Below are 266,060 nucleotides of genomic sequence, written 5' to 3'. Positions count from 1 at the left end.
TGGCTGCTCCGCTACTGCTACCACTTTAACATAGTAGTCCAGGCTTGTACCAAAAGTGAACTTGCATTACCACTTGTAGTCTTAATTGTGTGTAGTGGTCCCTAAGGGCACTGCACAGGATTCTGCCTAATAGTCAGACACTTCTCCAGGCAGAGAGTGGGGGTAGATCTCTCTCCTCTGCCAGTGCCACCTCTGGAATTGCCTCCCTGCCCCTCTCAAACTTGAGCCGGACCACCTGAAATTCTGGTAGCAGCTCAAGACCTTCATTTTCACCTCTGCGCTCTCTCTCTCTCTCTCTCTCTCTCTCTCTCTCTCTCTCTCTCTCTCTCTCTCTTTCTCTTCCCTGCTGACCTACCTGTCTGCTACATTGACTGGTGGCCTGGCTAACCTCAGAGTCTCACTAGGTATCAGCCTCCTGCACGACCAGTCACCCCTGCACTGCCTCCAGACCTAACGCACACTTAGGGGCTGTAAGTGTTACCCTACAGTCCCCTTCCTCCTTGCACTTCCCTTGAGCCGCGATGTCCTGGCTGCACTTTTTCAGCGTTGCTGCCCTGATTGCACTTCCCCTTTCCCTCTGCCTTCCCTCCCTTGTCTTGTCGTGCCTAGAAACACTTGTGTACAGGCGTGTTAAAAATTACTTATATCATATCATAGCATAACATGGGGTACATGTTTGTACTTATGCTGACGATGTGCAGTTTGTGTTTCGTGTTGACTCTGTAAGGTAGGCATGGTATCAAACAGTAAGGGTGTTTATTGAACTTCAATTCGGTTTGACAAACACCTATCTAATCCTAAATCTAAAAATGGGAGCAAGCTACGACCATCAAATAATAATAACGCATTCCTAGCCGAGTCTGTCAAAATAAAAGGGCCTGTTCGAATAAACCTATTACCAATCCTTACAAATAGTGTGGGAAACAATGTTATGCAAAAGAAAAAAGAAAAGTGTTCACAAAATGATGTCAGAATATTCAAGCCGTTGGCTTCCCTTCCTCACGTTTTCAGCATGGGAGAAGGCGGCACACTTGAGTTTAGCAGAGTCTCTGGCTTCTTTAGCATGAGGATGCAGTTCAGAACTTCCACATCATGGCATTCTGCGCCAAAGTCTCTTTGCCATTCAAAGTCTCTTTTTTCAGAGGCCTGATGTCACATGACAAACATCAAAGTTCCTTTCTTCTTAGGATTTCACATGTACAAATTCTCGGGTGATTTTCTGTTCACCTCGGGTGCCCCTCCGCCGGGCTCAGACCTACTTTAATACAAAAATTTCTCAGGTGACTTTCCCTTTACCCCGGGTTGCCCTCCACCTGGCTCAGACCCACTTTAACACAAAACTTTCAATTCATCTCGCTCTGCCGGGCTAGGACAAACTTTATCTACGTTACCAAACTTTCTTTACTCAGAAATCAAAGACTTTCAAATGTGCGTGGGATTCTGCTCTCCCCGTCGCAGGACCACTTCGATTGACAATTATTCGCTCTCTTCTAGATGTAACTTCTTTCTCACTTTCACTTTTGACACTTCTCAGCTGAATACCTTACAGCAGGGGTGCACAACTGATTTTGACAGAGGGCCGAAAGTACCCTACATGACGGCTATAGTGGGCCGAAAAGTAAATGTGGGTGGGGCGATTGGCGTAGCGTGGCAGGAGGCTTTTTCAACCCCTAATTTTTATTAAACACTATGCCCCATGGCTCCCACCCCTCATGCAAACACTATGCCCCAAGGCCCCCACCCCTCAAGCAAACACTATGCCCCATGGCCCCCACTCCCCAACCAAACACTATGCCCCATGGCCCCCACCCCTCATGCAAACACTATGCCCCAAGACACCCCCCTCAAGCAAACACTTTGCCTCATGACACCCCCCCTCAAGCAAACACTACGCCCAATGACACCCACCCCTCATGCAAACACTATGCCCCATGGCCCCCACTCCCCAACCAAACACTATGCCCCATGGCCCCCACCCCTCATGCAAACATTAGGCCCCAAGACACCCACCCCTCATGCAAACACTATGTCCCATGGCCCCCACTCCCCAGCCAAACACTATGCCCCATGACACCCACCCCTCATGCAAACACTATGCCCCAAGACACCCAACCCTCAAGCAAACACTATGCCCCATAGCCCCCACTCCCCGACCAAACACTATGCCCCAAGACACCCACCCCTCATGCAAACACTATGCCCCAAGACACCCACCCCTCATGCAAACACTATGCCCCATGACACCCACCTCTCATGCAAACACTATGCCCCATGACACCCACCCCTCATGCAAACACTATGTCCCATGGCCCCCACTCCCCAACCAAACACTATGCCCCATGACACCCACCCCTCATGCAAACACTATTCCCCAAGACACCCACCCCTCAAGCAAACACTATGCCCCATAGCCCCCACTCCCCGACCAGACACTATGCCCCATGACACCCACCCCTCATGCAAACACTATGCCCCAAGACACCCACCCCTCATGCAAACACAATGCCCCATGACACCCTCATGCAAACACTATGCCCCAAGACACCCACCCCTCATGCAAACACTATGCCCCAAGACACCCACCCCTCAAGCAAACACTATGCCCCATGCCACCAAGCATGCACCATGCATACATACTCATACAGACCCCAACGCCCCCACCCCTGCATACAAACTAACAAGCATACACCATGCACCCATACAGACCCAAACCCCCACCCCCAACTCAGCACACAAACCCACAAGCATACACCATGCACCCATACAGACCCGAACCCCCCACCCCCAACTCAGCACACAAACCCACAAGCATACACCATGCACCCATACAGACCTGAACCCCCCACCCCCAACTCAGCACACAAACTCACAAGCATACACCATGCACCCATACAGACCCCACCCCCAACTCACCATACAAACTCACAAGTATACACCATGCACCCATACAGACCCAAACCCCCCACCCCCAACTCAGCACACAAACCCACAAGCATACACCATGCACCCATTCAGACCCGAACCCCCACCCCCAACTCAGCACACAAACCCACAAGCATACACCATGCACCCATACAGACCCAAACCCCCCACCCCAGTACACAAACTCACAAGCATACACCATGCACCCATACAGACCCCACCCCCAACTCACCATACAAACTCACAAGTATACACCATGCAGCCATACAGGCCCGAACCCCCCCACCCCCAACTCAGCACACAAACCCACAAGCATACACCATGCACCCATACAGACCCGAACCCCCCCACCCACCCACCCCCAACTCAGCACACAAACTCACAAGCATACACCATGCACCCATACAGACCCCACCCCCAACTCACCATACAAACTCACATGCATACACCATGCATCCATACAGACCTGAACCCCCCACCCCCCAACTCACCAAACAAACTTACAAGCATGCACACATACAGACCCGGACCCCCCACCCCCACATCTCAACATACACTGAACGTGCACACAACAACAACAAACATTCAGGCAGACCCGACCCCTCCAACCTCCCCCCCCAGCATCTCAACATACACTTCACTTGCACACAAACACATTCAGGCAGACCCGACACACACCCCACCCCCGCATCTCAACACACACTGCACTTGCACACCAACACATTCAAGCAGACCCGCCACACACCCCACCCCCGCATCTCAACATACACTGAACTTGAACACAAACACATTCAGGCAGACCCGACCCCCACACCCCCTCCGCATCTCAACACACACTGCACTTGCACACAAACACTTTCAGGCAGACCCGACACACACCCCACCCCCGCATCTCAACATACACTGAACTTGCACACAAACACATTCAGGCAGACCCGAACCCCACACCCCCTCCGCATCTCAACACACAATCCACTTGCACACAAACACATTCAGGCAGACCCGACACACACCCCACCCCCGCATCTCAACATACACTGAACTTGCACACAAACACATTCAGGCAGACCCGATCCCCACACCCCCTCCACATCTCAACACACACTGCACTTGCACACACACACATTCAAGCAGACCCGACACACACCCCACCCCCGCATCTCAACATACACTGCAGACATACAAATACAAACACACCCATACACACCCGACACACACCCCCACCTCCGCATCTCTAAAAAAAAAAAAAAAAAAAAAACACAGTCAGGACGGACCCGAGACAGACACACACACAAACATACAGCCCCCCCCCCCCACCCATGTACTTGCCCAGAAGTGCTGGAACGCTGGCGAGGCTTCTGGCACTATGGCTGGCGTGGCAAGCAAGGCTGAAATGCCTTCCGGCATCAAGCCTTACTGGCCACGCCAGCCGTAGTGCTGGCACTCCATTGGTGCAGCACACACGCACTACGTGGCTCATAGGAGCTGCGTTGTTCGTGTGCACTGAACCAATGAGGGCCAGTGTTTTGTCCGGCCCGAAAGACAACAAAGACTTTCCTAATGGAGGGCGGCCGATGCTGCTTGCGGGCCGCCCTCCATTAGGAAAGTCTTTGTGCCTCGCGGGCCAGACAAAACGGCATGGCGGGCTGCAACTGGCCCGTGGGCCGTATGTTGTGCACCCATGCCTTACAGAGACCTTCGATTGAGCGCCCACGCAGTGCCGGACCACTCTGTCAACGGTATTGTATCTTGCTTTGAAAGTTCAATCATTCATCAGCAGTTTCAACTTTACTTGCATCTTTTATCACATGCGTTTTAACAATGTTCTTTCCAGTGCTCACCTTACAATGTTGCTGCTTGCAACCTTCGCTTCAACATAGACCGGTCTTGTATCGGTCTACCCAACTCACCGGTTGTGTTGATTTTAATGACGCTGCTTTGTTCTTGGAGCCAAGGACGGAACCACGGCGGCTGGTGATTCTCCCCGCCTTGATTATTGATGTGCAGGGGCGTAGGAGACCCATAAAATCTGGGGGGTACAGGGGACACCTTGGGGACTTGGGCGGGGAGAGGCAGGAATTGCCTGCTCGCAGATGCTCCTTTACATCTTTCCCCCGTCACTGACATATGCAGTAGATTGTACAGGAGCTTACCCAAATGTATGGAAATACTTTGGTCTTAATAATATTCCCCCAAGGGCCTTGTTTTTCTCTTCCACCTCAGTTGGTCTGATAATCCGTTTCACTTCTTGTGTTTCTCCAGGTCTCCCAGCGATGATCTTTTATAATACTCTCACCTGCGCTTTAAGTGCAGATGCTTTATGGAGTTTCACCAACCCATCCTCTGCTATTCCACTTGAACCCTCAATGATGGAACATGAGTGTGCCCCTTTACAGCAGTGAATGAGCTGCAATCATACCTCGGCACCAGGGTATTCACTGGATTTACATGGATAGCGTAACAGGTGTTGTTATGAATCTTGAGGCTCTGCTTTATTTTTTTCTGGGTCACCCAGATGGTTTATGGTGGTCTCTATTAAAACTTGTCTAAAACTCATTATTCAGCTTGTGGTGGGTACCAGAAATTCAGTTGCATCCCTATTTTAAAACAAGCGTTGGCAGCACAAACCGTTTGGGTTTTAATGTAGGCATGGAAACGGCACTTGCCGGGCACCTCCATAGTGGTATTAGGTACCCTCAGATGGTAGAAGCTGCAAAATGGTGCAAGTACCTAGATATTTAATGTCAGTGGCTGGCAAATGCCCAATATGTATACACAAGCAAACACTTGCCATTGCTGTTTTTTAGCAGGACTTCAGTGAAGGAAATGCAAAGTGCTAATAGGGTGGCTGAAGGCATCCCTGGATAAGACATTTGTGTTACACCAGTAGTATGTTCCCAGCTCCAATTAAGTTATTAACTACACAGGGCTTTGTAGTATGATATGATAGATATGGCATTTATAACACGCCTATACACAAGTGTTTCAAGGCGCAACGAGGCAAAGGAGGGGGAACAGAGGGAAGACAGACAGCAATCCTACTAGGCTAGGTGTCAATCAGATCGCGCAAGTGCATGGGAAGGGGAAGGAGGAAAGTGCCGAGGGTTGGGGGAGGGGACAGTGCAGTACATGGGATAATACGATAAATAAACAAAGTAAAAGTAAGGCCAGCAGGTGTCAAATGCAAGGGTATGTGCATACAACAGGTGTCAAGTGCTGGTAGTGGGTATGTATGGATACAGAAAACAGTCCCCAAGTGTGGGGGTTGCCATGAAGGCAGTGCAGGAGTGCGACTGGTGGGGAGGGGGCCTGGGTCAGAGACCAGAGGGTGGCCAGGTAACCAGTGCAGTTTCAGTATCTGCCAGGAAGTCAGCAGGGGAGAGGAGAAAAAGCAGAAGCAAAGAGAAAGGTTTTGAGGTGCTTCCGGAACCAGAGATGATTCTCCTCAAGTTTCAGGGAGGCAGGGAAGCTGTTCCAGAGGGAGGCCCCAGCTGAAGAAAGAGATCTACCACCAACTCCTTGCTTGGAGGAGCATCTGATCCTGAGGGAGTTGGAGGCGGATGACCGAAGAGCTTGAGAAGGAAGATATTTAGGAAGAGAGAGTTGAAGGTATTGAGGCCCCATGCCCCAGAAGACCTTATGGACAATGCAAAGGGTTTTGAACTTAATCCTCATAGCCACTGGGAGCCAATGCGGAGATTTCAGTCCTGGAGAGATACGAACAAGTCTCGCAGTCCTGTTCTGGATGAGTTGCAGAGGGCGGAGAGTAGCAGGCAGATTTAGAAAGAGGCTGTTGCAACAGTCCAGCCTAGAGAAAACTAGAGCTCTGGAGAGAGTGAGCTTCTGGGGGAAGGAGAGAAATGGAAGAATACCTCTGAGGAGGTGCAGCTGGTAGTGAGACTTCGTATAGACGTCAGAGATGTGAGGAGAGAAGGAGAGTGTGGAGTCGAAGATGATGCCAAGGTTTTTGGCCTCACAGGTAGGAGCAGGAAGAGGGCCAAGAGAGGCCAGCCAGAGAGTGACAGGAAAGGAGGTAGCGGGTGTGCCAATGAGGCGAAACTCGGTCTTACTGGCATTAAAGCAGAGACCTTTGGCAGCACACCACTCCTGTATGGCGGCCAGACAGTCAGAGATGAGAGACGGAAAGGAGGTGGCTGAGAGTAGCCTGAAAGTGAGCTGGGTGTCATCCGCATAGCACTGGAAGTTGGGGCAGAGCGGTGGGCAAGAAGTGCCAGGTATTGGTTGAACATCCAGGGAGAGAGGTTAGACCCCTGGGCAACACCACATGTAGAGATAGAGATAGAGATAGAGGAGAGAAGGACCCAAGTTGAACCTGGGAGGGTCGATCAGAGAGGAAAGAAGTCAGCCACGCCAGGGCCTGACCAGTGATCCCCAGATTATCACGGAGACGGTTGAGCAGGATGGCATGGTTGACTGTGTCAAAGGCAGAAGAGAGATCACGTAAGAAGAGGACACAGGGGGTGCTGGAATCAAGGTTGGAGAGCAGGTCTTCATGGATGTTCAGGAGAGCAGTTTCCATGCTTCTGGCCACTCTGAAGACAGACTGATGATCATGGAGACAACCAACACATTCAGTATGAAGATTGAGCTGAGAGATGGCCAGCTTTTCCAAGAGTTTGTCCAGGAAAGGAGTGATGGAGATTGGGCTATAGTTAGCCTGGCAAGACGGGTCGGCAGAGGTTTTCTTAATGAGAGGGTGCACACGGGAGTGCTTCAGGGTTGAAGGGAATACTCCAGTTGCAAAGGAGTGGTTGCATAAGTCGGCCAGGGCAGGAGCCAGGGAGTCAATGTGGTCCTTGATGGCTTTGGAGGAACAGGGATGAACCTCTTTTGACAAGACTTTCATAGATCGTACTTGTCTAGAAACTTCGTCTGGGGAGAACAGGGGAAAGGCAGAGAAGGAGGGGGAGAGGTGGCCGAATAAGGTTCAGAGTAAGAGCAGGGAGTAGAGGGAGGAAGGGGAGAGGAGGAGAGAGAGGACAGGATTTCTGGAGTTTTAGAGATGAAATGAGAAGCCAGCGCCATGCCGTGCAAACATCCCTAAATCAATGGCTTTATCTAAACCCGAAGCACATCCTATGCTATTTCTGCCCTACACCACTCTCCCTGTGTTCTGGTCTTTCCTAAACCCCTCTCTCCCCTGCATACACTGGTCACCCTGTGCTGCAAACCATCCCCATCTTTCATCTGCACTCTGTTCTTGTTCCCATCTCTCCCCTCCCTTGCTCCTCTCTTTTTCTGTCCTCTGCACCCTTTCAACCCTTTTTCACTTTGCATTCCCCCACTCTACTGCACCCGAGTCCCTCACAACCCATTCCCCCATGGCCAGAACCCCACAACTCTCATCTGTACACTTACTCAGCACTTTCTCCTCAATCTTCAGAGCACCCTCGATATCCTTGGGTGCTTTTCTACAACTATTAGTCACGCTCCATTGTCGTACCTCATTTTGGGGTCTTCTCCAGGTCACTGTCGAGGCAAGGTCCAGCCAGTGCTGTGCACACATGCTTGTATTTATTATTTACACTATAATGCTGCTTGCCGCTTGCCAGATGCTGCCCCCCCATACCGGCCTGCACCGCACTGATCTGAGAGCACATGTTTGCCTCACCTGCACTGTATGCCAGTCAGTATACCTACACTCATCACTCTGTGGTAATGAAGTCCAGGTATGGACCCAGCAGGGGGCTGAGGTGGGCAAGTGGGTAATGGGGATTATAAGCCACTTGAACTTCCTTAAACTAGTGCACTGTTCTGGATGTGCTAAGGGAACGGAAGGGAAGATGGCAACATGCTTCTTCTCACAGCAACAGCATTAATATTGCATATACCATAAGGACCGCTGGGAGCTCTGGGAGGCAAACACACAACACAAGGGAAAGGAAACTGCAACGGAACATGGACAGGAATGTGAACTGGCACGTAGGTCCATGGGGGAAAGAGGCCCGCTAACAAGGCCATATAGTGCTGTCTCGGGTCACTGTCACCAGGTAAGTAGTATGATGTAAGTGACTGGCCTGCACTTATTTATTTCGGTTTGAGCTGTGGGGTCAGGTCTTTGTAGTATTTACACATTAGCCTGCAGTACAGGTCTAAGTAATTTCTCATTTCTGTATTCATGTAATAAAGACTATTCTTTGTAGTCGACACGATTTCCAAACAGTCATCTCCCTATCATGGCTTTTTAATTTCCACAAGGCGCAGGTGGCATGGAGGTGGTGGTACTCTGACCTCACACTACACTTATGGTTCCTAAATCCTATGGTTCCTAGTTCTTGTTTTAGCCCGCTGCTGCAGACAGTCTGAAGTTAACTTGTACTTTTGCACGCATGACCAGAGATGTCATTTCACCAAAATGCCAGGGGTAGCGGAAGTGACATCACATGACCCTTGACTCATTTGACCCCACCCCGAAGTGATATCGTGGGAAGCGATGGAACTCAACCTTTCACCCCTTGACAAAACAGGAAGTGGCATCACTTAGCATTGTTCCTAAGTACACTACGAAAAATATGTTTACAATATCACTATAATGTGTTGTACATTTCATACAAGAATGGATCGCCATATGTATCGTTAGGATCAGTGTGTATAGACCCGTATTACCAAATTACTGTGACTGCAAGCAGACGTCCATGGCCAAACGATAAAGATGTGCTATTATATAGCACTTACGCTTAAGCGCTTTATATAGAAAAAATATACACCCAATATCACCCAACCTGTGTTGGTACTCATTTATCGACCTCAGAGGGATGAAAGGCTGAGTTGAGGTGTTTAAGAACAGACTAAATCAGTGACTCACCCCCTGAAGTGTGCCTGAAATGAACCTTTAATGAGTCTAGCAATTATTGTATAGAATTCCAGAAAGACACATTATTTGGTTTTCCTATTCTTTCTTATTTAGGGTCATTGCTGAAAGTGTTAGACTTGTGGCACCCCTGTTCTTTTTTTTTTCTTCTTTTTTTTCTTCTTTTTTTTAGAGGCCTGAACAAGGAAGCCAGCCACTCCAGAAGTAAAGTGCCATATGGTGCTGTCCACAGCCCAGGAGTTTGCATTACTAAAAAGAAAAAAAAAGAAAAGGACACTTTTTTCCATTATATTTTAGGGGTAGCAAGGGAGACCTCAGAGGTCGCAGTTGCGACCTTTCGTGACCCATAAATGACGTCCTTGGGCATGACATCTGCAGCCTGCAGACGTATTTTACATGCTGAAGTGACACAAATTCTGGGGGGGATAACTGACATTATATCCCCCACACTTATAATTGTGGGAGGGATTTGTCCCACCTGTCCCCCCCATGTCCTACGCCCATGTTGATGTGGGAGGGCCCTAGGTATCTCCGACACACAATGCAGGATTTTTCAGCCTGGTTTCCTGGTCTTATGCTTCCTGATCTCAAGGACTCATGAAAGTAATGGTTCCTTGTCAAAAAGCTCAAGGGAATTTCCCTCCTTGCGATCCCCTTCTGTTTTGCCTTCTTTCTTCCCTCGTTCAACTACCATCTTGGAACTGTTGTTTCATCATGTGCTTTGCCTCGCTCAGAGTGTGCTCTCATGCTCCACCTTTTATCTGTGTGGGGCAGCTTAATGGAAGTCAGGTGTGTGTGATGGTCAGTAATTGCCTGACCTCGCCAGACCATTTTATTGGTCAGGTATACGTCTCAGTTGTTAGTCCATTTTCTGTCATAACGGGCTGTCTTTGAGAAAGATTTTGTGTTGTAAAAGGGGGCTATAGTTCCGAGATATACTTTCTGGTAGGATTGGGTAAAGGTGTGCTAGGGAAGGGAATACTGTGCCTCACCATCCAGTGTTCAACTCCCACTCCCCAAAGACTCCTCACCCAGGTGATCCTCCCGCACTGGTCCACGCCCAGTAACTTGATCCAAAACTGATGGGTGTGTCCTGGACACCTTCTGGTTTCTCACAACTCACCTAGGGTGGAGCCGCTGCTCAAGCTGATAGATTGTCTATCTGCAGTTGGGAACTGGATGACAAATAATTGGCTGAAGTTAAATGGGGAAAGAACGGAGGTCCTGGTGGTTGGCCCTCCTAATGCTAATAAAGATTGGGGCACAGAGTGTTGGCCAGACTCGTGTCCCCAGCACCTCAGTTAAAAACCTGGGCATGAAACATTTGCCATCCTTCTAAAGAGAAGCTCACATCTCTTCAGACTATCTGCAAGCTAAACTGAACTCCTATGTTATCAAATAGCTCGGTCAGATAGACGTTCTTTCTCAGTTCTTGCACCCACTTTGTGGAACGCTCTTCCCCCTTTCTGTGCAAGATTGAGGATCATCTTCAGTTTCGCAAAGCACTGAAAACACACCTATTCCAGACGTGGCTTCTGCGCCCACCATTTAATCTTTCCCTATCACCTTGATGCCTTTGTGCCTTAGCTCGTGCTTTATAAATATCATACCATACCATGGCTGCTTGAGAGAAACAGAGCAAAGACAAAAACCTTGAGGTGATCTAAGGCAATATCTGTGGTCATTCCCAAAAGCTATATTTTGTATGTGTTTGTATTTTTGTATTGATTGGTGACAGAAGGATGCGGTTTCACATAAAACATTACATACAGTGCCACGCATGCCATTATTAATCCCATTTCTGTGTGGTTTACAATATGAGAGGAGTGATCGGAGTAAGGGGAAAATTAAACAGGGGAGAAAAGCACAGAATATTAGCAGACAGAAAAACCTTGGAGTAGGTGCAGAGGGGATAGTAGAACCAGCCCAGGGATGTGTGTGCAGAGGGGTAGAGGGAGAGGTGGTGGGAAAGGCGTGCCCAGGATGAAGGAATGTTGGGAGCAGGTGAATGGGGAGTGAGAGGGCAGCCCAGAACCAACTCTGTGCACAGGTTGGTGCCAAGTGGGGAGGTGAGCTCAGAGGCAGCCCAGGGGTGGATGGGGAAGGCTGGACCCAGACCCGTCCAGGCAACAGTCTACAATCTCATAATCCAGGCACAGAGCCCTAGTGGAATTATTAAAAAAAGCTGCTTCTGAATATCGTCTTGCAGTGGGCCTTGAAGAGTTATGATCAGGGTGAACTAGTGAATAAGCAAACAGGTGTTGTCCTTATCCAATGCCCTTTACCAACCATCTACCCGAGAGCCGCCCTACCCATATGGATCATCTTTTAAATAGGGCTATATCGTCGCCAGGTGAATCCTACGAGGTGGGAGTGGGTTGTAGTTCTCCTATTGCTGATCAGAGTCTGGAGTAAAGGGCATGGTGGTAGACTGCCTCAGAATCCATGTGCCAGATGATGAAAGCAAGGAAAGGTCAGGCACACAGAGAGGGTAGGGCTACACAGTGAGGCTTTTCTCCCTGAGGACCTGGGTGACGTTTAATGGAGTGGCCTGGTTACGTGGGCAATCTCCTAAATGGGGCCACTGGATTGTTAGCTGCATCAGATGTGTTTTGAACATGTTGAATGCTCCTCATGCTGATCATGTGTTGGATGTAGGACCTTATGGAGGGCTGCCTCAGGATGTCTGGGCAGGTGCTGAAGGCCAGGCAAGGTCAGAAACATAGGGGTGATGGGATGCACAGCAATGCATTTCTTTCCTGATGACCTTAGTGACGAATGGTGATCATCTTGTTCACATGGGCTGTCTTCCAAATGGGGCCGCAGGGCAGCAGGGTGCATCCAAATAGGTTGGAGCAGGTTGGAATGAATCTCATATTGTTCTTGAGCTGGATATGGGTCCTCATTGTAGGCTGCCTTGGGATGCCTGGGCCAGATGGTTAAGGCCAGGCAAGTTCAGTTCATTTGACAGATCCCGAAAGTCTCATCTTTAATGGATTCAGTCTAAGAAGGGCTTGCATAAGTTATAAGTTTCTTGGATGTATAGGCTGTGAGTAATCCTTTTGCTATGCTGTTGCCTCTGCTCAGTGATCCAAATGCATGCTTGGAAACATGACACAACTTTCTGGTAACATTTGAAATATGGAAATTGTGAGATCCCCATGAATATCAAGCAATCAAGATATAAGCCCTACTTCAAAGATTACCAAAAGGGGTGTCCCACCCTTATGCCCACCTGTCTACCTAAGTAATTTTAGTCAACAACTGTATTTTTCAGATCGATCGTCTTTTTCGAGAGAGTCATAACTATATTGTGATGAAGGGTAAATGTTCTACTAAGAGACAGACTCGCAACTTAAAATGAAATCAGGCAAGTAGCAGGATTTTGTTACCATGCTTGCATTAGTCTAGTTGCCATTGTTAACATATGGTGTTCCTCCGTGACATACCCTTCTGCAATCAGTGACGTTTTGGACACATACATTATGAGAGAGAAGGAGACAGACAGCTCGCTGGGAACAGTTCAGTTTAATCACTTCCTTACAAGTTGAAAAAGGACTATCTCAGTTCTGTCCTGCATACATCATAGTTTTACACATGACAACAGATTATGCAATGATGTAATGCTAATATGAACCTAATATTTCAATAGGCTTTGAATGGCCATTTTACTTAAAGGTCAAGCATCTCTTGATTTCCATTGGACATAAGCACTTCCTGAAACACATGACTTTCTATGCTAATCAGCAAGACGAGGTAGTTTCCCAAATTTCACTGAACCACGAGATATTTGTTGCAATCTTAAAACTGGACAGATCAAGCTTAACAAATGACACATTTGCTTTCCAGACCTATAGCACATTCTGTCGAAGGCCATCTTGCCCTGCTTATCTACTTTTGACTGTTTTCCAGTTTTGTTGTTTGAGTTACACCATTGAAAATCACATATTCTGCTACTGAATGTTGCCAGCTGATCTGAACCTGTTTTCAGCTGCTCTCAATCATTGTTGGCTGGTGCTCAATGCACTCCCTTTTTGCACACAGCACTATATGTATGTGCCTGCACAGCACCTTTAAATCTTCATGGAGTTTTGAGGCCTGTAGCTATCTGTAATACAATGGCTGCCTTTGCTGACCTATATTCTACATCAGAAATCTACATTCAATGTTAATTATGTTGTGCGCAATGTAAGCATTCCTGTATGTTCTATGCTGCCCTAAATAAGTGTGTCCAGTGTTTCCTATTTCCAATGTACTTGCCTTAAATAAGGGCAGCCTAGCTGTCTCAATAGACAATACTCCCGATTTGTACAATGTTGGCTGAGAGGGAGGGGTATTGACCCTAAATACCATATGTATCTGTCTTTCACCAGAGGGAGAGAGTGAGAGGCTCCACCTATACATCACCCCCCTGGTCGATATTTTTGATCACGTACCTATGCATCCCTATCTCAGTCACCCCCTCAACTCAATGCTCAACATGGGAAGTATCCTGGAAGACACTTCAAGAGGTCCAATAGTGTCTCCAATCATATTGTATTCTCGTAATCTATTGTATATGCATCCTTTTTTTAAATCAAATGTGTGGCATATTTTGTCCTCTTTTAATATTTGTGTATATGTATGTATCCCCAAAAATTAACAATGTTGGACAGGAGGGTGGGTATTGGCCTAAATAGCATATTGACCTGTCTGTCACCAGAGGGAGAGAAAGAGAGGCTGCTCCTCTACACCATGTTTAGTTATAATTGGAGCATGTTAACAATTTCCAAATGGAGTAACTGGAGACTCATGAGACCCTGAGCAAGATAGTCTCCCAAATATCTCCTGCCACCATTTCCTGAAACGTGGTCCTAAGGAGAGAACTTAACTTAGTCAATCAACCTGTTGACCAATCACAGTGTGACTTGATACACACCCTGGAGCTGCAAAAGCACCTTTACAAGCAAAAATTTGGTGAGAACCAAAATAGGCTGTTAAGGTATGGAGCTGTACCTGGTGAAGACATGTCATATAGGTAGCATAATGCCCAAAGGATCAACAGAACAGGAAGGCAACGTGGCTTTATGTGTTTTCTCTGATCCATTCCTTGCTGATGCCACAGTGTGAGAATCCAACTTGCTGATCCACATTTGCTGAGTGGATGCCTTTGCATTGGTGGTGCCGATTCCACTTCTCTGGTTACTCCCCCTCCACTACTGCAAACATCTTTCCCCATCCTGCACCCATCACCCATCTCCTTATTAGCCTCTAACTCCACCATCCCCTCAGCCCCCTGCCATAGACCCTTGATTGCTATGATCAGTGGGGGGTTTCACCCGCCATCTCCCCTCCTCCCTTACACAGTCTGCATAGGTTTATCCATATGAGGTTTCAACTGTCCTCGACAAATACCCTCCCTGCACGCTCCTCACATACACCTTCCCCTCCTGTAACACCCCATTATGTATCCCCCCCCTTGCCTAGTTACCCTACCCAAATCCGTAAGGTGATGCGCCATGCACCGATCAAAGTAGCCAAGCCCATTTGGATATTTTCTGTGCTTGGACATTCTCCAGGTGGCATGAGGTGGCGAGGATTTGGTGAGTTGGGTGTCGACCAAGGTAATTCACCCACCAATGAATTGACTCACTTTCTTTATTGGATAAAAAAAACAGGGGATTAGGGCTGGATTCTGCAATGAATACAAAAGATGCTGTTGTTTGTAGGACTGTGGTCCTAGGTCCTACGCTAAGTAAGCCCACCTTGCAGCTGGTGAAGAATATACAACACAAAGCCAGGGGATTAGGTAAGATTGGGAACACGAGGTCAATGTTTTGAATGGGAACAAAATACTTAGTTTCTATTAGGACCAAGGTCCCCATCCCTTCCTTTCCTCTGCTTAGTAAGACTGCCTAACCAGTGGCAAAACAGTCACAGTTTCTGGGTTTGAGTGCCTGCACGTCACTCTTTGCACGCACACCCGGTTAAATCTTCCTTGCCTAGGATTAGTCTTGTAAGTATGTCACTGTGGTCCACCTGGACTTAAGGAATACCTGGCACCAAAGCCCCTCAGTGTCCTCCTTTGATGGGCTGGTTATCAGACTCTTTTGCTGTTGTTGGTGCCCAGGACTAACACACTTCTTTCTCCTCTATGGTGGAGTAGGCCTGGTTCAGATTGTTCTGCAAAGGCGTAACCTGCCACTTGACCTTATTACACCACTTTAGAAATTTGCAAAATAGTTGAGCACCAGGGGACTTTCTCTCTTCCCCTCTTCACTCATCAACCTCGTCTTTCCTCTCTTCTCCTTATTCATCCTCTCCCTTTCTTCTACTTTCTTTTTTTCTTTCTCTGTCCAAGTGTCTATGATCTGCCTTTCCTTCTTGATCTCTGGTCTCCTCAGCTCTCTGCCACACAACTTGTTCCTTTACCTCCTCTATTTCTCCTTCAATCACCCCCTTACTTCTTCCCCTTCGTCCACTGTCATCTATTTCCCAATATCCTCCTCCTCTTACTCTTTACCCTTCTTCTTGCCTCCTTTTGCATGAACTCCTTTGTCCTCTCAGTTCCCTGTTGTTCCCTGATCATCCCCCACAATGATTATCTTTCCCTCCTGGGAATACATACCTCCTTGCCATGTTTTTCCATCTTGCCCCCTCTCTCCTTTCTCTCCCTTTCCCACTCTTGTCACCTCCTCTTTCTCCACTCTGTTCTCTTTTTCCTCCACCACTGCTCTCCTCCTTCCCAACTCTGTATTACTTTCTTCCATCTTCTCTAGTCTCTTTTCAACCTATGCTCTTTTCTCCCTCTATTCCTTCTCTGCTCTACTTCTCTCCTCTTTCTTTTTGACTCTTTCCTCTCCCAACATCATTTTATTTTCTACCACCTCTGCCCCTCTTGCTCTTCACTCCTTCCACTCGGCTCTTCTCCCACTACTCTGCGCTCCTCCTCCTCGGCCTTTGCTATGACTCGATTCTGCCTACCTTCCTTGCTGCACCCTTTCTTCCTCCTCCTCCTTGTCTCTTTCTCGCCTCTCTTATTCCTCTCCTTCCTGCACTCTCACCCCTCGCCTCTCTGCAACAGAATAAATTCCTCTACCCCCCTACCGCCTCATGTCTCTCAGTCCGTTATTTCTCCTCCAACCTCCTCTTCACTAGTTCTCCTTCTGCCAACTCTCTCCCCCACACACTCTCTATCTCCCAATCTCCTCCAATCATCTCTCTTCTGCTTTCTTTCTTTTTCTCCCCTCTGTTCCCCCCTCCTCGCTTATAGCATTTTCTTTTCGTCATGGGATTCTCTGTCCCTCTTTATCATCTATTTCAGTCGTCTTCCTCTCGCATCCTCCTCCTTTGTTCTCTCCTTTTCCCATCCCCTCCACTTCTCCCTTCACCCTTTCACTTCCCTGTTTCTTTTTCCTTCCTCCAGCTCAGCCATACTTTCTTCCACCCCTGCTATCCTCTCCTGACTCTCTGCGCTTCTCCCCTCCCACTGCTTTTATCGTCTCCTATTCAGCTATTTCCTTTTCCAGCTTCAGTCTTCTTTCTACTTCTCTCTCCTCCACCTCTGCTACTATGTCTCTCACCTCTTTCCTCCCTCTCACTTTTCTGCTCTGCTCTCTTCCACCTTTGCCTTCCCTATGCCTCCAGTCCGTCTTCCCACTGCACAACTACTGTCTAGGAGCCATTTCATCCCTATCTAGGGTTGTGCTCCTTTTATTTAAATTTTTAAAGCACTTTAGTTGCATAATCTTAGTTGCATATTTATAACGTGCTTTAATACCCAGAGGTTTCTAAGCAAAGACCTGGGGATCGAACCTGTGTTGCTTCGTGTCATGTTGCTTCCAAGGCAAACACGTTGCTGCTGAGCTATCCTCCCGGGACAAGTGTATTCAGGTGTGTATGTGACATGAGTCTGTAGCAATATATGCTGAGAAATCACCCATAACCTGGGGAGTCCCCCCAATAAAGGAGCCCCACGATAATGTGCTTATGTTTTAGTGCTGGCCCTAGTAACGACTCATAAAAGCCATGTAAATCTCCCCCCTGTGCCAACAGTGAGCCAAGATCCAGGCAGGGGTATTGAAAGAATATATATGTATTTAAATTATAAGCTCTGAATAATGACTTTACTTTATTACACTCAACACCTTCTCTGTGGCAGACAACAAAGCGTCAATTACAAAACAGGTAAATAGTATCTCATAAAGTTTAGAGTGAAATAAATGAAGTTTTAACACGAGAACACTTTACACATGTGACATGCAGTCATTTGCTTAATTTCCTGCACACTTTAAAATACTTGCAGTTTTGAAAACACAGACATGGACAAATGCATGTTATAAATCACACCCTGGTTCCTTTTCACCCCAAAACAATCTAAATTCATTCTGCTAGCAGGGCCCCTTACACACTCTCTGGAGAGAGTGTATATTATTCAATGGAAATTACACTTGTTTCACTTTGCAAAGTGCCTCCGCACCCAGCACCAAAAACTCAGGCATCAGTGAAATGCAGCACCCCTCTGTTAATAGGCCAGGTCTAGGGGGCGTGGGGACAGTTTAGGAATTTCATTTGGGTCCAAGGGCACCCCTTTTATTTAATACAATGTTTAAGGGGTGGTGACAATTGGGATTTTTTTTTCGTTTTAAGATAAGTATACCTTTTATTTAAAAGCAAGTTTTGGGAAGGGGTATCAGTTGCGATTTTTGTTTTAGGGACACAGACTTTTTTGTTTTAAAGGCAAGGTTTGGGAAGGATGTCCGTTATCAATTCTGTTTTTGTGACAAGTATCTCTTTTGTTTAAAAACAACTTTTTTTGAAGAAATGGTATCAGTTGGCAGTTTTATTTTAGGGAAGGACACCCCTTTTCATTAGAGAAGTCATGGGTATACAGAAAAAATCTAGGCACCCTTTCCTCTGCTTTTGATACGGTCAATCACGCCACCCTGATCAATCGACTCTGTGAGAACCTGGGAATCACAGATCAGGCCCTGGCGTCGCTGACCTCCTTCCTACTGGACTGACCCACCCAGGTCCAACTTGGGTTCTTTCTCTTGTCCATCGCTCTCTCCACATGTGGTGTCCCCCAGGGCTCGATCCTCTCACCCTTCAATGGCTATCTGCCACCCTTTGGCCCACATTATCTCCACTTTCTCTTCTAACTTTCAGTGTTATGCGGATGCCACTCAGCTCTCTTTCAGGCTTCCCTCAGCCTCCTCTCCTTCCTCGCTCATTCCTGATTGTCTATCCGCAATTCTGTTTTGGTGCACCAGCAATGCTCTCTACCTTAATGCCAGTAAGACTGAGATCCTTCTCATTGGGGCCCCTGCTCCTGCTTTCCCTCTCTCACTCTGGCCGCCCTCCTTGGGCCCTCTTCCCTCGCCTTCCTGTGAGGCAAAAAACCTTGGTGTCATCTTTGACTCCACTCTCTCCCTCTCTCCTCACATCACAAACTTTACCAAGAAGGCTGACTTCCTGCTGCACCTACTCAAGGGTATTCTACCTTTTCTCACCTTCACCCAGAAGCTCCTTGTCTCCAGAGCCCTGGTTCTCTCCAGGCTGGGCTACTGCAACAGCCTCTTTCTCAATCTTTCTAACGCTATTCTCCCCCTTGCAACTCATCCAGAACAGGACCGTGAGACTTATCCTCAGCCTCATTCCCCAGGACCACATCTCTCCTGCCCTGAAACCTCTCCAATGGCTCCAGGTGGCAGCAAGGATCAAGTTCAAGACCCTCTGCATTGTCCACAAGACTTTCTGGGTCCGGGGCCTTCACTATATCCAACTCTCTCTGCCTAAATACCTTCCTTCTCGAGCCCTTCGCTCAGCTACCTCTAACTCTCTGAGGGTCAGGCGCTTCTCCAGGCAGAGAGTGGGGTTAGATCCCGCTCCTCTGCAGGTGCCTTCCTCTGAAACGGCCTCCCTGCACTTCTCAAACCTGAGCTGGACCACCTGATGTTCGGGAAGCGGCTCAAGACCTTCCTTTTCTCCTATGTCTTCTCTCTCTCACTTCCTTGCTTCACCTGAGGAAAATCCTGTTCTCTTCAATCCTTTCATCTTCATTGCTTAGTTTTTACCACATATGATTAAATGACACATCTTGGTTTCATGAATAACATCTGACTGCATATAGATTTCTTGTTCTATTTGCTGTGTGCTCTGTTTGCACCGCACCCCTTCTAGAGAGCTGCGCCGAGGTATTTTGACTATCGCTACCTATAGGTGACACTGGCTCAGCTGATGCCTACTCTCATTATAAATCCTTAAGTATATGTGGGGGATAACTATTTTGAGGGACAATCTGCGGACAATCTTTGGGGACTGCAGGTGTACTTATTAATCAATCAATCCTTTATAAAGCGCTTAATACCTGTCTAAGTGTGGGACTGGGATTCGAGCCTGTGTTGCTCTGCATTGTTTTGCTTCCAAGACAAGCACGTGGTGCCTAAGATATCATCCCAGCCCATCTTATCTTACCACAACCAAAAGACCAGTGTGCCATCTTATGCAAGGTTACCAAAGAGTTTGGAAATTAACATGATTGCATTGCTCTCTAGAGATAGCATTATATGTGGTGTGCTTTATATAAATGGTCAGTATTCATGATCACGTGGCATCAGTAGATCCTGCTATGGGCACTGCAAGAGCATCACCTGGTTGCCCACACACCTAAGAACAAAGCACATTGTCACCAGGCTACGAGGTGACACCTCACCATCTGTAGCAGTGTGCACCCAGCACCAGCAGAAGAGGCTTCTCCTGCCCGTGCCAGCAGAGATGCCATCCCGCAGACTGCCCCCAAAAGCAGAAACCCAGAACAGTGGCAACAATAGGCCCAGTGCCTCTATGCCTTGTGCCAGTAGCACGGTGCCACGAGGCTTCCCTTCTTCCTACTGCCATCAGTGTGTCATGTGGCTCGGTTTAGTTTCAATGCCAGTTTAACACCCATGTCCTTCTAAGATCATTGCTTGTCTAAATAGTGCTTCTTACCATGCTTCACAGCACTGATGCAAACCTCGAACACATTACCGAGAAAGGTAAGCTGATGTGGACCTTTCTGTGATTGAACTTGTTATCTGCACCGTGAGCAGAGACTTGCAAAGCACGCATCCAGCACACTAAGCTATCTGTCCTGTGGGTCAACATGGGCTGTGTAGGTGTGGCTAACTAGTGACCAGTCCTCTGCTCTTTACACTGAAGGACGGCGCTGCAGAAGGTTTCACGCAACATTCAGTTATGCTAATGTCTGCTTTTAGTTATTTTGGGCCTCATTACGAGGTTGGAGGTAGTCATGGTGCTATTAGCGCCATGACTACCTCCAATACCGGTACCGTGTCCTGTCCCGTTCAATGGGGACTTACCGGTCTATTCCGACCTTTGCGGGACCGGTAAGTCCCCATTGAAAAAGCCATTACCCATTCCCATTTCAGCCCCCATAAGGCTCAATGGGAATGGGGATGGAGCTAATAACGGTACCGCAAATTGCAGTACCGTTATTAGCTCTAAAGTCCCTTAACGGGTCCCTTCCATAACGCCTGGTAAAACCAGGTATTAAGGAAGGGACCCGCTAAGGGACCTCGTAGTAGGGCGGTAAGGGATTACTGGCACTGGTGCCCTTACCAGTGCCGGTAATCCCTTACGGCCCACCTGGTAATGAGGCCCTTTGTCTCTGTTGAGGCATCCCTTGACTTGAGAGATGGTGCAACCTTACACAATCACTGGACCAGCCCTGGAGTTGTTCTTGCCGCTCGCCCACCAGGCGAATGTTCGACCTGTGTAATAGCCAGTCCACTCCTGGACGCCCCTGGCAAGAAAACAGTTTCACATACATTAGCTCTAGGCCATGACAACCTAATAGCCTAATGCCATTTAGGACAGCCAGATACATAGAACAAGAATTATAAGGACTAAGAGACAATCCACTAACCCGAAAGCTCACATTTCTGCTACTTAAGTCACACAAACATCCACACAACCACCTTCTCGCACAGCAAACCGCACGCACTTCACCACAACGCAACAACAAACAAACTACACGTAAGTCACACCAACAGCACACGAAGACTCACATCGATCCGATATTCACACCCAAGCTCAGTGCACAGTGAAAACCAAACTGAAGCTGCCAACAGGACACCACCTTTCTCACTTTCCTCCTCCCTCTTAATCCAAATAACCCACCCCGTCCTCTTGTTTGCAGATCCTCCAGAGCGCCTGGGGACCAGTACAGTTGGTGACAGTGCGCGGTACAAATACCTTTAACATTAACATTTACAAACAAAAGCCAGTCCACCGTTTTGCTTTCCTTTCAACTCAAAGCCCTACTCAAAGACAAGCATCAGTTCCATGTGCAGCTCCACCCGCAGCTCAGTACTCCCTTCATGAACATATCTGCCAACACTCGCAGCCCAACTCCCAGCTCCAATCACCAGAACACCCACAGCTTCATAGACAGCTCTGCTCACAGCTCAGCACACCATTACTCCACCCTTCCACCTGCAGCTCGATAGACAGCTCTGCTCTCATCTCCACTCACAATGACGTTCACAGCAACATCCACAGCTCCATACACAGCTCAATAGGCAGCTCTACTCACAGCACGACTCGCAGCTCCACTCACAATTCTGCTCACAGCAGCAACCCCCAGCACTTTACCTGCGGTGGAATAGACAGCTGCAGGTCGTGTCCACTCTCTGGAGTATCTGGGGTGTTGGGGGTCAGAGGTGATGTGCATGAACCTCCAACGTGAGACCCGGATTTCTTGCCTCCATTTTCCATTTGTGGCCTAATAATCCTTGCCTTCAAGCTGAGGTTACACCTGTGGCTGCAGCTGTCACACCAAAAATAGACTGGACTTTACAAAACATGTGTTGCTTTCTGGATGCGTTTATTGTCTTGTACAGTGATACTTGCACAATAAATATTAATAAATACACATAACAATAATTTAGAAGTAATATCTATTGTACCTTGGAATGCAAGCAGTGCATGCGTGGCTGGGCATTTGTTTGCATTGGCCTGGAGTCCTGTGGCTGGAGGGGACGAGGAAGGCAGTGTTGCAGCTGAAGGGCAGGAAGGCCGAGCTGGGTGCCAGGCTGGGAAGAGAGAGGATGATGAAGGCGAGGGATGGGAACCTTGGCTCAGAGAGGGTTTTGGGAGCTGAATCGGTTGTGGCCCTTACAAGGCCTTGACCCCTGCAAGGGCTGACACATTGGCAAGGGCCAGGTCGTTGCAGTGTGGGGGTCATGGTCTCTTGTTGGTTATGGCATCTAGCGGTTCTCTGCAGTGGGCATTGCCTCTTATTGGTTATGGCCAGAGGCATTGCTAGCGGGGGGGGGGCTTAGGGGGCTATAGCCCCGGGTCTTTTGGTTGTAGTCCCGGATAGAATCTGAGGGGCTACAATCAAAAGGCTAGCTAGCCCCCACTCCCGACAATCCCGACATTAGTGTAGCCCCGGATCTTTTCCAGACCTAGCAACACACCTGGTTATGGCATTTACACTGCTGGAGGTTATGGCATCTAGAGGTACAGTGCTGGAGGTTATGACCTCTTGTTGGTTATGGCATCTAGAGGTACAGTGCTGGAGGTTATGACCTCTTGTTGGTTATGGCATCTAGGGGTACACTGCTGGAGGTTATAACCTTGTGTTAGTTATGGCATCTAGAGGTACAGTGCTGGAGGTTATGACCTCTTGTTGGTTATGGCATCTAGAGGTACAGTGCTGGAGGTTATGACCTCTTTTTGGTTATGGCATCTAGGGGTACACTGCTGGAGGTTATAACCTTGTGTTAGTTATGGCATCTAGAGGTACAGTGCTGGAGGTTATGACCTCTTGTTGGTTATGGCATCTAGAGGTACAGTGCTGGAGGTTATGACCTCTTGTTGGTTATGGCATCTAGAGGTACAGTGCTGGAGGTTATGACCTCTTGTTGGTTATGGCATCTAGGGGTACACTTCTGGAGGTTATGACCTCTTGTTGGTTATGGCATCTAGAGGTACAGTGCTGGAGGTTATGACCTCTTGTTGGTTATGGCATCTAGGGGTACACTGCTGGAGGTTATAACCTTGTGTTAGTTATGGCATCTAAAGGTGCAGTGCTGGAGGTTATGACCTCTTGTTGGTTATGGCATCTAGGGGTACACTGCTGGAGGTTATGACCTCTTGTTGGTTAGGGCCTCTAGGGGTACACTGCTGGAGGTGATGGCTTCTTGCTGGTTAAGTACATTTTAGGGCATGTTGGGGTATAATGCTTAAGCAATATGCCCCGAGCGGCGGGGGCATTACCGACTCAGGTAATGCCCCGGTACCCATAGTTATAACGACGGCCGCGGGACATTACCTGAGTCGATAATGCCCCCGCTGCAAGGGGCATATAGATATTAGTAACCAGGCCCACAAGATCTGTGTGACCGGGGCACTAAAAGCATTTTTTTGTCGTGAAAGGCTGCAGCTTTTCAGGACAGAAAAAAGAAAAGAAAAAAAACTACCAAGAAAATGGTCCCCGGGAAAGGGAAAATGGAGTGCGTTTTCCCTATCCATGGCGGCCATCGGGAGCAGACACGCTGGGAACAGAAGCGTGACCAATGCGTCCTCTCCTGAATAAAAAAAGAAGAAGGTAAGTGGGGTTGGGAGGGTGGAAGGGAGGGAGGGAAAAAAAACGTACCTGGGTCCCCGGCGGGGGACGATGGAAGCCTCCAGCCGTGTGGAGGCTCAGAGCGGGGATGGCTCCACTCCGAGTCTCCACACGGCTGGAGGCTGCCATCGTCCCCTGCCGGGGACAAAGCAGGCTGAAGGTAAGTGGGGTGGGGTGGTGGGAGGGAAGGGAATACAAAACAAACATACCTGAGTCCCCGGTGGGGGGCGAAGGCAGCTTCTCAGCCGTGGGCAGGCTCAGAACGGGGATGGCCCTGCTTCAAGCCTCCTCATTGGCTGAGGGGCTGCCACGCCCCCCGCCATGGAAAAGGCGGCTGGAATCGAGGGATTCTCAGCTGGGTAAAGCCTGGCGAGGGCCAGTTAGAATGCTTGCTTCATTCTGATTGCGACCTCACCGGGTACTAATGTAAGTTATAGCCTCTTGTTAGTTAGGGCATGTAGGGGTACACTGCAGGGGGTTATGGCTTCTTGTTGGTTAGGCCATTTTAGGGCATCTAGGGGTACACTGCTGGAGGTTATGGCTTCTTGTTGGTTAGGGCATCTAGGGGTACACTGCTGGATGTTATAGCCTCTTGTTGGTTATGGCATCTAGAGGTACACCGCTGGCGGTCGTGGCCTATTGTTGGTTAATGAATCTTGAGGTACACTGCTGGAGGGTTTGGCATCGTGTTGGTTATGGCATCTAGAGGTACACTGCTGGAGGTTATGGCCTATTGTTCGTTAATGAATCTTGGGGTACACTGCTCAAGGTTATAGCCTATTGTTGGTTAATGAATCTTGAGGTACACTGCTGGAGGTTATGGCCTTTTGTTGGTTATGGCATCTAGGGGTACACTGCTGGAGGTTATGGCCTATTGTTGGTTACTGAATATTAGGGTACACTGATGGAGGTTTTGGCCTCTTGTTGGTTACTGGATCCCTGGGTACACTATTGGAGTTTATAGCCTCCTGTTGGTTATAGCATCTAGGAGTACCTTACTGGAAGCTATGGCCTCTTGTTGCTTATGGCATCTAGAGGTACACTGCTGTGGGCATTGCATCTGATTGGTTATGGCATTTACACTGCTGGAGGTTATAGCCTCTTGTTGGTATGTCATCTAGCGGCACCCCACTGGAAGCTTTGGCCTCTTGTTGGTTATGGCATATAGCAGTCCTTGGCTGGAGTTCTGGCTTCTTGTCGTGCTAGGAGTAAATATATTGATCTATATCAGAGATGTCAGTGCAGGTCAATAAATAGCTGGAATTCAAGAGCTCTGTTAATATATTCCTTGAGGGTTATGGAATGTATTGGAAACTTGGTCTCTTGTCGTGAGCAGAAGCTCTGGGTCATTATGGGTCATACGTTTCATACAAAGTAATGTCCTTTATCAATATATTCCTGTGGATGAGGGCCTCCATCGATAGACTGCTCTCTTGCGGGGGTCAGCATGTTGCTTTGGGCCAGAGCACTTCATTGTGGTGGGTTGATTGCTCAGAGTCATTCCCTCCTACTGGTGGTTGGTACATTGGCATGTTCGCTGTCTCTTGTTGAGGTTGTGGCCTCACATACATTGAGGGTTGGGGGATATAATACACAGGTTGAGGGGCGTGTATAGATTTTGGTCATGGTAAGTGAGGGCTGAGATATTGCAAAATCTAATGTCCACTCATTTGTGCACAGTTGTTTTGCTGGTGTTGACCGAATCTCAATGGTGGTTGAAACAACTGGGAACAACACATTTCTGGGGTTCGTGCCCTCTGGTTAGAGGCAACAAGGCTTGCTGTCCTTCAGTTAATTTGATCCAGATCTTTTGTCCATCTTGTTTTTTGAGTGTTTCGTCTTCTTTGGCTGTGCCTCCATCACAGCTCTGCTACAAACAGAAAAGAAGACACCAGAGGTGAGTGACACGGTACATGATGCAGACGTGCTCTGCAGAACATCAAGCACAACAACTGATCTGAAGATATGTCTCTGAAATGATTCAGGATCTTCATAGGAAACTGTTGCCACCAGGATCTGAACATTACAATATCTAGAGTCTTGGCCTGTTATCAACATCCACTGGCATGAAGATCTGGGCACCACAGCTACACCGACCTTGACAATGATGCCACATCCACTAGGCTATGGACATGAACGCTACAGCAATTAGGATCTGGAACAGCAAAGAGATTACTCCATTTAGATATGGGCCTCGATTTGAGAGATCTTAAAGAACCTGGACCTTTGAGGATCAGCCACAAAGGCCCATACCTGGAAACTATAAGTGCTATGGCCCAGACCTCAGTGCTTCATCCCCTCTTTTCTAGGCCTAACACTAGAGCTGTTTTGGGACCTGTACTTGAATGCATCCGCTGCTAAGAATTATGGCCTAGGCATATTCTACCGCAGCAAAGATCCAAACGTGGATGCTGCAGCTTCTAAGATCCAGAGATGGTTGTGATTATGTCTGTATGACTTGATTAGTAGAGCTGCTCACATATGGATGTGGGTGCATGGACAGATATTATAGTTTCTACGATATGGAATTAACAGCTGCAAGGATAGGATACAACCACTATGTTGCAGACCTAGAAGTTACAGCTGCTAGCATCTGGATCTGAATGATGCACTTTCTAGGTTCCATATTAGGCTGCTACAGTTGCTCAGATTCATACCTTGACATTACAACTGATAGAGACACTAGAGCTGCTAGGATCAAAATGGGGAAACTTCCGCTGCTAGGGTCCAAACCGGTACACTTCATCTGCTAGGATCCAAACGGGGTAACTTCAGCTCCTAGGATCCAAACAGGGAAACCTCAGCTGCTAGGATTTAAACGGGGAAACTTCAGCTGCTATGATCCAAACGGGGAAACTTCAGCTGCTAGGATTCAAATGGGGAAACTGTAGTTGCTGGGATCCAAACAGGGAAACTTCAGCTGCGAGGATCCAAATGGGGAAACCTCGGCTGCTAGGATCCAAATGGGGAAACTTCAGCTGCTAGGGTCCAAATGGGGAAACCTCAGGTGCTATAATCCAAACGGGGAAACTTCACCTGCTAGAATCCAAACGGGGAAACTTCTGCTCCTAGGATTCAAATGGGGAAACTACGGTTGCTAGGATCCAAACGGGGAAACTTCAGCTGCTAGGATCCAAATCGGGAAACTTCAGCTGCTAGGGTTCAAATGGGGAAACTATAGTTGCTAGGATCCAAACAGGGAAACTTCACCTGCTAGGATTTAAATGGGGAAAATATAGTTGCTAGGATCCAAACGGGGAAACTTCAGCTGCTAGGATTCAAACGGGGAAACTATAGTTGCTAGGATCCAAATGGGGAAACTTCAGCTGCTATGATCCAAATGGGGAAACATCAGCTGCTAGGTCTAAACGGGGAAACTTCAGCTGCTAGGGTCTAAACCAGGAAACTTCAGCTGATAGGATCCAAACGGGGAAACTTCAGCTGCTAGGATCCAAACTGGGAAACTTCAGCTCCTAGGATCCAAACTGGGAAACTTCAGCTGCAGGATTTAAACGGCGAAACTTCAGCTGCTATGATCCAATTGGGGAAACTTCAGCTGCTAGGATGCAAATGGGGAAACTATAGTTGCTATGGTCCAAACGGGGAAACTTCAGCTGCTAGGAACATAACAGGGAACCTTCAGCTGCTAGGATCCAAACGGGGAAACTTCAGCTGCTAGGATCCAAATCGGGAAACTTCAGCTGCTAGGGTTCAAATGGGGAAACTATAGTTGCTAGGATCCAAACAGGGAAACTTCACCTGCTAGGATTTAAATGGGGAAAATATAGTTGCTAGGATCCAAACAGGGAAACTTCAGCTGCTAGGATTCAAACGGGGAAACTTCAGCTGCTAGGATCCAAACGGGGACACCTCAGATTCTAGGATCCAAGCCGGGAAACTTCAGCTGCTAGGATTCAAATGGGGAAACTATAGTTGCTAGGATCCAAAATGAGATATTTTAGCTGCTAGGATCAAAATAGAGACACTACAGCTGCTAGGATCCAAATGGGTGAACTATATTGCTAGGATCCAAACTGAGACACCACAGCTTGTAAGATCCTTACTGGGATACTTGAGATGCTAGGATCCAGGCGAGTGGAGATACTACAACTGCTGGATGGAAACTTGAACACCACAACCGCTGTGCTCTGGGCCTACAAGCTAGTGTTTCAAATGAACTTTCATCATTGAGGTGAACCCCCTGACATGTGCAAGTTGTATGCTCTACAACAGAGAAGTCGTTACACTTCTGGACATTTCTTATAATGAAGCGCAAACATAACCACCCTGTAAGAAATGCCAACAACACATAATTCAACAATTGAGTTTTCTCAAATATAATGTCCCTTCCTTTGTTCCATGCAAAGAGGCCTTGCGCAAAGAAATCTGACCACATGTTTTTGTTGTGTTGTTTGTCTTGTTTTGTAACCATGAAAAAAGAAAAAGATGTTTTTCATTGTAAACCTGGACAGTGTATTTGCCTTGTGTGCCCTATAACCACCCAAATATGTTCCCCTAATTTTTCTAATAGATCTAAAATACTGAATTCAATTGCATACATTGTGTCTACAATTGAACCTTTTGGGATCGCCTTATTGCATATGAAATGGAAATGAGTGATGCTGTGACCCTTCCTGGTGATGTTATGCGCATATACCGAAAATATCCCTTAAGGCACTTCAGTTGCTAATGTCTCAATCCGTAAGCATTTCAGAAGAACGAAGGAGCTCAATCGTCCACCACGTTCAATATCAGTGATGAGAAACTCAAGCATCGAGGGCCCTCTGTCACCGCGCAGTGCTCGGTTGCCTGAACCAGCCGGGGAGTGCACTACCGCCTTCATACCGAACAGTATTCTGTCCTGGCTCCCTATAATGTCAATGCAATGCACATTCAATGTCATACCTGTCATCAGCCTCTGGGCTCCCAGTGTTACCATCCCAAGGCAAGATTTATTTTAATTTATTTATTTACTGCATTTATGTAACGTCCAGACCCGGAGGTATCACTGTGTACAGGGGAACATGAACAGGTCGCAAGGAATAAAGAAAGAGTAGCTAAGAACAATTAGACAGATTTGTTAAAAAGCCAACTTTTAAGATAGAAAGGATGGACAGACTCCAAATCAACTATAATAGTCCCAGGGCGTCTCACCTCCGAGTCTTGATGGCACAGCATCTACGGTCTGGACCAGTCTTCTATAGTCAGATAGAGGTGACACTGAAGCAACAGCTGTTAAGATCTAACCTAAACCTTCCTATGCTAGTTACAGTACCTGGATGGACATTACATCCCCTAAGGTTGGTTTGGAGTGGATGCTACAACTCCGAGGTCTTGACCTAGATGATCAACCAAAGCTATGTGTTGTAGCTTGGATGATCAGTGTGACTGTCTGTGTGAGTGGAGGGCCTCATGGAATGGTGAGGTGGAGCCTGGAGTGTTGGAGGCTTGGGAGTTCCAGACAGTGACAGTTGGGACTTGGATTTGGCAGGGAACCAAGAGAGATGCTTGTGACCTTCTCTCCTACCTTCATGAAATATAACTGTGTAACTAAGCAAATAAAGCATCTTCTGTTTGTACTTACCTGGGTCAGCCTGGTTCCTGCTCAATGTCATCTCTGATCCAGGCACATCTTGCAGAAGGCAAGGTACTACACTATGATCCAGATCCGATTGATTGGCCGGCTGGCACCTTGGTGCAGAACCTACAGATGTTGCTAAGAGATGGACCCAGAAGCCTCAGCAGCTAGGATTCCAGCCTGGGTGTGACGCCTGTTGGCCTCAGTAGCAGGCTTCAGCATCTGGATCCTACAGCAGTTAGGTTCTGGGTCGGGACAATAGAGCCGCTACTACACACACACGTGATTATCGCTAAGATCAGAGTCTAGATACACACCTTAATACAACAGCCCCTAGGATGCACACCTACAGGATTCAGATGGCAGGGGCGGGCAAACCAGGTGTGTAGCAGGGCACAGATGGGAAAGGGGGAGCTGTACAGAGACAGCCTGTTCAATCTCTGCCCTGGGAAAGCATGTGTTGACAATCATTAACAGACAGCAGCAACACACGGACAGCTGCAGAGGACAGAAGCCTGCCCTGCCCATATCAATTTACACCCCCCGCCCCCAGGGGTGCAGCCAACTACTTACCTGCTCTGCTGAGCACTCTTAGATGCTTCACACACCCCTTCCCAAAAGTGCATCTTTGTGAAACTAAACATCCACCTAATCGTTGCATCTATATGGCCAGTGTGCACCAGTTACATCACAGAGACACTGGCATGCCAGCAAGGAGGGTTGTGGGCTAAGACAGGGTGAAACAGGCCATGTGTTTTTGGTTCTGGGATACAAAGGGCACCCTGCAGCTGGGGACCATGCTCATTTCCAAGGTGATCAACTGAGTGACTCCATGACATCATTACACCACTTCTCCAACCCTGGGCTTTCTTTTGATCATCTTATTTTGGTACATTAATGGAATTGAAAGCAACCAAACTACAATTCCCAGAAGGCACAGGTGTGTTAAATAAACGGCCAGTCCTGCAACCAGAGGTCTAAGTGACAGGGAGCCACGTACCCTGTGTACTGCTAGACAGACGAAAACAAGCATTTTGTTTTCGCAACTAGGGGAACGTGCAGTATTTGCAGTCATTGGGCCTCATTACGACCCTGGCGGAAATCGCGGTGCTAAATGCACCGCGGAGCACGGCGGAAAGCTGCCGATAGCGCCATGGGGGTTGGCGGATTTTCCGCCCCATGCCGACCTTGGCGGGGCGGTAAATCCCCATTCCCCATTTTACCCTTCCCCATTCCCATTTTTGCCCCATAGGGTATAATGGGAGTGGGGAAGGCGTTAATTACGCCACCGTAAAATACGGTGGCGTAATTAACAACAAGGTCCCGTAGCGCCATGGATTTCTCCGCCCGGAAAAACCAGGCGGAAAACGCTCCATGGCGCTACGGGAACTCGTAGTAGGGCGGACGGGTCCGCCGCGAATAACGCTGGCGTAAACCCACTCCGCCAGGGTCGTAATGAGGCCCATTGTGTTTGCTGCTGCTGCTGCACTTTAAGTTTCAGGCTAGGGCGACGGGGAATTGATAAATAGGAGGACAGTTGGTTGGAGCAGATGTAGGATCGACAACTGTGGAGGTTGCGCTTAAGGGCGTGGCTGCCACTGTTTGGTGCTGTAGATGCATGCGTGACCTTTCCTGGTTGTGTGATATTCACTGTGACAAACCTGTATGCACACAGGTAGAAAACACACATGAACACATTCAGATGTTTTGCCTTGTGTATAGTCAACATGTTTTCGTTGTTGCTAGCAGGGTCGGACTGCGGCAAAACATTGTCTCGGGCACCAATGAAAAAGTGTCCCACAGTTGCAATCCATTCCTTTTGTGACAGACTGTTTGAGTAGTACCCACGGGGGGAGAGGGGGTTGATAAAATGTGATGCAAATTGTGCAATTTAAAGTATATTTATGCAGTAACGCGGGTCAAAGCTAGTAGCCGCATAGTGACGGGCCCACATTGGCCCAAAAAGTGGCTCACATTGGCCAAAAAAAAAAAAAACGGGCCCATACTAGCTAGCATTTTGTGTTTTTGGTTCGGGCATTGCCCTGTTGCCACAAAGGTCAGTACGAGCCTGGTTGCACGGTGTCATTGCCCTATTGCCACAAAGGTCAGTACGAGCCTGGTTGCAAGGTGTCATTGCCCTATTGCCACAAAGGCCAGTACGAGCCTGGTTGCAAGGTGTCATTGCCCTATTGCCACAAAGGTCAGTACGAGCCTGGTTGCAAGGTGTCATTGCCCTATTGCCACAAAGGTCAGTACGAGCCTGGTTGCAAGGTGTCATTGCCCTATTGCCACAAAGGTCAGTACGAGCCTGGTTGCAAGGTGTCATTGCCCTATTGCCACAAAGGTCAGTACGAGCCTGGTTGCAAGGTGTCATTGCCCTATTGCCACAAAGGCCAGTACGAGCCTGGTTGCAAGGTGTCATTGCCCTATTGCCACAAAGGTCAGTACGAGCCTGGTTACAAGGTGTCATTGCCCTATTGCCACAAAGGCCAGTACGAGCCTGGTTGCAAGGTGTCATTGCCCTATTGCCACAAAGGCCAGTACGAGCCTGGTTGCGAGGTGTCATTGCCCTATTGCCACAAAGTACGAGCCTGGTTGCAAGGTGTTGACATCACAAGCCCAGCTATCCACATGATGTGCCCGCTGTTATTGTCGCATGCCCAGGTTGCCATCCTGTGCAACATTTTGGCATGATATGTTTGCATTCCGAATATTGCAGGTATTGCCATCATGTAGTAAGTTACTCACACTATTGCCAAGTACGGGCACACATTGCGAGCGTTTGCTACCAGACGCCAACAATTTGCTACGTTTGTTGGTATTTCAATATTTTGTGAACACCTTTGCACAGGGCAGTTTCTAGTCCATTTGGTGCCCAGGGCGAAACCGTAGGAATGCGCCCCCCCACCCCGTGCGCCACCCACTCCGCACCCCACGCACCACTCCACCGCACCCCGCGCGCCACTGCCACCGCGCGCCACTGCCAGCGCACCCCGCGCGCCACTCCCAAACTACACCATTAAGGAACTCCTACCCAAAGTCAATAAATCACTGCTAAACAAATGACACCCAGGTACCCCAGTCCATAACAAAGTGTGTTAGACTAACAATTGACCTCTGTCAATGTAGTGCACCTTAGTTCAGTCGTTTTTAACATCGCAGAACTGCATGCTACTCGCACGTGTTTGCAGCTGCAAAATTGTGTGAGCAATGCTGCAATTGCATCTCCATTAATGAGGGCCATACACAGTTGGAGTATGCTGGCCTGATGTGTGGATGGGCCAGTGTTTTCTGTGCTGATATGTATGTACTACACTTAGACTACAAGTGTACATCCGGGCAGAATAAACATGCTTAATGATATGATATGATAGTTTATTGATATAACGCCTATACACAATGTGTTTCAAAGCGCTTCAAGTACCACGCGGGTCTCCAGCCGCTACCTCTGTGTTACCTTGGACAGCAAACTCAATTGGAGAAGCCATATCGAGAATACTCAGCAGAAGGCAACAGGAAAGATGGCAGCGCTGTACCCACTCATGAAGACCAAGTACATGCTCCCCGGACAAAGATCAATGTCTACAAGACGATCATCAGACCTACCCTGACGTGTGCCTCCCCAGCATGGATGACCTGCCGTGAGCGATACCGAAAGAGTCTTCAGATAGTCCAGACCAAGGCCCTGCAGATATCGTCTGGAGCTCTAATCTTCACAAGGATAGCAGACCTTCACAGAGAACTGGACATCAAGATGTTGGATGAACATCTAGCGAAGCTGAGTAAGAACTTCTGCCAAGGACTGGATTAGAACCTGAACCCTCTGATCAGAAGACTCACTGCCACCACTGCAAACGCTTTCGACCGCTACCCGCGGCCCATCACTGCGAAGACCATGTGAAACCAGCCTACTGTGACAAGACCACACAGACCAAGAAGAATACAAACCCACGACTACACACTCAACCCGAGAAGATGGAGTAATGAGGCTCAAGCCTCGGTATCCAATAATCACTGCTGATGGATAACATCTATTCGCAAGTAGAAAACAGACAGAGCACCGGTGCTAAAGGGTTAAAGTTCTACACAGATGCCAGTGAGGATGGCATTGGCTTTTAACTGACATGGGTTTTCCCCCCCAGTGCCAAGGCCTTTTTTGGTGATTTTGGTATTTCACCATTCAATGCATTCTAACGTTTTCTGTTTCATTAACCCCTTAAGGGCCCAGGACGAGGTATCAGGTATCTGGCAACAGGGAGGTAATCCTAAGGACGAGATACCTCGCCCTTGGCACTTAAGGGGTTATTCACATTGATGGCGCTGAAAAGCAAACAGTGGCTTTTGCTTCACGGACCTTAAAGGACACGGAAAAAAGGTATTCTGTGTTAGAAAAGGAGGCCGTGGCTTGTGTGTGCAGAAATGTAATATGTATGTGTGGGACGGATCATTTTTCATAAATACAGACCACAAGCCTTTAGTCTCTATATTTAATATGAGGGAGCCTGATGGAGAATTGTAAGGTGGATCACGAGTATGCACGGTGTGAGCTTTAAAGTGCAACATGTTCATGGTGATCACAATGTGGTGGCAGATGTGCTATCTCGCAATGCAGCGCAAACTGACGCTGGTGAGAAACAGTGTGACATAGTAGAAGCATTTGTGGAAGATGATGGAGACTTTGTTATGGTCTCAGGAGGTCTACAGGAGAAGGAGTGGATGAAGCGTGATCATCTGATGAGTGTATAGCCAAGTAAGAAAATGTGTTCTGGAAGGTGAGTCCCGAGATGGAGTAGGGGAAGACATCAAGAAGTTTAAAAGAATGAGAATGAGTTGGAAGAGGATGGACATTTTCTGGTTAGGGCTCATCGAATTATAGCACATGTGGGAAAGAGAGGTGCAATTATATAACTGGCACGTGAAGGACATTGTGGAGTGTGTAAGGTGTAGGGTTTAATTAGAGTGGATTGTTGGTAGCCTAAGGGATTGTGATGCTTTTAGGGACAGTGATAAAGTGCTGGAAACCAGGACACAGCTGCGTCTTGTAGTACCACTGTGTGGGATGTGGCGGTGGTGGATATTTTGGGTCCTTTAGATGTAAGAGGGGCACAAGGAAAGTATGTGATGGTTGTTGTGGATGTGTTATCAAAATGGCCAGATGTTTGTGTGATGAGGGAAGTAAGATCTAACTAAAATAATTGTAGTTACTGGGATTTATATTTTGGACAGAGGGTTTCCATAAGAAACTCATATCAGACAATGGGCTGCAATTAGTATCGATGGAAATGGGAGAGTTTTTGGAGCTCAATGGGTAATAGCATACCTGCACCACATTGTATTATCCCAAGGTTAATGCAATAGTAGAGCGTTTTAATAGGACATTGATGGAAGCAATGAGGCTATCCAGGGAGACTGGTGGAGACTGGGCGAGAGCTGTAATGGAAAGAGTGTTCCAGTACCGATTGGCTCCACATGACACAACAGGGGTGTCCCCAAGTGAAAGCTTATGCCCGGGTTGGATGGGAAGGTCTAATCTACTCCAAGTGAATGAAGATGAGGTGAAGGAGAGGATAAGTAGGAAGATGAGGTATGCCAAGAATAGGTCTGACATGTTACACTGAGTGCGAGACGTTTCAATACCTAAAGGGACGACAGTGAAGGTGAGGCATCCCAGGTATGTACCTCACGAGTGGTTGAGGTTCTCCAAGGAAATGGCTGTGAAAGAAGGTTTTTAAAACTCGGTGAGACTGCAGAAAGGAGAGGTATGGCATAAGGAAAGAGTGGCAACTGTGCCCGTCAGGAGAAGGTGAACGTGAGATGTATCACCCAGGTGTATGTTGTGAGGTGAAGGGAGGTGGGGCACCTTCAGATGATTAATACCATTGCATTCAGATCATCCAATGAATGGCGATGGAATCTGGATTAAGAGATATGCTGAGGAATCTATATACGTCAGAGGAGAATGTTTAGGTTTGAAAAGAGAAAAGAGGGAGTTGGAGGAAGGGGGTGTTGGCGAGCCTAGGGCTTTATATGAAACAGCTGAATAAAAGCTACGAGAAACCTACAGCATGTCCTTTGTTTTAATAATTCCCAAACATGCAGAGTTAATTTACATAGGTATGTTTGTATGGCACCAGATGGAGTGAGGAGTCAAATGTAGCTCCTGGTAGTAGTTTGTCTCGAACTAGCAGGGCTCTACTCCTCTCCAATCAGAAGCTAGATAGCTCCAGAGATTTCAGACTCTGTCCCTCATCAGAAGGTTGGCGGAATGGGTTTACCGGCACCGGTAAAGGTGCCGGTAAACCCATTCCATCTTACCACGAGGTCTCCTTGCGGGACCCGCAATGGGCGCCTGGAAAAACCAGGCGTCCATACCGGGTCGCGCGAGGACACCAGGGAGCCAACAACGGGCCCGCCATTAACTGGCCAGTTGTGAGCTCCATCCCCATTCCTATTGAGCCCTATGGGGGCTCGAATGGGAATGGGGATGGACCCGGTCCGGGTTCCTCGGATGTGGAATTACCGGGTCCGCCAAGGTCGCGATGGCCCGGTAATTCCTCATTCGAGGAACCCGGGCCCGGATTGCGGTAAGGAGGCAACCATGCCTGGTTACCTCCAACCTCCTGATGAGGGCCTCTGTCTGTGTGGACGTCTGTTACTTGGCAAAATCAAAGTGCTGTTGCTTGCGCCTACATAGCAAACCACTTATCTCCCAAACCGAAACCTTAAAGCTCTGATATGCTCCCCAGCAAGAATGCGCACCAGGATGACTCCCCAAAAACCCAAACCAGTGTTGCTGTTGTTGTTATTTTTTTGGAGTGCTGTGGGCTGAATGGCCCTTTGTCAGACCATAGTCTAAACAGACATGAAGTATAAACAGCATTACTTTGCATGCGACTAGTATTTATAATTTCAAGCAAATGCTATGTTAGGAAGGAGAACATTATACAAACCCAACAATTAGCAACCTATTGGGAGGGTGTACATGTCTGCCCGGTGCATCACTCATGTATGAAGAGGAGATGTTTGAAATGAGAAGACCCATAGTTCTAAATTGGACATGTTCTGTCTTGTTAATCTGCATTTGTATTGCATCGAATCACCATCAGGATAGGTTCAAAACGTATATATACCTTAGTGTGTGCACATATGGCTAACATTATATAGGTCTGATAATTCGCAAACATACCTGACAAGTGGACATTCATTGAATGTATCTTTCACACATCTGACACATGTGCATGTACTTTTCGTGTGATTTCATGGTATTCATTGTGCAAGTCTTCTACCAGTAACACAGGGCTGTGCCCTCAAATGTAGACAGTTGCCCTTGGAGTTAATGGACTCAGTTATACTAGCCCCATCCCACCTTCAGAATTGCACCGATAGAATATGGCTGGGTCCCACGAAAAATGTGGTCCAGCTGTCACATGCCGGAAAACACTCACTTCACCAGTCATCTCTGCTAATAATTGAGCATTTACTTGAAATTACAGATACCAGTTACATGCAAAGTAATGCTGTTTTTATTTCATGTCTGTTTAGACTATGGTCTGACAATGGGCCATTCAGCCCACAGCACTTCGAAGCTATGACAATGGCAGTAAGGCGCTATACAAATATCAAGTAATATAACATAATATACTGAGGTACTCTCGCCATATGCCAGCTCATGCCATTACCTGCCCATGTATCCACACCATTAAGATACTGTTATCATGTGCCCAAATACTTGGATCATGTAACAACATGACTGCTTAACATCATAGCTGAGATACTTCTCTTCCCTCAAAGTGCTTTGAGGGCACTTTAAAGGGCTCATTAGGCATGAAGCACAAAGCCTAAACTTAATATAGCTTAGAAAGCCCCTTTTTGTACTGTCGCCCTGACTCCTTCCCTTTCTTTCACATCCCTTATAGTCTTTCCTTGGAGTATATGGAGCCACTTCTGACAAGTTTGATAAGAAAAAGAAACCAGGAGAGTTCCCTCCACTCAGACAATTAACACGAAGAGGGGGTAAAGAAAATTAATATTTTCTGTTAAAGTGGGCTCTATGTTGCTGTCTAGTACTTTCTCATTGCAGTTATCAGTCCACGTCAAGCTCCATTTAAAGTGCAGTGATTTAATAATGTTAGGGAGTGATGGCAGTGCAGGGTGTGTGGTATGGGAAAAAGGTGTGTGTGGCTGGAGCTGACTCAGCCTTTCTTTGGTCCCCGGTTGAGAAAATGACTAGACTTGAGTTGGGTAACAGAAGCTTGAATCTGCAGGAGAGGGTCACTAACAGCTATATTACAGAGCAAGGTATAATTAGCCTGCTTGGTCGAGCAAGATTTGGTAGCATGGCCGTCCTTCTAACAAGATCCTGGCCACATTGCATAAAGTCCTAAGCAGAAGGGATTAGCCTGTGGGTAATTGGAAAAACAATAGAATCGTGTTTCTATAAAGTACCGAGTTCCAGAACTTTCCCTCTTCTAAGAGCATTGATAATTGTTCAATGTATTCCTTCTTTAATCATGCTCAATGCTTCAAGCTCTAAAGGTTGAAAGGATGAGTCAGTAGGCTCCAACAGGATTAGAACCACAAGTCTCTAAGCATGCACTGAATGTGTTGCATATCGCAAACCCGGGCCTCATGACATGCTTGCAGTGCGCGAATCAAAAGAAGGGAGTGACGTTTTTGGCCGGCAATATTCAGCCAGGGAGTACAAGGGCTGAGCTGCTGGGTACTCTTTAGCATTTTCTTTGGTGTGGCAGGAATTGTCTCCTGAAGCAGACACAGCAGAGCCATCAGTGACTTGACATCATAGAGAAACTCTCCACCGACTAGATCTCTGAGGATCATGCAGCAGGCCGCATAATGGTCTTTTTTTAGTGTTTGGAATACTGTGTTTGATTGTTTTTTGATTTAAATACAGAATCTTCAGGGTTAACGCAACCAACTCACTTAAACACAAGCATTGGCAAAGCCAACAGTTTGGGCTTTTATGTAGGCATGGGAAAGGCACTTAGCAGGCACAGCCGTAGTGGTATTGACTAACCATTGTTGGTAGCAGGTGCAAAATGTTGTGAGTACCTGGGCATCTAATAGCCTGGCAAAGGCTTAAAACGTATGCACCAGTTAGAATTCTTGGCTTTGTCAAAGCTTGTTTGAAACAAGACTTTGGTGGCTTTGCTAATGCTTGTTTTTAACAGGACTTCAGTGAAGGACACTCAGTGTTTATAAATCGCTTGGCTGAAGGCAGGCCTGGTAAGACATTTGTATTATACCAGTATCGTGTTTACATCTCCAATTAAGTCATGAACTCTAGGGAGACTGCTTTGAGCAAACACTGGCAGGCACTTTGCATGCAAAGCCTAATGTTAAGACTTGATTAAAGCGAGCTCAAAAAGTTCCCATGAGAAGCTGTTTTGGGCGGGCAGAGGCAGGAATGGTTGTGAATGGCCATAAGGATTAGCATGTGCATGGGCAGGCAGTGGGTAGGCACATAAACCGCACAACGCTTACAGACTCTGTGTGTCTGCGCAAGCGACACCTAATAGCCCAAAATAAAAATAGACTAAATCACAATGGACTGAGTTACAAAGTAAAATAGATTTCTTACAGTGAAAACCACCAATTGATTTCTGTAACTTGCTTTACAATTAGTGTTTAGTGGAAATGAACCACCAGCACTCTTCGGGCCACGTCCCTTCATGCCACTGAGCTATCCTCTTGGGAGGATAGCTCAGGGGCAACTGCTTGCCTTGGCAGCAACACGACACAGAGCAACACAGGTTTCATGTCCATGCTTAGAAACCTCTGGGTATTAAGTGCGTTATAAATAACCAATCATATCATATCATATAGAGCCCCCTTTCAATTCCTCGTCCCATTTAAAGCACTGCGTGTGCTGCAGCCGGAAGTGACCTTCCTTCTTCGTTTCCTTCTAGGTACAAGGGAACCATGCAGAACATCAAGCATGAAGGTAAGAGCGCTTACCTGCTGGTTGGCAGCCTGGCATAAACTGGTCTGCCCAGAACCAGCAAAATGAGAAGTCGGCGTATTAAACTGAAATGCCACACGATTGACTGAGAAGGTAAACATATGAGAAATGGGGACTTCCCCGCCTACTCGGTTAGGACGTGCTATGCTGGGAAACACGAGAGGACTGTGAATCATTCCCATAATTACCACTAGATGGAGCCAGAGGACAGTCGTTGGATATTTTCTGGCGCGCAGTTCATGATAATTAACTAATAACTCCCGTCTCTGGCATATTCCTGTGGGTTCCACAACCGTCCCCATAAATTCCCCAAAACAACTTTTATATGACTATATGGCTTGTTTTCTAAACTGCAAACATCATTGCCAGATGGAATTCCTAAGACAAGTCATTTAAGGTGGTACAAGTCCAAAGTGGCCTCGCAATTCTTCTGGAGGATGTCGAAGCTATGTGCTGGTGGGAGGTGTGTGTGTGGAAGCCAAGCCCTGCGCTGGCGCTGGAGGTGGGGGGTAGTAGATTTTAGCAGCATTCTTAATTCGACCACAGTCGGTCGGTGACCATCATTTCACAGGATATTGTACACAAATGACCCACGATTGCTTGATTGAACCATCTGAGAAAGTATCACTTCCCCGGCTACCCTTCGAGGACAGGTTACGCGGTGAAACGTGACACGAATGTTCGTCACTCCCAAATTACCACGAGATGGAGCCAGAGGACAGCCGTGGATATTTTCTGTCACGCAGTTCATGCTCGTTAACTAATAACTCCCGTCTGTGGCATACTTCTGTGGGTTCCACAAAGGTCTATTTAAATTCCCCAAAACAACTTTTATATGACCATATGGCTTGTTTTCTAAACCGCAAACATCATTTCCATACGCAGTTCCCAATTATTCTGGAGGCTGTGGAGGCCTTTTTCCGGGGGCCGGCAGGGGCTGTGTGTCTGTGGAAGCTCTGCCCTGCGCTGGGGAGTGTGCAGTAGATGGCGGCAGTGATTGGACATAGATAAAATGTAACGGGGATCCCACAAGGGCCTGGGAGAGTGCAGATTTGGGGGCGTGGAGAGGGGGGGGGGGGCTGGGGGGGGGGGGGGGGGGTTCCGAGGGAGCATTTGAACTCCGCTCAAAGGAAATGTTAAAAAAAATAGTTCGAAAGAAATGTTCGAAAAAAATAGTTCACAAATGGGGTAATTTCTTTTATGCTGCTTCTTTCAAAACTCCACACTGTACATCAATTCCACTTCGAATCACTTCCATGGCAGCGGTGCACCCAAAATACTGTTGCTAATGCAGTGATTGGTAGTACATTAAGGGATACATAGACACACACGCTCCACAGTTGAAGGTTACCAGGGTAGCTCGGCAGGTTGAGAGTCCATTGCTGAGATGTTATATATAATAACTGCTTGTTAATCTTTTGCCTTTTTGCAATTCCTTGTAAAAAACAAGCAATATAAAATGTGTTTGGCCAGAGCATGGGTTGGGCTGGTCACTTGCTCATGTTCAGGGCGCAGGTGGGGTTACTTCTGTCCCTATAGTGAAAATCAAAAGTTGGCCCCATGAACCCACAGTTTAATTTCCTAATAACTGCTGTCAGCACAATAGAAGCATGTACTTGTGATCAATCAGGTTGACAAGCATATAACAGCTTTAGAAATATAACCTGTGATAAAAAACAAAGGAAGGGGCTCAAAAATCACTGGGTATTTGTGTGGTAGTCCAACAAAAAAAGAAACACATTCCAAAGAAAACTAGTGAATGCAAGTTTAAGCAGCATTTTTGAGTTTGGAAATGACTTTTTTTCTGTGAAAGTGTAAGATACACTTTTGGGAGACCTTTTGGGAGACTGCTGGGGCTCGTCCACCGCCAGCCCCAGCCCACTTAAAGCCCTGCATACAGTGTAATTCGCACCCCACTTTTCCATAATATTCCCATTTTTTGGTAACATTGGTGGCAAATCAGTATTTTGAACTCAAGGGCATCATCGAAAATAACATTACAAAAAGATGCCATGAGTAGACCAAGAGAAAAACATTACTTTGGGGTGCAATATACAACTGGCCCTGCTTAGTGTGTATGAGCACATTTTTATTTTTCATTGAAAAGACTTAAGTGTGGACAGAGTTCAGATGACCTGATTCATTGCAACAGATCCCAGGAAATTTGGTGGGAGTGGCAAGTGGCAACCATTATAACTTGTTCCCTGCTCCGATCTCATGGATGTGCTCTGGAGCTGAGCAATGGGCAGAACCCGAGTTAAGATGGTCGTCACTCACCAGACCAGACACATTTCCTGGGTTTTGTGGCTGTGAATTGGATCACCTTATCTGTGTGTTAACTAAAAATGTTTCACTGTGTTTCAAGGGTTTTGCTATGCTTTATTTTCTCCAGGGCCCACTGGCCATGTTGCACCATTCAGTAAAAACACTGTGGCAGATGGATGTGGCCTTCAGACATGGCCAGTTTATTTGTTTGTTTGTTTATTTATTTCTATAGCGCTCCGGACCCGGGAGTAAAAGGGCGCTCAGTACAGGTTACAAGGCACAGTACATGGTAATAGGCAGTGATGCTAGAACAACTTGACCCACAGTTACATACTGTGGTCGCAGCCTAAGGCCATGGTCCATATCACCTGGCAAATAGATAACTAGATGATACCAGCCATTCCTTCGGCCGTGTCCACTGTCCTCGAGGAAATCATTCGTCAAGAGTGTTATCCGTCTGTCACTTCCCATATCCTCCTCACTAGTAAATAACTAGATCCAAATTGCCATGGCTTTCAGCTGTGGACACTGTGCATGTTGCCCGAATACAACGAAAAGAGCATGGATAAAATGGCCATGGCCAAACCTATGCCTTCTCTATTTTCCCCCTTATTTAACTTCCACTGTGGTTCCACCCTGCAAAATTCCAGCAGAAACATACTACGGTCACCTCAGTGCCTCCTTGTATTAAAACAGTAACCTTCTACGATAATGCAGCATGGGAAAACGTTTGACATTTTTCCACATCCCTACTGCCATTCTCCATGGGCACCCCCATCAAGTCTAGGTCCCCCCACTTCTGCTCCACTGTGTAAATCCTTCCTGACCGTCTTCTATTATCCCCCTTCACCTAATGGTTCGTTTGAGGCATTTTCTTTCCTGTGCTCCTTTTGCGATGTTCCCGTGGGAATACATGGGAATTTCATGGGAATCCTGTGGGATTTGCATGGTAATACAGAAATGAACTGCCTTAAAACAGACGCTGCAGCCCTCCCCAAACGCTTTAAATGTCCATATGGTCCACTTGCCTCCTATCCACTCCTCCAATATGTAAAATCACCTTTTTGACTTCTGCAAATTGGTTTTGAGCCCTTTTCTTTTTTGGTTTCTAACTAGAGTACTGTGGGAATTTCTTGCATGGGGCACAAAAATATGGTGCTTTTCATTTCTGAAAAGCCCCAGAACTGCAATGCACCATAGGAGATAACGTTTTTGTGGACTGGGGCACGCCGTACTCAATTGATATTTTTTTTAAACGACTGGATGGGTTTACACCAAACAAAAAGGAATATGTCTGACTCTTTGTGCCCACGCTGTTTCGTATTTGGTGCAAATCCATCCAGTGATTTTTTCAGCTATGAGTGTTCAATCGCAGCACATTTTTCTCTATAAGAAAATTAACGAGAGTAGGCTAAACACAAACACAGCATTTTTGTTTTGCTAATAGCATTTGCACTGTTTAACACATTTTCCCCAATATATCCAGTTCAGTGTCACCCATACCAGACATTGGGTTTGGAAAAATGAGGTCAAATCCGTTTAGCGATTCAAAAGTTATTACCAATAGAATATTGTGAAACGTCAATACAAATGGTTCTATCTTACTCATAGGGCCGCAATTTCTGCATTCTAATATATCTGTACAGGCGGCAGCGTGCCACCAACTGCTGCCCCCACACATTGCTGCTCCCCGCATTGTCAACATATTTGTGACTTCAGCTGCCACTCCCACAGTCTCATGGGTGTGATGTGTGCACCAAGTATGGAAGATGTACGATTTGCAACTACAAATCATAATATTGTAATGTAAGTGGACTTGTATAGCACCTGTCTGCGATGAAAGGTGGCCTTGCTGCGCTTGAAATGACACAACATAACATAGTAGCTGTGTTTTGAACAATCATCTAGATGAAAAGTGCTTGCTTCCCATAGACATTTGATGGACAAATTCAGAGAAAACCATTGCTGAACTGATGACTGTGCCTGGCAAACACTGCAGCAAGATCTTTTTCTGTAGGTCGGCACGCTGCACAGGAACTCCTCCTTGGTAGTGCCTTTTTCACTAGCCTTGTCCCTCTGATGCCCCAGTTTGTTGGTGACTGCCCCTCCTGCACACTAACGGCTCTGGAAACTGTGCTGCACTGGTCACAGTCATGGGCCATTGTGTGCCTAAGACTGAAGTGAGTTGGCGGCGCGGTGCGTGCCTGCGTATTGGTGCACTCCATTCTGGCTACATTACGAAAGAAAAAAAGTGCGCCGCTTAACAGTGCCAGAGGATGTACTCAGTGAGTGTGGCCTCCCGCAGAGGCGCAGGGAAGCTAGCATTACACTGATGTTGACACATGTGCCAGTGTGCGCACGCCGCCCTGCTGAAATAGTGAGCTGCGCCTGTCACGTGGCTGCCTAGCTGCCGCTCGACCACACTCTCGAACCTCCCACCCTGCTGTGGCAGTGCTGCCAGTTATTCCAGCAGTGGAAGAACACGAATGCAATGTAGGCTGACTGGAGCAGTGTGCTGGCACCGGGGCGGCAGCGCCCAGCACTTTCCTTTATTCTTGAGCGTGGACAATAGGAAATGTTACTGCTTGTTGTGGGTTCCATGTCATAAAATCGCAGCAAAAATGGTTGTGATTACAAAATATAGCGGCAAAAATGCAGTGGTTTTTTGCGGCCACAATCATGTAAATCATGCGGGAGACACCCCCGCAACCCCAAACCCATTATCCCATTTAAGGGGAGCGGTGGACAACCCCGCAACCCCCGCTCCCCTTAAATGGTATAATGGGGTATACCTTTACCGGTTCAAACCACAGCATTTTTGGCAGGTTTTTTTCTTTTTTACCAGGGACATTTTTGCCGCGATTTTATTACCTGATACCTTGCTGCGTGACTAAGACTGACGGGAAGTTAAAGAAATAACGTTTCCAAAACACCACATCATAATTAAACTGGTCCCCATAGAATGAATGTTGGTGCTCACTGCTCAGAAAAAAGTCTTGGTGTTCAGCCCTGGCAACCACCAAACAAAATAACCACATGTGGTGTCCTTCCTACCGCAACCACCACACCACCAAACCCATACCTGGCAGCTATGGTACCGGAAGGTAAAAGGATTTGCTCAGGATAATACATTTAATAAAGAGGCGAAGTCAGGATTTGAAGCCAGTTTGCACCTGAGATACTTGACCACATATTTTATTAAAAGCAGTGCCCCTCCCAGGCACCCACACCAGCACTGACCCACCTATACCCCCACATACATGCGGACACCCACAGGCACCCACACATGTCACATACCCACAGGGGTAGACTGGGGACGAAAAGAGGCCCTGGAAATAATTTTCAAAGTGGCCCCATGTTACACATTTTCAGCAAGCCCAACCCTTTTCCTTTGGGAACATTTGGAAAGACAAACACAAAGGAGGCCCAGAGTGCTGCTGAGGCCTACCGGGCAATCTCCAGAGTTCCCAATAGGCCAGTCCAGCCCTGGTAGGCCAGTCCAGCCCTGCATACACCGGCATTTTGTTAACCTCTACATCTATTTGTCTATGTACCGATCTATCTATCCATCTATCTACATATCTATCTATACAACCAAGATAAAGTAACGAGGGTGATTCAGCTGCACAACTTTTCCCTGATGTGCTGTAGTTATGTTTGAGTTTAAAAGACTTTGCGAGAAATTCAAGATGCATTTCAACAAATCATAAGGTCTGATATGAGAAGTGTGTTATACCCATTAAAGTGAATAGATGGTAGTCATTTATCCTGACTGAATGGAAGCTCAGTTTGGAAGCTTACATTATTAAAGTTGCATTTCAGAGTGATTTTCTTGGGTGGCGACCAAGCGAGGCTCAGTTGGGGTATCTGGGTCCAGCAGTTCAAAACGCAGGGTGGTCTTGCACCAGTCAGCCACTTGGCCTGGGCCCCTCCTGGCTTACCCGCCTCTAGTCCCAGCACAGCGAGTGTGTTGGGTGTGGGTGATGCTCTCTTGGCACAGCAGATACCAATGTAATTATCCCTCATGCAATCATGAGCCTTCTGGACAGCTTGCCCTAGGCGATTAGAGTACAGAAAAGCTGTACTCTCATCGGCAGCCAGCGCTGTTTAATCCAGTGGTCGAAGTGAGCAGGAACAGTCAGGCGCTGTGTTCCACTACTTTTATTTTTTTACTGTTAACAGCTCCACTACTTTTTGCAACCATTTTCACCATTCTGGAGCTGTTCTTTGTGAAGTTAAAGCCCACTTCTCCACTTTACCACCGGATATCAGTCTCAGCTAAACTGAAATTTGTTCCAACTCAATTGGCTGTCAACCAGCATGACTGCAACCATTGAAAAATGTGTTGCACGTTGCTCCTTTCCTTGACACTCTGTCCCCTGCCGGAGTCACAGTTTCACTGCATTTTTGGTTACACTTCTATCTCTGGTGTAGTGCTGGAGGTCAGGAGAAGAATGCAGCTTTGCTTCTTCCTCCTCCTCCTTCTGCACACTGGTTGTTCACAGTAGCTGGGCTGGGGTGGGGTCATTCTCCTCGTGCACACACACAGTTAATAGGAATCGTCCTTAGGGAGGCGGATGCAGGGAATAAATGGTGAAAAACGGTGGCAGGGGAAGGGAATACTTGTCAATGGGCAAAGTATTCCACAGATTTTTTCATACCCCTGTGGGTTGGTTGCGGTCAAACGTCCACCAACTCTGGACTCTAGTTTTGATGAAGCTCTCACATTTACAACTTCTCCCGCAGCACTCGAGCACCAACATCTTGTACTGGGAGGCGACTTCAAAGCGTGGAACGCGGACCAGTCTTTACCGTGACCCCCGCTCCCCACTGATAGTCTGACAATTGTTGACCTTTACCAGGTAATAGTGGATCTGGCGAAAAACAAAAGCCACAATCTTGATCTTTTTTTTCTCCCACAGGCCTGTTTCCTTCACCTCCTTCCTTTGCCCTACTATGGTCAGGCGCTATAGCAGTATCATTGACTTTTACTATTCCCTTCCCACCCAGTCCAACTCCAGGTCTCAAGGGCCGGAAACCTGATGGGTTTTCAGGATAGCCCTGATTAATATTCATGCGACAAAATGTGCATGCATTTAGAATCATTGTAGGCAAATTTATCTCATGAATATTAATGAGGGCTGTACTAAAAACCTGACATGGATCCGGCCCTTGAGGCCTGGAGTTGGATAACCCTGCACCCCATCATCCCTCTCACAGCAATGGGGTGAAATGCAACCTTCGGGGGTCACTGTCACTGATCTCTCTGAACTCCATGCTTTCCTTCTCTGCCTTTGATCCCTCCATTCTCAGAGCTTAATTTCAGGAGCAGTTTAAGGTTCGGGCAGTCTGCCTAGCTCAAAGGTCTGCAACCTTTGGTTCTCCAGATTTTTTGGATTGCAACTCACAACAACCCTAGCCAGGATCCTGGGAACAGCACTGAAAAACATCTGGCGAGCCACAGGTTGCAGACCCCTGACCTAGCTCCTTGCAAACGCAGCTTTCGCACTCGTGGGAGCACATCTGCCCCATAGTGCTCTGACCTGTTGAAGACCTCTCAGAGAAACCAAACAGCCAGAACTCAAGTGGTGATGTAACAATTACTTGAAAGCTTGTGCCTCCTTTTGTAAACAACTCTTGATAAATTAGGCTAAAATTCCTTCCAGATCACGAATCATAAAAGCTAGTAGTACTATCCCCAGTAACTATTTACGAAGGTTAAACAGCAAACATCAGCAGATGCCTGCTAAAACCCGTGTCTCCAATCACTATTCATTTGTGAAGATCTCTCATCGGCTTCTAAGAGCACAATTGTGATGATAAATACACCATCCACCAATAGTACTGGGTTACTGTATAAAATGCCATGTCCAATGCTGGCCCAATACTTTTGTAAAGTGCTCCACTGCTCTTGAACTAGGTTTCTGCTATAAGAAATAAAATACATTTTTTTTACTTAAACTTATCTTATTTAATGGGGGAGTTCCCCCCAACCCACTTTCTCCCTTCACTCCTACCTCTACACCAAGCACCTCCCACCCCACCCCTCTTATATTCAAAGTCATTTCAAAGTAATTTCCACAAAGGTAATTGCCACAAAGTAATTTACTTCATGGAAACAACAGCAGACCCCTGGGGGTCCCCAGTATTGGAGGTACAGTACTTTGTTTGCTCCACTCTTGGCTCTTTTTGATTGAATGCATTCAGTGTTTCCTCCTCAGTTACATTTTGGGGCTGGCCTCTAACAGGTGGGGAATCTCAGGGCTTTGCTTTTTGACTTCCCCTTTTAAATAGTTACATTCAGCCGGTGGTGATCTTCCTACACTCTTTTGACTTTACGCTAATGATACTGACACCCTGCTTGGTTTAGGTGTTTAGAGGATGCAGAGAGGTTATGTGAAATTGGATATGTAGCCATTGGCTAAAAGGTTCTGTTGGTTTAACGCCTATATTTCTAATCAGTCTATCACTGTCTCATTGTAAGGGTCTTTCTTCCGGCTCTTCCCCTTTCCCTCATCATATTCCCCAGGGTTCCGTTCTTGGGCCACTTCTGTTCACTCTCTATACTTCTCCTTTATCTTCTTTAATCCCTGGTCACGGTTTTGAAGTCCACCTCTAGGCAGACGACATTCAGATCCTAGCATCATTTCCATCATTTACTGGCTCTATCCATCAACGTCTGTCTGCTTGTTTAACTGCCATAATATCGTGGCTGCCCTCTCGTTTCCTTTGTCTAAATCCCAATAAAACAGAAATCCTTTTCTATCCTGCTAATAGTGGCGAAAACGGGTGCAAAATGGTGATTTTTACCTCCAGCAAAAAGCTGGAGGTAAAACTCTCATTTTCCACCCAACTCGAGATTGGATGTAGTGGTAAGTAAATGCAGCAGTAATAGCATTACCGCAGCATTTTACCGGTCCACCTAACTTGTGATGAGACCCATGATCTCTTAATAGTAGGTACATCAAATGTTGTAACACTGCTGGGGCTCCAAGTGTCAAACAGGAAATTATATCGCGCCTCCTATTGTAATGAATATATGTATATTGGCCTATGCGAAGCTGCTTGTAAGCCACTTGCGAAGAAATTCGTGTTGCAAGGTCCCGACCTTAGAATCAATGTAAGCCGCCATTTTAGGTTAATCCGCCATTTTAGGTTCTCGCTGCAAAGTCACCCTGTGAGCTAAAATGGTGGACAGTGTCCCTCTGAAAATGTAACATGGCCGTCTTGACCTCTAACAAGGCCACTTGTTAGGGTCATGAACTGAGACCTTGTCCTTCATTGACCTGTGTGTAAAGGATTACTCGTGCCAATGAAACTAATTCATGAGCATATGTTAAGAACAATGTATCCAAATACTGAACCAAGAACACTTGTTTAACTACATTGTATTAATGTTTGAGAAGACTCTATGAGGAATCCTAAAATACACTGTTGCCGTGTAGGCTTGTTGACGAATGTATTAAAGGCAAACCCTAAGCGTATAGATGTGGAACCCGGCATGAACCCTAGATCAGTAATGTATTAGTGGAATATTAACCCACAGTGGGGGTGGACATCATGTTTTCAAAAGTATAAAAGGTGCGTCTATTCTAATGTACAGTCCCATTCACTGAGCACACCGAACCACGCTGGAGTTTGTTGTGTTGTACTGAGGGCCGATAGCTATCCGTTACTTTTGTCCTTTGAAACTGTTCAGTATAAAATAAAAGATCTTTGTATGTTCCTTTTTAACCCGTGTTCGGTGTATTTTCTTCTGGGTTACTCAGCCTCGATATTTTCTCTTTGTTTTCACAGTTGGTGCCCGAATGGGGACCCTCAAGATTGATGCTGGATTGTCGAAGGTTGACACACGCTATCAGACCGGGATCGGACGGTGTAGGGGGCCCCTTCTGAACAAGACGTGACACCTCAGCAGCGCTGCACAAACCGATCCCAGGACGATTAGCTTGTGGTCCGAGACGGCATCTTGACGAGGGTCCACTTATCGAGGCGGGCAGATTTGCCGAAATCACCAAACACGAGGTAAGATTAGTTAGGTAAGAATTTTGAAATCCGATCGGACCTCCTTAGGATTGATCAGGTGAGTCGTGACCCGATTCTTAAGTATCCTGATAATTTGTTTAGGCACATTGTATCTGCAGACACAATTACTGACCAGGTAACACCAATATTTTGATATGCCTGGGAAATTGTCTACCTGTCTCAGGGCGTTATTCCGCAGCGATAGGCAATCTTTGGAATTTAGCCATCCGGCACCACAGGAGGGGTTGCCGGCTTGTACTATGTACTGTAAGCATGGCATTGGAAGTATAGTGTTTAATGATATTTGGCACAGACAAACCAGACATGCCTTCGAACTTCAGTGGCCAATCAATGGTAGTTTTGAAATCCCTCGTATTGAGTATTTAGAGTCAATTCTATTAAAGAAAAAGGCTAGACCTGCAGCATTTGATGTTTTGCAGAATTGGAAAAAAGAAGCGTTGCAGCAGCTTAAGAGTAGAGAAAAACATGCGCGCCGTCATAAAACAAACGCCGAAAAAGCATTTTTGTATGACCAAGATAAACAGTCTGAGTCAGCTAGGAATATGGATAGGGCTTTCTCGCTTGGCATTCAGAAAATCTATCCTTCTAAAGATTTCCATGTTTCTGATGAACTTATTGATAAATTGCTAAATGAACGAAGGCGCCACCTCTGTATGTTCCTCTTCCTGTTGCTTTGCCTCTTCCTGCTGTTATTCCTGCTCTTCCTGCTGTTGTTCCTGTTGTTCCTGCTCCTCCTAATGTTCCTCTTCCTCCAGTCGTTGTTCCTCCACCTGTTCTTCCACCTCTTCCTATTGCACCAGTAACAGTACCTCCATTGAATTTGCCTGCTCCCCCTCTTCCAAGTGGTCCTGTACCACTTGTAGTTGATCAGGGTGCAGGGTCCAGAGTTGTCACTCGTAATACTGTACCTCCAGAGAAGAAACGTGATTTGATTGAATAGGCTAAGCATTGTATGGAGAGAGACAATCAAGCTAATGTTTTTGCCACACTTTCTAATATGGATAATTTTCCTGAGAAAAATGTTTTTATTGAAGGTTTAGGGATTCATTTATGTGTAATGTGGGGCAAATTAAATAATGCAGATCTCCCACAAGGGTTGAGGGATCTGAACACTTTAGCGTTTTCAAGAGACACCGTGGAGAAAGTACATGAGCATGACGAGAGGTTATTTGAGTATAGAAAGGAGTTGGAAAGGTTACAGAATGAGGATGAAGACGAGGGTAGTATGTATGTACAGAAACGGTTCCTTTCTTGTCATAAATTAATATCTGAGGAAGCACGAATTTGTACGAAAGATGCGATTAGATGGATCTCAGATATGTCGATAACTCCAGTTGAGGTATATGACACATATAGTCAGTATACGCTAGAAATGCAGAGGAAAGTGATACAGGTAATGGTAGAGTGCCTGCAGGATGATTGTGTGAAAAGAAAGATTAGTTGTCCCATAGAATTATTGAGTATTTATAAGAGAGCTTTTTCACTTGACACTTCTTCGAATGCTTTAGCGCTCGACTTGTCTCTGTTGCTTAGTAAGCGTTCGGAGTTGCCTACTTCTCAGTTGCCTATGAGAGAGGTTCCTCCGACATTTGTCTTGAAGGTTGAGATTGCGGCCGATGCTGCAGCGGGTATAGTTGCTGTGAACATTCCTGCACATTATGTATCACAGTTTGTTCACGTCACATTCTCGAGACAGGAAGTGAATACTATTAGACAATCTATTCCTGATATTAGGAAAAATCCGACAGGATTCTATAAAGAAATAGAGTCTGTTTTACGGTCCTCAGTATTCACCTTGAGTGATATTGATCTGTTATTTCCTGTACTCCTGCCCGTAGATTTGTGGAAACAGGTTAGGACTATAGATGATGTACCAGGGTTGGGAGATACATGGACTAACAAAAAAGGCGATAATGCAATTCCTTTTTGTTTCATAATTGATCTACGTGCCATCAACAAGGTCGTCGCTCCGCAATTTCCGATTGTGTCTGATGTGACGACAATATTAACTATGACTCCGGCTTCAGCTACTTACTTTAGTGTTGTGGACCTGAAGAATGCTTTCTTTAGTATTCCTATACACAAGGACAGTAGATATTTGTTCGCGTTCACCTTAGGGGGACGCTCGTTCACCTTTACCCGTGCACCACAAGGTTACACGGAAAGTCCTAGCATTTATAGTAGGGCTTTGAAAGAACAGCTTGATACCCTTGAATTGCCCTCTTCTTGGACATTGCTTCAGTATGTTGATGACTTGCTTTTAGCTGCTGACTCTGAGAGCGCCTGTAAGGAGGGCACTGTGTTATTGCTTATTGACCTGGCTAAACATGGTCACAAAGCTTCGCTTGAAAAGTTTCAATATTGTTGTCAGGAGGTTGCCTAGTTAGGCTATCTCCTGTCAAAGGAGGGAAGAAGATTGACACCTGAACGTATAAAACACATTTCTGGCATGTCTGTCCCAAATACACTGAAGGAAGTTAGAGCCTTGATAGGTAGGGCTTCTCACTGTAGGTTGTGGATCCCAAACTTCTCACTAGTGATTAAACCGATGTTGGCTTTGACGAAGAAGGGCATTTCTTCGCCATTGCCGTGGAACGCGGAACACCAGCAATCATTTGATCTGCTCAAGACTGCATTGTGCTCGGCACCGGTTTTGGGCACACCAAACTATGTAAAGGCCTTTGTATTGTTTGTGCATGAATGTGATGGATGTGCTTTGGCTGTATTAACGCAGGAACATGGAGGGAAGAATAGGCCATGCGGTTAGTTTTCTTCCGCCCTTGATCCTGTAGCATGCGCTTTGCCAAGATGTTTGCGAGCTGTCACTGCTGCTGCTCCGTCTGTAAAACAGAGTGAGGGAATGGTCCTAGGCCATGATCTAACCATGATGGTGCCTCACTCTGTAGATGTCCTATTGAATAGAACCCAAACGCAACACCTCACCTACGCACGGTTGACGAGATATGAATTGATCTTGTTTGCTCCTCACATAAAAATTAGAGGCTTGTGTTCTTAATCCGGCCAAACTTTTACCTCTTCTGCAAGGTACTGCTTGCAGTGACGAAGAGTCACATGACTGTCTGTATACTACCGAACAAGAGACAAAGGGTAGAATTGATCTGAAAGACACTCCTTTGAACAACCCACAAGGGGAGCTGTTTTGTGACGGCTCCTGCTTCAAACTTCCGGATGGTACATCCACAGCTGCTTATGCAATCAACACATTGAGCACGGTTGTGGAAACCAAGAGAATCACGCATAACTCTGCGCAGGCCGCAGAGATTATAGCATTGACCCGAGCTTGTGAACTTTCTGAAGGGCTTACAGTAAACATATATACCGATAGTCAGTATGCCTTTGGGGTGGTTCGCAACTTTGGGAGACTTTGGTCAGAGAGAGGGTTCTTAACTTCACATGGTAACAAGATCCAGCATGGCTCCCTAATAGTACAACTGCTCTCAGCGCTTGCGCTCCCTACTCAGTTAGCTGTCGTGAAATGTTCAGCACATCGAAAGGTTATAGATGATATAGGAAAAGGGAATGCTTTTGCTGATCAGATAGCTAAACAGACTGCCACTGATCCCTTTACAGAGATGTATGTTTCAAGGGAGACTGTAAATGCCTATGCAATGGACGAGGGTGTTGGGTCCGTACGGGATATCCAAGCCGATGCCACATTAGAAGAATCCAAGCGGTGGGCTGAAAGCTTGGGGAAACTCGATGATGATGGGTGTTGGGTGGATATGGTTGAAGAGAAATGGCTACTTCCTGACGCCTATGTAATGATGTTGGTTGTCATGGCCCATGGCCCTACACATATATGTGCCCAGAAGGTTACGAAAATGTTAGAGAAAGTTTGGGCAAATGACAAAAATTTGAGAATTGCTCAGCGCTATGTTCAGGGTTGCATGATTTGCCTACAGCACAATGTGGGAAAGGGGACAGCAACTCCAAGGGGAAGTTTTGGGCCACCTTCTGTCCCCTTCGAAGTCATCCACTTTGAATTTATTGAAATGGAACGGTGTAACAATATGAAAAATGTGTTAGCTGTCATCTGTGCTTTTAGTAAATGGGTTGAGGCTTTCCCTGTCAAAGATGCTACAGCAATGACTACTGCGAAAACCATGTTAAAAGAATATTTTTCCAGGTTCGGGCTACCAAGAGTCATCTGGTCGGACAATGGTACACATTTTGTCACTGCTGTAATTCTGCAGATATGCGTGGCATTACAGATCGACAAATGGTTCCATTCGGCCAGACACGCTCAGAGCGCCGGACTAGTAGAAAGACACAATGGTATCATCAAGAACAAGCTCGCTAAGATGTGTGCCGGCACCAAACTCAAATGGCCGGAAGCCTTACCGATCGTGTTACTAGCCATGCGTACAACCCCTAAAACTAAGACTGGGCTCTCTCCATTTGAGGTGGTAATGGGCATACCTGCCAATATCTGGAACCTTCCTAAAAGTAGATCTTTGAAAAATGTCAAAAATGTACTTCTTTCAGAGTACTGCAGCCAGTTGACTTAAAACCTGTATTTGATTCATCACCAGGTGCGAGAGGCTTTACCTGTGCGATACGAGGGCCTGGGCCACAGCATTCGGCCTGGGTACTGGGTGCTCGCCAAGGCATTTGAGCGCTCTTCCTGCCTTGCACCTCGTTGGAGGGGCCCATTCCAGGTCCTACTGATCACACAAACGGCAGTGCGTGTCTCAGGCAGGAAACATTGGATCCATGCGACACACCTCAAGAAACTTCCTCACCCAGTGCCACACGATACAGAAGAAACAGAACCCCTCGCTAACACTGCAACCAACGATCCCAAAGCAGTAAATAGCGCTGAGAGTGCTTCGGAGAATCTCTCTGAGCCTGTGAGGCTTGGGGAACGCATCATTTTGTCTCCACACTCTCCAAACGTTTCGCTTCCGTAAACTGTCGGTTCGGATTCTGCATCTTCACTTGCTCTTGATACATTGCCTCCAACGGGAAGTGACGACACATTGTTTTCGGATCAATCAGTACCAGGAACAGCAAGGTACAATCTGCGTCCAAGGAAATAGACTTACGGCACGGTTTGCTGTGCATTCGATAGACTTACGCCACGGTTCGGCTGTGCATTCGGAGAAGGAAAAGAATCATCGAGGGCTTGTTTTATTGCCCAAATAAGTGTTTGAGAAAAAGCGGATTCTGTTGGCTAGGGTTGTGGAAGGACTAAGAAGTTGCTCGGCCGGGAGGTCGCCAGCAACGAACATTGGAGGTTTCCGTTTGAAGACTGCAATGCCTGCCACCGCTACCGCTCGTATTGGACTGATAAATGATCGTGTGATCAGCCGGGATAATGGACAAGCCACTTGGGCCCCGAAAACGTATTGCTGTCTTTTTTATAATGTTAATTGGTTTTTATAATAGTCACTGTTTTAGGCCAATGGTACCTCGAGGAAGTTCATCCTTCAGAGTCCTTGTTACCGACTGAAAATGTACCCACTGTTTCTACTCCTTTTGTGCATTTGCATACTCTGTCTCCTAGAGACTCCCAGCATAGACAAAGATATCATAACAATACATTGTTCCTTATCATGAATGCTACAAATGGCATTTTTAATAGGTCCAACTGTTGGGTCTGCTCGCATTTACTGCAACACGGGGATAAGTGGCTATTTTGGTATATCCATCCTTTACCTTTGACAACTGCTTGTTATGCTTCTCTTAGAGCACTGTTCTTTGGCCGATGGAACGATAGCATCTCGGGGAACTTTGATGGCACTAATTTGAATAGTTTTGAGAAACGTGTTCTGACTCCCCTGGGATGCACGCTTTTTGCAAATAGGAGCAAGCTTAACATTGCTTCTATTAGGCCCTCTGATAGACTGTCTCGTCCCTTTCAATCTTTGATTTCCTTCAAGATGGCTCCGATAGGCAATACGGATGCCATGCCTCCTTCGTACACTGTTAACCATAGGCCCGATTCAGTTTCTTTCTGCATACAGAGGAATGGTACTCAGTCAATGGGAGATTTTAAAGGTTGTGCCAGCATTACAAATTTGACTGGGGAAGACAGACCTTTGTATGTAGGCGAACCTGTCTACTTTGTTTGCGGTAATGTAGCATTTCCATGGTTACCCAGGGAATGGCAAAGAACTTGTTATTTAGGGATCCTGTTACCTGGGGTGTTCATAGCTAGTACTGTAGAGGTCTCGAAGGCTCGTCCACGGCGGGACGAGAATGGTGACACTCCAGCACAGGTCTTAGGAGATGTAGCAAAATCATTTGTGCCATTTTGGGGGCAGATAGCAAATTCCGAAGATATCAGAAGACTAGCGAGAGTAATGGAGAGAACCATCAACCGGACCACGGACATACTCTATAATATGACATTAGAACAGAAGGCAATAAGATTAGTAGCACTTCAGAACCGGATGGCATTAGATGTAATTCTGGCTGAACGTGGTGGAGTGTGTAAATTAATGGGGTCCGCTTGCTGTGTTTTCGTGCCAGATTCCTCCCCAACTATCTTCAAAGCAATACAGAATCTGCACGTCCTTAGTTCAGAAGTGCATGTTCCTGAGGGAAACTGGGATCTTAGCGCTTGGTTCTGGGACTTCTTGCGAATTTGGGGTTGGAAGGTGCTTTCGGTCTTACTGATCATTTTGGGAATTCTGTTATTCCTTTGCTGTTGTATCCAGTGTTTACCTAGTATGTGTTTGATGCTAGGGGGATGTTGCACACAGGCGATAGGTACAATAGGACATAAAGTATGTGCCCCAGATAAAACCTCCAAGGAATATGTGTTAAAAGAAATTTTTGCGAATGATCTAATGGCAATAGATATTTCTGACAGCGATTCAGGGTGCATGGACAATGATACATGGAGTTGTTTGCAAATAAGACCAGAAGTAGTTTAGCAGTTGGCATAGGCCAAAAGGAGGGTTTGTCAAATGGGAAATTATATTGTGCCTCCTATTGTAATGAATATATGTATATTGGCCTACGCCAAGCTGCTTGTAAGCCACTTGGGAAGAAATTTGTGTTGCAAGGTCCCGACCTTAGAATCAATGTAAGCCGCCATTTTAGGTTAATCCGCCATTTTAGGTTCTCGCTGCAAAGTCACCCTGTGAGCTAAAATGGTGGACAGTAGTCACTCCGAAAATGTAACATGGCCGTCTTGACCTCTATGTATAAGCTAATGTATAACTTGCCTGCAGGCCACTTGTTCGGGTCATGAACTGAGACCTTGTCCTTCGTTGACCTGTGTGTAAAGGATTACTCATGCCAATGAAACTAATCCACGAGCATATGTTAAGAACAATGTATCCAAATACTGAACCAAGAACACTTGTTTAACTACATTGTATTAATGTTTGAGAAGACTCTATGAGGAATCCTAAAATACACTGTTGCCATGTAGGCTTGTTGACAAATGTATTAAACGCAAAGCCTAAGCGTATAGATGTGTGAACCCGGCATGAACCCTAGATCAGTAATGTATTAGTGGAATATTAACCCACAGTGGGGGTGGACATCATGATCGTTGTGTTGTACTGAGGGCCGATAGCTATCCGTTACTATTGTCCTTTGAAACTGTTCAGTATAAAATAAAATATCTTTGTATGTTCCTTTGTAACCCGTGTTCGGTGTATTTCCTTTCGGGGTACTCAACGTCGATATTTTCTCTTTGTTTTCACACAAGAAGGCCAAAGAGGGAGAACAGTAAATTGGAACAGTACTTAGGGACTGGCAAAAGCGGTCTTTTCCTTGTCTTGTTCTCTTAGTGGTATTTGCCAATATCCCTTGGTTCGGTTGATAGTACTCAGATACCTTGCAGACCCCATTTGTCCAACAATTCATCTATCCAAGTCATGGGACATGCTTCATAAACTGAAATACTGTTTACCTGTCGAAGATCCTTGCAGAACCTGGTGGAACCATCAGGTTTTGGTACGAGCATGATCGGAGAGCACCAAGGGCTTTTCGAGGATTCAATGATACCCATCCTTAACATATTCTCTATTTGACATCGTAGATATTCCCTTTTAGCTTCTGGAATCCAGTAAGGCCAAAGCCTAATGATTTTGTCTGGTATCATCAGTATAGAGTGCTCCCCCAGATCAGTTTTTCCCGGACTGTCCGAAAACATGTGATTGAAATCGTTACGGTTGCCTTAAGAATTTGTTGTTTTTTCTCCGTGAGAGTATCAACCGACTAGATGTCTTGTAATCCATTTATTTATTTTGTGGTAAAGGTTCCATTGACTATGAACCTTTGGACGATATTAACGCTGTTACCGGCGACACTTCTCTCCACTCCTTCAGAAGGTTACTATTGTTGTTGTTCTCCAGCTGTACCCGATCCGGCAAGCTCTCCAGATAATTCACTGGTCCAAGTGTTTTTTTGGTTACCTAAGGACCCCTCCATTGAGCCAACATTTTATGGTCACCCATTGGCAAAAGGACCAGAACTTATCCCCGGGCTGAAAAGTCCTCATCTGGCTGTTCTTATTGTACTGTTCCTCTCGCTTGTTCCCACAACTGAGACAGATGCGTTTTCAGATTATCTGCATATTTGGATAGTGGTTTCTTGTCCTGGGTTTATCATTCATTCTAGACAACATCCAGTACGGTACAGGGATGGCGGCTAAGAAGAGGAGTTCAAAAGTGGAGAACCCCATAGAGGATTGTGGGGTATCTCTGATAACCATGGGGACTAAAGATAACACTTTCTCCCGGTTCTTTACTCCTGGTTTCATCACTTTTCTCAACATCTCCTTAATGGTTTTGTTATATCTCTCTAAAGGTCCATCCAGGATGATATACGGAAGGACAGAGTTCTTTGATATGCATGAGTTGGCAGATCTGTCAAATTATGTTGGACATGAATTAAATGCATACATTGATTAGTCACAACTTCTTCTGGTAGTCCTATCTGTGCAAAGATAGGAATGAATAGGTCACAGACTTGTTTGGCTGATGTTCCCTTCATGGGGGAAGCCTCTGGGTACCTGGTGACATAGTCCACAACAACCAATTTGTACTGAAAGTCCCTACTGCTGGGTTCCAAGGGCCCCACGATATCTATTCCAGTTCTCTGAAACTGTTCTTTGATCTAAGGCATTCGCTGTAGGGGGGCTTCGGGTGGAATATATGAACTGGTAATCTGACAGGTTGGACAATTCTTGCAGTACCTCATATCTTCCCCATATATACCAGGCCAATAGAATCTTTTGAGTCGATCCTGCTGGGTTTTGTCTGAGGCTAAAACCGGTAAAGGTTCACTGCTCCACTGGTCTGTGTTCTCTTGGGCCTGATACATGACATGTGTGAGGCCGCCGGCTCGCACCACGAGATGCACGTGACTCGCCTGTAGCGACATGCCTGGGTAATGTGGTGAGAAGGGAATTGCATGGCTCGGGCCGGCGTGCCCTGTGCTCGCATTTGGGGCAAAGACACCACAATCAATGCGGCTGCCGGTTTGGATCGACCATTGAGGCTCCTCTGGTTATTCTCAGGTGAGAAGTCAGATAGACCACCTTCCGAAATTCTTTCTGTCATTTCGGTACTTTGCCATCAGTCCGCCAGCCTGTTTCATCACAGACCTTGGGTGATGGGTTCTCATACACACTCCAATCCACACAGTCAAGTACCAGGACAGGTAATGGAAATCCTTGGAATCAGGGCAAGTGTTACCTGGGCATGTGATGGTTATCTTGGGAAATGAAAGTAAGTATTTGGACAGTTGTTAGACATTCTTACAACATGGTTAGCACCTAGGGAGTTTATGTAAACCATTTCCTGTGGGATAAGTACCTTGCCAGTTAATGGGAATCCTTGACAATTGAGCACAAGCCTGTGCAATGGATGGCAACCCACTGCCAAATTAGCACGTCCTTTTGCAGTTCATGGCAATCATTGGCAGTGAGCATTGGGAGCTTGAAGGCATGCAGCCCCTAAGAAATGTGGGAATGCGGTACTATTCTCCAGCTACTGTCCTTCCACACCCATGTTGGCCCCAGCCCAGTCCCTCTACCAGGGATCTGGAAGGTGATTGGCATGCAAAATGGAGTGGACTAAACAACATCCCAAACTGTTGGCTTTGCAAATGTTTTTCTATTAGTGATTGCAGCTGAACTCACCTGGTTTAAAATTTATAAATGGAATATTGCTGATACAAGAAGTGCTTGAGTGTGCAATGCCTTGAAATATAAAAGCATTTAATCAGTGGAGGCTGGTACTTTTTTTTAATTGGAGAGGGGCAAATGTTTGCCTTGAATATGCAGGAGTGTCCGAGTGTAGCGTGGGAGCCTGAACCAACCCATTAGGGACCAGGGGATTTCTCCCCCCAGGAAAATGTAAAATATAATGGGTTAAAGTTGGATGTTGTCATCTCTTGTGACTGATATGGTTTATTATTCAAATAATCAAACCATCACCAAGAGGCAGAGACAGAGATACTAAACTTAGAAAAGCTGAGCAGAAATGGATTTTCAACCTGGACACAGTCAACCATGGCCTGAACACAAGCATTGAATGAGGCCTTTTTATGCACAAGAGATAACAACACCCAACTGACTCCAGTGCTGAGCTCCCATAAGATATGAATAAGATATGAATGAAACACAGGCTGTCTCCACACCCCTCATGCTTTTTTGTAACCCCACTCTCCGTCGGGTTCTGTGTTCATGGTGAAAAGCACCCTCCTACCCATTCCCTGTACTAGATGCCCCGCCATTCAACCGGGCATTCATACAGTCACACAACATACACTCTCTCATTAACCTGCACATTCATGCATTCACAAACATACACTCTCTCATTCAACCAAGCATTCATCCATTCATACAACTTACACTCTCTCAGTAACCTGCACATTCATACATTCGCACAACATACACTGTCTCATTTACCCATGCATTCACACAGCAGTCATACACATACATAAAAACAAACGTTCACAAGTGGACACACTCCCATACATGCACTCAGATAACCCCACTTGCAGAAAAAGTGAAGACACTAGGAGTCTACTTGCAGGCCTCCCTTGGAGCGGAGGCACATACAACTTACTTGAAAAGAAACTGCCAGTACTACCAAAAACTACTCAGAAAGATCAGGCCCCTTCTTAATCAAAAAATAGTACCACCATAGCCAGAGCTACAGTACTCTCCAGGCTTGACTATGGAAATCCCCTACTCTTAGGGGCAAGTAGCAAATGCCTGAAACAATGTCAGGTGATACAAAACAACGCCATTAGGGCAATTACGGGCAAATCAAGAAGGGAGCACATTACGAGCGACAGAAAGGATCTACACTGGCTGGCCATTGAGGAAAGAATCACATTCAAGTCCCTCACTATGGTCCATCAATGCCTCTATGGCAAAGACCCAGTATATTTTAAAAAAACAATTCAATTGGCATGAACCAATTAGAAATCTAAGATCATCTAACAAAGGCCTCCTCCAGACCATTCCAGCAAAAAAGCGGAGTGGACTCGGTAAGGCCTTCCTGGGCAGAGGTATCCTTAAATGGAATGAACTACCTGTGGCACTGAAATTGGAATCTAACTACATACAATTCAGGAAGAAACTAAAGACCCTGCTATTCAAATAGTTACTAGACCAGCTCATTTTCTCTAGCACCCCACAGAACTTAATTGTAACTGCGATTTGTTGTCCCGTACTCTGCCTGTCTCATTGGCAAGCGCTCTGATGCCTGCGGGCTTTAGCGCTATACACATAAATAAATAAATAAATAAATAAATAAATAAATAAAAATGCACGCATACATACAAATTACACAACATACACAACACATTTTCACTTACCTTGCACCGTCCACAACACCTAACGGAAGGCCTGCCCCATTCAGAGTGTGGTGGCTGACAGGAGAGAAGAGGCCTCCTTTCCTATCAGTCAGCGTGCTCTTAAAGTTAGAATAATAAGGGTGCCGGCTCACAAGCGTTTGTTATGCTGTCGAGAATTTGTGCGGACGGGGGATAAAGTTACAGGGAAACATAACCTTGTTAATTTGATATATCACGCTGCGAAAGCAGAATGTGTATCAAGAATGTGTGAAAAAAATGTTTCCACAAATGTTTCAAGAAATTCTCCAAGCCGTTTAGGAAATTCACCATTTCATACGAAAGGAGGTTTTTTTTCATCTTACATCCAGGGATTAGTGGCATGGACTTATGCATTGTGCACTAAATTCCCAGCTAAGGGAAACACTCCTGATGGATGATTCAGGCCGATGTCACTTGTACTACAGGAAGGTTGAGGATTTAATCCTGTGTTGACATCACCTCCAACATTGTTATTTGGCGATTTAGGCCAGAGGACATCTTCCACCCTACAACTTCGGGCAGGTATTATTCATTGAACCTACCCGCATACTGAAGAAGGTTGCATTAAGTTTTTGGGCTCAGTTCTAGCTTTTTACGACGACCGAAACATATGTCGATTGTGTCAAATAAGCAGAGTGCTATTTGAATTGTATATGAACACCAACACAGAATGGAAATAGGTGTTAGGAATTGGTCTATTGTTTGAATATTGTTTGAACATTTTTGGGTTCTTGCCTAACCCAGTTGTGTAGACACGTTTGGTAATGTGTGTGTGAATGAATGAGGAAATGAATGGTGGAATATATATTAGATGTCAAAATATGTTTTCATTTGAGAGAGATGGTTGTATGAATACATACTGTGAATAAATAAACATATTTTGTGATACTGATAAAATGAACAGTGTTTATATGTAGAAAGGTTTCAGTCTCGGGTGCCGAGATCCACATTTTCTTCTGATTTAAGTCAGCGTGCTCCTACGCTAGTAGTGCAATGCTGAGAGGAGGCGGGGCTGACCTGCCTACGCCCTGCTGTCCACTCATTACTCTGCTATGCACATTTTACGGAGCCCAAACTCCTCAGTGTCGAAAATACAAAATAAATGCAGCGGGGACGTGCTTCTGCTTAGAGGCAGGCAGAACAGTCCACAAGCAGATAATAGGATGGTGTAGCCTGCCACTCAGGTGATGGGGCAGCGCCCCTCAAGCCCATACATATGGGCTGCCACTGCGTGTAATACATGTTGGGTTAGCTACACCACATTAGTACCCGGCACGCGCAGCGCAAAGGGAATACTGTGTGGTCGATTGGCTCATTTGCGAGCCATACCACACGGTATTCCCAGTTACGCCGTGCATGCCGGCTACTCTTTTCCCAGCGAGGGGCGTGGCAGCCCCTCAGCCAATGAGGAGGCTTGAAACGGGGCCATCCCCGCTCCGAGCCTCCCCGCGGCTGAAAGGCTGCCTTCGCCCCCCGCCGGGGACTCGGGTAAGTCTTTTTTTTTTATTCCCTTCCCTCCCACCGCCCCCCCCCCCAACTTACTTTCTTGTTCCTGCGTCCCCAACGGGGGACGAGGGAAGCCTCCAGCCGGGTGGAGACCCGGAGCGGGGCCATCCCCGCTCTGCGCCTAAACACGGCTAGGGGCTTCCCTTGTCCCCCGCCAGGGACGCAGGTACATTTTCTTTTCCCTCTCCCGCCCTCCCAACCCCACTTACCTTTTTTTTTAATCCTTTTTAAACCTCACCCCACCAAATTTAACCCCTTACCTCACCCCACATATTGTTTATTCTGTATTTTTTCGTTGTGTTATATTTGTTATAAATGTATTATTTATTTTTTATTAGGTATAATCAATGGATACCCAAAATATTTACATAATTGGTGTTCCATTTTCCCTAATGCTTGCAGTGCCTCTGTGACAACAGCTCCTTGGTGCCCACAACGTGCTCGTGCCCACCGCTCACAGGTGCCATATTGCCCGGGAGTGCACGCTTTGCAAGCGCCTGCAGCTGCATAGTACCCAGACCCTATTGGGCCAGGCTGGAAATGTCTAAAGTCAACTCATGCAGATCATGCAGGCACCACAGCCACACGGCCCCTGCGTATTTCCGAATTGGTGTATGCATTCCAAGATGGCTGCACCGCCCCGGTCCCCATGGCATTTCAGCTGAAAATCAAACATGGTCTCCTACCTACTTCGAGGTGCAGCTCCAGGCACTCCAGGATGAGGTGTGATAGTTGTCACGGGCCTGGACACAGAACGTTTTCACATCTTTCACATCTGGCCCCTTATAGTCAGTAGCCTCAACAAGGACCTGTTAACAAAAGAGGAGATATGACAACAGCACATGCTGTCAGGCACAGTGTATATGTGTTATGTCTTTATGTGCATGGGTCGGTGCGCTCCTGTGCGTGTGTTTAAAAGACAGAAACAGTACATGTAGACAAGTAATGTGTTAGCATAGTTTGTGGGTGCGTTGGTGTGTGGCAATAGAAGTATGTGCTGTCCAGTGTTGCATTTGTGTAGTTGCGTGAGTGTGCATGTATATATGCACCGTGCATGTGTGTGTGTGTGCACTTGTGCTTTTCTGAGTGTGTGGCACAGTACACGTATGATGCCATCTAGTGCACGTGTGTGTGGGTCTGTAAATGATGCCCAGTAGTCTCTTTGTGTTAGGCACATTTGTAGGCACACATAGCATAGCTGTTGTCGCCTCCTGCCACCCACACTCACGCATGTGTAATTGTGATGGGTCTGAACCTCATCACACTTCCTGTGGTTATGTTCAACGGGGCATAGACATGAGTGTGTCATTTCAGTTTGAGCTGCACCAGGGCTGGCTTTTACACCAGCAGCAGCAGCAGCAGCAGTGTGCCCTCCATGTGAAATTGTTCAGAGTAGTAAACTGGTGTTATCAAACTTGAAGTATATTGGGAGTGAGAAATGTGTGGACATTCTGGAATTGTCCAAACTGCATGTATCATGAGAATGTAACGGTGGTGATATAACGTTTATCAAAAAGGTCCTGCACTACACTGATATTCGAACTGGGATGATATGGAGATTTGACAAATTAGAAGAAAACTGGGATTGCCAAACTATGCGTACACAGTGATTGTGTAGGCTGGAAATATACTTGCATTTTTTAAACTGGGACTATCCTGGAACTGTGTAATAAATCCATGGCACTATACTGTGATTGCCTAATGGTGAATTGGGATTGGGATTGTAGGGGTAAACTGGCATTGTGAAAAGTGGACATATACTACAGTTGTGTAAACTACATACACATCGAGCTTGTCAAACTGGGAGTTTATTGCGATTAGCAAACATGCCAAATAGTGGGACTCTCGTACTGCATATACTAAAGGTGGACACACTGATATTATACTGGGATGGGCAATCCAGTGATATAATGCAATTCTGAGTACTGGTAGTACACTGGAATTGTGGAGACTGGGACGTTGTGCAAAAGGGGAAAAAAACTAGGATTGAAAACTAACAATAGACTCTGTTTTATGAACTGGGAACATACCAGGATAACACAACTTGGAATATACCGACATAGTGCACATTGGGATGGTCCAACTAGGAATACAAGGAGGTTGTACAGGATGGCAAAATATTGGGATTGGAAAACTCTGAATATACTCAGATTGTGCAAACTGGTTGTTAAGTGGGATTATCAAATTGGCAATGTACCGATAGGGTTTAAAGTAGGGAGACACTGGTGTTGTTAAATGTGGGATAAACCGAGTGAGTTAAACTGGGAATATCCTTTGAATGGGTTACACCATGATTGTGAAAGCTACTATACTGGTGCTGCTAAACCTGAGTGTCAAAATGGAGAAATTATAAAGACATAGAAATAACTGGTAATGTCCACTATTAGTATACTTGGATTGTGCAGGCATGGTATACAGTGGAATTGTGAAAATTGGGAATATCTTGGGTGTTCTAACTGAAAGTAAACTGGATTTGCAAACTGTGAATTTTCTGGGATGTTCAAATTGGTGGCGTTTTGTCATTGTGAAAACAGAGAATGTGCTCATTGACATCATTTAAGGGTCACCAAGGGTCGTACCTGCGACCCCAGAGGTCTCCCTTGCTACCCCTAAAAAAAGAAAAAAATGAAAAAAATATATTTTTATTTTAAATTGAGGCTCCTGGACTGTGGCCAGCAGCATGTTGCTCGTTGTTTCTGGAGTGGCCGGTTTTCTGCTAGCTATGATATGATAGGTTATTTATAACACGCTTAATACCCAGAGGTTTCTAAGCACGGACCCGGGGATCGAACCTCTGTTGCTATATGTCGTCTTGCTTCCAAGGGAAGCACATTGCAGCTGAGCTATCCTCCCGAGACAGCTGGTAAGATAACTCAGTGGGTTTAGTGCTTGCTGCTGCAATGTATGTCATCTGCAGGTTCAAATCCCGGCAATGTCAACTCAGCCTTTCATCCTGCTAAGGTTGATAAATGAGTACCAACACAGGTTGGGTGATATTGTATGTATATTTGTTCTATATGGAGGGCTTAAGCGTAAGTGCTATATAATAACGCATCATTATCATGTGGCCCTGGATGTCTGCTTGCAATCACAGTAATTTGGTAATATGGGCCTATACGCACTGATATTAACTATGCTTATGGTGATCCATGATATGATATGATATGATACAGCATTTATAACACGCCTGTACACAAGTGCTTCATCTATCCTTGTGTGAAATGTATATCACTTTACAGTGATATCGTAACCATATTTTTCGGAGTGTACTCAGAAACAATGCTGTCTGATGCCACTTCCTGTTTGTTAAGGGGTGAAAGTTTGTGTTCCATCGCTTCCAGTGATGTCACTTTGGAGTGGGGTCAAAAGACATCACTTCCTGTGATGTCATCAGAGGTCAAGGGTCCTGAGATGTCATTTCTGATACCCCTGGCATTTTGGTGAAATCACATCGCTGAATATGCTGGTATTCAGTGCATTGTGAGTTGAGTGGGAGTGTCTATTATGGGTTACTCAGAAACATGTGAAAAGATTGGGGTGGTTAAAATAGTACTATGCAGCGATCTGACCAGCTGGGAACACAGCCTGATTGTGAAATTATCAGTATACTCCATAATGCAACATGGGAGTGCACTGGAATTGCCAACCTTGCAATATACTGGGTTTGTCAAGCTAGGAATAAGGATTGTGTATGAGAGTTTGGGGTTAGTTAAATTGGCCGAGAGGCAGGATTGGCAAACTATTAATCTCAGGGAATTGTCAACCGCAGAATTGTCAACCTCAGAATTTTCTAGAATTGTGCTGCTGTGTTCTGTTCTGGAATTTTCATACTTGAGCATCCTGAGATTCTCAAAGAATGAGTCAACCTGGGGGTATATTGTGCAGACTGGCCATATACTCACACTGTGCAAAGTGACCATGGCTGACATATTGTAACAGCAAGCTGGGCGCAAAACTGGATTTTGTAAAATCACAGTGAGTGCAGACTAACATTATGCCACAGCAAAATGGGAGTATCCTGGAATTGTGTAAGTGGCAACATACTTGTGTATCACTGGATGTACATTAGGGCCTCATTATGAGTTTGGCACTAATGGTAAAAAACGCAAATACCACCTGTTTTTATGCCCGCCTGATTTTGGACGAGGCGGAATTACGGCATAAGGTATTGCACTGCAATACTGCTCGCAATATTTACCTCTGTATTATGATGTCAAATACCTAACTACTTAAAATAGCAGGGCATGCGGCATATGGCTTCTATGCCCTGCTGGCTGTGAATTCACAATTCACACATGACTTAGTTGTGCTGTGGCCACGGAAGCCTGCCAACCTGTCCTGCTACTGAGTATGTGCAAACATGGAATGGACTGGCAGGGTTTGCCACCATACAGACACAGGATGCATGCAGGGGTGGAGTGGGAACCAAAAGAGGCCCTTGAAATAATGTTCAAAGTGGCCCCATAGTACACATATTCAGCAAGCCCAACCCTTTCACTGTGAGAACATTTGGAAATAAAATAGGCGAGCACACAACACAGGGTGCAGAGGCCTGCAGTGAAATCTCCAGAGTTCCCTATAGGCCAGTCCACACCTGGATGCATGTTTGTAATGTTCATATGGATAGATATTAAAAAAGATGACCGACCATTACACTGACATTCTGAATAGTGTTTACGCATCCAGTGGTCATTAATTGGGAACTCATAAGTATTCTGTTGATATGAATTGAAATTGTAGTATGATTTCATAAACAAAAGCTAATTGCTTCATTATAAAAAAGTACCCTCTGAGTTAATGAGACAGGAAGCACATACAAAAATCCTCTTTAACGCCAGCCTAACACCAGATATTTACCAATGGCCTTTAGATAGTTTCTTGCAAGTGTGTTGGTGGTGCCAGCCCTAAAGCTTATACTCAATGTCTTCACATTAAATGTACCAATCTTCATGTGAACCCGTCACCCGACCTTGGATTGGTCTCTACATACCCACTACAACCATATACTGGTCAGCTGCATAGCCAGAATACAATTCCTTTTGAACTGGTTCAGAGTCTAGAATGTAACACACAGATGCTAGGAAGGCATGTTCCCCCCATCTGACTACATTAAGCTTCAGTTTTTGTGGGTTGTTGCTTTGACTTCATTTTTAAAATACTATTTTCAAAGAATTTGGTTGTGATGATCATGCTTTTACAACACAGTTGTTGTTTTGTATTAGATATATATGCATTTCTCTATTAGATAGACATTCATTTTTGTGTGAAGTGTTGTTCGAAAATGCAATTTACATTGTGACCTATGCACGCTGTATGTTAATTGGCTTTACTTTTTTTATTGCATGAATTATGTTTGGTGGAAAACATTACACAAATATAGTTAATAAATAACGGCTACTAAGCTAACCATTTTCTCTGTTTTATATGGGCCCTTGGTGTGTGCCGTTTATTTAAATATGGCACGCCTTGGCTAATTGACTTTGTACACTTAGGGCCGTGACAGGATTCACTGCTCCTCCTTTTGAAACTGATTTGATTTATGCCTCCTCTACCTTTGTCTAAAAAATATCCACACCGAAACTACAAGTGTGCATTTAAAACCTATGTGGGACGGCCAGTCTTTGCCTGTTAACTAGTAGTTGAGATCGCTATCAGTAGTTCAAAGAAGACCTTGTTATTCACGCCTTCCTCATATTTGCTAAAATATGTAAGCAGACCATGTGCAATCACACTTAACGTTAAAGGCCCTGGGGCAGTTATTGCTAGTAATTAATTATGTTTCAATACCAATGTTTAACCATGTACTGATGTCATGGCCTACTACGGACTAATCCTAAGAAGAGGTGTGTTCTGAATATGATCCGAAGATGACTATCAAGATATAAAATGGCCAATCAAAATGGAAGAATTGGGAAAATATGGGATTTCTTTTAAGAGGTTTCTGTCCCATCATGTCTGGGAGGTGGACTGTTATAACGTATTTAGGAGTATTTTAACTGTTGCAAAACTGTATGAAACATGTGAACTGATGTGGTATTGTTGAGACTTGGGTTTGTTTGGTCCTGTAACACCATTTAACCGCTCCCCAGAGCTTTGTACAGTGAACGTGCTTTATGTACAACTGTGTACTCACTTCTTATGTGGTGGGCCAGTTTGGGTTGAGGTGATGAAAGGCCCATCCTCACAGGTTTACGCCTGTATTTTGTGGACAGAGGCACAGGTAAGTGGGGAGAGAAAGGGGGATGGCAACACTCATGGTGAGGCGGGGGAATTGGTGATGGTGGTGCTAGTAATGGGGGGTGAGAAAGGGTCTGGCAGCACTTGGGCAGGGTGGGATGAATTGTGGATGGTGGTGCGGGTAGGGGGAGAGACAGGGGACTGGCGGTACAAGGGCAAGAGGGGGAAATGTGGATGGTGTATGGCGGCACTGGTGCAGCTAGAGCATGGGAGTGGAAAACAGAGAAGCACTTACCTTATGAAGCATAATGATTGAAAGCCGCCATCAACTCCCCCAACTCTGTAACAGGAAATGCGTATACTCCCTGTCCCGCCCCAGCCAATCAGTGAGTGGGGGAGGGGGCGAGACAGGAAGTTCGGCAACAGCGCTCCTGTACGTGCTGTCATATAAGGGAAGCTAGATTAAAAAAACATCTTTTTGTTTATATCACAGGTGCCACAGATGGAGGTTTGCCTTTAGTTGGCCCCTGCTTTGGGCAGGCACTGAGCCGAAAGGAAGGTCAGGCCAGAGCCCCAGTTTTGACCTGGGCCGACAAACCCTCACTTGGTTCCCCCAGCTCGAGAGAGAGAGAGAGAGAGAGAGAGAGAGAAAGAGAAAGAGAAAGAGAGAGAGAGAGAGAGAGAGAGAGAGAAATGCCAAGAAATGTATGTGAGTCACTAATTGTGTGGATAATGTTATGGTATGCGTGACATAATATGTGTGTGAAGCCTAGTAGAATTTGTGTACCCCAGTATGCAAATGATGGACATTAATTTGTGGGTTCCACTGTATGAGCATGATGATATATGTCTGTGTATGTGGGTTCGAGTGGGCATGCAGGCATATGTGCATGTGTGTGTTGCAGGTTGGTGTTGTTCACAGTGTGTGCATGCTGGCGTCTGTAGCACAGTATGTGTAGGATTCCACACAGTGTGTGTTTGGCACAGCATGGGTATGATATTTTGCAGTATATTTTTGGTGCCTTATCTTTATGATGCTGAGACATGTATCTGTGTGTGTGGGGGGGAGGGTACAGGATGCACAGCATGCACAGCAGTGTGTGTTTGGCACAGCATGGGTATGATATTTTGCAGTATATTTTTGGTGCCTTATCTTTATGATGCTGAGACATGTATCTGTGTGTGTGGGGGGGAGGGTACAGGATGCACAGCATGCACAGCAGTGTGTGTTTGGCACAGTGGACTCACCCAGGATTGTTTACTGTGCGGCTTGACTTTTTTCCATTCAGGCACAGAAACATTAAACTCCAGAGAAAAGTACGATGGGCAGTTGCTCCAGGATGCTGGGTAGTGCCAACGCAAAGAGCCTTCCTTTTTGTTTTTGTGAAGATTTTCTGGTGGGTCGGGCTTTACTGAAAATGAAAAGAAAGAGACCATTCGTTATTAATGGTGGTGTGGGTTTTTGATACATTTAGTTAATGTGGAAGTAACATCAGTAGACAACGTGGCCTGCGTGTGCTCCAGTACATAGATGGGTGGGTCCCAAAAGTCAGTTGTGGGCGGAGCGTGTGTTGTGAGACAAGGGTGCATTCTGAGGAGCTGGGGTGTCATCCTCTGCATGGGAGTCCATCCCTAGGCTAACACCTGCCTGTGCCACCTGCTGCCTGGAGAGTAGCTGCTGGGGTGTGACACTGTGTGAGGGCTGCGAGGAGAACTCAGCCTGTGGCATGGCACCTAGCAGCCAATGGGATAATTCCACTGAAGTGGGGAGGCATGAAGCTGCAGGGGCTCGTTTGATGAGGGCCTCATCTCTACCATCTGCCGGGGCATAGGGAAGTCAGGGGCCTGGCTACGCTAACTGCAAAAGGACCACTGCGTCACTCCAGCCTCGTCTCTCTTGTGACTGAGTGGGGATAATGCAGGCACTAACCCATACATGTTTATAATGTCGTGTGCGCGTAGACTGCCATCAGTCTTGGGTAGCATGCCCACATGTCTGTTGGCCTAAGATGGACCTTGGAAGAGAAACCTTTGAAAATTGGTACTCGTGGGTGGACAAGAGGTGATGGAAAAATACTCCTCTAATGGTGCAACACCTTGGCCCTGGGGAAATACTATTTTTCTAGGATGGGATGGAGGAACGTGTGGTACCATCTCAGAAGGCGGATCTGAATTGGATTGGCCAATAGGGCAATGCCCGCAGTGACAGAATATGATTTTAGCGGGCATAGTTGTGTTTTACAGAATGAACCACCGCTTTGTTTGGCCAAAGTGGGCCAGTTTCAGAAGTTACTACAGTAGTTTTAATCAATATTACTAAGCAAATATGTCTTCAAATGCATTATTTGCAACATATTGTACCACAAAGAACGCCTGGATCATTCTCAAAGAGTCTGCGCTGGGTGGTGATGAATACGAACGTGTGGTTGTGCCTCTTTTCCATTGGTACCTGGGTGCAGATAATGCCCCAGTCCGACCCTGTCTGAACTCCACGATTTCCCATGCCTGCTGTGGCCCGGCAGCCCACACTACCTTTTAAAAGGGGGGGGGTAGAAGGGGATATACTCTAACCTTGGAAAAGGTGGGGGGCGTAGAAGGGGATATGCTCTAGTGCTGGGCTTGATTGCTGTCCTGTAGTTGACCTGTGGGGTGTAGAGTTATTCAGACATCCCTCCCCCCCTTCATCACTGGCTGATTGCTGGACATTACTAGAGAGACTGAGAATAGGCTGGTAGATTTAAAGCGCATTCTTTTCCCGCTCCATCCCCTCTGCCTACTCCCCCTCCTCTATCCCTTCACCTTGACCAGTTACTCTTATTTACTGACAGGATCTAGACTTGTATTGATTCGCGCCTAGAAACACTTGTGTACAGGCGCGTTACAAATGACATACCATATCATTTATAGCCCTTAGACATATTGATACCTGATATTGGCGTAAAATTGGTCACTAGCCTTCCTTGTGTGCATATGATGTACATAATCGGGTTGCTTACGTTAGTCACGTATTTCCTGAATTGGAAACTGCAGTGAATGGACATCTTTTTACTATGTCTATTATTAATGTAATACTGCGCAACGCCTAACTTCCTACCTTGCTTGCTTTTCTCATCATTCATGGATATTTACTAAGTGTATGGGTTTTACTTAAGTACTTTTTGGAAATTACAGCACATTTATTTTGAGACGGTGATGTACCCATCCCAGAACGCACTGTACTTTGACTACTTACATAAAGCCAGTAAATACCTTGCAGTCCTGAAAAACGTGTGCAAGTTAGGGTTTGCACACTATAACTTTACACTTAGACATAGTAAACCGACTCGTGTTCACCTGGTAAACTCTTTTTTACTGTGACGATGCTTAATGTAGCATAGTGCATAGCCCAACTTTCGAACATGTATAGGAATTCGAAGGTATTTATTAGGTATATGGACTTTATTTAGGTACTCTTTGTCAAATTACAGTACATTTTGAGATGCTAATGTCCGTCCGTCCGCCCTCATTCGAGATCACAGTTTATCAAAATTCATCTACACCGACGATACCCAACTCCTCCTCAAAATCTCAAATAGCCCTTCCTCTACCTCTCCCGATCTGGCAACCTGCCTCTCGGAGATCAAACTCTGCTTTACGGCCAATCACCTTCTTCTCAACCCATAGATCATGCTATGAGGGAAAACTGTTGTATTCCGTCATCCCGCCTGTCCACACTCTCCAGCCCCGCCCCCCCCAACACAACACAGAAAAGAATCTCAGGTGCCCAAGCGACTCGGACCTGACTGTCACATCATATCAACTCAGTGGTAAAAAAACGGATTCTTCCACATACGCATCCTTCGCTGCATTTTTCCTTTCCTGACCTTTCCACACAGAGCCACCGCTATTGTTGCAATCATCCTTTCACAGCTAGACTATGCCAAAACAATTTATTTAGGAGCTACCGCCTCACAGCTGAGAAAGAGCTGAGTGCAAAACACTTCTGCGAGACTCCTCCTAGCTTCAGGTCCTAGAGGACTCATCTCCCCTGCCCTCCGAGTTCTCCACTGGCCTCCGATTGCTCATCGAACTTCCTTCACTCACCACGACTTCGACAGCAAAGGACCTGAATACCTGCAGCAAAAATGCACTCGCTACGGGCTGATCAGAAACCTTAGATCCGGCTCAGCACTCAAAATTCCAGTGACCAAATCAACTAGTATCAGGGCACCTCCTTCTCAGTACAACACCCACACTCTGGAACTCTCTCGAGTGACCATTCACCGGACAGAGGATCACCTTCACTCCAGAACAGCTCTCAAAACCTGTCTCCTCCCCTCTGCACCCTTGCATATGTAATTCTGGCCACTTGCCCAACACAACAATCATCCCCCATCAACAGCCTCATCCATCCCACTAAATCTCACTGCCCCATTCTTCCCCCATTCTCACAGCCCAGTCAACCCTATCCATCATTCTTCCTCCATGCACCCTTGCATGCATAATCTGAGCCACGTGTCCAGCACAACAAACATCCCCCTCATGAGCCCATCCACCTCACTGAGACCTCTCGCTCCAGTATTTTATAAAGTAGGCTCTCCTAAACACAAGTTTCTCTTCTCCTGATGGGCTCTCTGGACTTTGAATCCTCCGTGATCCATTCACTCCCTAGTATACACCCACTAGGTACTCAACCTCTCCATCAGGCTCCCCTACCTAAGCCAAGCAAAATGGACCTTTTACATGTGGGGTAACGGACACCTAGGGGGCTCCAGTAGGTGGGTGATCAAGGGTGATTATCGTGCAGGTTCTCCCTAAAGGCATGGGTATTCCAGGAGACTGGCAATGGTATGGATAGACAAACTCAACCTTCCATCCGTGACTTTGCATTATTACCATTACGCTTGAATACAACTTAGTATTTTCTACTCAACAAAGAAAATGGTATAGACAAGAGGAAGTATGCTGTGTGTATCTGTGTCTTGTCTTACATTTGTATGTGTGATTTGCATGCTGATTGCATGTTTGGCAATCGAGGCAGGTGTCCTTCACATAATGCACAGCAGAGCCCTCAACTGTAGACAGTTGCCTTGGGGATTGTCAGGCTTCTTACTTTCACCCGCACCCTCTCTCACATTGAAACCCCTCGAATACAGCCGAGTCCCACAACAGATGTGGTCCGGCAGCCACATTGGCACTGACATAGGACTCCTCCTCATGCCTTTGCAATATGTGCTGCATGACTAAAAGCAAATGCTTTAAACCTAGTCATCCTCTGCTTATCATCGATTTGGCAATAAATGTATGCACACATTGTACCACTCCATTCATTTACATGCCTGCTCAGACTACAGTCTTCCGAAGAGCGTTCACCCACCACAGCACTTCAAGGCCATACCAATGGCAGTAGGCGCTGTACAAATATCAAATAACATCACATAACATTTTAGAGCACACTGTAATTTGACAGAGTAAACAAAGCCTGTATACCCATTAAATACATTTTAACAAGTTAGCCTTGCACATTATAACATTAAGCAAAAACATAGTATAAAGATGTAGATTCACTGTAGTGAGCTCAATTCCTTCTTTTATATCTATGCTTAATGTACTAGTGTGCATAGCCTAACATGCACACGTTTATTTCTGGCCATAAAATGACTGTACCTCTATGTGAGCAAATTCTGGCATGTTAGGGCACATCCATCAAAGGTGGGTTCTTATTTGGGCAAATTCTGGCCTGTTGGGGCAAAGCGATCACAGGTGTGTTCTTACAGGGGCAAATGCTGGCATGTTGAAACAAAGCCATTAGGGGTGTGTCCTTGCAGGGTCAAATGCTGGTAATTTTGGGGTTTAATGAGTGACATTATTTTCCTGCTGTCTACGCTGTATATCTACTAAAAGCTGGGGTCTGTTTGCTTTTCTGCACATGTACTGCACGTGTACTCCTGTGCAGCGTTGCCTGTTTCTATCTGCCTTCCTGTGGAAGACATTAATGAATAACTAGCAACTAAACCACGAAGTCTACTCATGAATTCATGTATGTGGTGCCTTCTGGTGGCATTGCCGCCTGGTTACATGTGGGTAATAAAAGAATCTGTAGATGGTTTAACTCTGAACGAAAGGAGGCTAAAAAGTAAAAAACAAAAGTACTCTTGAAGGTAAATGTACATAAAATGCCTTTCAAGAATGAATACCTTTCCCAACCCCCTAAAAGCTAAACATGATATTGCACACTCACAAAATCTTTGTGATGGTATTGCATATTCCTCTGCTGAAAATTCTTTTACATTCCGGTCCAACCCCTCTATGGACGGGGAGTGTAGTCATTGCTGTATTCCAGTAAAACCCCACCACTCTTATTACTTAATATCATATCCCTATCTGTTTCAAGCTAAAATGTTTAAACCAGCCATATCTTGTACTTAGCCTACCTGTGATACTAAGCCCCTACCCCGCACGGTAATTCCTGCCACCCTCTAACAGCCAGCCCTCCAGGTGTTCCCCTCTTCTGACTCCAACCTCACCTTGCCCCAGCTTTTCTGTATTTCTCCCAGAACCCACTCCCTCCTCCCCCCTCCTCCCTTCCCGCCTCCACAATTCAAACACTTTTCACTACCACTGGCTATCCACCCCTCTCACCTGCACATTCCACCAGACACCAGGCGGCGCCCTAAGCACGACCACCAGCCAAATACACTGCCCATACGCTGATTGTTTCAGCCTCATAGGCACAGTTCACCTTGGCATCTAGGTGCTTTCTCAAGCTTTCTTCACACTGCGTTAACCTCTGCATTTTAGGCCTTACTCACCTTCCAAATCTAGGTGTTTTCTTCCTGCATTGCTCATATCGTGATTGCCCTATGCACCTTTGAATCTGGGCGTTTAGCAAACACTAGTCACACTTTGGTATTTTCTGTATTTCAGGCACTGGGCATCTTCTAATTCCGGGCTTTCTTCAAAAGCTGTCCACACGTGATTGTCTCTGCATTTTAGGCCCTGCTCTCCTTTGAATCTAGGTGCTTTCCAAAAATTTATTCCATTGTGTTTGACTTTGCATTTTAGGCCCTGCTCTCCTTTTAAACATAGGTGTCTTCCAAAAAATGTTCACATTGTGATTATCTCTGCATTTGAGGCCCTGCTCTCCTTTTGAATATAAGGGTTTTTCAAAAATGTTTCACATTGTTATTGTCTCTGCATCTCAGGACCTGCTCTCCTTCTGAATCTAGGTGTTTTCCAAAATGTGTCCACATTGTGATTGCCCCTGGTTTTTAGGCCCTGTTTCTCTTTTCGAAGCTGGGTGTTCCTTATGGCGATATTCATATTTTGGATAATTTCTGCATTTGTAGGCCCTGTTTCACCTCCTGAATTTGGGTGCTCTTTCAGCCAGTGTTCACATGATAATTGACTCTGCATTTTAGGCCCCAGATCAGTCACCAGAAACAAACACATGATTTTCGTTCGACCTTCTCTCCAACGATAACCCAGACATCCTCTTCATCACCGAAACCTGGTTCTCTGATGACTTCCACCCCACTGCACACAAGGCCTTCCCCCCCCGGCCACACTCTTATCACACACAACAGAACCAGAAGAGCAGGGGGAATAGTCATCTTCCACAAATGTCACCTCACACCCTTGAACATCGAGATACAACCATACAGTGATGACTGCAAATCCCTGCTAATCAAATACCAACTGTCTCCCATTTTCTCCCTCAGCGTTCTCCTCCTTTACAGACCCCCAGGCTACAACAGAATGCTCGCAGACTCTGTAGCGGCCGTCATGATCTCTCATCCTACGCTTACTTTTCTAGGTGATCTAAATATCTGATTCGACACCCTCTCAAACCCTGGGACCCATCATCTCATTGACAACTTGGAAGCCCTCAATGCCACCCAACTCATATCAGGCCCCATATACATTGCCGGTCACACCCTAGATCTGGTGTTCAGCTCGTCCAACCTGATCTCATCCCCTCTCACCCGCTCCCTCATCTGGACTGATCACACTGCTATCTTTTTCCCTATCCCCCATAACCTTCACAAGACGCCCTCCCCGCTCCCACCACATAGGTCCTTCTTCCAGGTAGTTCAGCCCTTCCCTCAAATCCCTCAAAACCCTCAAACATCATCTGGAATGCCAGTGGCAGACCAACTCTTCCATCCAAAACAAAACCACTCTTGCTAGGCAGATGAGAGCCTACAGATTAGAAATCAGAAAACCCAAACATGCCTTCTACAGCTCTAGCATCACCAATGCAACCAACCTCTGCAAAGAACCCCACAAGATTATCACTGATTTCAAGACCTCCATCTGCTCTTCCTCTCTGTCCCCCGTGTCCTAAGCACTGTGCAACACCCTTTCTGAACGCTACTTCCACATAGCGATTAAAAGGAACCTCACCATCAACTCTAAACAATCACCCTCTTGCCCCACTCCCGACCGCCCCACATGCACGCCCCTGACACACGCATCTTCAGCTCTTTCTATGAAATCTCCCTGTGAGGAATTCGACCATCGACATGGGGGGTGTGTACTGGCCTGGCCTTTTTTTGATAATTTTTAAAAGAAATTGAACAATGGTAGATGAACCTCCGGGGCATGTGTGGGGCTAATCTGCACACATTTCCCAATGCTCACTGCATGGCAAACACATAGTCCTGTGTACTCTGGGTGGACACAGCCTACAACACAGTCCTCCCTGTCATTTTCAGCTGGAATGTGACAGCCACTGGTACATCAAAGCATCTCAAGAATGGGGAAGGCAACACCTTCCTTCGGCCCAGGCCAGCCTAATTAAAATATCAAAGGCTCCATAGTTCTGCCCTGCCTATTGTCCATGATGCAGGTGGCAGTGCATAATGATGAGTGTTATTTGAAACAGGCCTGCGAGAGGCCTGGTTGCAGACCGGAAAAAAGTGAGAGGAAACCCAACACCTCTTTGAAATGCATGTGTCAACTGGAAGCCAGCCCCCTCCCCTTAGTATGGAGGGCAGTGAATGTCATGTCTGGGACAACTGTTAACAGTAGGCAACCCCTGCTGGGGAACCCCCATTCAGAGGGTATAAATCTATGATTTGATGGAGACAGAAAGTCAGTTCTTGCCACAAACTTCAAGGGAGACCTGCGCTTTGATCAGGAAGCACAGAGAGCTCATTTAACTAGTTCCCCTTGGAGTACCAGAGGGAGCCTCCCTCTCCCCTTTCATCTACCACCCCTACTATTCACCCCTCCCCATGCTCATCCACTCCCAAAATCTCACCTGTTACAACTATGCCAATGATACTCAGATCATCCTCAATATTCCTAACTCCCAGTCTCCCCCCACCCAGATCTAGCATCTTGTCTCTCAAACATTGACCGCTGGATGACAAACAAGGACCTCCTATTCAACCACAGAATAAATGAAATCCTAATCTGTGTCAAAACAGCTCTCTCTCCTCAGCCTACCCCTTTGGTCGCTCTCCTTAGGACCTGCGCTCATTGCCACCCCCTCAGTCAAAAACCTAGGATGCACCTTTAGCTTGGACATAACCCTCTCCCTCTGCATCATGCAGTCTCCAGATCTTGCACCTTCCACCTTTGCATTCTCAAATGGATTTTTCCATATCTCTCCAACCCCCATACAGTGTATGAAATCATGGCCATTATCCTCTCGCGCCTAGACTACTCTAACTCCCTCTATCTGGGCATGCTTGCATATCAACTCAGAAAGTTCCAACAGATCCAAAACTATGTAGCAAGGCTTCTCCTCGCACTAGCCCCCAGAGAATACATCTCCCCGAACTCCAGGTACTGTACTTGCTGCCCTTCAACCAGCGGACCTCTTTCAAAGCCATGCGCATTACCCACCGCACCATCCACAAGAAAGGTCCTGAATTCCTCCAAAACAAGCTCACACGCTACCACCCCACCTGAACCCTCAGATCAGGTTCTGCACATCTTCAAGTCCTCCAGACTAGGAGGCGCCTGCTTCTGCGACCTTGCACCCACCTTCTGGAACTCCCTGCCCGTTGTACTCCACCTCACAGAGGATTGCCTGGCTTTTAGGAAAGCCCTTAAAAGCTGGCTGTTCCCTCCCGCATCCTGAACTCCACGCCTTGCGCTCCCCATCATTCACACTTCTTCACCCTATCCCTCTTTCACCTACCTTGCCTCATCTCTCATTTATCCTTTGAGCTCTGCCCCCTCAAACCACCCCATGAGCTGGCCAACCCTGTACGGAGGACTCAAGAAGGTATCCAGTAACTTGCACATGATAAGAATCCTGAGAGTGGGCCAGGTATTGCACTCAACGGGGCTCCGAGGGGGGACAATGCATTGCACTTAAATGCACTTTAGATCTAGAACTTGGATCCACTTGGAGGAAGGCAATTAGCTTTATATGAATGCTCATTTGTAATTGGCACTGTATGCAACTCTAAAGCATGTGAAGGTGGGCAGTGCTGCCGGAACTAGGCATATAAGGCAGGACCCTTTCACAATTGAAGGACATGCAGATGGCAATGCATCCAAATAAGATTTCCTGAGAGGGTGTGTATTTATTCACATAATATTTATTTATTGCACTTAGATCGTATGTGAGGCTTACCACTGCTCTTTGTACATAGATGGAATCCAGGGGCAGACTTTGTTGTTTGTACAGCTAACCCATTTTCCTATCGCACACTGCACATTTGCAACTTAGCGGAAGGCACAGGCTCACTCCCACACACCTCTACACTCACATATAAGACAAACACTATTGCACAACACCTCTGCCGTAAGAATGAAGCCACCTTTCATGACAAAAAATACGAACTCTAGCTACTCACAGCATTTTCTATCCAGTTATACACAATCCCCCCTGTTTACTTCATAGTATACCTCCTTTCCCACCCATCCACATGCCATTCGGACATGGGTGACTAGCATGACCTTGGCCACCGTCTCATAACTTTAATGGCCAAAATGCACACACGCATAACAGCACCTCCTAATGTTCCCATATTTTGGACTCTGGGTTCTGCGAGGACGTTTAAACGCCAGCGCATTCTGACCATAATTATGGTGGAAGGCGCTACACAAACAAAATGAATGACTTAATGAATAAAAAACGTGTGAATTACAGGGTCAGCCCGTCAGGTACTGGAGTGCCAGCACAGTGCATTCTGGCATTACACATCCCTCATTTTTGGCCTTCCCTCTACTCAATGAGGAGAATTTCGCTTGCTTACTTATAGTAAATATTCAGGCCCCCCCAGACCATGTGTGTCCACCTTTTACCTTTAATGCACGTGTGCCTCTCTTAGAAACTTGATTAACACACCCCTAAGGATGAGCGTGGTACAGTGTTCAAAATGGCGTATGGCCCTCTTCCCTTGAGTAAACCTCAAACTGACTCTTAATTCGCATATCATTTCCGGTTCAACTTTTTTCAGAGGTTCATCCGCTCTTGGCCCAGCTCCAAGCAGGCTCTCATCCGCTGCATGGGAGATAGTGTGTGGTTAGTTCCACAACTCCTGCGTTATTTGGAAGGCTGGCGCTAGTGGGGCCGGCCACTGGTACTTTGGGATAGGGAGTTCACATCGTGGCAGAATTTTTTTAGATGAATCTGGCCACAAATCTATGTGTGGGGGGTGGTAATCGTGATAACAAAGAAAGGGGGAGGTCAAGGGAGGCTGCGGGGGCTCTCCCCTCATATATTTGTGGCCAAATGTAAAAAAGGAAAAAAAAAATCGACAAAATGGAATTCGGCAATTAAAAATCCAGCAGATATCATGTAACCAGTACCTTCAGATCTGCCAGATGCCTAAGACACCATGAGCCACTCTATGCTGCTTCCCAGCCTTGCTGACGTCAGAATTCAGGGTCAGACACTTCTCTTGGTAGAATTCGTTCTTTTTTGTTTGTTTTTTTTTCTTTTGTTTTTTTACAGGTTCTGCTGGGTGCTGGTGTCAGTACATGGTAATGTGATAGTTTCACCATTCGCTGTGACTTCATCTGCAATGTCCTGTCAAGCAATTGAAAGACCCGGGACCAGAAAATGGTATATTGTATGGACGATTATCACACGCAGAAATGTCACCGCTCTCCGCCATATTGCGGACTGAATGCTGGTTCGCTTTGTTTAATTTCGAGGAGCACCAATAAGACTAGTGCATTAGGGCATAGTTTTGTGTTGGCCTCCCTAGCCTGGATATTCCAAGCCTATCTTGCCATGCCTCCCACTCCACTGTTAGACTAAAGATTTGATGCAGTGAGATCCTGCCCCTTAGACATGCCAGGAGCATTCCCGGGGTCTAGCCCAGGGTCTAGAGGCCCTTCTCGCCTTGAACCCAGCCTCTCTGGCTGTTCCTGGTGAGGGTTCACAGCAATCTTATCCTCAGTTTTTTTAGGGCAATTGCTAGCTTTGGTCCCAATCCATTCTTGGTAGGACCTCTGGTGTCTCCAGTTGTCATAGAGAGATGTTCTGTTTTATGCCACTTTATTTTATAGCCCAAGGGGGCGCCCACTTTTCCACACATTGTGGTAAGTTTTGAAGATCTCTTTCCACGTCTGATCATGCAAACAGTATGATGTTCACATGTAGCATTCCTTTGCCATAATCCACAACCGTGCCCCTTCCCTTTGTCTATGACCGATGAAAAATAAAATCTGTGACAGAGGACAGTCCTGAGCCAGGCCTTATGATTGCTTGAATCGTCCATATCAGAACTCCCTGTGAATATTTGCACCTTAGGAACATTTTACAAGGCTTTTGCCTGTGTGAGGAAGCCTTCTGCAGAGATGAGCCTTGTGTGGTTCATCTGAAGAAGGATCATTCTGGGTGCCAAATGCCTGCTCTTCATCAATAGATATCTGCCCATTGTGTGGAGTCTCCTCCCGCAGTCGGACTTAGCTTTACATGTTCCTGCCGCGTTGCGTGGGTGGTTTCTCTGAGATGCGAATATTAGATGTGAGATCTGGGCAAAGATTTGTAGTGCATTGTTTATACCAATCATCCAAGAAACCACTCAGCCCATTGGTTGCTAGTTTATTGGGGTTTCCTTGACACTTATAGTTGACACTGGTTTCCTCATTTAATTTGTGATTTCCCTGGAAAGCTTTGGCATGTCTGTCTCCTAGGTAAAGGTATGGCATCATATCAATTGGCTTCTTGCTGGCCCCCTGCAGCATACAACCATAGTTACTTCTCCTTATGCAGGTGCATCCTAGGATACGCTTGGACATCCACCATTTCTTAATAAGATGGGTATGCAACCTGCTGGACTTGCTTCCTTGTGTGTAGGACGCGAGTTCTTCCAGGGAAGAATAAAATACTTAGGCATGGTGACTGCCTGGGGCAGTGGTGGGCAATCTGTGGCCTTCCAGATGTTTTGGCCTACCATTCCCTCCAGACCGGACACTTATAGTCAATGGTGAGGGGTCATGGGATTTGTAGGCCAAACCATTTGGAACGCTGGAGCTTGCTCACCAATGGTCCAGAGATTCCTGGACCTAATCTGAAAGGATTACACGTTCTACTCAGCAATGCGCCCGAACCTTCTAAAGAAAAGCCTGGATTCTAATTGGTCGCTTTTCATCACAGATCTGCTGGGGGCTGAAATCCTGGTGGGTGGAATCTGGATTCAGAATGCATCATGGGTCATTCGTGCAACAGAGGCCTTGAACTCAGATGAATTAGAAATACGACACTTTCATGTTCATCAACACAGCAGAAGCCGGACAACTATGCACATGGTAAGGGAATCCCAAAGACCCAGGAGCTACCGAGTGGAGCCATTATTTTATAGCCATGACTTTACCATATTGAGTAATGATCTGACGCAAGCACAGGGTAATGCCCTTGACTGGGTTGCTGCTAGAAACCTACACCTACAAATGCTCCACATTAAACCATCTATCCTGTGACCTTTGAGATCATCCTCCCTAAAAAGGCTGCCCAAAGGACCAACAACCTACAAAAAGTAATCAGTAGAAACATTAATCAAATTGAACCCAATGTCTTGCAGAAATACCTCAATGAGTTGATGATTTGTACATCTAATCAAGACTCCGCCGTCTCACTGGCATCTAGCTATGCTAAATGTGTTAACGAGATGCTAAATCAGTTAGCACCTTTGAAAGAGAAGAAAGTCAGAGAAAGGGAAAACAACCAAAAATGGTTTACTCTGCAACTCACCTCTTTGAAGAAAAAAAAGAGGAAAGCCGAGCGGATATGGACAAAAACACAATCACAATATAGTAAAGATAATCGGAAAGTCATTGAGAAAAACTACCGGGTGGAAATTTTTCGTGCTAAAAGGGGCTTCTTTGACTCTCAAATCTCAAGCTCTTCATATAATACAAAAAAAGGTTTGAGATCATCAGGACATTGGAAAAACCGAAAGCACAGACAAAACAGTTGACCCCTAGCAACTCAGACTGCGAAGCAGTGCAGAAAGCTGTTTCTCACAAACTTTGCCAGTTTTGTTGCGTCCGTATATGAAAAAATAAGAATCTGGATGGCAGGAAATAATATCGAGAAGACCGAACTTCTTGTCTTCGGATCAGCCCGAGCAAGACAAAAACGAGGAACCGCCTACGCACATTTTTGTATAGACCAGCACCCTATCACAACAGTAAGCAAGGTGAAAACAATCTGCGTTATAATTGAGGCATCGCTTAATGCGGATGTCCAAGTTGCGAACGTAATGAAAAATACTCAGTACTATCTAAGGCTCCTGCGCCCTGTGAAGCCTTTCATTTCTGACATAACCTGCGTCACATTGGTCAGAGCATTCATCATGCCCCGGCGTGATTATTGTAATGCTTTGCTATGTGGAGCCAGCAAATCCTGTGTTAAAAAGCTACAGATCTAGCAAAGCGGTGCTGTGAGAGTCATTAAAAATGTCCCGAAACTTGAGCACATATCACTGCATAGAAGAGAACTGCACTGGATCCATGTAGAAGCCAGAATAGAGTTCAAAATGAACACCTTGACGCATAAATGTCTGTTTGGAAATGCACCTAGATATTTCAAAGAGCGCATTACTGTTCAGAGCTCCAATAGGAGTACTAGATCTAAGGACTCTATGTGACTGACATGCCCTAGATTCAGACGTACAAAGGGGAAAGAACGGTCTCACCCTGTGACGCTGAAACAAACTACCAACAAGCCTGTGCCGTGAAGGAAACCTGAATGCTTTCCAAAGAGCATTAAAGACCATATTATTCTACTAGGCAATTGTTGCCAGCCTGGACTGGTAGCCTTCTGTCACGTTCCTCATCTCTTGATTAATTATCAATTAATTAATCCGTCTCCTCCGCGCCCGGATGCCTGTGGGTTTTCGTCCTGTACTATATAACTAAATAAATAAATAGCTGAGAAAATACTTTGAATCAACAAAAGAGTTGAGCTACGCGATGTAGCCGTTTGATATGATACGATATGATATTTATAATGCGCTTAATATCGAGAGGTTTCTAAGCGCCCCGGGGATCGAACTTGTGCTGCTCAGTGTTCTCTTGCTTCCAAGGCCAGCACGTTGCCCCTGAGCTATCCTCCCGAGCCGGGCTTGATACATGCCTTGGGATAGGAGAGGCAGCATGCAAGGACAAACAAGATGGACTGAAAGAGGCCTCGCAGATCTCGCGCAAGTTTACAGCTAGAACCCAGTGGGAGCGCGCTTAAGGGAGGTGAAGAGAGCAACACACTGTCTGAATACTAGGCACAAAGAAGGGGCTGTCCACACAGGGGAAACGGGACCTCTTTAATGGGCAAGGTCATTGCACATGGATTCTAGCCTTCCAGTGCCTGGCTGCTGAACCTCTGGCAAATGAGGAGCGTCCTCAAGGTCCCGGAGAGGCAGCTGCCACAGAAGGTTCCCCTGAGCTCTAAGAGCGCTCTTGAGAGAGTTTGTAGAGCAAGAGACAGACAGAGGTACAGCGAGAGTGACAGCGAGGGAGATAGTGCAGGATAGAGAGAGGGAGAGAGATCAAGAACGGCAGAGACATGAAGGGAGTGGTGGGAAAGTGCTAAGAGTGCAAGAGGGAATGAGTGCGATGGAGAGCGCTTAAGAGAGCTGAGAGGGCGAGAGACGCGGGCGGAGAGAGAAAGCGGGAGGGAGAGAGATCTAGGAAGCTACAAACACGGAGGGTGTGCCATGCGATGGAAATTCTTGCAAAAGGAAGTGCTGAGGAGAGAAGGTTAGAGAGAGAGAACACTAGTCAAATATGGAGGCGGGAACACTCAAGATGAACAGAGAAGTCAGGAGACGAGAGGAGAGAGTCTGCCAGAGAGTGAGCAGAGGGAGAGAGGGAGAAAGCGAGCAAGACAGGGTGCAAGAGATGGAGAGTTGGGGAGAATGATTACAAGAAAGAGGTGTAAAGATACAGACAGACAGAGAGTGAGCAAGAGAAATGCGGAGTGAGGGAGAAAGAATTGGGGTGCGATTCCGAGAAATCCCATAGAGGAATCTAGAGAGAAATGGAGAGATGGGGAGATGATCTGAGGCAGGAGTGAGGCAGGGGGGAGATGCTGGGAGGCTTTGAGGGAGCACAGGAGGGAGGAAGAGGATGGTTTCCGCCCACTTACTGATATCCCGGATGTAGAAGCTGGTGTTGTAGCTGCTGTACTTGTTGCCTTGGGTGCCGTTCAGGAGGACACTGATGAGGTGGTGGTCTTCTCCGTACTGGCACGCCTCAGCGTGGTGGCACAGGACGCTGTATACAAGTTCATTCGTGGGCTTGGGTTTGGGGTCCATGCAATGTATTGCTCTGGTAAGAGGTAACAAAGAATGTTCATGATTCATCCAATCATCTTAATCTGTGATTAAGTACAACATGCCTCAGCCAATCATATTATTTTAAAAGTCCCATGAACTCCCAGCTCAATCTTTCTCCTGTACTAGGAAACATCCGAGAAAGAGCAGAAGATGGATGGGGCAGGACAGGTCCAAATGGAGGAGACATTTTTGACATTGGTATAGTGCCATGTGCAACACACGCAGACTCAGGGAGCTGAGACGTTACAGGCAATTTCACAGAGAAACAAGTGTGTCAACGCATCAATATTTTCAGAATGAACAGAGCTGTATCTTTGGTGTTAAACAGGATTAGCCCTGGTGCTGGTCTTGAGGCCAAACGAAGGGCACACAAAATGTTGTGCGCCGGATCCGGCCGGCTCCCTGGACATCAATGGACGTTCATGTGATCCCCGGTCTCCCACTAGACTAGAACCACAGAGAGATGTAGCGTGGGAAGGGGATTTGGACCCCATGGGCCTCATTACAACCCAGGCGTTAAGGGGTTAACGGCGCCGTAAAAGGTGTCGGCGCCGTTAAACCCTTAACGCCTGATTACGAGGTCCCTTTGCGGGTTGCACTTTAACGCCTGCCATGGTTAACGCCAGCGTCGTAATGAGGCCCCATGAGTAGATATTTTAGTCATGGAGGCATCCAGGGACGTATCTTGCAGCAACAGGAGCGATGATAGCCCGAGAAATGCAAGCGTCTGCATTGCTGGATAGCCACGACACGTAGCCACTACACGTAGCCACGCCGCATAGCCACCACGCGTGGGGTAGAGCCCAAATCAATTCCTAGGTCGTTTAGGGATTTCCAAGCCAAGCCCAGGTCTGTTTAGGGTGCTCACAACGCCAACTAGGTTTACCCAAAGGGACCCGCCACCATTCATGGGGATAATATGTGAGTTCCAGCTGTTTGAAGGTCAACACATCTGGAAATAATTCTTTCACAGTAGATTTATTTGAGCTAATCTGGATCATTGTGAAAGACGGAATTTTCCCTTGATCACAAAAAAGCAAAATAGAAGTTTTGGTAAACGCAGAAGTATGAAGACCTGGCAGCGTGCCCAGTAAACAACCTTAGCATGTCAAGCGTGTGTCCCGCGAAAGCATCAGGCCCAAAGTAGTCAAGGGGATCTGGCTAAAACATGGAATTTCTATCTGCTGATTGCTTTAATGGTTCAAAACCTGCACGGCAAACATTATATACATAGGAGCAGGAAAAGCAATGTGTTGACTCAAAATACCTCGAGGATAAACTGGGAGCTGTCTGTGGTTGAGCCGTGCATCCAGATATGCAAGCATGTATCAGCAGGTTCCTGACCAGGGCAGACTGGCAATGAATTGCCAATGGCAGGAGACTAGTATGGGAGGAGGAATCAAAGCAGCATCAAATACATTCCACCAATCAGGGCAGGCGGATGTGGGAAGACACATTAGTGCAACCAATCCTAGACCCAGCTATCTTGCAGGGGAGGGGCCGTCCATTCATGGCAAGCTGTTGAGATGGAAAAGCTGCAACTTATAGTTAGGTGAGTGTAAGCAGGAAGCACCCAAGGAGCTTCTTAAAAAGCTTCAAGAATTAAAAAACAGTCTAGAAACCTGGTGTCCACCAGCAGCTGGTTTCAGAAAAGAGGAGACCAACAGTGAGTTCCAGTGAAGGCCAGTTCACCTCACCCTGGGCCTTATAAAGAGAAAGGAGCGGAATAGAGGCGGGGACAACTGAACTCTGACCCGAGCATATTTGACATCTCTCCCCACGTAAATCAAATCTCACACCTGGAGCGATGAGCATAGGCCAGAATGCAAATCAGCAACTCAAGTAACAGGACACCTTTCATCAGATGTTGCGCTCTCTAAGGTAAGCTATGGGGGGGCTGCGACTCCCAGTGCTGGGGAGGCTTCACACATCCCACATTTCTCATGACTTAGTGGGGGACACGTCCACTTTCCAAGCAGGAGGCTTGGATTCAAATCCCAACCTCCCGATTTGACCAAATGCGTTCCAAGTGTGTGAGATCCAGTGTGTGAGATCCAAGTGTGTGAGATCGAGTCTCCCTTTTGAAGCTCGCTATAGCTTTTCCTATTTCTGTGATGGATTTGGGCCGCCACTGGAGGCTGAGGCCTATTATTTCCCCTCGCCTGTTTCTGTTAACTTGGGCCAGTCCTTGCCAATTTCTGTGCAGCTGCCTTTCAAGACTTTCTTTTAAAGAAACTATGCACTATGGAAAAGTCGTTTCTGTCTTCCCCCTTTCCCCCGGCTTAACCCATGCCCACCCTTGATGTACATTTGGAAATGAAGGCATATAGCAATACATACTGCTTCTCCTCATGCATCCCACTTCTGCTGCTGTGTCCTGGGCTTGCTAGTATGGGGGGTTGTATACGAATTGTTCGTATTACAACTGTTCGAATTACAATTGACCTTTTCACAATTGACCGAATTGTGAAGATCAATTGTAACATATATGTGGGGGGAAACACCCCGCAACCCCACACCCAACCCAAACCCCCCCAAAACCATATATATACAGTCAATTGTGAAAAGGTCAATTTTGACCCTTTAAAATCGGTCAATTGTTCATTCGAACAATTGTTAACAAACAATTTGGTGTATACCAGTATGGGCACTGCGGCGTCTATAACCCTGTGACCCATTAACCGCTGTTCTTGTCTGAATGGTTGCAGCTCTAAAATATACCGGAATTAGAAGGTATTTGTGTATTTTATAACCGCTGAAATTTGAAATTAGTTCGGCAAGATCTGGTTCTTATCAGCCAGTTTATAAAGCAAAGCTTTGCATATTGTATTGTACTTGCCATTTGTATAGCACCATTTTACCATTATTATAGTCTCAATGCGTTGGTAGTGGGAACGCTCTCGGAGGAGCGAAATCCACAGTGTTGGAGGTTGCAGAGTAAGGTTAGAATGCATGTGTGTATTTGGCCAAATAAGGCTTAGCAGGGCTGGCCAGGCACCGGTAGAGAGCAGCCCAATATGTCAGGCATGTGGGTGTGTGCTGAGAGGAGTCAGAGGATGGTGTGGGCGCTAGAGACTGTCTATAGGATTGCCTTAGGCTTTCAGTGTTAACATCCTGTCTTGGAGGACCGTCTCTGGAATGTCAAGCCTGTCCTCCGCCCATGTGTGGCTGCCTTAACTGGACCTTTTAAGATTTGTGATAAAAGATGGTCTTAGGTCAGTTTAGTGCAAGCTTGGGATTGGTGGTATATTTACCAATCCCAGAATTGGGGCTGAAAAGCACAAACTGCAGACTTCCTTAGGGTAGCTTTGCCACAATTGAACAGTGTGTCTTCCTTTTTCTGAAAGAGACCTTTTTAACAGAGGTGGCCCAAGGCATCCCTTGCCCCCTCGAGGGCCAATCAGCGATTTATACGGTGCTTCTATCGTGCCATTACTGCTCTTAAGGCCCCTGTTTGAGAGAGGATGACTGGGGCGAAGCCAAATGGTATGTTGACGAGCAGAGATAACATAACATACCATAACATGTTGGGAGGGGATGCCTCCTGCCTCAGAGCTGTGTGCCTTCCATTCAACTCTGATTTTGCTGGTGCAGGCGGATACAACATGCGATAAGGTGTGACCCCACTTGGACGAAAGGTGGCAAGAGATGTTTATTACCCAGCATCCTTCATACCAAAAGGGATGGTTTCATGCACCATCTAAGTGGAAAGAAGAGGTCAGCTGCGTAGAAATGCGGCCTGCATCGCTTTCTCCCAACCCCTTAGTCCTGAGCAGAGATTCAGAGGGCACCGAGACGCTCTAGTGGACACTGAAATATTCCGAGACGTTTTTGTTTTTTATGAACATTTCCCTCTTGTGTTGGAGACTACTTTAAACAAATCTTTCTTTGGGGACTTTTCTCTCCACCCGGTCAATTTTTCATGCCATCTCAATACTTTTTGGTGCTTTTTTCTGTTCATTTGTCCATTTTATCATTTGCCATCAATGTTATTGTGGTAATTAGCTAATTACCTTGATTTGGACTTTACATTATTTTTTCTATTAACTGTAACACGTTTTAAGTGATTGTTTGCCCCTCCTTGCACCCCCTTTGCTGACCCCCTCATTGCCCTTAGGATCAGCTTTGAGCGAGGGTGGGCCAAGGGTACTGGTAAGGAGTTGTGGTGGAACCCTGTGAGGTCCCTCTGATTAGACTATTACTGAAGCTGTGCTATGGCATGTATTCGAGTCTTTGAGCACCATTATCCTTGAACCTGCAAGAGGCTTCCTGACAAAGGACACACCACATAATCGCCCTGTGCCAAGGTTCACATATCGGCCAACACTGAGCGCACTAAGAGATGAACTAAATAGTGCTATTCTGTGATACAGTGAAAAGTGGACACTTACACCCACAAATAATTCCACCAGGTGGAGCGTGTTAGGAAACACGCCAATATCATCCCTCTTCTGCAAGCCCAAAGAAACGACACATTATGGGACAAAGGCACTGATTTGAAACTGTAATTTAAAGGTGATTTATGGTGATATGTGGACATTATTTTTCAGAAAAACAGGAGGTAAATCATCTCATCAGAATTTTAAACGGACTCGCCTAAGAAAATATTCTCAAAGTACTCGGATTCCGTAATTTCAACATGTATTGTGACCCGCTCCCTCATCATGTTATGTTTAGTGGTCAGTGATGGAGAAGGATTGCTCAGCCATTATCTGGGCACCTAAATAACATCCAGTTGCTATTGTCTGGCATTCTTTGTGTGGCCCAGAGTGGCCCTGCAAAGCTAGATAAATATGCTTCACAGGCCAGGCAGCAATATCTTAATTGCTGATGGACAGCCTAGCATGATAGCTGGAGACACTACATATAGGCTCAGCTTATCACAGTGTAGACATCTCCTGATGTTCTCCGCTGTAGAGATAACAGAAAAACTGACTGTGATTCTCTGTGACTTCCCTACCCTGTGCATGTGACTGCTGGTGCCTGTGAGCTCTTACCCTATGCAGGAGTTATGCATGCTGTGGCTGTGCCTGCAGGTGTCTGTGAGCGGCTTACCATCAGAGGCAGCCATGCATGGTGTGACAGCGACTACGAGTGTATGTGAGCTCTTTCCCTATGCAGAAGCTATTCATGCTACGGCTGTGTCTGGTAGTGACTGTGAGCCCTTATACTGTGCGGGAGCTATGCATGCTGTGGCTGTGCCTGCCAGTGTCTGTGAGCGGCTTACCGTAAGAGGCAGCTATGCATGGTGCGGCGGCGACTACTAGTGTATGTGAGCTCTTAGCCTAAGCAGCAGCTATTCATGCTATGGCTGCTACTGACTGTGAGCCCTCATCTATGCAGGAACTTTCCATGATGCGACTGTGCCTGCTAGTGTCGGTGAGCCGTAGCCTATGTGAGCTCTATGAATGCTGCGGCTGCAAGTGTCTGTGAGCCCTTACCCTATGCGGGCACTATCCATGCTGTGACTTTGCCTGCTAGTGTCGGTGAGCCGTAGCCTATGTGAGCTCTATGAATGCTGCGGCTGCAAGTGTCTGTGAGCCCTTACCCTATGCGGGCACTATCCATGCTGTGACTTTGCCTGCTAGTGTCTGTGCGCCGTAGCCTATGTGAGCTCTATGCATGCTGCGGCTGCAAGTGTCTGTGAGCCCTTACCCTATGCGGGCACTATCCATGCTGTGACTGTGCCTGCTAGTGTCTGTGAGCCGTAGTCTATGTGAGCACTATGCATGCTGTGGCTGCAAGTGTCTGTGAGCCCTTACCCTATGCAGGCACTATTCATGCTGTGACTGTGCCTGCTAGTGTCTATGATCCGTAGCCTATGTGAGCTCTATGCATGCTGCGGTTGCAAGTGTCTGTGAGCCCTTACCCTATGCGGGCCCTATTCATGCTGCGACTGTGCCTGCTAGTGTCTGTGAGTCGTAGCCTATGTGAGCTCTTTGCATGCTGCGGTTGCAAGTGTCTGTGAGCCCTTACCCTATGCGGGCACTACGCATGCTGCGACTGTGGCTGGAAGTGTCTGTGAGCCCTTAGCCTATGCGGGCACTATTCATGCTGCGACTGTGCTTGCTAGTGTCTGTGAGCCGTAGCCTATGTGAGCTCTATGCATGCTGCGGCTGCAAGTGTCTGTGAGCCCTTACCCTATGCGGGCACTATCCATGCTGTGACTGTTCCTGCTAGTGTCTGTGAGCCGTAGCCTATGTGAGCACTATGCATGCTGTGGCTGCAAGTGTCTGTGAGCCCTTACCCTATGCGGGCACTATTCATGCTGCGACTGTGCTTGCTAGTGTCTGTGAGCCGTAGCCTATGTGAGCTCTATGCATGCTGCGGCTGCAAGTGTCTGTGAGCCCTTACCCTATGCGGGCACTATCCATGCTGTGACTGTTCCTGCTAGTGTCTGTGAGCCGTAGCCTATGTGAGCTCTATGCATGCTGCAGCTGCAAGTGTCTGTGAGCCCTTACCCTATGCGGGCACTATCCATGCTGCGACTGTGCATGCTAGTGCCTGTGAGCCCTAGCCTATGCGAGCGCTATGCATGCTGCGACTGCAAGTGTCTGTGAGGCCTCACCCTATGCGTAGGGTGACCAGACGTCCCGGTTTTGCCGGAACTGTCCCGGAATTTGGTGCTTGGTCCCCCTTTCTCGAGATTATGTTTCCATTGGAAACTGCAGTGGTCCCGGTTTTTGGTAGGCAAGGCAGGAATGCACCCTCTCGCACAGAAGAAAAGCGGCATTTTACAATTTAAGATAGTGTTAGTTTGTGATAAATTAATTATGTGTGTTAGTAACACTTAAACCTCCTTCTTCTCCAAACACTGCTGAAGTGTAGTGCCTTGACAGCCACTTTCAAGTGCTAGTCCTACTTTTATGTTAGTTGCCCTGTGCCGGTTTTTTTTACTTTTTAAATGTGGTCACCCTACCTTTGCGGGCACTAACCATGCTGAGACTGCGGCTGCAAATGTCTGTGAGCCTTTGGCCTATGCAGGCACTATGAATGCTGTGACTGTGGCTGCAAGTGTCTGGGAGCCCTAAGCCTATGCGGGCACTATGCATGCTGCGACTGTGGCTGAAAGTGTCTGGGAGCCCTAAGCCTACGCGGGCACTATGCATGCTGGGACTGTGGCTGCAAGTGTCTGTGAGCCCTTAACCTGTGCGGGCACTATGCATGCTGCGACTGCGGCTGCAAGTGTCTGTGAGTCCTTAGCCTATGCGGGCACTATGCATGCTGCGACTGTGGCTGCAAGTGTCTCTGAGCCCTTAGCCTATGCGGGCACTATGCATGCTGCGACTGGGCCTGCAAGTGTCTGGGAGCCCTAAGCCTATGCGGGCACTATGCATGCTGCGACTGTGGCTGCAAGTGTCTGTGAGCCCTTAGCCTATGCGGGGACTATTCGTGCTGGGACTGTGGCTGCAAGTGTCTGTGAGCCCTTATCCTATGCGGGCACTATGCGTGCTGCGACTGTGGCTGCAAGTGTCTGTGAGCCCTTACCCTATGCAGGCACTATTCATGCTGTGACTGTGCCTGCTAGTGTCAGTGAGCCGTAGCCTATGTGAGCTCTATGCATGCTGCGGCTGCAAGCGTCTGTGAGCCCTTACCCTATGCGGACACTATCCATGCTGTGACTGTGCCTGCTAGTGTCTGTGAGCCGTAGTCTATGTGAGCACTATGCATGCTGTGGCTGCAAGTGTCTGTGAGCCATTACCCTATGCAGGCACTATTCATGCTGTGACTGTGCCTGCTAGTGTCTATGATCCGTAGCCTATGTGAGCTCTATGCATGCTGCGGTTGCAAGTGTCTGTGAGCCCTTACCCTATGCGGGCCCTATTCATGCTGCGACTGTACCTGCTAGTGTCTGTGAGTCGTAGCCTATGTGAGCTCTTTGCATACTGCGGTTGCAAGTGTCTGTGAGCCCTTACCCTATGCGGGCACTACGCATGCTGCGACTGTGGCTGCAAGTGTCTGTGAGCCCTTAGCCTATGCGGGCACTATGTGTGCTGCGACTGTGGCTGCAAGTGTCTGTGAGCCCTTACCCTATGCGGGCACTATTCATGCTGCGACTGTGCTTGCTAGTGTCTGTGAGCCGTAGCCTATGTGAGCTCTATGCATGCTGCGGCTGCAAGTGTCTGTGAGCCCTTAACCTATGCGGGCACTATCCATGCTGTGACTGTGCATGCTAGTGCCTGTGAGCCCTAGCCTATGCGAGCGCTATGCATGCTGCGACTGCAAGTGTCTGTGAGGCCTCACCCTATGTGTAGGGTGACCAGACGTCCCGGTTTTGCCGGAACTGTTCCGGAATTTGGTGCTTGGTCCCCCTTTCTCGAGATTATGTTTCCATTGGAAACTGCAGTGGTCCCGGTTTTTGGTAGGCAAGGCAGGAATGCACCCTCTCGCACAGAAGAAAAGCAGCATTTTACAATTTAAGATAGTGTTAGTTTGTGATAAATTAATTATGTGTGTTAGTAACACTTAAACCTCCTTCTCCTCCAAACACTGCTGAAGTGTAGTGCCTTGACAGCCACTTTCAAGTGCTAGTCCTACTTTTATGTTAGTTGCCCTGTGCCGGTTTTTTTTACTTTTTAAATCTGGTCACCCTACCTTTGCGGGCACTAACCATGCTGAGACTGCGGCTGCAAATGTCTGTGAGCCCTTGGCCTATGCAGGCACTATGAATGCTGTGACTGTGGCTGCAAGTGTCTGGGAGCCCTAAGCCTATGCGGGCACTATGCATGCTGCGACTGTGGCTGCAAGTGTCTGGGAGCCCTAAGCCTACGCGGGCACTATGCATGCTGTGACTGTGGCTGCAAGTGTCTGGGAGCCCTTTACCTGTGCGGGCACTATGCATGCTGCGACTGCGGCTGCAAGTGTCTGTGAGTCCTTAGCCTATACGGGCACTATGCATACTGCAACTGTGGCTGCAAGTGTCTCTGAGCCCTTAGCCTATGCGGGTACTATGCATGCTGCGACTGGGCCTGCAAGTGTCTCTGAGCTCTTAGCATATGCGGGCACTATGCATGCTGCGACTGTGGCTGCAAGTGTCTGTGAGCCCTTAGCCTATGCGGGCACTATTCGTGCTGGGACTGTGGCTGCAAGTGTCTGTGAGCCCTTATCCTATGCGGGCACTATGCGTGCTGCGACTGTGGCTGCAAGTGTCTGTGAGCCCTTATCCTATGTGGGCACTATGCGTGCTGCGACTTTGGCTGCAAGTGTCTGTGAGCCCTTACCCTATGCAGGCCCTATTCATGCTGGGACTGTGGCTGCAGGTGTCTGTGAGCCCTTAGCCTATGCAGGCACTATGCATGTTGCCACTGGGCCTGCAAGGGTCTCTGAGCCCTTAGCCTATGCGGGCACTGTCCATGCTGCGACTGGGCCTGCAAGTGTCTCTGAGCTCTTAGTCTATGCTGCGACTGTGGCTACAAGTGTCTGTGAGCCCTTAGCCTATGCGGGCACTATGATATGATATGATATGATAGGTTATTTATAATGCGCTTAATACCCAGAGGTTTGAGCTATCCTCCCAAGGCATGCTGCAGCTGCAAATATCTGTGAGCCCTTAGCCTATGCAGGCTCTATGCATGCTGTGACTGTGGCTGCAAGTGTTTGTGAGCCCTTCGACTATGCGGGCACTATGCATGCTGCGACTTTGGCTGCAAGTGTCTGTGAGCCCTTAGCCTATGCCGGCACTATGCGTGCTGCGACTTTGGCTGCAAGTGTCTGCGAGTCCTTAGCCTATGCGGGCACTGTTCATGCTGGGACTGTGGCTGCAAGTGTCTGTGAGCCCTTATCCTATGCGGGCACTATGCGTGCTGCGACTGTGGCTGCAAGTGTCTGTGAGCCCTTATCCTATGCGGGCACTAGGCGTGCTGCGACTTTGGCTGCAAGTGTCTGTGAGCCCTTAGCCTATGCCGGCACTATGCGTGCTGCGACTTTCGCTGCAAGTGTCTGTGAGTCCTTAGCCTATGCGGGCACTGTTCATGCTGGGACTGTGGCTGCAAGTGTCTGTGAGCCCTTATCCTATGCGGGCACTATGCGTGCTGCGACTGTGGCTGCAAGTGTCTGTGAGCCCTTATCCTATGCGGGCACTATGCGTGCTGCGACTTTGGCTGCAAGTGTCTGTGAGCCCTTAGCCTATGCCGGCACTATGCGTGCTGCGACTTTCGCTGCAAGTGTCTGTGAGTCATTAGCCTATGCGGGCACTATTCATGCTGGGACTGTGGCTGCAAGTGTCTGTGAGCCCTTAGCCTATGCGGGCACTATGCATGCTGCGAATGGGCCTGCAAGGGTCTCTGAGCTCTTAGCCTATGCGGGCACTATCCATGCTGCGACTGTGGCTGCAAGTGTCTGTGAACCCTTAGCCTATGCGGGCACTATGATATGATAGGTTATTAATAACACGCTTAATACCCAGAGGTTTGAGCTATCCACCCAAGGCATGCTGCAGCTGCAAATGTCTGTGAGCCCTTAGCCTATGCGGGCCCTATGAATGCTGCGACTTTGGCTGCAAGGGTCTGTGAGCCCTTAGCCTATACGGGCTCTATACATGCTGCGACTTTGGCTGCAAGTGTCTGTGAGCCTTAGCCTATGCCGGCACTATGCGTGCTGCGACTTTGACTGCAAGTGTCTGTGAGTCCTTAGCCTATGCGGGCACTATGCGTGCTGCGACTTTGACTGCAAGTGTCTGTGAGTCCTTAGCCTATGCGGGCACTATTCATGCTGGGACTGTGGCTGCAAGTGTCTGTGAGCCCTTATCCTATGCAGGCACTATGCGTGCTGCGACTGTGGCTGCAAGTGTCTGTGAGCCCTTATCCTATGCGGGCACTATGTGTGCTGCGACTTTGGCTGCAAGTGTCTGTGAGCCCTTAGCCTATGCCGGTACAATGCGTGCTGCGACTTTGGCTGCAAGTGTCTGTGAGTCCTTAGCCTATGCAGGCACTATTCATGCTGGGACTGTGGCTGCAAGTGTCTGTGAGCCCTTAGCCTATGCGGGCACTATGATATGATATGATAGGTTATTTATAACACGCTTAATACCCAGAGGTTTGAGCTATCCACCCAAGGCATGCTGCAGCTGCAAATGTCTGTGAGCCCTTAGCCTATACAGGCTCTATACATGCTACGACTGTGGCTGCAAGTGTCTGTGAGTCCTTCAACTATGCTGACACTATGCATGCTGCGACTTTGGCTGCAAGTGTCTGTGAGCCCTTAGCCTATGCGGGCACTATGCATGCTGCGACTGTGGCTGCAAGTGTCTGTGAGCCCTTATCCTATGCGGGCACTATGCGTGCTGCGACTTTGGCTGCAAGTGTCTGGAAGCACTTAGCCTATGCCGGCACTATGCGTGCTGCGACTTTGGCTGCAAGTGTCTGTGAGTCCTTAGCCTATGCGGGCACTATTCATGCTGGGACTGTGGCTGCAAGTGTCTGTGAGCCCTTAGCCTATGAGGGCACTAAGATATGATATGATAGGTTATTTATAACACGCTTAATACCCAGAGGTTTGAGCTATCCACCCAAGGCATGCTGCAGCTGCAAATGTCTGTGAGCCCTTAGCCTATACAGGTTCTATACATGCTGCGACTGTGGCTGCAAGTGTCTGTGAGCCCTTCAACTATACTGACACTATGCATGCTGCGACTTTGGTTGCAAGTGTCTGTGAGCCCTTAGCCTATGCGGGCACTATGCATGCTGCGAATTTGGCTGCAAGTGTCTGTGAGCCCTTAGCCTATGCGGGCACTATGCATGCTGCGACTTTGGCTGCAAGTGTCTGTGAGCCCTTAGCCTATGCGGGCACTATGCATGCTGCGACTGTGGCTGCAAGTGTCTGTGAGCCCTTAGCCTATGCGGGCACTATGTGTGCTGCGACTGTGGCTGCAAGTGTCTGTGAGCCCTTCACCTATGCGGGCACTATTCATGCTCTGACTGTGCCTGCTAGTGTCTGTGAGCCGTAGCCTATGTGAGCACTAGGCATGCTGCGGTTGCAAGTGTCTGTGAGCCCTTACCCTATGCGGGCACTATCCATGCTGTGACTTTGCCTGCTAGTGTCTGTGAGCCGTAGCCTATGTGAGCTCTATGCATGCTGCGGTTGCAAGTGTCTGTGAGCCCTTACCCTATGCGGGCACTATCCATGCTGTGACTGTGCGTGCTAGTGTCTGTGAGCCGTAGCCTATGTGAGCTCTATGCATGCTGCGGTTGCAAGTGTCTGTGAGCCCTTACCCTATGCGGGCACTATCCATGCTGTGACTGTGCCTGCTAGTGTCTGTGAGCCATAGCCTATGTGAGCTCAATGCATGCTGCGGCTGCAAGTGTCTGTGAGCCCTTAGCCTATGTGGGCACTATGATATGATATGATAGGTTATTTATAACGCGCTTAATACCCAGAGGTTTGAGCTATGCACCCAAGGCATGCTGCAGCTGCAAATGTCTGTGAGCCCTTAGTCTATACGGGCTCTATACATGCTGCGACTGTGGCTGTAAGTGTCTGTGAGCCCTTCAACTATACTGACACTATGCATGCTGCGACTTTGGCTGCAAGTGTCTGTGAGCCCTTAGCCTATGCGGGCACTATGCATGCTGCGACTTTGGCTGCAAGTGTCTGTGAGCCCTTAGCCTATGCGGGCACTATGCATGCTGCGACTTTGGCTGCAAGTGTCTGTGAGCCCTTAGCCTATGCGGGCACTATGCATGCTGCGACTGTGGCTGCAAGTGTCTGTGAGCCCTTAGCCTATGTGTGCTGCGACTGTGGCTGCAAGTGTCTGTGAGCCCTTCACCTATGCGGGCACTATTCATGCTCTGACTGTGCCTGCTAGTGTCTGTGAGCCGTAGCCTATGTGAGCACTATGCATGCTGCGGTTGCAAGTGTCTGTGAGCCCTTACCCTATGCGGGCACTATCCATGCTGTGACTTTGCCTGCTAGTGTCTGTGCGCCGTAGCCTATGTGAGCTCTATGCATGCTGCGGTTGCAAGTGTCTGTGAGCCCTTACCCTATGCGGGCACTATCCATGCTGTGACTGTGCGTGCTAGTGTCTGTGAGCCGTAGCCTATGTGAGCTCTATGCATGCTGCGGTTGCAAGTGTCTGTGAGCCCTTACCCTATGCGGGCACTATCCATGCTGTGACTGTGCCTGCTAGTGTCTGTGAGCCGTAGCCTATGTGAGCTCTATGCATGCTGCGGCTGCAAGTGTCCGTGAGCCCTTATCCTATGCAGGCAGTATGCATGCTGAGACTTTGGCTGCAAGTGTCTGTGAGCCCTTAGCCTATGCGGGTACTATTCATGCTGCGACTTTGGCTGCAAGTGTCTGTGAGCCCTTAGCCTATGTGGGCACTATGCATGGTGCGACTGTGGCTGCAAGTGTCTGTGAGCCCTTAGCCTATGCGGGCACTATGTGTGCTGCGACTGTGGCTGCAAGTGTCTGTGAGCCCTTTACATATGCGGGCACTATGCGTGATGCGACTGTGGCTGCAAGTGTCTGTGAGCCCTTATCCTATGCGGGCACTATGCATGCTGCGACTTTGGCTGCAAGTGTCTGTGAGCCTTTAGCCTATGCGGGCACTATGCATGCTGCGACTGGGCCTGCAAGTGTCTCTGAGCTCTTAGCCTATGCGGGCATTATCCATGCTGCGACTGTGGTTGAAAGTGTCTGTGAGCCCTTAGCCTATGCGGGCCCTATGATATGATATGATATGATAGGTTATTTATAACGCGCTTAATACCCAGAGGTTTGAGCTATCCTCCCAGGGCATGCTGCAGCTGCAAATGTCTGTGAGCCCTTAGCCTATGCAGGCTCTATGCATGCTGCGACTTTGGCCAAAGTGTATGTGAGCCCTTCGACTATGCTGACACTATGCATGCTGTGACTTTGGCTGCAAGTGTCTGTGAGCCCTTGGCCTATGCGGGCACTATGCGTGCTGCGACTGTGGCTGCAAGTGTCTGTGAGCCCTTATCCTATGCGGGCACTATGCGTGCTGCGACTGTGGCTGCAAGTGTCTGTGAGTCCTTAGCCTACACGGGCACTATTCATGCTGGGACTGTGGCTGCAAGTGTCTGTGAGCCCTTAGCCTATGCGGGCACTATGCATGCTGCGACTGGGCCTGCAAGGGTCTCTGAGCTCTTAGCCTATGCAGGCACTATCCATGCTGCGACTGTGGCTGCAAGTGTCTGCGAACCCTTAGCCTATGTGGGTACTATGATATGATATGATAGGTTATTTATAACGCGTTTAATACCCAGAGGTTTGAGCTATCCACCCAAGGCATGCTGCAGCTGCAAATGTCTGTGAGCCCTTAGCCTATGCGGGCTCTATACATGCTGCGACTGTGAATGCAAATGTGTCTGTGAGCCCTTCGACTATGCTGACACTATGCATGCTGCGACTTTGGCTGCAAGTGTCTGTGAGCCCTTAGCCTATGCGGGCACTATGCATGCTGCGACTGTGGCTGCAAGTGTCTGTGAGCCCTTATCCTATGCAGGCACTATGCATGCTGCGACTTTGGCTGCAAGTGTCCGTGAGCCCTTAGCCTATGCGTGCACTATGCCTGCTGCGACTTTGGCTGCAAGTGTCTGTGAGCCCTTAGCCTATGCGGGCACTATGCATGCTGCGACTTTGGCTGCAAGTGTCTGTGAGCCCTTAGCCTATGCGGGCCCTATGCATGCTGCGACTGGGCCTGCAAGGGTCTCTGAGCTCTTAGGCTCTGCGGGCACTATCCATGCTGCGACTGTGGCTGCAAGTGTCTGTGAACCCTTAGCCTATGTGGGCACTATGATATGATATGATATGATAGGTTATTTATAACGTGCTTAATACCCAGAGGTTTGAGCTATCCTCCCAGGGCATGCTGCAGCTGCAAATGTCTGTGAGCCCTTAGCGTATGCAGGCTCTATGCATGCTGCGACTTTGGCTGCAAGTGTCTGTGAGCCCTTAGCCTATGCGGGCCCTATGCATGCTGCGACTGGGCCTGCAAGGGTCTCTGAGCTCTTAGCCTATGCGGGCACTATGCATGCTGCGACTGTGGCTGCAGGTGTCTGTGAGCCCTTAGCCTATGCGGGCACTATGTGTGCTGCGACTGTGGCTGCAAGTGTCTGTGAGCCCTTTACATATGCGGGCACTATACGTGATGCGACTGTGGCTGCAAGTGTCTGTGGCCCTTATCCTATGCGGGCACTATGCATGCTGCGACTTTGGCTGCAAGTGTCTGTGAGCCTTTAGCCTATGCGAGCACTGTGCATGCTGCGACTGGGCCTGCAAGTGTCTCTGAGCTCTTAGCCTATGCGGGTATTATCCATGCTGCGACTTTGGTTGAAAGTGTCTGTGAACCCTTAGCCTATGTGGGCACTATGATATGATATGATATGATAGGTTATTTATAACGTGCTTAATACCCAGAGGTTTGAGCTATCCTCCCAGGGCATGCTGCAGCTGCAAATGTCTGTGAGCCCTTAGCGTATGCAGGCTCTATGCATGCTGCGACTTTGGCTGCAAATGTCTGTGAGCCCTTCGACTATGCTGACACTATGCATGCTGCAACTTTGGCTGCAAGTGTCTGTGAGCGCTTAGCCTATGCGGGCACTATGCGTGCTGTGACTGTGGCTGCAAGTGTCTGTGAGCCCTTATCCTATGCGGGCACTATGCGTGCCGCAACTTTGGCTGCAAGAGACTGTGAGTCCTTAGCCTATGCCAGCACTATGCGTGCTGCGACTTTGGCTGCAAGTGTCTGTGAGCCCTTAGCCTATGCGGGCACTATGCATGCTGCGACTGTGGCTGCAAGTGTCTGTGAGCCCTCAGCCTGTGCGGGCACTATGATATGATATGATAGGTTATTTATAACGCGCTTAATACCCAGAGGTTTGAGATATCCTCCCAAGGAATGCTGCACCTGCAAATGTCTGTGAGCCCTTAGCCTATGCGGGCTTTATGCATGCTGCGACTGTGGCTGCAAGTGTCTGTGAGCCCTTCGACTATGCAGGACTATGCATGCTGCGACTGTGGCTGCAAGTGTCTGTGAGCCCTTAGCCTATGCAGGCACTATGCATGCTACGACTGTGCCTGCTAGTGTGTGTTAACCCTTATCCTATGCGGGCACTATGCGTGCTGCAACTTTGGCTGCAAGAGTCTGTGAGCCCTTAGCCTATGCCAGCACTATGCGTGCTGCGACTTTGGCTGCAAGTGTCTGTGAGCTCCTAGCCTATGCGGGCACTATGCATGCTGCGACTGTGGCTGCAAGTGTCTGTGAGCTCTTAGCCTGTGCGGGCACTATGCTATGATATGATAGGTTATTTATAACGCGCTTAATACCCAGAGGTTTGAGCTGTCCTCCCAGGGCATGCTGCAGCTGCAAATGTCTGTGAGCCCTTAGCGTATGCAGGCTCTATACATGCTGCGACTTTGGCTGCAAATGTCTGTGAGCCCTTCGACTATGCTGACACTATGCATGCTGCAACTTTGGCTGCAAGTGTCTGTGAGCGCTTAGCCTATGTGGGCACTATGCGTGCTTTGACTGTGGCTGCAAGTGTCTGTGAGCCCTTATCCTATGCGGGCACTATGCGTGCCGCAACTTTGGCTGCAAGAGACTGTGAGTCCTTAGCCTATGCCAGCACTATGCGTGCTGCGACTTTGGCTGCAAGTGTCTGTGAGCCCTTAGCCTATGCGGGCACTATGCATGCTGCGACTGTGGCTGCAAGTGTCTGTGAGCCCTTAGCCTGTGCGGGCACTATGATATGATATGATAGGTTATTTATAACGCGCTTAATACCCAGAGGTTTGAGCTATCCTCCCAAGGAATGCTGCACCTGCAAATGTCTGTGAGCCCTTAGCCTATGCGGGCTTTATGCATGCTGCGACTGTGGCTGCAAGTGTCTGTGAGCCCTTCCACTATGCAGGACTATGCATGCTGCGACTGTGGCTGCAAGTGTCTGTGAGCCCTTAGCCTATGCAGGCACTATGCATGCTACGACTGTGCCTGCTAGTGTGTGTTAGCCCTTATCCTATGCGGGCACTATGCGTGCTGCAACTTTGGCTGCAAGAGTCTGTGAGCCCTTAGCCTATGCCAGCACTATGCGTGCTGCGACTTTGGCTGCAAGTGTCTGTGAGCCCTTAGCCTATGCGGGCACTATGCATGCTGCGACTGTGGCTGCAAGTGTCTTTGAGCTCTTAGCCTGTGCGGGCACTATGCTCTGATATGATAGGTTATTTATAACGTGCTTAATACCCAGAGGTTTGAGCTATCCTCCCAAGGAATGCTGCAGCTGCAAATGTCTGTGATCCCTTAGCCTATGCGGGCTTTATGCATGCTGTGACTGTGGCTGCAGGTGTCTGTGAGCCCTTCGACTATGCAGGACTATGCATGCTGCGACTGTGGCTGCAAGTGTCTGTGAGCCCTTAGCCTGTGCGGGCACTCTGATATGATATGATAGGTTATTTATAACGCGCTTAATACCCAGAGGTTTGAGCTAACCTCCCAAGGCATGCTGCAGCTGCAAATGTCTGCGAGCCCTTAGCCTATGCGGGCTTTATGCATGCTGTGACTGTGGCTGCTAGTGTCTGTGAGCCCTTAGCCTATGCCGGCACTATGCATGCTGCGACTGTGGCTGCAAGTGTCTGTGAGCCCTTAGCCTATGCGGGCACTATGCATGCTGCGACTTTGGCTGCAAGGAAGTACTGGCTATGCTGCAATCACTGCTTCTAGTATCTCTCAGCACTTACCCGTTCTGCGCCTTGAAGGAGAACTGGTGCTGTTTTGGCACTCTCAGCTGCCAGGAGCAAGAGAAGGAGCCGTTGTAGTTCTTGGCCTCACAGTCAATAAACTGTCCTTCTGATGCGTGATAAAGCAAAAGAAAACGCAGGTGTTAGCCATGTATAATAATTATAGTACATTGAATATTCTAAACAAACTCGTTTTGTCTCAATGATACGGGGAGGCGTTTATAGTTCTGCAGCGTGAGAGTGATAGGGTTTGGGGGAAGCGAGCTCAACACTCCAAGCTGTGCTCACAGCTACATTTTACACTAGAATGACACATCTGAATTGACGAGCATTGGCAGAGCTGTGAAGCTGGGTGTGAGGTAGCTGGGGATTGATGTGCACTGGCAGAGCTGTGTAGCTGGGTGCGAGGTAGCTGGGGATTGAGGTGCACTGGCAGAGCTGTGTAGCTGGGTGTGAGGTAGCTGGGGATTGATGTTCACTGGCAGAGCTGTGTAGCTGCGCGTGAGGTAACTGGGGATTGAGGTGCACTGGCAGGGCTGAGTAGCTGGGTGTGAGGGAGCTGGGGATTGATGTGCACTGGCAGAGCTGTGTAGCTCGGTGTGAGGTAGCTCAGGATTGATGTGCTCTGGCAGAGCTGTGTAGCTGGGTGTGAGGTAGCTGGGGTTTAATGTGCACTGGCAGAGCTGTGCAGCTGGGTGTGAGATAGATGGGGATTGGTGTGCACTGGCAGAGCTGTGTAGCTGGGTGTGAGGTAGCTGGGGATTGATGTGCACTGGCAAAGCTGTGCAGCTGGGGATTGATGTGCGCTGGCAGAGCTGTGCAGCTGGGGATTGATGTGCACTGGCAGAGCTGTGCAGCTGGGGATTGGTGTGCGCTGGCAGAGCTGTGCAGCTGGGTGTGAGGTAGCTGGGGATTGATGTGCACTGGCAGAGATGTGTGTGGGGGACTCGTAGCTAGACTAGCTGTGGGTAATACCGTCGGGGGATTGGTGTGCATTGGCAGAGCTCTGGGGGGAGGGGCGCGCAGGGCTGGACTCGCTGGGGGTGCTGCAGCAGGGGATTGATGTGCTCTGGCAGAGAGAGCTGTGTATGGGGGTTTAGAGCTGGAATAGCTGGGGTTCACACACTGGGGGATTCATGGGCACTGCACAGCTATGGCGAGGGGGTCCCTGTGCAGGAAAGGGGGTTGGAGCAGCACAGCTGTATGTACGCCCTAAGACTCGAGGGAGAGAGAGAGGGCCATAGGAAGAGCGAGTGAGAACGAGGGATTGACAGTGGCAATGTGAGATAGTGAAATGGGACTGATCTGCGAGAGGCCGGTAGTGGGAGTTCGGCCTGCTGCTTGTTTGGACTTGCAAGTTCTTTCCCCTAACTGACCCCTCTCTAAGATCTCCCACCACCTTACACTACAGAAACAAACCTCCCACAGATGGCCACCACAGGCATGGCCACAAGCAAATCAGCACTAATCGAGCTGCGTCTAAGCTCTCCACTTTAGCCCCGTCACACTCTCTCATCCGCGGCTGACCAGACCAAAAGCGCTGTTGTCTATATCACACCGTGGGCTATTTCCTGTGGATAACATGCTCCCATCAACACTGCAGGGTTCGCATCTATCTCTCCGTCTGCCCCACTAATGACCCCCCTTTTTTCTTACCGCCCCATGTGCAGCGCGGTCCCCAAAAGGGGTGGAACGGTGCTCTACAATATCACTTACATTACAAGATTAAGTCAAATTATTCAGTTAAAGTACTGTACCAAAGTTCAAGGATGAACCGATGCACATGTGCAGCCTGGGCTGCTGCCTCAGGGTGTGATGTGAAGACCAAGTGGATGCACTGCAGATATTATGCAGGGACAGCCCAAGGATTCTTCCCATGAGGCAGCCATAACTCAAGTTGACATCTTCTGAACACCAACAATGTGGGTGACTCCAGTGATCTCCTACTCTAGGACTTGGAAACATGCACACTGTAGCCACCTACTGAGACACCATAGAAGGATGCTCGCTGTACATAGAAACACTTGTGTACGGGCGCATTATAAATGACTTATCATATCATATCCCCATTGGCACCAAAGGGCCGGAAGACAGCCTAATGTTTGCAGAATGTTGCAGTACGATCAAGGCGAAATGCTCAGAGCTTTATTGGCATCAGGTTTGTGCAGGAACCTTCCACAGTGGATACTGGATCAGGAAAATTGGTTGGCAACAAAATATCTTCATTCATATCAAAAGGATCACATTTAAGGCCAAAAACTAGATGAGGACTCAGTTGTACTCTATGCAGAAAGAAAATCAAAAATGGTTCCTAAATCATACATCTTGATTAACAGTCAGGGCAGAAAGGGGTTAAGAGCAAAGGCACACAGGAGACCAGGAGGAGACTGGATTGCCAATGTATTGACTGGCAATGCTTTCAGAGATAGGCAATGACCACAAAAGTGTGGAGGTAGAGCATTCTGTAGGGAGGTGAATAGGTCTATCTTTTTATTTATTTCTTTGTTTTGCGAATGAGCAATTGCCAGCCCACTCATCTCGTAATGGGCTGGTTATTGCCCAATCGTGGCAGGCGGTGCCGGAGACGAGCGTGGCGGTAGCCGTGCCTGCCATACAGGCACGGCTACAGCCATGCTCGTAATGAGGCCCATTGAGTCACTGCATTGCTAATTATATCCCAGCACAGTGACCAAATATGGCCGATTGTACCCCTGGTGCAATGACAACATTTGCAGAAGGGTTAATACTGGAATAATACCAGGGCAAATAAGGTCATGTACCAGCTCTACCACTTATGCAGCTAATTTACACATGCATGTGCTAAAACCAGCATAAATCTGGTCTATGCCCCCGCTCCAGAGCCAGTAACTCAGGCCTGCGGTAAATGTGCTTTCAGGTATAAACGTCTGATAGTAATCCATAGCCATCCTGTACAGCAAGCAGCAAGCACTTGGGAAGGAGTTTATAGCCTGTTTGGTGTCTTTATGGAGGAATATATCTGTGTTTTAGTGTTATTTCCAATCCGGTTTTTTGTGCTGGATTGCTCCTAGAGGGCACTGCTTTTGTGGTGTAGTCCTTTGTTTGTTTCTGCCCCCCTCCATCTTCGTAGCAATTGGCTGAGGCAGTGAGGTGTCTCTGTCCTTTTTTTTTTTAGAGCCCTTTCATACTGCTATCCCCTGCCTTCCCAATAGTGATCCATAGCCATCGTGTACAGCAAGCACTTAGGAAGGAGTTTATATCCTGTTTGGTGTCTTTTTGGAGAGATCTAGCTGTGTTTTTAGTGTGATTTCCAATCCATTTTTTTGGGCTGGATTGCTCCTAGAAGGCACTGCCTTTGTGTTGTCATTTGTTTGTTTCGGTCCTTTTTCTCCTCCCAACCCCTTCTTCATAGCAATTGGCTGAGGCAGTCAGGTGTCTCTGTCCTTTGTTTCTGGAGCCCTTTCAAATGAGGTAAGCGGTATGCCTTGTCAAGTTTGGTGAAGTTCCTTTATTGCAGCAATATAAAGTAGTGGGTAATAAAGTCCCTAGCTACCACGCCTTCCTCACTCTCTGCTCTCCACTCTCCCAACTGATGATTCCCAAGAGGCTTTCTCCACTCCCTTCTAAATAGGAAATTGGAATGTATCACTATATACTGGTGCTGCTCCAGCCTGCCAACAGCAACATCTAATTTTAATATACAAACACCCATTGCTACTAAGTACCATATAACACCTGTGAAGAACCCAAGGGTCTTTCCCAGCCTGCTCCCTGCAGACCTTCTACACAGGTGGCCAGGGCAGGGCCATCGCGTTTGGATCCCGACCCTGGTGGCGGACAAGCAAGGGAGGATCACCTGGGCAAAGGGTCCTCAGGGATTGGGGAGGGAATATCCGAGGATGAAACATGGTATCCCCTTTTCTTGACAGTGATCTACCTGACCCCCCCAACCCCCAGGCTTCGGAGGATGTATTAAGACAAACAATGTTTTTTTTCTCCAAGTATCACTCAAGTACTGTGACTAAGAAGAGGAAATCAAGAGGAGTACAGATTTCCTACGAGAAACATGGTACTGGAACAAAGACAATGCAGATAGAGACATATTAACATCTTCATAGGCCATTTCCCACTAACAATTCCAGGCAGGATCAGGCAATTGAAATCAACCATGCCCACCTGCAGCCTTTCAAGTCTTTAGGAGAGTATAAAAGGAACACTAGCAATCAGCAGAGAGAGCGAGTTGGGAGGAGAGCTGAGGAGCCGTGGCTGCCCAGGACCAGCTGGAAGAAACAGGGACGTGGAGAGGCTGAGGGTCTGTGTGAGGAAGCATCCGGGAGAAGCATGGAGAACGGGCCATGTTTCCAGCAAAGAAGAGAAGTCCAAAAAAGGGAACTGAGAACTGTGCTGATCCCTAGTTACATTGGTAAAATGAAATGCTGGTTCCCCTGGGCCAGGAAAGGAGCCCAGGAGTGACTGAGGAGAGGCGGGGGGAAACTGACCTCAGATAACAAAGACGTTAACCCAAGAATGAAGAAAACACCATCAGTGAGTGAAGCGCAGTGAGAGCCCGGTGTGTACTGAAATAAGCGAGCAAGATAAACGTTGCAGCCCGAATGCGTAAGACTGGAGACGCGTTGGGTGAAATTGACAAATAGAATTACAAGGATACATAGTGGCAGAGTGGTCGCATGTATGATTACACATTCTCAAATGACTCTGTGTAAAGAAAGGAAGTGTCTGCAAAGAGGGGAGCTGTGAACGGACATGAAAAGTGAGCGAAATAGAGATTCTAAAAAGGGGGAGCTGTACGAGAAATTAAGTGGGAGCAAAGTGTGTTGCAAAAGCATGGGGGTGGCCACCAGGTGGGAGAGTGATCCAGTCTGGCCGCTGAGACCCCAGTATAAGGAAAAGAGAACACTATTAAGGATAAGGCACCTGGTTGCCTGACCTGTAATGGGTGGATTTGTGGTCTGACAACTGCACCATGACCAGGGGAGCCCAATTGAAAATGAGGAGCTGCATGATCTAAAGTGCTTCTGGGTTCATGGGAAGGAGACCGGGAGAAGCCTAAAGAACTTACCAGGAAAAGGTACAGTGAACTTCTTTTGCCAAGTGAACATTGTGCCAAGTGAACTTTTCTTTGCCAAGTGAAACCTGAGAGACTTGTGGAACTTTATAATCCTGAGTGCCTTAAACTTGGGGAAGGGAGCTGCAAAAAGGCTCCATTGTCACATTAACTTTATTTTGAACACGATTGAGTTCACCAAATCCCATTCACCCTATTATTCTGTAGAAGTGAGGACAAGCATAGGTTTTGACGCAGACAGTATTTTGTTTTGGACTGACAGACTAAGTTTTTTTTTTCTGTTAGGGAACATTCCCATCTTAGAGTTAGGACAAGTTAGGCGTTCCACCAACCTGACCATGGAGAATAAAGGTTTCACTTGTCTGTGTCGTCTCTTGATACCATGTCCGTCTCACACACCTTTATTACTGCTCTCCCCTGCCTTCCTGATAGTAATCCATATCCATCCTGTACGGTAAGTACTTGGTAAGGAGTTTACAGTCTGGTTGATGTCTTTATGAAGGGATCTACCTGCGTTTTTCGTGTAATTTCCAATCTGTTTTTGTGCTGGACCAAGACAAGAACAAAAACAGCATACGTCTCCCACTACCTCTCCACCTACAATCATTCCACAATGGAAAACAAATAACCCAGTACTAACAACCCAATAATAATAATAATAATAATAATAAGGTATTTATAACGCGCCTATACACAAAGTGCTTTGAGGCACAACAAGACAAGGGGGAGGGGAGACAGGGAGGACAAAACAAAAAATGATCCTACTAGGCCTTGTGACATTTGGAACATGCAAGGGCAGTAGAGGGAAGAGCAGAGTAGAGGGGGGAGGAGGGGAAAGTGCTGGTCTGTATGGCAGGGCCTGCGAGAAGAGTTAGTGCCAGGGGAAGCCAGGTGGAGAGAGCCAGGTGAAGCAGAGAGTGCAGGGGAAGGAAGGTCCAACAGCGACGTTTGAGGTAAGGGGCTAGAAGGGCTACAAAGGGTGCAGGCCCAGCCAGGCTGGTGCAGGGAGAGGGGCCCAGAAGGGCAAGTCCAGGTTAAGGGAGAATCAGGGGTGACCAAGTGCAGGCGTAGACTAGATTAGGCGGGCCTGGTGCCCTGTAAGACTCTGAGGGAACCAGGCAGCGAGGCAAGAAGCAGACATGGATATTAGCATGGGATGGGGGAGGGAAGGAGGTAATGAATTCTAGACTGAACCCCACCAGACTACCAAACCGCACACCACAACACACAGAACCCAGCCTCTCCAAAGACATTCTCAGAAAAACACCAACAGAAAATCAGAGCTAAGATAGAATCCCTAATCATCCACACCCCTTACACAACCAGAGACGGAGAAAAAAGAAAGACCATACGGACAACCAGATACCTGACTACTATGAACCAGAACAAAGAAACCCATCACTCAACTTAATTGAACTCCTCAACAAAGGGATAGAGGCTCCAACTATATAACCAGCAAATAACAGCCTCACCCAAGAGAGAACCGAAAATCTAACAGGCACCACCCAAACCGAGATGCGAGAAATGATATGCAATAAAGAACAAGGAAAAATGCACACTCTACACTGCAGTCTACTCAATGTAAGATCCATGGCTAAGCACAAAACAGAAATGTATGACATCCTAAGCGAAGGTGGCACTGACACGCTCTTTCTTCCTCACAGAAACATGGCTATCAGATAATTACAAAACAATCGCACATGAAGCTGTACCGGACAACTTCAATAGAAAAAAATAAAGAGGAGGAGGAATCGCAATAGCACACAAAACACATCTGCTCCACACCACTTCACTCAACCGACATAGAAGATTGCAAATCACTCCTAATCAACATTAAGTTTGACAACCAATCCAGCCTACTATAACCCCCATCCTCCAACCCCAACTTTGCTACGAATCTCACTGATGCCATTGCCACCTATCCACTTATTAAGCCAACATTATTGTTCTGGGGACTTCAACATCTGGTTTGAAAGAGAAAATGAAACCACAGCAAACTCCATCAGTGCCCTATTGGAAACACTCCACTTCAAACACATAGGAAAAGGACCCACCCACAGTGCTGGACGCACCTTAGATGCAATCTTCTGCAGTGATGGAATCTCGACCATCGCACCACCATTACCAATTACATGGAGCGATCACCATATGATCCCATTCATCATCAAAATCCCAAGCTGCATGATGCCCACCAACGTAAAACTCCCTGTGACAAACAAAAGAAACTGGAAGAGTCTTAACCTGGAAGCGCTAACAGAGCTACAGGAATCAACCAAACCAAACACCTACCAGCTAAATAGAATGACTACAGACTCAGCGGAGAGAAACTCGATACCTGGATCAGAGATGCCATAGACCAATTAGCACCTGCAAAACTCTAGAAACCCACTTCAAAGAAAATGACAGCAAGTTGGTTCACTGAAAAACTGAGGGAACTCAAAAAAACAAACCACAAACTGTAAAACCAATGGAGATATCACTACAACCAGTCGGACAAAAACAAATACCAATGACAAATCCAAATTTGCAAATCAGCAGTCCTGAAAGCAAAAGAAAGCATATTACACCACAAGAATCCAATCAGCAACAAACCTATAACATTAATTATTCTAAATCATCAAGGAAATGAAAAACCTACCCTTGTGCAATAAATGCGTTGTACCATCACAACCCATCTAAGAACAAAAATAGAAGTAACACAACAACGCATCGATGCAAGCCGCCCTACCAGAAAACGCCCCCAGAACCACCAGAAACCAGTGCACCACCAACCACCACACCACTCCATCTTTTTGGACCAATAAGCGAAGAAACTTTCAACCAACTAATAAAAGTCACCAACCTCATCAGATCCCCCAGTGACCCTCGCCCAGAAGCAGCCTAAAAAAAAGTCCACAACCACTACTACTAATCAACCTATCCCTAAACACGGGAATAGTACCTAAAACGTTCAAATCAGCATTCATCAAGTCCCTCCTAAAAAATCAAACAGGAAATGCAGAAGAGCATACAAACTACAGACCTAGATCTACCTCACCCAGCGAAACGAAAATCCTTGAGAACCACATCTACAAAGTTCTACTTAGCCATGTAGAAAGCAACAGAATACTCAACCACTCCCAAGTCGGCTTCAGACCCATGAGAGGAACTGAATCAGCACTTCTCTCCATATGGGACCTAACAATAAATGCAGACAACAGTACCTAATTGGCCCTCACACTACTAGACATACCAGCCACCTTCGACACAATCAGACACACAACACTAGTACAGCGACTGGAGGAATGCAGCATACAAAACTCTGCACTACATTGGCTAAAATCTTTCCACACCAACTGAACAGAAAGAACACACTTACCGCCATATACATTAAACACTGAAAACATCACCTCCAGTGTACCAAAAGGATCAAGCCTCTCCCTGCTCTTCTTCAACATCTACATGTCCCCCTAATGAAACTAATTAAAACCCATGGACTGACCGACTACAACTACATAGATGATACCCAACTCATCTTCAAAATAACCTCCAATAAAGACCCAAACAACACCCTCAACAAATGCCTCAGGGACATATACACCTGCATGACAAAAAACAATCTCAATTTAAATAAATAAATAAACTAAAGAAACACATAAACCACACACCCGCTGCTAACCATGCCACAAACAGTTGCAAACAACAAACAATCCAGACACTGGACGCTGCCCCTCTGGATACAACAAGCCCAGTGCACACAATAAAGCACACCTAGAAAGCTGGCACGAACAGACGCCAATTTTTTGCTCGTTCTGCCAGCATCAACAGACGAGCGCAACTTCTATCCTATCCCTCTTCCCTCACTAACCAACCCCACCCACTTTTCCTACAGAGCCACGTGAGCAACTGGAGACCATGCAAATGAAAGTGGTGCACAGTATAAATCATCATAAAGAGCACCTGGGGACCAACTCCGTTGGTGACGGTGCGCAGTACCAATACCTTTAACATTTAACATAACATAACATAACCCTGGTATACTCAGATTTCACATATACAAAAATGAGGGACCTGGCTTTCAGTCCTGACTTCCCATGAACCATGAGTTTAAATATACAAAAGTGTCAGGGTCTGGAAAAGATTATTTTTTAGAAACAATCTGCAAGAGGCCGAAATCTGGCCAATACAAAGTTTAGCGGGGACAAAACACGCTATGGCTCTTTCTCGTATAAAAAGCAAAAAAAAAAAACTCACATAGTAGCGAAAGTACATGTAAGAAGAATCAACATAATTATGGCTTAATCAAAAAGAGACCACAATTCATTCCGTGGTACGAATTTCTGCATCAATAATTCACATTCATATTGTCTTGAAATTGTACAGCAAAACATTTTTTTATAAAATAGAATATAAAAAAGAAGGTCAGCACAGTGGGCCTCATCACGAGGTTGTCGGAAACCCGGTGGTAATTGTGCCGGGATACCGGCAACACAATTTGTGTTACCGCTACTAGGTCCGCACAATTTACACCGGATCACGAGTAGTGGTAAGGCGGTAAATACCCATTCTTCATTGGGTCCACTGAACCCAATGGGCTGGGGTGGCGTTCTTAGTACCAGTGCAAATAGCGCTGTGCTAATAGTTCACCAGACCCATGATTGGGGTAATACCATTACCACCGCATTTAAGGGCTAACGCCGGTCTCATGATGAGCCCCAGTGTTTTGGCATATTGGGGCAAACTCAAATTCTGCTCCATTTCAGATACGTAGTCTCCCCTAGCTACACTACTGTACTGGTGTCCACTGGATCATCATGTCCAACCCTCTAGCGTGGCACAGGAATTCTCACTGTTTTACTGCATCAGAACCTCAGGGATAATAGCGTCTGTCCACTTGTGTTGCAGAGAAACCAGTGCTATACTAATGTACTCATTCAGGCTGGGCTTGACACCTTGTATTGTTTGGGCTCCAAGCATCTCAGATGGTTGGCTGTTATAGTAGTTGACTGCTCTGATGGTTCAGAGGTGTTCCTACTGTTAAACATGTAATTCCTTTTCTAGTTTTAAGGATCCCGCTCATGTATTGCTATTACCATCATTTTGCAAGTCCCCGCAAATAGCACAGAAGAGACCTATTATGTTTCACTTAGTTGCTAACAAGTCCCCTCTGCATAATTTGTATCATTTGCCCATTGGAGTGCAAAAGGGTTGTGTAAAGTGGAGGTAAAGTCACCTTTGTGCCTCCCTTTTGCACTCTGCATGCTGCCTGCCATTTTTGCATGTCACGCAGTGTATTCAATGGATTCCTCTGGCATCTGCCTGCTTTGTGCTGGTGTAAATAGCAGCCAGATTCAATAGGAATTCACAGCAGCATAAAAATAACAGGCGAAAAAACGGGTGTAAGTGCTGGAGTATGTGTACATTTCGATCGGTGCCCCTTTTTCGCCATACAAACGAATAGTGTACGATTCATGCGTACAAGGGTTATATATTGCGGCTCATTTGGCAAGCCCCTGGAAAAATGAATGTGCTAAAGACGGGCGTTACACTTTCTTAACACCTTCATTCACGTTCTGCAGGATCGTTGTGGCTTTTGAAGGTGGAAAGGGGTGTGAAACAGGCGTTATGTTTCACCTACCCGTTTCCTCTCCGCCTTCAAACCACACTTCCAGGGTTTTAAAAATAAAATGTTAATTGCATGTGGGTGACCACCTACGTGCACACTTATGTGCTATGGGGTCTGAAATTGTCCACGAGGTAGAGTGGACAAGGACAGAGCTAAAGCGAGGCAAACTGGTTTTTACTCTTTCCTTTTTCACTCCATCTCGTGGAAATGTAAACACTGCCCACAAATATGCTTTGCTGGCGGCGTGCACTAATCGATACCTATGGAATGCACCTGGCCATGACCAGGTGCAAAACCGAGGCGTATTCCATTGGAATCAATTTACTGCATGCCTACATTAATTTATCAACCAAACGAACTGATGATACAGAGAAGGAATGCACTTATCACCACTCAGTGCCCCTCCTCTAGCTCATCACTGCTGGAAAGTGAGGCATGGTGTTAAAGGGAGGTGTTCATTATGCCTTGCTTTAACGCCTTATTTAACAGCCTGCCTCATTTAAAATGAAATTGTTGCTATTAAGCCAGCATGACATTTTCATGCTTGTGTAAAACCAATGGATTCCTATGGAATCCGTCTGCTTCTTACACCAAAAAATTGCAGACTGATTACAAAGGAATCCATTGTAAATGCTGCCTGCCATGCTTAATTGGCAAGCAGCATTTGCTCATTTTGCATTGTGAAGCACAAAGAGGAAGCATAAAATGCTGCCACCACCATTTTACTCCTCAAATTTGCACACTGCAGCCCAAATGACAAAAGCTGCTTGGAGGGGCTCTGTTTGCACATACGTGCAAACGTGAGTGGTCCCCTCCGGGCAATTCACTTGCATTTGTAAAATGAGCTCCAATGATTATACGCATATTTTTTGTTACTCATTAAGGAACATGAACACCTATGGGGCTAATTTTCGAGTCCCGCATAATTTGCAAGCAGGGACCGGCACATTTGCACTTTGACATGCGCAGGTCCCGCTGCCGAATTTTGGTAATTTGCATGGCAGGGTGCAAAAGTGCGGGGCAAAGGTGGCATACAAGCGTGTACGACACCTTTTGCCCTGCACTTGTGGACTCTGCCGTGCAAATGAAGGAAACGCTGCAACATTTCCAATAGAGTACAGCGGTTTTATCTGATGCAAAAATCTATAGGGATCCCCAGCATTTGCACCTGCATGAAAAGGCATGCGTAAATACTGGAGTATTTAAATGGCGGAGAGCAAGGGAGCAGTGGAAATGCAAGCTGTGTTCCTTGCCTCTCCGCTGCCAAGAAAAACCGTAACAGTCTTACGCAAAGCTTTTAAGCCTTTCATTCACGATATGCCACAGAGAAAAATGAGCGCCTGTGTGTTAGCCTTTTAGGAAATTGCATGCACACTAGCTGTGAGTGGAGCACTGTGCAATCAGAACCCTCCCCTTAGACAGTACCTGTCCACTCCTCCAGGATGCCGCTAGGAGCATCAGACTCGCTGAACAGTTGATTGATGTACAGGAAGTTGTAGCCAATGGTTCGTCCGTCGTCGCTGCTATGGCAGGTGTAGTTCCCGGCGTCAGGCAATTCCTTCACCGTGATTGTTAACTTCCTGCCGTGCCCCACACTCCAGCGTCCGTGCTTCCATTCCACACCTTCCATGGGATCTTCTGCAGCGGCTTTGCACTCAAGCTCCACGTCCTCACCGTCATCCGTTTCCAAATCTATAACATAAACTGACATTTGGGGGGAAGGATCATGAGATTTCAAACTAGGGGAGCAACACTTCGGCCAACAAGCACATTTCCATCATGGTTGAAAAAACAAAACATTTACAAATCCTTTGGCTTTTTACAACTGGCAAAGCTTCTGAGTGCTCCTCTCCGTATGAACACCAGGTCTGTGTTGTTGTAGGCGTGATGATTAGCAGTGCACTTGTTGTGATCAGGAAACTTTTGAAATCTATGTTTGGTGAAGAGGGCTAAGTGTTGGACTTAGTGAGCTTTTTGAGAAGAGGGATATCGCAGCAGCTCCAAGTGAATTCTGTTTGAAAATGTGAAAGGTGGTCATTTTGTGTCCCACATATTTTTTGAAGAGCGCTACTTTAAATGAGATAGATGGTACATGTGTGTGGGAGAGGATGAGAAGTGCTCTTTATATGTGTGGATAGTTGGCAAAGAGGTTGCGTGCTCTTGGCATGAGAAGGCTGATCATTTTGCAGAGAGGGGTGGAACCCTTGGTGGTTTTGTTATTAGTAATCTATTTGGTGACAAGGGGTAGTGATGTTATTATTTGTTTATCATTATTATTACGGTATTTATTGAGTGCGGACCCAGCTTCCGGAAGCAACAGATGGCTTTTGACTCAGTGAGTGAACAACAAGGTTAGGGAGCAGAGAAGCAAGGGAGTGGGGATTTTAAAACAGGGGAGGGAGGGCAATTGTCAGCAATGGCTCTACAAGTACTCTCTTGTGCACCCCCTCCTAAAAAGCTTTCTGGCGATCCTTCCTGTCCGGCAAACTGCCGCCCGATCTCTATCGCTCCTTTTCTGGGCAAACTCCTGGAAAAGCTGGCCATCTCCCAGCTTACTCTCCACACTGATTCTGTTGGCTGTCTCCATGACCAGTCTGGCTTCAAAGCAGCCAGAAGCAAGGAAACTACTCTCCTAAACACCGTGAAGATCTGCTCACTAATCCCGATTCCAGCCGTACTTCTGTCCTTATCCTCCTTGATCTCTCCTCTGCTTTTGACACAGTCAATCATGCCATCCTGATCAACCCTCTTCATGAGAACCTGGGCACCCTGGCTTGGCTGACCTCCTTCCTCCTGAACCGAACCTAACCAGGTCTAACTTGGGTCCATTCTCGCCACCACCTCTCTCTCCACATGTGGTGTTCCCCAGGGCTCTAACCACTCACCTGGCTCTTCAATATCTACTTGATCCGTTTGGCCCACCTTATCTCTACCTTCTCCTCTAAATTTCAGTGTTTTGCGGATGACACTCAGCTCTCCTTCAGGCTCCCCTCAGCCTCCATGCCGCACTCTCTCATTCCTGACTGTCTATCCGTGATTCAGGTGTGGTGCGTCTCCCATGATCTCAGCCTTGTTGCCAGTTAGGGTGAGATCCTTCTCATTGGGACCCAGGCTCCCACTTTTGCTCTTTCACTCTGGGGGCCCTCCACGGGCCATCTTCTCTCGCCTTCTTGTGAGGCAAAAACCCTTAGTGTCATCTTTGACTCCACTTTCTCCTTCTCTGCTCACATCATAGACCTTGCGAAGAAGGTCCACTACCAGCTGCACCTCCTCAAAGGTATTCTTACATTTCACACTTTCCCCCAGAAGCACACTGTCTCCAGAGCCCTGGTTCTCTCTAGGCTGGACTACTGCAACAACCTCTTTCTCAATCTGCTTTCCTCTACTCTTCACCCTCTGCAACTAATCCAGAACAGGACTGCAAGACTTGTCCTTGGCCTCAAGCCCAGGGACCACATCTCTCCAGCCCTAAAATCTCTCCAATGGCTCCCGGTGGCTGCAAGGATCAAACTCAAGACCCTCCTTCTGGGGCCTTGGACCATGTTATCTCCAACTCCCCCCACCCCCTAAAAACTCTGCTGCTAGAGCACTACGCTCCTCTAACTCTAACTCTAGTTATGGGGTGTCTATTTTGTGTGGAAGGATGATCACATGGTATGAGTAAGTTAATTGGTAAAGAGGGTTAGTGCTCTTGTTATGAGGTGTGGGTTTTGTGTAGAAGGAGCAGCACATGGAATGAGTGGCTATTTGGTAGAGAGGGTTAGCGACTTTGGTATGAGAGGATATTGAATTGGTGAAAAAGGGTAGTGCTGTGTCATGGGTTGGTTACTGAACTCTAAAGAAGTATAGAGCACACGTTTGTCAAAGTGTACAATTGTTTTTGTTAGGAGTGTACCTTTTGGGGAAGAAATGTTGCTATAAGGGCCATAAACGTCATGCTTTGTGGGATGGGAGGCGCTAGTGCCATGATATGGGTGTAGTGGTAGCTGAATGAAGAGGAGCAGTGGAGTTGCAATGACTAGATATATTTGACATGTCTTTGTGATTTCAAAAGATAATCTTATTAGTGGCTTGAGGAAATCCCCTATTTCACAATTCAGATATCAGGAAAAATAATTGTCAAAAGCAGAATGCCAGCATGTCTGCCATTGCTGGTTCGAGACATGGGATTTAAAAGACCCTTCAACCAATCATGGAGGCCGCACAGGATGATACACAGGGTGGTCCAGGGATGACGGCACGATTAGGGAGCCGTGTGGAACATCAGCTGGGGACGCTACCGATAGTACACATCGGGCGGCAGCGAGGCATCGTATCGAAAGACCATAGAACATTGTAACTCGTTATATATCATCCATTTGCTGTTTCGTTAACGCCCTTATTTTGTGATTTAAGGGGGGTCACTACAAGTGTGGCGGTACTGGTGAAACATTCAGTACCGTAGAATATCGCATGTTTGTTATGCTCCACCAAGGTATGAATTTTGTGCAATGAACTCTAAAAAATGACCTGATTTCCTTCGCACTAAAGTGTTTCCACGTGCGATATCACTGCCTGTGGTAATACCACGTGCAGTAAAACGAATTACCCGATGGGTTACTGTGCGACTCTGAAATGAGGATTAACTAACGTGTCCACATAGCCAGTGCTTAATGTGTGGGGGTGTTTGCCGGGGCTCAGCCCTCGCACTTATTTTTGAGACCCAGAACTTATTCTCTCAGGCTCACTTTAATTATGAAGTGGTGATATTCAGTGCATCCATCAACCACAATGGGCAGTTGCCAGCTATAGTATAACCCCAAATATGTCGTCGCTGTGGGGAGCAGCTTTGGGTGGTGGCAGGAGTGGTGGGGAACTGGCCACCCGCATTGTCACAGGACAGATATTTTGCCGGTCTCAATGGAAGCGGACATGTTGGATTGGGCAAGTTCTATGGAAGAGTAGACAGCATTCAATAACATGACTGTTCAGCATTCCAACAAATGAATAAGGAAATAAGGCTTAAATAGCAAATCATCAGCTAAAGCAAATAAAAAGGATAAACTTCGGCATAACTATATATAATGGAACTACATCAGTAAATAATATATAACATGTTAAATATGAAATAATAAACCATTCTCAAAGGCTGAAGTAGAGAAGGCTGATAGTGGTAGGATAAATGTAAGTGGAAGGTCTGACGCAATACTTAGCCAGCCCTTTTTGGGAGCCTCGTAGCCTGTAGTGGAAATTCTAATCGACGGATTTGGAGTTCCTGGGCCAGGAGGTTGGCCGCAGGGATAACGGTGTGATCAGTTGCATCACTGTCTTACTGAGGAGACCGGCCATTGAACCCTCGCAGAGGGGTGACCTCTGTTCTTGGATGATGCCTAAAGCCAGAAAACACACAGCAAAGACCGCCACCTCTTGTTTCCAAGTGGCTGTAAGCAGGACAAATATGCCAGCAGAAGCTCACTGTTGGAAAATGGTCATAACTAAGGTTGGTCCTTTGGAATACCTGAGCCAGCTTCACACAGAGATAAATGATGATCGGCAGAAAGGGCACGATGATGTGAAGCAAGGGGTTTAGCACAGGTGTGTGGAAACATTGATGTACTTGGCGAAAGGTTTGCAGGCCCCGGTGGAGGCATCAGAAGGTAATGGCACATTGTATAGGGGAGGATTGAAGAGCTAGAAGAACAAGCAAAAAATGGTTGCATTCGAGTGTGACGATATGGAAAATGGAGCTAGAAGAGAGAATCTGTGAATTATGGGCCAAGAGGAAGGGGAAGAAGGAGAAGTTATTGGAAGATTTAGCTAAGAACTGTTTGCCGCAGAATAGGGGAGGAAGATGGCACAAGCACTGGACTAGACCAAATCCATAGATTGGGGTCTAAAAGATGAAGAATACAAGACGATTTCAAGGACATCCTGGCAGAATTCAATTAGTAGAAAATGAAGGAGAATGTGTTGGAAGTTGGCAGAGAGCTGGGTATGGTCCCCTTTAGCAACCACACGTGCGCAATCTTCCAGGATATCTCCCTGGCTATCCTTCAGAGGAGACAGGCCTTAAAGCCAGTGACCGAGAAGTTGCAGATGGTAAAATCAAGTGGCAGTGGACATTATCTTTTTTCTTGGCATTCTTCTTACATGGGCCCACTATCATAAAACCTCCCTTACAAATGCGCTGCCACATATGCAAGTCTCCACACAGATCCCGACTGATACAGAAGATGAGACGGAAAGGAGAGTGAGGCTGACTGACTTGTGGAAACAAGGGAAAATGTAGAAGCAGAGAAATAGCAAGGGCATGAGACATGTTCTGATGCTATTGCCAAAGGATAGTACGGATGCGCCTCAGCAGGAGGGGCCATCTTGGGTAAGGTAGGTCTACCCACATTGTTGAGTTAGATGTTGAGTTTGCTGCTGCTAGTTGCATACTTCAAGTTATTGTTGTGTTGATAAAGAAACGGTAAATCAACTATACTCAAACTTGGAGGCATTGGAAAGGTTGTGTTGACCTACTGACTGAATGAGTGATGGATTGATTGATTGAGGGGAGATCAAAGGCCATCTTGATTATGCTCCGCATTACGAATATCTATTTCTATTGCGGGTTATAGTGCGGGCAGGGTTTAGGATGAGCATCAGGGAACGAATCATATTAAGAAGCTTTATCCTTGATGATAAGGACATTGCTAAATACTTTACAAAGATGGTTTGTTAGTTACTTTAAATGCCACAGCAATATATGCTCTGAAAAAAGTTCCAGTGGTGAGGTGGCATGAAAGTAAACGAGAAGAAGCAGGAGCTTGCGCAGTGGGGGGCAAGGTGCAGAGAACAGTGGGCCTGAGCAGGAGAGTAGAGAGAAATTGGTTCAGCCAGGAAGTGGTGGTGGGGTGGGGGGTTAGGCCATGGGTAGATTTGAACACAATGAGCAGAAACTTGATAAGTGAGCGATTCTTCATAGAGAGCCACCCTGCATGATGGTGGTACATGCAGGTGAGGGAAGGTCATGGTAGGTGGCAGTGGGTATGTGGAAAAGGTCAGTATTTTTTAGAGGGGAGTAAACAACTAGAGGGGGAGTGTCAAGAGTAGGATGGGCATGTAGTTCAGTTTACTGAGAACCAGCATCAAGACGAGAGTTTTAACACAGTGGTGAGTCAGGTGCAATTGGGCTTTCCTGATATTTATAAGGTGGACCCCGGTTGAGGAAGTGATGCAGTTTGACTTCTCCTTTACAGAGGACCTCAAGGTTCGGAACTTTGGAAGGTACTTTTATGGTCCTGGGGGCATGGAGATATGGTAAGGAAGGTTTGAGGTTGCCGTTGGAGGCTGGGAGAAAGAAGACTTCAGTCCTTGAGAAGTTTAGTGTGAGACAGCAGTGCCACCCAATGTCTGATCATGATGGGACAGTTGGTGATATGTTCAGAGATATCAGGGGTAAATGAGAGCAAAGTCAATATCTGGGTGTCCTCAGCGGCTAGGTGATAACAGAGCCTGAAGGATGAGATGCGTTTGCCCAGGAAGGAAGCCCACGGGGTAAAGTCTCGGGAGGATAGCTCAGGGGCCAATGCGCTTGCCTTGGAAGCAAGATGACGCAGCAACACAGGTCCAATCCCCGGGTCCATGCTTAGAAATCTCTGAGTATTACGTGTGTTATAAATAACCAATTATACATATTATATATATAAAGAGGAGTGGTCTCAAGGCTGATCCTTGATAGGAATGTCCACTGGCAAGGGTGTGGGGAAGAGATGTTACAGTTCCAAGAGATGGAGAAGGTGTGATCAGAGAGATATCAGGCCATGCATTTGGTATGCAGTAATGAAATTGCGGCAAAAAAAGTTGTCTGCACAACAAATCGCAGAAAAAATGCTGTGATTTGACCCAGTAAAGGACTACCCCATTATACCATTCATGGGAAGTGAGGGTTGCGGAGGTGTTCCCTGCTCCCCTTAAATGGTATAATGGGTCGGGGGGTGTTCCCTGCATCAATTATATGGATTGCGGCGGCAAAACCACTGCCTTTTTGCCACGATATTTTGTGCAAACAGCAATTTTTTTCGTGATTTTAACACATGGAACCATGCATTTGGCAATGGTACCCTAGAATCCAAGGAAGGAAAGAGTGTGAAGGAGGGTGGGATTGTCTGAGATGTTGAAGGCAGCGGAGAGCTTGAGAAGTATGATCTATTGGAGAACACAGAATGGAGATGGTTGCACAGAGCATTTGTCTACAAATATTTGACAATGGTGTTGCAGACAAGACCATGAAGGATTACAGGGTGTTGAGGCAGATGGGAGACAGAACTGGGGAAAGAGGAACTGGTGGAGTCATCATTAGGTTTCTTCACAATGGGTCTGACCGTTGCCACTTGTTGCCAGCTAGAAATGTTCTAGATGATAGAGAGATTGAAGATGGCAGAGAGATGAGAGCAGGTACCTGGTGCACACTCGTTGACAGTTTAGGGTGCAAAAGGATCAATAGGGATGTTGATAGGGATAAGAGATTGGAGGAGGAGGGTAGTGAAGAGTAGGAGGGGGTTAGATGAAAGGTTTGAAAGGTTGCCCAGAATCTTACTGATTTTATCTGAGAAGAGGCAAAGTAATCAGTGGAGAGTCAGAATAATATGGAACAGAGTTTGGGGGAGCAAGCATGGCATGGAGGGGCAGGGACAGCTTGAAAGAGTATGATCGAATATGATCGAAGAGAGGGTATGATAAGAGATCCTTTTAGTAGGACGACTTCTCAGCATTTAGAGCAGAGGTGAGAGTGAGTGGAGAGTCCATTAAGCAGTGAGGAAAGTGACAGATCTGTGGTTGTGGGTGTAGGGAAGAGATAATGAAAGGGTACGCTGGGTAGTGAAGATCGAAGTGGCTAACCAAAGCTGTGTTGAATTTGAAAAGACACATTCGATGGGGTGAGCACGTGGGGGAGAGATAGAGCTTGGAGGGGGGTCCTGACTTGGTGACGATAAGGGGCATTGAGTCAGACTCAACAGCTTTTCATAAGAGGTGAAAAGGAGGGCACTCACCTGGGCTTTTTTGAAATTTTAAATGAGATTGAATGATGGTAGATCAACCTCTGGAAAATGTGTGGGGCTAATCCACACACATTTTCCTATGTTCACTGCGCAACATACACATAGACCCACGTACTCTGGGTGGACAGAGTCTAGAGGTGCACCTCCTGACCCCTGTCACATTTTAGGTAGGATCTGACAGGTGGAGTACATGCTGCATCTCCAGAAGGGGAGGGCAAATGCTTCCCCCTTGCCTTGGCCAGCCTATTTAACTAACAAATGCTCCATGGATCTGCCCTCACCTTTTGTTGAGCCCTATAGCTTGTTGCAGTACTTTTCATACTAATCAGAGAGTAATTCAAACAGGTCCACATGGGGCCTGGCTGCAGAGGCGAACAAAGGAGACAGGAAACCCCCAACAACCTTTCATATGCAACTGTGTCAACCTGATGCCAGTGCCCACCCTCAGTATCGATTCACAGTGAAATGTCATGTCTGGGACTGCGTGTTTACAATAGTCATCCCTGATGGGGGGCCCATTCTGAAGGTATGAGTATGTGGTTTGAGGGAGCCAGAAAGTTTGGTCTCGCTGCAGCTTCAAGGGAGACCAGCCGCTTTAATTGGGAACCACAGAGAGCTCCTTTAGCTCGAGAGACACTTTGATCCACAACAGACAGGAAAATGGGTGAAACTTAGCATTACATGTTTTCACTCCTTTCCCTTTTCTGTTGCAAGGCACTCTTGTTATGACCTCATGCATACAGGAGATTGTTGGTGGAGACCCAGGATTGATTCATTCAGATTGGCTTAGCCTGCTCCAATCACTGTGGTGCTTTAAAAGACAGCCGAGCCCCTCTTTTGGCAGATCAACTGAAGGCTTCAACAGAAGCAGAAGGAAGAACTCATCATTGGACCTTGGCTGAAAATACAGTCTGCCTTACACCTTCTGCCAGTGAAGGAAGGCCAGGACCTCCAAGAGGGAAGCAAGATCCCTCCCCTAAACATCTCCCAGGGAACAGAGGGAGATACTGAATCCAGAGAACCCTCCAGCAGCTCCAGAACTGGTACCCAGCCAGCATACAGCATGCCCTTCTAGGCTCTGCAGCAAGCTTCCTAGGTGGGAAGTGCCAGAGAATCTCTGAACCGTAAAATTAATGACACTGCAGCTGCCAGCAACACACTCCTCAGCTTTGGGTCGTACACCTTAAAGGACGACACAAGCCAGTGAAGAAGCTAGGAGATGTGCCTCAATGAGCATCTACCGACGTCTGCCTTAATGGAAATTTTTGAGCCCGTTGAGTCCCTCGAGCTGCAACCGACTGTAACGCTGACTGTTGTTACAACGCAGTCGCCCAAAGACTTCACGAGACACCTCAGAACCGCCAACCAGCACCGAGAGAATGATTCCTGACCCCAAGCCACTGTGTAAACCAGCCTGCAGCCACCCATCCAGCTTTGCTCGCCAAACTGGTTTCCGCAAGATAATCGCTGCTGTCTCCCATCTTGAACTCTGTCACAGAAGCTGCAAAGTGCCCTGAAACTGACTCGACCCTATCGAGCACCAAGAACATCTACAAGCACAAGGTACCTTGTGGTTCTGTTCCCCTGGGCCCTCTGCGAAGGCCCCTAGATACATTGTATGACCCATTGCTGCCTTTGTTTTGAAACCAAGTATCCTTGAACTGTTGCGATGATATACTGTCCCGACTACCCTCCTGTCAGTATACAGGGCACATCCCTTTTCCTTCTTTGAAACTGCCTGTCCTCTGCATTGCTTTACAGGGTGGGTTGTATTTCATAGTGTGATAGAACTGTCTGTTGTGATAATAATAAAGTAGATATTTTCATACAACCTTGGCTGGACATTCCCTTTTATCAATGGGTAATAATTGTATTTTCACTGTGCTGCAACTAACCAACGATCCACAACCTTGCTGAAATAAGCCTGCTGTTCTGTCCACATTACCAAAATGGGACAAGGATGTTGATAAGTTTGGTTGTGTTTCCAATCTTTTCGAATCCCTTCTGGTGCACTAGTGGTGTGGAGCTGCTTGATGGTTTAGAAACCGGTATTCATCCCTGCACCACTGGCGCCCCAGCGGTTTATTTGTCACAGTGGTGAAGTGTTCAGAGTGGTCAGAGAGAGTAGAGTGAATCTGTAGGTGAAACTCCTTGGACATGTTTGTGAGGATGAGATCACCCGTGATGACAGAAGAGATATCGGCTGGGAGAAATTCAAGCAGTAGGCTGAGGTAAGAGAATATGAGACTGAAGATGCTGTGTGGCGGATGGATAATTATGAAAAGGAGAGGGATGGGAGCACGAAGTTGGATGGAGAAATGGTCAAAGGAAGAGAGAATAACGTCACAGAGGGTGAAGAGGGACTTTGTCCTTGTTAATCATCAGGTCAACACCGCTGTGTGGTTTTGACAAGAGGAGGGGAGTGGGGGAAGTTAGGGAAATCACTGTGGAGGATAGCTGGAGTGGTAGCTGCGAGAGAATGAATGCATGTTTCAGTGACGCCCATCACAGAAAGTTTGTGGTGACGGAAGTCAAAGTGGCTGGTGAGGAAGGGGGCTTTACTGTACAAAGATTGGACATGCCATAGGTCCAACATGAGTTCAGTGGGAGAGTGAGGGAATGTAGAGAGGAAGGTAAGTGTGATAGATAAGGTTGGAATGGATATAGTGTGAGTGGGAGGGCCGACCTGATTGTCGTTTAGGAGATGTATGGAACATGGGGATGTGGAGTGGAGAGAGAGAAGTGTTTGAGAGGAGTGCTAGTAGTATAGTTTGTGTGAGTGCACAAAGGATTCAAGAGTGCAGGCAGTTGGGAAAAGGAGCAGTGTATTGCGGAGAATGGTGGATAGAAACATGAGGGCAGGAGAGGCAGGAGGAACTGAGGTGGGGGCATCTACCTCAGGGTGTACGCGGGTGGCTCTTATCAGATCAGTTAATTCAGGGGCGCAGTAGGAGTTGGAGCCCTTGGCCCTTACATGCTCAAAACGGCCACACATGAGTTGCCTTTGTCTTTGCCACCCTAGACGCCCAGCTGAGCAACGCCTTAGGGGCCTAGGCAAATCAGGGGATGGTTTCTGACTGCGTGTCCAATTATAGATTGTATACACTCTGGCGGCAACCTTAATAGGACTTTATCCCCGGGCGGGTTCCTGTTTGTTAGCTTGTTTTAATTAATTTTGGTTGTCAGCTGTGGTATTGCATCATTATCTAGATTGCCATAGATAGAGTTAAACTTTTTTTCAATTGTATACATTTCCACTTGCGACATGCCATGCAAAATTCTAGGTTTCGAGTGCCAAAAGAATTCTTCACACTTGTCAGATTTCTTATTAAGAGTTTGTCTTTTTATTCCATACATTAACTTTTTCTCTCTTTCATACATGGATTCTTTCTCTCACATAAATGTTTCCTCTCTACACGTGTTTCACCCCTGTTTTTGTCACAAGGGATCATCAGGGGAGATTTGTAGCTGTTTTTTGGAAGAAAACAAAATACATTTGTTTTAGATACTCAAAAAAAAAAAGAAATAGTGAAAAGGAAAATCATTTTTTGACGGAAAATGTTATTTCAATAATATATTCTTTTTGACATCCTTTTTTTGCTTTTATAATTTTTCCACCATGTTAGTATTCTACAGCCTTCATAGTTGCTTTCATTTTTCTTGTGTCAGCATTTTAGCATTACAAGTAGAGGATTCAGTAAAGATGGCACTCACCAATAGTGCATTCTTTGGGCCTTTTATGCATAATTTCAATCATTCAACTTTGTTTCTATGCACTCTCTTTGGGCACAACTCTAATATTCCTTTAGGTAGTTAACCTATTAGAACAAGAAAGCACATATTTTTAGTTAAAGGTTAAATCTAGTCTGGGTTCCTTTAGATAGCAGTCAAGGTACTTTTAAACCTTGGGGGAATCAAGGGTTCAAAATTCTTACCTTCTGCTCAGTGGAGATTCGGTTGTCTCTCCCTGGCTCCTTGTTTCGGCGCTTTTTTTTGTGTATTGCGCGTGTTTATGTACGTTTCCCGCGTGTGACGTCATCACGCACGCGTTCCCGCGTGCGCGATGACATCATCGTGTACTCGCCTACTGCATGTCGGCCATTTTGAATGCCGGAACTACATTTTCTTGTCTTTGACAACGTTTTATGCGCAAAAATGAAGATTTCTTCGAGTTTTTAAATTTATATTTAACTCTAATTTTTCAATTTTTATAGTTATCTAATTTACTGGGATAATTGCAGGCAAAGTATTTTTACTATAAAGATATTTGCTTCTTGGGTCTTTCTAGAAAGATTAATTTCATTTAAAGATAAAGGTGTTCTATTTCTAATATTTAAAGAATAGGCGAGATAAGAAAAAGATTGATGTAAGAAAATAGAGAATGAAGAGGAAAAGTGAAAAATTAAAAATAAAATGTGTAAAAAGAGAGTTAAGGGAAGAGAGAGTATAATATTAATAGACAACCAAAAAATATATTCTTAAAGCCAATTACAAAATTAATTTTCCGAGTTCAGTCCAGTATCACATGTGTCCATCAAACAGATCCATTTTGATTCCCGTTGTCTTAGGATCTGTTCCTTGTTCCCTCCTCTGGGTAGATCTTCAATTTTATCCAGACCATAGATTTAGTTCCTGATGTTCCATCATGCAATGAAGTGATAATGGATATTTCATGTCTTGATTTCTTATGGCACGTAAATGTTCAAATACCCTTGTTTTTAAACTTCTTATTGTACTTCCTATGTATGTTTTTAGGCAGATACATTCGATTGCGTACACCACATATTTACTATTGCAATTGATAAAGTGTTTCATCTTTTGTTCTCTTCCATTTGGTAATTTGATTTCTTTCTTTCCATTTACCATTTGTGGGCACAATTTGCAATTTCTACATTTATATGATCCATAGATGGGGACATAGTTTGCACTTATGGATCGGTCCCTGCCACGAAATGTTCCACTTTTGCATGGCCGAGTGGAGTGTAAAAAGGTGGTGTACACGATTGCACGCCACCCTTTTGCACTCTGATGTGCAAAATGAGGAAACGCTGCCTGCCTTTTTTTAGCAATGGATTCCTATGGAGCGCGTCGACTTTTTGGTGGTGTAAAATGCAGGTGCACTACAAAGGAATCTGCAGCGTTTGCACCAGCATGAAAACACATATGAGCTCCTTTTTTCAAGTCTCTGTAGCGTAAATGGAGGCGGTCAAGGCAGGCGTAGTGGTGCTGCGCCTGTCTTAAGCTTCCATTCACTCTACCGGGGATTTTCAATGCTTTTGAAGGCGGATGGCGGGGAGGAACAGGAGTTACGTTTCCGCACCCCCCCTCTTTGTCCGGGGCCTTCAAAAACAAATTGTTTAAACGCCTGCATGAGATTTTCATGCTAGCGTAAAGCTAATGATATCCTACGGAATACGCCTGCTTTTTAAAAGCAGGCGGTTTCCATAGTTAATCATAGTAAACGCCTCCTGCCTGCATAGCAGGTGGCGTGTACTCTATTTACACCGAAGAGTGCAAATAGGGAAGTGTCTATTCGCCTGTCTCTTTATACTTATCAATTGAACTCCGCAGTGCACATAACAAAAACTGGAGGCAACCTGTTTGCACGTAAGTGCAACTGTAAGCGGACCTCCCTGGGCAATTACGATTTTCTTTTTTAAATGAGTCCATACTGGCGCAAATGTTGGAGTATTTGCATGGCACAGAGGAGGGAGAGATGAAATGGAAATTCCCGATCCGCCTCTCCTCTTCAACATAAAATGAATGACAATATGGCGCGCGTGACACACTTGGCGCATTGATTTTACTTCACGCCTTATTGAAAATGAGCTCCAATGGCTGCCATTTTGTCATGAACTGGAGCGTAATTGGAAAGCATAACACACATGTACGCTTTGCTTTTGCACTCCAGCTCATCTTACAGCCGTCCTAAGGCGTGGAGGGCAGCAAAGCAGAGATAACATCTTCCCGTTATAATGACCCCAAATGGGATAAGGAATGGCACGATACAGGGTTACATGTCTTTATACCGAAAGCTTTTATATTGAAAGACCATATATCGAATATTTTATAACAAAAAATGTTATAGTGAATGGGGGGGTGCACCCCCAAACCCCTGTTTCCCACCCCTCAAAACCCACCGGACAGTTTCCAATAAATATTTAACCGTTTATCCCACCCCTAAATGCATTCACTATAAAATTTTAGTTATACAATATTCGATACATGGGCATTCTATATAAAGGATTCGATGTAAACACTGTGTAGCATTATACAGCATAACAAAACACAGCCTTGCAAAACAACATTAACTGAAGCATTCAGAGCCAGACATAATAACATGGAGTATCGTAGTGCAGCACACTCAAATAGTGAAGCACACATTTCAAGATTAAGAAACATAGCTTAATGCCATGGCCTAACATACACGCAACAGCTACGCATACAAATACAGCAGAGCAAAAGCGGGGGCAGCACCTCAGTGTGAACACTTTGTTAAGAAAGTGCAGATGCAATATTTAATCATCACCCTGAAAGAAGGCAGCAGCCAATCCGGTGCTGTGCAAAACGGGTGTAAAGAGCCTCTCTCCTCGGGCTTTTTTTCACTCTTCCATGGCTTCCACAGCACCTCCTACACACCCTCCCAAGGACCAGGTTATCTGCCCAGAGTGTCTCATTGCTGGCTCTGATTCCTCTGGCGGTAGAAATAGAAGAGGGGCTCTGCACACAGACCTCCTTTAGAGTGTCCATTTGCATCTACATGCTGACTGTGCTTAGATGAAGTAAAACCCCGGACAAGGGGTGCCCAAGGTGCTGATGGCCTTGATACCCACGTTTGCGGTGCACACTAGGGCGTTAATGGGCCCCGGTGCTGACTCATCTTGGGATTTCCTTGGTGCAGGCTGGTGGACTATTGATGGCCAAACCCATCCGCGAATTAGGGTGTTAACGCGATATTAAACATGCATACATACTGTACTCAGTCAGGTTGTGTTACAAACACGTGAGTATTGTCCTTATAGAGCAGTGGTCTGGTGAGTTACTGTTGTTAAGAATACCCCCGTGTTCACTGATATGGCTTTAGAAATGTTCTAATATTGTTGTTATTTTATATTCAGAATGCAGTAATATTTACATGGGCTGTATTAGAAATCTGCACATTTCATATCTCTAGAATGTAACGAATGTGCTCAGGCCGCAGTTCTATTCTGTCTGTATCTTTTAAAATGTTGTATTTGTATTTTGTAAGGAATGTACTAATGGTACATTCATATTGCGTTCGGAATGCATTCGTGTTGCACTTATTGTATGTTAAACATGTGCTAACTGTGCCGGCTAAAGAAGGAACCCTGCTTCTATGTAAATGGCACCCTACGAGAGGCGGAGTAAACTGGAGCTGGGTGAGGGTGGGGGAGGGGAAAGGATATGGGCCTGATTTACAATAGCGTTTTTCAAAAAGAAAATCCCAAATCAGTCCCCCACTACACCTACAAGGTTTACAAGGTTTATTTACTTATTTATGTATTTATGTAGAAATAATGCACTTTTACTGTATTTTCAGTGTGCTGATAGTGCAGTCATACTGCGCATGTGCAGTATTGTACGTGTAAAATGCTAGTAAAGCACGTGTAATGTGTTAGTAACGCACTGGCAGTGCTACAGTGACGCACAGGGCCCTGAGTGTTGACTATGTTAGTGAAAAGGTATTTCCTCACCATTCTCTCTCAGTTCCCATTTTCCTTCGAGCGGCTTAGCCACAGCGACCAACAGGAGCAGGATAAGAGCTGGAGAAGACATCTGTGAAAAGAAAGGGATAGTTTAGAGACCTCCAGGTGGGTGGCCTGATTCAAACATCTAATGGGAACCCCCTGAATCCACAAAGTTTGGGAGCTGGTGCCGTTGGAATGAGCTACCTATGCTATGAACAATAAACTTAGCAGCAGCCTGATTCTGGTAGCTATGCCACACCCACCAAATAATATGTGGCATCCAGAAGCATTGACATACCAGCCGCTACAGTGCATTCTTGAGCATATCACACATGTCAACATTGTCCTGCACTCAAGAAGCATTATAAGTTTAAAACCCACCATCACCACACCCAGCATCCTTCACAATACTACATTTCGTCAAATTCCCTGAGTGGAGCAACAATGGCTTTGTTGCCTAGATAATAACCTACCTCTTGCGATGAGGCCATTCTGGTCACTACGATTCTCTTGCAGCTTTTGTTCATTCTTTTTTATTGATTTTACAATACAACTCCCCCTACCCGCTTTCTCCGACTCCCTTCCACCCTCGGATCCTTGGTGCTTTTTGCTCCTTGTGAGGTCATTTCGGGTGGTTTCATTCAGCTTAAGTCCAAAAGTCTCAAGCACTGGGGGCACCACTGGGTTCGGTAATCATCTATCAAGAATGTCAAGACTCCCCCCCAATCCCTGGCAAATCTGGAGAGATTATTGTTCATAGCATAGGTAGCTCATTCCAACGCCACCAGCTCCCAAACTTTGTGGAGCCGGTCCTGCGTGATGGGGACCACAGCTCCTTTCCATCTTTGGGCTATGAGTGTCATTGCTGTCAGCGTAAGGACTGTCCGCGCCTTGATCCGCCCCCCACCTTCTCCTTCCTCTGCCCTTCCACCCATCCCTAATAAAATCAGCTGTGGGGAACTCTCCCCTCCCTCCTCAAAGGCTTGTCCTAGTGCCTCCTGAACGTCCCTCCAAAACGGTTCAATTTTCAGACATTTCCACCATATATGGGACCCGGAGCCTATTCCCCCACAGCCTTTCCAGCATTCCTGTGGCGTATCAGGGTAAATCTCATGTGGCGGGCTGGGGTGTAGGGCCATCCATACAGAATCTTATACCACGCTTCTTGTAATTGAGATGCCTTAATCGCCTTCGATATCAATCTCCACAATCTCTCCCATTCCTCCCTAGTAATTTTTCTCCCGAGCATCCTTTCCCAACGAGCCATGTATGGCCATGATGCACGGGGGTAGCCTCATCCAGTATTTTATACAGGTTAGAAACTAGGCCCTTGGTCCCGTTGTGTGTTATCAGGAATTTTTAAAATTTGGTAAGGTGTTGGGTGGCCACTGCTTTAATCTCTTTACTTAGCAGCCAATGCCGTAGTTCAAAGTAGCGTATCCGCTCTCTTTCATCCACCCCAAACCCCTGCTTGCATTCTACAAACAGTCTAATGTTTAGGCCTTGGTACATGTCTCGAATTTCCCTACATCCTGCTTCCTGCCGTTGGCTAAAAGCTCCTCTTTCTGTTCCTGTGGTGAAGTCACTGTTATTGAAGATAGGTTTAAAGGGGGAGGGGAAGGACGTGATCCGTATTTCCCCACTAACTTATCCCATGTATCTGCTACCAGCTTAGTTATGGCACTCAGGTACAAATGCTTTTGTCTATGTTGACGTGGTAACCATAGGACTTTCCTCAGATCGTGCCCAGTCCATTGCCACCCATTGTTTCCCTGCTAAACCTGCAAACCATTCTCGTATAATCCGTAATTGTGCAGCCTCATAATACTGTTGGAAGTTGGGGCACACCATCCCTCCTTCCCTTCTAGGGGCCATCAATAGCTGTCAATTAATCTTCGACCTCTTCCCCTCCCAAATGAAGTTCCCCGTCACCTTCTCTAGTTCCTTGAAAAAATTGGATGGCATCGCAAGTGGGATCGCTTGGAATAGATAAAGCAAGCAGGGAGGTGTGAGCATCTTAATCAACACCATACTGCCCATCCAAGAAACCTGAAGATTCCTCCACTTCTGAAAGTCCCTTTTTATGGCCATCAGCATGGGTGGGTAGTTAGCTTTGTACCAGCCCGAGAGCGATGGTGTAATTCGCACCCCCAGATATCTAACCCCCCTAAATTCCAAATAAATTGTGATGTTGCCTTCAATTCCGCCACTTCTCTACTCCCCACCATGGGATTGAGCTGTTCTGATCTATCCAAGTTGATTCAAAGCCCCGATACCTCCCCAAAGCCCTTGAGTGTCTCCCTACATGCCTCTAAAAATTCTCTCGGTTTGGTAAGCGACAAGAGCATGTCATCTGTGAAGGCGCTACTTTGTGCAACTTTCCCCCAAATGGGATACTATGTACCACCCTGACTCCCTCGCAACTTAATTCCAATAATAAACTTGCCAAAGTGAACTACATTACTGTCTGGAAGGAATGGGTGGCTAGGTGCGCACACAGTAGTGCTAAGACGCGTACAATAAGTCATACCAACACACTCCATATCCAGCACTGGATTATAGAGTACTCTGTTAGTACTCAAGGAAAAGCTGGCACATCATCCCCAAGCAGATGCGCTTCAAAATATACCCTAACAGCCAATTCTGGCAACACTGGCATTTCTCAGTGAGATGAAAGTTACATTGAAACACGAGTGGCCCTTCAGTAAAATAGTGCAACGTCATACAAACACATGGAAAGTGTTATGTTCTCATTCCCTCCTCAGAGTAGTACTGTATCAAGATATGACATCCACTAACTTTCCATCTTTTGTGTCTTTTTTTTCCTGTATGGCAGCCGATAGATGTGTCTTTTCTCTAGGTGATTACAACACATTCTAGGCCTTGTCTCCTTCCTGCAGAACTGGTTTTCCTGTCTTCAGCTAGTAGGGCCTGTGCATTCCAGACAGCTGTTACATTCTCCTGTACTCTAGTTCGCCTTTTCCTTATGGTCCTCCCTGCATGGCTGATGGAGCGCTAGGACTGATATTGACACTCTGCACTTCTGGAATCCATCCAAGGCAGCGCGTGCACTATGGCCAGCCTCTGTGAGTCATCTGCACACCGTGGGGTGTGCTGGTGAGATACCAACTGCACCGGTGCCATGATACCACCAGGATCTCTGCAGCCCCTCTGCCACTTTTTAATACAAAGGGGGAACTGCGGCATGTTGGGGAGGGGAGGCTTGGGATGGAGTGGGATATGTAGATGATTTCCAGAAAAGCCTATCACTGGCTTCTCAGGACCCCTGCTTTCTCGAGGCTACTGCAATCCTAAAAGGAATCCAACAGGGCAAGGAGGGGCTGCTGGTACAGAAGACACAGCACAGCTGGGAACATACTCATCGAAATCCACCCTCACTTGAGAGTTTTCTCTGGGCAAACCTAGAATCCAACTATATGATAGGGTGTTTCAGGGACTTGCCCAGAAGCGTAGCGCCCACAAACACTGCAAAGTCTCTGATGCGCCTGTCTGAACCAATCTTTCTTTTGATTTCCAGCATACTGCAGAGTATCAAAGTGCTAAGAAGAAGCCACAAAGCTGCATGTTGGCGCTATATGAAACACAGAGACAGACAGATAGACCAATAACATAATACCTAGATTCTGGTATCTATGTGTATTGTCACAGTGACTTATGTCCAGATGGCTCTCTGTCCAGGTCCATCCTGCTACAGCTGTTGCTGCTTTGTGTAGCAGTTCTATGTGAAAATGCCCCAAAGAAAATGGAGCCATGTGAAAATGTAGTCATCAAAAAGTCGTTTTAAAAAATATAGTCATTCAATACAGGCTATCCAAAGTGTAAAAGTGTTGTCAGTAATAAGGTCCCCAAAAAAGCTATATTTAAATACAAAGAAGTACGGGGCTGTAACCCCAAATAAGACCCAAATCTCTCACGAAACCTCCACCATCACCCTAACTCCATTCCTAAGCCTTCCCCTAACTCTAATTACAACCCCTATTCCCTTCAGCGTGCGAAAGCATTTATTTGCATGTTACTCAATGCAAAATAAATAGAAAATGAACAGTGAATTTATCTCCAACCCACATCACTTGCTCGCCACAAATTACATAGCCCTTGTCCCCCAAACCCCATGCTCTAATACTAACCTTAGCCTTACCCTAACTGCAACTCTACCAATTACCCTAAAACTTACTTTACCCTAGCAACTAAGTTCAACCGAGCGTTATCCTACACCAACATCACCAGCCCTCTCCAACCACCCGGTTCCTATCTTTTCTTTCCCCCCAAAACTTTTTATTGGCATTTTTCAACATTAACACATTCCATCTGGAACCCTTCCCTCCCCTTTGCACGCCCCCCCCCAACTTCCCCTCCCCCTCTGATTGGGGTGGAGATCCTTTAGCAGAGCGACTCCTTTTGACTGCGGGATTGTGGGCAATGAGTGTCTCTTCGGCGTCTGTCCTTTGTTAAGGTTGATGGGGTGAGTCCTTCTAATTCACCCTTCCCCTGGGTGGTCAATTATTCCCATGATGCCCATGATCCTTGGGCATCACGCTGAATGAGCACCTTCCCTTAGGTATGATAGTAGGCTTGACCAGTCAGAGCAGAACCATTTGTGACCCCCTTGGATGGAGTAGGTGAGCCACTCCATGGCTACAATGTTCCATATCTTTGCAGTCCATTCATGGTCCAGAGGCTGGTCCCTGGACTTATATTCACGTGCCAGTACTAAAGCCGCCGCCATCATCAGGTGCCACTGGAACATTGGTTTTAGCCAGATTTTGCGAATCTGGAGGGATCTTGTCAGTTGGGGGATATGCTCCCACAGTTTTGTCCACTCAGTTTCCTCTATCGCGCACCCATTGTAGGTCTCACACCTTTTTATTTATGTCCTCGGAGGAGGGTCTTCGCCCAGTTTTATGTGTTTGTATATGTTTGCTACCACTTGGCTATCACCTGGGTTCCTATTCAGATACTTTTCGAATGGGGTTAGTTGGCGAACCCTGGCTTGTTTAATTTTTGGATGGTGAAGCCAGTGTCTTAACTGGACGTAGGTGTACCTTTCCTTTTCACTCTGGGTAAAGTCTAATTTGCATTGGTCAAACTGTTTAATGTGGTACCCATCGAACATATCTCTAACCTTGAGGCAGCCCCCCTGTTGCCAGGACTCAAATGCGTGTGTTCTGTGGCCAGGTTTAAATTGTGGATTATCAAAGAGCATTGTGTACGGCGAAGGGAACATAGAAATGTGCGCCCTCTTGACCGCTGCGTCTCCCACTACTGATGTGATGGAGCTACTAAACATCTGTGGGGATCTGTCACCATTAGTTTTCCATAGTGCCCTCCTCCCCCTCGGCGACTGCTCTATCCATGGGCCTCCAGATCTTTTCCCTGTTGTCCTTTTGCAAGTCCCTAACAACCCTCATCTGGGCAGCTATGTAGTAGGCTCTGAAGTCTGGTTCCCCCATTCCCCCCTGGGTAGGCAGGGTTTGCATTAGTTTTGCGAGGGGCCAGTCTCGGAGGTTTGTTGTTTCATACAAATTTAGTGGTTATTTTGTGTAGTGCTCTGAAGTAGCCCTGCGGAACGTGGATCAGGAGGTCTGTAAAGTGGTATATTAGTTGTGGCAGCACCACCATTTTTAATGCATGTATGCGTCCCATCCATGTAATTGCTAGCGGGCCCCAATCTACCATTTAATATTTAAGCTTCTCCACAAGGGCTGGGTCATTTGCTTGATAAGGCCTCCCCAGTGATTTAGTCAGTGTTATCCCCAGGTAAGTTATAGAGTGTTCAACCCATCTATAGGGGGAGGACAGTTTGAGTTTACGCTCGACTGCTCTCCTGAGGGTAAGATTGAGTATTTCCGATTTGGCTGGATTTATTTTTAACCTCCCTAAACAGGTTAAGCTCCCTCTCAATGGCAGTGAGGGAAGTCTCTGGGTGGGACACCGTGAAAAGCATATCATCGGCGAATGCTGCTATTTTGTGTGAGTTCCCTCCGAAAAGGCACTCCCTTTATCTCCTCATTTGCACGCACAGCTGCTAGGAAGGGTTCGAGATGTAGGGCATACAGCATAGGGGACAGAGAGCACCCCGGCTTCGTACCTCGGGTTTCTGCTACAGATTCCAATACTAGCCCATTGATGGAGAGCCGAAAGCGTCGGCTACCTGTAGTTGGCTCTTACCCTATTTAGGAATTTGGGTCCAAAGCCCATCTTCCTCATGGTTGCAAAGAGGAATCCCCACTCTACCCGGTCGAAGGCTTTCTCAGCATCGATCGCCAGTAGGAGGGCCAGGATTCCTCTCTTGTGTGATTTTTTGATCAGGTGGACTATTCTCCCTATATTGTCTCCAGTCTGGCATCCCCTGATGAAGCTGGATTGGTCAGCCCAAATTAATTTGGGAAGAATGTGGTCTATTCTGGTCACCAAGATTTTCGTGTGGATCTTTGCGTCGACATTTATTAGAGTGATGGGACGGTAGGAACCACATTCGGTGGGTTCCTTGCCTTTTTTCGGAATGAGAATCACTTTCGCCTCTTCAGTGGATTTCGAGATGGCCCTGTCTTTGCCAATCTGATTGAATAGTTCTGCGAGATAGGGAATAAGTAGTTCTTTATGCGTTTTATAGAATTTGGCAACAAAGCCGTCTGGGCCAGGAGACTTATAGATAGGTAGGGATTTGATTGCTGCCCGGACTTCATCTCTAGTTAACTCCCCTTCTAAGTATTCCTTCTCCTATGCCGTTAGTCTCGGTAGGTCTATCTTGTTTAAGTATGCTACCTAGGTTGTCAGTGATGGATTTTCTGAGCTGTACAGGTCAGTATAGAACTGGACGAACTCCCTCTCTATGTCCTTGTTGCAGGTGCTAGTTTCCCCTTCTTTAACTTTTATTTTTAAGACTGTTTTGTCTGCTTCCTCCCTCCTCAGTTGTCTGGCCAGCAGTCGGTCCAACTTGTTTGCTTTGATGCAATGTTTTTGTTTAAGACGTAATAAGTCTGTACTAGGTCTAACTGCCCTCGTATGGACCGGTATTCCCTTTTAATCCCTGGGGTCTGCACTGATCCCATCTTGGCCATTATGTTCTTTAGTTTGTCTTGTAGCCTGACCTCCTTCAGCCTCCATTCCCTGTCCCTTCTGGCTTTGATCGCTATAATTCTACCTCTGATCGTTGGTTTGCATGCGTTCCATCTGACCGGCGGGGCAGTATCCCCGGCCCCGTTTGTCTCAAAGAGCTGTTCCTATCTTTAACACTTACCCGAAGCATTACTCTATCCGCCCTAGCCTTACCATAAGCCCTACCCTAACTCTAACCCTGATACTTCATCTACTCTAACTAAACGCCAACATCTTAACTCTAAGCCCTGCCCTAACCCCTTTCCTAACACCCAACCAGCCAATCACAAGCCTCCTAAACCCTCAGACTTACCCTAGCAGCACTGCATTTGTAGCTACTTTTCAGCTTCATTTATTGACTACTTTTGTTTGGCAACTTTCTTTGCAGAGGTATTTTCAGCACAACCTTCCCACTGACTATATTTGTGTTGGCTCCATGTTCGCTGGATCCCTGTGTGTCATGGTGCATAGCATCCGCATGGATCGCCCGCATGCGACATCTCGCTCGATCGACAGCAATCCCTCCTGTTGGACAATGACCCGCAGGCGGCCTAGACTCCTCCACAACAGCTTCAGACCAGCTTATCAGACCCACCCCCTGCCTGTTACCACCCTTTGGCCATCTTTTACTGATCACCCACTTCCTGGGACCAACACTTAACCTTTGAGTCCCAGAACCTCACCTGGACAGCCCAGCCCTCCCACGATGCCTCTCCTCCGTTCAGGCATTGCTCACCCCTTGAGCACTTTGGCACCTGGCCATTGGTGCCCTCTGAGGAGATTGAGTGTTTCGTATACATGGCACAACCCCACAATGTACCATCACAAATGCCTCGAACGCCGGGATACACCAGTACAAATGTACTTGTAGACTTGACCTTTGCCCGGACTCAATATATAACCACAAAAAGGATGGGTCAGGCATATTGGGGTGCAATCCACCCCAATGTACAATCCCACAATGTAAAGCAAGGTATTCACTTGTTGCGTTGAACATTTTGTATAGGGCTGTCTACATGGGCACGTCCATGTGTTCCGCTGAAATGCCAAAGGTTTTACCTCGGCCAGACTATAAAACGTTTGCACCAGTGCTTAAAGTTGAGTAAATGCACGTAGCACTCTTTGTGCTGCCTGTGTAACACAGAATGCAGAGCAGGCTTTGCCCCGGTGCTTATCACATTAACATGTTTGCGCTCTGTCCCAAATGAAGCAGTCAGATTTTGCACTATGTGGTTTGCGTAACATAAAACTTAACAGTCTTTGCCTCAACACCTTTCATACGATATATGATATGATATGATATGGTATTTATAACGCGCCTATACACAAGCGTTTCAAGGCGCGATTGCAGACAGTAGTTTCATCTAGCGATAAACGGAAAGTGAGAAATCAGTTTGTGCGCCCTGCTTCCTTGCCTTGGCACAGAAGTGTATGCAATAGAATGCGTGCTAAATTTGGAGAAACATCTGTTGGCTCTATTCCATGCCATGCTGGCAGAAAAAAGAGTAAAAGTCCTTCCAGCCAACGCAGGAAATTAGCCGGAACACGTCAAGACATGTCTTGCTGCCCTGTCCCCAGACCCAGGGGCTTGCCCACAACACTCACACTCCAAAGAGCAGGCGGCTTCCAGGAGACTCTGCAGTGCTGTGGGTCTTCTGAAAGCGGTTTGCTTGATGAAGTATGGGTTGTTTGTGCGTGTGCCAACTCACCTTCACAACAGGATACTTCCAGCAAGCTCCGTACTGAAGCCGAGTTATCACATGCACAAGCAACTGACGTTTTAACAGACAGACACTTTCAAAAGACTTGAAACGGAACACAAAAACACGTACGCACTGCTCACATACTTACTGCAGCTGCCCAGACTCGTACATATGTTCTGCAATGTAGAGACATTTAATTCTGAGGGTGAGTAGTGTGGCCAATTAAAACTGCAGGGCCCAACTTCCATTATTCGCTCAAAAGGGTTTCTTACCGAATCACCATAAAACATGTTTCAAATTTAAAATTCTGGACATACTTATGTTCCGTAAATTTGCTTTTGGCCTGGGACCATGCGCCTCACCCCTCCCCCACCCCTCCAAGGATGAGAGGGTTCCCCCAGTAATTGTTTCCCATTCCAGCACTACTTCAACCAATCACAATGCAAACATGTTTAGGTGTTATGGCGCAACCTGTTGGCTTTATTCTGTACCACATAGCCGCCAAACTGCCGCTAAATGCATTTGCTCAATGTTTAGCTCTGGTGAACTATATGAGCATCGTCCGTGATCACACTTGGGTCACACCTGCTTACTTCCCGTTCTTTGAAATGCAACCTCGGGCTTTCCAGGCATAATTTTGCAAACTCTAGGACACTCTTCCTGTAGGCAGAGGGAGCTTCTTCTCTTTTACCCAGCCACATTGGGTTATATTTTATATAAACTGCATTGCTTCGTTTCAGGGTTGTATGTCTATCCTGAGGCTCACACTCCCAAACCGTCCCCGTTCATTCACTGCGCCACTAGCAACTATCACATGCATTTCACGCGGTGTCTCCGCCTCGTCAGGCATTCCGGCGCCATCTTGACTGCGGTCCAGATGGAGACACATACGTTTTGTGACTAATCATCAAACAAAAGGTACTGTTTTGAGCATGTGTTATACTTCTGTGTATACAACTCAAACTGGAGAAAGTAAAACTGCTTAAAAAGCTTTTTCTGCTTGAACGATGAGTGAAGATGAGCCGAGCCCATTTCAAAACGACGTCGGAAAGGACGTCGGAGTCGGAGCCCCTTCCCATAAGCAGCTGGAAAACTGCAGCAGCTGAATATGGCAACCACAACAATAACAACACGCATTGGCAAAGCCAACAGTTTAGGCTTTTATGTAGGCACGCAATGGGGAATTTTGCAGACACTGCTATAATGGTAGTAGCTGGCCATGAAATCACAACAGCTAATATACTTTGTTATTACCTAGGCCTATTATAGAAGTATCTGACAAATGACTATCTAATGCATTTATAAAGCCACCACTATTCCCATTGCTTTAAACAGGAATTTTACAGGAATTAAGAGCAAGGAACATATGCAATGACACACATGTTGTGTATAAAGGAAGTGCCTGACGGTACACTTAGTTAACACATTTGTAGTACAGGAGTGATGGTATTGAGATCAAATTAAGACACTGGGCCTCATTAGGACCCAGGCGGATTTCGCGGTGCTAAATGCACCGCGAAGCATGGCGGAAAGCCGCCGATAGCGCCATGGGGGTTGGCGGATTTACCGCCCCATTCCGACCTCGGCGGAGCGGTAAATCCCCAATCCCCATTCTGCCCTTCCCCATTCCCATTTTTGCCCCATAGGGTATAATGGGAGTGGGGAAGGAGTTAATTACGCCACCGTAAAATACGGTGGCGTAATTAACAACGAGGTCCCGTAGCGCCATGGTTTTCTCCGCCTGGTAAAACCAGGCGGAAAAGGCCGCCATGGCGCTACGGGAACTCGTAGTATGGCGGAGAGGTACGCCATGCACTACGCTGGCGTAAAACCCTCTCCGCCAGGGTCCTAATGAGGCCCACTGCCTTACAGAAGGCTGCTTAGAAATAACACTGGCATCCCCTTAGAAGCAAAGAGCTAACTCAAAGAGATTTTGGGGATGGGGATGGAGTATTTTGGGCAGGAAAGGTCAGACAGTGGTTGGAATGGCCTTACGGCCCAGCATGAATCATCGATGGGTACAAAGGTAAACAGCACCCGCAAGGTGTGTGTCCTGCTCACAACCCAGCTCTCGCCTGTCTTTAAATGACACACCAATACCAAAAATGCATTAGTGTGGTGGAAGATTTAGAAAGTTTCCAAAAGCAAACAGACCGTATACAAGGCTGGTTACACAATCATTATATTATAAGGAATAGTAGACATTCTCAGAAAATGATCTGTTTCATTTCTCAAACTGTACACACTCTTGCCCATCTTCTCCCACAACCATGGAATGCTGAGCCCATGTGGCTCGGTTTGCATTCCAAGGTGCTAGAGAGACAGCTTTGGTGGGTTTCCTACCGACTTGCACCTTAATTCTTTGACAAAACCCACCATAAAGCAATGTATTTATTTATTTTATTGTTCATCGATAACACACTTAATACCAGCGAGTGGTTTCTAAGCACAGGATCGGATTGAATCAAACCTGTGCTGCACCGCTAATCGTGGGATCAGGATTCGGACCTGTGTTGCGCCACTTTGTCTTGCTTCCAAGACAAACACGTAGCGCCTGAGCTATCCTTCCTGCCATGTAGGAGCAAGGCACAAGTCGAGGGTACATGTGGGTGGACTGCATCTGCCCACTTTTTTCACTTTGTGGGTTGGGGTGTTCAATGCCGGCATTAAAACAAAAGCCATAGCTATCTCCCTAAAATTCAATGAAGCTGGGATTCCAACCCAGACACTTCCCCGCTAAACCACATGCCAGAGCAGTGAAAGCACCTACAACTTCTCATAGTGGGGTGGTGTTGCTTAGGGACTATTTGATACACATTCTTGGATTCAAAAGATGTCCATCCATGATGCTGGGCCAGCAACATTATAGAAAAGCCTCTTCTCTGGTTATTCTTCGTGTGTTGATGATGCATTTTCCGAAGTTCACATGCTCATTTGACCTGCAGGATTTCTTCCATCCGAAAAGGCCAATCAAATTAAATGTGCGTATTTCTCTTTAGTTATGTTTACATTCTGTGACGTCACACCTCATTGTGCAAGTTGAGTTCCCCCATTTTGTATTTGAGGTCTTGTGCCCTGTGCAGTGCTCATGCAGATTTGCAAATCAATTGTTTACTCGCCTCTGCACAGCAGAGCAAAGAAAGGAAGACAGCGGGTGAGCTGAAACACTAAAGGACCACTTAAGAAAAGTTTTTGAATTTCAAGGGGGCCCCTGAAGGTGTGGGGGCTCAATTTATTTGGCATGCTTGAAATGATAATGATGTGTTATTTATATAGCGCCTTATTCCACAGCGCTTTACACAGCACATATTTACATTCAATATCACCCAACTGAAATTGGTACTCATTTATCGACCTCAGAAGGATGAAAGGCTGAATTGGCCTTGCCGGGATTCGAACCTGCAGATCGCGCTCAGATCGCAGCAGCGAGCGCTCAACCCGCTGAGCTTACTTACTCAACACTTTGGTCAAGGTCCCTACTGGTCCTTTAGCATCAATAGCTCTGGGTAATGTCCTTCTCCCATGTTCGGACCACCGGGCACCTGCCCTATTGGGCAATGCCCGAACCAAAAACGCAAAATGCTAGTGTGGACCCGTTTTTTTGGCCCAACTGCGCCAGTTTGATGTTACTTCACTATGCAGTTAGTAGCTTTGAAAGGCTTTACTGAATTCGTTAAAATGCTCAATTTGCATCACATTTTATCAAAAAAACTCTCCCTTGTGTACTATTTATTCTGTCACAAAAGGAATGAATTGCCATTTGCAACTGTGGGCCACTTTTTCATTGGTGCCCAAGGCAATTTTATGCCCCACTTCGACCCCGCGGACCACCCCTTGTGCACATTCATAACTCTCAACTTTTTCAGTGCCCGTGGCGGGAGACAACGCAAGATGTCGTTTTTGGCGGTGAGAACCGAGTGAAGATTATGGAATGGTAACCTTCGGCGAGTCGCGACTGCCTGTGACACCTGCTAAAATCGTGTGAGTTGAGAGGTATGCTTTTCTAGGGTAGCATTAATTCCTTACTCCCTTTTAGTGTGTGACATATTTGTCCAACGTCCTGGGCGTGAACGTTATAGATCGCACTGTGGTGGTTTTGCAGCGGTTTTTATATATATAAAATTGCCTCACTTTAAATGTCAGGCCTGCCAGTGCAAAGTTCATGTGGGTTTCCGGGTTTCCTTGTATCTCGACGCCCCACTATGGTTAATACTTTGTTCTTCACTCTGGAACCCATTCCAATGAGGTTCCAGACTTTTGAAGCGGGAAAGAGAGGACGTTCTCTGGAGCGCATGCGCACTGTGGCCTGCGTGGCTTACCTCGGCGGATCACGTCAGCTTGCGGCCCTCTTACACACTGGCTCCCACTTGTCTCTCTGCGGGCTTTCTTCGCTCCCTCTGTGGGCTCCTTGGCCTGCGAACTAATATATAGAGCTAAATGTCCAGACAGTGATGACAACAGGAGCGTAATGGAATTTCGCTTCATCATAGCACGCAGGGTGGGGGAATAACCCCTACTTGCATCACTCGTGGTTAAAAGTGAAAATAGCCCCGGTATGAACAAAGGTGGAAGCGGTGCCTACGAGGAAGCGCAGGGCTTTCAGGGCCGTCGCTCCTTCCTCTTTTCTCTTCTGCTTTAGTGGAATGCGAGTCTCAGGTGACACCACACACCGGTGCCGATAATCACGGAGTGGCCCTTCCTGCTGCCCACTCCATTCAGCTCCTCGGTTCCGCATTGAGTCCCTCCCGTCATGCAATAGAACTGCGTATTCTGGCATGAGCGCGGACTGATCTTCCAGTGCTGATACTCACCCACACCTGCAAACGCTCCCCAGCCCTGCCTTATTTAGAGAATGCGATTTCTTAACGTGCACCCCCCCCCCTGTGCTATTCCATTGTGTGAGTTCTCTGAAAAACAGCTCTTCCAAGACCCTTCCGTCGTGATCTATAGCCCCAGCATCACCTGAGAGTCCAGTACCAGGCTTGTATATATGCGCAGCCATGGCAGTTTCTAGAAAATATGGTGCTTGGGCGAAACATCGAATACGCTCTCCCCCCTGCCGGCCCCTGCTACCCCGGTCACCCCATTGCTCCTCTGCTGTTAACCCCCACTGCACTCCCGCTCCAAAATCATGAAGTCATTGCAATTTAAATAGTGTTATTGACTTGTACTGAAAATTAATCAGTAGACAACATATACTTAGCTGCAAAGTAAGGTTTAGAGCACAGGGAACGTTGGCATGCCACACTTATCAGTGTTTGTCTATGACGTACATTCTGCTGCCAATTTGGAGATTCCCATGGGACAGAGCTCAATACGATCAACGGGACCGCCAGCTACAGAGGCCAAACAGCTCACACAGCCTTGATAAAGACCATTGTGACTTCGAAACACATGTCGAATCCTTGAGCAACCATAAAGACCGAAATGAAAACTTACCTAAAACACGAGTGACCCTTCATTCTTGGGATCCAACAATACAAACCAAACAGGTTTAATTCGAAATTAGATACGAAGTGCAGGTTTCCTCGGATTCGCACCACAACCCCAACATATACTAAGCAGCTCCCGCTTCACATCTGAGAAAACATTGAGTGCAAGATACTACTGCAAGACTTCTCCTAGCCTTATGTGCTAAAGAACACATCTCTCCTGCCCTTCAAGTTGTCCATTGGCTTCCGATCGGTCGGCACGCTACCTTCGAAGCAATGTGTATCACTCATCAAGCCTTCTACAATAGAGGACCTGAATACCTGCAGAAAAAGTTCAATCGCTACTGGCAAACAGAAACCTGAGATCTAGCTCAGCGATTCTACTTATAATTCCAGTGACCAGATCAATTGCTACTGGCGGCACCTCCTCAGTACAAGCACCCACAATTGGGAACTCGCTGCCTGTAAACATCCGTCACTTGGACAACCACCTCCTCTTCAGGAAAACACTCCTCCATCCATCTCACAAGACCTCGACATCTTGGCATTCCTAGGGCTATTAACCCAGGTCAACCAATAGTCTCAACCGTAGATAAGCCCTCCTGGACCATAGCCTTCTTTGGACCTAAATCAATTCCACATATGACAGGACTGGGAGCATCCTTCAGTAGTTCGCTAATATTACTCAACCCCAAAAAATAAATCTCCCACCCTCCACCGGCATTCCATACCCATCTAAACTCACTATCTCAACTGACCCACCTTCCATTTTCTAGCGTAGATACAATGGGACCTCATATTCAAGGCTGATTCACACTATGGGAGTGAAGACTCTGAACAGATAACCAACCATAGGAAGGCACAATCATATACGAAGCCTTCAAACACCTAGTCACATGGCAATCCCGCTCAGCTATGGCACTACTGGATTGACTGAATTATAAGAAAAATATACCAAGTGATCCTGAGCCAGCGGCGGTTCTCAATCCTCCTCCCGATCGCTTCGCAGCGGATCCTGCTGAAGACTGTTACAAAGTGTAACACACTATTACGCACCAAGAAGGTAGGGCCATGCCAATTACTCATTCCTCTGTAATGGCTGATGGTTATAAGCAGTTTTCTTGTCTGGTCTCCGCTCTGGAGACGGCATACCCTAAACTATACATCAGTGTGCACTGCACCATTACACACCAATAGTCAGATTGGAAGTCTGTAAGAAACTTCAGGCTTCCTTCCACATCATACTCCTTGATTCACAGAGTTCACCAGCCCACACTTGTCACCCACTGGCACAGCCTTTCTCCTACCTGACTGTGCGGCCGGCTCTCCAGTACCAGAACCAATACTCCCATCAATCTCTGCAGTAGCCTGGAGCGTATCAAGTGCTGGACGGGATTACCATGACAACTGATTTTGGGCCCAAATAACCAGACAGACTCAAAGAATATGGCAAAGCACTACTTTATTATCAATTCAATAAAGTGAAGTCTGGCAAGCATACCAAATCGCAGTTTACTCACCCCCAAATACATTTCCATTACACAAAGGCTTTATACCTCAATATACGTCAGCTATGATGTCATCCTACATGGCAAATAGTAAAAACCTATTGGGCAGAGGGATAGGTTAAAGGAACATACATACATATAGCTTATTTAGGTGTTAGTAACATCATTGGCTGCCCCTTATCAAGTAGGCACACCTGGAATAACCTGTAACTACATATAATACAGACGATAGTAGATTAACAGTAGCAGAGTGGCTTCTGAAACAATGTACAGTCCATCACATAGACCATCTTGGTTGGTTGGCGCCCTCATCCAACCTTGGACATTCGGCTCGTTAGCAGCATGTAAGCAAAACGAAACCCAGGTGCGGGGAACAACATCAGACAACTGCCCACTTGGCCAATTAGCCCACCATCTCTCATCAGTTAGGCCCTAAACCAAGATCTCTTCTTTGTAGTTGACGTTGCTGACTGTTCTCTTCTCTGGAACGTTTAAGGGAGTGAAGGTACATTGCTTTCTTCGTCTGGAGCGTTATAAATAGGCCTTGTTTCCTGGTTTGCACCAGGTTTGAGGAGACCATGATTTGTCCATTCTGTCCTTTTATTTAGTGCTATTTGATTCTATTAATCTGGTAGCTATTACTCTTCTAGGCCTCTGGAGACTTGGTTGCTCTGTTTTGTATATGCATTCTGCATTTTTAATTGTCCAATAATTGACACTCACAAATGTTCACTCCTTAGCATAATCTAAGAGAAATGTGTCTTACGCATATGGCATATCCTCTTCAACTCCTTTTGTACTTTGCAGTTGCTTCTTGCTGTGGCATCCTTGATCCTTAGCCAAACAAATATTCTCTGTTCTTGCAAGAATTATTATTTCAGTGCCTGCCAGATCTGCAGCCTTGGTCTCTCTCCTTGAGGGTTTTAAGCTTACTATTATGCGAAAACCAACGTCCATCTTCTCAACATGGCTGCTTTACCCGTGTTATATATTCTACTGTAGCAAGCTTCTATATTTCTCATCTACCTTGCGTTTCTGCCTATATACACCTACTGCATCTTTTCTTACTTATCTTCTCTGTATATAGGATTTCTTCATATTCATTTACTTTGTTACTTCAGTCACATCTTCACTAATCGAGTATTCATAATTCTTTTCAATGCGTCCTCGTCTCTCTTCTCTTCATGACGTCACTTTACACCTGTCAGACTTTACTTTTTTTAAAATATTTTTTTATTGCCATTTTAAACAGTAACTCGTAGCAGTTTATACATTACAGCATATGTTGTATAATATAATGTGCAAATCCTGGTTACCAATAACAGTTAAATGTTAAACAACAACAAACAGTGACTGTCTTGTAGCCAGTTGAAGTCAAATCTGTACACAGGGTCGTTGGAGCCAGATTCTGGTTCTGGAAATCATAGTTTGGGAGGGGACCATCTTGGGTTATTGTTTCAGAGCTCTCTATGCAGGTCAGACTTTACTTATAGCTCTTCTATGTCCATTGGTGTCTGCAGACTTCCTTCTACCCCTTCAGTTTGAGGGTACATTCAGTATGGTTGTCTGATGTATAACGTCTTTCATATCTTCGATGCAGTATTGGGACGATACAATGTGTCATGCACAGCGCTTTCTTCCAATATGACGGAGGTGAGGGGGTGGGCTCCATGAGTGACGTGTACATCTGCTTCTCTACAAATCTGTCACCCAACATTTAGCACCACCAGAAGTCTACTTGACTCTGGGTGCAACTATATGCCATTTACACAAACCCCCATCTGAAATGGTGGTTAGTTAATTGAGCACACCTGAGCGTCCACCAGATTGACTGAGTTTTGTCTCTGTTCGAGCTGCTTAGCATTTGGCTTGTGGTTGTTGAGAAGGGGTATTGCAGGGTCCAGAGGGGAGCATAATACCTCATTGGAATTTCCATTTTCCAAGCATCAAGCACCCAGGACTCCTACAGGCAGGGATATGGATATTCAGGGGACTCAGGCAGATGGATTTCTAGAATCTGGCCTGGTGGACAGATTTTAGGAGGGCACCTTAGTCATAGGGAACAGGGAACTCTGAGAGCTTAGCCAAAATTCGATCAAGGTAAACAAAGTGAGCAGTCAAGGTTATACTCAGGAGAGTGTGAGTGGGTTCAGAGGTCCATAATGAGCCCCCACAGTGAAGCACACAATAATTCAATTTAGACAGGAATGTATAAAATACAAATATTTATTCTACACTAAAAAATGAAACAAGCAGGTGATATTATCACACAATACACAATAATAAACATACAAATAAAAATAATTCATCATGTTCTTTTTTTTTGTTCAATCTTTTTATTGAGTTTCAAACCAGTACAGCCTGTTATAGAGAGTGGGAAAATGCAACGGCAGATAGTTAATTCACAGTGCAATTATAGCTTTAGTTCTCTCAGCCAGAACACCATCCTACTGCGGAGAAGCCGCAAGCATGCCCGTGTTTATAGCTGTAAAAACGAACCCCCACCCCAACTCCCAGATTATCCGCAGGTCTCGTGTGTTGGATCACACTAGTATGTCACAGTCATATAACATTTGACCCTAAGGCCTTGAACATCACCCAGAAACAAGTAGGCCATAACCAACACTGACACCCTCCTTTGGTGCTCTTCAGTCCATTACCCACCCTATCTGGACCAGCTGGCAAACGGTCTGGCTTCGAAGGGACTGGACCACCCAGAGTCATAGCTTAGATAGAGTTAGGGATGAGAGTGAGGTAGTTTTGTGGGATAGGTCCCCTTAATCAGTCTGCACATTTCCCTCTCCCGCCTACATCGTGTGTCCCAGAGTTAGTGAGTGTCCCCTCCTGAAGCATGCCATGTCAGGTATTGAAGTGTTCAAATATATGGGTGAGCCAGTTCCCAGAAGCGTGTTGCCTGCGCAGGCCTAGAGAGGCACTTGAAGGTGCTGCATTCCAGAGAGCATAGCGTAGCTAGTAGTGTCTGCCACATGGGTTTAGTGGGTGGGTTGTCGGATTTCCAGTTGAGGATCAGGGTTTTACGGGCGGCAAAGAGCATTATGTGTATAAACTTGCACTGTTAAGGGTCTGTGTGCCAGTCCTCCCTTTGTCCCCCAAACAGCACCGGGCCGGTTGCCAGTTCGATGTCTACCCCCTCACTGCGTGTGATCTGTCTGTGTACCATGCGCCAATATGCACCTATTTGTCAGCATGTTGGAGAGTGTGTGAGATCCATCCTAAATAGTTTGCTCGGCATTTAGTACATCAGTTGGATCATTTTGTATTGGATATCTCTAGTTCGAATACTGAACGGCACTGCCTGTATGGCTTCAAAAATGTCTTCTAGATCACCTGGATCGAACACAGTTCCGAGGTCATCGGACCATTGGGTCGCTAAAATATGGATACGCCCAACATTGTTGGGGGCACAGAGTGTATAGAAATTTAATAGGTGCGGATACGCCTTTGTGTTCTGCTCCATTTCGATTTCGCCCACCATCGATGCCGCCAGTCGAGTCTGTTCTGTGATATGTTTGCAGATTACTGACAATAGGGTCATACACCAGAGCCAGTCATTCTCCCCCAGTCCAAGCAGCCACCTAGCCTCTGGGAAATCATGCCAGAAATCATGCCATGCTTGACACCAGCGATTGTGACTATTCCGTTGAGAATCTTCGAGAAAAGGTATCCACTAAGAAAACCATATCTGATGTATCTCTGAAGAGATGACAATCTAATGGAGGGGGTACCCAAAGGAATATGAAAAATGAAAGAATGAGATTTTGGTGACGTCACAAGAGACGAGTGCGGTGCAATGAGAAGACTGGCCGTAGAACAGAATGCATGGGTCTTATAGAATCTAATGACAAAGTAAAGAGTCAAGTAAACTTTCATTTGTGAAATGAAGATTGCCCGTGTGAAGAGCACTGCAGAAAATGAAAGCCGTTTAATAACTGTACAGATGCAGTAACGCAAGTAGATTAAGTGACCATAGAAGCTAGCTATATGTAGTGAATAGACTGCAGGTGGTGCCGCCATTATATAGAAGCTGGACTTCGGTGACACAACTTTAGTAAGCTCAAACCCATGGAGAAGGGCTGAAGGTTGTGTCGCAGCAAAGAAGCAGCTGGGATCGTGGAAGAACTGAGAAGGGCTGTCTGGCCTGGTGTCAAGGGCTGGGGCAGCCAAGAACTGGTTTTCTATCCTTGAAGAAAAGTGAACGTGAGACACTGAATCATCCCTTGTTAAGGTGCAAAGAAAGAACACCATGAGTGCCAAGTTTTAATAATTTAATGCAATAAAATGCTGGAAAATGGGCTAAATTGCAGTCTCCTGTCACGTGATCTATGGATGGAAATAGAAGTTGGGCATGTGGCTCTAGAACTAAGATAGCGCATGCTCACACTCCCTTATATTCCCAGAGATGATAATACACTGCAAGGCCAAGTTCAAAGACAATCTTGATGGCAGAAGGTTTGGGTGATGAGCGATGATGGGCTAATTGGGTGGGGAGGTAACGTCATGTCCACCTCCTGGCACCTGGGGTAATGCTTGCATGCTGCTAGTGAGCTGGATATTCCAGAAGGGCACGAGCGTGCCAACCGTTTGTAGAGGGCTATATAATGAAAGGCCTTATAGTTTGAGAGCCAATGATGTACCGTGTACCTAATAAGTGGTGAAGATGACTTGCACTAGCGGTGGGCATAAGTTGTCCACCTGACTCTAGAGACCCAATCACAACCCGACCCCTTATAGTCAATATACTTAGATGATCCTTTTTAGCCACAACCCCTTAGGTTTTTCTTACTTGCCACTTGGAATGACATCATGTATGACGAATATTTACTATATAAGTGTAATTTTTCATGAAATGCTGTGCAATATCCGTTGATGTCTGTGTAACTCCCTGTTTTAGACAATTGATATTAAAATGGTTGAACTTGCCATCTTCCTGAGTTGGTTCCGTTATTTGGCGTTAGAGTTACTCTGTTTTCCATCCACTGCATGACGTGCTACCACAGATAAAAAGGGCTCTAACGCTTACGTGGCAGCAGAGGATGGCTCAAAAAGATCTAAACTAGTTTGTCCCCAGCCTTTCGGACGATCGGTACCCTCCGTCATCTAGCCGGAAGATTGCAGGGTTTCTTGTGGAGAGTGGCCAAATAGAAATCTTCCAAGAAGAACGGAGACGGTGGGCAGGGTCCCTCTTTGATTAAATCCCTTCCTGCTTTCCACGAGCGCTGTGCGAACGGAAGGCGAAAGTGGTCGGTTGGAGGAGGAGACGATACCAAGGGCCTTGAGTCAATTAGCGGAGTAGACCATGGAGAATGGCAAATCAATGGGACAGGTTGTGCTCATTTTAAAGTAAAAGGAGATATTGTGTGAAGACAGAGATAGCACCTAGAATCCTAACTCAAGGGAGTTTAGAAGAAGTCATCTCACACTCCAGCGGGAGTCAATAGGCTACGTGTGAACAGGTTCACACAAGGAGACGAGTTGAACTCTGTGACATATATTGAATAGAGGCAAGGAGAAAATGGTGATCACCTAAGTATTTTTAGTATATGCGTAAAATCGACTAGTCTGTGTGTGTTATATGCTGAGTTAAGGTGTCGAAGATATGAAACGCTGTGAAAGAATTAAGATAACGTCAAGGAGTTACCAATCCAGAGATAGGCAGAGATAATTGAAAAGATAAAGGTTTGAGCAGCGATTGTTGGAGCGTGCTACTATTTGTTATTTTAAAAGTATTGAAAAGTAGCAAAGGTACTTTATAAAGTCTGGTAAGTATTGACAGTCAATGAATACTTGTCACAATGGGAGACACTCCTCTGATGCATTTATGTAAGACACTGCCAAAGCACATGCCCAAGCTCAAACAGCATAGTGCGGAATGGGTGAAAGGCACGGCAGATATGATGTTTATGCCGTGGCCACAAGGGCGATGATTGTCAAAAGCAGAACTGCAACACATGACCACATACTTGCACGCTGCATACACGAGGATGAAATTGGAGAAAAGGCTAGCTAATTTAGAGCTTTGGAAGATGTACCAAGAAGAAACAGAAGATCTGCCATCCGAGGAGTGGATGCCTAACCTGTGTAAGGAGGAAGGTGTTGAGCCCTCAGCTCCCCTTACATCACCTGAAGTGAAAGTCGCTAGTGCAGAAGAAGTATGCATTGTGCAGAAGAAGAATTGCATTGCCACTTTCTGCTCATATTTCCAGTGCTACGCTGACGACACTCAACTCATTTTCAGGCTGCCCTCTGCCACCTCCTCTCCCTCTCACATCTCTGATTGCCTAACTGCCATTCAAGGTTGGTGTTCCACCAATTATCTTTGTCTGAATGCCAGCAAGATGGAGATCCTCATCGGCACACCTTCACCATCCTTTCCCCTCACTCTCTGGCTGGCCTCCCTTGGCCCTCCTCCTACCCCCACCTGTGAGGCTAAGAACCTCGGGGTAATCTTTGACTCCACCCTTTCCTTCTCTGCCCACATCTCTGAGGTCTCTAAAAAGTCACATTTCTGACTGCACCTCCTCAGAGGTACTCTGCCTTTCCTCTCCTTCCCCCAGAAGCTCATGGTATCCCAAGCTCTGGTTCTCTCTAGCTTGGATTATTGTAACAGCCTCTTTCTAAATCCACCTGCCTCTACTCTCCGCCCTCTGCAACTAATCCAGAACAGGACTGCGAGACTTGTCCTTGGCCTCAAGCCCTGGGATTGCATCTCTCCAGCTCTGAAATCTCTCCACTGGCTCCCAGTGGATGCAAGGATTAAATTCAAAACCCCTGCATTGTCCACAAGGCTTTCTGGGGCCTGGGTCCAAAATACCTTCAGCTATTCCTTTGCAAATACCTCCCCTCTCGAGCTCTTCGCTCCTCTACCTCCAACTCCCTCAGGGTCAGTCGTTTTTCAAAGAAACAAGCTGGGGGTAGATCTCTGTCTTTGGCTGGGGCCTCCCTCTGGAACAGCCTCCCTGCCACTCTAAAACTTGAAGAGAACCATCTCCGGTTCCGGAAGCACCTCAAGACCTTCTGTGAAAACAAGGAAATAATATGAGGCAGGGTAACCAAAAAGGAAACACACCAAACACAGGTTACAAAGGAACATACAAAGTACTTTATTGTATACTGAATCCAGTTACAAAAGAACAGAACAAAATTCAGATAACTATCGACCCTCAGTACAACACAGCGAACTCCAGCGTGGTTCGGTGTGCTCAGTGAGTGCAAATATTCATTGAAACAGTCAGGCTTTTATACTTTTCAAGCCTGCTGTTCAGCCCTCCTTTGGGTTAACCATTCCATAAATAAGTTACTGCTCTAGGGTCCCTTGCCAGGTCAAATCTAGTTCATCTGCTCATCTATATATATATTAGTGCATGCTCTAGGCCTAACATTACAATGCAGGACTTAATTTATACAATATAGTTAAGCAGGTGTTCTCATTCAATTATAGATCAGTTTCGGTGATACAGGTAATCCATTGCACACAGGTCAGCAGAAGGACAAGGTCTCAGCTCATGACCCTAACAAGTGGCCTGCAGGCAAGTTATACATTAGCTGTACAGAGGTCATGACAATCGAGTTCTGCTCTGAATAACATAGGCTACCATTTTAGCTCACATGGTGACTTTATAGAGCAAGAAAACCTAAAATGGCGGCTTGACCCAAAATGACACTTTACATGGTTTCTAAGGTCAGGACCTTGCAATGCGAGTTTATTCACATGTAGTTTATAAGCAGCTTGTTAGCAGCTTGGCGTAGGCCAATATACATATATTCATAGCAATAGGAGGCACGATATAATTTCTAGTTTGACAAACCCTCCTTTTGGCCTATGCCAAGTGCTAAACTACTTCTGATCTCCCTGCAAATAACTCCATGTGTCATCGTCCATACACCCTGAATAGCTGTCAGAAATATCTATCGCCATTAGATCTTTTACTAAGATCTCTTTCAGTACATACTCCTTAGAGGTTTTATCCGGGGCATACACTTTATGTCCTATTGTACCTATCGCCTGAGCGCAACATCCCCCTAGCATTGAACATATACTTGGTAGACATTGGATACAACAACAAAGAAATAGCAGGATTCCCAAAATAATCAGCAAGACTGAAAGCACTTTCCAACCCCAAGACCGCAAGAAGTCACAGAACCAAGCGCTAAAATCCCAATTTCCCTCAGGAACATGCACTTCTGAACTAAGAATGTGCAGATTGTGTATTGCCTTAAAAATAGTTGGGGAGGAATCCGGTACGAAAACACAGCAAGCGGACCCCACTAGTTTACATACTCCACCACGTTCAGCCAGAATGACATCTAATGCCATCCGGTTCTGAAGCGCTACCAATCTGATCGCTTTCTGCTCTAAAGTCATATTATAGAGTATATCTGTGGTCCGGTTGATGGTTCTCTCCAGTACTCTCGCTAGTTTCCTGATATCCTCGGAATTCGCTATCTGCCCAAAGAATGGAAGGAATGATTTCGCTACATCTCCTAAAACCTGTGCTGGAGTGTCGCCATTCTCGTCCCGCCGTGGACGAGCCTTCGAAACCTCTACAGTACTTGCTATAAACACCCCAGGTAACAGGATTCCTAGATAACAAGTTCCCTGCCAATCCCTGGGCAACCATGCAAATGCTACATTACCGCAAACAAAATAGATAGGTTTGCCTACATACAAAGGTCTGTCTTCCCCAGTCAAATTTGCAACGTTGGCACAACCTTTAAAATCTCCCATTGACCGGGTGCCATTCCTCTGTATGCAGAAAAAAAACTGAATCGGGGCTATGGTTAACAGTATAAGAAGGAGGCACGGCATCCTTATTGCCTATCGGAGCATTTTAAAGGAAATCAAAGATTGGAAAGGACGAGACAGTCTATCAGAAGGCCTAACAGAAGCAATATTGAGCCTACTCCTATTTGCGAAAAGCGAGCATCCCAGGGGAGTCAGAACACGTTTCTAAAAACTATTCAAATTAGTGCCATCAAAGTTCCCCGAGATGCTATCGTTCCATCGGCCAAAGAACAGTGCTCTAAGTGAAGCATAACAAGCAGTTGTCAAAGGTAAAGGGTGAATATACCAACCTAGCCCCTTATCCCCATGTTGCGGTAAATGCGAGCAGATCCAACAATTGGTTCTGTTAAAGATTGCATGGGTAGCATTCATAATTAGAAGTAGAGTGTTATTTTGATAATTCCGTCTATGCAAAAGATCTCTAGGTGACAAGGTATGTAGTTGCACAGAAGGAGTGGGAACAACAGTTATATTTTCAACAGGTAGGAAATCATTCAAAGGGTACATTCTCTCCAAATACCAAAACCCACAACCAACAGTTACTAAAAGTCCCGTGATTATCACCAGTAGACAACAAAACGTTTTCGGGGCCCCCATACATATCTGCTCATTGTCTCTCCTAGTCACATTTTTGTCCAAAAGTTCAGTACGAACGGTAGCGGATGCGGGCATTGTCGTCTTCAATTGAGAAACACCAATTGTTCGTTTGCTGGCGACTCCGGTCGCGCGTCTTCTTAATGTGTTTTCCCACAACCCTTAGCCAGCAGAACCCTTTATGCAATTGGGCCAAAAAAGGCAAGCCCTCAAATTCTTTCAATTGTACAGCAAGAGCCGTATTGCAAACCTATCTCCTTGGGCGGAGATTATACTTCACAGTTTCCGGTGCAAAAGAATCAGCAGACAGGATGTCGTCACTTCCCACAGGAGGTGGCGAGTGAACGGAAGTTGGGTCAGAAGATGGATGATCCACAAACGATGCAGTGGGAGAGCAAGGAGGCAAGATGGCCATTTTGTCGGGCCTTACAACTTCCGGAAAGGCCTCTGATACTCTCTCTCCACCGTCTGCCGTTTCGGGTACGTTGGTTTCAATGTCGGAAAGGGGTTCTGCGTCTTCTGTATCGTATGGCACTGGGTGTGGGATCCGTTTGGTGTGGCTGCCGTGGATCCAGTGGCGACGTCCTCCTACCCGCACCGCAGTCTGAGTGACCAGGAGCACCTGGTAGGGGCCCCTCCAACGTGGTGCGAGGCAAGACGCTCTATCGAAGGATTTAACGAGGATCCAATCCCCTGGTCGTAGACTGTGACCGGGGCCCTCGTACCTCACCGGCAATGCCTCTCGCACCTGGTGATAAATTGAAAACAGGTTTTTAGTCAATTGGTTACAATAGACGGAGAGAAGTACATTTTCTACATCGCGCAATGCGCAGCTTTTAGGCAAACCCCAAATATTAGCAGGTCTCCCCATTACCACCTCAAAGGGAGAGAGCCCAGTCTTAGTTTGAGGGGTTGTCCGCATTGAAAGTAACACGATCGGTAAGGCGTCCGGCCATTTTAGTTTGGTGCCGGCACACATCTTAGCGAGCTTGTTTTTTATGATACCATTGTGTCTTTCCACTAATCCGGTGCTCTGAGCATGTCTGGCCGAATGGAATCGTTTGTCAATTTGCAATGCCGTACATATCTGTAGAATTACAGCAGCGATAAAATGCGGACCATTATCCGACCAGATAACTGTCGGCAAACCGAACCGTGGGAAGAATTCCTTTAACATGGTCTTTGCAGTGGTCATGGCTGTAGCGTCTTTAACAGGGAAAGCCTCGACCCACTTACTAAAGGCGCAAATGGCCACAAGGGCATATTTTAGATTGTTACATCGCTCCATTTCAATAAAGTCAAAGTGAATCACTTCAAACGGGACAGAAGGAGGCCCAAAGCTGCCTCTTGGAGTTGAAGTCCCCTTTCCCACATTGTATTGTAGGCAAATCATGCAATTTTGGACATAATGCTGGGCAATTTTTGAAATCTTATCATTTACCCAGACTTTCTCTAGCATTCTCGTGATCTGTTGAGCGCACACATGTGTGGGACCGTGTGCCATGGTAACCATCATTACTATATAGGCATTAGGAAGCAACCATTTCCCTTCAACCATATCCACCCAACACCCATCATCATCGAGTTTCCCCAAGCCCTCAGCCCACCTCTTGGATTCTTCTAATGTGGCATCGGCTTGGATATCCCGTACAGACCCAACACCCTCATCCATTGCATAGGCATCTACAGTCTCCCTTGAAACATACATCTCCGTGAAGAGATCAGAGGTTGTTTGTCTAGCTATTTGATCAGCAAAAGCATTCCCTTTCCCTACATCATCTATAATCTTGCGATGTGCTGCGCACTTAATGATTGCTAACTGACTAGGGAGCGCAAGCGCTGAAAGCAATTGTACTATCAGGGAGCCATGTTGGATCTTGGTGCCATGCGAAGTTAAAAACCCTCTCTCTGACCAAAGTCTCCCAAAGTTGTGAGCCATCCCAAAGGCATACTGGCTATCAGTATATATGTTTACTGTTAGCCCTTCGGAAAGCTCACAAGCTCGAGTCAATGCTATAATCTCTGCGGCCTGCACAGAGTTATGCGTAATTCTCTTGGTCTCCACAACCGTACTCAATGTAGTGACTGCATAAGCAGCTGTGGATGTACCATCCAGTAGTTTGAAGCAGGAGCCATCACAAAACAGCTCCCCTTGTGGGTTATCCAAAGGAGTGTCCCTCAAATCAACTCTGCCTTTTGTATCTTGTTCAGTAGTATAAAGGCAGTCATGTGACTCTTCGTCACTGCAAACAGTATTTTGCGGGAAAGGTAGGAGTTCAGCCGGATTAAGAACGCAGTACCTCCTAATTTGAATGTGGGGAGCAAACAAGATTAATTCATATCTTGTCAGTCGTGCGGAAGTGAGGTGTTGCGTTTGGGTTTTGTTCAATAGAATATCTACAGAGTGAGGCACCATCAGGGTTAAATCATGGCCTAGGACCATTCCCTCACTCTGTTTTACAGACGCAGCACCAGCAGCGTCAGCGCGCAAACATCTTGGCAAAGCGCATGCAACAGGATCAAGGGCGGAAGAGTAGTAACCGCATGGCCTAATCTTCCCTCCATGTTCCTGCGTTAATACAGCCAAAGCACATCCATCACATTCATGCACAAACAACACAAAGGCCTTCTCATAGTTCGGTGTGCCCAAAACTGGCGCCGAACATAATGCAGTCTTGAGCAACTCGAATGAATGTTGATGCTCCGTATTCCATGGCAATGGCGAAGAAATACCCTTCTTCGTCAAGGCCAACATCGGTTTTATCACTAGTGAGAAGTTTGGGATCCATAACCTACAGTAAGAAGCCATACCTATCAAGGCTCTAACTTCCTTTTGTGTATTTGGGACAGACATGCCAGAAATGTGTTTTATTCTTTCAGGTGTCAATCTTCTTCCCTCCTTTGACAGGAGATAGCCTAAATAGGCGACCTCCTGGCAACAATATTGAAACTTTTTAAGCGAAGCTTTGTGACCAAGCTTAGCTAGATGGATGAGCAACAACACAGTGCCCTCTTTACCAGAGCTCTCAGAGTCAGCGGCTAAAAGCAAATCATCAACATATTGAAGCAACGTACAAGTAGGGTGCAATCCAAGGGTATCAAGCTGCTCTTTCAAAGCCCTACTATAAATACTAGGACTCTCAGTATAACCTTGAGGTGCACGAGTAAATGTGAATGAGCGTCCCCCTAAGGTGAACGCGAACAAGTACCTACTATCCTCATGTATAGGAATACTGAAGAAAGCATTCTTTAGGACCACAACACTGAAGTGAGTAGCCGTAGCTGGAATCATGGTTAATATTGTCGTCACATCAGGCACAATTGGAAATTGCGGAGCGACGACTTTATTAATGGCACGTAAATCAATTATAAAACGAAATGCAATTGCATTATCACCTTTTTTGTACACGGTTAAAATCGGACTATTGCACAAACTTCCTGCAATCTCCTCAATCACCCCACGATGCACAAAATCGGAAACAATGCTCTTCAAAGCTCGCTCGCCTTCAACTGAGATCTTATACTGTGGAATACGGGGCAGCTTAATTCCATGTTTCAAAACTATTTTAAGAGGCTCAATCTGCAAAACACCGACATCATTGTCATCAACTGCCCACAAACACTCTGGTACATTACTGAATTCTGGCGGCAAAGGTCTAGTCAAGAATTGCGAAACAGAACATTGCTGTGGTGAAATCGTCAAACGAACTCCATCAGAAGAACAATGAATTACCGCATTTAATTCCTTCAACAGATTCAAACCCAGCAAATTCTCTCCACAATTCGAAGTCAAGAGAAATGGACAGTGGTCCGTAAAGGGACCCAAAGAAATAGGTACCGGTGAAGAAACCGGACAAAAAACTGGTGTGCCAGAAAACCCTACAGAAACATTGGTTTGCCCTGACAGTGGAATGTTTGGAACCCGGGAATGATCAATGGAGCACTTCTGTGCTCCAGTGTCTATCAAAAATTGATGTTTCCTATTTCCCACTACCATTTCAACGTAGGGACCTTTCTGATTAATGGGAATAGGCGTAGGTTCCAAACCCTGCTTTGGGCAATCCTAACGAAACAAAATATCATCAAAAGGAAGCTCTTCAGATAGATATGCAGCAGAAGGATGATCAAATATGTTTCTAGTATCCACACTCGAAGTCTGATTATCCTGTGAAAAAGGTTGTTGGGGATCCTGCGAAAACTGGCCTCTACCAGGGCCCCCTACACCCGGGCGACCTCTGGATCGTCTACCCATATTTCCAAATGTGTTATTCGACCTCTGTCGAAGGACGGGGCATTGTGCACGCCAATGACCCTCCTGGCGACAATAGGCACACTGGTTAATATTCACAGGACCCAAGGGCACATTCCCTTGTGGAACATACTGACCTCTAATCTGCGAACTACCCCCTCTGGGGCTTCTAACAATATTTGCTGTAACAATACTTTAGTCTTCAAATCACCTTTTCTCTTCTCGACTCTATCTTTTTCATTATTGACACGGTTCTCGTAGTACTGAGCCATACTTCTGATTGAGATTTCGCCTGCCAAGCGCTCTCAGAAGACATAATTTGTGACTGGATGTCAGGCAGCAATCCACGTACAAATTTGTCCACAAATAATCTTTTCCCAGACTCTGTGCTTAAGTCTTGTCCACTGAAATCCGAGAATACCTGTTCGAACCGATTAAAGAACTCGGTAACACCCTCAGATTTTCCTTGGACACAGGCCGTAAGCTTGTCCCAAATAATTCTCTTTTCAGGGATTATAGTTTTCAGTTTTGCAATGATTCTGTCAGGCAAAGTTAGTATCACCTGAGGTGGTCTCTCACCAGCTGGCCTTTCCCCATCAAGCCTAACTAGGTTAGCCCATGTATCTCCCAACCCTGGTACATCGTCTATAGTTCTAACTTGTTTCCACAGATCTACAGGCAGGAGTACAGGGAATAGCAAATCAATGTCGCCTAGGGTAAACACTGAGGACTGCAAAATGGACTCTATCTCTTTAGAGAACCCTGTCGGATTTTTCCTAATGTCAGGAATAGTTTGTCTAATAGTATTCACTTCCTGTCGTGAAAACGGGACGTGAACAAACTGCGATACATAATGTGCAGGAATGTCCACAGCAGGTGTACCTGCTGCAGCATTAGCAGGAATCTCAACCTTTGGGACAAATGTCGGAGGAACCTCTCTCATAGGCAACTGAGATGTAGGCAACTCCGAACGCTTACTAAGCAACAGAGCTAAGTCGAGCGCTAAAGCAGTTGAAGAAGTGTCAAGTGAAAAAGCTCTCTTATAAATGCTCAATAACTCTGTGGGACAACTAACCTTTCTCTTTAAACATTCAACCTGCAGGTACTCTACCATTACCTGTATCACTTTCCTCTGCATTTCTAGCGTATATTGACTGTATGTGTCATATACCTCAACTGGAGTTATCGATATGTCTGAAATCCATCTAATCACATCTTTTGTACAAATTCGCGCCTCCTCAGATGTCGATTTACGACACGGAAGAAATCGTTTTTGTACATACATACTTTCTTCTTCGTCATCCTCATTCCGTAACCTTTCCAACTCCTTTCTATACTCAAATATCCTCTCAACATGCTCATGTACCTTCTCCACAGTGTCTCTTGAAAACGCTAAAGTATTCAGGTCCCTCAACCCTTGTGGGAGGTCTGCATTATTTAATTTACCCCACATTACACATAAATGAATCCCTAAACCTTCAATGAAAACATTTTTCTCAGGAAAATTATCCATATTAGAAAGTGTGGCAAGAACATTAGCTCGATCATCTCTCTCCATACAATGCTTAGCCCATGCAAACAAATCCTGTTTCTTTTCTGTAGGAACAGTATTACGAGTAACAATCCTCGACCCCGCACCCTGATCAACTACAAGCGGTACAGAACTACTTGGGAGTGAGGGTGCAGGCAAATTCAATGGAGGTACTATTACTGGTGCAATGGGAAGAGGCAGAGGAGCAGGTGGAGGAACAACAACCAGAGGAATAGGAGCAACAGGTTGAGCAGGAAGAGCAGGAATAACAGCAGGAAGAGGTACAGCAGGAGGAAGAGGAACATACGGAGGTGGTGCAGAGGCACCAGGCCTTCGTTCATTTAACAATTTGTCGATAAACTCATCAGAAACATGAAGATCTTTAGAAGGATAGATTTTCTGCATACCGAGTGAGAAAGCCCTGTCCATATTCCTAACCGACTCAGACTGTTTGCCCTGATCATATAACAACGCCTTTTTAGCATTTGTTTTATGACGGCGCACATGTTTTTCCCTACTTTTAAGCTGCTGCAACGCTTCTCTTTTCCAATTTTGCAAAACATCAAATGCTGCAGGTCTAGCCTTCTTTTTTAACAAGACTGACTCTAAATATTCAATACGAGGGATCTCAAAACTACCATTGACTGGCCACTGAAGTTCGGAGGCATGTCTGGTTTGTCTGTGCCACATTTTATTAAATACTACACTTCCAATGCCATGCTTACAGTACATAGTACATGCCGGTGACCCCTCCTGTGGTGCCGGACGGCTAAATTCCAAAGATTGTCTATCGCTGCGGAATAATGCCCTAAAGCAGCTAGACAATTTCCCAGGCATTTCTCAAATACTCGGTGTTACCTGGTCAATAATTGTGTCTGCAGATACAATGCGCCAAATTCAAATTGTCAGGGTTGAATTAAGAGTCGGGTAACAACTCACCTGACCAAACCTAAGGAGGACCGATCGGTTTACAAAGGACTTACCTAACGAATTTTACCTTGTGTATGGTGATTTCGGCAAATCTGCCCGCCTCAAAAAATTGACCCTCGTCAAGATGCCGTCTCAGACCACACGGCTATCGTCCAGGGAACGGATCGTGCAGCGCTGTTGAGGTGTCGCGTCTCATTCAGTCGGGCCCGTTATGTCACACCGTCCGATCCCGGTCCGATAGCGTGCGTCAACCTTCAATAATCCGGCATCAATCTTGAGGGTCCCTATTCGGGCGCCAACTGTGAAAACAAGGAAATAATATGAGGCAGGGTAACCAAAAAGGAAACACACCAAACACAGGTTACAAAGGAACATACAAAGTACTTTATTTTATACTGAATCCAGTTACAAAAGAACAGAACAAAATTCAGATAGCTATCGACCCTCAGTACAACACAGCGAACTCCGGCGTGGTTCGGTGTGCTCAGTGAGTGCAAATATTCATTGAAACAGTCAGGCTTTTATACATTTCAAGCCTGCTGTTCAGCCCTCCTTTGGGTTAACCATTCCATAAATAAGTTACTGCTCTAGGGTCCCTTGCCAGTTCAAATCTAGTTCATCTGCTCATCTATATGTATATTAGTGTATGCCCTAGGCCTAACATTACAATGCGGGACTTAATTTATACAATATAGTTAAGCAGGTGTTCTCATTCAATTATAGATCAGTTTCGGTGATACAGGTAATCCATTGCACACAGGTCAGCAGAAGGACAAGGTCTCAGCTCATGACCCTAACAAGTGGCCTGCAGGCAAGTTATACATTAGCTGTACAGAGGTCATGACAATCGAGTTCTGTTCTGAATAACATAGGCTACCATTTTAGCTCACATGGTGACTTTATAGAGCAAGAAAACCTAAAATGGCGGCTTGACCCAAAATGACAGTTTACATGGTTTCTAAGGTCAGGACCTTGCAATGCGAGTTTATTCACATGTAGTTTATAAGCAGCTTGTTAGCAGCTTGGCGTAGGCCAATATACATATATTCATAGCAATAGGAGGCACAATATAATTTCTAGTTTGACACTTCCTCTTTTCTTCTGCCTTCGCTCCCCCTCTCCCCTGCTGATCTGTTCTCTCTTGGCACTGTGCACCTGGCCAACCTCTGTCCTTCGGGCCCAGGTACCTGCTCACCCTGCCACCCTCCCGCACTGTCTCCGGGCCACCCCTTGCACTGGGGTCTGTATCTGTACTCATACAGCCCCCCATTTTTCTTCCTGCACTTATCAGACCTACCCTGTCTGCTGCCTTAAACCTAGCACTTGCAAATTGCTGGCTGCATTACCACTGTTTGTTGCCTTTATTATTTATTTATTGTTATTTATCTGTTTCTCCTCCACTTCGCACTTTCCACTTCTCCCTCCTTCCATGCACTTTCCCCCCCCTCTCCCATGCACTTGCCCGTTCTCAATGTCAATGGGCCTAGTAAGATCACTGTTTTGTTCTCCCCGTCCCCCTCCCTTCCCTTGTCGTGCTCTGAAATACTTGTGTACGAGCACGATAGAAATAAAATATTAATCAATCAATCAAAGTAGGATTGTATCCTTTAAAGGAACTAAAAGCAGCAACAGGTTATAGTAACCCGATATATGAACCGCCCTCCTATAGCAGAGACGATAGTCCTGAGGAGAGTAAGAGAAAAGAAGAGATCTTTAAGATCATACAAAACAAGGAAGAGAAAAGTGAGCGATCCAATGTATCAACAGAATTAGAAAGAGAGATTAAGAGATGGAAAGGAGAGAAGGATAAAGCTGATAAGGTAATACTTGCGCAGAATGAATGGATGGGAGGACAGATGTTACTCAAGCTAGATGGGAAAAGCATGGAGGAAGTGAGGTAAAGAGAAGATCAGCACGAACAGGATAGAAAAGACAGGGAACGAGAAAAGAGATTGAAGGAAGACAAGCATAAGAGAAAGAGCAGGGGGTGACGAGAACAGATGTATTAGGAGGAGCAAGAGAAACAAGAGGCACAGGCAGAGGACAAAGAAAGTATGACAACAGGCAGAGAGCAACAGAAGATAGGGACAAACAAGAAAGAAAGAGAGAAGAGGAGGAAGTGCAGAAATAAAGGGACAAAAGAATACAGAGATGAAGAAAAGAGGAAGAAAGGAGAGCAGAATGAGACAAGAGGAGGAGAGAATTAGGAGGGAGGCGAGAAAACAAAGGGAATTAGATGAAGAGTTAGAATACAGGAGGAGACAGCGGGATCTTGATATTGGCATAATTCGAAAAGAGCCAGTAGGGCCAAGCCCAGCAATACAATGGGACAGAATAGAAAAGTTCCTTCCATTAAAGGGAGCGACAGCAGGGGCATCTAGAGTATCATTAGACAAAGAAAACCTTGATATAGGAAGTATCAGAGGCAGGATCAATAAGGCCAATCAAGAATTAAAGGGAGGTAGCACATTTAGAAGCCGAGGGAAGGAGGATCAATCCCTAGTATTTCAATCACGAGGCAAAGGAGAAAATCTGTTTATCCTCAAGCACGGAGCATTATCCTTAAGCAGACTGAAATTAGATATGGGCGAAGGGGACGAGAATCACACTAGTTGGGGACTAGACATGTCAGATGAGGAAAGAGAATCCTTCCAAGGAGAAGAGGAAGGGAGTGCATGTGCCCCCAAGGGAAGCCTGCATACGGACAAGGAAGTAAGATGGTCACATCTAGAGCAACCTAAGGATAGGACACCAGATCCCATAGCATACCCAGAGCATCCCAGTGGACGACCGTATAGTGAGAAAGGAGAATCATCACCATATATGAGCAGGTTGAGGTCATTACGGACAAGGAGATGGTCAGGGATGATTGTCCCTGCCATGCACAGGCAGACGATGGGAGCCGACTGTGGGTTAGGATTTACGCAGTTTCCCTTAATGGAAAAAGGGGGAGCAAGACCACAGTATATTCCATGGCCACAGAGTGATAATTGTTATTGTTATTGTTATTTTGCATTTATATAGCGCCTTATATACCATTGGTATGGTCTGAAGGCGCTGGTAGGTTGAACGCCCTTGGGAACCGAGGTTCGAGTCAGTAGAGAGGGTGAAGAGAGTCAAAAGGTGCGTGTGCGCACAAAGTATGTGTGCAGCTGGTGCGGGGTTAATGTGGTAGCTGCTTCATAGCGGTAGGTGTGGTGGTTGAGAGGTCAGGAGAATGTGTATGCTCTGGCGGAATTTATCCAGCTCGAGAGTGGCTGCGTTAGGCCTGAGGAGAAACGCCTGGCTGGGGGTGTTAAACCAGCGGTGGTTACTTAGAGTGATGGGGAGTGAGCGTGAGATGTTGATATGAGAACAGTTATACCGAATGGTGTCGTAGTATCCCTGTGTTCTATTTGAGTGGTGGTGTACAGAGGAGAGTAGGCGTGGGGTGTGGTATGGTATATGTTCATTCAAATGTTCCCGCATACCAATGCATATTAGGAACACACTTGCGCGTTCATAGTTCGTCTTGCGTGCTCTAGTCTATTCCTCATTTTCAGTGTGCTTCATGTATGCTCTCATGTATTCCATATGCATGCACTCCTGTCCTCCCGGCGCATGCACTCCAGTCTGCCTATGCGTTCATATTACTTGACCGCTCTACGTATTTGTTGGTTTCATACATTCGTCCGCTCCACTCGTTCATCCGTTCTATGAATTCATCTGCTCAACGTATTGATCCGCTCCATGTATTCGTCCGCTCCACTTACTCGTCCGTTCTTCCCATTCGTCCGTTCCACCCATTTGTCCGTTTCACCCATTCGTCCGCTCCACACACAGACACATACACATCTGTGCTGCAAATTTATCCGTTCTACGTATTGACCCGCTCCACACACTTGTCGGCACCATTCCAGATATTTATCGGCACCATAGACTCATCCATTCCATACACTCATTTGTTCCACCTACTCATCAGTTCCACATATTTGTCCGCTCTACATACTCGTCCGTTCTATGTACACCGCTCTCCTCATCGTGCTCGTCCGATCCATTAGTTCAGCCGTTCTACCTATTCATTGGCTCTGATTTACATGTTCGTCTGTTCCACATATTTTTCTGCTCTGCGTACTCGTACGCTCTGCTCCCCACACTCAACTATTCCCCACACTCAGCCATTGCCACACTCAGCCATTCCCCACACTCAGCCATTCCCCACACTCAGCCTTTCCCCACACTCAGCCATTCCCCACACTCAGCCATTCCCCATACTCAGCCATTCCCACACTCAGCCATTCCCCACAGTCAGCCATTCCCCACACTCAGCCATTCCCCACACTCAGCCATTCCCCACACTCAGCCATTCCCCACACTCAGCTATTCTCTCCTCCGCCCTCTCATCCTCCATATACTTCCGCCCTCTTCATTCATCAGCTCTCGACACTCATCCACTCTCGACACTCTCGATAAGGATAATTTAAGATGCAAACTCCCGAGTTTGACGTTGGGTTCAGGAAAATGGATTTATGAATTAGAGAAAATGACAGGAGGAAATATGTTGGCCATAGGGGACATTAAGGTTCTCTCGGTAGCCATTCTTGGGGAAAGATCTGATGACATATGGAGGAGAGCAGGCTATTCAAGTATGACAGCACAGAACACAGCGCACAATGGAGTGCCGCTTAATAATCGCAGAGCAGCTGTGTGGCGGTCTCTCAGGGTGCAGTATCCTGACACATCAGATATGGATGCAATTATTACACATAAGATGAAGGAAGATGAAGACCCTATTGCCTACATCCAGGACATTCCGGAACATTGGCAACTTGAAACGAGGGAGCCATGGGAGAAAACAGTGGCATTATTTTACCACATTTTATGTCAGTGGTTGCCTGAGCAAGTACAGATGCAAATGAAGAAATAAGTGGGAATGGAAGTGAAACCATGGACTGAAATACAGCTGACGATAGTGCATCACTGTCGGTTATTGCAGGAGAAAAATAATAAGAAAGATGAGGTGAGGAAAATTGAGAAAGCCAAATTAGTTCAGAAGAAATTGTCATAAATGTCCCATAGAAGGGGCGCTATTGACAAGCGGAGAAGGGTTGGGAATGCAGCAAGCAGTGGGTACACCGCAGGTGAATAATCAGTGCCCGATGGAGCAAGGATGGAATGGATTCATGCCATGAGGCAGAGACATGGGCTATAGAGGAAGGGGTGGATTCCAAAACAATCAAGGTGGGTTTCAAAATGCGCAGAATGAGAATCAGAATGCGCATGGAGGATTCGACCAAGGGGCACTAGTCAGACAGGCTCCTCCTGTATGTTGGACTTGTGGGATGACAGGGCACATTGCACACGTATGTGGGAGCCAATGGAATGTACAGAATGGGCAATTTCCAAGAGAGGGGACAGATTATCCTCCACCATATAGCACACAAACTACGGAAGGATCTTCCCAAGATCAGACAGTGTATCAGACAGAGTGCCGCAAATGCAACAGACACAGCAACCAGAGCTAATGCAAATGAATGCACTGCAAGGACAGTCGCAACACCCCCCCATGCAGACACAACAGTATGTAAACACAGGACAACTATTGACACCTAGAATAGGGGGTGTCACTGTGGTGGGAGGGAATCCTTTCACAGGTCCAGGTGTATGCATGTACCCACAATAGGACAGCTCACAGGGTGACTAAGCGTGTTCAGTACTATCAGTGACACTAGACCCCCAATATGAACCAAGGGTTGATGTGACGATAGGAGGCAATTCTTTTCCTTTTTTAGTAGACACTGGGGCTGCTCATTCATGTATACGAGAGGGAACATATCCAATGTCGGGAATTGCCATGAATGCTCAAGGGTTCTTTGGAGCTACGAGTCGATGAATTGCCAGTCTCCATAGGAGAATATGATATGTCTGTTCCATTGTTGTATTCGCGACAGACACCAGTTAACATTTTAGGAAGAGATTTGATGACAAAGCTTAACATGGCGATTTCATTTACTGACAAAGGTATAGTGTGTTTCACTCCTGGAATACACTATTTAAACATGGGTGAGTTTATACTAGCATTTACAGGGCAAGTGGCTCTGCGAGGTGTTCCAGTAGAGCCAGAGGTTTTTCTTTATGGGCTGAGCATTCTACTGACATGGTTACCTGGCTTAGTGGGAGAAACTGTGAGGATACCTGATATATTCTTGTTCAGACCACGGATACCTATGGATGAAGAGGGGGGACAGACTACCCCTCTAGAGTTAGAAACAGCCATAGTACGAAGAGAAATGGCGATGCTCGAAGGATCGGATGATGAGGGTAGATCATGCAGGACAGTGATAGCTCCCGAAGAAGGGTGCAGGCTGACTGACATTACTGATGACGACATGTTTAGAGAAGACCCAACAGTTGATTAAGTAGTGTTCTTTATGAGCATTACATTTTGAATAAGAATAGAGAAAACGGAAATCCCACAGCGAATGGCGATAATGCGGCAGAATCCAGCATTTTGTGAGGAAGACTTGGAAAAGGTGCCTAGCGTCCTATGGACTACAGGCCCTTATGAAGTAGGATTATTAAAGGGAACAGGGGAATTCAAAATAAAGTTGAAGCCAGGGGAGATTTTACCTCAGACAAGACAGTACCCCATGTCTCGAGAGGCCGAGGAGGGTATATTTAATACCATTTCAGCACTGATGAAACAAGGGATTCTGGTGCCATCAGAATCATCGTACTACACTGCAGTGTATCCTATCAAAAAATCAAAGATAGGGTCCTGGAATGTATACAAGACATGAGACCAATTAACCAACTTTTAGATTCAGAGTTTCCTTTAGGTCCTAACCTGGTGATGATACTGTGCAGTATCCCAGTAGAAGCACAATATTTCACGGTTATTGATTTGAAAAATTAGTTTTTCTCAATCCCGTTGCAGAAGGACTCACAAGACTTGACTTCATTTACATTCCGCCAGACTCGTCTGATGCATACTAGGCTGCCTCAAGAGTACTGTGAGTCTCCATCGATCTTTAACAGGGTACTACAGATGGACTTAGGCAATATTGATTTGAAAAGTGCAGTGATACAGTACGTAGGTGACATTTTAATTTGTAGCACTACAGAAGATGAGTGCAGATAGGCTCGATTCAGTTGATGACTATTTTAGCAGATGAGGGATAGAAGGTAGGCAAAGAGAAGCTTCAGTACTGTCAAGAAGAGGTGTTATACATAGGGCAGTTGATTTCACATGAGAAAAAAAGGTGACAACTGAATGGGCTGAGGCCATTAAGAAAACCGCAAAACCACACACAGTGAAACAGATGCAACCATTTTTGTGACTATCCAATTATGTTAGAGCCTGAATATTTGACTATAGTTTGTACACAAGACCCTTCATGCAGGCTTTAAACAAAACACAGGTCAACAAGGAAACAATAGAATGGACTGAGGAAATGGAGGAAGGATTTGAGGAGTTTAAGAAAGCAATTTGCACAGCTCCCGTTTTGGAAATCCCCAATTATGCTGAGGAGTTTTTCTTATTCTCACACACAAATGGGACAGTCATGACAGCGGTGCTTACACAGAGAACTACATTAGGGGACACACTTCTAGCATATTGCAGTGGGATTTTAGACCCAGTTAAGAAAGGACACTTTCCTTGTGATAGGGGATAGGAACATACAACACTACTTTACCAGGAAAACCACCTAGGCAAAGGATATTATTTTGAATTTCAACATTAGGCAAACCACCATTGAGAAGAATGCAGGAAATTCAACTCAAAATGTAGCAATTGTTTATGATGAACCAATAAATACTTGCTGAGGATAACAAAAAAGTATTATACTGTTTTCTTTAAAAATAAACTGTGAGAGAGTCTGTGCAGAGATAGGCTGATCCTGTTCTCAAAAGTCACTTTCCTTGTGAACAGTCATTGGCAGCCACCGCGTTCACAATTGAGAAGTCTACAAGTATTGTAATGAGCTGCTCTATGACACTTTTCGTGGAACATGCTTTGTTTGCCATTTTAGAGAAACCCAAAGGTACATTGACATCCCAGAGAGCTTCTGTTTATGAAGTAATGATTTTGAATCCAACGATTAAAATTGCCAGACGTAAAATAGTGAATCCTGCCACATTTGTAGCTGAGCCAGTGGCAGAGAGCAATCATGTGCATGACTGTGTGAATTATGTTGAGTTTTATGATGATATACCACATGTGAAAGAAAATACTTTGTGACGAGGGGAAATTCTTTTCATTTATGGTTCTTCAAAAATGTATCAGACAAGTGCGGAAAAACATTCTAGCACAGCTGTAGTAAGGCATAAATCAAATGGGGAATTTGAGCATGTAGTGAGTATAAGGCTAATATCTTACCTTTCATCTTAAGCAGCAGAATTAATAGCGCTTATTGTCGCGCTTGAGAAACATGAAGGACATGACGTGACGGTGTACAGTGACTCTGCCTAAGTGACGTCAACCGTACATGCAGGACTAGCACGTTGGAAAAGGAGGGGCTAACTCAGTACGGATGGCACTCCAGTGTAGCACGTATATTTATTGGACAGGCTTATTAAGACACTACAGCTCCCAGCAGCCATAGCAATAGTTAAATACGCAGCTTATATTAAGCAAATAGATTTTGTCTCTTGCGGTAATGAAGCTGCAGATGTAGAAGCCAAGAGGGTTGCATATTCTTCAGATATGTCAAGGTTTGATACTTCGAGGGAGTAGTTACGACCATGATAATGCGAGAAGATTTCAATCATTTGCCAAGGACCCAATTAATGGAGATTCAAGGAAGTGCATCGCAGGAAGAGCATGAATTATGGAAACTAAGGGGATGTTCTTTATCCCCCACAAAAGCATTATGGTGACAGGATAGCACTGGAAAGCCAGTGATGCGAGTAGCGTTATTAAAGATCACACAAAAGCAGCTGCATTAACCCACGCATGTAACTAGGGAGAGTTTTGCTGCAACAATCGCGGAAGACTGTTTTGTTCCCAATTTGTTAGAACACGTTGCATTCTATGTAGTGAATTGCATTGTATGTCAGAAGTGTACAGTTGGGCATACACTAAGAACGATTAGAGTATTAATACCTCGACCAAGTGGTCCTTTTAAGCATTTACATATTGATTATGCTGATATGCTGCAGGTGTGTAATGGATACTGGTATCTGATAGTGGTGTTGTGTCCCTGGTTCCATGTAATTTCATCGCTAGATATTTCTACGCCTGTATTTTAAACATGTATATAATAACAAACAAGTTCATAAAATGTTTTTGTTGGGGGCTGGTCCCCCAAAACCACCCTGCCCTCACCTATTTTTAACCATACCCAACCCCCAACCCCTTATCTGCCCTTATCCACCCCCCAAAAAATTCGATGAACTTTCTTGTTATTATATACACGTTTAAAATGCAGGCGTGGAATGCCTGGTGATGAAAGGACGTCGTACTGTGTCCCTTCTCTAGGTGGATCGAGGCAGGTCCATGTACACACCCTGACGCCACTTGCACAGTGAAGTTTTTAGTACATAAAGTATTTCCAAGATGGGGTGTGTGTGTAAAGTGCTGAGATCCGATAATGGGCTACATTTTGTCAATGAAGTATTCTAACAGATAGGACTATTATTGAATATTAACTATAATATTATATATATATATTATTATATATATAATATTTTATTATATCTATAATATTGTATATATTATATATATATATATATATAATATCAAACACAAGCTTTCTTTTGCTTATCACCCGCAAGTGAACGGACTATGTGAGTTATTCAATGGCCTCCTTAAAGAAAGGATTACCAAGTTCAAGCTGACTTTGAAGAAGGGATGGCTATATTGCCTGCCCTTAGCTTTAAATGCCCCATGGAATCAGCCTGGTTCGGACCACCGCCTCACCCCTCATGAACTAGTAACATGGAGGTGAATGAGAACACCTCTTACAGCTCCATCGAGGAGTAGAAGTGATGCCCAGAGTACAGCGAAACTGCTGGGTGATGAGCTGCATAATTATTTGACATGTATGACCTCTAGCATCTCTCTCATTTCAGATCAACCCCAAGTATCAGAGGGGTTGGTCTCAGAACACAGATGAAGACCATTCAGCAACCTGATCTCCTGAACTATTATCGGCACCTAAACTATTTGTTGGTGACACCGTTCTGATCAAAAACTTCACCCGGAAGTGGCACAAGCCACAGTTTAATGGCCCCTTTTGCATTGAAAATATATCCCCCTCAGAAGTAAAAGTCCAAGACAGATGAGCTTGGCTTCACTTGAACGATGTGAAATTGTACAATGGCGAGACCGCCCCTCCCACAGCTGCTGATCCAGAAGCAAGACAAGAAGAAGAATTTCAGCGTGTGCAGACTCAATCGATGACGAGGAAGAAGGACGATAAAGTGATGCGTTAATAACGCAGATTTTGCATATGCACTAGAGCTCAGTCGGACACTCCTTATACATATTATAGCGGAAGTGAAAACCCTTGCTGAGAGCCTTAGGAATCGTTTGAAAAATGAGCTTTACAAAAATATTGATGCATCACAAATGTGTCTGAGTTTGATTTCGAATTCGACAAACTGGAAACGAGAGCAATATCCAGATTCGTTTCTCACTGCATACCTCTTTGTTTGAATCTAATGTGCTCACAGACGGGGATGTACACAGGCTTGTATTTACTGTTTTTGTATTTATCCTTCAAGCTTATCCTGCTCTTGTCAGAAGAGACGTTGATGTTCGCACTTATTTACAGGATCCTAAGTATGGCCCTGTAATCAGAAGACTGCTCATAGCGATAATAGAGAAGATATTACAACTGCAGCAGTAAAAGTGTTTTTTCCTTAAACGCTCAGTAGTAAAATGAGGAATGTTGAAGCTTGTACAATTTTAGGAAATGAGCAAGCCAGACCAATCCCAGGATGGAGAGAGAAGTGGATGTCCATGGTGTTATGCATAGCATATGCCTGCACAATTACACTATTTGTCTTTTTATTTCTCCTCTGTCACAGTCTCTATCGTATTAGTACTCACACTGAGGCAGAGGTCACTATGATTTCCCCTACTACAGGGACTACTTTTGATTTACTCACTTCCACAGAGGTAGACGTTCCTATGGTTCTCCCCACGAAGAGAACACTTTTTGATATACTTCATGATTACTAAGCAAGATCTGACTTTACAGTACTGAGACATAAGAGAAATGCAGAAGAAGACAATGATGGGATAAATACCTATCTAGATAATGCAGTACTCTTGGGTAATAACATGTGGTATCAGCACATGATAAAGATGGGATAGAGAACATCTAAGGAGAGTTGCTACGTGTGTTCCTTGATACCTTATGCATTTGGAACATCTAAAATAGCCATAGCCACAAAAGTATCAATGAAAAAAGCACATTGCCTGACACATCCCACACTTTGCCTGACAAGAGGCCAGTTCCAAGGCAGAACAGCATGCATGGTATGGATGAATAAAGCAACATCTCAAAGAGAAGACATTTATGTGCAAGATTTAAAGACAAGAGAGAAGCCAGAAACAAAGCATCAAATAATAAAATATGAACAGCCTGGAATAAATGGAGCAGGAATCAAGATTGAAGAAAACAAGATTCTGCAATGCAAAGATATGAATGGGAAGGAATTACGAGAATGCTGGGAAAGAGGCCCACTACAAATCAAAGGAACAGTGCTTACTCACAAAGGATGGGCTGATGGACTAGTTGTGTGCAAAGCAACAGCATTAACCGAACAGTGGAAAGCAGTTGTGGCAAATGCAGAAAAAGAATGCAAAAATCAATGGCCGAAGAATGCAAGATTGTTGACATGGGTCGACGATAAGGGAGGACCATTGCAGATACTACCTCTGAAAAATGCATCCTTATGTTTCAGAAATAATGGTACAAGGAAAGTTGGAAAGAATCGCCAGTGTGGCCGAATTTTTGATGTACCAGACATGAAGGAAGGAACAGCTGTCCTAAGGGATCATTATTGTGCTTGTGCGTACAGAGCCTAGATGAAGCTGCCCACGGACTGGGGAGGGACGTGTACCTTGGTGCGCCTCCATGTTCCAGCATTAGTGATTCCACAGAGTGACCTGAACATTAGTGAATTTAGGAAAGAAGATGCCCATTTGAGAATGAGAAGATCGCTTACATTTCTTAATCGAACAAAGAGGGAAACTATTTCTCAGCAAAGTCAATAGAAGCCTTTGATGCTATTCCATATGAGCACAGGTTGTTTATCCAGACTGCTGCAATATTCAAGTCTATCTTTATGCCTGGGATTCAGACGATGGTGAATGCTAAATGGTTACAGATAACCAGATTGGAGCTTTTGCAGACAATCAACACCACTATAAAGGGACCCAATGCTATCAAAGAAGAATTGAGGGCCATACAACTGTTGACCCAACAGAATAGATATGTCCTTGACATGATCACATCGATGGATGGACGAGTTTGTGCCAAAATCGGGGAATCATGTTGCACGTTCATACCTTCTCGCGATGACGAGAATGGGACCTTGACAGAGGCCATAACGTTGCTGACGAAACTGCAAAACCAGATGGAAGACGAGACAGAAGACATTGCAGATGATGGTTGGCTTGCGTCTATTTTTTCATGGTTCCAAAATGTATGGCGAACATCTGCAAGTTTCTGGGACGAGTATTAGTGATGGTGATGTTTGGATTCTGCGTAACAAGGATAATAATTTCACAGTGCAAGTAGACAGCCAAGAAGGCAGTAGGAATGAAGATCATGACTGATGTCAAATCAGGGTTGGGACCCAAGAAGTTGACAGATGAAGATATCAGAAAATATATAGAGGCCAGCATCATAGCACCTGAGGGAATAAAGTTCCTGAATCCAAGAAATCACAAGAAGTATGTAGGACGATGGGTCTATTGTAGTCCGAATGGACAGTGCAGCTACATGACCTGTGACCTGTGACCTGGAGTGTAGATGAACATGTAAAATCAGCAGGATCACTGAAGGGAGTAGTGAAGATTTGGACACCGAAGAAGCACTGCTTCAAGAGAATAAATCAAAATGTGGAGATTGGTGAAGGTGTGGTTGATGAATCAACCAGAGGGGGAAGTGTAGAGGAGCACCCAAGTGCACCTGAAGGAAGTCCCACCTCCTTCACAACTATATGCTGGAAGCCAGAAATAGTGCCATGCTTGACACCAGCGATTGTGACTATTCCGTGGATAATCTTGGAGAAAAGGTATCCACTGAGAAAACCATATCTGATGTATCCCCGAAGGGATCAATGGTTTAGATAGAGAAGAGGATGAGTAAGTAGAATGACAGAAACTTACACAATTGACGAATCTGAAACAAGAAAAGAACTGCATGGTTTCTCTACTAGTGATGAGAAGTGGAGATCAAAAACGAATTATACAGATTCAGAAATTGATCAATCGGATGAAGTAAAAATTATTGTTTTAAGAACAATATCTGTTTTAAAAATTAATACAAAGTATATTATTGGATAAATGCTGAAAGTATTCTGTGATTTATAAGAGACAGATATGGAGGATAGATATTTATTATACAAAATGTATCTAACAGTCATATGGTGGAAGCCTGAAAAGTCAAAGGACCATCCAAACAGATTGAATGGACCACATTTTTATGTGAGGAGGGATTGTTTGGAGAAGTCCAGTTAAACATCCCCTCATGTCTCTAGTTTGTTTGTAAGTTCCTGAAGAGATGACAATCTCATGGAGGAGTTCCCCAAAGGAATATGAAAAATGAAAGAAGGAGAAGTTGGTGATGTCACAAGAGATGAGTGTGGAACACTGACAAAGAGAATGTATGGACCTTATAGCATCTGATGACAGAGTCGAGTAAACTTTTATATGCAAAATGAAGATTGTACGTGTGAAGAGCACTGCAGAAAATGTAAGCCGTTTAATAACTGTACAGATGCAGTAATGCAAGTAGATTAAGGGATCATAGAACCTAGCTACACGTATTGAATAGACTGCAGGCGGTGCCATCATTATATAGAAGCTGAACATCAGTGTCACAACTTCACTAAGCACAAAGCGTGGAGAAGGACTGAAAGCTATGTTGCAGCAAAGAAGCAGCTGGGATTGTGGACGAGCCGAGAGGGGCTGTCTGCCCTGGTGTCAAGGGCTGGAGTAGCCAGGAACTGGTTATCTATCCTTGAAGAACAGTGAAAGTGAGATGCTGAATCATCTCTTGCTAATGTGCAAAGAAAGAACACCATGAGTGCCAAGTTTTATTCATTTAATACAATTGAATGCTGGAAAATGGGCCAAATTGCAGTCTCCTGTCACGTGAGCTATGGATGGAAATAGAAGTTGGGCATGCAACTGTAGAACTAAGATAGAGCATGCTCACACTCCCTTATATTGCCAGAGATGAGAATACACTGCAAGGCCTAGTTCAAAGACAATCTTCATGGCAGAAGGCATGGACGATGAGAGATGATGATCTAATTGGGTGGGGAGGTAACGTCATGTCCACCTCCTGGCACCTGGGGTAAAACGTATGTGCTGCTAGTGAGCCAAATGTTCCAGAAGGGCACGACCATGCCAACCAATTGTAAAGGGCCATATAAGGAAAGGCATTATAGTTTGAGAGCCAATGATGTACCATGTACCTATTAAGTGGTGAAGATGACTTGCCCTAGGGGTGGGCATAATTTGTCCACCTGACTGTAGAGACCCAATCACAACCCGACCCCTTATAGAAAATATACTTAGATGATCCTTTTTAGCCAACCACAACCCCCGTAGGTGTTTCTTATTTGCCACGTAGTATGACATCATGTATGACACATTTTTACTATATAAGTGTAATTTATTATGAAATGCTTAGAGAGAAATGCTGTGCGACGTCCGTTGATGTCCGTTGTAACTCCCTGTTTTAGACAATTGATAGTTGAACTTGCCATCTTCCTGAGTTGGTTCCATTATTTGGTGTAAGAATCACTCTGTTTCCCATCCACTGCATGACGCTCTACCACAGATTAAAAGGGCTCTAACACTCAGTGTGTTTCTTAATCTCACTAGGTAGCCTATTTGGGGGAATCACCAAAACTTCAGATGGCATGAACGGCACCAACAGGGTTCGTTCCATTGTTTTCCAGCTGGTCAGATCTTCTGTGTTAAGCCACCGTGCGGCCCAGCACACTTACCCGCTAGATAATATGTTTTCCATGCCTGTAATGCTAGTCCGCCGTCTGTCTTAGACGCTTGAAGGACCTCAAGCTTGATCAGCGCTTTCTTACCAATCCAGACAAATTTGGACATGTGGGAGTCCAGTTCCTTAGACATGTGTCTTATCGACAGATAGGTCAACTTCGGTAGAGAGTTTGTTTTGAAGGCGTTTATCCTCCCGGAGAGGGACAGCAGGAGCGAGTAGTTCAGTCCTAATATCTCCTCAAGGATAGGGCAGATTTTCACACCCACAAACATGATATAGCAGAGTTGAAGCTTATATAGGGTCCCAAGGGATGTCAGGTCTCAGTGGGAGAACCTCTGACTTCGTCCAATCAATGACATTGGGACCGAAATCCTGTAATACCTGGCGCAGTCTCGGGAGTGACCTCTTGTAGTTACTTATGTACACTAGCGATCATCCACATAGAGGGATAGCTGGTGTTCCTCAGTACTCTGCAGTATGCCCAACCACCGGGGGTCAGCCTGCAATTTTGCAGCCAGGGGCTCGATGGTGAGGGCATATAGGAGGGGGGATAAGGGGCATCCTTGCCATGTACCTGAATACAGAGAGGAGGGGGCAGATGTAACACCATTAGTGACCACCGAGGCCATCAGGTCAGTGTACAAACGTCTTACTAGTTTGATGTACTCAGCCGGGAAACCATAGGTTTCTAGCACTTGAAACGTAAAGTCCCATTGGACTTTATTGAATGCCTTCACATCGTCGAGCATTATGATCCCCTCCTTGGGGTCTGACTCCCCACCCCCGCAATAATGTGCAGCAGCTGTCAGATGTCGGCAGAATGCCTGCCCTGAATGAAGCCTGTTTGGCCTCTATGGATGAGGAGCGGGATTAGTCCCTCAATGCGCTGTGCCAGGCACTTTGCAAGGGTTTTCACATCAGCGTTGATCATGGAGATGAGTTGGTAGGACCCACAGTCCCCGGGGTCATGCCCTTTCTTGTGGAATACTACAATTTTGGCCACCAGCATAGAGCTTGGCAAATGGCCACTGGTCCCAGCACCTGTGAACACAGACTTGAGAGTGGTGCTAGGCGGTCTGCTAGTGCCGCCAGGGATTTGATTGCCCAAAGCACCTCTGATGCAGTGAGTGGGGCGGCTAGAGCCTCTGCTTGGGAAATTCCTAGCTTATGCAGCTTGACAGTCGCCAAGAAATCACTGAAACGCTGGGGATCAATTAGGTCCGGTTTCACGTATAGCGTGCCATCTGTAAGCAGATTCCGATCCTGATCTCGAATAGAGTCGATAATTTGTGCTGCCTGTCTGTTGCGCAAAGCAAGCGCCATATGGTGTAGAGGCCTATCTCCCTCACCATAGTAAGTTTGTGACCAGCTCATGAAGGATTTCAGGGCGCAGGAGGAGGATACCCGCTTCAGATCTGATCAGAGCCTAATGAGTCGCGTGTATACGCAGGGGACATGTGTACGTTTATGTTAATTCTTATAAACTTACCTCTAACATGTCATCATAGGATTTATCTCTGTGGCTTTGTCTTGTAATATAAACTTTTTTGTAAAAAAATGTTTTATTAGATCTGTGAAAAACCGGATTGATTTTAGCGGTACCGTGTTTTTGTACAAATGTTTGAATAAATATTGGTCATGTTTGATGACTCTATGTTAATAAAAATATGTAATAAATTGATTGCTATGGCTCCTGACCTATTCCACTCCTTTCGACTTATGTGAGGCCTTAAATTGTATACCTGGTTTCTTGCTTTTGCTTTAATTTCTCCCCATGTCCTCGATGAAGGGGATACCCATTTTCTCCGTCTATTAGAGGGAAGCAACCAGTAATCTATCCTGGAGTAGCTGCCATGCATTTTGGAGTAGAAGGTGTAATATCTTTGTTGCTCATGTGCAGGTTAAATTGTGGTGTTTTGGATGTGCTCTGCTGGTCCAGCAGTGGTTCCAGGGCTACATTCAAGTAACTCCCCTACTAGTGTAATAGCTCCCATGTATCGCGCGCACTCTGCAAAGACATGCGTGAAGAAGGACAGTTTGTCGGCCGTAGGCCCACATATATTGAGAAGGGTGATGAGCTAGTGTTGTATGCGGCCCTGCACCAGGAAATATATGCCTCCCCATCTGCAAGTGTGTTTAGAAGCTGGGAGGGAACCCGCTTATGAATTAAAATGGAGACACCTCTTTTCCTCTGACATGGAGATTGCATGACTGCCCCGACCCACCCCCGGCCTAGCTTCTCAGACTCTGCCGCATTGAGGTGAGTTTCCTGTAGACAGATAATGGGCCTCATTCCGAGTACGGCGCTAACCAATGGCACTATTAACGCCTTGGTTGACGCCGTACCCGGACCGGCAGCGCCTTGGTGGATGGCGGAATTACCGCCCCATTCCAAGGTTGGCGGGGCGGTAATTCCCCATTCACCAAGGCTCTTCCCCATTCCCAAATGAGCCCCCATAGGGCTCAATGGGAATGGGGAAGATGCAAATAACGGTGACCGTTCATTACGGTCACCGTTATTGGCTTGGAGGCCCCTTTGCGCCCTCGACTTTAACACCTGCTCAAAGCAGGCGTTAAGGGCGAGGGCGCAAAGGGAACTCGTAGTATGGCGGTAAGGGATCACCGCCACCGGTCTCGTTACCGGTGGCCGCTATCCCTTACCGCCATACTCGGAATGAGGCCCAATGTCCCCTTCCATATCACAAATGTAATTGAGCATTCACTTCCTGTTTATGGGGTGGCCCAGTGATTGGATATTAAGGGTAATGCATGTAAGGGGGGTCATGGGTGGGAACCCATGGGTGGGAACCCACCCCCCACCCGGTGGGAACCCACCCCCCACCCCCCACCCTCGGTGGGTTCACTGTACGAATTCATTGTCTTGATTCATACTCGCAATGTCATTGGAGATACATACGGATTATACCCAAAAACAAACACAAACACCCCAAACCAGTAAAACAGTGGGATCGAGGAACTGTATCCCAATAAAGAGCAGAAATAATCAGGAAGGACCCGGGGACCCTCGCTGCTCACCATCCATACCAGTGCCCCCGACCAGGGGGCAATGGCAGTGTCAAAACCAAAGACAATATCCGAACAAATAACATAAAACACAAAACCAACGATGGGGCCGATGGCCCAGGTTGACAGGTGATCCATCGTGCATCATCCCGTCTGTAGAATGTTAACCAGTTCAACTCAATGTTGGAGAGACAGAGGACAGCGATCCAGGGTGCCCTTTTAGCGATCATCAGAGAATTGTCATGTCCCCCCTGGGCTGGGCGGTACCCTGAAGATGCGCCCTTAACAGGGTCGTCTCTGGTCTACAATATAGATCCCAAGCCTGATTCTGGGGTTGTGTAGTCCTCATTTCACTTGCACTTTAGGGTTGCGTTCGAGGCCCGCCAGGCATTTGCCTGCTCTCTTCCAGCATCCTTGTGGCCAGGACCGGTGCTGCAGCCAAGGTGGAGGTGACATGCGCTCCGCACGGGGGCTCCCAATATCTGTAGCAGGAAATTCGGTGGAGACCAGCTCTCATTGCCCCAGGAAGCTCCAGGCCACATCTGGGTCGTCAAATGAGTGCCATTGTTATCTAGCAGAATACACCAGACTGCCAGGAACTTTAGGTAATATCTGTGGTCTGTGCCTTTCAGAGCATCAAATATGGGGTTAAACCCTTTCCTGCGCCTAACAACCTCAATAGAAAAGTCATGAATATCCGAACATTGGCTCCTTCCACACACACCATGACCACGGACCAATGCCTTCAGTATGGCCAGCTTGTGTTCAAAATATAATAGGTGCATGGTAATGATACGTGGACGCTCACCAGGAGAGGACCTGGGGACAGGGGCCCTGTGCGCCTACTCTATGATCAGGTTTCTTGGGTTCTGGATCTGCATTTTTCCATGGAGAAAGCCATAGATGTAGGCCTCCAGATCTGTCCCCTCAATGTGTTTAGGGAGACCCACCAGGCGGCGGTTGTTCCATCAGGACCTGTTTTCCTGGTGCTCCATTTTTGCACCCAAGCATTGTACCTCCATAATTAGATTGTCAATGCCAGTGGCGGCCATGGCGGCATTGTCCTCTAGCAAGATGATGCACTGTTCCTTATCTGTTGTTCGGTCTGCCTGTGTGCTGAGTCGAGTATGGACATCTTGCAGGCCGCATTTAATGTCCTGTACGGTGTTGTTTGTTTCTTGGGTTCTCGGTCCACTATTCTTCATCTCTAAGGGAATTGCCTGCAGCTGGTTCTGGATTTGGATCTGTATCGTGGTCTGTCTCCGGGTAGAGGGGCACAGCGGCATGCCAGTTGTATCAGACTATCTGACACTGTCAGAGATGGGATCAGGTGCCAACCGTAGCATCCCAGGCGGGTGTAGATTCAAGTTGGCCCGGGCTCCTTCAGCTGCAACGTTCAGTTTGACCAGTGGACTGGCCTCAAAGTATGCAGGTGGCTTTAGATAGTAGCCCCTTAGACTGGTGGCCTCTGTCATGTCAGCACAGGTGGCAGAGGCGTAGCTTGGATTGTCTATCAAGTGGGGGCCTGAAGCAAATCAAGTTGGGCCCACCATAGTGACATTAACATCTATAAATGGCTCACACTGCTGCTGAGTGGGCATTTACACATTTTGGGTGGGCCTTCCCCGCTCAGGCCCTACCCTGTCTACGCCTCTGACAGGTGGCCGTACTGCGGGGGCGGCCCAGTGGAATCATGTGTCTACTATACTGTTGGGCTGCTGAAGGCCACTCTTGCAGTCGTGGTCACCGCCCTGCTTGCTGGGTCCAGATGTCCATATACATATCCCTCTGCCGGTGTGCAGCTTCAAGGGATCTAGAGGTGCCTCTGTGGCATCACCCCCACACCAGCCCACATGACTGCACCCTTCAAACTGGCCTGCCTAGTTAAGGCCACAGCATCCGCTGGCCACGGGTCCTCAGGTCCTTGGTGGGGGGAGCCACCAACTCAAGCATGGCGTTGTTATGTGGCATCTGGGGCCTATTCCAGACAAGAGACTGGGGGTGGGACCCAGAGTCGTGCGGCCCACTCCACCTCCCCGCTGATCCACTGTGCAGTGTTAGGCCCCCCACAGGCAGCCACGTTGCAGCTCTTGCCAACTTTTGTCACTCCTCAGTGGCTTACCTGAAAGCTGGGTCAGCGGCGGGCAGTCAGCTCCTCATTTCAGTGTCGGTGTGGGTCGGGGTGGGGAGAGGCACCGTGCCAGCACTCCGGCCTGGAAGCTTAAGTCAATGCTGTCTGTGAGCCCCCACGGTCCCTCACGGGTGTCTCAGCTGACAGGCAGGGGCGTAAAGGTTGCTGCACCACAAATCCAGGCCGCGGGCAGAGTGGTAATGTGGGCCAGTCACTGTGCACCTGCGCTTACAGTCCCAGGCACTTCGCAGGGCAGGTGAGCCACATCATGTCTGGACACCACGCTCCTCCAAGACTCTGTTCCCCCCTGACATCGCTATCCGACACGAGTCGGTGCCTTGGGGCCAAGAACCAGTTGCACTACATTGTCGCAGGAAGCCATAGCTGCGTAGCAGACCCAGACACCACGTCCACAGGCCCCCGGGATCTTCGCCACCAATAGCTCAGCGATGAGGTCGGCTAACGATCCCTCCTGCAGGCATTCGTCTCTCCACTGCTTCAGCTGCAGAAGTTTGGCATCATAATATTCTGGCATCCTCCTTGATCTCTCTTCTGCATTTGACACAGTAAACCACTCTCATAAAAAGGCCCCATGACACCCTTGGTATCTCGAGCATATACTGGAATGGCTTACCTCCTTCTTACTGACTGCTCCTCCAAAGACATACTGGGCACCTTCTCGTCCCCAACTTCCTCATCCACCTGTGGCATCCCCCAGGGCTCCATCCTTTCATTTTGGCTCTTTAACATCTACCTTACTCTGCTGGCACGCCTCATTTGCTCCTTCTCCAAATTCCAGTGCCATGCTGATGACACACAACTCTTCTTCAAACTTCTTACAGACACTCTTGCACTCTCCTTCATCCATGATTGCCTCTCAGTCATCCAGGTATGGTGTACTTCTAATGATCTTTGCCTCAATACCAGCAAAACAGAGATCCTCCCTATTGGGATTCCGGCACCTGACTTCTTCCTCTCAATCTGGCCTTCTTCCATGGGCGCTCACCCTGCTCCCTCTTCGGAAGCCAGAAACCTCAGAGTCATCTTTCACACCTATCTCTCTTTCCTCCCTCATACTCGGGACATTACCAAGAAGTCCCACTTTCAGCTCTTTCTTCTTAAAGGAATTATACCTTTCCTCACCTTCCTCCAGAGACTCAATGTTATCCGGCTCTGGGTTTCTCTAGGCTTGACTACTGCAATAGCCTCCTCCTTAATCTACCTTTGTCCACTCTGCGACCCCTCCAGCTAATACAGAATAGGCCCGCGAGATTTATCCTTGACCTCTAGCCCAGGGACCGCATCTCTCCTGCCCTACAAAGTCTTCACTGGCTCCCGATTGCAGCTCGAACTAAATCCAAATCCCTCTGCATCATCCACAGGGATGTCTGTGGCCGGGGACCACTCTATCTGCAACTCTTCTTACGTGTGAAGTGGTTTGGTAAACAGAGAGACGGTGGGTGCTTTGAAACAGTATTTGCTTGCTGTATAAGCGACTAACAAGTGAACAATAAATAAATAGATAAATAAAACAAGTCTGTGCGCGGATTATGTGGGATATATTGTGATGCAAGAGCTCATCTGCATCGCAGATCCCTCACCCTGCCGCCATCTTGCTCGGGATCTTGAGCGCCCCACATTCATAATAGGTTCTTAAAAATGAATTCAGTGACTTGAATCAGCCCACTTGGTTAGTAAAATAATGCAGTAAAGATAGAACCAAGTCAGAAGTGATATTCCTTAACTTCAACAGTCCAATCTCTAAGAGGAATGGGGCCTTGTGCCCAAAAGTCACAGGAGCCACAATGTTTCCCCTAGTATGTGTCTGTAATAGGTAAATTACTTGTGTTGGTGATGTGATTGTTCAAAAGAAGAAATGCAACACAGCTACTAGGTAAGAAAAATGTGTACATATCTTGATGGTAGTACCTAGATTTGATGATTAAAAGGCAGTGGAATGGAAAGTGAGGCTAAAAAGAGACAAGTTCTCAATGTTACCCTTTGGAGGACACGGGGAGACAAATGCTTTGCGTTTACTTACCCCCCCTGACTCTGATTTTCCCAGATTACTGGATTGGTCGACTGAGGGTTGCTGGAGGATTATCCCGCTATTGGTTCCAGTGAGAGGTGCCCATAACCTGCGGATGCATGGGTTCTTCCGGTCGGGTCCAGGTGCAGAATGAAATCCTTGGAGATGGAGAACTGCAAGATTCACTGATGCAGCCCTCCTTAGGACACCTCACAGAATGAGGAAGACAAGTTCCAGCAACGGCCAGCGCACTCAGACGACGACAGGCAGCCATCCATTCGCTGTTGTAGAAGTCCTCCCAGAACAGGATCCATTGAGGCTAAAATAGTGAAAATGGCCAGGATGGCAACTTGTACCACAAGCTGGCATCCACCAAAGTTCTGCATGCAACCAAAGAATGGCAATGGTTGTAGCAAGGTACCCCCCTAGAGAGGCGGACAGTCCACGGTAGACCAGGGATACTTCCAGGATTGTTGGATCCTTGAAAATATATTGAGACTGTTTGTTCCCACTAGTCCAGGGCTTGAGGCACGCACAGGGCCTTTGCAGATCAGTTACTCCAACAGGGCTTTATGGGGCCAGATGCAGGAATGTATTCCGGTCTTCATCAAGGGTTGTCTTAGGATCTTCAGTCAGCTGTTCTTCTACGAGAGATTCTTGGATTCAACGCTGATCTGATGAAATGGCTGCAGGGGTCCTCATTTTATCCAAAATCCAGCCTGGAAGCAAGTTCAAGCCCACCATTGGTAAGGCTCTGCACCAATCAGGGACAACTATTGCTTTCACTTATGCCCCAGACTCTCTGGCACCACAGATGTTGAGTGGGACTAGCCAGTCCGACCCACGTTCTGGGCAACACACTCACAAAGGGAGCAATAGACAGCAAAAGCAGCATCTTTCCCAGACCAGTGAATGACCTTATATAGGATTTCCTGACCTGGAAAGGCAAGAAGAAGGCCAAACAACAATATGGCCAAAGAACAAGCGAACATCTCATGGCATGGCCATTTTAGGGCACTAGCCACGTTTGGTAGCCATACGATACGCGGTTAATGTGCACAGTAGATATAACACAACGATTGTAAAAATAGTTGCAGCACCAGCTTGTCTTTAGCCACATATCAAAATAACCAAAAATGTCAAGTGTAAAAGGCTAGGGTGAGACAAATGTATCCCTGTTGCACTGCATTGTAAGATGCTGTGTGTAATGTGAAAAGGTTACAAAAAGGTAAAAGATAAAAGAGAAGCATAGTTTCCCAGTACTGATAGTCTGAAGGGCTGATCGGTTTCTCCATAACAAATGAGCAAAGGCATGGTTAAAAAACAAAGTAAAAAGATTGGGGGTCCATAGAAACTGTGGAGACAAAGTTGCCAAAACAGAAATCTTTCCTAACAGTTAACGAGGGAGGTGTGTGAGGGGTCTGGGGGGTTTGTAGTGAGTGGTTTCTCTTTAGAGGACGGGTGTCCTGGAGACTGGCGATGGCACGGACGAGTTCGCTATTTTTCTACATAGGTGACTGTGCATTATAATGCAAAATAATAAACTTCTACTGCAATAACGAGATGGTACAGACAAGAGCACTTGCACTAATTTTATCTGTGTCTTATCTGACAATTGTGCATTTTATTTGCATCTCGACTGCATGTTAGCCATTGATGCATGTTTTCTGCATGTAAAGTATAGCAGAGCCCTCAACTGTAGACAATTGCCTGATGGATTGATAGACTATTTATAAAACCGTTGCCCCCACTCGCATTGCAATTCGTAGAATACAGCTTAGTCCCATGAAAAATGGGTTCTATGTTCTCTCATTGCCAGTAATTACAATGCCTGGCTTTTAAACGTGTACAGAATTACAAAATGGTGATCAAATGTTCTTTTTAGTTTTTTAGGGGGTTACCCACCAACCCCCATCCCCTACAAAGTTTTACCTATTCCCTACCCCCAACCCCGTTATCTGCCCTTTCCCAACCCCTCACCCCCAAAAATGTTGTTTACCATTTCCGTAATTCTCTACAAGTTTAAAAGCCAGGCATTGTAATTACTGGCGATCAAAGGACGTTATACCGAAAACTGTTATCCAGCTGTCACATAGTCACTGACATAGCAGTCTTCCCCATGCTTTTGCAGTATGCGCTGCTTGATTTAAAATGTTTTAATTTAGTCATCTCTGCTAATCCCCGAATTGCAACTACTGTTCGCACACATTGTATTGCTCCTTTATTTACATGTTTGCACAGACTACGGTCTTCTGAAGGGCGTTCATTCACTGCAGCGCTTCAAAGCCATAACAATGGCAGTAGGCACTATACAAATATCAAATAACATAACATGAAATATATAACAATATTTTAAACAGGAATTCATTAACTACCTCATATTTATGACCGTTGTCTAAATGAAGTTCACTCTCCTGGATGCTGGTGCTGTGAAAGCATCTGTAGCTCAGGGTAAATATTTTGACAACAATTTCACACTCAGTTGAAAGTGTGGCAAGAGCCAATAGTTCTCTTCATTTGGTGAACACAGTGCTCATAGGCCATTCCAAATTCTCTGGCGGAAGAATGGAAGATGTGGGGATTACTTAGCATAATCTTCATTACTCCTAGTCCAACAGTTCCTCGTCACAGTACTTACTTGTGCAGTGTCTCACATTCCCAATAATTCTTTTTCTATTTCTTTTATCCTTATCCCCACCCCTCCCTGAAGTCTATAACCCCCTTCAACCCAATAGGTCCTAGTTAGCCATCACCAATTCATACCCCATTAAGCCATGTCGGAACGGAGAGGCGGAACAACAGTACCAATAAGTAATCCTCACATTGCCTCCATGTCCTTCTTCTTCATCCCAGTGTACTGGAGAGGCGGATTGTCCTCTGACGGGCTCATAAGTCAGAACACACCCTCTAGTACCTGTAAGACAAGATATCTGCACCATGTGAGGAATGGGGGGCAGGATTCACTTACTCCAACACGACTCAATAATGAGGACTCAGTAGTTTGGCAAAGGGAAGTCTGTTTAATGACAAGTACAGAAAACGGGGAAACAATTGGAAATCAGCAGCGTTGCGATGGCCTGTCTCGCTTCAACTCCCCCGAACTTTATTCAAACAGCAACAGTTATAGTCAAAACTCGTCATCAATGACGTCTAACTCTACAAGTTTGTCATGCAATATAATTGGTTGGAAAAGGTAAGTTAAGTATATTTGCTATATCTGTATATGGTAACAGAGCATGCGGATTGGATAACTCTTATCGGGTGGGCGTCTACGCCCCTCCCTCTACATCACACATGATAGACCTCACTGCAAGTACGACGTCTTATTGGTTCTACTATCTATAGGACCCCAGATAACTTGGTCCATTGTGATTGGGCAGGTTACACCCCTAGACATAAATCTCCATTTTAATTAGCAGCGTGCAGAATGGACACCCGGGTGCCTCGTGTCCCAAGATTCACCCTGCCTCCCTTCTATCAATTAGTGCTTTTGGGCTATGTGTCAATTAGTTGGCTGCGTATGGCCTCGAAACTGTAGCCTCTTATCTGGAGAAGTTATGGCATCCTTGGTTCTGGGTGATATCAGACGTTGGTAATTCTTCGCGCCTGGCTGGTCACATGTCTGTTCACCGTGAATATGCTTCAGTTTCCAGCTTTTTGTGTATTTGATTCTTCCTTAGCCTCACCACCTGCCTGAGCCCTCCTTATCTTGACCATCACGGGGCAGGCTGGTATGCTCTGAAGTTTCGATTCTCCAGCGTTGCCACTCTCCCCCTTTCCGTGGGTTGACCTCGAATACCCAGACATGAGCTGCTCTTTGTTGAGTTTCGATTCCCCTCCTCTTCCTTGCTTTAGCTGGAATATGAAACCTAGCCTGATAGGCCTCTGACCTCCTGGGCACACTTCTGCTTACAAAATGGAGTTGCACTTGTATAATGTGCCTAATTGAGGTAGATATATGATTGGCGCTTGCCACTCTATTCTTCTACTAAGCATTGCAAGCAGTTTTGTTTTCTTAGCTTCTTGCGTTCCAAGCCTATTTACACGCGTTAACAGGTTGGCTACTTCCATCTTGCCTCATAGCACGTTTCCTTACGTTTCAACATCGTCTCTTCTCCTGTGTCCATTACATCTATTTTCTTAGCTGCTCGCACTGGCGTGTTATCTTTGATGGCCGTTTTCGTTCATCCGCGAGTCTGTCCAGGCCCTTGTGTCATTTCCACTGGCCATCCATTAAGGCTCTTTGGGTCTCTTTGTGGACCGTCTGTAGGTACTCTTCATTTCATCTCAGCTACTGGTATGGTTGTCTAAGAGGGTATTGTGCAGCCCACGGTTGTCTAGTTACGGGTGCTTCAACAGGTATTGCTCTTCTGATGTAGAGTGGGCAGAGCCCGAGTGCTGCTCTCTGTTGGTTCATTTGCTCCTCATACGTCACATACGTCACATACCTTGGCGAGTACACTCCTGGTACCTCGAAATGGGGGGCAGGGGTGCAGGCCATGTCTGGGACCTCCTCTACACTCCCCCCTCTGGTCGGTTCATCAACCACTTCTGTTTACTCTTTTGCATTTATTTCCTTTGATTCTTCGGTGTCTTGTTCATCGTCTTCAGGGTTTGTACATGATGGTGTGAATGTGTGCATCTTTGGAGTCCATATTTTTATCACACCCTTCCTGCTGTTTTTACATGTTCATCTTTATTCCATGTCATTAGCTGGCATTGTACATTTGGGCTGCAATAGATCCATTTCCCTTCATACTTTCTTTGTTTCTTGGGGTATGTAAACTTTGTTCCTTCTGGCGCAAATTCACTGGCTTTCACAAAGTCCCTTATTTCTTCATCAGTCAGGTCTCTGGGCTTCCATCCTGGTTCGACATCGACCATGATTTTCATCCCAATGGCTTTTTTCGCAGTTTTCTGGCACTGTGGGATGATTATCTTGATAACACAGAATCCTAGCAGTATCATTGCTAGTAAGGCTCCCAGAAACTTGAATATATCTGCCATCCATTGTGGGACCCATGAGAACAGAGCTCCAAACCAGCTGTCATCGTCCACTTCATCACCTTCATCGTTCATCTGGTTCTTTAGGTTTGTCAACATACTTATAGCTTCTGTTAGGGTTCCATTTTCTTCATTGTGCGATGGTATACATGTGCAACACGATACTCCAATTTTTGCACAAACACCTCCATCCATCACTGTGATCATGTCTAGTACATATCTGTTCTGGAGGGTCATCAATTAGATTGCTCTTAGTTCCTCTTTGATCGCGTTAAATCCTTTTATGGTAGTGTTGATGGTCTGCAATAAATCCCATCTGGTTATCTGGAGCCACTTATCATTCACTCCAACTTGGATGTGTGGCAAGAGCATTGTGGTGAATACTGTTGAGGTGAGGCTGAACAGCCTGTGTTCATATGGGATTGCATGGAATGCCTCTTCTGATTTGGCAGAAAAGTAATTTTCTCTCTTCATCCTGGATACCAGTTCCACAGATCTCCTTTTTCTTAGATGATCATCTGCTTTCATGAAACTGTCCAAATTCAGGTCATTTTTAGGGCTCACTAGTGCGGGAACGTGGACGTCCACCAGTGTGCATATGCCTCCCCAGTTCTTTGGTAGTCTTATAAATGCCTTGGATCCACATGCCCGGTAATGGTCCATAATGACTGCGGTTCCTTGTGTCATTCCTGGGGCTTCAAAGATTCGTCCGCAGTTTACATTCTCTCCCATCTTCCTCGTGCCATTACTTCTGAAGCATAGTTTCGGGCTTTCCAGTGGTACTATTTACAGGGGTCCTCCTCTGTCTTTGACCCATGTCAGTAGCTTTACCAATTTCGGCCATAGAGGTTTGCATACCTATGTGAGTTCTCTATTGCTTCTTGGCAGGCTCCAAGGACCATCCATGCTCGGCAGATTACTACCCCTTCTTCCCATCCATTTGGGGAAACTACTGTTCCCCAGATCTGCATTTGGCCTCTGTTCTTCCAGATTTGAGCCTCTTCTGCAGTTTTTCCTCGAACGTTCAGTCTCGGGTTTATTTCCTATCTTGTTCCTGATCCGTTAATTTCAGGGTTCTCGCATCTGATTACTTGATTCCTGGTATGCGCCCTGTTTCTTGTTTTTAATGTCCTGGACGTAACCATCTTCATCTGGGTAATCTTTTTCGCTGGCCCATATCAGTGAGACGTCTCTTCCCATGAATTGTCCTCTGGTGTTACACATTGCTACGTGTGACATACAGTGTGCTTTAGGGACATCAATTTCCACTGCCACGAAGATCTTGGATTTTCCTATGCTGTACGGTAGGAGTGCACAGACCAAGCATTCTCCTTCTGACTGCCTTCGTCCTACTTCCTTCATGTGTTGGTACCATATGTTGTTTCCGAGATGGGCTGTGCTGTCCAGGTAATCATTGAAATCATTGTTATCTTCATGCGGGCTTGTCTTGATTCTTAGCGTTCTTCTAGTTTGCTATAACTATGTCCTTGAATGCATCTGAGCTGCTTTTCCACTCTGGGCGTCTCGATGGAACAGGTTTCCTTGGCTTCATCGCTGTGGTAGGAGAAGGTTTTGTGTTTCTTTTCCTTTCCTTTTGTAATCTTTCATAGATATCCTCTAACCACCATTGGCTCACCAACTTCTCAACATGTGGCTGTGTCGTGGGCCTGGTGCTTGTTCCTTGCGTTGGAGCTGGCGTGCTTGTTGTTATAGTCTCTGTGGTTCTATTTTTCAGCTTCTCGTGCAGTTTCTTTGCTCTAACTATGAACGGGAACAAATGATCTATCAGCATTTGTGTTTTCTCTGTGAGTTCCTTTGTGGCTACTCCTGCTCTTTTGAGGGATTTTTTGCTATGCCCTCTCTCCTTGGTTTCTCACTTGGTTCTTCTTGGTTACTTCCACTATTTTCTGGGGCTGGTTGTTCGGTAGGCAGTCTCGTTTCTCTGTTGCCTTCGTTCGGGGTCATGTAGCCATTGACACTTGCCCTTGTTTGTGTGCATCCTGTGTGTGGGTGCGTGCAGTGATCAGTGCTGCATTTTTATTCATTCCGTGCTGATCCTGTCTCCAGCTGTCTCCAGCTTTTCTCTTCATTTGTTACCTCAAATGTGTATGAATCACTGTTAATTACATTTAATTTTAGTTCGTTAACTTTACCATCAGGTTTTCTTGGAACTGGAATAACTATATAGGGTCTGGGTGCTTTCGTGGGACCCAGGCATTCATTGTCTGGTGGGTGCACTGGAATTGAGGCGCTTCGTGCACCGATAAACAATGCAGTTCTGATGGTCAATGACATAAACACAATGATAATTACCATGCATATACACATAATAGATATATAAGATAGCTGGCAGCATTTCCTTCCAGGGAAGCGGGGGAGCCCCTCTGTTGGTGGTAAAACCAAGTTACTGATCTGGGCCCCCATATCGAACATAAGGCTATTGTCAGCGTTTAATTCTTTTTCTTACTCCGATTTCGTCGCTCAAGAGTTCGTGAATTACTAAAGTGACAAGTGCTTCTCAAGTGTCCCCCCTCTTGCGGGTGATGACGGTAGTCTCTGGGTATGGAGTACAGTTCTTTTGCTAGACAATGGAAAAAGTTTAGGCTAGCATCTTTGGCACGTTACATTCATTATGCATATCTACAATAGGTAAAATCCCAGTGCACTCCTCGAATTTGCTTAGGTCCTGAGGACATGCTGGAACCTGTTCAATGTGAAGGAATGGAAAGATGATATTACCAAAAATCACACAAAAATAGAGTGTCATAAAAATAAAAATAAAAATCAAAATAAACATGAAAAAATAAAAATAAAATAAGAAAAATAGAAGAAAAATAAAAGTAAAAAGAAAAACAAGATGGTGGAGCTCTCGTTTCCGCTCTTCTCGACCTGTCCCATGGCGGAAAGATAAAGCACTGTCTCTCTGTCTCCTCGATCTGTCCCACAGCGCAAAGATAAAGCTCTGTCTCTCTGTCTCCTCGATCTGTCCTACGGCAGAAAGTCTCACTGGAACCTCCTTAGATACTCTCTCTGGAAGTTAGATAGCTCTACCTGGAGCATGAAGCCGTGGAGGAGTGTGCCCATGTGTGAGATATTGGCTGGATCTCTGAGGAAGGTGATGACGTCAACATCTGCAGGCCTTCCCACCATTTCTGGATAGTCTGTGTCTAGTCTGAACAGGACATTATGTGCCAGCTGGGTGTCCTCGGGTGACAGGGCCATTTGTCCTGTTTTGCTGGGTCTTGATCACAAGCGGCCATTTGTCCTGTTTTGCTGGGTCTTGATCACAAGCTTTTCTTTTGACTCGAACAGTCTCTGCACATTCCTGCTGCGTGGATTGCCACTAGGTAATTTAATTTAGTCCACAGCTGGTTCAATTGTTCTAGGTTTCTTAGGTTTCTGATAAAAGTGCGTGTGGCTGTGGTTCTTCCGACAAGTGCCGGGCACTTCTCGATTATTCGAAAGAACAGCGTGAAGGTGAGTTCATCAATGTCTGCCTGTGGTGTAAGCATTTGTGTCCTTTTCACTGTGCTCGGGTAACTCGGCGAAGGCTACCGCGATGACAGTCAGCAGTTGCCAGATTACTTTCTTGTTAGCAGGATCTCGAATAAAGTCTGTGACACTGGTTACTCTCCCTACAAGTGACGGATATGATATTACCACTAACTTGAAATAAGTGAGCACATCCCACGTGAGATTTCTGCTGGGAGATACCATAAGTTCTGTAAACAAAGTCTTGACACTGGTTGCTTCAGGATACTGTGTTAAGCTCCCAGAAAAGTCTTGTCTGTAGTTTATCAGAGTCTTAGGTTTTCACACTGCTTGGGTGACTTGATTCGAAAGTTTGTGTTATCAAAGTTGTTGTGGCTTTGGATGTGCTTCTCTTTCCCCTGCAAACTTGTGATGCACTGAGTGTTCGTTTTATTGTCCTTTATCACCTTTCTCTCTTTTTTCCAGTGGTTCTGTACAGTTTTGGAAGCCCCAATTTTAAAACAGAGTTCTTTTGCCTTGATTTTGCTGCTCATGCGTCCTTCTTCCTCGCCATGGATCTTGTCTGCACGTGCTGAGGTTCTTCCCCATTGTCTATGGTTTCTTCGCAGTTAGATGCAGCTGGAGGGTTCTCTCCTACATATGGTTTAATATCATTTAGGAAGAGCCATGCCCTTCTGCCCTGGGCCTTGACGGCAGAAGGAGTGCAGTCTTCCGCGATGAAAGGGCCATTAAATCTTGGTACCGTCCCACCTCTTCCTTGTATAATTTTTTATTAAAACAGCATCACCAGGGAAGATGAGGGGCGCACATAGACCTTGAGCGGTGTCTGTTTCAGCACTTCCTGATGCGTTTTGTGCTGCGTTGCGACCCTTTCGCCGTTGCTGCAGTTGGCCTGTAATGAGAGAGAGGCTGGATGTCATGCAGTTCAAATATTCCTGAATCTCGGTCCCCAGGACCTCTCTAGTTGGCTGGGTATCACACCTAGCTCTATCTCGGGGGGTAAGGGGGGTCCTCATCCTTCTGCCCGTGACTATCTCGTGCGGCGTGAGATGATGGTCAGAGCCTGGTTGGTTCCGAAATGCATACAATGCCAGTGGTAGACAGTGCGTCCATCCCTTTTTTAATGTGAGTTTCAACTTGCCTATCATTTGCTTTAACAAGCCGTTGAGCCTCTCACATATGCCATTTCCTTCCGGATGATACGCCAATGAGAACTTGTGCTTTATACCAAGCAACAAGCTGATCTGTTCAAAGACCTTGTTGACAAAGTGAGCCCCGCTATCTGACCTCATTACCTCGCACACACCCCATCTAGGGAACACTTCTAATTGGAAGCACAGGTAGAGTCTGGGTGTGTACACGGACCTGCTTCTATCCATCTAGAGGATGGACACACCACCACAATTGAATACCTGTACCCATTGCGCACTTGAATCATGTCAACATAATCGATATGCAAGTGATGGAATGGCCCGTTGGGACGGGGGATAATTCCTCTCACTACTTTCAATGTGTACCCAGAGGTTAATTGCTGGCATATTATGCGGTTCACCATGAAGAATGCAACATGCTCTGCCAAATTCGGTGTAAACCAGTCTTCTGCGAGCGTTGCAGCGAAATTTTCTTTTGACATATGAATAGGGTGATGTAATTGCTCCAATGCTATTTTTAGTAGGGCGACAGGCATTACTGGTTTACCAGTGCTGTCTTGCCTCCACAATCCGTCAGAGGGGTTTAAGGAGCACCCTTGATGCTTCCACAAATTCTTCTCCTCCTGCGGTGCCTCCCCTTGTAGCTCCATTAGCTGTGCCTGCCCCATGTTGCTATAGGCCTCTGGTGTGGCTCGTGCTACCATCATCCTCTCATGGGTACGTGCCACCTCCAGGTCCATGATTGTTTCACTCTTGGATGGCATACGCTTGGCTTCCATGTCCGCTTCATGATTTCCACGTGACACGAAATCCGTCCCTTTGGTGTGGGCGGTGCATTTCACGACCGCTATGCCCACTGGGAGCTGTAGTGCTTTTATCAACCTGTCCAATAAGGCTGCATGCTGCACTGGCGTGCCGTCTGCCCAGAGGTAGCCCCTCCTTTTCCAGCATGCTAAGCCTGCGTGCACGGTAGATGTCACGGGGTCGCTGTACACTGTTACCTCCTGGTCTGCATGATTCTGAATAGCGAGTATCAGTGCCAACAGCTCTGCAGCTTGTGCTGAATAGTGAGATGGTATTCGCGCACTGACGAGTACCTGAAACTCTCCATTTGCTAGGTGTTTTACCACGGCCACACCTGTATATCTTTGTCCATCCTGTTGGTCGATTCTTGATGAACCGTCAATGAAAACGATTTCACCACCTGCCAGGGCATTTTCTTTTACCCTGGGGATTTCATCATAGAATTCCTCATAGTTCGCACAATCGTGTATAGGTTCTCCCTCTGTGACTGGCTCAGCTATGAACGTAGCTGGATTTACAGTTTTACATTGAACTATTTTGATCGATGGGTTACAAATAATCACCTCATAGGCAGATGCTCTCTGAGATGTCAGCATGCCCTTTGGCTTTTCTAGTATGGCGAATAATGAGTGCTCGACTTACAAAGTCATGGAGCAACCCATCACAATGGATGATGCCTTCTCGATGGCGAATGCAACGGCAGCTAGATTTTGTTCGCATGGGAAGTGGCCTCTCATAACCGGGTCCAGACTCCCCCTGTAATACGCTAGGGGCTTATACCCCAGTGAGGTTCGCTGAGTGAGTACTGCTGTCATAAAATTGCCATCAGTATGTGAAAACAGGTAGAATTCCTCTGAATAATTTGGAATCCCTAAAACTGGGGCCTTACAAATCGCCCCTTTGAGTTCTGCAAACCCCTTTTCCATTGTCTCAGTCCATTCAATATTTTCCTTTGTTGCCTGGGCTTTCTTCAAAGCCTGAAGCAAGGGCTTGGCATACGAGCTGTAATCGAAGACCCATGCTCTGACATAATTGCATAGGCCTAAAATGCTTTGCAGTTGTTTTATTGTGATTGGCTTAGCTGCGTTCATGATAGCTTCAGCCCTTTCTGGGGTTACCTTTTTTCCCTCGTGTGAGATTAGTTGACCTATGTATAACACCTCTTGTTGACAGTATTGTAATTTTTCCTTGTCAACTTTATATCCCTTCTCAGCCAGTATAGTCAGTAGCTGGACAGAATCACGCCTGCATTGCTCTTCAGTGACACTGCAGATCAGAATGGCATCTACATACTGCAAGACAATACCGTCTACTACAATATTGCTTAGGTCCATTTGCAGGACTCTGTTAAAAATGGACGGAGACTCACAATACCCCTGTGGCAATCTCGTGCTTTTCAGACGCATTTGTCTGAAAGTAAATGACGTCAGATCTTGTGAGTCACAGTGCAACGGGATTGAGAAAAGGCATTTTTTAAGTCAATCACCGTGAAATACTTTGCCTCAGTGGGTATGTTGCATAGAATTGTAGATGGATTAGGGACTAGAGGGAACTCGGCTTCAACAATATCGTTTAATGCTCTTAAATCTTGGATTAAACACCAAGACCCTCCCTTTGATTTCTTGACGGGGTAAATCACTGTGTTACAGGGTGATTCTGACGTCACTAGGATGCCCTGCTCCATCATGGCGGAAATTGTCTTTGCAATCCCTTCATCCATTTCTCTGGACATGGGATATTGTCGCGCTCTTGGTAAAATTGCTCCTGGTTTCAGTTTAATTTTCACTTCTCCTGCCCCTTTCAAGAGGCCTACGTCATAGGGCCCTGTAGTCCATACTGTGACAGACACTTGGGCCATGTCCTTTTCAAAGTACTCTGGACATATCAGTGCCAACATCATTCTCTGAGGTACCTCCCGTTTCATCATTTTGACCCAAAATATGAGACTCACTTCCACCCTTGTCTCTTCTAGGTCAGGGCGTTCTTCGAACAGATCGTCATCAGTGACGTCAGTCACTTGATACCCTTCTTCGATGGCGATAATCGTGCACCATTGTCTATCTTCGTCATCGTATCCTTCGACCAATGCTACTTTCCCTTGCACTGCGGCAGATTGTATCATTAAGGGAAATACTTGTCCCTCTTCTTCATGCATCGGTATTCTTGGTCTGAATAAAAACTCATGAGGGTTTCTCATTGTTCTGTCTGTGAGGCCTGGCAATCCTGCCATGAGCACCCGCATGCCATATGCGAAAACGTCTGTCTCTAACGGTATAGCCCTCATGGCTATACGTCTGGAGTATGCTCTGATCATTTCGCATACCGTTGAATAATGCATTCCTGGAGTAGAGCATACTATTCCCTCCTCCGTGAACGAGATAGTCATATTCAACTTAGTCATTAAGTCTCGACCCAGAATGTTTACCGGGGTCTGACATGAATACAATAGGGGTACATTAATTTCGCACTCTCCTACAGAGACTGTGAGCGCGGCTGTGAAACTCTGAGAATCTATGGCCTCGCCGGACAAGGAAAACTTGCTTCTCGTATGTATGAGCGCATTGCACCCGTGTCAACTAAGAAGAAATATTCTTTACCCCATATGATGACATTCACCCTAGGTTCCCTATTAGGGTCTGGTGTCACTGATAGGATAGAGCACATCAGAGTCCCCTGTGAGCTGTCCTATTTCATATATAGGTTCGACCCACTGTATACTTGTGGATTTCCCCCATTTCCAGGGTTGACTCCCCCTCCGGAGTTAGTGCCCTGAGACATTTGCGGCAGTGCCTGTTGGGATTGTCCCTGTGGCAAGTTCCCCATGTTCGAGGGTTGAACCCCTTGCTGTGCACCTTGCTGCAAGCCTGACGCCTGCTGCTGCTGCACTGTGTGATTCTGTGCACCGCCTTGTTGTGGGACAGCAGGCTGATTCACCATGCCTGTTCCCATTCCTTGGCCATTTTGCCACATGCCTTGGCTTCTGCACACGCGCGTCACATGTCCTGTCATTCCACACAGCCAGCACACTGGCGGTGGTCGGACCATCTGTCCATCTGGCATAGTTGGACTGCCCTTCTGCACATTTTGAAATCCACCTTGGTTGTTCTGAAAACCTCCCTGATTACCTTGAAACCCTCCCTGGTTACTCTGTCATCCTCTTCCTCTGAATCCCCTACCCCTCAGGTAAAATCCCGCGCTACACTGGTTATTCTGGGATGGGTTAGCTGCTAGTTTTGCGCTTGGTTCAGCTGGGCTCGTCAGCCTGGCTTCCTCAAGAGCATATTTTGAGAGTTTATTTGCACCAGCTTCACTTCCTCACCCTTACGAGTTGCCTCCTTTTTTCAGTTCTTTTCTTGCAACAATCTACAGTAGTGTGCAATTGTTAACTGTATCTCGGCCCATGATTTGGCTTCTATTCCTACCAATTTCTTGAGCTGTTTTTGCACCGGTTCAGGCAACCCTTGGCACAATATATGGTAGAATACAGGGATAGATTTCATCCAAGATTCATGCGTTTCGAGCACCCACGCGTCTTGAAAATTGTGGATATAAATCAACGGATCCTCTGACTCTTTCATTTTCAGAGTCATTATAGCTCCCATATCGGAAGTGTTTTAGCACTTTCCACACTGCTGCTCTACAGTTACTAAATGGCGTTCCGTCATGGGAAGTGTTAATTATGGTTACCCTAGGGTACCCGTCTTGTTTCCATACATCGTCTGCCCTTTCACCAAGTATGGCGATTAGGAGGCCCTTAATGTCCCCTATAGCTAAGGTGACTCCCCCTGTCATTTTCTCTAACTCATGTATCCACTTCTCGGCTCCCGAAGTCAGCATTGGAAGCTTGTTTTTCAGGTTTTTTCTCGATCCATGTGTGGCCATGGAATATATTGTGGTCTTGCTCCCCCCTTTTCTAGCAGCGGGAATTGGAATGCGCAGTCTTCCTTCTCTTTCCCCATAGCTCTCCTGTCTATCGCTGGTGTAGCATTCCCGCATCGCCGCCTACCTGGCAATGTCCTCAGTCTGTCTACATAGGCAGGTGCTGACACCCCCCTCTGACCGTGCAGAGTTCCCTCATGTCGGCCGGACTGCACGGCAGACTTCGGTGTCCTAGTTGTGGACTCGCTAGCATCTGACTATCGTACCCCTTGGCGCCTTGGGAGCCACTTTTTGCACCGTCTTCCTTCTTCATGTGCCTCGTCCGCAGTCTCTTCACCAGAGTCGGATGCTGATTGCTCCCAGTTCACGCAACTCCTTGCATCTTTTTCGTCCTGACCAATCTCCAGCCTGTCTAGGGACAGTCCCCTGCTCCCACTACTTCGGGTGACAACCTCAGTGTCATATAACTGAGTGCTCTCCAAGCGCTCGTCTTCCCTTCCACCTTGGGAAATTTGTGCCAGCCCCATCTCATTGTATATTTTATCGATTGTTTCTCCGATGCTTCTGGTGTCGAAGTCATTTTCAATATTCATCCCACTCGTACCTGGTACTGAGTCATTTGCAGGAAAGGATTCTCTGATGTCTTCCCATTCTACAATAGGATTGGGTTTTTTAACTTCCTGCTCCAAATATTCAAGATCTCGTGCCCTCTGTCTGCACTTACGTTCTATTTCCTCATCTATTTCCTTGCGCTTCCTCGCTTCTTCTCTAGTCTTATCCTCTTCCCTCATCCTTTCATTTCTACGTTCCTTTGCCCTTCTAATTTCCTTCTCTTCTCTTCTCTTCACTCTCTTCTCACGTACCTTTTGCTCTTCTTCCAACCTTTGCTTATTCTGTCTGTACTGGTCATAGGCTGCCTTCTGATTGCGATCCAGCCGTTTCTTTTGCTCTTCGCGATATAGGTGTTCTCGCTTTTGCCTATCCCTCCTTCTTATCCTTTCATCCCTCATTTCCTTCTCCTTTTCTCTCTCCCTTCTTTGCGTTTCATCAGACTTCTCTCTCGGTCTCACAGCATCACTTCCTCTTCCATCGAGTTTCAATAATATCTGTCCTCCCATCCATTCGTCTTTTGCGAATGCTATCTCATATGTCTGTCTTTGCTTCCTTTCCATTTCTTTCCCTCTCTCTCCTTAACGAGAGGTGCACAACTCTGTGCCTGGTCCTTTCTTTCATCATTGCGTCTCTCCTTGTCCCTCGGGACTGCAGAGGCAAGATTAGTTTCCTCTTCCTTCTCTTTGATTTCGTCACTACTGTACGTAGGTGACTCATATGCGGGGTTGCTATACCCCGTGGCTGCCTTCAGTTCTCTTAGCGGGTGAGTCCCTCTGACTTACTTCCCTCGATGACTGGCTCCGGTGGGGCTGGTGGTGCGGTAGGCGTCTCACCCCCCTCCTTGCATACGTTTAATATCCAGTCTGCGGGTGGTTCTTCCTCCCTCACCTGTTCGAACATCTTCCAAGGTTCTAGAACAGCGAGGCGTTTCTCTAATTATTTGCCTGTGTATGTGGCATGTAGGTAAGTCATCATGTGTTGTAAGACGGCTTTAGATAAGGACCCATTTTGTGTCCAAGGCATAAACATCTTGTGGGCGGTCCCCTTAACCCACTCCGTGCTGTACTTTTTAAGCTTAGGTGCATGCTTGCGTAACTGCTTACACAGATGTGCAAGTGGGGTAACCTCCTCCATTCTCAATTTCGTTACCAACAATACTTATGCAGTGTCACCACGTTCACCAGTATGAGCGAGCACCAAGTACGCAAGCTCCAATCCAATCTTCTCCCGCCAAAATATTATACTATCATTTTACTCAAGAACATCAATTCATTGGCGATTCCCTCTCAGTTACAGAATCGCGTAAAACCAAATTTCATTTCAAACAATCAATGATACAGTTTTTTACATTTGACATACATCAGTACACATATGACAGACACTTGACAGACTAGACGGACACCAGCTGGTCATACATATATCTGCCTTCTAAGCAATACCCCGCCATGGAGTTTAAACAAACCACTTTGATGCCGTCTTTAAACTTCACCATAGTCTAATTGTCCCCCATTATGTGGGCTCTGGGTTCACGTTTCTTCTGACCGCTGTATTAAAGCTCAGGAACAAGGCGAATCCTTACTTTTTTTATCTCAGGTGTCCCTCCTGGTATCCTTCGTTTTCTCTCAGGTGTCCCCCCGGTAACCACTCGTTTTCTCTCGGGTCCCCCCCCGGTAACCACTCGTTTTCCCTCGGGTGTCCCCCCGGTAACTACTTTTTTATCTCGGGTGTCTATCCCGGTAACCACTTTTTATCTCAGGTGTCTATCCCGGTAACCACTTTTTATTTCTTATACTTGAGTCATTAACCCCTTATATATATAAAGTCTTCTCTACTTCTGCCTACTTTTTTTTTCCACCACCCTCCATTACCTTTCCCTCACTTGTTCTAATGCCTACAAGACATTTGCCAAAGTAACGAGTTTATTGTATCACTCACCGCTCGCATCTTTTCCTCTCTGGAACCTCGGGATCACTGTCCCTTCCTCTTCAGCCTCTTGCAGTCTTTCGTCCGATTGGCTGCCCGTGGGAATGAGCAGGGTTATGCTTGGAAAGCAGGTTCCTTCAGACCCACTGCAGATTTTTCAAAATTATTCTTTTATTGTCCACGGGAAGCTTCTAAGTCTACTCAGCTGGAATGGCGAAAGGACTCGTCATATTGCCGAAGGCCTAGAGTTACTTCATGCCGTCGGGCTATAGGTGTCTTAGAATTATATAATCAATAACCGATGGCCGAAACCATCCTCACGCTACCAAGTGTACTGGAGAAGCGGATTGTCCTGTGACGGGCCCATAGGTCAGAACACACCCTTTAGTACCTGTAAAACAAGATAGCTGCACCATGTGAGGAATGGGGGTGCAGGATTCACTTACTCCAACACGACTCAATAATGAGGACTCCGTAGTTTGGCAAAGGGAAGTCCGTTTAATAACAAGTACAGAAAACGGGGAAACAATTGGAAATCAGCAGCGTTGCGATCGCCTGTCTCGCATCCCCGAACTCCCCGAACTTCATTCAAACAGCAACAGTTTTAGTCAAAACTCGTCATCAATGACGTCTAACTCTACAAGTTTGTCATGCAATATAATTGGTTGGAAAAGGCAACTTAAGTATAGGTGCTATATCTGTATATGTTAACAGAGAATGCGGATTGGATAACTCTTATCCAGTGGGAGTCTATGCCCCTCCTTCTAAATCACACGTGATAGACGTCACTGCAAGTACGACATCTTATTGGTTCTACTATCTATAGGACTCTTGATAACTTGGTCCATTGTGATTGGTCAGGTTACACCCCTAGACATAAATCTCAATTTTAATTAGCAGCATGCAGAATGGACACCCAGGTGCCTTGTGTCCCAAGATTCACCCTGCCTCCCTTCCATCAATCAGTGCTTTTGGGCTATGTGTCAATTAGTTGGCTGGGTATTGCCTCGAAACTGTAGCCTCTTATCTGGAGAAGTTATGGCATCCTTGGATCTCGGTGACATCAGACGTTGGTAACTCTTTGCCGCTGGCTGGTCACATGTCTGTTCACCGTGAATCTGCTTCGGTTTCCAGCTTTTTGTGTATTTGATTCTTCCTTAGCCTCACCACCTGCCTGGGCCCCCCTTATCTTGACCTTCACGGAGCAGGCTGGTATGCTCTAAAGTTTCGATTCTCCAGCGTTGCCGCTCTCCCCCTTTCCATGGGTTGACCTCGAATTCCTAGGCATGAGCTACTCTTTGTTGAGTTTCGATTCCGCTCCGCTTCCTGGCTTTAGCTGGAATATGAAACCTAGTCTGATAGGCCTCTGGGCCTCCTGGGTACACTTCTGCTTACACTCGGACACTCGGCGTGCAATTATACACGATTTATGCAGTTTCAGGGATCTAACCCGTTAATGGAAGTGGATATTCTCTGCAAAAACTAAAATAATAGGGGCAGTTCAAAGAATAAGAGCCCTGATTTGAGAAAGGTCTATTAAGGGACCAAAACACGTGTCATCACAAAGGGCACCTCAACGCATTACTATTTTCTTTAAAATGGGCGCAGTCTCATTCTCGGTCTTCTTTCCTTTTCTTGAATACTTTTTGAGTGTTTTTTTTCTTGGTTTCACCACTAACCGTCTGAGACACGACCTTACAGAAAAACTTTGGAAAGCAAACATTTGTCTATTTTATATAATTTGAAGTGAAACTAAAATGTCACCATGTTAGACCTGACCGACCTAGCCAAGAATTCTTAAACTTGCTACTTACAAAATGGAGTTGCACTTGTATAATGTGCCTTATCGAGGTAGATATATGGTTGGCGCTTGCCGCTCTATTCTTCTACTAAGCATTGCAAGCAGTATCGTTTTCTTAGCGTCTTGAGTTCCAAGCCTATTTACACACGTTAACTGGTTGGCTACTTCCATCTTGCCTCATAGCACGTTTCCTTACGTTTCAACATCGTCTCTTCTCCTGTGTCCATTACATCTATTTTCTCAGGTGCTCGCACTGGTGTGTTATCTTTGATAGCCGTTTTCGTTCATCCCCGAGTCTGTCCAGGCACTTGTGTCATTTCCACTGGCCATCCATTAAGGCTCTTTGGGTCTCTTCGTGGACCGTCTGTAGGTACTCTTCATTTCGTCTCAGCTGCTGGTATGGTTGTCTAAGAGGGTATTGTGCAGCCCACGGTTGTCTAGTTACGGGTGCTTCAACAGGTATTGCTCTTCTGATGTACACTGGGCAGAGCCCGAGTGCTGCTCTCTGTTGGTTCATTTGCCCCTCATACGTCACATAACTTGGCGAGTACCCTCCTGGTACCTCAGGGGTGCAGACCATGTCTGGGACCTCCTCTACACCAGCACTTACCTGTGAGGTATACAAAATGAAGTATGCTGAGTGGGCAAAGAAACACTCACACAACCATCAAGTCATGCGAGCAGCCAGCACCACTTTATTCACCATAATCAAAGGAGAAAACAGAATAACCACCCTGGGTCAGTGGGTGCCAACCCCCAGTACCACAGACCCAAAGTCACCTGTTCCCTCCTGTGCAAGAGCACCTGATAGTGTTGAACAAAGGTGTTGGGGTGTCCCAAGTGGCAGCTCTACAAATTTCATCCATAGACACACCCGGAACCTCTGCCTAGGAAGTAGCCAAGGCCTTTGTGTATCTGCCTTCTATGCCCAATGGTGAAGGAATACCAGCGGACTGATAATCCAAGGATATGTCCTCCCAATTCCATCGACTAATGGTAGGGACTGAGGCTTTGAAACCTGGATGATTCCCCCCAAAGGTGATGAAAAGGTTATCTGACTTCCGGAATGCTAATGCTTCTGAACGTTCTAAGTGCACCAACACTGACCTTTGCAGATCCAAATGTCTCAACTCCACTTATTCAGGGGAGTCTGGGTTAGGAAAGAAGTCAGGAAGAACTACTTCCTGAGACCGATGGAATTTCGAGGGAGAAGGCAGGATCACAATGGAGAAACAGTGCTTCCTCCTGGAGGCCTATATAGCAAAGCGCATATTTACCCTAGCCTCATGGGTGAAATGATAGCTACCAGGAAGGCTGTATTGATGGTCAAGATTTTCAAAGGAACCTCTTCCAATGGTTCAGAAGGAGCTACCTGAAGGGCTTTCCGAACAAGGGGTCGATCCCAGGGAGGCACACCCGAAACAATCATAGGACTGAGTAAGGAAAAACCCTTCCGTGACCTGGCTCCAAGGAGCAGTCTGCTCTCCTCCAAACTGCTGTCCCTGAAATGCTCTGATTGCTGCTCACTGGGCCCTCAACATGGAAACAGCTAGACCAAGATCAAACCCATCCTGTAAGAACTGGAGTTATCCGGGAATTGAGCATAGAGTTGCTAGCTATTCACCTTTGACACACCATTCCTGAAACATTCCCAGGGTTGAGTCTAGGACTTCAGGGTAGAAGGTTGCTTATCCCGCTGAAAGATGCCACTGATGGACCTTTCACCATCCAGCCTTTCCCTCTCAACATCCATACCCCACCACCCATAAGAATGTACAGACCCCTAGGCCTGAAGTACTGGGACCGGATATCTCAGAAGGAGAAATACTGAGGACGCTGCCAGATCCAGAAGCAAGGAGAGCCAGCCCCTACATGACCAGAGGGGAGGCACCAGCATGACTACCACATCTGACTCTCTGATCTTCTCTAGAACTGTCGGACTCAGGGGTAGAAGAAAAGCATAGAGAAGACCCTTCAGCCACAGAAAGATTCACAAAAGATCTATCCCCCAAGATCCCTGACATGGAAATTGTGAACAGATCCTTGTGGTCATTGTTATATGGGGAGAGACAAACAGATCTAGTCACAGGTTTCCAAATGTCCTGCATATGGCAAGGAACGCCCCTTCCCACAGCTTCCAATGCCTTGAGGGCAAAACTCTGCTTAGTCACTCTACCAGGGTGTTGTCCAGACCCCTGAAATGAACCACCATGAGTGACAACACATTGTTTTCCACCCAACATCCCAGGCTTCTCACCAGCCTGCCTGGTGACGTGGACCATGAATCTTCCTGCCTGTTGATATAGGCCACAGTCGTCTTATTGTCTGTCTGTAGAAGGCCCGCTCTCCTCCACAGTCCCAGTATAAATGCCCAGAGGGACTGAAAGGCAGACTCCACCTCCCTTCATTTGGAGGACTGGGAAGCTTCCCAGACCCACCATTCTCCTTGGAGCAATTAATTTCCCATCATGGGTCGCAACCCCTACTTGCTGGCATTAGTTGTAAGAATGATGAGTAAGGCCTTGGATAAGGGGAAACCCCTTCAATAGGACACCAGGCTGCAGCCACCAATGAAGTGCCTGCCGTAGGGATGTTGTGAACAGGATCCATTTCTCAAAGTCATGATCCCCTTCCTTCCAGCAATGATGGAGGTGGCCCAACAGTGGCTGCATATAGAGCCTAGACCACGGGATCAAAAACACACACAAGTCCATATGTCCCAGAGTCCTGAAAGTCTATCTTGCCGGTGCCCTTGAAGATGACAAAAGAGTCCTGAGCATCTCCAGTAGGTTGCCGGCCCTTCCCATCGGAGGGAGAACCTTGTCCCGTGTGGTCCAAAATTGGCTCCTATACACTGGAGATCCTGAGATGGGAAGAGATGAGGTTTGATCCAGTTGACTAGAAATCCCATCTCCTGAAAAGTCCTTCATGTTCGTTAAATCTGTTGCGTAACAATGACTTTAATGATGCTTTGAGAAGCCAGTTGTCCAGGGAACTAAATATCTGGACCCCTGAAGATGCAAGATTTCCAATACAGAACCCATGATCTTTATAAATATCCTGAGAGATGACTTTAGACCAAATGGGAGGGCAAGGAACTGATAATGTCTCCCCCCCCACTGAGAACCTCAAGTAGCAGTGATATTATTACGAAACAGGGACATGAAAATGTGTGTCCTGCAGATCCAGGGAGGTGAAGAAATTCTATGGGAATCACTTTCCGAAGGCATACCACCTTAAGTCTGCGGTTCACGCTGGAGTGATTCAGGGTTTTTATCTCTATTACCAGGCAAACTCCTGCTTTTTTAACCAGGAATACAATTGAATATCTCCCCTGACACCTTTTGCTCCAGGGAACTAATCAAATCTTTTATAGTTGGTCCCGAATGGCCAGAGACATTGCTTTTTTCTTGGTTTTCTTTCTGGGGATGGGTGTCCTGATCACTCCTTAAGGTTCGGGGAATCAGTGAACGCCAGACGATATCCCATCTCACCATTTGATTGGCCCAGGGATCCTTGGATTTGTAACTCCACATTCGCCAGAACCATTGTAAGCGCCCCACCACTGGCCTGGTTCGGGACTTCTGTTGTTTTTGTGAAGGGGACGGATGTCGGCCCTTCGATGCCCACCTGGATCTTTCACCTACTGGTCTGCCAGCGGCACACACTGAGGCTTGGCTTTGAAGTCTGACTTCCTTATGAGTTATCTTGCCTGCTTATCAGCCTGAAATACCTTAAGTACTTTCTCTTCCAAAGTGTCTGCGAACAGACTATGGCCCTCAAATGGGATTTTCATGGCCACTGTCTTCTGATGAGAATCAGTCTGCCAATCTTTAATATGTAAATGCTGGTGTCGAGAAATGATGGATTCCATTGCCATGGTTGCAGCTGTATAGGAAGAATAAGAAGCAGTGCCCAATGACAAATGAGCACCCACGTAGGCATTCCTCAATAGACCATCCACCTTCCGGTCTGTGGCATCTTAAATGGCCTCTTCTGGGGCCATGGAGGAGGGGACCACCAAGCTCAGCAGTATTGTGTCCACTTTGCTATCTGCGACTGAACTTCTCTTCGCCTTGGAGCAGATAAGGTTTAGTCAGGAATCTTGGTACCGCTATTTTATCAGTTTCTCTCCAGTCATCCAAGATCTCCTCCTTAACCTCAGTTGGCTGAGGGAGACCCGTTTTCAGGGCCTTCTTAAACTGCATTGGGGCGGATCCTGGTTGTCATATCTGAAGGCGCGGGATCTGAAGTAGTGAAGCCCATATAGTTGGGGATTTAGATGAGCACCAAAGCCACAGATTCCTTATCTAAATATTTCCCCCTCTGATCCCCATCCGTAGAACTTCAGGGATTCATAGGATGCGGATGAAGAAGAAGAAGAAGAAGAAGAAGAAGAAGAAGAAGAAGGAGAAGGAGAAGATGGAGAAGAAGAAGACGAGGAAGAGGAAGAACAACAACAACAACAGCCAGGAGAGAGAGGTGATACTCTTTGTTGCCTAAATCCCCTTCCTGAAAGGCTTTCGTAAATATCAGTAACAGCCTCTTCTCACACCACCCGGTCCCTTTCTTCCTGGGTCTCTCCGTTGAGGAGGTGATAGAGGAGGATGTATAAACATGTTTCCACTTCTCATGTGCTTCTCCACGATGAATAATACTGTAGCGCCACAACACACAACCATCACCTTCAGCGCCATTGCATGTTTAAGAACAGGCATGCCAGGTTTACCTGAGCATCGCCGTTATCCATGGCAATGGTCCTTGCGTATACACTGCGGGCCGTTTCCATAGTATTTCAGTATGCCACATGCGGCCTACCCTCCAACACATGTCCTATCAAGCAAGGCACTCAGGTGGTCCACCAGAAATGTGACACTTGGCCGGAAGTAATGGGATGCTCGGCAGGGACCCGGCCGAGGCGTAGCCAGGATTGTCTAATAAGTGGTGCCTGAGTCTAATGTAGTCAGGCCCACCGCAGCGACATTGACCTCTGTGAACGCTCTCACAGCACTGCTGATTGGACATTTACAGATTTTGGGTGGGCCTTGCCTGCTCAGGCCCTACCCAGTCTACGCCTCTGGGTCCCGATACACTGTGTAAGCTTAACCAGGATCCACAAGCTTCGCAGGGGACCTAGGAGCTTAGCCTGTGGAATACCTCATGGAGTTATGCAAGAAGGTCAGCTGGCAGGCTACGCAATGTTGCCCCTTCTGCTGCCGCCAGCTAAGGATTGGATGCTGCAAAAGATAAGTCTGTGTCTGCGGCATGGCATTTTTTAACTGGGGCCTGTCGGGTTGAAGGATGGGTAACGTACCCAGGCAGGAATGGGGCATAAGTATAAAAGAAAAAGAAAAAGGATTAATGGGGAGGAGAGATAGTGGGATGAGCAAGAGGGACGTGGAGGTAATGAATGTGAAATATATGGAAAGATTTAGACAGTGGTGAAAAAGAGGGCAGTTTTCAACTATATTAAGTAAGCTTACAAGTTACAAAAAGAGTTCCTTGAAGCTACTTCAAAGCACTATAAGGGAAGACAAGAAAAGAAGGTAGGCTATGAGGTGAAGCAGTCATGTTGCCATATAATTTGAGTACCTAGACAAAGTGTAACAATACCTGCCAAATGGTTTGAGTGCATAAGCATCTAATGGGAAAACTGGAATATGGTGAGAGTTCCTGAGTATAAAATTGCATGAATACTTGTGACGGCCATAACCGCCTAATGGTGTGAGTTACTGGGCATATGCAGCCTGATCATGAGTTGGGCGGTAGCCCTTAAGGGCAGAGTTAACGCTAATGTCGCCGCATTTAAGGGCTGGCCTGATCACGAGTTGGGTGTTAAATGGGCTGTGTAACCTCCAGGTTTTTGCTGGAGGAGAAAATCCCATTTAGTGCCCCGTTTTTTGGTGCAATTACGGCCGGCGTTATTAGCGTGCAGTAATTGCACCGAAAATGCCCCATTGGGTCCAATGGACCCAATGCGGATTTCCCGTTATCGCCCAACCTGTGATTCGGTGCTAATCACCAAATTGCTGGGATACCGCCCAACTCATGATCAGGCCCATGATGTTAACTTCTGGAAAACAATTGCAAACTGGATGGATAGCTCCTGTGCAACGTGCTGGTTTTCGGAATAGGACAATGCCATGTGACTAGTTTGAAAACCTGGTGGCACCGACTGGGTCCTTCTTCATTCTGAAGGTGATGAATCGAGTACTATCAGTGGGCAATAATAATGCACATTATTACAGAGCTTAGAAGGGGTCCATCTACATGAAGCTCTATACAAATCTAATTATAATTATATGATGCAAGGACAATGACACCATACTGAAATGCCTACTTAGCTGTGCTTGTTGCTGTTGTCTGAGGGCAAAAGCTGACCTGTGTGTGAATACCTGGCAAAGATGTGAGTTCCTTACTGTATGATGACTGCACCTGTAATATGTTGTATGTTAACATACCTTGGCAAAACCTGTCAAACAATAGTAACTTAGACATGCATTTGTAACACTGGGCAAATCTTGAATGCACCTGTGCATGGGATCTCAATATGCACAGTAGCAAGAAGAAAAGCTTTTCACTACACACATGTCAAAACTGTTGGCTTTGTCATTTATTGTTCCTACAATAAAAGTATTCTACCTTTCCACATATATTTTTCACAGTAAATAAAACACACACACAAAAAAGAGGAAGCAAGCCTCTCTGCAATCCCCTTAGCCTTCAATATTTCCAACTCTGGAGCCCTTTGCTAAAATGTAAAGGACAGCAACAAACATGATGGGTAGCAATATTGCTTTTTTCCACTACTTACTCAAACTGTTTTTGCCTTGCAGTAAAGAGCATAGCTTGGCAAGGTGACTCCATGTCACGAGCACATGCTTCAATTCCTGGGATTCATGTGATAGATCAATGCATTCTGGGAGTTTTAGTATTTTCTCTCAACTGGATTAACGTACCAGAAAACAATGATTTTCAAAAGAAACCCCAGTGATGTTGAGATGACCCAGAGGTCCTCATTACGAGTCCGGCGGTAACGCTACCAGTGCCACAGGCAGGTTGCCGCCAGACTTGTAAAACGTTACCAGCGCCTGACTTCCCGGTGTCACCGGGAGATTACAAGTCCGGTGGCCCCTGAAGTCAGGCACCAGTAAAATGTAAGTCCCCATTCCCATAGGGTCCCACAGGACTCTATGGGAGTGGGGACTCGGAAGTACTGACACCGTTGTTAACGGTGCCAGCGCTTCCGTGAATGGTCTGCCTACCGTGGCCACCATACCTCCACCCTTGTTTCCGGACCGGCAAACTTATAATGAGGCCCAGAGAGTCACTAATTCGATTGTCCTAAAACACCCCAGGAAAATGAGCATATCACTTCCTACAAATGAATGCCAAATCCCCTCATTTCATATTACAGCTTCTTTTTGCCATATACTTTGATCTCTCACTCCTGCCCCCACCACTGCTCTGGCAGGCTACCTCTGGTCCTTTTTATTAAGCCAGCAACATCCAAAAAAGAAACCCCTTTCAGTCCACCCTGAATGCCCAACTGTCAGTGTTATGCACAAGTTATCACACTTTTAATTATCATTCTTTTCACAAAGATATGCTAATTTTGGAGGTGGGAGCCTTCTTAAAACCTCTGAGCAGAGTATTAAGCCATTGACTGCATCATGCGCAGGGCAGGCTTTTGTTCCCTGCCTCTGTCTGTGTAATGCCCAACAGTGTTAAATGAGATGGCATCCTGCACTCCCAGAACAGAGATTAGTGGGCTGCCTGCTGCGACCTCCACCCCCAACTGTGCCATAGGCCATCCCATATCACACACACACACACACACACACACACCCCTGCATTTTATCTTAAGACAATTTGTGTTTGTACATTGGTATGGCTTGGTAGCTCTATAGGGCTGTATGAGGTTGATAGATCTCTCACCAGGGATGCAGTTTAGGACTATGTACCTTTCCACTTTTCTAGACAGGATAACTGACTTTGTTGCTGATGAGTTCTAATCTGAAGCCTCATTATCAATGCAACTGTAGTGGGGCAGTTATTGACTAGAGAGCACGTTCAAGCGCTGCCCCCTGCCTTCCCCAGAAGAAACAATTTTATAATATAAGGAAGGACACATTTGAAACTGCACTTTGATGTCTCCTGGTAATGAAGCTGTCACAAAGAATAGTTATTTTACGCTACAGAAGTAGAGACCAGATAAGGTATTAGCTTGCACAATTAGTGTGTTTTAAAATAGAATAGATTAGGTGACAGGAAGGCGTGTTCTCAAGATAGGGACTCACTATACAAGTAGGGCAGAAAATTGTAGGTACATAATGTTGCTGCTACCCATAGGAAGGGAAATAATGTGACAGGCATTCACCAGGAAATCGGTAGATAGCAAATGTGTCTTGCAGAGGATAAAAATGTGACAAGCAGTTGCCATTTTAAAATGCACAAGCACGGCAGAGAATAAAGTCTGTAGCTTTAAGAAGGCCTCATAGCTAAGGACGCTATTTGAAACAAATACATTTAATTCAGGAAAAATGCTGCAGTAGCTGGACATAGCTGCCTCAAAGGAATGTCAAAGTTGAGGACACCGCAGAGAAAGTTTACATAACGGAACAAGATACCAGTATCAGGTCACCGAGCGTTCAACCAGTAAGTTAAATCAGTTATGACAACACAGCAGACTATTCACAGATTAATGTCTCATCGATCGGCTAGGCGTGACAGAGAAGCAAGTCCAGCTAAAAAGACAAAATAATTGCCAGAATGAAATCTTGACATGGTGGAAGTAGCGGACTCATAACAATAGTTATTCATAATGTGTCAAGGAAGAAAGAATGGTGCGTTTACTGTTGCAAGACAGTGAGGGCTGGAAAACTGGAATTTGGGCAAAGACAAAGTCCTTGAAACTCAGAGACATCATGGCAGAGATAACATGGGCGGTTTTATTTAATTAAGAACAAAGGCAATACGCTTGTCCTCTCCTCCCATCTACATACACATGTCATCATGCCGCCAGTTCACAGAGAGTGTGACTGCATGTTAACTGATAAACATATGTCCTTTTCACTGCAGAAGTAATTTAGAGCTTACCAATAATATTCAAGCATGATGAGGTCGGACATTTTATGGGATGTTTTATGGGTGGGACCTTAGATAGAGAGTTACCCAATCAGTAAGGTGGGACATATAGATACTATATGTAGCTTACCAATTAGGACCAATGAGCAGTAGAGATAGGTTTTCATAGCTCAGTGATTATGATGACATCAGGGTGATTCATTTGCATTATATAAACTGTGTTTTCTGTTCAAAAGTGATAGAATTTGAGAGAGAGAGCTTGGCTGTTGATCTTGTTTTCTCCCCAGTTTTTGCATACTTCCAATAAAGCTGGGTTACCTTGCATTTGGCATACCACCATCCACTCTGTGTTGTCTCTTTATTGGCAAATACCAGGTAGAGGGCTGTACTGTTTTTGGGCCTCTGTTTTCACAACACTTAGACATGCCCCTTGAGAGACCCTAAGCGCCAAAAGCACCCTGATCCCTGGATAAGTAACCTTGCATTCAGCCAAGGCTCCACTGGGTGGGGCCAGATTCTAGTACGGAAGAGCATGAGAGAGGCCCTCTGTTAATATCCACTACGCAATTACACAGCTAAACATGTGAGAGTGTTGAATAGGCCATTTCAGCTAAGCCACACATTTCACAGCACCACCCAGCTGCCATCACTGGAGGTTCACCTCCTGCTGAGAACCACTGAGCAATGCATTGTAGGCATGCAAATAACCTCAAAATCATCCCTTGTGCTCTAGAATATTGTCTGTCTTTCTATTTTTTACATAGCTTTATCAACCCAATATAGACAGCTCTAAATGGTGCAGACAACCACATCTGTGTTTCACCCTCTTTAGAGATCACCAGTGCAGTAATCTGACACCCTTGTAAGATAAAGTTATGTACGAACATATGGTCATGGGCTCTGACTTCAAGAGCGTGGACTGCAGTGGCAATACCAGATGTGGCTGGTTTGTGAATAGATGCCTGTCTTCCTCCTGGATTCCACTTGTGCGGAAGCTCGAGAAGCCAGGGAAAGTTTCAATGAGGAAGCCCCCCAATGATTGGGTGGTCACTAAAGGTTTCACATGATGTACCCATGTGATTAAAAGCTGAGTGCTCACTGAACTTCCACCATCCCTATTTAATCTGAGAGGCTGCATCCTTACCTATTCGAAGAAAGTCAAATAACTTAAAGTTGAAATTCAGGATGAGTCCCAGTGAGAACATAATGCTAACCCAAAGAGGGCTGTGAGGAACCTCTGCTTGTCTGTAGCTTGCAAAAAACAATCTGATGGCAAAGCTCTGCTAGTGATTGAGAACACCAGGCTTCGTCTGATCCTAAGGAATCAAGGAACTGATGCGCAAGCACGGTCAGGTCGGAAGCCTCAACTATCCCCTGCCCCAGAGAAAGCCCTCTGGTTCGTACCTGCATGTGCTTTACACAAAGAGTTAGGAACTGCAGACAACAGAACAGAACCTGAGGACTATAGTGTAGTTACACAAGCACATAAACAGCACAAGAACAATGCGTAATCTTTTGGACTCCAAGGAGTGAGAGTCTTAGAGTAGACAGCTACAATTCCATAAGACTGGTCTGATCACTTTTTGTCATCAGAAATAACTTTTTCTCAGAATCAGAGGAACATTTTCAAAACAGTGGGAATTTCTGTACCCTACCTTCTGAGGGTTTTCAGAAAGTGCTTAAGGCTTCCTTTGCCATGGATACATCCTCCACAGGGGTATTCTAGTTCATATATATATATATATATATATATGTGATGTTATGCTAAGTTGACCTATACCGTGCACAGTTACCATTTGCATGGTCTCCAGGTTCTCACGTGGTTCTGTAAGAAAGCGGGTTGGGGAGGTTAGTGAGGGAAAGGTGATGGGGTAGTGGTTGTGCTCTTCTGTTGATGCTTGTAGAACCAGGAGAAACTGGTGTCAGTGTCAGCTTTCTGAGTGTGTTTAGGTTGTGCCCACTGGTGTTATTGTGTCCGGAAGGACAATGTCCAGTCAATGGGTTGTTTGTTTGCGGCAGTTGGTTCTTGTGGTGGATATGTGGGTTGTGTATTTTTTGTGAGGTGGGACTGTCCCTTTAGTTCCTGTGAGGTAAGTGTGGGGCATGCTGAGCAGAGCAAGGAGCAGAGATGGTTAGTGGCTAGTACTGAGTGTTTGTTTTATTGTTGGGTCCCAAATCCCTACTATCAGTTGATTGTCTCTGGTCCACAGTGATATTGTGGGTGGTGCCCCTTTATGCTAATCACGGTGAGTTGAATAGTCAGGTTTTCAGTTGTTTTCTGAAGGTGATGTGGTCTTCTGTTGCTCTTATCGCCTTTGGCATTGAGTTCTATAGATTGGCTATTAGACGGGAGAATGCGATTCCTGCGAGTGTCCCTTTTTTCGTACTGTTTAGATTCAATTTGAAGGTCATCGCTTGATCTTAGGCTTCTTCCTAGTTGGTAGTGGTTGATTTTGGCTTGGAGGAAAGCGGCTTCTTGTCCATGTGGTGATTTGTGGGCCATGCATAGGGCTTTGAAGTTAATGCAATTTTTTACTGGGAGCCAATGTTGGCTTCTCAGCGCTGGTGTGATGTGGTATCTTCTGTTTGGTCTCAGGAGTACCCTTCCTGCAGAATTTTGGATGCGCTGGAGTTTTTTAGTGAGCCGTTCTGGCATTCCAATATAGAGGCTGCTTGCTCAGTTTATTCTTGAAAATACTAAGAAGATGATTGTGAGGGTTCTGTGTGGGAAGGAGAAGTAGTGAAGGATCCCTCTAATTAGTCGAAGTAGAAACACTAGTTTGCTATTGCGTTGACTTGTGGTTCTAGTGAGAGTCCGTTGTACATGAGTTTGCCCAGGTTTTTCTTTTATCACAGCAGATGCTTCCAGTTGGGTTCCCATGCCTGGTGGCCAGTTCAATTGTTTGTCTGTTGTGTTGCCCTGCCAGGGTGAGAACATTATTTCTGTTTCTGTTTTGGTATGGTTTAGTTTGAGGTTATAAGTTGTGATCCGGGTGTAGATGTCAGTGAGCCATTTGTTGAGGGTGTTGTTTGGGTCTTGGGATGAGGTTATCTTGAAGATAGGTTGGGTATCATCTGCGTAGTTGCAGGCAGTCAGTCTGTGTTTTTTAATGATTTTCATTAAGAGGAACGTGTATATGTTGAAGAGGAGTGGGGAGAGGCTAGAGCCTTGTGGTACGCCACAGGAGATGTTTTTGGAGTTCAAAGTAAATGGCGTTAGGTATGTTCTTTCAGTTTTGTTAGTGAGAAAGGATTTTAGCCATTATAAAGTGGTGTCTTTTATGTTGCATTCCTCTAGTCTCTATTAATGTTGTGTGCCTGATTGTGTCGACGGCAGCTGTTATCTCCAGTAGTATGAGGGCAGATCATGTACTGTTGTCTGCATTTATTTTTAGGTCGTCCTATATGGATAGAAGTGCTGATTCCATTCCTCTCATGTGTGTGAAGCCAACTTGCCATTGGTCGAGTATTCTGTTAGTTTCTACGTGGTTCAATAGGATTTTGTAGACATAGTTCTCCAATAGCTTTGCCGTGTAGGGTGGATTCAATGTAGGTCTGTAGTTGGTGGGATCTTTCACACTTCCAGTTTTGCTTTTTTGGGGTGGCTTGGTGAATGCTGATTTGAAAGATTTAGGTACTATTCCTGCGTTTAGGGATAGGTTCATCAGTAGCTAGAAGTAAGATGCTGGGATGCTGTGGTTGAGGATTTCTTTGTAGATGGTGGGCATGTATCCCTGGGGGATCCAGCAAGGTTGGTGTCTTTTACTAGTGAGGTGAAAGTTTCTTCATCTATGGGTTTGAATCAGTCGAGTATTGCTGTAGTTGGTGGCATGCTGGTTGTTAGTGGTTCCGTGTTTGTACTTGTGTTTATTGTTGCATAGCTTGCTTCAATGGTCTGTTGGATTATTTCTATTTTTGTTCTTAGGTGGTTGGTGATATTGTCATATTGTGATTGTGATGGTGTGATACCATTGTTGCAAGATGTTGGGTTTTTGATTTGTTTGATGATTTTGTTTGAATAGTTCTTTTTGTGGGTTTGTTGCCGATTAGATTTGTGTAGTTCAGTATGCTTTTTTTGCTTTAAGGACTGCTGATTTGTACATTCTGAGTTGTAGTCAATAGTTTATTTTGTCCGATTGATTGTAATGGTTTCTCCATAGATTTTCCAGTTAGCAGTTTGGTTTTCTATGTTTCCTCAGTTCTTCTGTCAACCATCTTGCTGCCATTTTTTATGCAGTGGCTTTGAAATGTTTTGCTGGTGCTAATTGGTCTGAAGCTTCTATGATCCCGGCGTCGAGGTTTTTTTCCGCTGAGTCAGGAGTCCTTCTGTTTAGCTGGGAGTTGTTTAGTTTAGTTGATTCCAGTAGTTCTGTTAGTGATTCCAGGTCAAGACTCTTCCAGTTTCTTTTGTTAGTAGCGCGCAGTAATGTGTTTCTGGGCAGAATGCATGTTGGGAGTTTGACAGTGAATTGGACCAGGTGATGATCACTCCATATGATGGGTACCGATTGGCTGGGGGTCGAGAGTCCGTCTCTGCAGAAGAATGCGTCCAAGGTGTGTCAAGCACTGTGGGTGGATCTGTTCACTATTTGCTTGAAGTGGAGAGTTTCCTGAAGGCCGCTGAGGGAGTTTGCTGTGGTTTCATTTTCTCTTTCGAACCAGATTTTGAAATCCACCAGGACGATCATGTTATCATGATAGGTGGAAAGGTTAATGGAGTCACTGGGCTTTGTTGCAAAGTTCGGGTTGTAGGATGGGGCTCTGTAGATCAGAAGGAACAGTGTGTTGGCTTTGTCGTTTAGCCTGATTTTTATTAGGAGGGATTTACAGTCTCCTATGTCCACTGAGGGGATTGGTGTGGCGCTGATGTGGTCTTTGTGTGCCTTGCAATTCCGCCTCCTCTTCGGTTTTCTCTGTTGGCGTGTATTATTTTGAAACTGTCTGGTATGGCTTCATGGGCAATTGTTTTATATTTGTACAATAGCCATGTTTCTGTGAAGAAGAGTGTGTTAGTGCCGCCCTCGCTTAGGAGGTCATACATTTCTGTTTTGTGTTTTGCCATGGATCTTACGTTGAGTAGGCTGCAGTGTAGTTTGTGCGTTTTTCCTTGTATGTTGTTACCTATCCTTTCTTGCGTCTCAGACGGTTTGGTGTTTGTTGGGTGTTCTTTTCCCAAGGCTCTCTCTTGGATGAGGCGTCTGTTTGCTGAAATTGTGGTTGGGGACTTTGTCTCTTCATTGAGGAGATCGATTAAACTGACGGACGGGTTTCTTTGTTCTGGTTCGTGGTGGTTGGTTGTTTGTTTGTACTACGTGTGGGCTTTTTTCCAGTCTTTGGTCAATTAAGGGGTGCCGATAGTTAGGGATTCAAGTTTGGCTTTGAGTCTGAGATACTTCAACTAAATACAGGCACTTAGACTTTCATGACTTATGGGAAGGGAGGCAAAACAACAAAAACGTTTTACATCAATGGAGGCTTGCGCCGGGGATGTGAGGGTGTCCCTTTGCTAGTTAACCTTTACCTGAATGGTCTAGGAAACCATCTATCTTTGTGTTCTACATATGTATCACAAGTTGGACATACACTAATTCCCTGGGTGGTCTATGCTGTTGATGTTGTTCTAAGGGCTTGGACCCCACTTGCCCTACAGAACCCTCCAAGAGGTTATGTCTCATTCATGACAATGCAGTATTTTTCAGTTTTCTCGCTCCTATGGTGCTGGTGGGTGCTTCCAGCATTGGGGATATACCAAGCAAAGTCACGTACCATTGCTTGTTATGCTGCAGGTATTTGGGCATTAACATTGCCGCCTTTATGTACTAAGATAGAGCACATATTTTGTGAAGCTGTTCTGAGTGTTTTGAGTTCAACTGATGACAAGTTGCTTTATAATGAAACCCTGATGAATTCACTTGAAGTCAAACTGTGTGTAGCTCCACCCATATTATGGTGGGTAATCCGGATGAATGATCAAGCCACTTTGAAGAAATTAATCCTTGAAGACATTGTGGCATCTTCATATCAATGGTTAGCTTATGTTAAGGCAACACGTTGTAGAGGAGGTTCCAAATAAAGCCTGCACTCCAGTGGCCCATTTTGAAGTACCAGGAACGTTCACACCAAAATATGTGACGTAAGATGAGCAACTAAACCAGCACAGAGCCGCAGTAGGGTGCTGCCCAGTACCTATCAGAAGAGCAATGCCTATTGAAGTACCAATACCCAGAAAACCATGGACAGTAAGGTATCCATTAAGAAAACCTTACCAGCAAATGAGACGAAATGAGGATTGCCTAAGTACCGCCCCGGAAGAAACCAAAAAGGTCTTAATGGAAGATGAATGGTGACTTCACAAGGACTCGGATGAACTCAGAGATAGACGAAATGATGAACCAAGGATGACACGAACAGATGAAACACCATGAGAAAAGAGATTGTGAGTTTAAAGTGATATAAAGCTATCAGAACGTAAGAGAGTTAAGCTGTAAGCAAAACAGTCGATCAGTTTACACCTGTACATATGCTTGGAACTGCAAGAAAGCTAAGAAAACAGTACGGCTTGCTATGCTATGTAGAAGAATAGTGCGGCATGCGCCATTATACATACATCTACCTCAAACAAAGTACGTTAGTATAAGTGCAATTACACTTTGCAAACAAAGCAGAAACAACTCAGGTGACCAAAGGCAGAATGATCAGAGAGTCATATTCTAGCAAAACGAGAAGAGACGGCTGAATCGAAACTCGGCAGATGCAACTCGAGCCAAGGTCATACCACTAGAAGGAACAAACAGTAGCTACATCTAATTGAAGTTTAAGAACAGAATATCCTGTCTCTGAAAGGTCAAGATAAGGAAGTGTAGGCAGGTGGCTGAGCTGAATAAGAATCAAATACCCAAATTGAGAGAAATGAGACAAATTCATGGTGTGGGAATCACTTGACCAGCTGCGAGAGAAGGAGCACGGGTTCACACCTATGCTTGGCATACGCCCAGGCAGGGATATCAGAACATTTCTAGACAGAAGATGCAGTTTTGAGGCCACCCACATTGAAATAATTGACACATAGTTGCTGAAGCGATGATTGATTGTAACCATAATTGGAGAAAGGCCAGGTAACTAGGGGGCACCCCACACCTGGCTGACCATTCTGCGTGCTGCTAAGCAAAGTGGAAGAAGTAGAAGAATATGCATGGGCTTGGTGCCAACCCAATCACAATGGACCAAATAATCTAGGGTCCTATAATTAGTAGAACCAATAGGATGTCGAACTTTTAGTGGCGTCTACAGTAGTCATTTTAAAGGAAGGGCTTAGACGCCCACCTGACAGTGGTTTACCCAATCCCCTCACTCTGTTACCATATACAGATATAGTACCTATATTAAATTTACCTTTTCCTAACCAATAGAATTGCATATTAACTTTTGAGTGTTATACGTCAATTATGACGAGTTTTCTGTACAAATGCTATGATTTTTATGAAGTTTGTTGGAGTTGAAGCGAGACGGACTATCACATCACTGCTGATTTCCATGACTCCCCGTTTTTTGTACTTGCCATTAAACGGATTCCCTTTGCCAAACCATTGAGTTGTCCTTATTGATTGGTGTTGGAGTAATAAATCTGCACCTCCATCCATCTTAAGGGTGCAGCTATCTCGTCTTAAAGTACTTCGGAGCAAACCTCGGCTCTATGGGCCGGCCGGGGTCTCCGGAGTACACTTGGTAGCAGAGGATGGTTTATTGATTATCAATTATTGATTAGAATAAGACACCCATTGACCGTCGACATAAAGTAACTCTAGGTCTTCGTCAATATCACAAGTCCTTTGCCATTCGGCTGAGTAGACCGTGAAGCTCCCCATAGACAATGGTAGTGTAAGAAAAACTGCAGACTAGGGCCTGAAGGGACCTGTGTTCCCCACGCTATCTCTTCCCATTCCTACGGGCAGCTGAGCGGGTGAAAAACCGAAGAAGGCAGTAACAAAGGCAGTGATCCCGAGGGTCCAGTGAGGAACCATGCGAACAGTGTGTGAAAAAAAAATTGAATGTTTTGGTAAAAAGTGCATGCCTTAGAACAAGTAAAGGGAAAAGGTAACGGAGGGAGGTGGGAAAACAAAATATAGTTAGAAGTAGAGAAGACTGTATATATATAGAAGGGGATAAGAGTCATTAAGTAAATAAAGGTTAAAGGGGAGGACACCCGAGAAGTGAGAGGGTTCCGGAGAGGACACCCGAGAAGTGAGAGGATTCACCTTATTCCTATGCTTTTAATACAAGCAGCTAGAAGAAACGTGTACCCAGAGTCCCAGCTAAAGGGGGAACGATTAGGCTACCACGACGATTAAAGATGTTGTGAAAGGGGTACATTTAGACTCCCTGAAGGGGTAATGATTAGAGGCAGAGGTACCTGTAACCAGCTGGTGTTCGACTAGTTTGTCAAGCATTTGTCTTACATGTTTTCTGTTGTGACATCATGTATAAAAAAGAATCTTTGAGAAAATTGATTTTAATTTTACATGATTGAATAGCTGAGATAAAATCGCTTACGAATTGATGTTTTTTGAGTAAAATAGAAGGTATACAATTTTGTGAAAATTTGGGATTGGAGCTTGCAGTGTTTGGTGCTCGCTCATATTGTTGGATCTGTTTAAGCCACACGAAAGTGTTGACAAGTGTTATATAAGAGGAAAAGGAACAGCTTTGAGCATGGAGGACATAACTCCATTGACACACTTATGCAAACAGTTGCCAAAACATGCACCCAAACTGAAGAAATACAGTACAGAATGGGTTAAAGGAACTGCCCACAAAATGTTTATGCCATGGCCACAAGGTGGGTCCTTAACTAAAGCTGTCTTATAATCACATGACGACATATTTGTATGCCACATACATGGGCAAAAAGTTAGACAAACGCCAAGCTATTCTAGAGCTTTGGAAAATGTACGAACAAGAGAAGGGAGAGGAGCCACCAGTAGATTGGATACTTAATATATGCTCAGAGGGGGGTGAGATGCCTACTGCGCCACCCGTCCCATCGGAAACAAAGGTTGAAGAAAATAAGGACGAGGGATTATACCTGCTGAGAGAGCTTAAAGCAGCCACAGGGTACAGCAACCCGGCATATGAGTCAACTACGCAAAGTAGTGATGAAAATCAAGGGCAATATAGGGACAAGGATATCACCTCCACAGTCCCAAGGGACAAGGAGAGACGTGATGATGAAAGAAGAGATCAAGCACAGACAAGTGAATCTCTCGACAAAGAAAGAGAAGGGAAAAGATGGAAGGGAAATGAAGATAGAACTGATGAGCTAGCATTTGCAAAAAACTAATGGATGAGAGGACACATTTGATTGAAACCTGATGGTAAAGGCATTGATGACATGAAACAAAAGGAAAGGATAAAGGATGTACAGAGAAAGGGAAAAGAGAAGGAATTGGGAGACGAAAGGATAAGAAAGAAAGACAGACAAAGGCGAGAACTGCTATATATCGTGAAGAGCAAGAAAGACAGCTCGATCGCAAACCCAGAGCAGCCAATAATCAAGACAGACGGGGACAGCAAAGGTCAGAGGAGGAGCAAAGAATACAATAGAAAAGAATAAAGAGATGAAGAGGTGAGGAAATTCGAAGGACAGATGAACGAAGAAATGAAAAGAAAAAGGAAGAAGAAAGAGTCATGGAAGAGCCGAGGAAGCGCAAAGAATTTGATGACGATATAGAAAGTAAGCGGAGACAGAGAGCACGTGATCTTGAATATATGGAGAGAGAGGTTAGAAAACCGGCTCCAGCAGTAGATTAGGAAGACATTAAAGAATTCTTTCCTGCGTACCATTCAGCACCAGGCACGTCGAGGGCAATTATGGAAGATGACTTTGACACCAGAAGTATCAAGGAGAAACGATCGATAAAATATATGATGACATGGGGCTGGAACAAACCCCCCATTGGAGGGAGAAGACGAGCACCTGGAGAGCACCCAGCTCTACAACACTGAGGATGTCACCACGAAAAAGTGGGAATAGGGAACTATCCCTGGATAGATAAGAAATCAGTAGAAACAATAAAGATACAAGAAGTTGCGTGAATTGGGGACAGACAATGTCCGACTCGGAAAGGGAGGAGCGTGATGAAAATGAAGAAGGGAGGCGAAGAGAAAGACGATTCCCAAGGAAAAAGGGAATAAGATGGTCAGACACTAGTGAGTCTGCACCAAGAGCATCAGGATCAGCCACACAGTGAGACTGGCATGAAGAAGTATCCCACGGTCAGAGGGGGGTGTCTTCACTGCCCTAAGTGGATAGACTTAGGTCCCTGCGAGGCAGGCGACGATGCAGGAATATTACCCCTGCCATAGATTGAAGAACCATGAAGGAAGAGAGAGAGAGCTATACATCCCAGTTTCCGTTGCTCGAGAAAGTAAGACCGCAATATATCCCATGGCCACACATGGATCGAGAAAATGTGAAAAACAAACTTCCAGTGCTGACATCAGGAGCCGGAAAGTGGATACATGAGTTAGAAAAAATGACAGGAGGAAACACGCTAGCTATAGGGGACATCAAAGGTCTCCTAATCGCCATACTTGGTGAGAGAGCAGGCGATGTGTGGGCACGGGCAGGCTACCCTGGTGTAACCACAATTAATACCTTGCATGACGGAGCTCCATTTAACAATTGTAGAGCTGCAGTATGGAAAACGCTACGAGTGCTATACCCAGATACTTCCGATATGGGAGCTATAATGAAGCGGAAAATGAAGGTGTCTGAGGATCCGTTAATTTATATACAGAATTTTCAAGACGCATGGGTGCTCGAGACTCATGAATCTTGGACAAAATCTATACCTGTGTTTTACCATATATTGTGCCAAGGGCTGCCAGAGCCGGTGCAGAAACAACTCAAGAAATTGGTGGGAATTGAGGCCAAGCCTTGGGCTGAAATACAGTTGACCATCGCACACTATTGCAGACTGCTTCAAGAAAGGAATCGCAAAAAGGAAGGTGCACGAAGGGTGAGGAAGTGAAATTGGTGCAAAGGAAATTGTCAAACTATGCTCTTGAGGGAGCCATGATAACTAGCACAGCTGAATCGAGCATGCAGCAGGTGACTAATCCACAGCAGAATAATCAGAGAAGTACTGGGTTTAATCCCAGGGGGAGAGGATTTAGGGGAAGGGGATGGCAGAGTAATCAGGCAGGTTTCCAAAATAATCAAGGATGTTTTCAAAATATGCAAAATGATAATCAAGATATGTCAAACGGGCAAATGATTCAACCACCGCCAGTATGTTGGTTGTGTGGAATGACAGGGCACTTAGCTCGCATAAGCAGAAATCACGGCATGATGCAGAACGGCCAAGGGACAGGAGCAGGTATGGCGAATCCACCTGCAGTTTTACAGCAAGGTGTTGCACAGAATCACACAGTGCTCACTGTTGCAATTATCACAGACGATAAGCACAGGGCAGACCCCGAACCTTGGAATGGGAGGTAACAATGTGAATGGGGGAAATCCATCAGCACTTAGTGGGCCAAATCTGTATATGGACTGGTACAGCTCACTGGGAACCTTGATGTGTTCTATCATATCAGTCTGATTACCCCTCTTTCCGTTGCCCTAATGTGTCAGCGTAACGCTCACATTCTAGACACAGCCCATCTTACTACTATAGGACATCATGAACCCAATGCAGGCACTTAATTAGAAAAAATAAATTCACTTTTAATATTTGTATGGATAAAAGCAGGGCGCGACAAATGCCCTACAAACAACATGACACAATTAAACAATTGAACAAGACATAGTTTGTTCAAAAATCTTTGTTTCACTATGACTAAACAAGGTACAAAAGTACTCATGGAACACGGGGGTGCAAACAGACACAAAATGCTTTGTTTGTATATGAATCCCACAGTTAAATCATGAGGGTATTACAGATAGATGTCGACATGTTTCGGCCGGTTTTTTGTTTAGACACTATCTCGAGTGTCTTAGATCTCTCTTTTCTTAGGCCATCTTCAGGACATGATTCCTTCAAAAGGTAAACAAAGACTTTATACCCCAGAGTTGATCAGCATAACCACTTTTTTGGTGATGTAAAAACACATTACATATTGGTCCCAGAACCAGGTGTGCCAACTACCACTAAGGACCTCGTGTCTTTTGTAATTATTTAACACACGTATCACAATTGGGACAGTCGCTTAGCATTGATGTGCAAGAGTTTAGCACTGATGTGCAAGAGTCCCCACTCTTATGGCAAGTGACTGCAATTCAAGAAGAGGGATAATGATTGCCCTAGTTCAAGTGGGTGGTTTAGACACACACTGTGCGTTTTTCCGCGCTGTCTCTCATGCTCAGTATCAGGAAGCTATAAATCCATTAGCAGTCTAGGGAAATGCATAAATCATTTCACGAAGCTGCTATTATTCATTCTCAAATGCCGAGTGTTTCAGTGTGAATACTGGAATGTTTCTTGCCCCAGTTGCGAGGAAAAGCTTAGTCACACCCTGTTGACTTGGTGCTGGCTGCCATTCGCAGAGTCAAGAGACTCAAGTGAATACAAGTCCTCTTCACGGAGCTGCAGGGCAGGGAGAAGACAAGCGGCGCAGAGTTGCAATTTATAAATAGCTGCCAAAAAGGCATTTGAGAGTGACTGACGTCACCGATGACTATCTGTTTGAAGAACAAGCAGATATACGAGAGACAATGGTGGAAGTGAGTCTCACCTTTAGGGTAAAAATGGTTAAGAGAGAAGTACCTCAGAGAATGATGTTGGCACGAAACCGTCCTGAATATTTTGATGACGATATGGCCCAGGTGCCTGTCTCAGTATGGAACACAGGCCCCTATGACGTAGGCCTCTTGAAGGGGGTTGAAGAAGTGAAGATCAAACTGAAACCAGGAGCAATTCTACCAAAAGCCCGACAATATCCCATGTCCTGAGAGGCAGATGAGATGAGGGGATTTTTAAGACAATTTCTGCAATGATGGAACAGGGCATCTTAGTGACGTCAGAGTCGTCATGCAATACTGCAGTTTACCCTATCAAAAAATCAAAGGGAGGGTCTTGGTGTTTAATCCAGGATTTACGCCCAATAAACGATATTGTTGAGGCCAAGTTCCCTTTAATCCCTAACCCTGCTACAATCCTATGTAATATACCAGTTGAGGCGAAATATTTCACGGTGATTGACTTGAAAAATGCATTTTTCTCAATCCCGTTGCACTGTGACTCACAAGATTTGACGTCATTCACATTCAGACAGATGCATCTGAAAAGCACGAGACTACCCCAGGGGTATTGTGAGTCTCCATCTATTTTTAACAGAGTCTTGCAGATGGACTTGAGTAATATTGCACTAAAAAGTGTCATTCTGCAATACGTGGATGACATCTTAATTTGCAGCACAACAGAAGAGCAATGCAGGTGCGATTCTGTTCAGCTATTGACTATACTGGCTGAGAAAGGATATAAAGTTGACAAGGAAAAGTTAAAATATGGTTAACAAGAAGTGCTGTACATAGGCCAGCTGATCTCACATGATGGAAAGAGAGTGGCCCCAGAAAGGGCTGAAGCCATACTGAACACGGCTAAGCCACACACGATAAAAACAGATGCAGAGCTTTCTAGGCCTGTGCATCTATATCAGGGCATGGGTCTTCGACTCCAGCTCTCATACTAAGCCTTTACTTCAGGCCCTAAAGAAGGCCCAAGTAACGAAAGAAAAGATTGAATGGTCTGAGACCATGGAGAAAGGGTTTGCTGAACTCAAAAGAGCTATTTGCACAGCACCAGTTCTCTGGGTTCCCAATGATGCAGAGGAATTTGACCTGTTTTCACACACAAATGGCAGCGTTATGACAGCAGTACTCACACAGAGAACCACGTTGGGGTACAAGCCCCTGGCATACTACAGTGGGAATTTGGACCCAGTAATGAGAGGTCATTTTCCTTGCAAACAAAGTTTAGGTGCCGCAGGGTTCGCCATAGAGAAGATTACAACCATTGTGATGGGATGCTCAATGACGTACGTCCAGCACTCACTATTTTCCATTCTAGAGAAACCAAAGGGCACACTGACATCTCAGAGAGCTTCTGCTTATGAAGTGATCATATCAAATCCATCGATTAAAATAATCCGATGTAAGATAGTGAACCCAGCTATGTTTATAGCAGAGCCAGTCACTGAAGGAGAGCTGATACATGACTGTGCAAATTATCAAGAATTCTATGATGAAATCCCCAGGGTGAAAGAAAATGCCTTGGAAGAAGGAGAGATCGTCTTCATTGACAGGTCTTCGAGGATCGATCAAAATGATGGGCAAGGATACACAGGCGTTGCTGTGATGAAGCACACAGCAAATGGAGAATTTCGAGTGCTTCTTAGTGCACAAATACCATCTCATTATTCAGCACAGGCTGCAGAATTATTGGCGTTGATACTCGCAATTGAGAATCACGCAGACCAGGAAGTAACGGTGTACAGTGACTCTGCCTATGTGACGTCAACAGTGCACTTAGGCTTAGCGCGCTGGAAAAGGAGGGGCTACCTCCGAGCAGACGGCACGTCAGTGCAACACGCAGTCTTATTGGACAGGCTGATTAAGGCACTACAGCTCCCAGTGGGCATAGCGGTCGTGAAATTAGCAGCCCACACGAAAGGGACAGATTTTATCCCACATGGAAATCAAGCAGCAGACACGGAAGCCAAGCGTATGGCATCCAAAAGTGAGATGATCATGGCAGTGGAAGTTATCCATGCCAACGAGCGAATGATGGTTACACAAACTGCACAGGAGAGTTACAGTAATTTGGGGCAAACGTAGCTAATGGAACTCCAAGGGGAGGCACCACAGGAAGAGAAGAACCTGTGGAAACGTTGAGGGTGTTCTTTAAACCCCTCTGACAGCTTGTGGCGACAAGACAGCACTGGTAAACCAGTAATGCCTGTAGCTCTATTAAAAATAGCGCTGGAGCAGTTACATTATCCAGCACATATGACAAAAGAGAATCTAGCAGCAATGCTTGCAGAAGACTGGTTCATATCGTATTTAGCTGAGCACGTTGCATTCTTTATTCGCGCCTTGAGATCATACCAATGGTACATAAGGTGCTATATAAATGCAAAGTAACATAACATAACATAGTGAACTGTATAATTTGCCAGCAATTCACGACTGGGCACATATTAAAAGTAATGAGAGGAGTCATCCCCAGGCCAAATGGGCCTTTTCAGCACTTGCATGTCGATTACGGGTACAGATACTTAATTGTTGTGGTGTGTCCATTCTCTAGATGGATTGAGGCAGGTCCATGTACACACCCAGACTCTACCTGTGCGGCCAGATTTTTAGTGAGAGAAGTGTTCCCCAGGTGGAGGGTGTGTGAAGATATGAGATCAGATAACGGAGCTCATTTTGTCAATGAGACATTTGAACAGATTATCTTGCTGCTTCGTATAAAGCACAAGTTCTCGTCGGCGTATCATCCGCAAGGTAACGCGATCTGTGAGAAGCTCAACAGTTTGTTAAAGGAAAGGATAGCCAAGTTGAAGCTTACTCTAAGGAAGGGATGGTTGCACTGCCTTCCTCTGGCACTGTATGCACTTCGGAACCAACGCGGTTCCGACCATCATCTTACGCCACACGAGATAGCCACAGGAAGAGGAATGAGAACTCCCTTGACACCCCGAGATAGAGCTAGATGTGATGCCCAGTCAACAGGAGAAATGTTAGGGTCTGAAATGCAAATTTACTTGAACTGCATGAAATCTTGCCTTACTGGAATTTCAGACCAGCTGCAGCGACGACGAAAGGGGTGCAGGGCAGCACGGAACACAGAAGGAGATGCTACTATAGACCCAGCTCAAGGATTTTGTTTACCATCCATCTTCCCTGGAGAGACCGTTCTTGTAAGGAACCATACAAGGAAAAAGTGGGATGAGCCAAGATTCAACGGTCCCTTCACCGTGGAGGACTGCACTCCATCCGCAGTGAAACTACAAGGCAGGAGAGCTTGGATTTTTCTCTGCGATATCAAACCCTACATCGGAGAGGGCCCCCTGCCTGCACCCCAATGAGAAGAATCAGCGAGCCACGGGGAAGAACCACAGCAATTGCAGATGAGATCCATGACGAGGAAGAAGGATGCCTGACCAGCCAGACAAAGACGAAGAACTTTTTGCAAGTTGTGGCTTAAATTAGACACTTCCTCTAAGCACAAAAGGGGACAAGGACATAAAAAACAGACACTCTGTGCATCCTAGTTGCAGGGTGAAGAAGAAAAATTGCATGTACAAGCCACAACACAGTCTGTTGACTATTGAACTTTGAACTGAGGCACACCTAAGCCTTGATGAGAAAAGCATATGCCAAATTTTGATCAAGGGCACTTACATTGGAAGCAAATACAGTATCCCGACTAATTCCATACCGAGACCCTATTTGGTATCACTTATGGGGTCCCACAGTAGAGACATCACAAAAGACATAATAACCTATTTTGATGTAGTGCTAAGATCCTATCCGCCATTGGTAGGGAGCTCACCAATGTCACTGACTTTCTTAAAGATCCTGAAAACGAAAAGACAATAAGACAACTGCTCACTGTCATTGCCAAACAATTTCTCCTACTTCCTGAGTACCGTGAGAAAGAACCAAATGTCCCAAACACAGGCGGAAATAAATGAGCTTATCAATGCACTGTTCTTTCACCTAATTGAAGACTGTCCAACTCTTGTCGGAAGAACAACAGACACACTCACATTTCTTCAAGACCCAGAAAATACAGAACATTTAAGCCATCTTTAAATAAAATTGTAATCTTAGTCGCACTCCACGCGACAGGACAGTGCAGACATTGTTTACAGAAAGGAGAAAGCATATAATCCTAAACCTCAGCAAGACAGGATGGATGTCCCTGTCACCAGAAGACAGCAGATTGGCCCACAATGCCCTCTTTTGTCTAGTCACTGACTTTCCAGAGCTAGTGGGGAGACCGATCGATGTTGACGTACTCACATTCATCAGAGATCCAGCTAATATTGCACAGATGGGAATACTCTTGCATGGAATCGCGCTTCAAGTGGAACTCTCTAACCATCAGCGCAGCTATCTGGGGAGATTCTAAAAGCCTTCCACCGAGGGACAGATCGAGGAAGCAGTGTCAAACACTTCACTTGTTGTATTTGTTGTTATTTTTTCCCTATTTTCTTCATACTGATCAGCATACAATATGTCTTTAGGATTGAAGCAAATCCGAGGCGTGGACTGGGAGCTTACTTACTTTGAACATGCACAGTAAAGTGACTTACTGAAGTGTTATTTCATTTGATTTTTCTCGTAGTCTAGCAAAGGAACTGTATCCTGAAATAAGAGACAATTTGTCACTCGCCAGAGGGGGGAAACGTGTAGAACACCTGAGACCCTAAACCACAGAGTCCGAAAGACAATATTGTGTAAAGGAATACAATAAAATATTGACATTTGGTGAATGATCGAGATGGGGATGCAGAGTAGCAATCTGGTCCTCCCGCAGGAGGAGAGACAACCACGCTTCACTGGAAGTAAATGCTGCCGCCTGACATACGGAACCATAATGTATTTGTGTATCATATTCATCATTGTTTTACTGTCATTAACGATCAGAACTGCATTTTTTTATTGGTGCACAAAGCATTCCAATTCCAGTGCAACCACCTAATGATGCACGTATGAAACCCACAAAAGCACCCAGACCTTATATAGTCATTCCAGTCCCTAGAGGATCTGATGGAGGAATGAATGAACTTAAAATGAATGTGATTAGCAATGACACACACACACTTGTGGTCAAAAACAAACAGAAAAGCCATAGATAGGGTCGGCATGGAATGAATGAAGAAAGGTTACTGACAACTACACGCATGCAAACACTGAATGTAAACCAAACAGGCCTAGTGTCAATGACTGCAGAACCACAAACCAAAGTAGTAGAGAAGAAGAGACTGCCTGCCATAAGAAACTCCACAGCAGATGTTGTGAGAAAACAAGAAGAGTTAAGAAGAAAGCCAACAGAAGCAGTCGTATCAGAAACCCTTAAGAAATCAAAAAACAACTCGGAGATACTCTCTGCACAGACACAACTGATAGACTCATTATGGCTGTCCATAGCCAGAGCGAGGAAAATACAAGAGGAACTGAAGAACAAAACCACAGGGACTGTATTGCCAAGCGCATATGTTCCAACGCAAGGGACAAGTACCAGTTATACAATACAACCATACACCGGACCAGTGTCAGGGTGGTTGGTATAGGCATTTGTAACCAGCAGGAGAAAGATGTATGAGGAGAGGGAAAGAGCTGCAAGACTCTTGTCCACTCAACTGGCGCAGATGAGGAAGCCTGCACCATGGACCGAGATACCTGAGAATCCTCCAGCAAAAAAAAGCCATACAGATGCATTCAGGGATGTAGTTATAGCGAACTACCGGAAAACACTAAGAATCAAGAGAAGTATGCATGGAGATGACAATGAACTAAATGACTACCTGGACAGCACTGCACACCTGGGAAATAATATTTGGTACCAGCACATGAAGGAAGTTGGAAGACGAAATTCAGAAGGGGAATGCTTTTTTTGTGCATTTCTACCATACAGCATGGGAAAATCCAAGATCTTCGTGGCTGTAGAAATTGATGTCCAGACAGCACACTGTCTTTCACACGTAGCCATGTGCAAAACTAGAGGCCAGTTTATGGGAAGTGACGCGTCCCTAATATGGGCAACTGAAACAGCTTATCCCGATGAAGATGATTATGTTCAAGACATTAAGACCAGAAACAGAGCTCATACTAGGAATAATGTGATCAGGTACGAGAAGCCTGGAGTTAAAGGAGCAGAAATAAGATGGGAAGTGAACCCGAGACTAACTGTCCAAGGGAAAACTCTAGAAGAGGCTCGAAAGTGGAAGAATAAAGCCCAAATGCAGATTTGGGGAACAGTGCTTTCACCAGATGGATGGGAGAAATGAGTGGTGATTTGCAGAGCATGGGTGATCACTGGACTCTACAAAGAAACTGTTGACATTGTGCAGAATGGCTGCAAGCCATTATGGCCAAAGCTTGAAAAACTGCTGACATGGGTCAAAGACAGAGGACGACCCTTGCAGATAGTGCCACTGGAAAGCCCAAAATTCTGCTTCAGGAATAATGGTACAAGAAAGATGGGAGAGAATCAGAACTGTGGACGAGTTTTTGGTGCTCCAGGAATGGTGCATGGAACTGCAGTAATTATGGATCATTATTGGGCGAGTGGATCCAAAGCATATATCAGACTGCTAAGAGACTGGGGAGGCATATGCACAATAGTGAACGTCCACGTTCCAGCATTAGTGATCCCGAAAAGTGACCTGAATATTGACAGTTTCCCGAAAGCAAATGCTCACCTGAGGAAGAAGAGATCTGTGGAGTTGAAACGAGACGGACTATCGCATCACTGCTGATTTCCATGACTCCCTGTTTTTTGTACTTGTCATTAAACAGACTCCCTTTGCCAAACCATTGAGTTGTCCTTATTGATTGGTGTTGGAGTAATAAATCTACACCCCCCACTCAAGGGTGCAGATATCTCGTCTTAAAGTACTTTGCAGCAAACCTCGGCTCTATGGGCCGTGCGGGGGTCTCTGGAGTACGGGTTATACATCGTGACTCTCTGGCTCTTTTGATAATGTTACCGCCTTAAATTATAACTCTGAGACTGTGACAAAGCAGCTGTACTCCCATTGCCAGGAGTTGTATTGCATATGCCAGGAAAAGGTTAAGCCAACAGTGGTGTACAACATACGTGTGATGTAACGTGTATAGCGGGAGACCGAGGTCACATGCTGGGGGCTGGGCCGGAAGAAATAAAGGAATCACCGGAACTGCGCGGGAAGCGCCAGTCCGGGTTTATGCACCCAATGCACTAGTCGTGTCTTTATTGCTGCGTCTCTTGAGTATAGGCCCGTGCAGGCCCACATACCACGCGAGGTCTACACCACCGGAGACCCGACTGCCTCGTAGAACAGAGGCAGAACACTGGCGACAAGGACGTGGACCTATATTGCTCACGGCCAACTGAAACTGGAAATTAGCATGTGCGCACACATGCTGGGAAGGCCCACTGCAGTCCAGACTCCCTTTTGCATGCACTTACATGCTCACAGCCAGCAGATCGCCTGAACAACACACACACACAAGCCCTCCTTCCAGACTAGCAGTGGTGTAGAACACATTGTCACTAGAATAAAGCAGTGCCCAGCATGAATGCCAGCCCAACGAGGGCAGGGGCGAGCCCCTCAGACAGGAGAAGCATCAACCTCAATCCAGACCGCCAAGACCCTGCACATACCACCCTTATGGGGCTGTTTGACCCAACAGGAGCTGCCATCCGCTGGTGCATTTGGCTACAACAATTTGAGTTACATCTTGAAGCCAGAGAAGTCAACAAAGACACTGTGGAAATCGATATAATATTATGACCCCAATCGCATCGTTTAAATGTATGTTGGCCTACGCCAAGCTGTCTAAAGGATACTATGTACATAGGTTCCGCGGCAAGGTCTTGACCTTAATGTATCGTGTAAGCCGCCATCTTGGATCTAGCCGCCATTTTAGGTACTCTTGCAGTGTGGAAGTCACCCTGAATCACAAAATGGAGGCCGAATGACATTTCGAGTAAGACTTCGGCCATGGTGACCTCTGCACACGTGAATGAATAATATGTCCGCAGGCTACTTGTTAGGGTCATGAACTAAGACCCTGTCCTCTGTTTAACCTATGTGTAAATATGTAACCGTATCAGCGGAACTGATCTAATGTATGGAAATCGTGTGTTCGACCTGGCTACGAACCCTAGCCATGGTTCCAGAAATGGTTAACTTGTAAGAGGGCTGGCCAATGCAGTACTAAATGTATAAAAACCCAAGCATCCCGATGATCGGTCTCTCCCACTTTCAGTGCGAACCTAACGTTGAAGGTTCGTGTGTTAGTCAGAGAGCCGAATAGCTATTCGCATGTCAATTGACTTTGGTAACTTTGTAACTTTGAAATAAAGCGCTTTGTATGTCCTTTGTAACCTGTGTTGGTGTGTTTCCTTTTGGGCTTCCCGGCCTCATGTCAATTTCTCTGTTTCCACAGTTGGCGCCCGAATAGGGACCCTCAAGATTGATGCCGGATCATTGAAGGTTGACGCAGACTATCGAATCGGGATCGGACGGTGTGATTCTGCGGGCCCGACCGATCGAGACGCGATACCTCGGCAGCGCTGCACGATCCGATCCTTGGGCGATAGTCGTGCGGTCTGACACGGCATCTTGACGAGGGTCCAATTCCGAGGCGGGCAGATTTGCCGAAACCACCGAACGCAGGTAAAATTTGTTAGTTGAAGTCCTTTGTAAACCGTACGGTCCTCCTTAGGTTTGGTCAGGTGCAGTCGTGACCCGGCTCTTAATTTAACCCTGACAATTTGAATTTGGCGTATTGTATCTGCAGACACAATTATTGGACCAGGTAACACCAATTTTTTGAGAAATACCTGGGAAATTGTCTAGCTGCTTTAGGGTTCTGTTCCGCAGCGATCGACAATCTTTGGAATTTAGCCGTCCGGCACCACAGGAGGGGTCGCCGGCGTGTACTATGTACTGTAAGTATGGCATTGGTAGTATTGTATTTAATGACATTTGGCACAGACAGACCAGAAATGCCTCTGAATTTCAGTGGCCAATCAATGGTAGCTTTGAGATCCCCCGTATTGAATACTTAGAGTCGATCTTGCTTAAAAAGAAGGCTAGGCCAGCAGCCTTTGATGTGTTACAAAATTGGAAAAAGGAAGCATTACAGCAGCTTAAAAGTAGGGATAAACATGCACGACGTCATAAAACGAATGCCGAAAAGGCATTGTTGTATGACAAGGAAAAACGATTAGATGAAACCCAGAAGATGGATAGAGCTTTCTCGCTCGGGGTCTAGAAAATTTACCCCTCTAAAGATTTCCATGTTTCCGAGGAGTTTATTGAGAAAATATTAAACGAACGGAGGCCTGATTCTTCAGCGCCACCTCCGTATGCTCCCGTTGTGGGCACCTTGCCCGTTCCTGTTATTGCTCCTATCGTTATTCCTACTCCTCCTGCGCAGCCTACTGCCCCTAGTTCTTTGGTTGTCGCTCCTCTGTCTATTTCGTCTATTAAATTACCTCTTTCCCCTGCACCCTTGTTAGGTTCACCTACACCTCCGATTCTGGGGAGTCCCGTGTTCACTAAATCAGATCCCGGTGCAGGGTCGAAAATTGTGACTCGTAGTACTGTTCCTGCGGGCAGGAAACAGGAACTATTTGCTTGGGCTAAACATTGCATGGAAAAAGGTGATCAAACTGATGTACTTTCAACATTATCTAATTTGCACGATTTTCCCGAGAAAAACGTTTTTATTGAAGGACTGGGGATTCATTTAGGTGTAATGTGGGGTAGATTGCAGACTTCGGATCTCCCACAAGGGGTGAGAGATCTGAATGCCTTGGCACTTTCAAGGGATACAGAGCAGAAAGTATATGGACATGTTGACAGATTGTTTGAGTTTAGGAGGGATTTTGAAAGGTTACAAAACGAGGATGATGAGGACGACAGGATGTATGCACAGAAACGGTTCCTTTCGTGCCGAAGTTCAGCACCTGAGGAAGTACGAATTTGTACCAAAGACGCGATTCGATGGATCTCGGATTCATCGATACCGCCAGATGAGGTGTATGACACATATAGTCAATACACGGTAGAGATGCAAAGGAAGGTAATCCAAGTGATGGTACAGCACTTACAGGAGGAATGTATAAGGAAGAAGGTTGGTTGCCCCATAGAGTTATTGGGTATTTGTAAAAGAGCTTTTTCGCCCGACACTTCTACAGCTGCTTTAGCGCTCGATTTGGCCCTATTGCTCAGTAAGCGGTCGGAGGTCCCTATATCTCAGTTGCCTATGAGAGAGGTCCCTCCGACCTTTGTCCCAAAAGTAGAAATCCCCGCCAACGCGGCGACTGGTGCTGCCGCGGTGGATATCCCTGCACATTACGTATCACAGTTTGTTCACGTCCCGTTCTCTCGACAGGAAGTGAACACGATTAGACAATCAGTCCCTGATATCAGGAAGAACCCGACAGGGTTTTACAAAGAAATAGAATCCGTTTTGCAGTCTTCTGTGTTCGCCTTAAGTGACATGGATTTATTGTTTCCAGTGCTTTTACCTGTTGATGTATGGAAACAGGTACGAACAATAGATGATGTGCCGGGGTTAGGGGATACATGGGTAAACTTAACTAGAATAGATGGGGAACGACCAGCTGGTGAGAAACCACCCCAGGTAATACTCACTTTACCTGATAGAATAGTTGCCAAATTAAAAACTATAATCCCAGAAAAAAGGATTATTTGGGACAAGCTTACGGCCTGCGTCCAAGGGAAAACTGAAGGTACTACTGAATTCTTTAATAGATTCGAACAGGTGTTCTCTGACTTCAGTGGACAGGATTTAGGTACAGAGTCGGGGAAGAGGTTGTTTGTGGACAAATTTGTGCGTGGATTGTTGCCCGACATCCAGTCACAAATTATGTCCTCAGAGAGCGCTTGGCAGGCAAAATCTCAGTCAGAGGTCAGGAGGCACATTTGGAGGTATGGGTAGACGACCAAGGGGCCGCCCCAGAGCAGGAGGCCCTGATAGGGGTCGGCTTCTACAAGATCCCCAGCAACCTTTTTCACGGGAAAATCAGACTCCGAGTATGGACTCGAGATATATATTTGATCACCCTTCCGCCGCCTATCTTTCTGAGGAACTTCCCTTTGATGAAGTTCTGCCTTACTAGGATTGCCCGAAGCAGCGTTTGGAACCTTTACCTATTCCCGTTATTCAGAAGGGCCCCTATGTTGAATTATTGGTGGGGAATAGGAAACATCAGTTCTTGATCGACACTAGAGCACAAAAGTGCTTCATCGACCATTCGAGGGTTCCAAACATCCCACTGTCAGGGCAAACAAACGTCTCTATAGGGTTCTCTGGCATACCAACTGTTTGTCCGGTTTCTGCGCCGGTATCCGTTTCTTTGGGTCCTTTTACAGACCAGTGCCCTTTTCTTCTTACTTCAAACTGTGGAGAAAATTTGCTGGGGTTGAATTTGTTGAAGAAACTGAATGCAGTGATTCATTGTTCCCCTGACGGAATAAGATTAACAGTTTCACCACAGCAACCCTTTAACTCCCAATACTTGACCCGACCTCTACCTCCCGAATTTGACATTGTCCCAGAATGTTTGTGGGCAATAGACGATAATGATGTCGGGATATTGCACATCGATCCTGTTAAGATAATATTGAAACATGGGGTTAAGCTACCGCGCATTCCGCAATATAAAATTTCAATTGAAGGAGAGCGCGCTCTGAAATGCATTGTCTCCGATTTTGTACATCGTGGAGTGATCGAAGAGATTACAGGTAGCTTATGTAATAGCCCGATCTTGCCAGTATATAAGAAAGGCGACAATGCAATTCCGTACCGGTTTATAATAGATCTTCGTGCTATTAACCGGGTGGTAGCCCCACAATTTCCAATCGTGCCTGATGTAACAACGATCTTAACAATGATCCCTGCTACGGCTACACACTTTAGTGTCGTAGATTTAAAAAACGCCTTCTTTAGTATTCCGATACATGAGGAGAGCAGGTATTTGTTTGCGTTCACCTTGGGGGGACGCTCGTTTACATTCACAAGGGCACCTCAAGGGTATACTGAAAGTCCTAGTATCTATAGTAGAGCCTTAAAAGAGCAGCTCGACACCCTTGAATTACCACCTACTTGCACGCTGCTTCAATATGTAGACGATTTGCTCCTGGCTGCAGACTCTGAGAAAGCTTGTAAAGAAGGCACTATATTGTTGCTTGTTCATTTAGCTGAAAATGGTCACAAAGCTTCACTTAAGAAATTTCAATATTGTTGTCAGGAGGTTGCCTATCTAGGCTACCTCCTGTCAAAGGAGGGGAGAAGATTGACACCTGAACGAATAAAACACATTTCTGGCATGTCTGTCCCAAAAACACAGAAGGAAGTCAGAGCCCTGATAGGGATGGCGTCCTACTGTAGACTGTGGATCCCGAACTTTGCCCTAGTGGTAAAACCGATGTTGGCTTTGACGAAGAAGGGCATTTCTCTGCCATTGCCATGGGAATCGGAACTTCAACGATCATTTGAGCTTCTCAAAGCCGCGCTGTGTTCAGCACCGGTTCTGGGTACACCAAATTACGATAAGGCCTTTGTGTTGTTTGTGCATGAATGTAATGGATGTGCTTTGTCTGTGTTAACACAGGAACATGGAGGGAAGAATAGGCCGTGCGGCTATTATTCCTCCGCCCTCGATCCTGTTGCATGCGCTTTGCCGCGATGTCTGCGCGCTGTTGCTGCTGCCGCTGCGTCTGTAAAACAGAGTGAGGGGATGGTCCTAGGCCACGATTTAATTTTGATGGTACCTCACTCTGTCGATATTCTATTGAATAAAACTCAAACACAACACCTTACTTCTGCCCGGTTGACCAGGTACGAATTAGTTCTATTTGCTCCTCATATCCAAATTAAAAGGTGTTGTGTTCTCAATCCGGCTGAACTTTTGCCTCTCCCGCAAACTACTGCTTGCGGCGATGACGGATCACATGACTGCCTGTATGCCACCGAACAAGAAACAAAGGGCAGAATAGACCTCTCAGATACTCCTTTGGAGAATGCGGAAGGGGAGCTGTTTTGTGATGGCTCCTGTTTTAAACTTCCGAATGGCACGTCTACAGCTGCTTATGCAGTTACTACCTTGAACAAGATCGTAGAAACTAAAAGGATTCCGCATAACTCCGCGCAGGCCGCAGAGATTATAGCGTTGACCCGCGCTTGTGAGCTCTCCCAAGGGCATAGAGTTAACATTTATACGGATAGTCAGTACGCCTTTGGGGTGGCTCACAATTTCGGAAAACTGTGGTCGGAAAGAGGGTTTCTGACCTCACACGGGACCAAGATTCAGCATGGTCCCTTAATAGTACAACTACTTTTAGCGCTCTCACTCCCTGAACAATTAGCAATCATGAAATGTGCAGCACATCGCAAGGTCATAGACAATGTGGGAAGAGGAAATGCTTTTGCAGATTTGATAGCTAGACAAACAGCTACAGACCTTAGCACAGACATGTACACCTCGGGGGAAGTGAGAGATGGTTGTATAATAGATGAAGGCATTGGGTCTGTGCGAGATATTCAGACTGATGCCTCTGTTGAAGAATCTAGGAAATGGGCTGAAGGCATGGGGAAATTGGATGACGAAGGGTGTTGGGTGGACGCATCTGACGGGAAATGGTTGCTTCCTGATTCTTATGTATTAGCAATGGTCACGATGGCACACGGTCCAACACATGTGTGTGCCCAGCAAATTGCGAAGATATTACAGCAGGTTTGGGTGAATGATAAAATTTTGGAAACTGCAAAAAGACTCGTCCAGAACTGCATGATTTGCCTGCAGCATAATGTGGGTAAAGGGACAGTGACTCCAAGGGGAAGTTTCGGGCCCCCCTCTGTCCCCTTTGAAACCATTCACCTTGATTCTATTGAAATGGAGCGATGTAATAACTTGAAATATGTTCTTGTTATCATTTGTGCTTTTAGCAAATGGGTCGAGGCTTTCCCCGTCAAAGATGCTACCGCCATGACCACCGCAAAGATCTTGGTAAAAGACTATTTTCCTCGATTTGGGCTCCCGAGGATAATTTGGTCGGACAACGGCCCCCACTTCATCGCAGCCGTAATGTTGCAAATATGTGTTGCCTTAGGGATAGAGAAACGTTTTCATTCAGCTAGGCACCCTCAAAGTGCGGGGTTGGTAGAAAGACACAATGGTATTTTGAAAAACAAACTTGCAAAAACATGTGCCGACACTAAATTAAAATGGCCAGATGCTTTACCTATTGTGTTGTTAGCTATGCGCACCACACCCCAGACTAGAACTGGGCTCTCTCCATTCGAGGTAGTAATGGGAAGGCCTGCTAATATTTGGGGTCTCCCTAAACCTAAAGCCCTGAGGGATGTGGAGAATGTATTGCTCATAGACTATTGTAATCAATTGACTAAAAAAATCTGTATTTCATTTACCACCAGGTGAATGCTGCCTTACCTGTACGGTTTACGGGCCCAGGACACGATATATTGCCCGGCAGCTGGGTCCTGGTGAAGGCCTACGAAAGGTCTTCCTGTCTCGCGCCTCGCTGGCGGGGACCCTACCAGGTTTTATTGGTCACCAGGACGGCAGTGCGGGTGGCAGGAAAGAAGAACTGGATACATGCAACACATATCAAGAAGATCCCTCACCCGACGCCACACGTTACAGAAGAAACAGAACCCCTCGCTGGTGCTACACTCTCTGATCTCGGAGTAGCAGGCAGCGTTGTGAGTGCGCCAGAGAAGTTCTCTGAGCCTGAGGAGCTCGGGGAGCCGTCCATTTTGTCTCCGCACTCCCTTGATCAATCACTTCCGGAAAACCTTGTTTCGAGCTCTGCGACTTCCGTCGCTACTGATACGACGCTCCCCTCAGGGAGCGACGATACTTTGCTTTTGGATTCAACAAACTTGGGTACCATCCGGTACAACCTTCGACCACACAAATAAAATCGCCGCACGAGTATCGTGCATCTGGAAGAAAAAGGAGTGATTGAAATACTATCGTCTTCCCTTTTTTTTGGAACAAAGAAAAGGGGGGGGTTCTGTTGGCCAGGGTTGGGAAGGACTAAGAAGTCGCGCGGCCGAAGTGCCGCCAGCAACGAACATTGGGGCCGTCGATCGGGATAACCATGATGCCTGACGCCTTCACCGCTGCTCCTCGTATTGAACTATTAGATAAGGAGGTGACCAATTCGAACAATGGACAATGTGCCTGGGCCCCGAAAACGTACTGTTGTGTTCTCGTTTTGATTATTGTTAGTTTTGCAACTGCTGCTGTGGGACTTTGGTACTTTGAAGAAATTTATCCTTTGAAGCCTCTGTTACCGACCAAAATTGTACCAACTGTTTTGACTCCCTCTGTACACCTTCACACTCTGTCCCCTAGGGACTCTCGGCATAGACAGAAATATTATAATAACACTTTGATGATAGTGATGAATGCTACGCATGCTATTTTTTAATAGGAGTAATTGTTGGGTCTGCACTCACTTACCACAACATGGGAACAAGGGACTGGGATGGTATATACATCCCTTGCCTCTAACAACCTCTTGCTATGCCTCTCTTAGAGCACTCTTTTTTGGCCGATGGAATGATAGCATCTCAGGGAACTTCGATGGGACTAATTTGAATGAATTTGAAAAACGTGAATTGACTCCCCTGGGATGCTCGCTTTTCGCAAATAGGAGTAGACCTAATATCGCTTCTATTAGGCCGTCTGATAAACTTTCTTTTCCTTTTCAAAATCTAGTTTCTTTCAAGATGGCTCCGATAGGCAATAAGGATGCCATGCCTCCTTCTTATTCTGTAAATCACAGTCCTGATTCTGTCCCTTTCTGTGTACAAAGAAACGGCACTAGGCCAATGGGAGATTTCGAGCCTTGTATAAATATTGTAAATTTGACTGGGGAAAATAGGCCTTTGTATGTAGGGGGACCGGTTTATTTTGTGTGTGGTAGTTTAGCTTTTCCCTGGTTGCCCAAGGATTGGCAGGGGACTTGTTATTTAGGGATATTGTTACCAGGTGTATTTATAGCCAGTACCTTAGAGACATCTAAGGCTCGCCCGCGACGGGATAATGATGGAGATACCCCTGGACAAGTGTTCGGGGATATAGCCAAATCAGTAGTTCCCTTCTGGGGACAAATAGCAAATTCAGAAAACATCAGGGGATTAGCGAGGGTGTTGGAGAAAACAATCAACCGGACCACGGACATACTTTACAATATGACCTTAGAGCAAAAGGCGATAAGATTGGTAGCACTTCAAAATCGAATGGCATTAGATGTCATTTTAGCTGAACGAGGTGGAGTATGTAAATTAGTGGGGTCCGCTTGCTGTGTTTTCGTACCAGATTCTTCACCAACAATATTCAAAGCAATTCAGAATTTACACACTCTTAGTTCTGAAGTCCATATCCCTGTAGGAGACTGGAGCCTTAGTACTTGGTTTTGGGATTCTCTACGATCTTGGGGGTGGAAGGTGCTTTCTGTTATTTTAGGTATTTTTGGGACTCTGTTATTCCTTTGCTGCTGTTTTCAATGCCTCCCGAGTATATGCGGAATGATAGGGGGATGTTGTGCCCAAGTTATGAGCGCAATAGGGCGTAGAATATATACCCCGAAGACAGCATCTAAAGAATTCATGTTGCAAGAAGTTCTTATGAACAACTTTATGGCTATTGACATTTCAGACAATGATGCGGAACCTATGGATGCTAATGCCCTCAAGTATTTTCAAAAGTATTAGGAAATAATGTTTTAGCACTTGGCATAGGCCAAAAGGAGGGTCTGTGGAAATCGATATAATATTATGACCCCAATCGCATCGTTTAAATGTATGTTGGCCTACGCCAAGCTGTCTAAAGGATACTATGTACATAGGTTCCGCGGCAAGGTCTTGACCTTAATGTATCGTGTAAGCCGCCATCTTGGATCTAGCCGCCATTTTAGGTACTCTTGCAGTGTGGAAGTCACCCTGAATCACAAAATGGAGGCCGAATGACATTTCGAGTAAGACTTCGGCCATGGTGACCTCCGCACACGTGAATGAATAATATGTCCGCAGGCTACTTGTTAGGGTCATGAACTAAGACCCTGTCCTCTGTTTAACCTATGTGTAAATATGTAACCGTATCAGCGGAACTGATCTAATGTATGGAAATCGTGTGTTCGACCTGGCTACGAACCCTAGCCATGGTTCCAGAAATGGTTAACTTGTAAGAGGGCTGGCCAATGCAGTACTAAATGTATAAAAACCCAAGCATCCCGATGATCGGTCTCTCCCACTTTCAGTGCGAACCTAACGTTGAAGGTTCGTGTGTTAGTCAGAGAGCCGAATAGCTATTCGCATGTCAATTGACTTTGGTAACTTTGTAACTTTGAAATAAAGCGCTTTGTATGTCCTTTGTAACCTGTGTTGGTGTGTTTCCTTTTGGGCTTCCCGGCCTCATGTCAATTTCTCTGTTTCCACAACACGAGTAGGCACACGCTCCTCCTGCTCAACATTGGGTCGGCCGATTTGCACCTTTTTAACACACTCCCCAACAATGGCGCTGCTGACGACTACACCACTGCCAAAGCCCGGATTATGAGAGGTTCCACTTCTGTATGGCCAGACAATGAGAAGGCGAGACCATCAACAACTTCAGTGCGAGACTACGGGAGATGGCCGTTGGATGCGAATTCCCCAATGAAGAATTTGCAATCCGTCTCCAAGTCCTAAACGGAATATCATCTGAGAAGCTAAGAAGGGCCATACTGTCTGAAAATAGCACATCATTGTCCCACATCCCTTAAATGGGACTGCGTGAACGCACAGACGACCAAGTGGCCATAATAGAAGCTGCAATCCAACGTCTGCCTTTAGACAGTACCCAGAAGAATGAAGAAATTGCAGCCATCAAGAGACGGGAAACCACCAGAGAGATAGATGATAAAAGCTCAAACCCCTCCAGGCCCAGCCAACCTCAAGGGCGGGATGACGCGTGCAAATAGTGCGGTGATCCATGGCATCGAGAAGAACCTTGCCCCACATGGGATTCGACATGCCGAAAATGCAAACGCCTAAACCACTTTGCAGCGGTTTGCCTACACCCACCAGGCTGGAGAGAACGGGAACAACCACCACAACAAGACCACAGAAGGAAATTCACCCCACGTGAGCCTCCACGACAGCCAAGAGGGAGAGGAAGAGCAAGGGCAGTAGGCTGATCGCTAAGGTCGCCAAGCAGCAGCGAAAGCGAAGAAAGTGAAGAAAGCATCTCAGAGACAGGCGTGAGAAAGGGAAACGAAAGAAGCCAGGCAATAAAATACACTGTGCGCACGTAATAACTGCAGTGGAACCACGACAATCCAAGCACTGGAAGAACAAGAGGCGATGGAAGCAACCCTCCTGCACAGTCATCTCGGATGGCAACCCGATGAAAGTGGTCATCGACAGAGGGGCAACGGTTAACGTGATGCCTTCAACAAGCTCGACCCGAAAACCAGCGCTTCAGGACAGAAAGGTCCAGCTATTCACATATGGCTCTAAGAAACCGCTGCCTGTACAAGGTTCATTCTGGCCAGACCTCTCACACAACAACACAGCCTGCCACACAAGAATCTACGTTGTGGATGCAGGCTGTGAGACACTCCTAAGCTGCAGAACGGCAGAAAAACTGTGTCTGATCCACATCGCTTTCCGTATCCAACCAACAGAAATCAATCACCTCCTTAAGAAACGCCATCACGTGTACCAAGGCATCGGATGCCTCAGATTTAGGTCTATCAAGCTGCATATAGAACCCACCATTGAACCAAAAGCAGTACGACATCGGCGGATCCCCTTCCACATGACGGAGGCCATCAGGAAGGAGCTAGAAAAACTTGAGAAGGCCGGTATCATAGAAAAAACATCAGGACCAACCCCATGGGTATCACCCATGGTGGTGGTGCAAAAACCAAAACAACCAAATGCAGTGAGTATCTGCATAGATATGAGACTCCCGAACGCAGCAATCGGGAGAGAGCGGCACATCACAGCGACCATCGACGAGCTCATCGTCGACATGACTGGAGCCAAGTTGTTCAGCAAACTAAACCTCAGGTCGGTATACCACCAGCTGCGCATAGCAAGGGAGTCGAGATACATCACCACATTCTCCTCCCATATCAGCCTGAGAAGATATAAACGCCTAAACTTTGGAATATCATCAGCCGCCAAAGTGTTCCAGAATGAGATCCGAAAGGTCCTGAATGGTGTGGAAGGGACAACAAATATAAGTGATGACATCATTGTATATGGAACAAATGCCAATGAACACCATGAACGCCTTGCAGCAGTTCTACAGTGGCTCGAAAACCCTGGACTCACACTGAATGCGGAGAAATGTGAATTCTGCAAGGAAGAACTCAGCTTCTTCAGTTACATCTTCAATTCTAATGGGGTGTCACCTGACCCAGCAAAAGTAAGCGACATCAAGAACACCATGGCACCAACATCAGCCACTGAAGTAAGAAGCTTGATGGGCATGGCGACACATTGCACGAGGTTCAGTCCTGACCTGGCCACCCTCGCAAGCCCCCTACGCGAGTTAACAAAGAAGGACCAGAAATGGGAATGGACGGCTCAACACCAGCAAGCATTCCAGCAGATCAAAGATTTACTGTCCAGCTCAACGACCATGGTGTTCTTTGACATCGAACGAGCAACCGAGATCCTAGTAGAGGCAAGACCGGTGGGCCTAGGAGATGTCCTGACCCAAGTGGACAAACACGGCAATGTACACCACATCGTCTTCGCAAGCCGCACACTGACCAAGACTGAGCAGAACTATGCGCACATTGAAAAAGAGGCATTGGTGATCCTCTGTGGTTGCCGCCACTTCAAAGTGTACCTGTTGGGAAAGACAGCAAAGATATTCTCAGACCACAAGCCCCTCATCCCCATTTTTCAAGGGATCAGCACCACCTCCCCCAGAAAGAATCGAGAAGTGGATGCTGCAGCTAAAACGCTACAACATTGAGGTTGAGTACCGGGCTGTGGCCGACAACCCCGTGGACTATCTCTCCTGCCATCCACGGCCTGCCACAGAACTGTAAGAACGATACGCAGCAGACACGGAAGAAAACGTATGCCACATGGTCGCATGCGCACGTCCTCGGTCCCTCACCATAGGGAAAATCGCAGACGAGACCAATGCAGATACCATCCTGACACAAGCCATACAAGCCATCCAAACAGGATGTTGGAAAAACGACCTGGCCACTGTGGCGCAGCAGAACAATCTGCTCAGGAGAAGCTGCAAGCCCTATTCGGGATCGGCCACAAAGTCACAATAGCACCCGAAGGGGTGCTGCTAAAAGGACACAAGATTGTATTACCGATGACATTGGAGGGGAGGGCACTCAAGTTAGCCCACAGTGGACACCAAGGTATTGTCAAAATGCTCTCCTATCTGAAGTCCAGAATGTGGATGCCCCACATGCAAAAGCACGTAATGAACCTCATCGAATCATGTGCAGCCTGCCAGTCTGCCAGAAAATCTGCAGCACCAGATCCAATCATCAGTACCCCACAGAGCAACACCCGGTGGGAGGCCGTTAGCATAGACTTCTGCGCCATTGCAGGGGAAGGATATCTGCTGGTCCTAGTGGACGAATTCAGTCAATTATCCGGAAGTCGAATATGTGAAGTGCACCAACGCCGAAACAATGATCATGGTGCTAGAAAAAATATTCGCAATACACGGAATCCCGGCAAAGATAAAGAGCGATAAAGGCCCATCCTTCACCAGCCAGGAACTAAGGCAATTCTTCCAGGACCTAAGTATAAAGCACAAAAAGATCACCCCATACTGACCACAAGCTAACGGCAACACCGAGCGGTTCATGGGGTCACTGAACAAGGTGATATGCATCGCCAAAGAACGCAACCATCCCTGGCTGACCGCTGTATATCGTTTCTTGCGAACTCATCCCCAAACCCCTCACACATCAACAGGAATCAGTCCTGCAGCATTCATGCTCGGGGTGCCGATCCAGGCAGAAATCCTGATGCAGCTGAACAGGGTAGCCCCAGACCCAGACATTCTTCTCATAGAGACAAAATGGGTCAGGAGGAATGACCGAGAAAGCCGAGCTCGCCATGCCACACAACGAGAGCTGCAACCCGGGAGACACAGTGCTAGTAAAGAATCAGGCGCCACCCAAGAAGATGTCTCTAAACTTTGAGTCCCGACCATGGACTGTACCTGACACAAACCACAGCATGATTACAGCCACCAGAGACAGTGAGGTAGTGACCAGGAACATATCTCACTTCCGGAAAGTCCCTGCAACCATGTGGGAAGAAAGAACGGAGAGCCCAAGGAAAGAACCCAACTCACCTGACCGATTCGAGACCATGGGGCAGGCAGTGGAGGACGATGCACCCCAAGCCACTGGAGAAACCGCCCCCCCCCCACCGGAGGATAGTACACTAGTCCCTCTTCGAGAGGAGGGAACTGAAAGAGCACATCCTCGCTACAATCTGATGGATAGGCCGAAGCCATCCTCCCGCCTCCATGGTATGTTGTCTAGGGCGTGTACCGCCGGAAGAGCGGATCAGAGAAGTGCTCCTAAGGGACTAGAATTTGACTGGTTTATGGTTTAAATGTTAAATGCATGTTAATGGAAAAAGCCTTCTAAGTTTGGGAGGAATGTGAAGTCACATGTATCGTGGGAGACCGAGGTCACATGCTGGGGGTGGGGCCAGAAGATATAAAGGAATCACAGGAACTGCGCGGGAAGCGCCAGTCCGGGCTTATGCACCCAATGCTCTAGTCGTGTCTTTATTGCTGCATCTCTTGAGCATAGGCCCGTGCGGGCCTGCCTACCATGTGAGGTCTCCTACACCACCGGAGACCCGACTGCCTGGTAGAACGGAGGCAGAACAATACGGTCGGCGGGCCGGGTGAGGTCCTTCAGGACATCATGCATGCCCCCTCCCAAGTCACCTGGGAGGAATTTCAGGCCTACAGTCAGTTTTGGTCTTGATGCCTACAACTTTACTTTTAAAAAAACATAATTTAAGTCCCACAATACATACAAATAAATGAAAGCAGTAAGTCCATTACAAGGCAATGTATCACACGTATTAAAGTTTAAAAAAATACAGCAGTAAGCAAAGACTACTTAACAGGCCATCTTTTTTTTAACTGAAATTTGCGCATTGTTGCCCCACCGCCTATTCGGCGCGCCCCATCCTATGAGAATTTTGGGGTGTTGTGCACCTGTGAGTTCATGTGTGTAACCCTTGCTTCTGAGAATGGTCTGTTGTGTGCTTCTAGCTTTCAAGGAAGGCAACATATACAGCAATTACACTTTAAACAGTTTCCATGGCCAGGGAATCAAGATTTCTTGCAAGTACATAATGATAACTTCTGCAAACGTGATGGGATGTCAATGGAAACTAATATGAAACGGTTATTTTCCTCCGCATCTGGTACCAGATACCAAGGACACGTTATGTTATTCCCATGGTCCAATCGTTCGTCATTTCAGAAATGGCGCGTCACGTATTATTTTCGTATATCGGCCCAACAGAATGAGGGCCAGTGGCCTGGATTCTTTGCCGAGAGCTGCAAAGAGAATGAGAGAGATGACGCTGCTCATCCCATGGTAGATGTCTGCTTCCTGAGACACGACACATGTCATATAGTATCATGATGTGTGCAAATGGAGACTTACATTTCCATCCATATTTACGAGAAAAGTTTTTTTTTTAATGAAATGTCCCTCACCTCATGGTACGGTCCCCTTAATTCCCCTCTGTGCCTCCCCTACTCTCCACCTATGAACCCCATTCTCACTCTAGGTGCTCTCCTTCCTCTCCGCATGGACTCTCCCAAACCCACCATGAGCTCACCTTAAACTCCCCATATGCTCTCATTCCCACCCCCTCTGTGCTGTCTCGGTCCCTGCTTCCTGTAGCCTCCATTAGCCACTGACTGACGTATAATGAACAGGGCGTAAAATGAGATCCATGGTCCGGGCCGCGGTGTGGCGGCCAGCAGTCTGCCTTGCACGACATGGCTGCGTAGGAGCGGGCGTGGGTGCAATGACCCTCATAAACGCTTTGAGGAAGTCATTCTGGAAGTTCTTGTCCCGTGTGGTCTGTCCCTAGACGAGAATAACTGCAACTTCCCTATGCGAGGAAAGCCAAGGGAGGGTCGGTGCAAAGGGTGAACCAGTTCAAACGGGACGCAGATGGATGGGCCAATCAAAGCCGCACCAACTCAGCGCATGATTATCGTCGAATGATCACATCCAAACTCACTCACAGCTGTGCAACTAACAACGCATCCAAACTCCGATTCTCCTCCTCGTAGCTACTGCTAAGAAACGCCTTGCCTTGTTTGTAAATCCCAAGAGGCCTGCATTACAAGAGCTGGAATGATTCCTGGGCAAATGCCTTGTTGCAGTATTGCGCATGCCAAATTAATAATATTAGCTGCAAACGGCATATCGTATGCTGACCTAGCTATCTCTTTATTGCTCTCTTTCTCTCTTGCTCCCTCTCTCTCTCTCAACCTAGATGTCTGCCCTTTCTGTGTGGGTATGTGGGTGCAGTGCTTTAAGTGGGCCGGGGCCTGCCGCAGTCTCTAAAAAGTGAGGCTGAGCCGTGGCCCTGCCAGGGCCCACCGGTCCCACCACTTGACAGCCGGCCATCATTAAGTCAGGCAGCTGTGACTCACAGAAGTGCAGGGCAGTCACAGCTTCGCTCAAACTAGTTTGCACGAAGCTAAAGCTGCCTGGCACTTGTTAGTCACAGCTCTGGAAATGCACCCCGCCATTAACACCCCTTTGTCTCCACTCCCTGTTATGCCTTTTACAGTGTAAGGCTGAGAGTAAGAATTCAGTTTCAGCCATGCACTGTAACAGGCACAACAGGAGTGGAGGCAAAGGGGTATTAATGTTTGATCCATTAACCCCATGACGGAGACATTAGCTGATGCCTGTTTCATAACAGAGCAGACGTTAGGAGTACGGAGAAAAACGACGAGACTGCTGCAGTCCAACAAGGGTGAGTTGTGATGCAAATACTTATTGGCGGTTACTGTACATGTAAGGTTTAAGAGAAATGAGGTTAGTGTTTGTTTAACTAGTTTGTTTTTCTGCACGTCCATTGTTTGTCCATGTGTTTTAAAAAAAATCTATGACCTTAGGTTTTGTGCATCCGACGTGGCAGGCACGTCAGCGTCTGCGGGTGCGATGCAATGCAATAGGACTCTTATTCACAGATTAGCTGCCACTTGCCAGCCACTGTTATGGGGCAGGGGGTCACATACATACATTTCACGCGAATCAGAATAACAGTGGCTGGCAAGTGGCAGCTAGTCTGTGAGACAGCGTCCTGCCCCAGCATGCCTAATTGTGTCTCCTGACTTGCTCTGTTCGAGCAGAAATTGTGCTGGTAAAGAAGCAGTTGGGACAACCCCTGTCCCACAGAGCCATGCAGAAAACTGCGAGACATAGTCCCCAATTACTGGACAAACACATATATTACAGGATAGTTGGCCACCCTACTGCAAGGCTCTCCCCAGGGATGTTTATGAAATAACACTCTCCCAAAGCCCGTAGTTGTACCTTGAATGCTGTATAGTGCACATTAGCATGTGTCCTGCACCAAAAATGGACTCTAGTCATCGATGAACGGTCCCGTTTTGTGTGTGTGCAACATCAGTGTGTGGTTACTTTAACCTCAGAGATGGCATATCTTGTGTATGGGAGGACAGGTCTTTAGGATCCCACTCCCCAACATTGCCCACCTACGTGAGACTCATGACTCGTCGGCAGCCCCCCATGCACCTGGGCCCGGGAGCCGGGGTGGCTGCGGATCGACACGTGAGGCTGCACGGCCCGTAACATACATAACATAGACGCCATTTTGTCACATACCAAGATTTCATTTTGCGCATATTGAACCCAGGCCCGAGCTGAACAGCCTGCATACAAATGCTGCAGCCCAGCCCCTACTTGACCGTGCACAGAGAGTCCTGGACTTCCCCCTTCCTCCCCCAATGGTAGATCCGCTGAAGGCTCATTCTCACGAGCAACTAGACACGAACAAGTAACAGAACAAACACTGTATCATTTACCTTCTGCAGTACATCATTGCCCTAGAAGTGACTGGACTTACAGTTGGGGTCTGAGAAAGAATAAGAGTCGTCCCTATCAAGTACACCCCGACCCTGCGCTTAACCCCCCACGCATGTGATATATGATGCTCATGACCCACAGCCCCATGCTCCAAGAAGAAACGTTAACAATATATTCCAGACTCTCTAGTCTCTCAGTCTTATCCATGCTGCTGAAGGATGTGTGTTAAATACTGTTAAAACGTACAATGCAAGTCACTTGTATTGAAGCGAGCTGGCCTCGCCCAACCCCCAAGACACCTTCATGTTCTGAGGCCCTTTTTATGACCACTCGGAAATCCGCTTTGTACCAACTAATGTTTGCTGCTATTGTAAAAAGGGTAACGGAAAAGCAATATATAAAATGCTTGTGTATGTTGTGATGAAAAGTGTTGTATTGTATGTAAGCCGCTGGGGCATTGCGCCAGTTTTTACTACAATCAAGATGTTAGATTAGCAAATTGCTTTCTTGCTCCTGAGTATATAACCCAACTTGACACTACCTCACGTTCGTTATATGTTCACCTCTCTCATGATCTGCAAGTATAAAACCGACTAACGATATGTAATGTATGGGCCAATGAAAAAACCTCCATTGTTATGAGCTTAGTAAAGTAAGCACATGTGAATGGCAGAAATGTGTAATTTACCTGATGCCTCCTGCCTTAATATCTGTCCTCTCTAATAGTATTTGTCTCTCTGAGCACAGTGAGCAGGGAGTCCATGTCTGGTTGCCCCCAGGTAACTCAGGGTGACCAACCCCAAGTTCCTTGCAAACATTTCAAAGAAGGTAGGAGGCACTCCTCTCCAGAAAAAAACATGGCATGATAACCTGTTCTGAGATGATAGTTTGCAGCACACGCTTTTTTCTCACTGTACCTTTCACAGATGGGAAATATCCATTTGCATATCATTCTTTGTCCCGCCCACAAGGGCAGTGCAGCACCGAAATGCTATGGCAATTCCTCTCTGAACAAGAGTACCAAAAGCAATCCCCATACAGGTGTTTCAGCCTTGTTGGGCCTCATCAGTGAGGTGAGGCTTTGTCTCTCTAAGCACAGTGAGCAGGGAGTCCATGTCGGGTTGCCCCCAGGTAACTCAGGGTGACCAACCCCAAGTTCCTTGAAAACATTTCAAAGAAGGTAGCAGGCGCTCCTCTCCAGAAAAAACATGGCATGATAACCTGTTCTGAGATGAGAGTTTGCAGCACACGCTTTTTGCTCACTGTACCTTTCACAGATGGGAAATATCTATTTGCATATCAGTCTTTGTCCCGCCCACATGGGCAGTCCAGCACCAAAATGCTATGGCAATTCCTCTCTGAACAAGAGACCCTTTGTTAATGACAACTTTACAATGATGTATGGAAAAAGCCTCTCATTGCATACTGCCTTCCTGTGTTCCCACCCAGGTATCATATTGATATGTTAGAAGTTTAACATGACAACTTGGCATAAATAAGTGTGATGAATGTGTACGAATGGCCACAAGGACAAGTTTTTAGAACCAAAGTGGTGAATATCCGTTGACAGCCAGTGCCCTGGAGCTCCACCCCGATGAGCCCAGCTGACCCAAGCACTTAGTGATGCCACCACGTGGATCCCCGCCAATCATGGAGCACCGGACATATAGACTACATAGTAGCTAGACATCACCATCCAATCCCCAAGACTATGTGTCCCCTATAGCTTAGATCATGCATGACGTGTATTTGTAATATAGCCAACTGTCTTTGCTAGTGTCAGAAAGAGCGCTCTCGGAGCTTGCAGAGTCCTTTGCATGCCCCATATTGATTTAGATAAAAACCTTTTAACTTCATCCACACTTGGTAGTGGTCTCATTCCTTCCTGGGGTGTGTCCTTTATTGCCTCTCATTGTGGGGGGTTTACTGCCTTATTTTGGGGGCGCTTACATTCAGTGGTGACCCCTTAGACGTGATTCGTGTTTATTGTCTCCTTTTGGCACGAGACGTCCCCGGCTGTAGTGGAGATGCACGGTGTGCCCGCTCAAGAGAGCTGCCCTGCGTAGGGCAACTGGTACACTTAGACGTGCGCACGCAGTAGGGCAAAAGGGTACGGGTCCCGCTCCAAAAAACCCTTAGTACCGCTCGCCGGAGCCGGGGGTGGCCATTGAGTGTGAGGCAGCGGCCCCTGGACGGACCGGGTCCGGAGAGTCTCGGATCAAGACGGGCACGTGAGTATTAAGTGTGAGTGACAAAAAAAGGAGGGGGATAGAGACCAGAGTGTACGAGGTCAAGTGAGGTAAGGAGTGTTTTTTTCGTAAGGGTAAATCGGCTGGTACTTTAATACTTTGATACTTTCCTCTTTCTCTGCATATGGCAATTAGGATAACAAGGTGAAAAAAGGAAGACAGGAACATAGCTCTGCAAGGGGGTAGAAGGCGGCGCCGCATAGTGCTCTCTTGACTAGTACTGGGAATAAGTTAAATAGCAGAGAATAGAAATAAAGGTGTCTGAAAAGAAAGAGACACAGTGTATAAGTTAGAAAATGCTTTTTCCTTTTTCTTTATTCTGGGTGAAATAATATTAGGGAATATTGCACAAACTTCAAGGGTTGAAGGGAAGAATTGGGTGAGGAACAGAGGGTTTTTTGTCAAAGAAAATTAGAAGGGCAAAGAAAAGGGGGGGTCTTTGTTATGTGTTATAAGTTAAATGGTTGTTGGACGTCCGTCATATGTTGAAGATGCTATGCTTTGTCTATTTAACAAATTGCACTGCAAAGTAATAATGTTGAATTAATGGTACTAGGGGTTTCTGTGATATGGTCATTGTAAGTGTGACCCGGTAAGGTTCAAGACAGAGGTATTGTGTAAAAGTATTGTGGCATTTGAGAATAGTTAGTGGTAAAACACACACACACACACGTGGCCACAGTGATAGTCACAGATAACACAGGAAGGTGAATGATCAGAAAAAAACAAAAAAACATGGGGGCTGAAACACCCCTGGCCCATATTTGTAAAAATCTACTTGGCTATGCAGAACGCATAAACAAGTATCATGATCAGTGGGTCACGGAACTGAAGGGAGAAGGGCTACCCCAGGTATGGCCCCAAGGAGGGTCATTTGCTAAGTGTCCTGGACATGGTAGCCGCATGCATATTCATAAAATACAAGGGAAAACAGTTCCATAATAGAAGAGAGATACTAGATTTGTGGAGGCTATTTGAAGAGGTGCCTCCACTCAAAAAGAAAGACATATTGCCAGAGCAGCCCACCACTACCACCACTCTCCTGGCAGCAAACGAGAGTGAAGGTGAGGGTGGGGGGAAAGAAGGGTCAATAGAGGTAACGCAGTTTTATCCCCTCCTAAATAAGCCAGTCTCCGCCGAAGGGTATAGCGATCCCGTGTATGTGTCCACACCTACCCCCGCAGCTGCCCCCTGACCAATTGCACCTCCACCATATGATTGCTCTAGGACTAGAGGGCAGGAAAGTACCCCTACAGTGGATATTGAAAAATTAACAGAAGACTTAGATTCTCGTCTCTCAATGGCCCGAAGTGAGCTATCTAGCATACGAAACATATGTGAACAAGGTGGGTCAAACATGTCAAGAATAGAGCAAATGCAAAGGACACAAGCACTTGACATGTCCTCCAAGGAAGGGTGGAAAAAGAGGGAAATACTATTCTGAATACAGGAGGAGCCAACTAGAATAATAGAATTGGAACCGCATGCATTCGGAGAAAACACAGGGGAGGGAGGAATGGCCACTGGGGGAATGGAAGAGCTGTGGTGTGACATAGAGGATGATGAGTTGGAAGCTGGAAGACCGGGGGTAGCAGAAAGGTTGGATGAGACACCTCTGGGGAGGGCCATGGAAGCAGAGTGGACTGGGAGGTTAAGAAACAGGATGGGAAGAATGGCCACGTTAGGGAGAAAAGGGCCGAAGGTGAGTATTGGGAAAGGAATCAAGAATAAACTGCAGCTTCCGCTGATACATAGAGGAGGTGGGAGGCCAAATTACATACCCTGGGCTCAGATGGATAAGGCAAATTTGTTGAAATCATTGCCCCAGCTGTCGGGAGGAGCAAGTAAGTGGATATATGCATTTGAGAAGCATACAGCGGGGGAGCCATTAGCAGTGGGTGATGACAAAAAATATGTTGGTATCGGCAGTGGGTGACCAAGCAGACAGGGTCTGGGCAAAGGCTGGTTTTCCGGGAATGACATTAGATTGTGATCGTCACAATGGAGCCTCCTTCAACACAGTACGGGCGAGAATATGGGATGCTTTGAGAGACACATTCCCAGACACCCCTGATTTACAGTCAATGATGCAGAGTACCATGAATGATGGGGAAGATGCTATGGATTTCATTTTACGGGTGCAGGAGATGTGGAGAGCGGAGACGGGTCTGGCCTGGGATCAATCAACATCCCTATTTTACTTTATAATAAAGAGAGGGCTCCCAAAAGAAGTTCAGAAAGCACTCGACAAAATATCAGGGATTGAAGCGAAGAGCTGGCCCGAAATTCAAAGCATAATAGTACACCACTGCAAAAGAATCAAAGAAAGAGAGAAAGAGATAGCACAGAGAAGGTTGGCGGATGAGGCAGAGTTAATACAGACGAAGTTGGTGAAGGTCGCCGCAGCTGTAGCTGCACTCCCCACAGATAGGGACGCAGAGTAGGAGCAGGGATCAGTAGTGATACAATGAAGGATGGCAGCAAATTGGGCTGGCAATGGGCAGTCACAGTGGAATGGACAGGAGCAGTACGTAGGACAGCAGTGGCAAGTGTGGAGCCCACGCGAGGAAGAGGTGGATACAGAGGGCTCAGAAGGGGTGGTCCAGGGAATGGATGAAATGGCGGGTATGGCGGGCAAGGACCTAGAGGAGGACAAGGAAATTGTTGGAACTGTGGGAGATGGGGACACTTCTCATGAGAATGCAGAAGCAGGCCAAACAACAATTCCCAAGATGACCAGCAATATGGTCACCCACACCCAGGGAGCCCATACGGGTTACCAATGGGAAGGGAGCAAGGACAGCAGGAACAAAGGTGCCCAGAACAACATAGAGAGCAACAACATAATGTCCAACAGCACCCACAATGCCACAAACACATGCCATACACACAGGGAAACCCCTTTGCCACGACCGCAAACGGTGCACCCAGCATAGGACAGCCCACAGAGAGCACTTGCGTGTCCAGTACTATCAACGACCCTCGATGCAGCAGAGGAACCATTGATAGGGGCGGAGATAGGGAACAAACAATTCATTTTTATGGTGGATTCAAGAGCCGAAAAATCATGTTTACGTGAGGGCAGGTTTTTGCTATCTAATCGTAAATTGGAGATGCAGGGGTTCTCTGGGGCGGTGGTCGAAGTTCCTTACACAGAAGAATTGGAGGTAACAGTGGGGGGTAAAACAGTAAGAGCACCCATATTGTACTATGAACAATCCCCAATTAACTGATTGCGAAGGGATCTCTTCAGTAAGCTTAACATGACCATATCCTTTACAGAGAGAGGAATAGTTTGCTCAACACCAGGAATTTGCCCTATGCGAGTAATGCTGGTAGTGCACGCGCGAGCAACAGCGCCAGAAGTGCACGCCATACCAGTGGACCCAGACATGTTCATCCAGGGGTTAAAAACATTGGCACGGTTGGTCCCAGAATTGAATCGCCTAGAGTGGAGGGTGCCTGCAGAGTTTGTTTTCTGCCCAATAGCACGTCCGGAGATAGTGCCCAGAACGGTGATGTCATTAGACTTACATGCAGTTCAGCCCAAAGAACAGCAGTCATTGCAATGGACATACACGGCTGCGAGTGGTGCACAGTGTTGTGCATTAAAGCTGATATTGCACTGCAAGATTTATCAGACGAAGACCTCTTTACAGATTCTGACAGTGATGGTGAACTAATAATGGAAATAGCAATCCCCTGTGATGTAATGATACAGACAAGACAAGTGCCAGTGCAACTAATGGCAGTGGTAGGAGCACCACCTTCATTCTTTGATGATGACATGCAGTCAGTGCCAGGTGACCTGTGGACCACTGGCCCCCATGTTGTGGGACTGTTGCATGGGGTGACACCAGTTAAGATAAAACTCAAACAAGGAGCCATACTGCCCAGGGTAAAACAGTACCCCTGTCCCGGGAAGCAGAAGAAGGGATAAAGGAAACGATTAGTGCATTATTAGCACAGGGAATAATAGTGCCCTCAAACTCACCATGCAATACCTGTATATACCCCATTAAAAAAGCAAAGGAGGGGCTTGGAGGATGATCCAAGATCTATGCCCACTCAATGACGTCATCCAAAAAGAGTTCCCCTTGTCCCCAATCCTGCATCCATCCTATGGAGCATCCCAAAAGATGCGTCTCACTTCACAGTGGTGGATTTGAAAAACGCATTCTTCTCAGTGCCACTTGCAGAAGAGTGCAGATATCTAACAGGATTTACATTGGGAGGAAAAAGGTATGAGCAGTGCAGACTACCCCAGGGGTACCGCGAAAGCCCAAGCATATTCAACAGAATTCTACACGAAAATCTAGGAGATGTGACAACAGACAGCACAATTATTCAGTACGTGGATGATTTGCTGATCTGCAGGAAAAATGAGCAGTGCAGGAAAGATTCTATTACCCTCTTGACATTGTTGCCCCACAAGGGTTACAAGGTGGATAAAGGGAAGTTACAATATTGTCAACGAGAAGTGTTGTACCTGGGACAACTAATTTCAAAAGACAGTAAGTGAATCATACCAGAAAGGGTAGCTGCCATCACGGCAGTAGACAGACCAAAAACAGTGAAGGAAATGCAAACATTTCTCGGCATGTGTAACTACTGCTGAGCATGGATATTAGATTATGCAGCATACACAAGGCCATTACTTCAGGGACTCAAAGAAGTTCAAAGACAAAACACAGAAATACAATGGTCAGCAGAACTAGATGATGCTTTTACATCACTCAAATAACTAATTTCAAGTTCACCAGTACTCGCGAACCCAGATTATGAACGCGAGTTCTATCTATTCTCACACTGCAAGGGGTCCCTCATGGCAGCAGTACTGACACAAAAGACATCGTTGGGACACAAGCCCCTGGCCTACTACAGTGGCACACGTGATGCAGTTATGCAAGGACACTTCGCTTGAGAACAATCTCTCGCAGCCGCAGCGTTCGCCATTGAGAAAAGTGCAACAATAGTGATGGGATGTTCCGTGACATTGTTCGTGGAACACTCCTTATTCGCAATGCTGGAAAGATTGAAAAGTACACTCACAACACAATGAGCTACAGTGTATGAGATAATCCTGTCCAGCGCAAACATACACATAGTGAGATGCAAGACAGTAAACCCTGCAAGATTCATTACAGAACCGTGCTCAGTGGAGGACATGCAAGTGCACGATTGTTTAACATACAAAGGTGAGGAGGGAGAAACCACCATGATGCGTGAAAATGCGCTGAATGAGGGAGAGTTATTCTTCATAGATGGGTCAGCATCAATAAATTCAGAGACGGGGAAAACATGTGGGAATAGCTGTTGTAAGGCTGGAAGAAGATGAGTACGAAGTGCTAATACAACAGCGCCTACCCGCCCATTACTCAGCACAAGCTGCAGAATTAATAGCACTCATTGAAGCTTTGCATGCAGCAAAGGGGTGTGCGGTCACAATTTACACAGATTCAGCTTACATGGCTACTACTGTGCACAGAGGACTGGCAAGATGGGGACGGAGAGGGTTCCACAGTGCAGATGGGTCACCTGTACAGCATGCAGAGCTTCTAAAAGAACTGATAGAGGCATTAAAAGACCCCACCATGGTAGCTATAGTGAAGTGCCAGGCCCATACAAACAACACAGATGTTATCTCTTCGGGAAACGCAGCAGCGGATGCTGCCGCCAAGGAAGCTTCTTACTTAACAAAGGAGAGAACAGATGAGTACCTGATACAAAAACATGTAGAAGAGGATCTCCCAGATGGCTATAATGCCATGCCTGTGTCACAAATATTGGAGCTGCAAGACGGAGCAACGACAGAAGAAAAGGAATTGTGGGGAAAAAGGGGGTGTAGCCAGTCAGCGACAGACCTCCTATGGCGTCAGCTCAGTACAGGTAAGGTAGCGATGCCAATAAAACTATTACAGATAGCTCTCCAACAACTACACTTTCCAGCACACAATGCGAAATAACACATTGCCGCAGAAATACAGGAGAATTGGTTTGTCCCAGGTTTGCAGGAGCAACTTTCAAAAATGGCAATGGAATGCACAACGTGCCAATTATATAATTCAGGAATGACACTGAGGACATTACGAGGAACAATACCAAAACCAACAGGCCCCTTCAGAGAGCTGCATATCGATTATGCAGATATGGGAGAGAGGTGCAATGGGTCCCGTTACATGATAGTAGTGGTTTGTCCATTTTCACGATGGGTCGAGGCAGGACCTTGTGCACACCCGGAAGCCAAATGCGCTGCAGGGTTCTTGGTGAGGGAAGTATTCCCGCGCTGGGGAATTTGCGACGTAATTCGCTCCGATAATGGCACACATTTTGTCAATGATCTCTTCAGGGAAGTAACAACTTTGCTAGGAATCAAACATAAACTATGCTCAATTTATCACCCACAAAGTAATGGCGTAGTTGAGAAGATAAACTGCCTCCTGAATGGGAGGTTGTCGAAACTGTGTTTCTCACTCAAGAAAAACTGGGTGCACTGTTTACCTTTGGCCTTGTTCGAGCTGAGGCATCAGCCCAGCAAGGACCACCATCTGTCACCACATGAAATTGTAACAGGGAGACGCATGCACACAGCACACTCCCCACTCCGCAAACATTCAGATGCCCATAAAAGCGCCACTGTAATAGGTGAAGAGTTCAATGAATACTTGACAAAACTCACAAAAGCAGCTTGTATGATAGCAAAACAGCTCGCACCACCATTCATAAATGAGGAAGGAAGCGAAGCAGTAACGCTCCCAGAAGAGTACCCACAGGGTCTGCTGATGCCAGGGGAGATGGTGTATGTAAGGAGTTTCGTGCGTAGGTGGAATGCCCCAAGATTTCATGGCCCATATGAAGTAGTGTATTGCACGCCAACGGCAGTGAAGGGCCTGAGATATTGGATACATTTAACAGACGTGCAAAAGGCCTACGATAATGTCAGACAAGGACAGGACGAAGAAGCGCAAGACACCAAAGCAGTATCACAATAGATGGTCAACACATATGTAGCTGAATGCTATCGTTAGATAGTGGAAAGCGTTAAAAAGAAATAACTGAAATCAAATGACTGTGTAACATGCAAAATGCATATAATTTTCAAAGTGTGACATGAAGATCTCTCTCTGTCTCTCTCTCTCTCTTTTTCTCTCTCTCTTGCTAATGAAAGTAACATGTAATTATTTTGAAGATGCTTAATGCAATTTTATGTTTTAATGTATAGGTGAAACCATGGCAACGAACGAGCAGCCCGCACCAACTAATGTTAGGGCAGATAGAAATGGCAACGAGAATTTTGATTTGCGTAGATATTCGTATGAGTGTGGTCTGTTTGTGTGCGCAATCATATTCTTTACAATGATGTTTGGACTAATTGTATATTGGGCTATTACATTCATCTCTAACGATATGAATGAGGGGGGAGGAAATGGAACCAACATGGGGACTAGAACGAAAATGGTTAAAGAAGGGGGCTATTTAATTTGGGATGGATTTCAGCTCATATGGGGTTATGATACTCACCTGGATCATGCAAAGCGCCCAAATGACACCAGTAATAGGCTGACCCCACGCCCGACTTCCCCATACAATGGCTCTGAATATAGTGTCTATGGTTTGAATGATCGTAATCCTTCTGTTTTATCATGGTTATATGACACTACCGCCACCCTGCCCACACCAACAGTCAATCCATCCACAGAACATGAATCCCTCACCAGTAGAAAGGAAGAAAATGCGGAGATGACTGAAAGATTTCTGGCCCTATATGATGAGTGGGAAAAGGGGGGAACAGGTAAACAAGGCATAACATTGCAAGCAGCAAGAAATGTAAAAAGCTACCTCAAAAGCAGCAGAAGGAGGAGGGGGATTGGGAGGAAAAAATATGACGAGTACTCCGGCCTGGGGCAAGACAAAATAGAAGACCCTAGACACCCACATCAATCAAATAAATGGTATGCAGACATGAGCTCCACCGCAAAGCAAACAACGAATGAGAGCTGTTATGTATGCTCCTTGATTCCCCACGCCTCAGGCACTCCTAAGGTACTACTGCCTCAAGAATTTCCCCGGCAGACGCTCAGTGTCTCCTTCATCTCACCCTATGTAGAATTAAGAACACCTTCCAGGCACACACAGTATATTTTGAAATGCTGCAAAACGAGAAAACCTAGTGATCAAAGGAACATTGTTTTCAGAAAATAAGTGGAAAGAGGAAGTAATAACATGCAAAGCATAAGCACTACAGGGTTTGCCAGATGGAAAACTGCAATGGAAACGAAAAAACCTGCACACCAGTGTGGACAAAGCATATCACAAACCTAACCTGGGTGACAGCCATAGACAAACCACTCAAACTGCAAAGAGAAATCACATACGAACAATGCTTCCATGGCGAGGGAAAAAACAACATGGGCGCAAATAAGAACTGCAGTAGAACTCTCCTTGTCCCAGATGTGAAGAAAGGGACAGCGGCCCTTATGGACATTTACTGCCGTAAACAGGCATACTTGCACCTCGCACAAACCTGGAGGAGCACATGTTCTTTGGCGACGCTGCACTCAGCCCTGATGGTGATCCCGTCGCCCAGAAGATTCACAACCAACAGAAGAGCCACCAATGTATGTCCTGTCCGCGGACAATGCACCAGGTGTAATATCACGAAAGCAGAGATCATCCAACTACATATCCAAGGCTTCCACAGACCCGTTGGCACAAGTTCCAGGCAGGTACCGACTATTCAACTCCGCTGAAACATTCTTTGCCTCCCTCGTCCCCTACTATCCAGGCGCGAGCCAATGCAAAGTGGCTGCAAATCACGCGCTGGGAGTTGATCCAACTGGCCAATGACACTGAAGAGGGGTTCAACATGATCAAGGTGGAGCTAAGGGCCCTAAGGTTAATGACAATGCAGAACAGGTATGTCCGAGACCTGTTAACGCCAATGGATGGAGGTGTTTGCCGAAAAATTGGGAGCGTGTGCTGCATATTCGTGCCATCTGCAGACGCCGACAACAGAACACTATCCCACGTTATCACGGTGGTGCACAATTGGGGGAGCGGATGAAAAAGGAAGGTGTAGTGGACCGGAGTTCTTGGTTCGACAACATTTTTTCCCATCCTGGCTAGGTTTGACTGTCAAAATGCTGATACCCATCGTCGTATTTTTACTCCTGATTTTTTGTGTGTGCCAGCTAGGTCTTCGGTGCTGCGCAAATGCAGTTCCTAATGGTGCGATGATGATGGTGACAATGGGTAACACTAGAGGAACGGCACAAATCATGCAGGAGGCACAAGTACAAACAAGTGAGGATACAGAACCCTTGTATAGGATGGTAGCATTATACTATGACGGGGACATAGTGGATAGGTTATACCACACAACAATAAAAGAACCGTTGGAACGAGAATGGTATAGGGCGGTATGGGTAGACCTGCAGGGGGACGGGGGATGTATATATATGACCTGCACACCAGATGAGTATGCTAGAAGGGGGGAGAGTCTCTGTGGGGGTGTGTAGAGCCTGGATGCCAATAAAGGGAACACCGGCGATGGATGAAGCAGTTGCTAATGAAAAATAACGTCAGAGGTTAGGGGAGTTACAGTATTCGTTACTTAAGTAACGAAAGGGGGGAAATGTATGAGAGGACAGGTCTTTAGGACCCCCCTCTCCCACATTGCCCACCTACATGAGGTTCATGACTCATCGGCAGCCCCCCATGCACCTGGGCCCGGGAGCTGGGGTGGTTGCGGATCGACACGTGAGGCTGCATGTCCTGTAGTATAGCATAACATAGACGCCATTTTGTAACGTACCCAGACTCCATTTGAGCATATTGAACCCAGGCCCCAGCTGAACAGCCTGCATGCAAACGCTGCAGCCCAGCACCTACTTGACCTGCACTTCCCCCTTCTTCCCCCCATGGTAGATCCGCTGAAAGCCGGTTCTCACGCGCAACTAGACATGAACAAGTAACAGAACAAACACTGTATCATTTACCTTCCGCAGTACATCATTGTTCTAGAAGTGACCGGACTTGCAGTTGGGGTCTGAGAAAGAATAAGAGTCGTCCCTATCAAGTATACCCTGACCCTGCAAATAACCCCCCGCGCGCGTGATATATCATGCTCATGACCCCCAGCCCCATGCTCCCAGATGAAGCGTTAACAATATATGCCAGACTCTCGAGTCTCTCAGTCTTATCCATGCTGCTGAAGGATGTGTGTTAAATACTGTTAAACCGTACAATGCAAGTCACTTGTACTGAAGCGAGCTGGCCCCGCCTAACCCCCAAGACACCTTCATATTCTGAGGTCCTTTGTACGACCACTCGGAAATCCACTTTGTACCAACTAATGTTTTCTGCTATTGTAAAAAGGGTAACAGAAAAGCAATATATAAAATGCTTGTGTATATTCTAACGAAATGTGTTGTATTGCATGTACGCCGCCAGGGGCATTGAGCCAGTTTTTACTACAATCAAGATGTTAGATTAGCAAATTGCTTTCTTGCTCCCGAGTATATAACCCAACCTGAGACTACCTCACATTCATTACATGTTCACCCCTCTCATGAACTGCAAGTATAAGACTGACTAACGATATGTAATGTATGGGCCAATGAAAAACCTCCATTGTTATGAGCTTAGTAATGTAAGCACATGTGAATGCAGAAATGTGTAATTTAGCTGCCTCCTGCCTTAATATCTGTCCTCTCTAATAGTATTTGTGCAGCCCTGTGAGGAGAGACTCGCATAACATTACAAGGCCATCTCCCCCTCCCACCTGCCAAGGCCCGCCTGGGCTGCTGGTGTTCGAACAGCACAGCTTCACCTCCCCACATTCCTGCTGGACCCGCTTCAAGTATTTACCTCCCCCATGTCAGAGGCCACCATACAACAGTACTGTGTACTGCCATGGCCAGGCCAAGTGAATTACGAGCTGCTCGGTCCTAAAGCCCACCGCCTTTGAGGTGCCAGCTATGTGTCCCCTCTGACCTAATGGTATTCCAGTTCACCCCAAATTCAACTGACCACAAAGGCAGGTATCCGTCCTTGTGAAAACATCCCCCAGAGCCATCATGTACTGCATCTAACAGGATAAAATGATGAAGGTAGCTTGACCCGTGCCCCCTGATAAGACACCTGGACCCATGAGACTGGACCCTTTGTTAATGACAACTTTACGATGATGTATGGAAAAAGCCTCTTATTGCATACTTCCTTCCTGTGTTCCCATCCAGGTATCAGATTGATATGTTAGAAGGTTAACATGACAACTTGGCATAAATAAGTGTGATGAATGTGTATGAATGGCCACAAGGGCAAGTTTTTAGAACCAAAGTGAATCTCCGTTGACAGCCAGTGCCCTGGAGCTCCACCCCGACGAGCCCAGCTGACCCAAGCACTTCGCGATGCCACCACATGGATCCCCGCCAATCATGGAGCACCGGACATATAGACTACATAGTAGCTAGACGTCACCATCCAATCCACAAGACTATGTGGCCCCTATAGCTTAGATCATGCATGATGTGTATTTGTAATATAATAACTGTCTTTGCTAGTGTCAGACAGAGCGCTCTCTGAGCTTGCAGAGTCCTTTGCATGCCCTATATTGATTTAGATAAAAACCTTTTAACTTCGCCCGCACTTGGTCATGGTCTCATTCCCTCCTGGGGTGTGTCCTGTATTGCTTCTCATTGTGGGGGTTTACTGCCTTATTTTGGGATGCTTACATTCACTTGCTGAACTCCCTCACTGCTAGTGGATCCTCTCTAAATTGTCATTGTTTCGTTGGATAGGGGAGAGGTAGGCCTCTCTCAGGTACTCGTGATATTTAGTGACACGTGATATATGCTTTGTGCTTTTTTAGTGTGACCAACGCCCGCACTTTTAATCATGTCTGCTTCTCATCCATATAAACCCATGCATCCAACGTCCCAGACCTCGTATGTTCTGAGGTCGACTAAACAGGACGCTGTGCCATTTTTGGAAATGTCACTGGTGCCGCCACCCATTAAAAACCGCATAGCTGAGGTACTTGCCTCTAGCTTGTGTAGTAGACAAAGATTCTTGGCCAAGCAACCAGACCCATTATTGGACTTTACTAAGGTCCTTGTTCAGGACTCAGCAGCGTTGCCGTGGGCTTCTCCTACTGACTCCCATTTGGTGCAACCCTTTGACCTCAGTGGCTCACCTGATAGGGCGATGGTGCCTGGGTCGGGGATCTCTTCTACGGTCGCACATGTTGAAAGATGCTGTCTGCCTCGATACCTTCTGCTAGAATAAACTCTCCACATAAAGGCAGCTTGTCTATTAATCTTGAGAAAAACTCTTCACCCGAGCAATGGAAGCTTTTTCAAATGAAAACC

At 46.3% G+C, this 266,060-nt stretch overlaps 1 protein-coding gene across 3 annotated transcripts; it reads right to left on the bottom strand.

Moving 5' to 3' along the window:
• Positions 1 to 22,600: 22,600 nt before the first annotated feature.
• On the bottom strand, positions 22,601 to 144,806 carry IL12B (interleukin 12B). Of its 3 annotated transcripts, none has more exons than XM_069653907.1 (8): positions 144,716 to 144,806; positions 131,581 to 131,662; positions 116,265 to 116,543; positions 104,170 to 104,278; positions 86,289 to 86,470; positions 70,997 to 71,160; positions 64,258 to 64,380; positions 22,601 to 26,235 (listed from the first exon to the last, which is right to left on the bottom strand). In XM_069653907.1, the coding sequence occupies exons 2-7, from the start codon at positions 131,660 to 131,662 to the stop codon at positions 64,258 to 64,260; spliced, it is 939 nt and encodes a 312-aa protein (XP_069510008.1). In that variant the 5' UTR covers positions 144,716 to 144,806; the 3' UTR covers positions 22,601 to 26,235. The 3 variants fall into 3 exon arrangements, with proteins under 3 accessions (XP_069510008.1, XP_069510007.1, XP_069510009.1); XM_069653906.1 differs by having other exon boundaries at positions 64,262 to 64,380; XM_069653908.1 differs by having other exon boundaries at positions 26,060 to 26,232.
• Between the last annotated feature and the right edge of the window lie 121,254 nt (positions 144,807 to 266,060).

Source organism: Ambystoma mexicanum, chromosome 3q (genome assembly GCF_040938575.1).
Source record: "Ambystoma mexicanum isolate Mex_15411 chromosome 3q, UKY_AmexF1_1, whole genome shotgun sequence".
Taxonomy (NCBI): Eukaryota; Metazoa; Chordata; class Amphibia; order Caudata; family Ambystomatidae; genus Ambystoma; species Ambystoma mexicanum.
Note: the sequence above shows the minus strand (reverse complement) of the source record. Positions and strands in the feature narration are given on the sequence as shown.

Coding starts and splice junctions, on each gene's coding strand:
- IL12B (XM_069653906.1), bottom strand. CDS start 131,662: ATGTCTTCTCCAGCTCTTATCCTGCTCCTGTTGGTCGCTGTGGCTAAG. Junction 104,279..116,264: donor CATCCTGGAGGAGTGGACAG/GTACTGTCTAAG, acceptor ATCACGCATCAG/AAGGACAGTTTATTGACTGT. Junction 86,471..104,169: donor TCCTTCAAGGCGCAGAACGG/GTAAGTGCTGAG, acceptor ACCTCTTACCAG/AGCAATACATTGCATGGACC.